This window comes from Trachinotus anak, unplaced genomic scaffold, assembly GCF_046630095.1.
Source record: "Trachinotus anak isolate AG129_WGS33_773 ecotype Australia unplaced genomic scaffold, CSIRO_AGI_Tana_v1 ptg000015l, whole genome shotgun sequence".
NCBI lineage: Eukaryota > Metazoa > Chordata > Actinopteri > Carangiformes > Carangidae > Trachinotus > Trachinotus anak.
In genome coordinates this window covers 5,176,655-5,426,410 of record NW_027273866.1, presented here as the reverse complement: position 1 = coordinate 5,426,410, position 249,756 = coordinate 5,176,655, and the positions used below count along the sequence as shown (strand labels likewise).

Genomic DNA, 249,756 nt, shown 5'->3' with positions numbered 1-249,756 from the left:
ATAAGGATGCAAATGAAGTGTGTAGACATGGCAACCCTGTTGGAAAAAGCCTCGAGGCTGTCTCCCCTTTGTTTCCTTCCCCTCTCAGCCATGTTCTAATTGTATTATCCCCATCATTTTAGTTATTTGCTTCTCTCGTTTTCTGTCTCCCTCTTCTGAATGCCTTTGTATGGCACAGTCATCAAGGTGATAATTGCATTGCCAGTCCCCAGTAAGAGACATTCTTAATTATTTCAGCATTAGGCGGTAGTTATACAGGCAATTAATGCTTGACTTCACGATTATATACTTTGTTTGATTGCCTTTTATCAGCAGGATACAATGGGCTTATTTGCGGCTGACAAGGAGAGCGCCACAGTTTTATACAAAAGATAAGTGATGTGACATTCTCTGTATGGCTTCCATTCACATGCAAACATCGCATGTTGCGTTGCAGTGCTTTTAATCTCCCGAGTACCCCACACGTGAAAATAGTTGCATGGAAGTGTGTAGACAGTGAATGAGCTGTCGAGCCTTGAAAAGCAGTTTGGGTCAGTCTTTGCTTGTGAAGACTTGATGCGTGTTTTTAAAACCTCCTCGTCATTATCCAGTAGACCTTGGTCTGAATTGTTGACACCTTTCTTGGAACACGTGTTCCTTGCTCATATGGATTGCTTAAGTGCCGCGCTTTTTATGTGCCGACAAGCTGTTTGACCCTTTGTACTTTATTGTCAGTTGATGTGGTTTCTCTGTATCATTCCTTGAGTGTCTCCAATCTTTGTAAAACTAACACACTTAAAATATGTTGCTAATAAGTGACATTATATTTTATGTGCTGCTTTATAATTCGATTCAGGCCTAATTACTCTGTGGTATACACCTGGCACTAGCCCCCACTACCACATTCCTCTGTCTTTAAAGTCTTGGCCAGGGCATCAAAGCCGTCTGGTTTTGATGATATTTTGGCACTGGTCTGTGCTGGCTGCAGCTTAAATGGGATTAGAGTGTTGCATGTTAAAAAAGGGCTCTGCTCTTCATCTCAGCATAACAGGATATTATAAGTATTTTTCAATGTCAAAACTTATAAGAAAAATGGTAACAGTGAAGGAAATTGCAAAACAGGAGAGGTCTCTGAATAGGCAGTGTATTATCATTTAGAAGTATTTTAGTGATTCCCTCATCCTTAGCTATTGCACTCTGTTGATATTATAGACATATGCCGCAGACTAGATTTAGCACATCCCTTTTAACAGACCAGTCCACTAACAGTGCAGTCAAGTGCACCTCTGGGCAGATCCTTAACTGAATGCTGTTTGCTTGCCAACATTATTACAAGCTAAATTGGGTTCAGATATTGCTAGTCAGCATGCCAGATGTCGAATTCAATAAAAACTCTTTTCATGACACCTGATGGTATGGGCAGAACAGACAAGTGAAGGGTAGAAGCCAGTATTCAAATAAAAGTAAATTCAGTACACAGTGTTCACAGATGTGCATTTACATTGTTTGCTAACTGTTAGTTCATTGCTTATTCTGTTCCTAATTATTGTTTGTAACTGCCAAGCTGGTCTCGTTTTTGGCTGTAATATTGATCCATGATGAGGCTGGAACGGCACTACTGATCTAGCATGAATTATTCTAGCTACCTTGCTGACTAAAAATGAAATTTTAAAACTGCATTGGATGAGTTTTGACCACAGGAGGGTATAGTGACTCCAAAACAAACTTTTAAGGACCCAGTTTGATGTTAGCATTGGCTAATCGACTTGTGGCTAAATATTGATCCATTATGAGACTGGAACAGCACTACTGCTGCAGCATGAACTACTCTACATATCTTAATGACAAAAAGAAATCTGTATATTGCTGTATATGATAATTTATGGCCACAAGAGGGCAGAAAAAGGGATAAGGTTTGAGCAGACAACAACTCCCAAACTGCACACTCAGAACAAACAGAGCAACATGAGCATCCCAATGAAGCAGCAACAAATATTCAGTATTCACTTTCCCTTTCCGTTTCTGTTTGGGTAAAATATCCGCATCTGTAGCTGCCATTTGCTAAGTGATAAAAGTGGAAATGCGATTATTAATAATTGTATTTTTACTTTGTTATTGTTGCTGTTTTGTTGTTATGCTTGACATACGCTACAGTATGTGTGTGGAGGAACAAACTGTTATAATGAATAAATAAAAGAAATACAGAACAGCTAGAGAGAAACTGACAGATACTGTAACTGCATAAATAAAAAGCCTCCAAGAAAGACAGCTTGTATCAAATCTCTCTTCTATAATTTATTGGGAGAACATTTTCAACGTGTGAGTGTTTTGTTTTTTTTTTCTCAATAAAAGGCTAAAATGATCATGCTTTTTGTTTACAATCATCACTGATGATTTTCTTTGCCTGAGCTGCAGTGATGGTGACAATAGACTGCATGAACCAATGACGACTGAAATAATTTAATCCTAATTAATATGCAACCCACAGTTTATGTATGAATGCAAAAATGAATGTGATTCATTGTTGATAACTAGATCAAGTAGCTTCCTGCTGTTTTTGTTTTTTTAAAGTCAGAGTGGATGAATGGCTACAAACATTTCGGATTTTTCTGATATAATTCTGCTGATCTGTAAACATGTTATCCTGAGTGCATTAATACTGCAGTACTTTTGTCCATGTCAGGCTATAGAAGCATAAATACATTTTTCCAGTGGGTTGTTTAATAGTTGGATTCATCTGATCATCTGATTGAAACTTGCTCTAAATTAAGAAGAAAGACCCCCAAAAAATCTGATGATATTATAGAATAACAATATCTGTACAGGGACATGGTCTGGGTGGATTGATGAGTCCACAAAATATCAAACTTTACTGTGGTCTTTCTTTTCTATTTCCAATGCAGTTTCTTAAAGCATGGTGACTACAATTCCCTAACCTTAACCAAGTGTGTATAACCATAGCCATAATAAGAAACCTTAAACAGTAAGCGCAAGCTTTGCTATCACTACATAGCCAACGTTAGCATTAACAGCTGTTTACTCACCAGTTTAAAAGAAACGTTGCGAGTTCAGCATCAAAATTAATTTCTTTACTCACCCAAAGTTGTGTCCAGGGATGGAAAGCAACACTAGTGTCAGCTCTTGCTTAGCTTCTATTTCTGTCACTCCTTTTGTTCTACTTAAGTTAGCGTGTTAACCAGCTAGCTATCTTGTCAGTTTTGGATAGTGAGTCACTGTTGAGTCCAGGTTTCCCTGAAGACGCAGCGCTGCTCAGAGGACGCATTATAACCTCTTGACCTTCTCTAAACAGCTCTTAATGCTAAGGTTAGTTATGTAGCGATAGCAAAGCTTACAAATACTTGAGGTTCCCTAGAGTTTTCATCCAATAAAACAAAAATTGAGTTTATATTCGGTGTTACTTACCAGAACACTGTGTATATTCTTGAAGACATGTGTTGAATGCATTTTCCTCCTCATAATGCATTTGCAAAACTGATTTTTAAAGTTTCCTTCAGCTTTTTTCATTTAGATATTTTTGGATAATTGAAAATGTTAGCTGTTTCTGTAGACAGCATGGACAAACTATATTTTTTGTTGTATTATTTGAAGGTCTTCCAAAACAGGTTAATTGTGCAGCATAGGGTATGTGGTGATTAAACAGTGTAAAAGTTTGCCAGCTTGGTAAAAGCCTGAGTTAAGCAAAAACTTACACTAACCATTCATTATACCAACTCCATGTAACTTTACAGTATGAGTTACAATATGATTAACTCTCTACTTTCAAAAAAAAGTATTAAGGAAATAATTGCAGAGTTCTTCCTCAATCAGCGAAATATATTTTTTAAAGTTACTGAATAGAATAAATGCAGACACTTCATCGCTTGTGGCTTCCTGACACACACTCACCTACTTTGTTTTTTGCAACCTGATGGGTGGGTTCTTTCAATACTTTTTATAATAATTAGAAATGTTATTACTATTTACTCATTCTGGTCCTTCAGACAGTGGATTGAGTCACAATAACCACAATAATCTGCACCTCCCTGCTTGATATCTACTCACAGACAAACTCCATACACACTGGCATCCACCCACACACGCATACTGCTACAACAAACACATGCACAGCAGTCATTGCCCATGCAGCAGGACATACATCAAGACCACTGTGTGGACATCAAAGATCAAATTACACCTCCCAGTATGAGACGCATTGATAACCCCGATGTCAGTAGGAATCCAATCAAAATCTAAATTGTGCCCCACTAAAACGGCCCCCTTGATTAGTTCTCCAATAAAATCCATTTCCTGCCCTCATGCCTATTTTAGGCAGTTTATTTCCCTTGTGGTATCAAGCAATAGGCCCTACCCAGGACTCCCATCTCAAAAGGCCCGGTGTGTCTGTCTGGAGTGCTTTACAGGAGCTTGATGCTTCTGTTCGCCCCCCCCTCTACCAGTGATTATACAAACCCTACTGTTAGCTTTTCCAATATTCACTGCTGGCTCAAGCTTTTGTGTCCATCCTGAGCAGAACTAAATGGACAGTGCTTTCAGACAATTGTGGCACTTTTTGTACATTTTTTTTTTTTTTTTAAATCTCACAGTCCTGAATTGTCGAGCTATCTTGCAGAGAGGTAGAGAAATAGCACAGATGTAATACAGAGCCATCTAGTCCCTCTATCACAGGACTGGTGCCATGATTCACTCACCTACAGAAAGTATTATCTCCAGATAAGTAGTCTTATATTTCAAAAAAGTGAACAGAGGTAATGTCTTCTTCTGTATTATCATTATTACTTTTTGCAAGTTTCATGTAAATTCAACTGTAGCACTCAAAGTAATATTTCTGGTGTGTTTTCATTTTTTATTACACTTTAGTCTTTGTTAGTCCTCTGGTGCCTACATTATGTGTTCCCTGGAGTGTGTGTTTGCCAGTATTTGCCATTGATGCTTCTCTTTATTCCTGACTCTATAAATGGCTGCTAAACACAAATTATGTATTGAAAATGACCCCAGAGCCCAGGATTGATGCTTCAATCATCCTTCTTCTTCGAGCAGTAAAAAGGAAGACTCAGAACCTTAAAAAAACCAAATAACTGATTGATGATTGCAGGTACATGCAGTGTTGATGGTTGACTGTAGGTTCTCAAAGTGTATTGGTTGCCGGTATGAAATACACAGGATATTAGTTCTCAGCACTGTAAGGTACACAGTCCCAACCAACCTATGGGTCATACTTTCTCTTAAACTACATTTGTTTGATTAGGGGCATTGACTGACCTTGTTTTTAAAGCAGTGCTTCACAAATTTTACATGTGAAGTTAAGTTTACTCATCATGAGATGTACGACAGCCTGTGACAGGATACTGTTCTCTGGCTTTGGAGTGAATGTCAAGATTTAAGACTTAAAATATTATACAAAAACGTTGCACTACAAACTGGAGGTGTGGAGTTTGAAAAAAAGTGAGCATTTAGGAGGCTAATGAAAGATGTTACTGAGTTTCATCATGGATGTCTTTGAAAGATATGATACAAGAAACTAAAGGTCAAGACATCTTGGCCACTGGTGCTTCCATTTTGACTGTTAATCACATCTTCCCTTAGTTTTATGTAAGTGCATAACTTAATTTTGGAGTACCTCCTTAAAAAACACACCATTTAAGTACAACAAGCCTTGCTGCATGTCATACCACTCTTTATATTCCTATCTAAGGGACAAAATGCAAAATCAGCAATAACAAATAATAGTAATAATAATAATAAAAAGTAAGTAAAAAAGAAAAAAACAATATATATATCCTAATGACAAGTCCTTACAAATCCTACCCTGATTATTGTTATGGAGACACTGTGTCCTCTTCAACAGTTAGAAAAACAAAACAAAACAAAAAAACAAACAAACAACAACAAATTCACAAATTAATTAAACATCACTCTATTTGGAATCCTGTTTTTGGACTTTTATAACATAAGATGGAGTCTTATAGGAGTTACAGCTCTCTGGTTTCTCCCCATACTGCTTATAGGTAATGTCACTGTATGTGTCACTGTGTAATGTATGTGACACATTTCTATGTCTCTGAATAGTTTTTTGGCAAACTAAAATATACAATATTTGTTCATGCAGAGAACATAGACAGTAACACATAAAAGCCAGTGTCAACAAAGCACAGGGGTTAAAGAATGTTTGATTGAATCAAGTCAAGAGAAACAACTAAACTGTTTTTATCAAAGAGCAGACATATCCACTGTTTCTGCACAGCAACACCATATATAGTGTCCTATTGACCCGTATCTCTTTAGAGGCAAGGTAGTAAAGGGTTAAATGCCACTAATCCTCCATCTTCTATAGAGGAGTGATTTATCATTGGACTTGACAAAAGGTGATTTGTTTACTCATAGATCCGCCCCTTTAGATATACATCCTGCCGCTTGGTCCAGATTCAATCTCTCTCTGTCCGCTGGAAATGTGTGACAACTTGACATGTTGACGTGTGGACGTAATTGTGTGTTACGCACATAAAGTTTACTAAAATGGAAATTGACCATCCTGGGATGTTTTACAGCAGAATTACCTAATTTACTGTATTGACATTATTGACCCCTTTACAGGCTGCAGAAGGGATTCTGGTGACCTCAGCCAGTAAACAAATTGGGGGAGATCAATACGACAAAGTCAGAGTTCACTCGGCTCCCCCGGCCAGGTTGATTGCAGAATGAACTCCATTAAAAGTTTCCAAGGCCTTAAAGTCAAACATCATTTGGCTCGGATGTCAGACATCGTCTGCAGGAAAACCCAAAGACACGCTGGCGGTAATGGAGTTTGTTTTGGGGGCTTTAATTGCAGGTGCACCCGTGCCAATAACTCAAAGAGTTCTGCACTGGGAGAATTTGTTAAAGGGAGCAACTGTGTCTGGGATTAAAGTCAAAGGACGAAACTTCACTAAGCCCTGTCCAAACCACAGATTTCTGGCCCAGAGACATCTGCGTCTCCATTGACAGCTGTCCTCTTAGATCTGTGGCTGTGTGGCTGGAGCAGAACACAGCTCTCTGAGCCAGTCACTTCTCTGCAGCTCAGTGTTTTACTTGTCATAGCCATCGCACTTACAAAGAAGTTTTTTGGTGACACCTCTTTATGCGAGGACACCTGCCATAGTCATTACTCTAATTGTTCGGTTTGTCTCGTGAATGAAGGGCATACAGAATGAAATTAGGCACTTGAATTGCCACCACAGTGTTGATTTGATTCAGTAGTCAGACTTGGGAGGTCTACAGTAATTGCATTCACAAATTGAGCAACCCCCCTCCCACACACACACACACCCACGCACACACACACACACACACACCACCCTGCCATCTCCTCCTGATGAAGGCGGCAGTTCTGGACCTATTCCCTCTCTCCTGCCACTCTGCGTATTCTTCCTCCTTTTTTCCCCCACCAGCCACAGCTCTGCACTCTCCTCATCAGTCACCTCACCCACTTCCTTCCTTTCCCTCTCTCTGCTCCCCGACTCCTCCGTCATCCCTTCATCCCTCCGTCTGCAGCCAAGACTCACTTTCCCCCCCCTATTTACAAAGATAGCCATAATGACTGACTCTCTCTTTGTGCTACTGACGGCCACTCAGCCGTGGCAGCCCCGTCAACAGATAAATATTTCCTTTCTCTGTTTTCCTTTATCACGAATTGGCTTCAATTAGCACAAGTTACAGTGGTTTAATGAATGTCCTCTGTGACCTTTGCTCTACTCGCCTCTTTTCAGGGATTTGACTAATTTAACTTTGTCTGAAAGGTTTGCTCTGCACTGTGGATGTGTGTGTGGCGTGAGCTGCTGCGATTCAGGGTGGGGGGGCTGGACATGTTTTGTTTGCTGACTGATAAATGGATGTATAATGCTGGTAGATAAAGGTTTGCAAAGGGATTGGGGCTGGGGTTGGGATACATTTATACCCCCTCCCATCTCTGTCCCCCAAGCTGTCCAAAGCTGTGACATGTCGGCCGACACTGTCCCTCTCTTCGTTTCCCTCTCCGTGTCTCCTTTCTCCCACCTTCCCTCCCCCAGTTTCTGTAGATAGATATTTTTATTCCTTGGCACCTCACTGTAGATAGGCCATTGGGCTCCTGTCTGCTGGGGCAGCTGGCTGGGGGTTGGAAAGGGATGAAGGATAAGTAGATTCAATCAGGCGTTGCAAATCAACTTTTCCACCAGCATCCTGGGAAGACCTGATAATACAGGTTTCTAATATCTGACCTGTCTGGCAGGAAAGAGAGAGTGAGTGAGAGGAAGGGTGAGAGAGGGAGGGACAGGCTGAGAAAAAAAAAAAAAAGAGGAGAGCAATGGAGGCAAGAGAGAGCAATGAACACATTGATTTGATGTGGCTAATAGTTCTGCAGTTGATAAGCGCACTGGCGCCAGTCACAAAAATGAAAGGCGAGCAACAGAGTGAAATGAATTGGGTCTAGCTTTTTTGTCTCAGCCCCATCAGAGTTTGGACAGGTATCAGAGGGGTTTGGCAGACTTGGCATCAGCAAGGTTTCCTCGACCTGTCAGCCTGCATCCCTCTCCTCCCCGGTCTGAAAACTGTTATCGCTGCTGTTTCAAAAACCCAAACACATTCAGGGCTGCTTATGCGAGTCAAACTCAGATCTGTAAAAGGGAGAAACAAGACAATGGGAGCATGACAGTCTGACCCATGCAGTATGAGCTGCTGCAGACAATATGGCAACACTGCGTGTGTGTGTGTATGTGGACCACATTCAAACTGTGCAGATTAGCTATTAACTAACATCCATGTCACATTTCACACTGACAGCTACTGTAATACAACAATGTCAGGTGAATGATGTTCAAACATAATGTCAAAGCCTTTGCGCTTGTAGCTCACCTTTTGTGAACCTGTGAAAAAAAACTCACAAGATAAATTCAAGTTTGTGAATGTGCAGAAAATATTTGTAGCTATAAAAAGTTAATGGTGAGGTTACACGGAGATTCAGAGAAGTCTTCACACTGTGACATGCACATTCAAAATCCATTTACAAATTATTAGCTCTGCTTTTATAGCTGAGAACAAAATTCATAATTGTACCTCAACAAATGTGTGTGTGCATGTGTGCAAGGAGTTTCTTACACAGTTTTCAGTTTTGAATCTGTACTCTGTGCAGCTCCTTCTTTGTGTAGCCAGAACTGAAGTTGTCTTTTTTACTACTGCAATTTTTGTACAGGCATTTGTAATCTTGAATTTCTTATGCATTTTCTTTTCACAGGTTCACAAAAGGTGATTTCCAACCACAGGCTTTGACATTATTTCTGAGCACCATAACACCTAAACCTTACTTGAGCCCATACAATTGTCCTATTAAAAATGACAGTTGTGTTATATTTCGTTTACAGCTGACAAACAGATCCGCTCCTCTCTGAGGTGTTTGTGTAAAAAAACTCAGCCTCCCTGGATCAGGCCTGGCCAGACAGACAGGGCAGAATCTGCTGTGTCTGTCCAGCCTGCGCTCAGTGTGACAGTGCAGATGCTGCCACTCTGACCTTTCCTGATGCTACCAGCTACCACAGAGCCAATACCAGCGCTAACGAGACACTGACATGGCTTGACAGCCAGGGGTGGCACGCAATTATTCTAGAAGAAGAAAACTGCATGTCGGTGTGTGTGTGTGTGTGTGTGTGTGTGTGTGTGTGTGTAGGTGAGGTGTATGTATGTGTGCGTGTTTGTGAAGCCAGGGGGAAAGACTCAAAAGAGTGCATGCTTCTGTTACCATCTCCTGCAGGTCACTGTGAAGCCAACATCAAGCCGCATTCTTCTTCTTAATGATTGATGTGTCCAAATCTCGGTAGAAGTGCCCTGTCAGATCCCAACACAGGTGAGTTTCATTAACATGAACTCAGTCACCTAGAATGCCTTGCGTTTGGTTCGGGGTTCTGATCTCAGAATAGCCTGGCCTTGTCGGCTCCCGGGATTGTCTGATGTGACCCATTTATTGACTTTGTTGTCAGCTGTGCTGTTTGAAGTCAGGGTTTTGGCCATAAGCAATTTATTTTTTTTCCACACTATTGAAAAAAGGCCCAACCTTGATGAGAATAATACATGGCTTCACTGTATCCATGTCGATGCTCGGATACACGAGAGGTGGTTACACCATGACATCCCACGCCTGTATTACAGACAGAGTCATCAAAGCTCATGTTTTGTTGTGTTTTGTTCGATATCAACGATATATTTTTGTCAGAGGATTATCTCATAAATAGATGATTAGACTCAGCTTCATCTGATTAACATTGGTTAATTAGCTGGATAAGCTACACATGCACTGCAGTGGTGTTGATCGTCTGGAACATTTCAGATGAGGTGACTTTGAGAATAGTGTCAGTAAATCAATTAAGTCCTAAGTCAATAAATTAAACTGGGAGAAGATAATAAGAGGCACTGTATACAAACTGGTGCCACCATCTACTCTTGAATTTGACTTTGACAAATTGATTGAATGATTAAATCCATACCATTAAACACATGACAGTGGACAAGGCTGTATGTTTATTTGTATTGTTCACTTCTAAGTTGCTTCTAACTCAATATACTCAAGGTTATTAATTGCATTGGATAATTTGTGGTATTTGCAACACTCAACTCAATGTGGAAAGTACAGTTACCTTTGTCCTCTGTCCAAGTAAATCAAGGATAATTGAAAAATATTTTTCTAATCCACAAATTCAACAAGAGTAAAAAAAGAAGAGAACAAAAAGCAGTGTTTCAACAAAATCCCTACAAAAATAGATGGTAGTGTAACAAATCCAAAACATGGATACATTTGACACAAGCTGTCTGTTGCGCTCTCTCATCTGTCAGGTCATCGCTCCATCAAATTCCACACCGACTACTAAGTTGCACATAGTTATTACATCAAAGCAAGTGCATAGAGTATTACAATAATCCAAGAAGGGGGGGGGGCGGGCATCAAACGTGGAGGAAACTGCAATAGGGAAGTGGGGTCAGGACCTTCTGCTGCTGCCTGGATAATAAAAGAAGGATTTGTGCTCAGAACAAAGGAGGAGAGGTGGAGGACTTTGGAGTGACAACATCCAGCAGTCAGTCGGTTGGAGACTAAAATATACTGAGGAACAATAAGTGATTATAAGGAGTCAAAACAGTTTAATTCCTTATTGTTGATAGTGAATCTGGTGAATCTGTATTATAATGTGGAACCTGGACATGGTCACTGTCCGTCACTGCCTGCTAAGCACTCAAAATTAGTTTGAAGGAATTAAAATCAAAAGTAATCTATTTGCTCAAACCAGTCTCATCATATACTTTGATCCCCAACTCTTTGTGAATTAAGGATAACAATTTTGCTTAACATCAAGCACTTCAATCAGATAGTTAGACACACTTTGGTGGGAATATGTGCCAACTTTCAAGGGCATCAATCAAAGGAATAAGAGGGAGCTGCTATTCCTTTGTTGCAAAGGCCACTTGGCTCAGATACATAAGTGGCGGAGCTTACTGCAATGCCTTAGAGGTCTCAGTGCTCAGGCGTTGTTATTGATCTGTCTGTGTAAAGTTTCTGCAGAGTGATTGCGTGTGTAATGCATCTATGCATTTTTAAAGGCAAACTGGAGTCCAGACTGGACACGCAACATTTATCTATACCATAAACCCTGATTATAGCAATTCCACACTTGACAAATTGTCATTTTTTTGAGCTCACTTAGCTTATTGGTGTTCTCAGATGTCCAGTTCTTGATGCTCTTAATATGTAGTCATGTGTTTGTGATTGATGGAAATTTCAGACTGTGGAATGGAAAAGTGTTATAGGACTGATGGGAAGCAGTCTGTGAATTGTTTTTTCAAATATAGCTCACCATGCTCTTAGCATCCCTCCCCCCTCCTCCTCTCTCTATAAGTGCTGTATATTCTTAACAGTGATCCATTGTGGTGCCTATGACAAGAAAATAATGTATTTCTACCAGAGTCTATCAGAGAAATTACTTTGGAGGTAGAGGGAAGAGGAGCTAGATCAATATGTTTCAGGCAGCTGTGAGTGTTTTTGAAACTGAATTTCCACCTTCCTTTGAGTTGTTTTGACCTTGATCTCCAAGTAGATATGTCTCTGCTGCTCCCCAGCTTTCACCACTCCATGATTATCCTGTACAGCATGAAAGATAACCTGTGTGGTGAGCTCCACTTTTCCTGGCCCCCCTCGCGGCAGCCCTCGCCATTATCTTGCCAATCCTAAAACAGAACAAAAGATGTCACCGTGCGGCCATTGCGCACCTTCATCCTCTGCACACCCCTCATTATTATTATTCCCTTGCTGTCTAACTGTTCTCAGTGATAATTGAATTTAAATGAAGAAAAGGCAAAGGAGAATGTTCTTTTTGTGCTGCGTTAACACGCTGTCATTAAAAGCACCGGTTGTTTTAATGGGCCAGGTCTTAAACTATCAAGACTGCGGAGAGCTGTAGAGAGAGGTAGAAAATAGCAATGAGAATGAGAGAGAGATTAGAAAATTGGATTATAATTAGTTTACTGCAAATTGCTGTAGCACTTTAAAGCTTGTGGGGATCTTTAAATCTTCCTTCCTGTTTGTGCATGGCTCAGGCCTCCGTATGTGCACATTCTATTTTCAGACTGGTTTACGATGACATGCAGGGCCACTACTCAGACCAAAGGAAATGGGCATGAACGCATGATGGGATTTCTGCCAAAATAAACATCCAGCGCAGTCCCCAGATGATTGCTCAAAGAGAGGTGCTCGTTGAGGCGTCAGCAGACAGAAACACATGTTGTGACAGTTCACATGGAGCGATTCGATGCATGCAAAAATCAAATGATATGCCACAGCCAGGGAGCCCTCCCAATGAAAACAAAATCAGGGCATTAGCATGTTTCAGCTGTGCCTCAATCAAGGTCATCTGTGGTGTTTGGTTTTCATGTCCCTCAGTGGGATTGGAGACAGACAGAGCAAAAAAAAAAAAAAAAAACACAACAGCGGCATGGATATTAGATGGTTTTGAGAAAGAATACTCTCCCCGCACTACTCACTCCTTTCAACCTGACTGGTAAGTCAAGCTAAAGGAAACGTCTACACCTCCATATGGTCATGCTGTGCTAAGATACAGGAATGAGCATTAGTGTGAGATGGGCTTTGATGGATGCCTGCCTCATATTGGCTGCAAGGTTGACGGACATTTGGAATATTTAGAGGGTGCACCTAGTTTTTCAATTTCAGCCTGAAAATCTGAACAACCGTGATGTACTTACACACACACCCACACACACACAAAAACAAGCCAGTGTAATACAAATGTGCACTTATGATGAAGCAAAGATTGAGCCAAGAAACTCACAAATAGGTCGAATTGAATTTTTTTTAAAAAGACGACACCAGGAGAGTAAGTTCATACATAGCAAATGTTGAAATTTCTCTTTTGTATGTGCATCATTTCTTGGAACAAATTGGGTAAGTTATAAGAGTAATATCAGCGGTATCAGTTCTGTCTGGTGCAGTAGTGATGGCAGCTGGAACCCAAAATGCATTACATTTTCATTATGACCAGAGCAATGTGGCACATAGTAAGGTGCACTCTTGGTGCACCCCATTTATTCTGAATGAAGAGGTGGCTGCTGCAGTTCAATGACCTCTTATCTGATGGTGTGCCGCTGTCATTGAAGCCATCAGAGTGAAAGGATTAAGCCTGGCTTATATCGATATAAGTCCTGAATGGAGCTAAACACACACACACATACACATTCAGTGGTCACAAACACACACACACACACACACACACACACACACACACACACACACATATGCAATATAGCATGTCCTTCTGAAAAACATTAGAAAGGCATATTAGGTCAGAGCTTCTGGGTAGGAAGATATGTTTTCATCTTGTGAGCAGATGAGGAAAAAAGGAAAGTCAATAGAATTCTCTCAACTAGATATTAAACAAATCAGCCTTGGCCTGCCGGTCCATTCCTGGATGTCAATAGTACAATGACATCACATTAAATGTGCACCACAGAGCATTTACATCATGTGTTGGGGAAGAATTGAGCCAGTGCCTGCTTTGCTGCACTGATGGAGAGGTTAGAGCACTGCTAGAATACATTGATCACTGTTTGCAAGGATGCAAAAAACTATTATCCTTCTTCATGTGCAGACAAACAAGTGCATACACATACAGTAGACACAGCTTGTATTATACATAGTGGCATGTTTGGATTCTATTGGCTTTTCTTACAGAGCCTGACCTAAATGCTCCTTTCTACTGTATTTTCAGTAAACATGAAAATGTGCTGACAACACACTTCCTCCTATGAACACTGGGGATTTGTTGCAGCAATCAAGACTTGGTCCATCTGACAATTAGATCTGATGACCTTCAGGAAGCGTGCTCCTTGAACAGAATGTGACCCACGCGCATCTCTCCAGCAGCAAATCAAACATTTATGCGCCCTGAAATCCTGAAACCCTTTGAAAGCAGTTACTCCAATGATGAGATGAGGGCTTTTAATATTCAGTTCAAAACCTGCTTTAATGTTTCACTATTGTCACCTCGTGGTTTAATCACACAAATAGTCTAATGATTAGAACCACAAAATGTAATGCTATGTGAAGTTGCAGGGAGCTCATGCCTCCTTGTTGATCTCTCTACTTCAGCATGCGTGGTCATAGTTGCGTGAAGACCTGCCTTTGAACCTACCTGCTTTAATGTTCACTAATGCAGAATTTCATCAGATAGGACCAAATTACTTCTCTAACATGCATAATGTATTGTTATGTCTTTATACATCTAGCTCAAGATCAAGAGCATATACTTATGTAAAAGAAAAAGGGTCAGGCCTTCCTGCTGATTTCCCACTGACTGTGACCCATTGTGTTCCCATCTGGAATCCATTTGTGATAGTGAAATGACTTAAAATGTTACAATTGGGGGTAATCATGCAGTATTCTGAATTTTATCATTTTACAGCTACTTCATATTGGCACATGCACAGCACTACCGCTATAGCAAATTATTATCGTTGTGTTCCCATTTGTGTTTCCCATAGATATTGTTACTGTATGTGACCCATAGTTGGTGAACTTTCACAGCTTGGATCAGCGTGAAACGCTTCCAGTTCATTCATCAGTCTAAAAGATTAACAACTGAATTAGAAAATATATAGTTCCTTGATAAAAAAGAAAATCTAAGTTTGAGTACAGAAAACCTTCAGCTGGGTTTCTTTTGCTGTTTTGCGCAAAACAGAAGTGATTTTCAATTTTTTTTTAGAAAGTCTGTGTTTCCATTGATACCTTTAACTAGGCTCATAGGTATTGTGTTGTCCACCAAAATGATGGACAACACAATTTCTCTCTTAAAATAAGAAAAACTTCATAACATGAACCTACAGGATTATAACATTATCCATTATTATATTACTGAAAGGAAAATTTAAATTATTTAAATTGTAATACAGAAAAACAAAACACACATTAGAACCAATCCAACTTCGCAACTCTGTAAGTGAACAGACTAATTGGTTTGTGTTTGTGTTCATCCAAATTAACAAAATACTACAGGTCAGATTAAAGTCAGTCCGGATTTTAGTTCATCAGGTAATACTGCTGGCCTCCAAGCCATCAATCTCGGGTCTGAAAAATAAATGAAGTGTTATAAATAGTCAATTAAAGCATACACTATGTGCACAATGACCTAGAACACAAATTAATGTTTAGGTGCTTAAATTGAAACCTAAGGCTAAATTAATTTAATTAACAGTTAAAAAATTTTAACAGTTAAAAACACTGACGTTTTTTTTTTCTTCTTTCAGGAGAGACTCCCTAGCTCCGGGCTGTAAGAGGCATCATGTTTGTTCTCACAGATGAGTCCCACAGAGAGAGTTACTGGGCACCGGCCTTGTGGCAAAAAGGAAGGTAATTTTTCAAAAGAACTTTCTTGGTGTGGGGGAAGCCTGTAGTCCGCCTGTATGTGTCTGCTGCAATCTAACGCACTGAGCTACTTCTGATATGACCTTCCTCATGGCAAATGAAACCACAGTGGTCATAGTTACCGGTAAATCCTACCATAATGAATTTTTTCTCTTTTGCTTTGCTGTGAAATCAATCTGTTGAATCAGTTGAATAAGCTGACAGCAGACGTTTGTTCCACTGGGTTCTCAGCATACTGATGCCAAGTTTGTATTCCTGTTTTCATCATCATATTGCACTGTGGATTATGTTGCCTGTAGATTAGGTGTAAAGTTGTCCTCAAATCAGGATTGCTCGTCTGCTTGCCAGTTTAACACATTCCCTTTAAATGATACCAATGTCAAAGAGAGACATATTGACTAAGACAGAACCTTATGGTGTCATAACTAATAACTCAGCATCTTGATTTATCATCCATAATTCACTCCAGCAGGGCACTTACTGTCTTGGAATAAATTGGAATATTTAAACAAACAGATATATGCCTTGTGGCATTTAAATAAGTAATACATCTTCCTCCCAAGTGTTCTCAATTTTGAAAAAGAGTGCAATCCAGTATACAAGTTTGATGCACCGCTCACCAGAATGAGTGTTTTATTTTTCATGCTTTTGCCATCCATTAGCTGTGTTTTTGAACCAGGTTGACACACTTTGAAATGCAGTTATTCAAAATGTTTGAGTCAAATTGAACATTCATTTGCCATGCTGAGATATGGTACGCAATGATGCGTATGGATGCATGCATCACGGGCTTCGCGTTCCTCTCCACGGAGCAAGTTTGTTCATGGCTAGATGCTGAAAGTGTGCACTTGTGACAACCGCTTGGAAAAGCATATGATAGCATCAAGTAGGTCTCAGAAGCCTCACAGAGAATGTCGTTTCTTGAAAATATTTGGAAAGCACCTGTTATAGCAGCAGAAATAGTAGCCATTTCTCTACCATAGTGTGTTCAGTTCTTTCTTTTTCCCAAAACTCTTGTGTAATCATTCAAAATCTTAAGAAGCAATAATGTAGATATGGCTCTACTACATGCTCCATTCAACAGACATCATCTGCCTAAAAGGTGGTTAAGGCAAAAGGCTAGGAGGAGGTTGGGGGGTGGGGGTGGGGGTCTTCCACCTCCTCCAAGCTCTCAAGCTCACTCTCTTGCTCCAACCCATGAGTTACTCACTGAGCGAGCTCCTGCCTTGCTTTTTCAAATGCTAATGATGAGCAGTGCTGAAAGCCTCAAATTGGGCCATGCAATTCAGCCTGTGGTGTCTGGTGAGGCCCTGCTCATGTTGGAGACCGTGGTCTTTTCCCCTGCACCCCCCCCCCCCCCCCCTTCCTAGTCTTTTGTGTGCTGCGGTAATAGGCACAGATGTTCCTCTTGCCTCACACAGGGCCACTTTCCCCTAATCGCCACCTTGTATGCGGACGGCTTGCACCTGCCCCAGCAGCTCTTTCCTTTTTCCTCTCACTCTCTCTCTCTCTCTCTCCAATTCTCTTCCTCTCAGCCCCCCCCTTCTCACTCTTTTTCTTCGCTTTTTTTTTTCTTTCCATCTCTCTCTCTCTGGACCAATGTAAGAAGGCCTTCCCTAAGGCCCCCGAAATTTCAGATGCTACTTCTCGGGCACCTGATTGTTTAAACATTGAATTGTGCAGATGGAGAAGGGGAAGACGAGAACGGGATGGATGGAGGGTACAAAAAGAAGCACTTTTTTTTTTTTTTTTTTTTTTGATTTGGGAATTGGTTAAAAAGGGAGATGGGTGAGCCTCTCTTCACTCCAGCGGGAGAGAATTTGGAACATAATACCGTTGTAGCAGCTCAGCCAAACCTCAATGCTGATGGTGCATTTAGGCTGCCTCCCTCCATTGGGCTAGTGGACTGAGGTGTGGGGAGGAGGGGTGGGGGCTGTAGCCAGGCTTAAAAATTGGACCGAAGTGCAGTTTGCTTCATGGCCCCTGTGGTGTAGTGTGATTTACCTTCATCTTCAAATGGTGCTTTCAAACTGAGTGTGGAAATGTGTCAAAATTTGGTCTCTGTTGGGACCTGGATGAAAAAAAAAATCACATTCTTCTTACTGATGTTTTTCCAGCAAAATAAATGTGATAAGTATCTTAATCACCTTGAAATGAGAGCATTGCAGGTGCCGGTGAAGTCTAATGGCATATTTGCTGTCAGCTATGTTAGAATTCAAAGAAGAAGACCTTTTGTGATAGTGTTTAATAAATAACAGCAAGAAACACCTTATTACTTCAGAGGATCACATTACATCATATTTTCTTACATTTTCCTTCCACTTTCTGTCAGTCTTATTCTCACTCTTTGTGACAACCACTGAGGCCTCTCAGATGTTAGATATACATTTACTTCACAGTGTGGGCTTATTTTCTTAGTGTAATAGCTCTGCCTGTACAAACAGTATGTATGCTCCACTGAAAATCAGTTGTTATCCTCAGTTTCCAGCAAAGACCTGACTTTTCTCAGTTCGGTGGGTGATTGCAGCATTAGTGCTCAAAAAAGAAGAAGCAGTTGAACAGCTAAGGATTAAATCAATGGATTCTCTTTGGTGGCTTAGTATAGTGAGTATAGGTATCATACTGTATTGCTGTGAGGGAGAGAGAGAGAGTTCTAAGAAACACCAGTCGGAGGCAAAATAATTGATCATTACTGTTCATGGCAGAAGCAAGGGATTTTAAAATCAATGTCGTTTTTCTGTCCTCCAACACATATTCATTTAATGCAATATTCAGCCTGTGTCAAGTTGAGCAAGTGATGATTGCTCAGAGAGGAGAGTGGCAGAAAGAGTGAGTCTTTTTTTGTTGTTGTGCGTGGTGCATCTGACACTTTTGTGATGTATTTTGACAGTTTTATGGTTCAGCAGAGACCTCTTTATTGCGTGTCTTCACCGAGTGCATCATACTGTAATCATAACTTAACCATGACCTTGGTCTAGCTTGGGGTGGGAAAAGGAGGCTGCAACATTGCATATGATGCAACATAAGGCGAGATAAGAGCTCATGGAGGTCATTGATTTGGTTTTCCACACAGATGCACAACCTCTTTGCTTTTATTTTCTCTCATCTGAATCCCAAAGCAAACATAAAGTGAAGGAAAACTTTACTAACCATGGAGGAAGGACGCTGCACTGTTTTATTCACAAGGTTCCTACGTTTTCCCAGATAAAAGGCACCTAACACATAATGTGAGCTTTGCCGAGGTTGATGCGCACACACACACACACACACACACACACACACACACACACACACACACACACACACACACATACACACACACACACACACACACACACACACACACACACATGCTATGCCCAGCACATTCAGTGCAGTGTGTTTATTCAGCCTTTCGTCAGCTGTTTGATTGCTTCTCTCAAAGGGCAAAGCCCTGCAGTAGCTTGCATGCAGGATAATTAGTGTTGTGATTGTACTCAATAACCACGGGTACCTGTCTGCAAGAACCCATAGGCCACTTTGGTCAGTTTGACTTGATGCACACCAAAGGAGCTCGCGCTTGCTGAGCCAATCAAGCGAATTATTGCAGGTTACAAGGGTTTTGATAATATATTTATGCAGCATATGTATGACAAGACTGCTGATTCTGTTACAGCAACAACAGCCGCACCTTCCATCTGCTGGACAGTCTGATTCATATTCCTTTGGAGAGAGAGGAACTTCCAGGGTTGTAATACAAAACATTGTCATCTGATCACTTTTCGCACTCTCAGTTAATTAGATTTACTCCTCTCACACAGTGTTAACAGAATCAACTAAAGATGCGATTCATAAGCTTTTCAGAAAACATCCCCTCTCCTGTGCATTTGAGCATCCTTTCTCTCTGCCACTTGCTGCTTTTGGTGCCTATTGACCAAACTGCTTCAATACACACAAGACGTGTGTCAATGTTTGATCATGTTCCTCCACAAGGGAAAAAAAAAAGTTATTGTTCAATGTTGATAGATTTTTATAGTGGAAGTTGAATCATGAAACATTTTAGTGATTTTTCAGAGAACTTCTTTTTCAGTGTATGTTTAATATCAATATTCAGCTCCATTTTTAACATCTTAAGTTTTGCATCAACAAAAGTAGAGACACAGGAATAAAGTACGGACAGATGATGCAATATCTAATCTGTGTAATGTTAATATATTGTCTTTACTGTAAAGGAACTGTAAAGAAAGTAAATACTTACAGGTTAGAGATCTTACTGTGTTGTGTCCACTTTGGTGCACAGGGACAAATTTGCATTGCGTGATTAGGTGATCGACATATTTCTCTGACATCCTTGTGTCAGACAGCACATTTGCAAAGTCTTTGCAGGCCTTAATGAATATTGAGTGTTCTATCTCTTTTGCCTTCCAATTAATGAATAGATGTTGGTAATTATTTGACCAATGCCTCTCTCTCATGACATGTCCCATATCCATCACTAAGTTAAAAATAAATTAAAATCAATACAGCCGGCAGACTCTTAGGACAGTGTCAGTTCTTCCTATGGAGAGACCTATGCAGGTCTGAATAACAACTATTGATCCTCCTTGAGGAATATTCTCTTTTATCACCTCCCCTCTTCAACATGTGCACACATGCACACAAGCACACACATACATACACAAGATAAGTGTTTCTTTTCTCTCTTTTCTCGTAGTTACATACATTGGCAGCCGCTGACAAAAACTGCAGCTTGTTTGGTCTTATCAGCCTATCCCACGATAAAGAATGCAAAAAGGATCGGAAAGTCCAAAACAAAAAGGTAGAGCTGTTGCCGATAAAAGGCCTGGCACGGTTGTGATTTATATTTCAAATGACTCCGTCTCCTGTCCCTTTCCCTGCGTCCCCTGTGTGGTAGGGGGGCCATTGTGTAAACAGCTCCTTGAAAAACAAATGGCTCCCTAAATCGTTGTAAAGAGCTGTGGCAGCTCGATCCGACCAGAGGCCCAGGGAGAGAAGGGACGGGAGATAACGTGTGTCAGCAAACATTGACTGGGCTTTATCACAATGAGGTTTCTGTGTTGGAGGAGCTAAGAGGCTGGCCAGCACACATTCCTACAGGTCAAGGCTCAGGGTTATATGTGTGTGTGTGTGCGCAGGAGGACTTTTAGTATGTTTATGCTGAGGCAACTCAGAGAAAAAGCTGCAATTTTGTCTTTTTTTTTCTCTCCCTGCCCCTCTCTCCCCTCCTGTCTCTACACCGTCACCTAACTTTGTATGCTGTGACCTACGATAAGCCAGACGGAAAAGCAGTGTTTGCAGTTATAACTATGATGACTATTTGTTTACGCTTATCTTAACTGCGCGATAAATCACAGACGAAAAGGAACATCTGGTGTGGTAGGAGTCAAAGAGGAGAAGAGGACTGTGTTGTTTTTTTTTTGTTTTTTTTTTTTTGGTGAGGGTGAGAGTTTACTGCTCAAGGACAGACCAGGGAATTAAGTTTCACACAAGTATGAAGGGGTTTACTCTCTTAACAAATGACACCTGAGGAGAAAGGCACACTAAAAGCACTCAGGGTGATTCCGCTTCAGCTGTGAGGTTAGCCTGGAGGCATCTTTTCATCCCGGTTCGTGACTCGGGAGTTTTGCCCCTTGTGTCTCTTTAAATGTTTTCTGCTCTGTTCTTCTAGGGCACCAGTTCTGAACTCTTTCATACCTCAGTGCAAGAAGACCTCGTCTGTCTCACTGCTGGCTCGCCAAGATCCACTCGAGTGCAGTTGCAAATCCAAGCCAACAGATGTCAGCCTTTCCAGCTGATTTCCCTGAAATATTGAATAGTGTCAGTGCATTCAAATCCACAGCCTCAAACACAGCACTGAGACTGAGAATTAGCAACGCAGAGCACACGCTGGTCTGAGATTTACTTTGATATACATCATGTATGTTAATGTGATTCCTTATTGATCCCCCAAGGGAAAGGGTCTTTTTCCTTCGTCCCTCTGGGGAGGTCAGAGTGCGGGGTCAGATACAGCATAACCCCCCACCTCATCCGGAGCTGGTAGGGACCCACTGTCTTGTTCAATGACACTTCATCAGGGTGAATGTGTCCTGACATGGGGGTTTGAACCCTGGTCATGTGACTGAAAATTATGCCCCCTTGCCATCACAGATGCAGAGGGAAATGAAGAAAATAACAGTGGTCGTGAATGTTAGTGCACACTGTGTTTCCATACAGGGGGTCAACGCTGTCCTATCCTTTAAAAAAATAAAAAATAAAAAAAAAATCACTATTCACTCTTTGCATTGCATAATGCCAAGCGTTTAATCCTGTTTAGCCGTCAGGCCTGTGATAACTCCTGGGGAATCGCAGCTATTCTTATCGTATTTATCCAGCGATGACAGATTAGTGGGTGTTAAATGCACTTCACATACAGTAGACATCGCCCCGGATTGGTACAGAGTGTTTCAGGGAGGGAGGGCTCAGACACAGAGTATTTTTTTTTTGTTGTTGTTGTCAAAAAAAAGATGAATGAAAATCCACTCACTGAGTCGACTGCATACTGGAACAAGATAATTCTTGGCAGTAAGTCTCAAAGTGAACTGTAATAATTTAGCAGCAGTGCACACGCAGATAGACGTGGTGCACTCGGAGACCGCTGCATCCGGAACTACTGCTTTAAAAAACTAATACATTTTGCAGTATTACCCGTTTGATACGGAAATATATAGCACATTTACCATTAACATATTTCAAGGTTTTGCGTGGCAGCTGTTGGTTTTGCATGATGTGGAGGTTTAAAAGGTTCCAGCAGAAGTTGTGTGCTTATGCTGTTCAGTTGCTATGAAAAAAAAGCTGTTGGGATAATTCTCATGAGCTCATATGCACACACACACACACACACACACACGCATGCACACACACTGAATAGCTGAGTGTGCAGGGTGAGTCTGTTCCTTCCAGGCAAGGGCTTGTCTGAGAATCTAAGAGGCAGGCAGGAAGGCACAAGGTGGAGACCTCTTCAGATCTGGCTGCTATTAACAGTCTTGTGATCTGCTCATGTTTACCTACTCTCACAACACTGGTACTTGGGGCTGTGTGGAGCATGGGACGCGGGGCCCGGCCTCTTTGAAGTGAAGTTGATCCCTCAGACTACGCTCTAGGTAATTGCACCTTCTCTCTTCTCTCTCTCTCTCTCTCTCTCTCTCTCTCTCTCTTCTTTGACCCCCCCCTTCTCTCCTTCCCGTTTTTCATGTTCTTTCTCACTGAGACAAGATTTGAAGGATGCAGATGGGGAGCTCTTAATGTGATTGTGTGTGTCTCTTGATCTATGCTTTAATCTTATACAAATAAAACAGTCAAAAATAGAATATATATTTGATTTTTAAATGTTCAAATGTGTATGTCTGTTTTTTTTTTTGCTGTTTTTTTTTGCAGTTTTAGTAAAAAACTATTCATATTTTCTTATAACTGCAGTAGTTAGAGACTTCCATCTGAGATAGCATTACATTGATGATCCTGTTCATGCCCCCCCCCCCCCCCCCACCCCCCCGTTCATGTTTCTAGGCAATAGAGCTTAAAAAAAAAAACATGTCTTTCTTGTATAATTCACTCTACCAGATTTAGATTATCATAATTGAAAAGTGGAAGGAAAGCAACGTGAACAGACGGAGCATAAAATGTCCATGTTAAGCACCAGATGACAAAAAATGCCATTTGTTTGTGCACTTACTGTCTGTCGATAAAGTAGCTGTAATGACACTTGATTTGAATTAGTTTCATTTTTTTTTTTTTTTTTTTGTCATGTTTACTCCATCCACTGTCACTGACGTGCGCTGTGTTCAGTGGCGTGCAGCGTGGAACACCTGTGTGTTGTTGTAATTACTTTGATTATACCTTCTATGGGGTGTTACAGCAGTCTGGAGAGAGGGTCCAATTTAACCTGCAGTGAATTTCAATTCTAACTGAAAACAAGAGAGAGAGAGAGAGAAAAAATTGCTCTCTGGAATATTTGATCAGCAGAGGGATATTCATATGGTTACGTGCTGCGAGTTGCTGTGTGTGTGTGCATGTGTGTGTGAATATAATAAGCAACAGGGATGCATATTGGACTGTGAAGTTCAAGGTTCGTACTTTTCCTTTGCTTTTGATCAGTTTGCCGTGATGGGTATTGGTCTGCATCCAGACATATGACAGTCCAGGGGGCCTCGTTGGTGAAGCCTGCTCTCCCAAAAGATGCCAGGTGCCTGATTCGGAACAAATGCTCACAAACAGAAACACAAACACACCAGAGGGACCCCGCGTGTGCATGTGTCTGTGTATACCTCTCTTTGACTAGGAGAAGGGTAAGGCTGGCAGGTATTGAACTGTGTTGAAGTAGAACGAGCAGCCATGGGCATCTCCCGGTTCATGACGCTAGTCAGAAAATTGACAAGCCAAAGCTGCTTTTTATTCTGCAGCTACAATGTAAATGAAGCTACCCCCTGTCCCTCATGCAATCACCCCAGACCCACTAACTGTACAGACGCTGCTTTGGATTCCCTCTCTTTCTCCCTCACTTTCTCTTTTTCTGTCTGTCTCTAGTAGTGTTTATACATCCCTGTCTCTCTCTCTCTATGTGCTGCTCCCCCTTGTCTAGTTAGAGGGCAGATATACCTTTCTTACCAGACAGGAGAAACCTGTACTTTATCATTGCCACATAGGGGGAAAGGTATTTTCTCCCTAAGGGAAAACTGGCGTACAATTATAATGCTCTTGCTGCACCAAACTCCTTCACAGAATATATAGCATCCTGTTTTTGACTTACATGAGTTTATGATCTCTTACATGGCACCACAGTGTTGCTTGTCTACTGTGGGTGTTTCCTGTAATGCGTCCTTATGGTTTATTTACTCTCTGGGGCAAAGTGCTAAGGCTATTTAAGTTGACCTGCAGTTTTTTTTCCCACCAGCTATGAGGAGTTTGTCATTTTAGGACAAAAAACAGTGCTTCACGATGACAGTCAGACTAAATGCTTCTCCAGGAGAAGATGACTTGAAAATAGCATTTGTAATTAAAGATATTTCACTTCTAAACAATGCTGCTTTTAGTTTCATGTGTGTTTTATCTATATAAATATTCTCACAGAGATAGTGCAAACACACCTGTGATTAGTTGGAGTAAATTGCAGACAAATAAATTGAACAAGTAAATGCTCAAAATTACAGATGACAGCACTTTGAGATGTCTGGAAGCAGTTTCCAAACCCTGCACAGTGCTGCAGTGTGCCCGTCATACTAGCCGGCTCTCTAGCATCTGAGTGGTAAAGTGGGACAGATGTTGAGGGTTAGAGAGGCCCCAGTGGGATATTGAGAATGATGGTTTGGCAGGGAGTGCGGGACAATAAAGGGAAGAGACGGAGAGGCCAGGGTTCTCCTTTCACCTGACCTGATCCCGCCCTGGAACCTGTTCAACCTCATATGAAATGAAAGAAAGGTGCCCTTTGTCGTGCCCAACACTAATTTACATTTACATTCGAAACAAGGATTCCCAATGTGCCTCATGAGAATGAAAAGAGACAAGGTCTGCGAATGCTGTTCAAACCAAGGAGGAGTGTGGGTTTCAAACATTAAAGAGAGGTGGTTGCGTAGAATAACATCCCCTGGAAAGATGGTAGTGGAGAGCTTCAAAGTGAGAAGACATAAAAGTGCATTCTGAAGTGTCCAGTTATCAATTCCTGATTCATTTAGGAATTGGATCAATAGCTGTCCTCCTAAATTTCAGGACAAGCCTTTGAAGTGAGCAGTGGGGTTACAGTAGGCATATAATACTGTATATTTTGTTTTCCTGGAGTTGATGCTCCACAGACTCCATAAACCATGTATCAAACTTCACAGCTTTTTATATTCCCAACAGTCCTCCAAACATATCTAATAAATGCAACATCACTTACTCCAGTTTGGATGTCTCACTTTTAAGCTCCAGTTTCGAATTTCAAAAAATTCATGACGATAGAAGTGGATACTCTAGGTTTCACTGATGTGCTGTATAACTTCTCTTTTTGAGAATAAAAAAAAGCATCCAGTTTCTTTGGAGGAAAGGCTCTGTTTTGTCAGATTGGTATTCAAGTTATCTCCGGATACTGCATAATTGTAGGGCTGCAGCTGCCAGAGCACAGCAGACCTTCCATTGGTTTTACATTTCATGAGAGTTTACATACGCTATGTTTCTTCAAGTGGAAAATTGTTTTCTGCATGATGCCAACAGGTGGACTCGTTAGAGAGTCAACATAATCATGGCAATCATTCCTCTCTGCAATTAGAAATATTGATCATTTACATATTATCCCAAGCCATGGATGAATTTCATTGTTTTACTCACTTGTGTTTCAAAAGCCAAACATCTGTAGTGAACAGCAATCCGGACTGCTATTATAGACCTGGACTGTGCTTAGTCTGCTAGAGAGTGTTTGGATACATTTATTTTATGTCTCTTTAAAGTTACAAAATTGTTTGTTTTTTTTCCTAGCAGCTGAATTTTTCATACATGACCATTATGAACTAAATTCCATTTGGTATGGAGGCCAAAGTCTCAGAGCCAGATATTTCACTTGATGCTTCACCACTTAATGAGAAAATATTTTCTGTCTTGCTTTTTGGGTTTACTGACGCTTTGGTGGTTATCCAAGGTCTTGAGATAATACATCTGAATCTGAATCTTTATTTGAAAGAGTTTTGCCTCTCTAAGTACAGGTGACATTCAAGACAGACATCTGCAGTAATGGTAAAAATCTCTTCAGCAGCCTTCCAATATAAAGGACAACCTTTCAAATGGTTAAATGTATTCAAGTCCTTTATTCTAGTCCCTTAACCCTGATGCACATACTCTTATGTAAATGCTGAGAATATCAAGAAATTATTGCAATCCCTGTTATAATCCTTATATTTTAAAATGCATAAATGACCTCTACACAATCCACTATCCCCAGGAAAACTGTCCACATTGGAGGATACCACACCTTATGATTTATGAATCAGACAAAGGCAGTGGATAATGACACAGACTCAATCTTAACTTAACTAAATACGTGAATAAGCTGCTGGAAAAGTGTGAATTTCCCTATAGGGATAAATAAAGTATTTCTTATCTTTCTTATTTTGTTTATCTTATCTTATGTCTAGTGCCAACGCAGGAAGTATTGAGCCCTACATGTAATGAGGCATAAAGTAAGAATGTGGACATCCGGGTGGTGGATCAGTGTAGACGCTGGAGTTTGCGTCCTGTCACACAGACTTGCCTTATTAATCTATACCATGATCTCTCCCTAAACTTAACAAGTGTTTTAGTTGCCTGACACTAACCGTACCTTAACCTTGTGCTATAACCACAATCTGTCCGTAATTTTAACCAGACCATAGTAGCCATGCACCCCTTGGACATAAAATTGCTGTAATATAATCTGGTGTTTTGCAGAATCATCCAACATTGACATTCTTGTGTTGCTCAACAACATGGTTCAGTCTAAGGGAACTGGGTCTAACATGAACTGGCCTGTTAAGCACAATTGTTGTGGTCTGGAGAAGCCAAGGGTCGAGTTTCCACGTCCACTTGCACCATTTCTGTTTCCCAACCCCAAAGGCTTGCAGATGCCGTCCAAGGCTAAAGGTTGGCTTGGGGCATTTTAGTTCACTGCACCTTGTTGTCTACCTCTCACTTTGTGAACCAAACATCTCTGGCCAGGCCTCCCAGGTCAACCACAACACTGACTTGCTCCCAGCTTGTCAACGTGTCAGGGTGCATGCAGGCGTGCTGGAGAGGCTGAGGCGAGGAGAGAGACACATGAAAGGCTTGCATGTTGTGAAGATGGTGGTTGAAGATGGCCCTTTAAAACATAGTTCACATTATGCTCTGCCTAGAGAAAAAAGGCAGTCCAGTGGAAATGAAATGACCCCTCTGGACCTGCTGTCATGTGACATCTTTGTTTTCCAAGCCTATGCTCCAACCCATAGGTTGCTGAGACACAGTATGAATCAAATTCCCTCTTTTCATCTATTTTTGGTAATTGCCTTGGCTTGAAAGATAATGAATTACACCACTATACATACTTGACAGCTATGGATCATCACGTGAGTGCTCCCATAGCAGCTACGTGAACCCTGCATTTTACTCCAACCCCAGTATAATCTCTACATGTCTCATGCAGACACGTTAAAACTGTTCCCACAACAATTCCCGTCATTCTGCTTCAACTGAAAAACATTTTCAGCGTCACATCACATTAGATCACTGAGCAAAAGAGACACCACACATTAAAAACATTCCTTTTTTTTAACACTTCTCTTCTTGTGGGCTTAAGCAGGGATTTGAATCATGTAACATTTAAAGAGGATTTTCACCACATGAGCCTTCTTGAATAGGTTTGTTAAAACACTTGTGCTATAATAAGTCCTGGCCTCTCATTTACACCGCACTCGCACGCAGCACAAACAGATGTTGTCCTGGCCAGTAGGGACAGCTGTACTGGTGGACATAACCAATGTGGCCCCTATTTCCATACAGTTTAAGTCACTGTCCAAACAGGATTAGTGCCAGCTTCGAAGTGTCAAAGCAATTACAACAATGACATCAGCTTGGTTTGGGGGTTATGGCTGATGGGGTGTAAATGTCTGCGGAGATGAACGCCTACTAGCTCTCAGTTGTCACCGCCCACTCTCTGCTTCCATCTGCTCCTCTTTCTCATGCATCAGATAGGACTTTTTTTTTTTTTGACACACCATGCACCAGTCCATCAGAGTCATGGCAGTTTGGATCCACTGGATAGATTAAAGATGACCGTTGATCATCAGAAACCCTATTCAGAGTTTTTGTATTTGCATTTTCATGGTTTTGAACAGTTTTCACTTATCTGATTCAGGGGACAAATAGATGCTGACTTTAAACAAATGATGTTTGATGAAATCAAATGTTAGCAGGTATGGATTATATAGCTGAAATGCTCAGGATTTAATGTAAAAAAGGGCTTTGTTGTTCTTCATTTTTAACTCTAAGGAGGAGAAGGACATCGATTTAAGTTTTAAACATGGTGCATATCTTACTGATCTCCAGCACCTGCACACATATATGGAGATACGGTATATAATGCTATCAGAGACTGCAGATTTTTTTTACTCCATGCTAATCTAACATACTTGAACGTTCGTGCTGTGTGGTAAAGAATTGAAGCATTCCTTGATATATTCTGTGGGGGAAGTTAAGTTCATCAGTTGATGAAAAATGAATTGATGAAAAAATGTACCTTGAGTGTCCTAGACAAATACATCCATAAGCCACTTACGTAGATAAGCTAAGTGGCAAACCTTACTCACTCCTTTTAATATGCCTCACTGGTGCTCAGAGAAAGAGGGAAAGCAGTACAGATATGACGTACCCTCTTGCTCCCCCTCATTAATCTTAATAAAACAATTGACCCCTGAATAGCTTATTCCTGCCCTGAACCATTAGGCTGCATGACCGAGGCTTTAAATATTAAGCAGGCTTTGTAAAATTTGATAAAATGTTTAGTAAATGGCATAAGGCACAGTACACTCATGGGCTTTTTCTCTTACCCTTGTGTTGTAAATGATAGATATGTTTTTATTAGGCAGAATGCTGTTTTAAGCAGCATTGTGGTATTGATATTTGCCTTCAGCTTGCATGATTTAAGATGGCAGATACATGCAAGCCCATCAGGCTTTTACCTCCCCTACCTTTCACTACTAACTACTCTGACATAATCTTGCAGTGAATTTTCATGATTTAAAAAAAAAAAAAAGCCATGTGAGCTTCACTCACTGCCTGCAAGGATATTACGCCATTTCTCGTCTGTGTATTGCTGCACTATTTTTGCCCCCTTGCCCCCACAGACCAGAGCAATGGAGCACAGTATACCACACAATATACAGTAATTTGTCTCTGATTAAAATTTCTGCTGAGCTTTGATGCCCATACTGGTGTTATGTGCTGAAGTGGTCTTCCTCGTCTGGTAAAAATTGAAAGCCTTTTCATCTCAGAGGGCTTAAGGGGTCAAAGGAACACCAAATAACCCTCCCTGTTGTGTTTCTTTTTTTTTTCCTCAGAAGCTTGTAACAAACTGCACCTTTGTCGGACGCGGCCTCTGTCAGGCCGGGGCTGGGGGGACTGCCCTCGGGTTCAGGCTTTGGAGACCCTGTCAGCTTCAAAATGGGGTCTGCTTTATTTCACCCCCTGACCTCAAGCCCAAAAAGAGCCACGCAGGAAAAACAGAGAGATATATGATACATCAAGGCCTAGTGAAACTCCACGGCTGGGAAATGAGGAAGCTGCAAACTGCAGAGTGAGCAGAAAATGAAGGAGCTTATTGTAGGGGGATTTTTAACACCACAATTCCTATTTGGGGGTGAATCAAGGTTGCTACATTGTGAGACTGAAGCCAAGAAGTTTTGCCTTTTGATTGTTATTTCATTGTTGCACACTGTAAATCAATGTACTGCTGCGATGTAGCGAGTCTGTAGGTGGTGAGGTCGTCTGTCGCAGGCTTTTCATATTATTTGCACCTTCTTTACTTTTAGTCATTTACAAATAAATAAACAGATAACACTGGAGCAGAAATGAGGTAAATTCATTACAGAGTCTGGGGAACTGAGTTGTGTCCAATTTTCTTGAAGTGTAAATTTAAAGATAATGAAGTGCAACATTTAATTAATTAATTTCAGAGCTACAGAAAAGAGAATAGTTGTTTGCACCTGAATTGAGACTGACAGAACCATTACATGGAAGATGTTCTGTTTTCTGGGAGAAATTTAAATCCATGGATGAATTCTCAAGTTTGGCGCATCTGCATTAAAAGAATGAAATTGATTGACTTGGAAATGTTGCTGCATAGCCAATCAATCTAAAGAAGGACAACCCAGGGGGCGTCCATGGGGATGCAGAGAGGAAGGGCCTCCTATTGTTTTGGGGCCCGATGTCAGCCAGTCCTTGACCTTGGGGGTGTCCAGGCCTCTGCACTCAGGCCTGGGTGAGAATACTGGGACAAGGTCTTGGATGCTCAATATGGGAGAGCCAGGCTTTCAAGCTCAGGGTCACGGGGTCAGCATCAATGCTCAGGAGTATTAATGAGTGACCTTCGGAAAATGGTGGAGGAGGACAGAGGGATGGAGGGAGGAGGTGAGGAAAAAAAAAAAATGAAGGAAGGGGTGGGCGGGGTGAGTGGCAGAGAGAAAACTGTAAAGCCCTGAGAGAATGGAGGCTGAGACCTGTTTCTCCAAGATAACAGAGATTGGCCTATGAAAATGCATCCATCACAAGGCCACTAAGCCGGAGCCTTCTTTTGTGTGTCCGTGTCGGCTGAGAGCGAGGGCTGGGGCTGGGGGGTGGGGGGTCAATCTGTGGAGATGGAAACAGGGGTTAGGGGGGGGGGGTGACGAAAGGGAGGGGGGGGGGGGTGACGAAAGGGAGGGGGGGGGGGGGGGGGGGGGGGTAAGGGAGGGAAGGGTCGCTCAGGCCAGCCTGGTGTGGACAAGTGAAGTGGGAACGCTCCATTGCTTATTCAACAGGGAGCAGATCCTTAAGAAGATAGAGGCCCACCAATCTTTTGAATGAGGGTGGAGGGATGGGGGAGGGGGGTGGAGGTGGAGGTGGGGGGAGCCAACAAGCAACGTGATTTCTAATTTTGTCAGCGAGGTCTTGGCTGAGGGGTTTGTGACGGAGCGGTCTGGATGGAGCGAGGTGGAGAGGAAGAGCTATTGCTGCAATGCTCCTAGAGGTTAAAGGCCCGGGTACTGAGGTTTTCAGAGTCTGTTCTGGGGGAAAAAATTTACGTTAAGTGCATGTAACAATTAACCTTCTTTTTATTTTTCATTTTCTTTCATAAAGAGACAACCCATGAAACAGTGGCTGTGATTTTCTTTTTCAAATTGTTTATTTTCTTGCCTCAGTAAGAGTGAACTTTGAAGTGCATACTTCCTTCTACGCTTCTTAGGATTTGTGTTTAAAGTGCACTGTTTGAGTCTTTTTAAACACTTTTTCTTTACTGTGGTGAGCTTGTCATTCAGAGTACAGTGCATCTCCATCTCCTTTTACATCACAGATCAATGCTATCTGCAGGAGAGCAGGAACAGGATTGTCTGCTTTATACTGACTTGTGTTTTCCTCCCGTCACCCGCTGCGCTCTCCAGAATTTCCAAGAGAACATCCTCCCTCCCCTCCATGTCACTGCGTGTTCGGTTCCTGATGTGAGGAGCAGGTTGACACAGATGAGCAACAGACAAGAGATAGATTGTGTGAGTGGGGGTGGGGCCGGCAAGCTCTGTGCTTGTTCTGATGACTTCTATTCTGCATTGGAAGTGGCACATTGACGCAGTCAAATTAATGTGACTGCCTTCAACTTTTCACTTTTTCTATCTCTCTCCTTCTTTACCCTGAGGCTTTTTAATTTTCACTGGTCCTTCCCGTAGCTTCTGTCCATCCTGGAGACAGATGCACCATAGGCACTTTAAAGCTCCGTAATGTATACATTATTCATATCACTCCACAAAAGGTGCTCATTAAACTTTACATGGCCAATGGAGTAGGCAGCCATAGATTGAAAGTGTTGCCCATATCACAAATGTCACAGTGGATTGACAGAGAAAGGAGAGAGCACTGCTGGGGGTTTGATTTGAAGATGGCTTTGATTTAACTCCAGGGTTATTTGCATCCAGCTTTATCTATCCTCTCTTTTCAGATCATTGTCTGTTCTCTCTGGGGCCCATGACCTGTATATATATTATAGTTAAAGATACTAAGATACAAATACAAATTTTATGCACAAAAATACAATATTTACTGAAGATTATGAAATATAAATTTATATATTTTGCCAAATATGATGCATATAGAACAACAACATCCACCAGCAGGTCCATACAGTGCAGGAGGTTGATGTATGTATGTATGCGCGTATGCATAAACGCCATTTAATTCAACATCAAATGCATCTTTGAATCTGCCTATACCCCAGCAGTGTTTCTCACAGCACAAACAAGCTGCCATGGAGGGCCCTTTGGGTAAGACCTACATGCTTTCCTTTTCCTTAGCTGGGGTCTCTGCAGAGCATTCATCCCTTAATAATACAACACTTAACCCTCCTGTATTGTCCATAAAAGGCTTGGCTGGCAGGTACAGTAAGCTGGTGGGACTAACAAAAGCTTGGTGCCGAGCTGAGAAAAACATCCACACAGGGAAATGAGCTGTCATTACAGTAGCAAGGCAGCACTCAGGCACTTCTCTGTATGCGCTCATCTCTTCTGCTTGCTACCCCCAAGGTCCTCTTCCACTCATAAATACATAATTACACCCACCGCCCGCCATGATGATTTCTGTTTTCATCAGCTGTCAGAAATGACCTGAATTACCCATCACTGTTTGACCCAAATGCAGCCGTCAGATGTTAATCACAGCTTACATAACCACTCAGCCCTCTTTCCACCGACTTAAACCGTGTGTATGCATGTGTCTGAAACCCCTTTAAATAGCACCTGTCACCAACAGAACAAAATAAATAAAAAAATAAATGTAAAACTCAAGATGAAGTATTTTGCATCCATAAATTAACCTTGACTTTGACGTCTCTCAGCAGGAGGCGTGCTGAGTTGTACCTTTTTAATGTTTTACATGACAGAAAAAAAAAAAAACCAGAAAAGGCTGATGTCCCTCAAAACTATGACCTAAACGTATCCAATATGCAGAATGAGGAGGAGGAAAACAAGAAAACTGTTATGTTGACTGTTCTTTTTTACTTTTCTATCTTTCTAGAAATATTTTGACAGGGATAATTAAATATGTATTTATGTAGACTGTTTTAAAGGATGTAAACAATTCTGTTTTCATAGTTCCAACAATGAATTGTACAGTTACATTTATTCCAGTAAAGCCTTTCTAACATTCAGTCCATGCATGTGCCATAAAAAAAAACCAAAAACAAAAAAACATCTGCCAGTTGAGTAGGCAGTGAACTGGGAAGACCCCTTCGGACATCCTAAGTCTTGCAGCCTTCTCCTGATGTTTCATGTCACATCTCATACACCACCATAACCTTACTGGTGTGTTTTAAAGTCAAGTGTGTTTGACATTTCAGTGTTTGAATGCATGTAGCCACGGACAAGAGGGATGTTCTCTTAAGTCAAAACAAGGTCGAGGTCACAGTGGGATTTGTAGGTACAATCCTGCAGACTGATGGCATTAATATTTCTCTGTAGCACAGTTATAGAACTAATCGTGAATGAGAATTTACATCAATATATTATGACAAAATTATGTGCCTTTTCAAGTCCACATAAATTCACAGCCAGCGGTTATTTGCATTATGGGTAAGATGTTTGCACAGTGTAACTAACCGATCATTTTATGGAAATACCAGTTGTTCAAGTACATTACATTATCTCACTCTTATATCTGATGTATGTGGTTGTAATTAGACAGAATTTTATCAGCTCATCAAGAGTAATATACAAGTAAGTAATTTTGTTGTCAGCGCAAAAGCATCCCAGCAACAAGTTGCAGAAAAGACTCCTTGCAATGTTATCTCATTAGCAGTAATTATAATAGATATCATCCTGTATTATTGTGTGAGCCAACATATCCCGAAGCAAAAGTCCTTTCCCAAGCCCAACGCCTGTTTCCACATAACACTGGGTAGATTTCGCTCTGCCGTCTTTTCTTTGCATAAACAGTGCCTGCAGTCAGAGTCTGCTCTGATCAAAGGGACAAATCTATCCAGGAGCAATCAGGTTGCTGTGCTAGCCCGGGCTGCTGACAACTCCAGGCTCTTTGATCAGAAATACATCATCTTCAGCAGGCAGCCTGCCTGGGTGCCTTTGTCTGGGGCCAGGAAATAGGGGAAGTGATAGCTCCCTCTTGGTGCTCTTCTTCGCTGCTACGCCTTTTGGCAGGCAAGATGAAAGCTACCCCAATTATAAGTGAAAATACCCCCAGTGAACTGAGCTGAGCTTCTGGGATGCAGCTAGAGTCACCACCCCCCTATATCATCACTAAATCTCTATACGCTGTCTATGCATGATGGTACAAAAGATATTGTCAATTTCTCTTTTCTCTTCCTCTGTCTTTCTCTGTGAAATGAGACTTTGGTTGAGATAGTGTGCCAGTGCAATTGAGGTCACATCCAAAAGCATCGGTCTCCCTCCTCCCAATTTAGTAACTGCAGTTCTAATAACATGGTCTTGTCGGAAAGGAAAAAGAAAAGTGAATGTCTGGGCCTCTAAGCACACCTCCTTCGCTCCCCTCCCCTGCTTTCAACCCCTTGACTGTGAGCTAAAGCGATTTTTTTTTTTTTTTTTCACCCATCTTCAAGAGGTGGAACAGGAGATGTTGAATGATGGACAGGTGTGCAGGCATTGTGCTGTTCTGCTCTGCACTGAAGGAGATCATTGATTTGCATTACAGTCCCACACATAAAACACAACCCTCCACACACACATACACACACACACACACACACACAGACACACACACACACGCCCCCATCCACATCTCACTGTTTCACCCCTATGACTGCACCGCCTCCCACATGGCAGCCCACACCACGGCTCCTAATCAAGGAGTGAATGTTTATCTCACTTCCTGTCTTTTATAGGGGTGGGGTGTTATCTCCGGCTCTACGAACCACCTCACCTGGGCTGACCTGAGAGGGAAAGCTATCATGCCTCAGTGCAGACTTTACAAGCCTGCGAAGATGATTTCAAAACCATACATTACCTCACAGAGAATATACATCTGGATGTATTAGATGAGGGTTATTGCAGGAGACTTAACCTTTCTTGCTGTCACGCTTGGCTCATATCTTGGCTCACACAAATCAAACCAATTTCACTTTGTATAGATTACCCAAACAGTTTTTATTTTCTTTCTCGAAATACACAGAAGAAAAAAAAAAAAAGAAAAAACACCCAGGCAAGCTGGTGCTGCTTAAAGGTGTAATCCCCTGCGTCAACAGCCTCAGGAGCATATCAGGTGTCTTTAAGCTCATCCACCTGTCAGCGAGCTCTTCCAGCAATTACACATCTGTCAAGTGTCACCTATCTCAGTTCTCACTGACAAGGGTTATGTCAAGCAGTCAGCCATTACGGCGGCCCGAATGGAGTCTGCATTGTTTAGAGCCAGCAGGAAGTGGCTGTGGCATGGAAGAGTGAGCAGGGTCTCCATAGTGTGACTGGGAAGCCAAGCTAACGGTTAGTTTCGGAGATGGGGGTGGGGAGGGGCTGCTTCTGTCCAGATCTCTTTTCTCACATCTCCTCTCATTTCTCAGAGCTGGAATGGCAGCAAGTGTGTTTTTTTGTACACTGAGCCCTGAGACTCATCCGGGCTGGTTAAATCTTTGCCCAGGGCAATGGCTTTTATATGCATGAGCTTGATTTGACCTGTCTTCAGGCTGTGAAGAGGGTTATGCAAAAGAGAAAATCAGGCAGAATATTAAATATGATATCAGGTTTAGCCTTTCTATGTGCTTTAATATTGTCACTCTTATTGTTGGTTTGAAATACATATTGTGTGTGTGTGTGTGTGTGTGTGGTTATAGTTTTCATTTCCCCCTGTAGTTTATTTTGCCCTGTGATGGAGGAAACGGAGCTTAAACTACGAAGAAGTTGTCTCAGAATAAGTTTTCATTAGCTATTTTTTTGAGTTACAAACTCAAAGCAATAGCTTGACATTTTGGGAAATATGCTCAATTACTTTCTTGCCCACAGTTTGATTCAATTCGATTCAATTTATTGCATAGTGCCAAAGCATAACATGCATTATCTCAACATGTAGGCTTACACATATATTTAAATATTTATTTATTTATATAAAGAAGAATATGGGCTAATTTATTAGAATCAATGTGATCTACACTCCATTTCAGAGGGTGGCGGTAATGCACCTAAAAGCTGTGTCCACAAAAAAAAAAAAAAAAAAAGCCAACACCAGAAAAAGCAGAACCCGGCCGACTGTCTGCGATGGACATCACATGACAATATTCACAACTTGGAACACTTTTATGAAAAAGCCTTTTGAAACTTTTGACCCGAGGACCCTAACAGACTAAAGGAATATAAATAACCACGGGATAGACGGACAGTCGGACTTGACGACCGCTCCTAAGGTAAGCGGCCACCTTTTTGCCGCGTTGCTTGCTTGACGATGATGATGATGATAGATGATGATGGTGTTGTGTTCATGGTCACCGCAAAGTGAGCTGAACAGGTGAAATGTTGAGGAGAATGCTGCTTTGCTTTAGCTTTGAACTTGTCATCAGTGATCAGGAGGGTCTGATGAGGGCTGAGCCCCCTCAGTTGTGTCTAGCGCAGAGTCTCCATTGCTTCTTGCCTCGTTATGCTGCTGTATCAGCGCTGGTCAAGTTGAATGTTCGAGGCCCGAACGTCGGGAAATGTCCCGGTTCTCCCGACATGCTGTGTGCCCACCATGCCCTAAGCTGTTGTTGCTCACCGTTCGCAAATATTGTGCCGGAAGTTGTAACACCGAGTTTTTAAGGCCTTCAGAAGCTACTTCTGAACACCTCTCAGCCCTCTTGAATATTTCAGTGTATATTTAATCTGAGAGGATCATCAGATCGCATCTCCTGTGTGTGGCCTGTTGTAAAGGCTGTTTCTGAATTTTGTATCACAGGTGCTTTACTCAGAGTTAAAAGCTTGCAAGCAAAGAAAGAAGGATTGAATCTGGGTCACTTTAATGCTCTCGTCCGTCACACCACTACATCTCCTCAGGCCTGAGAGGCAAGGCACATTGTCAAGTATTAATGAAGAAAACGTCCCTGTAGGGCTGGTGTTTGTCAAACCAAATTACATACATTCAGTTGGAAAGGTGAGGATTAATCTTTCAAATCCCTTCTGGTTGGGTAGGATGCACCATACAGTCAGTCCCACACTGAAAATAACCCCCCTGATGCTGACTCGAATTGGCTGAGCAGAAGCATTGTGATGTTATGGTATACATACTGCAGGACATAATGCCAGTAAACTAGCGAATGTGCTGACAGCAATACAGTACCCTCTATAGCTGCAGCAGCTGGTAAATATGCACACACTTAAACAAAAACTGGGACAGAATATATTCTAGCGGTGTGCCAGCGACTGTTTGGTGTTTTCATTATTGTGCTTTCCATTTCTGGCTTTTCATCGAATGAATAATTCTGACTAGTGATAGAATAAAACAGCAAATAAACATAACAGAGGAGCAATACTAAGTTTGAGGGTGGCTTTAAAATAATAAGAAAAGCTGAGAGAACCTGCATGACAATAATGTTGTGCTTAGGTGGTCATACAGCAGCAATAGTTTGTGGGCTTAAAACACATACAAATGTTTCTTTAATATTTATTATAGTCATATGAACACAGAGCGCATGAGGAAGTACAGTCAAACCCACTCATGTAAATCAACTAGACAAACAAATAAGCAAAAACCTCCACAATCCATTCTTGCACAGCCAACTGTTTGGCAAATGCTCTGTATTTTTCTGGCAAAAAAAAAAAAAAAAAAAAAATGGCCTCCTTCACAAACGGCTTTACATCGATGGCTGAAGCTTTTGTCCCATGTGGCAGTTTTATTTGGATGCGTCGAGCAAAAATAATTCTCAGTCAATTAAATGCCATTGATAATACAGAGACAGGCTGCTGTGAGAACGGCAAAGCAATCCACATCCTCGCTCATTTATGGTGGGGATTTGATGCACCATGGGAAAGAAGCACTGAGGTGGATGTGCAGAATTTCCCCCCTCCATCTCTCCCGCTAGTGTCTTGCTGAGATTTAAATAAGCCTAAAGATTACTTGAGGGCCTTTAAATGCAAATTTTGGTGAGTGTGCAAAGCCCCTCCTGTAAACCTCAGCCTTATCATTTGCCTCCCAGATTAGGGCCTGTCTGAGATGCGAAGCTGGCCCCAGGCCCCCCAATAAGCTGCAGGCCAGGGGCCACTCCTGAGAGAGAGAGAGAGAGAGAGAGAGAGAAATGGATGGAGAGGGAAGGAGCTTGCTATGGATATGTGTGCCAAGGTCAGTTGTGGCTGCACACACAATAATCAGCAAGTATCAAGAGACTTACATCTGTGGGTTTGCTTATCTCACTGTGTGGTTGTGTGTCTCCATGTGCATGTGTGCTTGTGTTTGTGTGGTTCGTGTTATTTCAAACACAACCACAGTACGTTCAGTCCCAAAGGTTCTGAGCCAGGATCTTTGACAGATTAGGCAATAATCAATTAACAAATTAAGAAAAAGTAAGCATAACCGCCTTGTATCCCATGCATTATAAAACACTTTGATGCACAGCTACAGCTATTGGCCCAGTGTCTTGTGCTTTTTTTAGGGGGGATAACAGATGTTGGAAATGGCTTTGATAGGTATATTAGCTCTGAGGAAAATCCAAGAGTATTTATGGTTTGAAACATGAAAGGATCCTGGCTTGTGGATGCATTTATATTTGAATGGCACTCACTTCATTACTTAATGATTTGAAAAGGCTGTTAGGGAGCTGAGTCTGAGCCAACGAACCCATGACCCTGCTGAGTCAATGTGCTAAACAGACACAGGCTCTGCTTCAGGCAGCTACACTTCTCACACCATGGAAGTATGACATATGACTGTGGAATAGAGGAGAATACATTAGACTAGATTAAAATACACTGGCTTGTGCAAGAATTAAATATAGCTTCATTTTGTTAAAGCAGCTATAGTCAATATTTTTGTAATGACAATAGATCAAATGACCATGTGTCTCGAAAGGAGTGGCTTCAGTGACAGACTCAGAGAATTATCACCAACTCTGCAGTTCCTCTCAGCTCTGCGGAGTTTTATAATATATTGACATTAAAAACGTGTATATTATAGTCAGAAACTGATCCATTGTGACAGAAAATGTTGAGTGAGCGAGTAACACCCACAATTGTCTCCAAGGGTTCGGAACAGAAACTTTTACGACTGTCTTCAACTCTCATTAGAGCAACATAAAATAGTTTTTGAGACCCTAACTTTTTCTAATCTGCTTTATATTTCTAGACTTTTCCTCTTTTAGCACAGACTGATACAGAGTTGTCTTGGAGCCAGAATCTACCAGCCATTACTGGAACTGGAGCTTAGAGCAATTCTGCACTGGCTTCAGTGGCGAGCCGTAATGATTACTGTTGCTGCTAAGCAGTATGACTCAAGCAGTTTTGTTGCTCAAGGGCACTGCCACAGTAGTTATTTGGGAGTGTGCACTTACTTTTCCTGCTCTGATGTTTCTAGTTTGACTTTTCATGCCCCTCATTCTCAAACCGCTAGCTTGCAGAGGTCTGCAGAGCTATCCATTTTACTACACATCAGGCTATCTCAAGCGCTGAGGTCACTGAAGTGCACCCGTATTCTTCAGGGTGCATGTGCAGTATAGCACATTATGTCACTCCACCCTGTGATTTTTTTTTTTTCAGCCTCACTGTAGCCTACATTCTGTGCATCTGGCACAGTGTGTAGGCACAGCTGCTGTCAACAAGGACCTATACTGTCAAAAAGCACCAAACTCAGGTCAAGGTCATGGAGGGGAAAGTTAGTGATAGTGGGAGGAAGGGTGGTGGCAGTCCTGACTGATGTTGTGGTTGACTGCTCTCTCTTTATAACCCCACCTACCTCCACGTAGCGAACACACACATACACACACACACACGATCCCCCTTTCATCCCCTTTTTCTCTTCTATGTACCCTTGTCATACAGCCTCCCCTCCTCCCTCCCAGGTGCTCAGAAACGATGTGGATGAGGTCGAGGACATGAGGAGCCCACCGGAGAGAGAACAGATGTCACATGCCTCTTGCACCACGCTCAGGGGTGTGTGTGTGTGTGTGTGTGTTCTGTGCTGTGACAGGTAGCGTGTCATAGTTGAAAGGTAAAGCTGGGCCCTACTCCCAGAAGGAAATGGAATGAAATGGGGGCCAATAAAGGGGGATGGGGCACCAGGATAAAAAGAAATGTATGAAAATAGGGCCAGGATGTGGACACCTTATTGTCTGGCGTTCAGTGTCAACTTTACAAAAGGCTGTCAGTTGAAAATGGGACTGTCAAATGTCACGTTGTATATGGGACATTTCCAAACCGAACTTGAAGAAACATCCCCAATAATAATATGTGTATTTGATTTAAAACACTGCTCTAGAAAGAGCTGATGTCTGATGTCAATCACTGAGACAACCATCCATTTGAGTGGAAAGTCCTTTACTGCTGTTACAGCTGACAAGACAAGCTCTTTTGTCATGGCAGCATGCATACTTAAATTCATCATTCATGGGTCATAATGTCCTAGATTGGTGATTAAACCATTGGCAGATTCAGAGCTGCATTAATGGCCCAAACATATGCACATACACAAGCATACACATTGATTAGATCTTAGCTTTTTTTTTTTTGTAAATTCAGTGTATGAGCCCTCTACTTGCCGGTCTTCTGTAATTGAAAGCGTTATTGCTGGTTAATTTCAAAAGCACTGTAAGTTCTTCATCAAGATAGCTTCACCTTTGTCATAATTACACACATGAGGCCCGCTAAATGTACACTCACCTGCGAATTAACTCATTAGAAATCACGCTGATAACAGACATGTCATGTCCACCTACCACGTGGAAAGTGATCCGTTGCGTCCCCTGTGATACCTCCCTCTGTGATAATGTACATATTCATTATTCAACATGGCCTGTCAGATTAACAGAGTATTCGGCAGATTAGCTGGTTAGCTGTCTGGTGGTCTTGTCTTTTATCCAATGACTAGAGTGCCCTGACTAAGCACATCATAATGGCAGCAATCCCAGGTGGTGTGTAGTGCAGGAGGAGACCTCCTTTTGATCTGGTCTGAGTTTCTGAGAGGTTTGGATGGATTATGCTGTCTCTAAATGTTTGCATCGAAAGCTGACTGATCATAACTGCACTCATGTATGTGTATGAATATTTACATGCCATGTTTGGCCACAAGGGAAAAAAAGATTTATCCTTGAGTTGGAGTCAGAGGTATCTGTGTGCCAACATCTCCTATACCTTCCAGGTACTGAAGCTTGTGTATATCCTGTAGAGCTTAAGTGTTCAAAGCCACCTTCATGCCGTGGCCAGTGAGTCCTGCATGATAAGCAGGCGTCTTTCTCCTGCGGCACAGTCACTGTTGGATGATGAAGACATCAGAACCGAAAGATGACTTCTGAGCGTAGGACTGCCTCCTAGAAATTCAGAGTGCGCGCGCATTGGTGTAAATGCATGCATGCATGTGTATTTGTGTGTGTGTGTGTGTGTGTGTGTGTGTGTGTGTGTGTGTGTGTGAATGTATTCATTTTGTGTGCTAACCAGGCTGTTTAATCTGAGCAAATCACTGTTTTGCATGGTTTTGGCAGCTTTTTGTCTTTAGTTTAAAAAGTGACATCACTCTGAGGATTCTCCACATGAGTGTGCTTGATGTGTGTGTGTGTGTGTGTTATGTGAGTGAAACTTAAAGAACGCGCGTATGTTGCACATATGTTGACAATTATACGTCATTTTCCACAGGGAAAGCAGTGGGCAGGATGGAAAGTGTATTTGAACCTACGTTACATAAGTCTACAATCAGCGGGTATGGTAGTGATTCAAACTATGGTAAACATGTTGGCTAAAACTAATCAGTGAATCTTTCATCTTGCATGCAGGCAAGTTATTCATCATTCTGGCTCAGTACTGTACACCGTACTGTTGAGGTCTAGAGGGGTTGTACTGGGGTATATAACCTCTGTGTGTAGGCATGAGGGAGGGAGGGCGAAAGAGTTTGAAGGTGCACAAACGTGTCTATAGCCATCAATAATTCACATCACCCATTTTACAGCAACATTACAGTAGACATCTTTTTTCATTTTCATAGCAGATGAGGCAAGATCCTCATCAACCAGCTTATTCCAACAAACACTATGGTTAAAATCATTAATTGGTGGTGCGGATTTCATTGGACAGCCCTTTATTAATGTTTTACAAGTGGATTGCCTCATTCTCAAATTACCATCTGGGCTGAGTATCGCTGATTTAGCCTTTGGTCTGGGCCCAGCGCAACACTCCTCTCAGTTCCATTCGTCGGGCCCCCTGAGTGTTTACAATTGCCTTCCGTTGTAAAAGTCAGACAAGTCTGACTCTCCCTGCGGTTGACTTTTGGTTAACTGTGAGGTGCCATGTCCCTGTTCTGTATGTAGGGGAGAAGCAGCCAAAAAAGCACAGTGGGGGCATCGTAAAAGAGCCTCACAGGATATTGAAATAATGACCGCTGTAAGCAAAAAAACAGGATAGCCCGACTCAAATCATTTCCTCATGTAGTCGTCCCGAGCGATCATAAAATCTTCCGAGAACTCTAAAAGTTGTCTGCGGTCTGCTAATCCAATATAGAATGGGGCACATGGAAAAGACACATTTCCTCTCACTACCGAGTTATCTGCCTGGGCCAGCCAAGCAGCCTGAATCTGCTCTGATTTTTGGCCTATCAGTCTGGAGAGTGAGGGCACAGGCAGTGAATTAATGGTCAGGAGATTTATTTGTTTGGTGTAATAAGGACTGTAAAACAGTAAGAGCTCTGTGCAGCCTTGCAGGCCCCCTGCCCCGTGGGTACAATCAAATGTTGCCAGTAAATCAATAGAGCTGGAAGAGGTTTTTATAACCCGAGTTTAACACCAGGCTCTAAGTGCTCCAGGTGGCAGGTCATTTGTTCATTATCCCAACTTATCACAATAAACAATGGCAACTCTGATTGGACTACTCTGCTACTACGGGAGGAAAAATTGGAGAGGAAGAAGACAAAAATCTCAGGTGGGCAAGGGAGGGCTAATAAGGGAGGCAGAGAGTGGGCAGGAGACAGGGGAGAACCAGAAGATTAACCACTGTAATTACGTACAGGAGCACAGAGGAGGACTGGGCCAGTACGAGTAACAGATAGCGTGAGAGCTCCACAAGCTGTCAGCCTGTACCGATGACTCCTCTGATGCCAGGGTCATAATCATGCCTCTCCTATCAGTGCCACCAAGAGGTCTAACCTTTTAATATTGCAAGTATAAACAGTGCCGCCTGGTCCTTCTTTTGGGAGCGAGGTTGCAAATGTACATCTCAATGTAAAAAGTGGGGTTGTAGGCTGGGTTGTGTCCAGAAAATAGATTGAACTGCCTCAATAATTTAGTGGCCTCTTAAAATGTCTCTCAGGCTGGTTCTGGATTATGTTGCACAGGTGAATGAGAAGGATCTAAGGGTAAGATATGACAGCGGGACATTAAAAGCCACCACAGAGATACAGTTCAGGTACAGGCATCATTGGTGCTCAAGTACTGTTTAAAGAAGAGACATAAACACTGTGCTTGTGCAGTAGGTAAAGCAGTAAAATAGGCCTACATGCTGTTTGCAGATGGCTTTACCCAGAGGAAGTTACAGCTACGTGAGTGCATTTCGGTGACCCCACTGGGAATTGAACTCCTAACCTATGACAACCTCATGCTTTGTCAACGAAAGCGACACCAGCTCACACAGTTCTGCACCTTGTAAAGGTGAGCAGCGTGTAGGAACCACATGGAATATCATCGCCATAAGGTACAGTGCAAAATTGCTCCAATCTTAGTTATTCAAATTTTGTGTGCTTAATTTATGACTCCTGTACAGAAGCGTGGCAGCTGGAGTTTGTAATTATACAACACACTCCACTCTTTCTACTCTGCTGCCGACACTCTACTGCATAATTTACATGTCTATTAGCTCATCAATTACAGTGTAATTACTTAGATGCACAACTAGCTTTTTACCATATTATAAAGCAAGTCATCAAATAAATAAGTGAACAAAAAAACAAACAGGCAAACAAGTCGGTAAAGACGGAGCAAACAAAGAGACATAAATTGAAAGGCTGGATTTTCAGTATGTGACATGGAGTCACCTCAGTTCCTCCAGCATTGTTTTCCTCCTTCTTCTCCTCCCTGTCTCCCCTCCTTGAGTTCAGTCTGAGCGGGCCTTATCCTCGGCTTATCATCTGCATTTGTTTACCGCTGATTCCACTGTTCTGCAAACTGTCTCATGATTCATTACTGTGATTAATAAGCCTATCATGTGAAACAAAAATACTGTAGCGCTACATCTCAAGACTCATTGTCTCTCCCATAAGCTTTTTCAGGGATGCATAATCTAGCAGCATGAATCTGTTCCTGCTTTTTTTTCTCTCTCTCTCTCTCTCTTTTTCTCTCTCTCTCCCTTTTGCTTTCCTCTCACCATCCCTCTCTCTTTCACTGTTTGATGAATTAATGACAGAGTGAGTTTAGAAATGCATTATGCATGATAAGAATTGCTTTGTAATGGAAACAAACAGAGACAGTGGCGTAGGTCGGGGTGGCAAATCTATTGACCATCAGCAGCACCTCATCCAGTATGCATTACTTATAGAGGATAGATTTGTTTTTGTGCTGTGAATACTAAAGCTGGGGCCCACATAAGATGCTAAAAAGTGCTGATGAGCCCTTTGCAATGTGGCAATATGTTCTGAATTCCTATCATTTCAATAACCGTACAGAGATGTGACTGCCAAACGCAAAGCTGTCTTCAAACTGAAATGGGGGTGTGTTTGGGGTTACGCTGGGAACACATTTCCTTTCCATTTGTGATTGGTGTCAGTTTCAAACAGCGTGGCTCTTAAATGTAGATGGAAATAACCATGGATGAAGTTAAAAGAAATAAATGGCAGTGATCCCATCATCCACTCACTTGGAGCGCAGTCTGAATCAAAGACATCTTCGCTGTAGCTCCTCAGTGTAGCTCACTTATTCTCTCTCTCAAAACCACCTCACACGGGCGACGCTGTCTAGACAGATTGCACAGACGGTATCCTTGAAATATCCTGTTAATAAACAAAGGCCTAATTTCTGTGCAGCAGTGGACTTTCATTGAGCCTATGCTAAGTCAGAACAGCCCATTCAGCATTCAAGCGCATTCACACTGCTGTTGTTTTGGCTGCTGCGGGTCATAGCGGTGATAAATCTGGGGAAGTTAGCCTTGGTAATGGACTCCAGAAGGGGTCTGGGAGTTAAACAGTGATGAGCAATGGAAACTGTGGTCAGCAAGAGAGCAGCTGTAACCCTCTAACAGGCATGGACAAGATGGGAGGAAGGAAACAGCCCAACGTTTGGAGGCCCAGCGATGGGACTATTTTAGGAGAGGGCTGGAGGGAGAGGAGGGGAAATCCAGCCGAGCGGCAGTTGAGCAGCACATGTGGGTATGTTGCTTGTTGCCTGTTGAAGAAGCAGTGAGAGCTCAGCAGGCGAACACGAGGGCTGGAGATGAATTGCTTGTACAGTGGCTCTGTTAACTCCAAAAACTAGTTTTTAATGTTGGGTGTGCCTTGAGAGTTTGTGTAAAGGGTAAGTGGAGCTACACAAGTATAGCCCTGGAAAAAGATATGTGGCAAGCCACCGTTGCATAATCCTCTAGAGACATGGTTAGAAACTAGGAAAGGCAAAGAAGCCAGAGAGAGAGAGAGAGAGAGAGAGATAGAGATAGAGAGAGTGGGAGAGAGAGAGAGAGAGAGAGAGAGAGAGGCAGGCCTGCTGCTTTTCCATCATTAGGTTTTGTCACAAGTGCTCTCTCAGGTTCTGTCCTGTCCTTTTCACCTTTGACCCTAGAATAATCCTCGATTAATGCCATTTGTTGAACACAACAGATTCTTTGTGAACACGCAAGAGAAATGGCTCAGGTATTGATATGTATATTAGCCTCCACAGGCTCGGTCTCGTCTGCAGCTGAACAATTCTTATTGACGAGCATTTGCTGCCGCCACAAGTTATTGTCTAAATAATTGATCCAACTGATCAAACTCAGTGGAAATCAACAAAATGACTGGTTTAATCGGTGAAGCTGTTTCTTGGGAATCAATGCTGATTATTACTCTGAGGGACTCCACTGTTAGTGCAGGGTCATCTATTGGATGGCCTGAGCTGTTTACATTTTAATCTGGCTTTTATTTGTGTTTTGAGTTCCAAAGATTCTTGCCATGAGGCTAAAATGTCTGGTTTATGTCTTGACAAAGTAAATAAATGAATTGGTACCCTCGCCAGTCAGGCTGGAATGTCAAAGGTCAGGGGGTCAGAGCTGCAAGCAGCCAAATTAGGTTTGAGGACACCATACGCTCAGTTCCCCTCTATTTGATTACTGCCTACCCATGTGCCCTAGAACATGGACAAACAGCCTGAGCACAGAGCACTGGTGAGTTTAATGTTGGGAGTTTGAAGGTGAACACACAAGCGCAATAATTCAGTCACCATCAACATCCAACACTGAACTTTTCAGCAGACCAGTTCTGTTTTGATTGAGACCTCATGTGGTTAAAACAGATGCTGGGTTTGAGGAAAAGGCAACCATGTTGAGATGGTGAGGTAAAGTATTTGGCAGTGAGCTGCGCCTCAATGGGAGGAAAAGAGAACTGTGTGTCTGTTATTGTTGAAAAGTTAGGACTTCTCCTGTGCAATCTGTCATTTGTTTTCAGGGCAACAGACAACCCACAGGTAGTGGATCTCATTTCAAATATTAAACAGGCTTCCAAGGCACTTGAAGTAAACAAATTAGACTTGGTGGTTCAGATGGCTCAAGTGACAATATTTCTCAATAATTGGAAATGATAAAGAATGTCTTTGATATGTTGGTGGCTTCAGCATGTCTAGAAGGCAGTATGAAGGGAAGCCTGCGGTTTCACTTCACTATCTCAGTCTCATTATAAACCTTCACAGTCACAGCAATACATTTTATAATGCGGTGTTTGGCTGAATAAACAGTTATGATTTGGCACAAAACAGACACAGTGGACTCCTGACTTCAACCAGCTGCCAGCTTCTCTGTGTACTCAATGGAAAAGCAGGGAGCCAAATAGGCTCTCCAGTGGAAATTATGAATATAGTCATGCATTATAGATTTGCAGGTGAATTTATTTATTCCCCAGCAAAAGTCGGAAATGTAAGCCAGACCAATCAATGTGGGAGAGTTCATCTCTGTCCACCTAATCATTTCCTAATGGCTACTATCAATTGTCTGCCCACGGCTCCTGCATCCAACACTGTTGCAATTAAAGTCAACACGCACATACTGTACTGTCGACCAAAGGTGCTTTAGCATGGGATTCCAGGTTAATGTATTGATTATCTTCTGCATGGTAAATTGGATTTATTCCACATCATCAGTCTTGTTTATTTATTTATAACCACACCGTAATTTATCAAAAATGAAAGATTTCCTATCTCGCTGATGGTTGAGAGCAGTGGCTGTCTTGGTAATCAAATGTATTGTTTTATTTTTTAAATATATAACAGGCTCCACTTTTTTGATTTATCCCCCAGGTGCTGTCAGACAATAAAGCAAATCCGAGTCAAAAGTGAGTCCTGAAACAAGGACTAACAGACCTGCTGGAAATGTGCAGCGCTGTGGTAATGCAGCTCACTGGACACTGCTTGTATGTCACACGGACTTAACGACAGCTTGCACTTTTCCAACACGTTACTGATTTATTTATTTATTTGCTTACTAGCCAGCCCTGCACCCGCACCCTTGTGCTTCTGCCAGCATCAACAAATACAACACAATACAAAGGAACGCTTGCTTTTGGAGTGTTATTACTTTTTCATGATGCCCTGGAGTCTTCCTGTCCATTCCAGACATTATTTTAGTGTTTCTGTCACTGTTTCTCTCACTGTGTTTGTAAAGGCAGTGACATTGGTCTAACTACATCTCCAGATCCAAAAATAAAAAGGGGGGGAGGTAGTAGTGGTTGTGGTTGTATAGTGTGTGGCACGTGTGTTTGCACCTGCATGTGCGCATACACACTTGTGCATCATATAATGGCATGTGCAGCAATGTCTGCCTGCATCAGTGTGTGTGGTCTTTTGTTTTGGCAATGATTTCCTCCGACAAGAATCTATATAATGCAAGGAAAAAAATGGAGAAAAAAAAAATCTATGAACAGTCTTCTTGCATTTCTAATCCAGGTCAAGCTCTGAAAATATCCATAATTCATAAGACAAACACCTACTTATTTTTTGATACTATTTATATTCTTAATATATTATAGAAGTGTTGTGTTTCTTTGTTGCTGGAAGCGATCCTGGGCTTCTCATGTCACCCTCAAGCTCAGGAGAGCTTTTATATGTGCACAGCGCATTGGTGGAGGGTCTACACTGTAGGCTCTCCTCCTCCGGCATTGATGTACAATAATGTACTCCACCTCCCCTTGGGTAGACCTGTCTGGATCATCTCATCAGAATCCCATACACCCATCTGTCCCATCTCATGCAGCCTTACACCATCATCATTGTCCATAATAAAATGGTCCTAGCTGAGAGAGGCTGTTTGATTGCTGCTGGTCAGCAAGGCGGCTATTCACCATAATATAATATTCCCCCTGTAGTCTGCACTTTAAACCTGTCTCACACTGACAAGCGCGCATCACCCTGTGGGGTCAGTGGGGTCTCCCATCATTGTCCAACCATCTAGTCTGACTGACGTAAATCCTATAGAATTGCCTGTTTTGAACTTGAGCATGTGTCCCCTCTTGACACTTCCAGCACGTCTGCAGATCTCCAGTAACAATATCACCTATAGAATCAATCTCACTGCTGTATTTGAAGCCTATAGAGGCCATTGATCAGCGCTTTGATGTCATGGCCTTTCATAAATTGCGACCTTTTTAGTATTGGCATACCCCGTCACTCCCAGAGACAGTCGTGCTCGCGACTCTCTCCAGTGGGCAGAGTGAGAGGCTGAGAGTCCGAGGGAAACCAGCACAGTGTCACAGGTGTCAATGCAGCTGCTCCTTATTGACAATTAGGCTCCTCTGGACGTCTGAAATGAAATCGGAGATGACAAGACTCTGACTTTGATCCCGACCCTGCACCTCATCCCAGAAATATGTAATTGTGGCCCCTTCAGGGAAATTCAGTTTTTTTTATGAAGAAATAAAAAAGGCAATTGCTGTGTGGACTAAAGGAGAGTTATGAGAAATGACAAGATTGGTGCTGTAGTGTCACTCAATACACATTCCCATATATTTAAAAAGAGATGTCCAACAGGCAGTATTATGCGTTTTATGTGCCGGTGGGCCTTTCCAATGACACAAGGCCATCTTGTGGTTTTCTTTCCTCTCTGAAGCTCTAGGCAGTATGGGTTTTCAGGAGAAGGCAGCAGTCAGAAGTACTTTAGCTTGTTAAAATTGACCATAAACAGCTCATTGTTTTAAGAGGGCCAGACACGGTCATTTGATACCAGCACTAGACTGCCTTCTCGCCCCTCAGCTATCCTGATATTTCACTCTAGTAGTACACATGGGGTTCTTCGGATGAAATATTGCGAGTATAAGGCAAGCACACACTTCTAGGGAAGGATGTGTACAGAGTATTCTTTTACACCAGGGATAATGTGAAAAGCTCAGCCTGAAACCTCATGGTGGATATTAATGTTACAGCACATTATAACACCTTTATTTTGCTTTCATTCACTAGAATGTCAGCTCTGTCAAATATGTTTTTCCACAGTGCTATCCTATATTTGTATTTTGCTTTGAAATTGCTCCGTTAAAACAAATGAACTTTAAGCAGCATGCAGCAAAAACATGATCAGATAAGAACCAGGAAATAAAATAAATATTTATCATTAAAAAAAAAAAAAAAAATCAGAGTTGTTTGTTTGGATTAATGCGATATTTTTCTGTGAAGACAAAAGAGATGCATTCAGTACCCCACCTGTCTCTTTCCACAGTGCTTTCCCTCCACACCCTCCCCTCTCTCTGTTTCTCTCTTTCATATTCAGCCCATCATCGGTGCGCCTGACGGCAGTCTGATGTGTTCTCAGCGTGCTCCTTTACATGCACATGTCAGCGCAGTTGAATGAGTCACCCGAACTGACAGCAGATGGTGCTCTTTGGGTACGAGAGGCCTGATCCATCCGCTCAGCCCACTCTCCAGGCAATCTATCATCATTCTCCTTCTCTGTCCCCCCCTCGCCTCCCCTCCCCCCCTTCCCAAGACCACTGAGGGGACTCTGGACCACCATCCTCTGTGCCATCATTTACCTTTGTGCAGGGGAATGTCAGCCCGCTCAGCCTTGGGCTTTTTATCCAGGGAGCTGGCGGCAGCTAGTCGACGTGCAGTTTAGACAGGGATCCATGGGGCACTTCTTAATGATGTGGTTCAGTGATAAACCTGGGAAGACTGACTGACTGAAAATTGTCGAAAAAGAAAAACGAAAAAAGAGCCACATTGTAGAGGCTGCTGAAGGAAAGCACAGAGAGAGGGTAACTGAAGTTCAGTGCTTTAAACTTTCAAACTTGTCTCATTCTCCAAATGTTTGCATTATAAAGTGTTTGAGAGATGGTTTTCCAGCAGCAGGGGCATACTTTTAACAAACCCTAAAGTGGCATAGGCTAACTACAAAAAGACTGTATAATAAGGAAACCCTTTAGATTAGCATACATTAAATGTGAACATGAAGACACATTTTACTCAGTGTCTATAATGTGATATAAAAGCCATCATGAATCCATTGGGGAACCTGATATACAGTGTGTAGGATTTAGTTTTCCACAAGCTCTCTGACCCATCTCTGCAATGCAAATGTTTTAATATGCCAGAGTGTTGCAAGGAGCCAATCAGGTATATTGCAGTGATTAGATTAAAATTTGATTTTTTCCGTCAACTCAGCAAAGCTGTATCGGTAGTCAATTAAGATCTGTCATAATGTGATGGAGGACAGTTTGAAATGATCCCCTGCTCTGCTAAATGTATGACAGGTTACTACTAAAAGGGTCACTGCCATGACCTTGATTCACCAGAGGCTTTAAATACACAATCTGCTGGTTTCAGCATATGCAATATTTCTCGTCATCTCCAAGTGAAACGTCAATGAAGTGTGTCTGCAGGCGCCTGCTCAGACAGTTCTTTATACATTTCCCATTTTCCCACACAATAGAAATCAATGCACAAGTAATTCACATATTCATTAAGAAAATATGTCCACAGTTCTAAACCTATTTGTGAATTAGCTGACAAATTATTCCCTTTCACATTAGGGCTTTGACTGAACGACAGGCAGTGGAATTCAGACTTGGACACTTTTTTTTCTCTCTCTTTCGGTTAATAGTCCTACTTAATACTCATCAATCATAGCAGTCAAAAGATATTGATTGCTGGCTAGATTAAATCAGAGTTATTCCACTGCGATGGCTATTACAAAGTACAGATATTACAGTGAAACAGTTCTTGATTTACTATGAGAGAGGATCTGCTGCATTATTGTACTGTATTGTGCTGAACTGTGTGTGTGTGTGTGTGTGTGTGGTGGCTTGTGTATGCAAGTGTGTCGTTGAATCCAGCTGATTCCATCTTTACACAGTGTTTGGAAATAAATTTTCTTTTTTTTCCCACAGCATGTCTCTACATTTCCATTCCCCTCCTGGAGCTTTATTACTAAATAACTATGCATAAGATTCAACTTTGACGGCTTTGATTTGTCAGCACAAGTCCTTTTTTTTTTTTTTTTTTCTGAGGGCCCGCATGAGGTGGATGTTACACTGTGTGACTGCATCTTTGCATAATGCGGATGACCCATAAGTGTGAGCGTGTGTGTGTGTGTGTGTGTGTGTGTCAGAAATGATGTCATCAGAAATAATCAGGGCTGTATTACTAAGAGAGCCTGCGACACTTTGATCATTTCTGTGTCATACAAATAAACAAACAATCAACACTTTGTGCTGAGAAACAATCATATTTTCCATTTCCAGTATGTTCCTCTCAGCCACACTGGCAACCACGCTTTGTCGGAGATCTGCTGTCTGCCCTGTTTGACCTCTGTTGGCCTCATCACCAGGGAGTTATGAAAGCCCTGTGAGTAGCGGGCCTGTTCTGTTCTGCAGTTGTGTGAGCTGAAACGCCTTCAGACAGGTGCTGCAGAGTGTGCCTCAGTGCACCCAAACAGCTGGGGCCGGTCATCAGCGCTCACTGGAGATGACATCACCTGACAAGTGTTCATCTGACTCATCTCCCGCTCTCTGGCTTCATCTCAGGCCCCTGACACATGCTTCACCTCCGAGGCACTTGTACAGGAAAAGGAGCGCTGGACAGGAGGAGGGCTGTGGCCGTGGCTGCAGGCTGTAAGTTCAGTCATCCTGCTATGCTTATGCCAAGACCGTGTAAAAAGGAGGTGAGGTAAGAGGGCAGAGGCAGGTGATGCAGCCCCACTCATCATCGCACTTTGACAGGTGCGGTGTTTTTCCTCAGTGCGTCAATAGCCCTTTAATATCTCAAAGAAGAATCCGGCACTCCATGTATCATATATTAGGGCAGTTAGAAAAGAAATAAGCTGGACACAAAGGGCAATTAAACTAGAGGAGTCAAGAGTAGGAACAAGGCTATTCCACTTTAGTGTGTAGGGTTGTGAATCAGGGAAGGTCCATCCCTGCCTAGGACATAAAACAGTGATCTCTTTAATTACCTAGCATAAAATCCACAGTTTAATATTCTCACCTCAGCATTATACAAGACTGGAGTCGTATGATTCTCTGGAGGTGACTGTCCTGCACTGTGGGAAGGGGAAAGATGAAGGTAATGTAAATGGATGGGCTCCTTTGTAAGATGCTGTACAAAAAAAAAAAAAAAGCAATCAATTAATTTGGTCACTTATATATTTCAGTAGAGGGTGAACTGGATGGAATATGAGATTTGCCATTTAACTGTCCAACACGTCATTCTTAACTTCAGATGGCTACACGTGCACTGGATGTCTGGTGAGTAAGCTCTGCTTTTGTGCTTGTGTTACATCGCTGCAGTGCGTCTTTCTGATTTGTCAACCAAATAGAAAAGAAAAGAAAGGATGCTCCATAAACTCACTTTATAACATCAAGACATCCTGCATCCAATTAATAGCGAGAGGGATACTGTGTATGTATATATTATATACACAGAGGACGATAATGAGTATTACTGTAATCATGTTTTTGTTAAAGAGGATGATGCCTCATAAAATCATGATGGAGGTGTTGTTATTGCGCTGGTTCCTCAGCCTCTCTCCCCCATAGCACATCTGATAAGTGCGTGCTGGTGCAGCGCGAACAGCATTACATCATCCTGCTCCTTCCCGGCAAAGTGAGCCGTGGCATGATGAGATCAGAGCCCCCTTGTTATCCCAGTAGCAGAGCACAGACTGCTGCAGGACCTGAAGGATCCTCTCCCACAGTCAGGGAAATGTGTGACAGACGCTGTTTGTCTGCAGCCCAAACACAACCCCAAAAAAAAAAAAAAATAGAGCAAGCTCAGGTTCATCTGCAGGTGAAACCTCTATTTCAGGTGCGGAGCAGAGAAAATCTGTATACGTCTTTAAATACATGCGCAGACACACACACACACACACACACACACGCATACAAACAAACAGACAGGCACACATATACACAGACACTTGGCAAACTTGCAAAAACACCCCATGGTGTTTGCTGTGTGATCACAGAGCATATAAATCGTTTTCTAGATCAAAGACTCTTTGTAAGTTACAGAGCTTATTCATTTTAAATCTTTTTATATCTTTCTGAATTAACTGCAAACACAAATCCACACACAACAGTTTAATTTATTTGGCAGATTCACTTTGTTGTGTAACAAAAACAGATTTTAGCCTCCTAGCTGCTTCTCAATGAAGATTTAGCCTTATCAGATGTATGTTAGTCTGGCCACTGGCCTGTGTCCTTCCCCTCGGGGTCACCAAGCACTCAGTTGCCATGTGGGATTCAGGCATATGAAGATGAATGGACAGATGATCTGATTGTTGCGGACCTATAGGTGACTCCTGCCCCTGCTACTGTTCCAGTCTCCACCCTCTGACTGTCCTCCTCACACCCCTTCTCCCATTCTGGTTATCCTGTCTGTGACACCGTAATGATGACAAAGACTAACCAGTAAACAGCAGCATCCAGCACCACAGAGGACCCTTTTATGGCGCAATGAAAGTGAGGGATGAAGCATGGTTGTCATCCAGGGGAGCTCCAGCAAATCACCACACAACAGCGAACAGCCCCGGCAAGTGGAGTGGAGATGACCACGGCGGCGCTGGCATTGAGTTGAGCTGTTTGTCAACAATCAATCGATCTGTCAGTGTAATGCAGCGCAACAAATCAGCTCTGCCACCAGTCACTGTCCGCGGCCAAGTGCTGGGGGAAAAAAACAAAAAAAACAGTGTCACGGCTGCTGGAAGCTGTAAAAGAATCTGCTCACATACCTTACTGTGACTTGCTCTTACTAATGAGGGAGTGATCCTGCTTTAAAGTGGTGTCAGATTTGCCACAATAATACCTTATTAAGTCAAACGTAATGTGAAAAAATTTGTTTTGTTCAACATTTTGGCCTTTCTATCCTGATAAGCTGCTGCTTTAGACCTTTTTTTTTTTTTTAAAAAAAAAACACTCTGTAAAGTGGATACGTTTAAAAATGCAGACTGACAGCTTGTGGATAACCAAATGTTTTTTTTTCTTTCACACCCTAGTTGCCCATGCACTGATGCCTACTTTTCCCTTTTGTTACCCATCCCATGCCAAGTTCCAGCAGCTGTGACAACACAGGGACCAGAGACTTAAAGAGATACATTGTTAAACACAAACCCGTCACGCATGCTGCCATTCAAACACTCCCTCTAACTAGATTAACACATCGCCAGCACTCTAACGAGTGCAACTTACATACTTTTCTGTTATGTGCAAAGGGAGCAGCATAACGACCTCATGCAAACTGACTGGCATGTCCACACTGCGCTTAATGCTGTGTATGCACACACATATGGACACACAGAAACACATGTGCACATGTACACACACACTCTCTTGGTGCTCAGGCGCTGCGGCCACGCTTGCAGTTGTCCCCTTTCACTGCTTTTACCATTGTTGAGTAAAGCGCCATTGTGAGCCCAAAAAGGATTAGAAAGCAAAGAATAAGAGCGAGCTGCATACATTTTCAAAGTTCTTTAAGATGCTGCCCACAGTGATACAATACACCATTGCCTGTACACAATGTGAGTGGGAGCTTTAGGGGGGAGATGTAATCCCTCAGGTCACCGGTTACACATGCCAAGACATTCTTAAACACACACACTCAACCTTGTATTTTGTAGTGTGGATGTGTGTGATTAAATCTGTATTGTCAAGTGCAGGGTGGCACATAGTTATCAATATTAATCATCAGGGGAGCATATGGTCCTCAATCACGGCTTGATTAATCAATATATTGACATTATCACACCTGGGCAAGATAAATCACCCATGAACATGAGCTTGTTATGCAGTTCATTCAATATACATGAGAGAATCATTCAAGAGGTAACATCCCTGTGGTACAGCTGAGGACGGCCTGAAGGTGATGCAGCATGTAGGAGGTGTGTGTGTGTGTGTGTGTGTGTGTGTGTTCATTTAACTCCTGCCAGAAACACACAGACACACAATGCAGCACAACAGACAGCGTGTGGAAATGCATGTTCCACTCTGATGACATCACCGTCTTGGCTAGGTGGCTGGTGCATTTTCCATAGGCTGTCCTCTGTTGCTGTGGAGAGGCCTCCACCAATCCCCTCCCCTCCCTCCTTAATGTATACAACACCGGCTCCATGAATGATCTGTGACATCGCTTCCTTGGGCCGATCCAAAGACAACATTATGTGACCATTCAGAACCCCAGCCCCAGACACACACACACACACACACACACAAACCTCCTTTCAGCTTATGGATCACCCGATGTGGGGTGTTTATGGCTATTTGTCGCGTGCTGTGTGAGCAGAATACTGAGCGGGCCTCATGAGGGTCTGATATGACATGTGACAGCTCATCATCTGAGGCTATTTATGTTAACTAAGCATTTCCATTTAACTCAATCTCTTGGTCCTGGCTTGTACATATAATAAAGGTGTTCTGCATGTCAAAATTTGTTTTGGGATCTTACGCATGACACAGTAAACACTGAATGCAGCGGCCCGGAAAAAGAATTGACCATTTTGTATACGGTCTGTGATTTAACACTGAACAGAGCTCATAGGAAAAGCCATGCAAAGAACTGCTGACAACACTGTCTATTACTCTAGGCTCTCTGCAGCCCATGCACAATACATGAAGTGTGCGTGCTATAATTCCTTGGCTGTTTTGCTCGATACCCATACCTGACACCAGCTGAAGATCTATACCTGTCTTGAAATGTCTCTCTACCTCCCTTGTCTCAATAGCAATGTCCCTTGGTAGACATTTAAAGAGGCGTGGGCAGCTAAAGCATTCTTTCTCTAGGGCTTTCGCAGAAGAAAGAGTTCAAGAGGTCAGAGATATGTGTTATTTTCCCACCGGTGCAACGCTCAGGATGTGTCAGAGCCATGTGTCAGGGAATGACAGCGAAAAGAAAGACGGCAGGAGAGGTAGATCTGGCAGACAAAGGCCAGACTTCACAGAGAAAGCTTGAGATCAATGGATCGGCAGGCTATGCACCCTGCGCTCACAAACAAGTGCACGCAGACACACACACACATACACACTCCCAACAAACACACAATACTGGAGTTTGATGCAAAGATTGACCTATCAGGAGCCCGTCAGAAAAACTTGAGAAAGACATACAGACAAACACAACACACAAATGAAACACTTCCACCTCTATACCTCACTGACTACATTCTAGGTGCACCTCAACAGTCCCCCTCCCCAAGCTTGTCATCTTGATGAATGGATCTGAGTAACTGTCAATTAAAATGAAAACCCATCTGTGGAGTAGAATGAGGAGGACACTTTCAATGAAACACACACACACATACACACACACATGCATACACATCACAGTTCTGGAGAACAGTCTAAGCTTCTGCCCAGAGAAAAGGGTTGATCCACACACTGGGCTTCATATGGGCAATACATCAAACAGACAACATTATCACTGACTACACCTCAGAAAACTTCAACATGATTAATTATAATTAATTAGTGAAATGCTACGTGTTGGCTAATTTATCATATTTGCATTATTCAAAATCCATCATCAAAATGTAGCCAGCAGCAGGCCTTGTTTTTTTTTTATTATTTTGCAGCAAAGTGCTAAATCAGCAAATTGCAATTTGTGCATTTTCACTCACTCCCTAGAGATGACTCCAGACAGTCGTTGGTAAACAATTTAGATTCAGCCTTTGTGGAATTCCAACTTGGACCAAATGAATCTGTTTTCAATGTGTGTGCGGCTGCTAATTCATTTTAAAGCACATTTGTCAGTCATATTGATCCCAGACTGACATTCAGTAACCTTGCTGAATAAGGTGCATATAAGCCAGTTTTTGCTGTTTTAATAAAGTAAAGCATTTACATGTTGGTAGAAGAGCATTTTGAGATTGGAAAAAGATGAGTGACTATCATCAAGCTTTATAAATATTTGCTGAAGTATTGTAAAAGCTTTTTTTTTTTTTTTTTTGAAAGGTTTTTAAAGAACCTAGGAAGCTCTTAAAAGTGTTCTTCATTTAAAGTAGAACCAAATGACAACTATACATTACTAATGACCTCAGCCAAGACTTTAGTCAGTCCCCTTTATGCAAAATCATCACTATATGATTGAGACCAAAAGTGGTGGTGAAAGTCAGTATGCAAGCCTCATTACCCCAATTAATGGCAATTCCTATTGCATAAGCAAAACTCATCTGAGGGTAGAAGTCAATACCTTTTTCATGGTTATGATAATGGCCTTAAATGCTCATCTGTACTGATGTGCACAGGGAGAACTTCAGAGCTTGACACTGAAGGACATCAATGCCGCAATATAGGTAATTAAAATGACTGTGTCTCAGCCATTGCAATTAAAGGGGGAAAAGTGTGTCAGGGCCTGTGTATGATTTGTTTCATTAATTTTCATTACCAAGTGTTTATTAACCTTTTTATCTTGTGTAGCCCTGATGGTTGTCCATTCTGTGTATATCTTTGTGTGTGTGTGTTTGTGTGTCTCCTGGTATATTTCACCTTCTACAGAATGTCCCTATCATGGGAAATTTCATGTGCGGTCCGGGGAACTGTAAATGTTCATGTTTTTAATACACAGCGCATTCATCAGCAGCAGGAAACTGCACAGCGTTAGCAGGCGGTCCAATGAAGGAAATATTATGGCTCGTAATTAAATTTGAAATTAAGTGATATTTCATCTCTTCTCATTAATTAGAAAAGAGGTCTTCTGCGATATAATTATTTATTTCTAGCAACAGAAGAGGACAATCATAATCCTCTCAGGGATGTCAGGTGTTATTACACGTCAGGTGAGGTGGTGCTATGGATACATTAGGGGATGTATTTGCAGTGGTGCGCTGTAGTTGAGTGAGTCCAACGGATTTTCAGAGCTGTTGGTACGTGATTGGTACCTACACGGTCAGTGAGGTGTATTTTTGAGCATTAACCAGCTTGAAGCTGATAACGCCAAAGGTGTGATCCTGAATCAGTACACTACAGGACAATAAACGCAATTGAAAAGGATCTTTAAGATGGCATTTGCATTAATCAGGCTATAATGATATTAGATCACTTCCTTTTTGTGCATCTGGGGGGGAAACGTGTTGTTCCGTGGTGATCGCTATCAAAGCTTAAAGCAGCAATCCCTGCTAAAGATGCATAGAGGTATGGATAGTGGCTGGTAAGGGATTAAGAACACGATCTCTCATTCCAGCACCATACATTCTGGCTAATGTCAAGAGGGGATCTGGAAAATAAATACCTTTGCCCAGATACATGGATATCAATGCCACCCCAGTCACCTGGTCTTAACTTTGATCAGTAATTTTCTAGTAACGAGATTTCTCTGATTTCATTAAATAGTCATTTCGCACCTGGAAGCCCAAGGCTTTGCTGAGAGATCAATGATCTAATCACGTTACCGTTAAGCCAATTGGCTTGAAAGTCCTTTGTGATATCCCTTTACTGTTTTAATGACTTAGTTCAGATTAAACAGGTTTTAGGAGCCAGGGATTAAGGGACACATCCATTGAGGTGGAAAAAGCTTTTTCTGATGCATAATTTATTGCAAAGAAAGGGAAAGGATTAACGAGGGCCATGTGCCCGCCTCTCAACATCCACTGGTCAGTGATTATTAGAATAGAGGCCTTAGGACAGGAGAGACGTCGCTGGCTTTAAAAGATTTAATTCCTCCCTTTTCTTCTTTTGTGGTGAAAAATAAGATACAACATTGATATCAAGGCTGAAAGTGTCTCAGAGCCACTGTTTATCACTGTCGGTGTGCGACTCTCCACTTCCTCCTCAAAGTGATGTGTTCACAGCCGCAATGAGTCAACATCATTACCCAACAGCCCCTGACAACGACTTCCTAACCATATACAGTAGTGGGTGATGATTGACTGACTCAGTGAGAGATCCACAATATCTAATTTGCACAATTAGTATTTTATTAGTCACGTACCTAACTTAGCTGAAGGCTGTAGCGATTAAAAATGAAAATAGCTTAATACCATTATGTTTTTTGAGCGTGAGAGGCAAGAAAGGAAAAATAAAAAATAAATAAATAAATCAAGAAAAATACAGATATTGTTTCAGAAATAAACCACTTGATTTTCCTGTCCAAGAGAGCTGCAACCCATTTACCAGTCATACAGAGGTCTCATTTCTAATGACTGCTGTATTTCTCCTGTAGACAGAGTGTGCTTTTCGGCCCTCTGGCAACATGTGTTTCCTCACACTACCTCATGTACTCGGCTGGCACTGAGAAAACATGTAAATAAACATAATAAAACACCGCAGAGTCACATCTGCCAGTGAGAAGGAATAGCTCTGCTGGCATGAGCCCCGCACCCGTAGCTTTGTGAAGGTTCTAAAAAGTTAATTATGAATTGGAGACATGTGGTTGAACACTCTCCAAACATATTTTGTCTCTCGCTTCCCCGCTTTCTCCTCCCTGATTTTTCTGGCTGTTGCTTCATCCTCTTACCAAAACTGTCTTTTTCTTTCCAGCCCTGTTTTATTTCTTCGCCGCGGTAATCTTCCTCAGGCTCCTCAATTATGTGTCCGTGGGCAGGCAGAGCCATTTGCTCCTGCTTGAATACCATGAATAGCAATAACAGTGCTTCAAAAACACATTACCAAACACAATTAGAGCAGACAATGTGTCTATAACCTCCAAGGCCACTGACTCTCAGCCCTGTAAACACATTTACTTTTGAATGAAGTTTATTCTCTGTCCCCTTCTTTTCCATCTCTATCATAAAATGCATGTTTTCCTCTTATGTGTAACTTTTAATGCATATAATTGGCTGGAGTGGGAGTGTTGGGGAATGGAGGATTTACGAAATAAATAAGCCTACAAAAAAACTGAAATACCCCTCTGGTGGGATGTTTAACAGAGCTTTTTTCATGCACTTGCTGTTTGTAGATGAATTGCCATTTTGTTGGCCTGAGGATACCAAAGCTGAATTTTTTATTGGTTCACCTGGTGCCTATAAAAGCCACTGGTAGGCTGTTACTGTGTCAGTGACAAACGGCTGATTCACCATACACTGACTAATCCAATGCAGCCAAGAGAGAGCGAGAGACTTTCTGAGAGCTCCATCTCCTTCAGACACCCTTCTCTAGTAAAACACTCCAAACACCGCCTCTGGCTGTGCAGGAAGTGAGGATTATGAGTGTACACTCTCCTACTCTTCCCGCTTTGTCTGAAAGTGTGGGAGAGCTGAAGCAAAGAGTGGAAGTGGAACATGATTATGAAAGCAGAGGTAGCATAATTACACTTTAAACGTGTGAGCCTTTTGTTATTTTTGACACAGAGACGGCAGGTTCACGTATCGGCACTAAAAATAAGATACTGTAGCTCACACACTGAATAAGGAGAATACAGTGTTGAGACAACGCCACTTCTCATGATGAACATCAGAGTTCGAGAAAACTAAACTTCTCACACAAAGTAGTTATTTTACTAAGTAAGAGAAAGGTTTGTGTAGCTAATTGGATTTGAACATGACCTGATATATATTAAAAGAGAGTCAATTAGTTGAGAAAATGAACAAAATAAAAAGCTTGTTGAGAAAGAAATAACTGTTAACAATTGAAAAATAACATGTTACATTTTCTTGTTAAAAAAAAGCATAAGGGATACAATAATACATGATCCCACATACATCTTATGTGTCATTTTTCTGCACCTGAATCTTGCATTTGATGAAGTAAAAACATAATTAGTTGAGATCCAACTTAATCCACCTCAGGGAACACAGCCCAGGATGCCGCATTAATGGAGGCATTTTTGCTGGAGAGCACACCTGCTAATTTTGTGTTGTCATATAGTGCGGGTGATTGTCAAACTGCATTATTACACCTGTCTGAAGAGCAACATACAATAGATAGCACGTGAGCCTTTCAGCTTATCATGATTAATTATCATATCCAAACGTCCAAATGTCAGTGTTGACTCTGAGAAACAAATATGAGTATGCCTTTGTAGTGCAGCAGAATTTGACTCATGCAGTGAAGTTATTAATCTGTTCTCCCCAACTCATCTCATTGTCCCCTGTATAATGACAGAGTGTGTTAATTGTGACTGTTTATAAAATGGGGCTCGACGTTGGAGCCAAGCTGCGCTAATCTCATCATCCTCGTTTTCTTTCTCTGCACCACTAGGTTTGAAAATCAACTATTGATGTTCCTTATTACATTAGGTGAGCTGCTTGATGGCAACACACAGCTGCAGGCCGTCTGTATGGATATCCTATTGATCTGATTTACATATATAGAGAGTTTGTTGTTTGTTGCTGAGCAGACACTGTGTCTGGAAGTGAACTATTGAAAATGTGACATTTGCTGTCACTTTGAAGAGGGTTTTTTAATACAGCCGCTGACAAAAGATTTATCACAGAAGCCACTACATTAGTGAAAAATTTACCTGCGGAGTAGCCTGAGTATCTAGATATGGCAGTTTTGGGCCTAAATGATATGGATGCATATCTGATATGCCAAACTTAAGTTGTCATTTGAGGACATGATATCATTTCCAATGGAGAACACAACTGCAGCTAACACAGCTCTTTGAACACCAGTGACAATCGAAACATGTTATGTTGTCGCTTAATGCTAACAACAACATAGACTGAACGTGTTTCAGCGTTTCAGAAAGACCGAGGAAAGTCTCTGTGAGGAAGTGGAGCTGAGGCGAGCCAGTGTTAGGAGGCAGAAATATTGGGAAAAAACAAAAAACAGGAAAAGGGGAGAAGTCACCGAGCTCTATTTGTACAGATTTGAATGCTGGAGTTTTTTTTTTTTTTTGTTTGTGTACAACCAAAGCACTTAGCTAGCAAGGGCAGCTTGTTATAACTTTAAATTCACAAAACTTAGACACTAGTTCTTTCTGTTAATTTCTCCTCCGACTTTGTAAAATAATGGAGTAAAATCCTACAGTTTCTGGCAGTGGCGATCTTTGACCCTCGGGGGTCTACATGCCAAACAAAGTTGTGTCTTTAGTCTTTGAATTTGCACCGACTCTACAGCTGTCTTTTCTGAAGACAGTGGTTCCCAACCTCTGGGCTGGGCCCCCTCTGGTCCACGAAGGTGTTGCAAGTAGGCAGACAAATCATTTGCAAAACAGTACAATTTTGGCAAAAAGATGTGATTATAAAAATTTAGAAATATAAATAATGTTTTTAAATGCTCTAAAATAAAATGATCTTTAAAAACATAAAATATTTAAAAACTTTTTTTCTTTTTTCTTCCCCCGTATTAAGGCCTTTCACTGTGATAAGCCAATAATAGGAACTTTTATGTTGACGCCGGCCGGACCACTTGGCTGCTGGACCGCATCGTTCACTTGTTTGATATCTCTGATTTTGTGCTAAAAGATTACATCTGTAGAAATACTGGAGTGTTGCTGGTTAGCAACAGGAAGAGTTAAGGAGAGACACAGATGTTGAATCAAGAAAAATCGAGCTTCCTCTGTTTTCAGTCACATTGGTCAGGTTAATCAGTTTGACTGTTACCATTCAAATAAAAAGTGCTCTGAGAATGTTTTATTTGGCCTCTGTATCGTCACGCGGTCAGATGTGCCCACCATCATTTTTGAAATTTTCAAGCTGGCCAAAAACGCTGGGAACCACTGTCTGACGAAACCCCTAGCCATTTTTTACTCTATCCCAGCCCAAGTTTGTTGAAAAGGCTGGCAAGATGGTCACATTAAACATGAAACTGTTGCCTCGTGCAAACTGTACTTTGACTTGATCATCAAAGCAGTGCCTGCACAACAGAAAACAGAGATAAACAAGGAAACAAAGACTGCCTCTCATGCTAAGCTCCCACTTGAGAAAACATGTACAAAGCATTGAAACTGTAATAGTGCAACACTTGGACAGTAAAATACTACACAATATACTGTATAGAGACTTCCAGAAGCATATTTAAAGTTACATTAGTTTGCTGCTGTGATCTGGTGCTAGTTGTAAATGATGCTGCCCTAATTTCATGGCTTTCCAGGGTGAGAGGAGGAATCCTGCCTCATTTGTCTCTAATTTGTTCCCAGTGCACATATGAGAGGGGTTATAAATACATTAGTCCTCTCCATAGCGCGGCGCGCTGGGGGGCCGCCGGGCAATCAAGCAGCTTGCTCCACGTATAGTGCTGCTGTAGTCCAACAGTGGCAACGTGGAGATGGGACAGCGTGTACCATCTACCTCATGCAGCGACTGTGAGCAGGTTGTGCCGTCCCAGAGGTAGGCTGCCTGAGCTGTGCATTAAAGCCTCGAGCGTTGGACACATCAGATGCGAACCAGTGCAATAAAGGGAACTGTAGGCCATGCAGATACAAAACTACTCATATCTGTAATCCCCTTGATGTAATCCACCGGTGGTTTGAGTTAGTGGTGCGGAAACATCAATTAAAACATGACGATTATCACTAAATTTGTCATTAGCCCCGAGGAGGAAGCAGCCACAGCCAGAATTACGGTCTTCTCTTACACACATGCACACATAGATGATTGCCTGCAGGAGTTTGCAGAGCGAGAGATGGGTCTGAACTTGTTCTCCACTTGGGAGAAAATCAAATCCTGGTGCATTTTCATCAGCTGTCAGTGTCAGACAGATATTTCTGCCGGGCTGGGCAGGAAATTAGGCTATTAAATTACAGCTTTTCACAAGGCCCTCGTCATTTTGTCCTGCTTTCCTACAGATGTTCTATCAAAGTAAGTCATTGTAACCATCTATCTTTCCCATGGCTAAATACCGTCTTTCAGCAGACCTAAAATGCTCTTCTGTTCTCTCTCGTCTCCTTTGTCTTCCTCTCCACTCCTCTTTTTCTTCCTGTCTCTTGCTCTCCGCTGATATCTTGGCTTAATTTGCGCCTGCTTTGGGTTCAAGCGCAAAATCAATTCCAAAGAGGTCAGCAGGGGTCAGTGGCCAGGCCAGAGCCGGAGCAAAGTGGATTACTGATTATCATGCAGGCAACATGGCGTCCACACTGGGACATCCGTGACCTAGATATCACATCTGTATTATGGACTGTCTGAGAATCAATCACAAAATTTGAAATGTGGAAAAGAAGCTGGAGCTACTGTAGCAAAGAAAATCAAAACACATCCATTCACATGATTCAAACCCTATTTTCAGCCCAAGACATGGGTGTTGGAGTAATGTTTTTCATTCCAATAAGGACAAAGCAGAGGTATGAATTTCAAGTCCTGTTTTTTTTTTTTTTTTTTTTTTCCCCATTCAGAGGTGATGCTGAAAACAAAATGTGTGACTAAAAATTCACCATGAACACATAATATGGAATAAGAGCTTCTACAGCTATGATTGTAACTCTCAAAGAAAACTGTCACACATTCACATACACAGCCACTGACTGTGACACTAGAACAGTTGGTTCTCAAACCAAGAGCCTTTTTTTTCATTAGCTGCTTCCCCGGCCATTGTTAATGATTAGAAATTATGTGGCGGGAGGGTATGAAGTTCTTTTAACTTCAAATGGGGGATGCTAGAAAAAGTTTGAAACCCACAGCACTAGAGAAAATGCTCATATTAATTAACTAATTTCAATGCTATGTAGTATTTTTAAGAACAGGTACAATGCCATCAACTGTCCAAAGCTGTTGGACAGTGGTGATGTGTCAAAGCAGATGTCACTGTTAGGAATGTGGGTTTTGCTCCAGTATGTTATTTTTAAAGAATCATACATTTTGCATTGCAGCCTTGTGTAAAACAGTTCTGCAAGTTACACACACATTTACAGTGGCATCTCACACAATATTCCCAAACAGCAGCAAACAAAGCCCCCTTTGAAGTAAGAGTTGGCAATTTGGGGAAATACACTCATATCTGTACGTTAAACATGAAACTAAAGCCAGCACTAACACACTGTATCTCATTTCATGAATCCACAACACAACTGAAGTGTAAAAGCAACAGTTTGGTGTTGGTTTTAGCCTTAAACTGAGTGGTGAGACATGACATAACTCTCCACCAGAAGGCTAAAAATCATATTTCCACAAATGTCAAACCATTCTGAACTCTTTTACAGTACAGGGAGGCCACTTTGTCCCTTTTCAGCTCAGTTATTCTGAACACAACATAGTTTTCTGCTAAATATGAACTAAAGAAAATGAGAGTTGCATAATTTAGACAGGTCCTCTCTGCAGACTGTCTCCTCCCTCCCCCCACTGATTGGAGAGGTTTGATTTGAAGATACAGTGTTTTACACCAAGCAACCCAAGCATCAGCACATGTGTTTGTATATGTAAATTATGACATTCTCTTGACTGATTTATGAGTTTATGTGGGGACAAAGCACACATGATGAAATGTCAATTGAAAGATTTACACACATTCACATGCCCATCATTCCTGCTATCCCTCAGAAGCCCTGACATGCTCACTCCAGCGCTGTATTTCTTGAGCTCCATGTGCCTTCATACAGTCTGTCTTGTAGGCCACAAACTGGATAATTGATTTGCCTCGCTTTGTATTTTTAGATTTGAATGACGTTCCAGGGAATTTTTCCAATTGTCACGATCTCATTTGTACTTCCTCCTTTCCTTGCCGAGATATCGATGGGGGGATCTAGAGGTACGACAGCGTTTCAAAAAGGGGGCACATTACGCAGCACTTTTATCCAAGTTTGATGGAACAGCTGCTGTTCCTTGGTTTCTTTTTCTCTTTATCTCCTGCTCCTTCTCTTGTCAGGATCCCTCTCAACTAATCTATCATCCTCCGTCTGTACTTAAACTTGACTTTACTATTGGAAGGCAAAGGTAAAATGAAAGGGAAATAGGATCTCATTATTTCAGACCCACTACCCACTCCACTCATGATTGATCATTATCGGGAAAAAAAGCCTATTTGGAAGCAAGTGATTTCAGCTTTACAGGGGGAGGAATACATAGGTCTATTAAAAAATGATATTCAAAGACTTGCAGAATAAAGGAAACTGTACTTTTCCTCTGTGCAGGTGCTGTGATGGAAATGATCAATCTTTCACTATGCACATAAAACTAGCTTCAGAATAAAGGTGGATATTGTTTCTATGAATGTTAAAAAAGTTATTGCAGTAGGAGCTTAAGGTGTGTCACTGTGTTTGGGGCAGAAGATATTGAGAAATGATGATGGAGAAAAACATTTTCAGTTTAGTGTTTAAACCAAATGGTATATGAAAGATGTGTGATATGATCATGGAAAGAAGGATCCTTGTAAATCAATGCCCTTTCTTTCAAAGTACAATGAAATGCTTGATTACACTGAAATGAGGAAGTATGTTTTTTTTAAGCTGTACAAACACTTTGCTCACAGCAGCAGGTCGGGGAGGTGGCATGTAGAATATCTGGTATGAAGGAGAGATTGCACCCCATAACACTGGATGGCACCGGATGTATATATTATATCTGTATCTGTATATAATTTAATGCCAAATATCTATGCTAAATGTAGCTGTTACACTTTGTTTTAATGCAATACCGTAAAGACATATAATACATTTAATATACGATAAAGACCTCATACACAACCTGAAAGGACTCTCAGGACATTATTGCCAGTCTGCGTAGCATTCGGGTTTAATTTTACTCTCCCGTCATTACTTCCAGCAGTGATGCTGCCAAAAGACGCAAGAAAAGTCAGGGAAAACAAAGTTGGCTGTAAAGGAGACAGGTCATATTTTACAGACAGCCCGAACAAAACCATGACCTCTGTTTCTCCCTTAAAGCAAGTACAGTGAGCTCATCTTTGGTCTGGAACACTGCGGTCCCAAAACTGTATGAAACATCAAAGCAAAGAAAGACACTGATGACAACAAAAGACAAAAGGCCATGTGAAAGAGCAGTTTTATAAACTATACCATGCTCTCTAACCTGTCATGCAGCGTTTTGGGGGTCCTGGCCTGTCTGCCAGTAGATATGACATGCCACCAGGGAGCACGCCTTTTGGGAACAGTCTTAAAATACACAGTTGGAGGCTTGACATAAATTTTTACTCTACACTGAGTACCTGTCAGCTAACACTAACAAACAGGAAGCAGTTTAGATGATAATTGTTCTTGACATGAGCTGTAACAGTGCTGTCAAATTACAAAGTTACAATCATGAATAATATAATTAAACAGTAGTTTTGTAACTTTAATTGCATAAATCCCAAGTTGTATGGGGATCCCTTCCATCTGCAACTGCTTGCTGCAACTTCCACTGACATATCCCCAAAAGTGGATGAGGGGAAGTATTAAATGATCCATGGAAATGGAGCCCATGAAATCCAGAACATGAGTCGCCTTCGGCATGCCACACACTTTCTGACCTCACACCCCGCACAGCACTCCAGACCCCACACACGTATGCTCATTCATGTAAGACATGTGCCTTTGCTGCAGCTTAATTTGAGTTCCCTCAGACTGAGCACAGAGGGAGCGTGCACCTGGGAGAGAGTGACACACCCAGGTGACTGCGCGCCAGTTTCGACGAAGTTCAAGCCACACTGGGAGGGCATTTATATGCGCTCAGCACATCTTTATCCCACAGGCCAGAATTTACAAATAGATTTCAAATGAGAGCCTCTGCTTTAATTTTCTAATGCAGTGACCCATTCTGCTGCAGTGTAATAGCAGGTCCCAGTGTGACAATTAAAATAAATCACATCTGAACAGAATTCGCCATATGTATTCATGCCTCATCAGTAACTGAATTGACATAAATGATTTATCCCAGGGAACTTAAATACCAATGCCCATACCACACAGGGCTAGCACCCTGCAAGTGCTCTAGTTCCACATGCTTTTCAACAAACCTGCTGTGAATAATGAAATTGACTTGTCTAAGATGAATGAATGGATGTGGGGAGATAGATACAATGGTAATACTGCACAGTCTGAAAGCAATAAACCTCTCTAAGCACGATGTGCAATCAAAATGCTTGCAGGTACAACTTCTTGTTATTTCGCTCACACATTTTTAAATATATTATTCAGTTGCCTCTGACATGATTTTGTTTGCTGCAGCTGATCGTTACAAGTTGTCGATCAGGCTGGAAGCTCTTCAACATACCAAAGTCTCCTTTTTCCTCTGGCTCAAAAAATTAGAAAGACAGAACCAATTAAGTACCGCCATGATGGCTGGCCCATATTTGAACCTTACTAGACCATGTGGAAAAAAAGGTGCGATACCATGGGCAATCTTCACTTTTTATTAAAAATGACAGCTATAGTATGTAGAAACATCCTTTGATTAAAGTGGGGAAGTACATTCCCAGCTCTAAATATCATTATACTCTTGTGTGAATCTACTTACACTGTTTTAGTCACAGACCCCCACCAGCTATTAAAATAATGAGAATATGTTGCCCACTGTGTATAACTAGTCACCTTCCTCCTATTTGGATATCCTCATCCTCATGCGCGGCTTCACCCTCATCAGCTTTACTTTCTCTGCTTTTGATTAATCCTGTCTCATTTGAGATTTTCAAACTATCAATGGGAATTATTCAAATCCCCGAGGTATGAAATAGCTATGAGGAGGCTGTGGAAGACACTCATTAACCCCAAATGGAGGGGAGCCCACAGTAAATCTCGATGAATTCTCTCCGTCGTAGAAATCTGATTAGTTACGGTGGCTGTGCTTAATCCCAGTTGAAGGTAGAAGTTAATATTGTCCAGTGTATATGTAATATTTCACGATATGAAAAAAAAGCGTTATTTTTTCCGCAGTATGCATTACCAGAGAGTTTTGCCATAATGTGTTTCTGTGAAGATTTATATATTTATTTTTATGAAAACAGAGGACTAAAAAGATGGGAAAATATAATTCATTGATAAAGAAATAAAGGTGGAAATGAAAAGAAATATGAAGTCATCAGCCAACTCTGTGACTCTCCAATCCAATAGGCCAAGACTTGGACCAGTAACAGGATACACTTGTATGGATTTAATCACTGGAACGTAGTGACTTGTTCAGATGCCTCTGCTGATTGCATTGTTCCATTGATCACTGTATTGTAGTTAGTTTGGCACTTCCATCCTCAGAGGCATGTCTTTATCCTTTCTAAAATAATGGACGATTTTGGCATCAAGTCATGAAATGCACCACGGATGCCAGCTGAAGAGATCAGAATCCTGCCATAAAACCCAAAAACTAGACGTTCTCCCCTGGAGGGACTTGTTTTAGCTGTAGCACCACATCCAAATTGGATCAACAGCTGCTGTATATGATTCCATAATTTGAGGCATAATATGTTCCATTAATGCCGGAGCACTCACAGGCATTAGAGAGACAGTTGATGCAAACCTCTCAGGATGTGCTCTGCTTATTCTCTGCCTTATTTCCCAGAAACATGGCCCAGACTGGTGCCGCTGCCATTCTCTTACATGCAGATGTCAATTATAGAGGTGGCAGAGAGTGGTGAGCTGTGCACATCTGCCAGTGGATGATGTCTCCCCCAGCACCGCGCAAGCCAACGAAGCATAAATCTCAACCATCAGTTAGCAAGCTTCACCTTAACAATAACGTCTGCACGACGCTGGCAGACCAGAAAGCCTATCTGGCACCTGCACCAATTTTCACAATAAAGAGCGGCTGGGAAAAATATTATTTGTTGGATTTTCTTTCTTTGTTTCTTTCTTTCATTCTTTCTTTCTTTATTTCTTTCTTTCTTTCTCTCTTTGATGTACAGACACACTTACATTTTTTTTTTAATCCTTTCTCCTTCATGGGTCACATGGCCTGGAGGGTATATGGGGCATGTCTGTATGTCTTCTTCTGTGCTTGTGATGGAGGGGGGGGTTCTTCCTCATCACACCCAGACCTCTGCTGCCTGCTGTGTTATTAGGCAAATACAGTACATTAGGGACAGACCAGCTCCACCACTGTTGTCATCGAGAACATCTAGTTATCACATCTTGCGCTCAACCACCTGCTGAGTTCACAGAGCTATCAGCATCCCCCATGACCCGCTTGTGCCTCTGTATGTCTCTGCTGGAGACCTTGGATATGTTAAACACCCCCATACGGCCGAGACCAAGTTTTCTACACGCTACATCTCCCTCAGAAAATAGTTTGCTCAGAACGCTCATTTACACGCACACACGCACACACACAAACACACAAACAAACAAACTTTGAAGATATTGTTATGAACATAGCCTACCTCCAGTACATGTATTGACTTGTACCAGAGTTACTCTGTTTGTGCTGTACTGTATCGGAAGCTGTTTGCCACTGACAACATGGCTTTTCCAAAAGCATCAGGCTCTAAGTGTGTGGATTACAGCAGTATACATTTGTATAATGCCTGTGATAATGGGATAAAGCAGCTTCCGTGGGAGAAATCTGTATGGAGAATGGATTATTCCAAAGCTCTGCCTATGGGACGTTGAACCCAGGAGTTATCACAAGCAGTCAGCATCTCAAGTGGGTGCATTGCCTCAGAAAAGTGTTGTGATGCTGCATTTCATGTCCACAGTCTATTCTCTGGAGAGAAAACATGAGATGGGGAGGCCACAGTTGTGTAGGTTTTAGTCAGTAATTACCATAGGAGCACTCGAAAGGATGAGATATACTAGTTCTGTTTTAAATTTGCATTTGCTTTACATTAGGACTCTGTGCATGGCCTGCATTTATTTATTGTTCTCTCATCCATGATACAGGAACCCACTGAACTAGTTTGTATGTTTCTCTTGATAGCCATTATAGAGGAAAATTAGCATTTCCATGCATACAAAAGCAATTACCGTCAATTTATACACATTTCATAGAAACATGTCCCCAATTAGAGGGCCATTTCAGGGGACTGATAAGACGAGCAGCTCTCACATTAAACATCTGAGGTCTGGACAGACGGTGCGTCCTGCTCTCTCGCTGATCCCTATCTCTGTCCACAGCTCCAGCATTATGAGGAGTTCAGTATGCAGCTCTCACTCATTTCGAGCACAGCTAATTTCACCCTTAATAAGGGTGCAGTGGTGAAAAACAAATGTTGCTGTGCTGATAGTGACGCTTTGATATTAGTACAACAGCGACTGGATAGTCATGCAAGCCAGAAGTCTTTATTGTCTACATCAAAGACAGTTGTCTTTTTTTATGTGTCTCAAATGTGTATAATAAAGTTGCCAGTGGATCTAAACAAGATTGAATAGAAAATGAATAATAAAACTGTATATTCTCTAATTCCTTTATTGACTCTAATGGTTTTATGCAGGGACACTTGTGTGCCTCTCCTCAGTATGTCCTGTTGACATGTACATGAGGAGGAGAAATCTCAGATGACATCTCTGAATCTGCCCATTCATTAGCCCAAACAGGCTTATCTGCTTAAAGTCTTTGGCTAAGACCCCTTTCTCACCGAGGAATGACTCACCTCCATATTGCCTCGTTATTCACTAACAGCAACAATTACGTCACCCTGTTACTGGCTGTTGGAGATTATAGAGTTATTTGTGCAAATCCTCTTTTTACATGATATCAAATGCTCGGCCAGAGGTGTGTGTGTGTGTGTGTGTGTGTGTGTACGAAACAAGGAGGAGAAAATCAGTCCGTCTATAGGTTTTGGAGAAATCTGAATGAGTCAAAGAGCTCAACCATTATTGATAACATCTTCAAAATTTTTATATGTAGAGCAACAGATGAGTTAGAAGGAATAGTATACTTCCACATTTTGGGAAAGATGAATTTGTTTTTTGCTGAGAATTAAATGAGATCATTAATCTTATATCTGTTGATTAAATATGAAGCTGCCTGGAGATAGTTTAGCTTAGCAAAAAGGCTGAAAGCAGAGGGAAACTGCTAACCCAGCACTGGGTTATAAAAGCAACAACTTATTTATACATTTCGATTTTGTGTGCATAACAGAAATGCATTTTTTTTTCATAATAACATATTAATTAGTAAACTTTGGAGATGCAGGCAGATTTGATTTGTTTGGTTCAGCCAGAGCCAGACGAGCTGTTTCCTCCTGTTTCCAGTCTTTATACAAAGCCTCTGGTTGTATATAAAGCTACCGATTAGCTGCTGGATCTACTTCGCTGTTGATAATATCACACTACATTCATAAGTATGCAGAAGTGTGAGCAGACAAAGTAAAATAAAATAAAAAATACCCTTACAGATAATCTTATCTGCAATGTAGGTGGGTACATCCTGGACTGTTACAGATACTGTATTGCAGTTGGGATCTCATGATTCTGCCATTTATTTATTTGGAAGCCATATATACTTGGGAGGAATGGCGCGGGATTGTGAACTCAATCACAGCGTGAGGGGATGTCAGTGCACAGGGCGCTCCCCGTGAATCACACACTGAAAGGCTATCACCCAAACCTCCAAGGTCCACTGCCATCTCATCAGTCATCGTGGACCAGACCAGGCCACAGACTGATCAGCCATGCACACGCTCTGCTCGCTGGGGACATACACAAACTCAGCCCCTCCTTCCATCTCCCTTATATCCATACCAATATCCATACTCTCTGCTGAAACCATAGCATAACATATTCCAAGGTCTGAGTGTGACTTTGCTTCTCAAAATCCTGTCACTCTGTCTCGATTGTGTGTGAAACTGAAGGCCACAGGGGCTTGTTTTGTCACACTGTCTGCTCTTTCAAGATGGATTTTCATACTTTAAATTATAGCTTTAATGTGTTTAGTTAGTTGTTAGTGAGAACTTCTCTGCTTGTCAAATAGCTAAGCCTTCGATTATATAGTCAGATATAAATTTCATGAAATTCAATTCATGCATTCAACAGTTTTTTTGGGGTGTTTCATTTTTGTGTTTGTGTTTGTTTTGAACACAGTGTGATTCATTTATTTATGTGCACAGCTTTTGAGTGCACACTTATTTGTTCTTAAAAAAATGAAAAAGCTAGTTGTTAAATCACAGTGGCGAGGCCTCGAGGATGTTTCCCCAAAGAATATTAAAATAGTAGAATATGTACTTGTTTAAAAACAAGACTGAAAGTAAAGGCCCCATGAGGCTGTGGTGTTCATTACACACCATAGAAACATAATTGACAGCATTTAACATGCAATCTCAAAGTACGGCTGACCCTGATGGAAATACTGATATTAATTGAAGTGGTATCATACACTGCAGTATTGGATGAATGATTTTTGACCTGCTGCTGGATTTAAATTAAAAGTCAGGGGATCTCGAAAGTCAATAGCATTCATCCTTTGGGGGATCATGAACGTCTTCTTCAAATTTCATGGCAATCCATCCAGTTGTCGAGATCTTAGACCAACAGACTGTTATTCCCCAGATGCTGCAGCAAAACACACATATTGTATGTTTTAAACAGCATTTGTTCAACATGATGTGGGCGATGAGGTACGAAGAAAACATGCATAAATGAGTGACAAGAGGTGCGCAGGACATGAGGGATAATACGAATTTGCATGATTACACGGACAGATGAGTGATTTACCTGGGCTTATGTCTGACAGCCGTTCTAGATGAAGGATGCAAGAGTGGCATCTGATCCTTTATTCTTTAACTGTTGCTCCTGAACGACACAGGAAATGATGTTTATGCAGTAAATTTCAACGCCAGGGCGCAGATTCATTAGAGAGTGCACAATGCAGTTGATCCAAAGCTTCACACAAAAACACTCCTTTGTGATTTGAAACACTTTGCCAACTGCTTTTCCACTTTGGTTTACAAAATGATATTCACATATGTGTCTTTATTCTGATTTAACTGTTGAAACTTGTGTGGATGCCACTGTATATAGTATTAGTATCTGTGCATTTGAAAACGGAGAGGAAAAAGGTTTATTCGCTCTGCTGTACATCAACCGGCACCAGTCTTGAACGTCTACGGTGAAAGTCAACCAATATTCTCTGACCCACTGCTTGCCCTCTCTTCTGTGTGTTTTTTCAAGTTTTCCAATTACAGTTTTCAAAGTTTAAAAGTATTATCTGCCTAGTTCACTTGCTCCCTGGCTTATTCAAGCCCACTGCCCCTGTGCACACTATACAGCGCCTTCTCTGCCATGCACATCTCTCACATTTGGCACACTCATGCCCAGCCGAAGCCACATTAGAAAATAGATGATATGACAATTTCACACATATAGCGTTATCCTTTGCCTCACTCCGATTCACCTGTAGCCAAGCAATCTTCCTCAAGTAAGCACAATAATAAGTAAACAACATTATTACCATAATGTTTGAATTAAAAAAAGAGAAGAAGAAAAAAAAAACTTTGAATGGAAGCAGGAGTTTGGGGGGGGGGGGGGGGGGGGGGGGGTTTGCAGGGGAGGAGAAATATTTGATTAATCTTCTTAACACGTTTCATGTGCAGATTCTTTGAGTTAATTTCAAGGACCATGCCTAAAGGAGATTACCTCCCCATGCTCCTGCACATTTGCTCATGAGTGATTTTGTTTATTCATGTTTTATATTATAATGCTCCTCCTGCCGTCTGCAGCCACAGAACCACCGGCAAAAATGCAATTTATTTCCCGCTCTGCACATGATGGAGACAGCTGATAATGTCACCAGGAAATATGAAGACCGCTGGGATGGGACCAAACAGCCTACTATTTATGTATGGAATATAAATAAAATATTTTGTGTGGGTTCTCTTAACCCACACATAGACCCAAACACACAGCCCTCACACCTCCAAAAAAAAAGTTGCTCCTGTTAGTGTCATTGAATTTTTTTTTTTAACTAACACTTAAGGCACTGTGTGTGTGTGTGTGTTTCTGTATATTGTGGTTTTGATTTACATATCTCTCATCTGTCAGTAGATCAGCACCCACAATAACATGGATCATTACAGAGAGTCATATAAAAGGTCAAAGATGCGTTCAAGTTCTCCGAGGTTGCAGATTATGCTTCTGCTCAGTTGCCAATCACACTTATCATCAACAGCTTATGGTAAGCTCATCCCGGCCAGTGTATGTAACAACCTCATACGAAAACCCATCTACACTATGTTGTCATGACATATATGACACAGCCCACTCATATTTCATTGATGCCACTCAGTTCCGAACATGCATCAAAGTCTTTTTCATCACTCCCACTAATATGGATTTATCTGTTCCACTGGCAGTGATGGGATGGCTGACGTAACTGTTTACAGCGACTGCTATGCTCCCTCTGGATGACGAGGACGATGATGATGATGACGACCAACGCTCTTTGCCCAGCAGACGGTCGGGATGGCAGGATTTATGGCCCGCCGTGCCCATCGGCGGCACAAAACGCATTGTCTCTGGGTAGATCGTTCAGCCTGTCCTTGCTTTATTGATCTCACTCCTCACAAGTTCACAACTTCCGCGTTCCCGGTGCTTCGCTTGACAGGAGAGAGATTTAGTGGAGGGATGAGGTCAGATAGAGGGAGAGAGATGGAGGGAAGGGGGTAGAGGAAGAGGGAGGGTGAGACGCGGGAGGTGGAACGAGAAGGAGAGTGAGTAAAAGGAAATGAGAAAACCGAGAAGGAGGGGAAATAAAGGGAGGCTGTAAGAGAAAGGGATGAGGGCAGGAGAGGGAGTGAGGTGGAAAGAGAGGGAGGAAGAAGGAGAGAGTAACTTCCTTTGGGAGGACGCAGCTCTAGGCCAGGTCAGAGAAGATTGATACTTGTGAGTCTGTAGAAGCCTGCAGAATTAGCCCCTGGTACAGTGGAAATCCACTGGTAAACACACCCAGCAGCTCGTAAAGGTGTTCGCATCAATCTCAGCACTCTCATTTTGCAGCGCACACTGTATACACACGTGCACTCATATCTGTAAGTGTTTGATTCACTGAAGTGGCCAGTGAACATTTGTACTGCTGCCCAGTAAAAACCAAACATGGCTGAGTCTGACTCCAGCGCTTGTTCCATCATCTTTTCACCTGGCGATTTTTTTTGCTTTTAGCACTTTTAAAACCACAGCGATGCATGTACAAGATGTGTGCACGAGCGTGTGCAAACATGTGTTGACAGGCATAGACTGTACTCCAAGGTGACATACCCTATGTTTCAACTGTTCACCTCTTTGTGATCTTTTGATGGTGGTAGTCCCTCAAATCCCCTTCCAGACATGACTTTGAATGACCTCCCGCTGTCTCTTCTGCCTTTCTCCTTTTTGAGAGCTTTGGCCTTTTTCCCCAGAGTCCACAAGATCACATTAGACTGTACTGTTCACAAAGCCCACAGGGAGTGTGAAGAAGGCAAGGGAGGCAACTTGCATAAGGCCGGGCCAAACTCATAACCCAGCAGCCCTGAGGGAGGAAAAAGACAAGGCTCTGTAATGTTTATGTCAACCCTTGTAGCCTAATTGGCCTGGCAATCATGGAGTGTGTATTGTTTGTTTGTGTGTGTGTGTGTGTGTGCGCGCGTCAGTGGATTGGTGGGCGGGTCTTCATGTGTATGTGTACATATATATATATATAATGCACTGTACATTTGTTCTCTGTATGTGTACACTATTCATTGTTAATGACTTGTCTGGTGTCTTATTCACCAATCCGCTGTCGGAACATTCATTAGCGGTGCATAAGGAGCTGCTCCACAGCGTAACCCTTTATCTTTTGAACTCAGACACTGTGATAAGGGTTTCAGAGTGACTAGAGATCAGAGTGCAACTCCATTCAATTACTTCTCTGCCATTTGAAAAGCGCTGAGAGATAGACTTCCAAATGAAGCCGGAGAAACCTGAAATGTGAATCGGCATGCTATTCTTTTCAAAAGAAGAAGAAGAAGAAGAAAAAAAAGTTGGGGATGTCTTATTGAGGCGGTGAACAGGAAAATACAGTGAAATGCGCCTGTGTGCTGTGCCGTCAGCATGGAGAGCCTTTGATAATCAGACTTTTTATTCTTTGACTGAAGTCAGTGAATGCAGAGCACACACAGAGCAGCACACATGGGAGAGCAGCAGAGAGATTTGGGGTGCGTGATCCAAAAATAAAATGGGTCATCAAATTACCCCTGTGATTGTGTGTACCTGCCCAATTATGATTGATCTTTGCAAGAGAAAACAAAGTGGTGTGTTTTATTTGCATGTTAAAAGATGCTCTCTTTCTCTCCCTCTCTCTCTCTCCCAGCACCATAATTATCTCAAATGTGAAATGCTATTTAGGTATTCATAATTTATTTCTGTGTGGGGAGGACACAATAGACAAGCGTGCAACGCTCTGCCAAGCCCCAGATTTTTTTTTTTTTTAATTAATTGAAAATCTCATTTGCATGAGGAGAAAATCAAACACTCATTTCCATACATGAGATTATAAAAAGATAACTGCTAGTGTTTGTTGTTCCATATTTGATCTGAGCATTTCCACCTCATTGCTAAATGCTGCAAATAGGGCTGGAGTGTAACCTCCAAACTAATGTTCACAAGGCGGCTGGATGTTATGTTTTGGTTCAAATGACTCACTGTTTTCTAGCTGTGTTTTCCAAAGTTTGTGTGTGCAATCAGGCAAATGTGTATTTTTTGTTAAAGCCCTGGTGATTCCATATCAAAAACACAAAATGCATAGCTGCATAGCTGGGTATCTGCCAACTTCATAAACAGCAATGCCAGCCCAGCTGGATGTTGTGTAGGGAGGCGGATGTGTGGAGCAGACTGTTGCAGTCAGAGCCAGTGATCTTCTCTATGATTTGTGATGTGAGAGATCAGAAGTGTCCTGTTTCACACCTTACAAACAACCCCATGTATTCCAACTCTTTCTCTTTTCTTCTCTCTATCTTTCCCTCTCCCACTAACCCACAAACACACACACCCACAGACACATTTACACAAACACAACCCCATCTATTCCAGGTGGACACCATTACAGACCCGGCCTCAGCCTCTGTTCCCTACTTGAAGCTCATTAATGCACCCTCCGACATGGGCGGACACCAGGAGACTTCCAACCCCTCCCCTCTTTTTCCTCCCTCCCCTTCCCTCCTTCCTTACCTAACTGGCCTGAGCGTTGCTGGGCATGACTTAGTGCAGCGCTGACACATTTCTGTCTCACATTATGAATCAATTGTGTTAATTTCAGATGAGACCATAAACAGAGGAGTAAGCTGTTGTCCAATGAGGGATTTTTCTAAATATGGCCTGTGGGGATTTGCTGTTGATGCAGCATGTTGCACAATATCTGCGTCTGTGTGGAAAATTAACATTGTACTTAGTTAGTTTTTATCTTATTCATTTTGTTTTGTCTCTACATGTTCCCTGCTGTCTCTCCTCCCTACTGGAAATCCTTGAATGTTTTTTTTATTTTTTATTTTAAATTTGTTACTTCCTGGCATGCTAGTTAGCGCCTCATGAGTGCCTCACCAGCCTCAAAAGTCGTGTCACCTATTAACAACTAATTGCATTCGATTCCTCTGTGTGTTCTATGTCATCCACCGTGTGCACTGACAGGCTGAGGAAGTTGTAAACATTCAGGCTTTTGCTGCTAATGATCATTTTACAATCCTCGTGCGTTACCTGTTGAGGATACACAAACCTAAACCCTGTGATTTTCTCACACAGGTGATGATGAGGTTAAGGGCTGTGTTTTTTGTTTTTGTTTATTTTTTATTTTTTTTAACCTGCTGAGATGAAAAATGTAGCTGTGATACTGTGTATGGATTCATACGGGTTCAAAGCGAAACTCCAGTATAAATAGCACATCTGCATTGATACCACACATTGTACACAGCTACGCTACCACAGCTGTATGTGTGACGACCTCTATCCGAGAGCTGGGAAAGGACAACTGTCAAATTAAATGACATAAGGTATATTTTATTTCTCTGTGCGTCTGACCTAAGCATTTTGCCTCAGAAATATGTGCTATGTATTTTCGTCGGCTCCAGCGCAGGTAATTGAAAAGCATTGCTCAGTGTAGCGTATGCACTCAGACATGCGATGAGGCCACCATTATGGTTCAGCATGGCCTGAAGGGATGAGGGGATGGAGGGATAGAAGGGCTGCGTGCCATGATAGAAATTTTAGATTAACTGGGACCCTCACACTTCTCTCAATGTCAGTGACTGAACTGGAATACGTGTGTGTATCTCAAACCCAGAAATAGACTGTGTTTTCACCAGTTTTATTATTATCATTATTATAATTGTAATAATTTGATCTCCATCCGGTGGTTGAATGGAAGTGTACAGCACACACAGCACTTAAGACCTTAAATCTTCCTCTTAAATGACGCGCATGATTTTTTTTTTTCTCCCCTTTTTTTTTTCCTTATGGCCTTCACAGAGAATGTGCAGTAAATGGGGAGGGAGCGTGAATACTCAGTGCCTCATGTAATAAGCATATAATTAAACTCCTCTGACAATTACATCATGCATTATCAGCCTAAGCCAGATCCATTACTCTTCTCGATCAATGGCTTGGCCACAATAGGCCTCCTACTCTGACCACACCAGGGATTGGCGGCCAGGCAGCTGCAGGCTTCTTTGCTGTATTGCAGGACCAGTAAGTGCTGTTAGTGACATCCAACACCAAGGGTTTGAATGGGGAGAGGGAGGAGGGCCTGCTACTTAATGCTAGGTAAAGGGGAAGAAGGAAATGGGAATTAGTCCTGATGAGGACAGTGAGGAGGTAGTGCAGCTACTTGCCGAGGCTCTAGAGTGTAATGATGAGTCATGGTAGAGTGAATTAGAGTGCGGCCCTTTTTCCTCTGCAGTATCGGAGATTGCTATCTCTAACAATGAAATCCTCAAAGATTACTAAGGTCGAGCAAAGGCTAGTCCAGTGCTCAGTTGCATAATGATTATGAATTAAACATCAGAGGAACTTCCAGCTAAGCATGCATGTTCACAGAGATGCATTTAAACTGCGGGCACATCAACAATTCAGATGTAGAATATTTTAAAGTAGGCCCTTTCAGACGGTAAAGAGGGTGAAAGAGAGGGAATAAAGTTGCACTATTGCCTCAAAGTCAGGCCAAATCAAGCTATTTCCTTCACTAAATGATCAAGTATTATCACATATTCAGTGGCATCATTGGCAGGGAGAACTCAGGAGAGCGACCACATGCATGCCATCTGCCAATGTGATGTGAGAAGGCTATGAGATTATAATTCTGATCAGTCTGCCAAATCCTTTTTGATCAGTCTGTCAGAGTGGTCTGAGAGGAGCAACCACAGGCCCTGCGAATAGATTAAATCAGCCCAACCTCTTTCTGGCTCCATCTGCTTTTCCCTCTTTCCTTTCTCACTCCTTCAATGGCTGCCTCTCACCCTGCCCTCAGTTCATCTATTCCCCTACTCATCCATCCATTTCATCTTTTTTTTTCCCCCATCCTCCTATACTCTTCTGCTCCTTTTCACCAAAATTATTACATTACACATCCAGGGGACATCCATTAGGTCGGAGCATGTTCTTTCTTCTTCTCCGTCTTCTCCTCTTCTCATCCTGTCCTTCCAGGAATTGGCTAAGGCAATGTTATTTCAGATTATACAGTTGTTAAAGCTCATTTTAAGCTAACAACAGGACATCAAAAGCAGCGAACCCTGCACAGAGGGAGAGGAGGAGGTGTTGATGGAGTTTCTGGGCAGGTGAGAAATGGAGAGGGGCTGTGAAGAAAAGACCTGATCAGATGGAAGGGGGAGATTAGAGAGGGAATTATTAATGGGGCCAGGGCCCTTTGGAGCAGGAGATTTGTTTGGAGGAGGATGCAAAACTGCATGCAAGATAATCGAGAGGGGTGGGGGGTGGGGGGGGGGGGGGGGGGTGGTTTTCTCTCCTTTCACACAATCTGAAATTGGAAGATACGAAGATCTGGACAGAATGTATCGTTGTTACTCTTTCACCCAAATCATTTTAATGAAAAAATACAATGTGAGGACTCATGAGATTAAAAAAGTACACTAAACTGATAAAGCCAATGCCTTGATAACTTGCATTGTACTGCCTATGCTAGAAATTGGGTGGAACAAACCTACCAATGCCTGCTTCCCTTTTTCTGGAATATATGCTGCTTTTTTTTCCTTTTCGTTCTTGTTTTTTTCTTTTTTTTTTACTCTGTATGTTTTCCAGGAGCATGCAGGTCACCCCAAAGGGAGTTTAAGTGATTGATGTCCTGGTGTCGTGCTGATTGACTTCATGGTTGCATACCCTGGAAGAAGGGATGAGGTACACTGTGGTGGGGCAATCACAGCCGCCCAGGACATACTTCATTTCTAGGCCCCCATCTCCCTACGGATCGGTCCTCCATCCACCCACACACCTTTGCAGGTTGAGCGGGCTAAAGGCAGGGCGGTGCTCAGCGTAAACTGTGACCCCTGCATGAGCACACTTGTTTTGTTTTTGTGTTTGACGGGGAATTTAGGGGTCAGTTGGTCTTGAACCCTGCTCCCCCAGGAGGTCAAAACGACCATTGTGTTCTGACATGGAAGGTTTGCAGACTGGGGAGTTACCTGTGGTGTAACGTCTGTCATTCAGTTTGTATGTGCAGTTATATATTGTACGAACCAACTGCACCATCTGTTGTGATTCCATAGCACCATTGGCTTTCTTGTTTCCCTTGATTTGCACTGTAATCTTCCCATGTACTGGGGCCGTATTTTAAACACAAAGTGCCCTGTGCACTACACAGGCCTGGTACTGTATTTATATTGGGGTTTCACATGATGAGAAGCAGATGGAGTGTGTCAAAGATAAAAGGGAAGGAAGTATGAAGTATGACTAAGGTTATAATGATGGGGAGCCAAGACCCAGGAGACCAAATACACATTTCTCTCTCTCTCTGCCTCCTGCTCTCTGTTTTGCATTTGCTGATTTTTTTTTTTTTCGCTGGCTGGTCTTGAGATGTTTGCTTATTTAGCCTCAGACCAGATTCACACCAGATCAATCTGTGGTAGCGCAGAAGAATAACTCCCCTCCAGCTGTTATTGGTCTTTGTGGCAGAGATGGGAAAAAGCTGCAGGAAGGGAAATCTTAAGTGGCCAAGTGCCGGCTGGTAGTGAAGCCAGACTAATATCAAGCTCATTGCTCAGTTCTTCAGCCGGTATCGATCTACCATAATGTATGTTTAGCTGATCCTGTTCTAAACTCCTTTCAGTAAACAGGCCACGGTCAATACTGTCACACCATGTTTGACTAACACCTCCATGCCAAGCAGCAACAACCAGTGCCTCACTCACTTGCGCTGCATGTCAAATGAAGGGAGTCACAAAAACCATCCGTACAGCTACTAAAAAACCGCCCGGCATTAAACTACACCAAAATGGTAGTGGTGGCAGTGGCAGCTATGCTAATGGGCAACGGAGTCCCAAACTGTCATGTAGCAGTGTTGTTTGTGTCATCTCAAAGAGCCAGCCCCCCATGTGCACCTGCTGCTGGTGGGGTTCATTATGGATTTCTCTAATGGCTTTTAGAGTTTTAATAGCAGGGTTTTGCATGGAGCGGGTAATGAATCACTAGATGTCGTCCCTGTGCCTAATGAGAGCACCCACTGTTTCTCTGAGACACAAGGAAGAGATAAGCATGGCGGGCAGCTCCTGGAGTCCGTCTTTATTTATTCATTTGTACGTATTTGTTTGTGTGATGGATTATTTGTGCAACTGTCTCATTTTGGGGGACACACACACAGAACTTTTACAGTCTTGTTGACTTGGTCATTCCTATTTTTTCTGTTTTGTTTTTTTTTTGTTTTTTTGTTTTTTTTTTTAATCTTTTTTGGAGAGAGTTGGTGTGTTTGGGCTTGCATTGTTTTTAATTGCGAGCAGAGGATTTGTAGCTCTCTCTAACAGTTAATGTGCTTCCCTCACAACAGAAAATAAGGCAGGAACATCAGGGGGGAAACAACAGGGGAGGGTGCTGGCATTACACACCTGTGGTCCTAATGAGACTGGCTGCTCTAACATCAGTCATATACATTATCTGGGTTTTCGGCTTCTCATTTCTTTTCAATAGGAAAATGAAGTAGGAAAAAATAAAGTAATCAGTGGCTGAATTGTAATTTATAACTATGAAGTGATCTTCCAAACTGTAACCTGACCTGTGAGGGGAACACACCGCTCTATATAAATCATCTTACATTGTGCCAGTGCTCCATTATAATTCCTTTCCAGAATTTCCCATGTATTTTCTATCGCTTTTCATTCCATAGGTATGCATAGGGCCATGTCAGGAGGGTGTCACTTTGGTCAGATAGTAAAAATAGGAGTTTACCTCTTACAACCCCAATCAATATGACCTCTAGATAACACATTGGCATAATCAATCACTCGGTCATATGTTTTAAAATTCTGTCTTTCAGCAGCAGGTGACAGTGAGCTGCTGGATTACCATTAATGCCACTCATTCACATACCTGCGCAGCGCCACTTCATATGGGGCATTACTTCTTGCGGCTGGAATGTTTGATGAAAAATAGAAAGTGGAGCGAAGACTCTGCTCGTCAAGCACTTTTTTGTGATGAATCACTGTTATGTTGGTGGTGTTGTCTCTTGGTGGAATGAGCTGGTTCGATATTTTCACTCTGTCTCCTCCAAAGCAATAGACAGCTGTCTGTTCTCACAAATTGACTGCAGGTGCTGATGTAATGAAAGTGTAGGAGCGCCGGCTCCTGCAGAGAACAAGAGCAGAATTACACCGAAGCAAAGGTCGTATGCAGAAATTATATAATGCGCATAGCTCAGATGAGTACTGCACACTAAATGCATGAAATGATATGGGGCTTTTACTCCTTTCATGATGAACACCATTGAGAAAAATGTAAAGTAACTGAGTTAAAGCCATCATCCCTTATTGATTTCCCTTACTGAATCTGTACCAATCACAGCAGAGCTGATGTCAAGAGAGAAAGGGGCTTACAGAGGAATGTTCCAGTTTTGTGAAGTTGTTGATTGAACGAAATATCTTGACATCAGGAAGATATTCCTGAATTTTGTACTTTATTTGTTCTGTATAAAGCTGTCACCCTGAAATCCAACTGCATGCAGCTCAAAGATGCAATAGAATTCAAGCGAATGCTGCACTACTGTCATTTTCAAGGTGAAACGCCTACTCCTGCATAAATGCAATGGCTCTCCATTTGGTTCAGCAACAATTGCTCCTGTAAATATCGACCCTAGCCTATTCTAATGTCCTGCAATGAATGAGAATAAGGCTTCCTGGAATGTGCATTCTCTGATACGGACCCTCCACATCAACTAATGTGTGACATGCAGTGGTATGGGCATGTTGTCCCCTGTACAGCATGTGCACTTTGTCACAAGAGTTTTGAAATCAATCAGCCTGTGTGAGTTATTCACAGTCCAACATCAAAAAGGCATTACTTATCTAAGGCTTTTAATTTCCAATCCATCTGTCGAGCGAGTTGAAATATGGAATCTCATTACTTTGAACAAGTGGGGAGGGGGACAACATAAATCATTTTATTTTCATCTTACACTGACAGAGTCTGTTTAGAACTGGACCAGGGAGGAATGGCTGAGAAAGTGGGAGTTGGAAAGTGAAAGTGACAATCAGAAAACGAGAAAGAGATCTAAAGTGACACTTGGAGGGACAGAGAGAACAGAAAGATTACAACATTTTTTTCATATTTGTCTTCTGCAAGTCCGTAAAAAAATGTATGAGTAGGCAATTCAGTTCAAGAAGAATGATTCAGTTCAACCTGCAAATGACAAAACAGGGATAAACAATTACAGATTTATTAAAGGATACAAATCACATCATTGAGTGTTCGGCACATATGTATGTATTCAATTCTTATTATGAGCAAGTCTTCCAACCTGAACAACCACATAGGTGACTTATTCCAACCCTCTGATACAACCTATAGATGTGTCTCCTGAAATAGTGCCCCTACAACAGCAGGTGTACTGGACCGTGGTTGCCATGGTTACAATGATAAACAAGCCTTATGGAACACTCATGGTTTGGTTAGGTTTAGGCACAAAAAAAATAATACAAGTTTCGGAAAAGATCGTCGTTTGGGTTAAAATACATACTTCCTTAACATTAGATGACTTTTGTTGTCATGGGTACAATAATCACGACATCCGGGTTATGGAACGGTCATGTATAAAATAAACAACATAAAGTGCTAGTCCATTCCAACCTTATCCTAAGGTTGGACTTAATCGCTCTTTATACTACATCATGATTTCTTCCTTTTGCCCCTGTCATAATAACTACAGCTGCTAGATGTCACCTAACAATAAAACGTAACCATAGGTCATAATGAGCTGCTGCACAAATGACCAATGGCCTCTTTTTTTTTTTTTTTACAAGAACACGATCTCTATCATCCCCTGTATGTAGGTTTCCTACATGTCTTGGATCTTGCTCTGAATAAAGAGACACCTACAAGTGCAAATAGGTGAACCTGTCTTAAAGAAAACACAAACCATAAAGAGAATAATGTGAAGGGGCTAGTGATTATCAAGATGCTGGTCATTCAGAACAGCAATATTAACTTCAGAACACTCGAAGACTCACAGGAGGGCTGCTTTCCACTAATTATTCATGTCACCCTGGGAGGGATTGAGACACAAATTGAGTGTAGTGCCCCTTTAAATCCATCACTGTACTATAGTCTAATAATTCATGTCTATTACAGACTCTCTAAATTATTCATTTGCCAAGATAATGAAAATATGCTAATTAGAGAATTGCTATCGAAAAAGGATGCATAACACTCCTCAGCCATCATAATTAGGATAAGTAATTATTTAAACATTACTTTGTGAAGTTGAGTTATTAGGGCCTGTCAGGTTCTTGTACAGGATCAGAACACCACACTGTGTTTGATTGAAGGCAACGTTTTTGATGACTCATTTTAGGAAATACAGTCCTGACAGGTTTCTGAATGTCTGAGTGAACCTTGTGAAAGTTACTGCCTGTGTTAATGTGGGCAAAATATATAATGCTGGTACGTGCAGGAATTCACAGGCGTGTTTATGCCAGCAAACAGCTTTGAGCCCAGGCGTTCTGTTCGGGCTTTTTCTTTGGCTGTATAGATTTTAAAAATAATTTGAAACATTGCCCAAGGAGTGAAACAGCACTTGTTCCCAAACTGTCGCCCTTCACTCAGCTGCTTCTGATTAAGCAAAGGAAACCCTTCAATCCCTCTCCCTCAGTCTGTTCTTTTTTCTTCTTTCTTTCTCTTCGTCTTTCTTTCACGATGGGGCCACTGAGCCATTTCCAACAGAGAACTATTCTGAAAGTTTATCAACAGCTCCTAGTCAATCCATTGCTCCTTCTTTGTGCTGCCTTCTCCGGGTTCCCTTTCCATCTTCCTCCCCCTTGGGGCCTGCTAGAAAGGAGAGCTCTGTCATGGCCCTGTGGAGAGAAAATGGCGGAATTCATCCCATGCTGTGTCGGTGATAACACTCCAGAGCGTGACACATCCCGCCTCAGATTACAAGCAGAGGATTCATTCCTTGCATTCTCCTTGTCACCTCGCCTTCAATGCTGGCATTAAGCAATTTGCCATACAATAATGGGCTCTATCAAGTAAGAGGCCCTGTCTGCAAAAGGCTGGGTGCCTGTGCAGCCGTCATGTCACAGGAATTGGCATTCAGTGCGCAGAGTTTGTAAACACAAATGTACACAAGCACATGCATGCATGCCCTGGAGACGATAAAACAAAGGGTGTCACACTGAATATACATCCGCACACGGCCCTGCTGTTAAACCACCTTCTGGACTGGGGAACAGATGCTCATAGATTCTAAATCCAAACTCAGCAATAGATAATATGGCTGCCTTAGCCTGGAATATGATTTTATAAGTGACCCAGATTACAATAAATGACACTAACTATGAGTTATCAACTGATCTGTGAACCCCCCGCCGGATGCGCCGCAGTAGCTGTAGCTGGAGAGCGAATAGTGCTGACTAATGTCTCTCTCTGTGTGCCTGCCTGGTGCCAGAGCTGATGCAACTCTGCCAGGAAGCAGTCTGTTAACAGATATTTGAGTCGCAGCAATTGCCAGCCAAGACTGAGTCACTTGATTCCTCAATGGACTTTTTTTTTTTTTTTTTTTTCTTTACTTTCAAGATCTGGTGTATGAAGATAGAAAGACAGATAAAGTTTCCAGTCAGTGTCTAATGAATGATGTCATTCTTATAAAAAAAATTCATGAAAAAAAAAAACTCACAGCAGGCAGAGCACAGTACGATAGCATGTTTTATGTTGTATTTATCTCAATGAATGAGGTACGTGTGTATCATGAGTCTTATATGGACAGTTTTGTCAGTAGCAAGTCATCAACAGACGTACTGCATTTTGGGAAAGGCCAAATTATCTCGGTGTCTCAATTCGCCTACGCCCACACTCACACTTTCACACTTGCCATTTGAGGGCACAAGTGGGTTCACATTGACAAGTACAGCAACATGCAGTGCACTGTAAATATCCAGATGCTGCAATCAATCACTTTTCACCCTCAGTGGTTGCCGTCTCGGCTACGTAGCGGAAGGGGAGGGACCACCAACACATTCTCAAACTTGTGAAAACGGGGATGAAGGACGGAGGAGACATCGTTGGTGCCAATGGCAGCCTAATTTCCATGTCACTTTTAGGGTTGGCAATACCACTCCGTCTGTCTGTTGGTCAGTCATTCCACAACTTTGGTCCAGACTGAACTATCTCAGCAACTGTTACATGGATTTCCATGAATGAATCCTTAAGTGTGGCCAGCAGGTTGACATTTTTTGATTTTTAAAAATTGTGAAAAAAAAAAAAATGTTGGAAGGATTTCTATCAAAGCTGGTACAGACATTCATACCAGAGACATTATAAGGGAAGAGACAAACCACTTTAAGAACCTGAAGAGAATACTCTGTAATGCCAAAGATGGTGTTTTATGACGCATGTCCCACCCCTCCCCCAATAGCTACTAGTCTGCTTTATAACAGCTGAAATCAAACCACTCATGTTGTTGCACTGATGCTAGCGCACAGCTGAGGTTTATGACAGTTGGTGTCGTGAAACCTTGCACACGCATAGTAGAAGTGTAACCTGTGGAAAAAAAGCATTGTAAACCTTATTTTAGGGCAAAGTTTTCGAAGCAGTTTTTTATTAGATCTGGAGTTTTTATGTCCAGGTGACTATTGAGGATAAAGTTATGAGTCTCCCCCCATTTATTTAAAAAGGGGCCTGGACTTGTTAGCCTGAAAATACCCCACAGAATGAATTGGAAATTACTTGAATTGTGGCATCATCGGTGCAAAATGTACTTTGGTTCATACTAAACCACAGACAGTAAACATGATACTTGCTAAATATATCATGTTAGCATTGCCATTGTGAGCATGTGGCCATGCTAGAATTAACATTTAGCTCAAAGCTCTGCTATGACTAACCACAGCCTCACAGAGACTCTAATGTGACTGTGAACTCAAAGTTTTGTTAATGTCTACCCAGAACTTCATAGGTGGACATCATAATTGATACTGTGCAGATCATCCAGACATTCAAACTGCAGTAAGTGCTACCTTTTAAACCAAACCATTCTATATTGAAGCCTGGCTTGGTAATGTCTGTAACAATACTTCACTATTCCCACAGCTCATAGCATCAAAATCAGCTGAGCTCAACCTCCTCTCATCCTTCCAGACAACCCGTTCAAGCCTCATAATGAAGCTATTCACACTTTTATTCCTTGTTCCATTCCTTTCATTTTTAATACCAACACCGCTTCCCGCCTTCCTTTCCTCCTGCAGTACTCTGCTTAACAACGCTGACCCTCGCTGACCCCAGCTCAACCTCACTGTCTTCCTCTGAGTAGCTAATGGCCAGCAGGCCTCATCTCTCTATTGACCCCTTGCCCATACTGAGGTGAATTATGGCACCTGAGCGGCGGTCTAATGCAGCAGGTCCTGACACAGAGGCATCAGTCCAGAAGGGCTGGACCAGGCAGACTAATGATGCAGACATTGGTAAATGATGGGCAATGTTATAGAGGGAAAGAGACAGACAGGGTGAGAGAGAGAGAAAGAGAGAGAGAGAGAGAGCTTATTAGGGCTGATTGCCTCATCATTGTACAGGGAAGACAAGCAGAAAGACTATGGAGTTCATTTCTCCAGGGTGACTTTTTTTTCTGCCTGACTTCATCCCAGGCACTGATCAATGAATTGATTATGGACTTGATATGAGAGCTGATTGCGAATCTGGCAGATACCGAATACAGCCGCTGATTAGCTGATGTGACAGTCTTTTGAAGTGATGTCTCACCTTGCCCATGATTCACATTTTGTTTGCGCTGCACAGACAAAATGTTGGAGAGAAAGGTCTTTGAAGGTCAGCTTTTAACACATCTGGTCATGTTTTTAATTTGAAAGAAGATTTTACATAACGCTCTCTGAAGGCGAGCACGTTTTGCTAGCGTGTGTTTTTTGACTGCACAGGCTTCTGCCCCTCTTTCTCAGGTTCAGTCTAGATGCCCTGTGAGGTAAACTGCACACACAACGTGCTTTTCCTCTGGTGTCTGGACACATTCTGCCTCCTGCTGTCAGCACTGAAGAGACCCACTCCCTTTCCACTCCCAACCCCCCTCTCCTTCTTCTTCTCCTCACACCAGTCCCTCTTTCTCCCAATTACCCCCTCTTTTCCCTGGCCTGAGACAGAGGATGTGTGATGACAGAGGTGTCAGCACAGGTCACCATGATCCTGTCCTGCCATTCTGTTCCCACTGGCCCGGGAGTCAATACATTCCTCCCCGTTCTCGGTCCCCACCAATCTGCTCCCTGTGCTCTCAGGATCCACATTCCTGCCCATCAAGGGCTCCCAGCATCCAGCCTTACAGGGGTCTGGTTACACCGGACTATAGTGGGAGAGTAGCCTGTGTGAATGTTTCTCTTTCTAATCCTTCATCTCTACTTCCAGTCTTCCAGATTAGTCATTGTGTGTGTGTGTGTGTGTGTGTGTGTGTGTGTGTGTGTGTGTGTGTGTGTGTGTGTATATGTGTGTGTCTCTTTTTCTACCTGCATATCTGTTCTCCTTTTCTGGTCAGTGTGTGTGTTTCACTGTCTCACTGTCTCTGTTTCATTCCTATCTTCTCAGTGTCTATACCTTCCAGGGCAGGCTAAGGCCACCACATATGTGCTGTAGTGTGTGGTCACGGTTCAAAACTACCACCTGCCAAGTTCCGAGTAGCAGTAATACTTGTCTTTTGAGATAAATCAATAAAAGTTGTTAACGCACTATTTTATAACTTTATAACTTTATAACACCATGCCTCTGCTGACCTCTTGCATGTATTTACAACATAAGTAGCATTTACTGGATTTGAACCTCTGGATGCATCACCAGATTTCTAATCACACAGAGTTTGAAATGTATGCAGAAAATCATGAAAGCTATGCTGCGGTTATTAAATTAAAAACTGTGCAGAAGTCATCCATCCAGCTATAGCTGAATTTTCTGTTCAGGGTCACAGCTGCTTCCATAAGCTTATCCCAGAATGCACTGGAGTAGATGTACTCATTGCCAGTCTCTCACGGGGCTGAGACAAACAAATTCACACTCATATTCACACCTACAGGCAATTTAGACTTTCCAGTTCACCTAACCGGGATGGCTTTGGACAAGCTGTTTGCACAGCATCCAATGTATATCTGTGAAACCCTGCGTGAAGCTAACTTCAGGGTGGTCAACACAAAGACAGTGGCTCCTCTGAGTCGCTCTGCTCCCTGGCTGATAAATTCTCTGTATCAAACAGGGTGTTGATTGGCTTCCTGCTTTGCTGGCTCTATAGATGGGACACAGCCACTAAACCTCAGCATGTAAATCCCCCTGTTTCCTCTGAATTTAATTTACTAACAAATAAAGAAAACATGGTGTAATTTTAAAGGGCGGCATTTATAGTGATGAACCCACAGAGAATTACAACCCAACCAGGAATTTCCTCTCTCCTCCCTATGGAGTGTAGCGTGTTTGGCAACTTTAATGTAGTTGTTCAGTTTTTCTGCTCTCATCGACCCTGTTTCCAGCCATAGCATGCAGCTCATGGATGTATTATAAGACCTAAGTTCTTATAATACATCCATGATGCAACTGCTTTCAGCTAAAATGCTAGCTAATACTACCCACAGACAAAGCTAGCAGCTAGCCCAGTGAAAATACTTCAGCGTGTAGCAGCTAAAGGGCAAGATATTTCCCTCAGGAATTAGTTAAAACCAAAATACATACCAAAATAACAACGACTTTGTAAGCTGATAATATGTCGGTGTTGGTTTTACAGCATGTTCTGCTGCCATCGCTTTTATTTATTATCTCTCGTCATTGTTTACTAATTTGTGTTAAAAAGTGAGTAAAATATTTGTAGAAGAAATTTGTAACTTGTCCTAAACACCCTTAACAGCAGCTTTTCATATTTTACCAAGTAGCTGTGAGGAAAACAATGTATATTAAAGTGCAATTATATCCATTGAGCCAGAGTTGTAGTTTCAACATACCATTTTTCTAAGCTCAGTGATTTTGCACCTCTTAGGTCCAGCAGGATGCAGGAAACATGTTTTATGCATAGAGAGAGTAAACATGTCTACAGCTGTCCTAAAGTTTTATTCAACTTCCATTTCTTTTCTTTTTTTTTTTTTTTTGCTCCAATCTCTTCCAATATTACAGCCTTGCACTGAATCTCCTCGCCCAGGGCAACATTAGCGACAGTCTGACAGACGGCATTAAACAAGAAAGCTAAAATCAGATTCTTCCCTTCCCGTGAGTGTTCACTTTGCTAAAATTCTCATTACCTGAGGGAGACAAGGGCTTGAGAAGTCTCATTTTAGCAAGATTTCAGAAGCCAGGTACCCAGACCTTATATCTTTATATTCGATGTTTCAGATGCAATCTCCTCCACACCCTCTTCTCCTGGTTATGAAGTAACCCCCTGCTAAATATGTTGGCTTTTCTCCCTTGGATAATCTCACATCATCACATCAGGTCTGTTGTATTGATTTCTGGGAAAGTAGTCCTAAATTGCTCTTCCTTTGTCAATCTGAGGCTTGTTACCAGGCAACAGGATGACCCAACTCTCTTAAGCCCCTTCAACCCACCCCACACACACAAACACACACACACACACACACACACACACACACACACACACACACACACACACACAAACACACACAAACACTTTCAGTCTTGACACAGTGCCAAAAATGCAATCCGAGAGCACCTTTCCCCCTCCTAATGTGAGATATGAAACGGTGCTGGTGACAAATATGCTTCAGCACATGCAAACACCAAATCAATGCTGGAAGGCAAAGCCGTCTTTTATTGAAGGTATAAGATTCCTCAACTTGAAATTTCTTGAATAAACCCCTTTTTACTTTGGATGTGTGTTTAAAGGGAAATTCTGCTGAAGTAGTGGGACTGAAATACTCAAATACGTTCAGTCTCCTTATTGTGATAAAAAATTTGATGCAGCAACTTTGTGGCATTTTGACGAATGATGAAAATAATGTTGGATTTTCAGTCAGAAACAGTGTAATGTATGTAATAATTTCATCGCATGAATGTGGTGCTCGAGGCCATTTGGTTAAATATTGTGTTTCACATTAAAAGTGATGACTGTCAAGACAAATTCCTGAGAAAAATTCTAGCTAAGATGAATTGTCTCTGGCTTTTTGATAGATTGGCCAAATATTCAAATACAATTATTCAAATACAATTCTTCATATTAATCACATTTGAACAATGCTCTTCTATTCTTTGCACTCATTTTTCATTTGTCACCGCTCAAACTCCTTCAGTCTGAAGTGGGAACTCATTGGGGTAATTTCTGTGTAATTCAGATATTCAATCTGAAATGCACCAGACAGATAGATGCGCACACACACACACACACACACACACACACACACACACACACACACACACACACACACACACACACACACACACACACACTGAAGCGGACACACACATGCATACATGCCCAACCTCAGAGGGGTGGAACAGAGTTGGTTGCTGGGTGGGTGGTGGGGGGATTAAATTGTGGACCACCTGCTTCTGTCACCTGGGACATATTTTACATGATTGAGCCAAATGCTTGAGATTGGATACACATGACAACATTCAGGGAGCTAGAGCGAATAAGAATGTGCAATTTTGGCAAGAAATGTGCACAATATTTGTATCCGTGCACTCCCTCATGTGCTATCTTCCTTTATGCCTCTTACGCCAATAAGTTAGCAAACAGGCAACTGACTGATAAGGATTGAGGTTTTAATGAGAAAAAGACGGACAGAAGGGGGGACGACACACTGGTACCCCGTACAAATTGCTGTAATAACCATATTTACATTAAAGCTTTGTAATAACTTATACAGCGTTGCTTTATTGAGGTGGGGAAGAAAAAAGGAAATAAATGCCTATCTGCAGTGTTTCTGAATTAATATCTCATTATGGTTCCGCATCATCATTTTTTTGGTCTCATTTTAAAAAGGCAGGGGATTACACACTAATTACATATTGCATGGTGGGGAATGTCTCCACTGGTGATAAATATGCCTAAAAGTCCAACTGCTCACGGGGAAGTGTTGCTGTTTCACCAAGAGGGAAGGCTGCTCTTTATCAGTCAAGTTGGCATCACAGTAAAGAGGATACTGAATCGGAGTAAGACCTCTTGATCGCAGTCATATCTGTTTATTTGTCAGTGTTTCCAGAAGCTTCATGTTTCTCATTTTATTAAAAAAAAAAAAAAAAAAAAAAAAGCTTCCCTAAGATTTCGTTTTGAGGAGCTTATCCTAAGATACACAAGCATGACATTCCCATATCACTGGTTTCCATCATAATTTGGTCTAACTTGAAACAAATTTCCTCTCTGTGTTCATTAAAAGGATTTCTGTATTCATACACATTCACCGACTCCTTCATGTCACAAGGGCTTTATCTCCTCTTCCCTGCACATATTCAAAACACAAAGCTGGAAAAAAGAAATCCCTGACCGTCACATCTTTCCACTGATGAAATTGGCTTCTTTTAGAAATGATTCCAAATGTGACTGTGTGTGTATGTATATATGTGTGTGTGTGTGTGTGTGTGTGTGTGTGTGTGTGTGTGTGTGTGTGTGTGCACCGGCATCGCGGGGAGGCTGCAGTGATAGCCTCAGGCTCCACTCCTCTGTATGTATCTGATCCAGGCCTAATGAAGCCGAAAGCCTGGCAGTTGTGAGGAGCATCTGCAGAGCCACAGAGTGATGGGCATCTCATTCTGCTGCCGTGTCCCAGGGGGGGGCCACACACATCTGAGGACCCTGCCTGCTGTTTGCACAGTGACTCGGTGCCCCCGTGTTCCCATGCTGCAGAAGGTCATGCCACATATGCTGTGATTGCCATCTGGAAAGTCTGCTTGACTGCCACAGCAACTTCCCATGCCACCCTGGACTGGTGATACAACTGGCTCAGTCTGACCAAACAGGCTACATGGTTCTGGAAAAACTGCCATTTTTTTTTTTTTTTTTTTATGGGACATTTTTTTGGTCTTTTTTTGTTTACATGCATGCCTCCACATGAACTCCAATGTATCTGATTTTATAGTGGCAATGTGCAATTGTTATGACAACAGATACATGTCACTATAGCAACCAGAGGATCCAAAATGGATTATATTCACTGCAGTGAATATAATGTGGATAATGTTTTGAGGGAAGTGTTAGAATTTATTTTAATTGACTGCAAGGGAAATTAACAACAGGATGTATTGTGGTTTAGATGAAGCTGAAGACATGCTGATCCATGGCCTATCTAATTTTTAATATTCTGATACTCTTTCATTCATGGAAGAGGCAGTCATGATCTCTCTCTCTCTCTCTCTCTCCGCTTTTATTATTATTATTTATTCTTTCATGTTGACACTTCCCAATTTCCACGATCTGGAGATGATTAAATTACAGGCATTAATATGGCAAGTGAGTCCCATGCAACAGGGTCCGGGCCCCTGTACCCTATATATCTAAATATAGGTTTAATAACAGTGCCTGTTTTTTTCATCAGGGGCCTGGAATGCTTACAGTGCAATCTGCAGCTCTCTCTCCCTCTTTCACTGTGCATATAAACATCAAGATACTTGTCTGAAAAGGAGAAGTACTGTAGCGCTCTCTCTCTCTCTCTCGCTCTGTCTCTCTCTGTAATGAGCAGAGCGCAGAAGAATGAATGTCTGACCATTTGCTTTTCGAGCTACATTAACCACAGAGCCAGCGGAGATGCTCCTTGGCAGATTTCATAACAGTGGTATAATAAAAAAGGGACCTCTAACCAGTGGTGTACTGCGGCGAAGGCATTTAGGCAAAATGACTAACTGATAGGCCTCCCTTCTCCTGGCTTCTCTCTGCTACTCCACCTCGACTAAAACTTCATTTTCTAGCAACTCTACAGATTCTCCCTCTTGTTGCTCATCTGCATCGCCGTAATGATGAGCGCTCATGTTTCCAAATAAGCGAGGGAGGGGACAGACATGAGAGGTCCTCATAGTAAGACACTGGCATGTTATTGAATGAAGGAGGGAGGCTGCCTCAACTAAACCGACAGGCGTCACACAGGACGAGAGGTGATGTGTTCGCTCCATCCTGACACGCCAAAAACATCTCGCTGTGAATGTTGTGCCAGGAAGCTTCAGCGTCAGTGTATTGCTCGCTCAGTTCTTGTGTCAATTAGTTTAGATTACCTCATAGGAAATCAAATTACCGCCCTGATCCGAGGGTATTATTTATCAGAATTTGCACACTTGCAACACGGTGAATTCATAATAGATCTGCTGAAAACTCCCTCGTCTCTTCTTTCAACCACTATATTCCTGTGGTCTCCCTGCTTAGTGTGCAGACAGCCAGTGGTTCTGTTTGTCTCTGTGCAGCTTCCACGGGGCTTATTGAATGTGTCTGACCCACTGTCTTTTATGGAACGTCTTCCAGTAGTTCCTAATTACCTTTGGTTTTATGGTCAGACCTGTGTCAGTCCCCCGCTCAATTTGTTCCTGTGAAATATGGCTTGGCCTTGGGTTGAAGTAGGGGAGAAAACACGGCACATTGATTAATCAAGGCATGCAGGTTCAACCTCTGTCCTCAGAGAAGTCAATTCAATGACATGTTTTCACCTGGGGCACATTCCAGTAGTCTGAAGTTGCTTCCTCTCCGTAATTAATTTCCTCACATCTCTCCTTCGTCTCCCTCTCTCCTCTTTCCTCGAAGTGACTGATTATGTTTTTAAAAGCTGTTCAATCTTTATAACAATTAAAAAAGTAAATGGTCGAATGGTAACGCAGAGTGTTTTACTTGTTATCTGGGAGGCACGGTGCACGCAGTGCGATCAAGAGAGGACACAGGAAAAGACATTTGAGACTGGCCCCAGGACTATAGGACAGATGATGTTTCAGTGGAGTCTGGAACTGATGCCCTGAGAGCATGGCTGAGCAGCGCATGTGGTAAACAGGCTGTAAACACAATATGTTTTGCTATAGATGTGGAAATTACAGAGCTGGTTGACTTTTACTGTCCGATGCTAACCACAAAACTGCTTTGCATTGTTGTTGCGTACAAGAACATTTGCCATATTACTTTGTGATTTAAGGAATCCACACATTTTATTGTTATTTTAAAATATAGACATTTTACACTTACCTCTTTTTATTTTCCTTTGTAAGATTCTTTGGGTGTGTTCTGACCACATAGAGTGTACTGATCAAGTGAAAAATAAAACTGATACGCTCCAAACACCCGGCAAACACAACCAAATGAAATAGGGATAGTTGATCAAATTTAGAAGTGAAAACATTTGAGGGAGCAATTTTACTCTGCAAGGTTATCTAAATGCCTTCGATGTCTCCTCAGTTTGGTTTATTAGGGAAGTATCTAGCTTACCATGAGCAGTGAGACAATTACAAAGACAATTTCACGGGGAGGGTTTCTATAATCATCAATGCATGCTGGGAGCCCATATCAGAGTAAGTTTCATTTGGACTGAAGAGAATTCATTTGTAGTTTATAACTCACAATGCAGCCATTAACAATGGCACTCAATCAGAGATTTTGAAAAGTGAGAATGAAAATGTGAAAACAACATGCAAATTAAAGCTTTTGAGCTCAAGTAAATGAGCAACTTAAATGATTTATCCAGTGTGCATTAAGTGCTGCCTTTTAACTATGCGTTGTTGAGTCTCTGGATACAAAAACCCAATTCATAATACTTATTAAATATTTCTTTCAGAACAACCACAGAGCGATGTAATTATTGCAAAAACAATAACAAAAAATGTTACTTAATCATATGATCCCAAACTTTACTCGAAGTGAGCACAAGTCTGCGTGAACCAAGACTGAACTGACTCGTTGAAGTGATGGTGTGGGGAGAAACTGGAGCTGGTAGGCACCAGGCCACCTACAGTAATCCCCATTATGCATGCTTACATCAGGCTGCAGTGTTGCTTTGATGAAAACATAACAAGTCATTATGAATGGAAATGAATGTATGTTTGCGGGTTCAAAATAGCACATAATTACACTATTACCCCTGACGATACAGGTATGCCCCCGTCTACCACCACAAACATCAAGGTCTCTCCAGCAAATATTTCCTTGAGGTTAGTTTGTAAACAAATTAAATTCATTAAAGGGGGACGACCAACATGCCTTGTGTGTTGCTTAGAGTCTTCATAGGCAATGAATTATCCCTGCCGAGGTAAATATCATGCAATTCAACACGTCACTGGACTTAAAGCATAGCAGGTGATCTGACGTTACAGCTAGATGATGCATAGCACTGATTATTATTGGTTTAAATTAGAATTTGTTTTCCCTAAGCTTGGAGTTTATTGCGTATATCATTGTGTTAATGATGGTTTATGATGAATGAGTTTGTGCCACACCATGATAGACATGGCTATTAGGGCTAAAAGGAGATGGGACCCACACCCACAGGAGCCACAGCAATTAGTTTCAGCCAGATCAGAGGGTGCTGGCATAATGACGTGATTCTGGCAGCTTATTCTATTCCTGATCTCTAATCATGGTTGCCACTGGCATCTTCCTCTGTCTCTCTCTATTCCTCTCTGTCTCTCCCTCCTGGTCGGGGATATGAATTAATGAAATAATAAAGACTATTGTGAACGTTGTGGGCCGAGTGACCACTCACACGTGGCTCTCTTGCTTTTGCGAGTACAATTACACAGTAAGTTTGATCAGCGGTGATAGACAAAACAGCAGGGGCTCATAAATATGGATGGAGAGTCTGAGAAAATAAATTAACAGGGCCTGGCCTCTCGGCTGCCCCACTTAGACTGTCAATTACGGACCTGACAGGAGCCTTGTGAAAGAGCCACACAAAGATGGCACACACACACTCACTCACACACACACGCGCACACACACACACACGCAGTCATTAAACTGTGCATTTGAGACCATTCTGAAGCCATACAGCAGTCACCTGCTTCATTATCAGCAGACAGAGTTCATGCTTTATGACATGTATCAAGAGCTTACAGTTATTGAGTAGTGTCAGCCGCTGCACACAATCCAATACAGGGGCCGGTTCAGGGGGGAGATAATGACAGAAATTCTCAATTTCACATAATGTAAACATTTTTTACTTAAGGCAGGGTTCTTGCTTGTTTCTAGGACTGTGCAAAGACGTTTTTTGGAGGGGGGGGGGTCAGGGGCAAAAATGACAAAAACAAACCAGAACTCCTGCATCTTAACACTTGTACACTGAGGTTTGTTGCACCTTTTTCAAGCGGGGGTCACAGTTTTTGTTTTTTTAAATTTAAATGTGACAATAAATTAAATTATGCATGCTGAGAAGATGAACACATTAGAAGAGGGCAAAGGGTGGAAGGACAAAACAGGCAGAGTTTCAAGACCAATTTGGGCCATATCTGTGCACACGTCCTCTGGTTTCATGTGCTGAGTGAACGGGTCAGCCTCACTGTTGTGATACTGACAAAAAGTTCCCCTCTGACCTAAGAAGCTGGCTTAAAGCCAGTTCGTTGGGATTTGGAGAAAGAACTAGCATAAATTGGTGTATATCATTGTAATGTGATACATTGATGCCAGTAAGTTGTTCTTGTTTATTCAAATTAAGTGAGTTGTTCTTTTTGGTTGCTTTATATCATTTGGCACATTATACAATTTATTTACTGCATCTATGGAATCATAAGTAACCATAAGAAAATCCATAGCTGCCGTATTTGGTATTTGTGAGCACATATTGGTGGCTTTCATTAGCATTTGCAGGTTTGTCTATATGAAAAGGGTTTGACACGCGAGGAAGGGGTCGTGATTGGGAGGGGGTGTGAGGACGCAGGCAAGCGAGAATGACTTGGAGAGATATAGATTTTTCCTTAAAGACTCTGATGTTACAGAAATATCAGCTGCCATAATAATCTAAAAGCAATAACATTTCTCCTGCCAACTTTTCTTTTTTTTTTTTTTTTTATTTGGAGCCAGAATGTCTGTGTAGATTATCCTGGGTCTGCACTGATAGGAGCGGGTTGGGGGGTTCAAGCTGAAGCCCATTTTAAAACATTTTTCCGCTTCTGATGGAAAATCCAAGCTCTTGTACACCTCAGGGATCTGAATTGGATTCTATTGGCAGGTCCAGCCAGGAAAAAAAAAAAAAAAACACCTTCAGCTACTGCAAATAAGAAAACAATTTGCTTCTAAGCATTTGAATAATGAATCTCACAAGTTACCTTTGAGGAGGTTGGGCTCTGAATAAGCAGTCAAGTGCGTGAACAAACAAGCCATCAGACTATTACACACCATACAAGACAAATGCATGTTGCCTCTCAGCATCAGACAGAATGAAACTTTGATATTTATTTAAGGATGCCTTTGTGGCCATGTGAGTTAAGGCAGAAAAAAAAAGCTTAAGATCTATTTATAGTGTACACATTTACAAGATGATGTGTATTAATGACACTGTGTGCAGAGAGAGTATCAGGGGAGAGATACAGATAAAATTAGAGGAGAAGAGAGAGGAGTTCTTTGTTCTTTGGGAGAGAGTTAATATTAAGTTTCTCCAAAATTTGCTTTTCACCGTTATGAGTTCAGCCAAAGAGTATTTTAGAGAGTTGACAGTAGAGATTAAAGAGATACATGAGTTGAAAGTTGGAGGAAAGTGAAAAAATCCACACTGGAACTGAACCACAGACATCACACTTACACTCTGGGCTTCAGATTCAGCCAGGCAGGATTCATATTGTACGCAGCACAGAACCCTGTCCAGTCCAGTATAGAGTCCAGAGTCTAGTGTACTGGGACAGTGGTTTCTTCCTCAACTCTTTATGAAACAGAGACAGAAAACAGAACAGACAGTATCCACGTAGCATCAGCCAATCAATCAGAGAGCACAGACAGCTCCGCAGGGAAGCACATTTTTCTCTCAGTCAGCCCACAGGACCGGTTCTGATAAGCAGCACAAACAACCAGCTCAGCCTGCATAAAGTGTGTAATCTGGAAAAGAGCAGAGATATGGATACCGTATTCCCTCTAGGTCCTCAATTGTAATTATTCAAATGTTTTTTAATAAGACAAACTAATTTGCTTGGTCACAAACAGGTCTGATATCATAATTTATGTGTAAGGACCAGGAGGGGTCAACTCAGGGGGCTCTGGCAAAACAACACAGGGTTGTCCAGCAAACAAAAGCTCAACTTTTGCGTTATTCGCCAATCAAATACACGCAAGCACATTCCTGGTGTATTACTTTGTGAAGTGAAAAGCATCATTTCTGCTGAATACTGCGCAATTGTCATGACATGATTATTTTTCCACAGCTGTAAAAATTATGTCTGTAAATTTTATTAACTGTTGTGCAGTGACATTTTCTCTGCAAATGTTTTTCAGAACTTCTTCTTTGCACTGTAAAAGGTAAAATCAACAGTTGGTAGATATATTAAAGATGACAAAATGTAATATTTGTTCCACCACTTAACAATGTGGTCACAGAGTAAAATAAATGCTTGGTATTACTGAGAATAACTCACTGGAATCACTTGAAAAGCCCCAAAGTTAAACTTCCACCAAAACAGTGTTAGAGACAGATTCAAACAAGTGCCTCACAGCAAGTAAAATGATTTCATTTCAGTCTCGGTGCATTCTGTGATCCGCAGACAGTTCTGTGTTGGTACAAGGTCTTTGTTGTCACCAAGGGGAGAGAGCTCAGTGCCTGCCAGTAGAAATGAAAGCATTAGACATGGACTGAAAAGCTGCAATGCTCTGCCAATTCTCCATGATCATTAACTCATTGACAATTTTGTCAGCAAACTGTGCGTAGTCTGCATCAGGTTTCCAGGCAATTTCCTTATGAGCCATCAAGTTGTTTACCTACTGTGTTTGCTGCTAAAAACTGTTAAAAGGTACTGTGAGGAAAAAAGACCAAAAAGCTTTTATGCTTTTACTGGGAGCTGCTCATATTTAAGCCTGTATTATACAGTGACTTCAGAAAGTAGTAAGACCCCTTTACTTTTGCACAATTAATTATGTTGCCCTGTACACTGAATAACCCATAATGACAAACTGAAAACATGTTTTTAGAATTTTTTGCAAATTTATTTAAAGTCAAAAACTGAAGTCTCTGTAGACCTTCCGTGATGAAATTGTGATGAACCACTGATCATGGCAAAGGTATATAACCATTTCTAAAGCTTTGATTTTTCCCAGGAACACAGTGACTTCAATAACTGTGAAATGAAAGTTGTTTGGAAACACCAGGACTCCTCCTGGATGTGACCGTATGGCCTAACTGAGTAACTGGGCAAGAAGGTCCTTGGTCAGGTAGGTGACCCAGATCAGATCAGATCAGATCTGACAGCGTACCTGCCCAAACAAAGCTGGAGTGGCATCAGGACAAGTCTCTGACTGTCCTTGAGTGACACAGCCAAGTCCAGACTTGGGAGACCTGAAGATGGCAGTCCACAGACAACCTGCCAGGTAAAACGGGATAAACTGCACAAATCCAGGTGTGCAAAGCTTACAGAGACTTACCCAAGAGGACTTGAAGCTGTCATTTCTGCCAAAGGGACTTCTACAAAGAACTGAATTCAAGGTGTGAGTACTTTTACAAATGAGAGATTTCAGTTTTTGATTTTTAATCAATTTGCATTCATTTCTTAAACCACGTTTTCACTTTGTCATTATGGTTTATTTAGTATAGATTGATGAGCAAAAAAGGCAATTTCATCCATTTAAAATGAAATCTACAACACGATAAAAAAGGGAAGGGGTCTGAATACCCTCTGAAGCCACTGTCTGCTAAGGGTCTTGGGAAGAGATTGCTGAAGTCCAGCCTGGATACTGAGGACTATTAGTCTGGAAGACAGCAGTGTTGACGGTATTGATTGTGCCACCTAGAATAAGTTGCCATAACGGGATCATATTGATCAGATTCATTGATGGTGTACAGTATGTTTCACTGCCTTGTGGACAAATTCAATTCTATTGATGAAAGCACGTTGAGAGGATCAACTGCATACCTAAACCATACTGCATGTAGGAGGAACAGGAGAATGTTATACAGCCAATTAATCAAGTTAAGTTACACCCACAGCAGAAAACTAACATTTCACTGAGGGAAATCCCATAAATATGCTGTAAATCTACTGTAGATCCTTGATGTCCTTCAAAGTCATATATACTGTATATATCAGTTTTCAAGATCAGGAATTAATTCTGCGTCTAAACAAAAGAAACAGATAATATGCAAATTGTAATATCTACAAAAGCTCCTGTGTGTTTGAATGGATGGGCAGATGGACAGATTTTAGTAGCTGTAACTAAAGGATAGATTAGTGGTTAATCTTGTTGTAGGGTTTCTTCTTTCACTCAGAATCATTCCAGGAAACAAGAGCAGATTTGAAATCCATCCAAATCTAATTAAAACACTCAATACAAAGGACTGTGCTTTTTTGACAGTTTGATTGGAGGGATGAGAGGCATGGTGAGGGAGGGCCTACTGTAACCATTTCACAGGAGGCTCCATGCAGTGTTGTTCTTTAGATGCGGTGCCTTTTGTTGTTACTGGAGACAGATAGGCATTCCTGATAAATGTGAAAATGTGTCAAAACTCAGGAGGGAAGCCAGGAAAGTACCAGAGGTATATTTGGCCTACTTGGGCATCGTTACAGCTATTGTTTGACAGTGAGTCAGTCAGTTCATCCACATTGTGCTGTATTTTTGCTGATGTAGTGCCTGCTTTTGTAAATTGCTTTACTTCTTTTTTTGTGGTGTTGCTATACAGTCTGCACTTGTGTAATATTTTTTGAAAGTGAAAATTCACTTGTACTTCTACTGGTTATCTCTGCCAAACAGGTTGTACGCAGTACAGAAAAAGTGTTGGACTGATTTGCACCAAGCTTGGTGGAAGATGGGGGAAGAACCCATTAAATTTTGGGGGCAGATCCAGATCATTTTTCACTGAATTTTTTTTCTCTAAAGTCTGGCATATGTTGTTTGACATTGGTCTGCACTCTCTGAGTGTCCTTCTAAATTTTTTATTTTTATCTTTTTTTTTTTTTTTTTTTTACAACTAACAGTCCACAACATCTGAACTAACCACTGCTGAACTGTAGAGTCCTAAATAACAGGGTGTGAAGCCACAAAGCAATATGAGAGAGCAGCTAGCTTTACATGGACAGGACTTCACATGCTGTCTGACCACAGGCAAAAAAAAAGAGAAATCAATATTTCTTTACAGGCCTGGGAGACTCTGAGGGCTTGCTTAACGCCCTAACAACAGGCTTTAGAGCGCTGTCTGTCTCGTAAACCTATCGGATCTCTGCAATCTGCAACTCTGCCTGGCGACAGGCCCTCCCAGGCCCCTGTTCTCACTTCACTGTCTGGCCCCTGTAGTCCCAGCCCTTGCAGCCCCCTGTCCCAGTCCCTACAACCTCTCGCTCCCCAGCCTCCACAGCAGCAACAGCAGTGCTGTTAGCATTGTTAATGGCTATTGTTATGAATGAGGACCTCTGCTCCTCTTTCTTCATTGGCAGTCCCGGGGCAGGCAGATGGATAGGCTGCTACTTCTTCTCTGCTATCAGGACAGCCCAGACGCTGGGCCCAGGACTGGCGGAACAAAGTAGGAGGAATGATGCCCCAGTGGGGAGAAAAGGGCGAGCGGGACCAGAAAGGCAGAGAGGAGGGAGAGGGGAAAGGGATGAGGGGGACAGAGAGAAAAAAAAAGCAGAAGGGGGCAAGAGACAAGGGTGAAGGAGCAAGGGAGCAATAGAAGGGAGCAGGTCTCTCCTCCCCTGAATAAATTTGGAGCTCCATTGTAAAGGGTGTAAGAGAGGAGTGTGGCTGCTGTCTGTGGCAGAGGCCTATATTCTCAGCAGCCTGTGGAGAAGAAAAGAGGAGGGGTGAGGGGCACACACTGCCCCGTTACTGGCCCCCTGCCGTACCCCCTCTAACCCACCCTCCTCCCTGCAGCACCCCTGCCTGGTGATGAATGGTGGTACTTGCTGAAAGTGAAGCCTGCTGGTGAGCCTTGGCTCAGGCTGGGAGGCAGGGGGAGACTGCTTGGAAGATCACGGGGACAAACTCAGCAAAAGGCTGCCCTTCAGTCGCCCATATACTTCACCAAGATGGCAGCCCCACTGCTGGCACACAACCACAGAAACGGGTGACAGGAAAAAAAAAAAAAAAAAAAAACAGAGCTAGAGCCTAAACTCATGCCCAAAGCGAGTCTCTAGCTTTCCATCATGAGGGGATTCAGAATCATAATCAAATCCACTAAGGCACATTTTGGTTTTGTGAATTCTCCAACACTGTGTGAGTGAGGAATCCTGGCAGTGAAAAGGCGCAGCACTTGCAATAAATAGCAACTGTTACCATATGACTGTATGTAGTGAATTAGTTCTCCAGTTGACAAGGCCTGTATAGTCTTCAAATGTTGTATCTAGCGGGACGGGGCTTCTTCACTATTGATCATGATCTCACCTCCATAAATTACTTATCATGGCCAGGAATGGAATGTCAGCCCAGACATTTGCTATTACCGCAAAAATGGAAAGTACTAATTGCTCACTCAAATAATGAATGTGCTATTTGCTGACTACATCACAAAAGATGCTGTTTTGTAGATATGAGATTTTTTTTTTCTTCAGGCAATCTACAAGGAAAAAAAAAAATCCCATGTCAAACAACACTGTTGTCTTGCAATCACCCTAATGAGTGGTCCTCACTGCACACTTCCTCACCCTGCCTCGCTTTCTCCCTCTGTCACACGCGAAATAAGAGAGTAGATCCCTCTCTAAAGCAGACCAAGCTGTGATAGAGAAAGAGACAGAGAGATGGAGAGAAAAGTAGGAGGAGAGATGGAGAGAGCCTGGGGGCTGGCCTCTGTCCCGGCTCCCCCAGCTTCTCTGGATCCCAGCCATCTGCCACAGCTGCTGCCTGGCTTTAACTGCCACTCTAATTGACAATGAACCCAGAGCCCTGTGATAATTGTGGCTGCTTGGTGACTTGGGCAGGTAATGCCTCCCTTTCAGGATTTATCAGGCCCCATCTGTTCCTCGTAGTGCTATATGTGGCAGAAAAGGCCCCCTACCAACCATCAGCACTCACCACTACTTCATCCCCGTCCTCCTCCTCCTACAATACACCATCCCCTTTTTGGCCTCCCCCTCTGTCACTCCATCCATCCCTCAATCTGCCCCCCCCTCCCCCCACCTCATCCAGCTCAGTCTTCATGTGCGCTATCATAGCCAACCAATATCCTGCTCCCTAACGGCTCTTCCGCCTCCTCCTCCAGTTGCTGAGCAAATATTAGGTTTTTCTTTTTTTTTTTTTTTTTGGGGGGGGGGGGGGTTTGCTTATTAGAGAGCAGCTCCACAGCCTAAGGGTAGCCCCACCCACCAGAGGGCACAGCTCTGAGGCTAGGATTGTTTGTTCAATCATTAACTAAAAATAAAAGGCTCCTTGCCTGAAACTCCCAATTTTCCTGTGTTGTGTGGCGTGAGATGAGCGTTTTGTGCGGTGTGTCAAGAACAACTGTGTGGGTGGGTGGGGGTGGGAGGTGGTGTGGGTGGGGCAACCTCACACCCTTGGCAACACCACACTACCCCTGCACTGTTGATTAGGTAGTGCCCATCTTTCTCACGTGGGGGGAACAATTGAGATCTCTGCAGTGTTAGCAGGTGTTGTGGAGAATGGTGTTTGATTATTGCTATGCTCAATCTTGATCAAGTCTGCTCACCAGCCCCCCCCCCCCCCCCCCCCCCCCCCCATGTTCTGAACTGTCACAGTCAGCAACACTGCACATTTAGCATGTCAGAAATTGTAATGCTGATGAATTGACAGATGATTCTCATATCATTCTTTATGTAAATAATTGACAATTCGAATATGGGGCTTATGAATGTGCTTAGTGCAAACAAAAAGTAGAGAACTTCCACGCCTGCAAGTGGTGCACTTTTTCTTCTGTCAGTGAGCAGCTGTTCTTCAGATGAGGATGGAAAATATTATGACAACAGGTTGTCTTCACATCCGCATCAAAATCAGCTTTCAATCCAACATAAGCTTAAAAGATATGGTCCCAGATAGGGTGTCGTCCGAAGATGCAGACAGGAAACACACACCACAACGGGCATTGGAGGCCGTGCCAAATGCTTTTTTCTATTGCCAGATTAATGTCAGATACTGGCAGATAACTGGAAAATATGTCAGCTTTACTTTCCAGAAATGGACAGATCTTGGCCATGTGCTGCCTAATTGTGGGCAGTGCTTTACCATCTGTTAGGATTAGATATAATTTTCAGACAGAGTGATCAGATATGGTACACATTTGCTATCATTATCCTAAATGGACAACATGTATTTATTTATAGTGTTATTTGGTGCAAACTCATTGCTCATAGGTTAGGTATAATGTGTACCATTACAGCTCAATTGTGAGTGAGCCACAGTGTGCATTGTTAGCAAAAAAAAATCAAAACACACACACAAGAATGCTTCAGTGGTTTTTGATCAGCACAGAAATCAAGTCATAACTGTTATGGAATTGTTTTCCCAACTCACAGTGGGAAAAAAAATTTTTGTTCTCGCTAAATTGTTATATGTTGCTTAAATTAATGATAATTGTATTTCATGGAATAACACAGATTCTAGCATCCTTCCCTGTTTGTAAACTGTGCATAGAAAACATGTTTTACAAACCATTAAGCTCACAAATTTATTCACACAAATAAAACCAGCCATCTGTAATTTAGCATTATTTCAGTGCATTAGGAACAGAACATTTAACTCAGCCATAATTTTAGGCTTTGAATTAGAGCTTGGATGAGATGGCACTCTAAACAGGAGTGCTGTGTGGATGCAGGATATCACACAAGAGTGGGAAAATGTCATGTGGAGAGTTTATGAATATGAAACAGGGTTACAATTGTCACACAGAATAGCATTCTGTGTAGCTGACATTCTATCATTTAACTCGGTTGGTTGTAGAGAAATTGATATTTGAATATGGATGTGATATAAAAGCAGCGTTGCAATACTGTGAGTATCCTAGAAGCTGCATATGCGAATGGAAATAGCGGTTTCCACTTTTTTCCAAGATTGTGACATGAAATTGCTTCATTCTCTGACATTTACCAAACCATTTGAGACCTGGGCCCGATTTACCTGTGCATCCCTTTCTAATACCTCATCAATTCCAGAGCAGATTTCAGGATTTCAAGTGCAAGGACATCTTTAGGCCTTTAAGAGCTACCCACAAGATTCAGCAGGCATGTGATACCGAAACAGCAAGATTTCTCTTTCTCTCTATCACACTTACACACTCGTGGACATACACACAGACACTCACAAATGCATCCTGCAGACAACCCACCACTCCTAATCCCTCCTCATCATGGCTGCCTGAGCCCTCAGGGTTCCAGTCATTTGGTGTGTATCTACCACGGGATACTGATGCTGCTGTGTTGCATACTCAGGTGCAGGTGTGTTAGTGTGCAAATGTGTGTGTGTGTGTGTGTGCCCATACTAAATGTGATTGCATGATTTGAAGGAGGAATTAACTGAGTAAATACCATACTAACCTTCAGAATGCTCCTGCAACTTAATCTTAATGGTCAACAAAATGGGATTAATGCTTCCTATGGTTAATTGATTTTTAGAATCATCAGTGATTTGACTGGATGAGCAACAGGCAACCCACTTCTTATTTGTTCTATTGGACTAAATAAATTGTTTACAGTGAAGGTAATGGACAGAAACACTGGCTGGAGCTACTGTCAGAGAGAAAACAGTTCAGAAACAGTGACATATGAGATTTTAAACATGCAGCACCAAATATTAATCTTCTATATGAAAAGTACAAAGTAAGTAGCTAGTTTTTATCATGTGCTGCCGCTTTAAATGGGCTGTTTGTAAGTTTTGCTATTTCTACATACGTTACCATACCAACTTAAGCATTAAGAATTAATAGCTATTTACTTCTAGAGGAAACTTCATTCCGTCATTCATTCATTCTCACCGAGAGCCATCGCCAGGCTTTTTTTTGCTGTTATTTCTATCACTTCTTTCCCTCTACTGAAGTTAGCATGCTATTATAATCTCGTCTTGTAAAGCAAAGATGGCTGAAGCTCTTGACAAGTAAACAGCTGGTCATGCTAGCATCGGCTATGCGGCAAACAAACAGCTCCTTTAAAGTCGCTTGATAGTTAAGGTTATCATGTAAACTTTGTTACCCATACCTATGTTCTCACAACAGTGTTTTTTTTTAAATACACAGTTGCTATAATTAATGCCATGCAAGTGGAAGTGTTGCCTCATTCATGGTCAGATTTTTAAAACATAGGCCAAGGAAGCTGAGGTGGATGGTTTACCCATCCTTAATTTTGACACTCCAGCCCCAAAATGCAAGCACTGTTTCACACACACATATTTAATATATTCATATGCATTGCTTTTCAAATTTCACAAAACACATAGGTTCTGTAAGGCAGGAGTCTGTATGTTAGCTCAGAGTAAAGGATGCTACATGCTGGATAAGCCTAATTAAACACATGAAAAAAATACTAGCTCTCAGAGCTCTCTGACTCACATTATAAGTGAGGACAAAGGCAATGACATGATCTTAATCAAAATGACAAGAACATTAAAAATGTAGCATTGCTCAACACAGGCAAAGATAAGAATCGATTTGGGCTGCTGATGATGGTTATCACCATTAATTATTGAATTAGTTCTCCATCATCATGTAAGTGCACTGCTGCATCCTTCAGGGGAGGGACAGGAACATGTTTCTCTCTGCTAATGTACAATTTGAGTTCTCCTTTACTATTCTACATATTGCCCTGGAGCTTAATTCACACTTACAAGTTTAACATGTAAACATAACATACTCATTTTATCTTTATGTCTCAGACTCGCTGTCTGGCTGTGTTGTTTTCTCTCTTCTTGTTTGTCTTTATCTCTCTGCGAAATGTGCTGGTGGATTGGATGCTAGCAGTGTGATAGCACACAGCTCCAGCGCTCCCCTGTTATAACCACAGAGCCCTGTGTGTTGTGATCCTGTGATCCTGTGATCCTGTGATCCTGCGAGCCTGCGGCCCATCAGAAGCACCATGTCCCTCTAGGTGCATTAATCCGACAGGCAGGGCTTTTGCGCTGAGGGCTGAGGCCTAGCTATCTCCCCCCTTGGCCTCCCAGGATGGCCCTGCTTAGGCAGAGGAGCTCCCCACTGACCCCCAGGCTACAGGGGCTCTGAGATTAGCACCGCTCCCAATACTTTGTATCTGTCACAGGCCAGTGCTGTGGGGATGGACGGGCGTGGATTATCACAGGGGAGAGGAGAGCTATTCTACATTTCACACACAGCTAAGAGGGGATTCAGGATTCTGGTCACTGCCTACTGGGACATGGGGTGTAGATGAGAGTTTTGTGAGATGTTGCGTGTGTGTGTGTGTGGATCCATTTTAGGATGTTTGAAGTAGAATTAAAATGAAGATTAGAAAGTTAATCCCATGGTTTGCAATATATGCTGTATGAACAACATGATCATAATTCAGAAGGGGAGATGAAACCCAGGTGCACATGTGGCTTTTTGGTGACTAAACAATATCTTCACACAATATGAAGATAGAGTTTTGTAAACTCAATATAATAGAGTCCATGGTCATCACAACATGCTGTCTAATAACTTTGACGGAAGTGTTGTAAAGCAAAATGTCCTTTCAGAATTGCGCTGCATTGCTTTTCAGAGTTGCATTGAAATCTTTGAAAGCATGTTCTCCTGCAGTGAGGCACAATGGGCTGGAGTGAATAATCCAGCAGCAAACATAATGCTAATCAGATACTCAATCATCCTAAACAATAAACAGCAGACACTAAATATGAAGACGACTGTATAGTTCACATGAATAGTAACCCTGCAGGTTCCAGGTGTCATTGATAGCAGAGCATTGTGAAGGGCCATTACCATATGTTTTAGCTATTGTCATTAGCCTGCTATTTGTCGGTCAAGGGACCCTGACACAGAGAGAGGAAGAGCTCATTTATCATAAATATACAACAGCCATTTAGGCACTCACAAAGAAACCGCACATCTCCGCATTAATATTCATTGCTTCATTGGGATTGTTCTGTTATCAACAATACTTTTCTTTTGCTTCTTATTTCTCTCAGTTTTCACTTCAAGAACTCTTACTTTCTCTCTGCTTTCCCTGTAATTTTTCTATTAGGAGAAGTCTTTCCTTTACTATTTAGTGTCATTCTTCTCCACTTTATGTAATGGTGCCAAGGTTAAAAGCATTAGTGATAGTGGTTACATTGCATATTCCCAAATTCTCAGGCTCTGCCAGCCAAGAGGATCATTTATTCTTCAAAAGGTAGCACCAGAGAAATTGCAAACTATTGCATTCACACACGTCGGTCTGAGCAGCTGTCACAAGTGGAAGGACAGAGAGATAGAACTACCTTTCAGGCGGCTTGGCTTAGCCTCACTAAATGGCTTCTGACAGCCAGATTCATCAGTGGCTCATCTGTGCTGTTTACACTGTTTAATTGTTTGACAGTTCCTGTTTATGCTGTGTCACTTCCAATCCTTTCTGCTTCCATTAAACAGCGTAGCTTTCCTTCAACAAATGAGCAGCGCTTGGAATTTGCCAGTAACCGCACTGCTGGATGTGATCAAACAAAATGTGGCTGTCCAGCTTCCTGCAGGCATCACTCTCATGTCCTGGAACTGAGAAGAGGTCAATCAACACTTAGGGCACTCACTATTTGTGTGAAGAGTGTGCATGTGAGCATATGGGTGTGCATGTATATTCACGTGTGTGTGAGTGTGTGACCCATGCAGCCAGCAGGTTTTTACCAGACATATCAAAGCGGGAGGCCTGATCGAGAATCAGTTGAGCCTTTGAAGTCTCTTCTAAATAAGATGGTAAAGGGGACCTGCATGGGCAGTGATCCTGGATCGCTACTCTAAGAAGCTTGATATATATGGGTCATTGACTTAAAATGACTTATTAGCACACACACGCTGCAGGTAATGGAAGCGTAGTTATACAAGCTTGCACTTTGCATGCCATGACTATTCAACCTTCAACAACTCCTACATAACCGAGAACGGTGGGCTCGGGGGAGAGAATGAGTGAGCGAGGCTGAGAGAGAGCAAAACAGACAGCCAGAGGGTGGAAAGAGAGTTGGTGGAGAGAGTCAGAGAGTCAGAGAGAGAGAGAGTACGCTCCTGCAAAGATGAAAGACAATGCAATCAATAAGATATATAAGATAACAAATAATGCCCTGGGTATCTCATTAATCGTAACATAGGCTTATTATGCTGAGCACAGGTTTATGAAGCTGGGTCACTTTGGCTCTCTTTATTGAAATATCTGCAAAGGTGAGAGGAGGTAAAACACTACTGAGACTAAAACTTGCAGTGACTTCAGCAAAATGTGTGACAGAAGGTCACCCACTCATCAACAGAGTGAGGAGCCTGTTGTTTGCTGTTGTGCATGTGGGGCCGTTTTTTTTTTTTTGTTTGTTTGTTTTCTTCAGAGAGCGGCCAGGGAGTGCATTTACAATGGCATTTTTAATTTTAGTACATGCTTCATTCCATGTTTAAATGCTAATCGGCCACGTTTTCATTGTACTTTTAAAACCATGCAAACTACCCAGAACAATAAATGTAAGCTGTAAAAACAATCTGTTGTTCCGTATCAGGTCGTGTGTGGTTCTGTGAGTTGTGGTGTGTTATTGTAGACACTGTGATGACATTGGATCCTCCGTCATTCTTCCCTTCATGCGTAAGAGGAAGAAAATGATAGCTTATCCCTCGATGCCCTTGAAGGCAAGGTGTCTCTGCATAGTATATCCATCACAATCAACGCCAGATCATTTATATTAAATGCCTTCTTTTTTTTTTTTTTTTTAAAGCTACACCCCATAATGTGTCGGTCCGAATGGAGGATGAATTTAAACAGAGCAATAAACAGTGATCGTCGCACACAACTTGTCCTTTTAATTTACAGCCTGGAGCTGGGCATCGGGCTAAGGAGAGAGGAAGGTTGGGAGTCCAGATGCATAATGACCTACACATTTCCACCTGATCTCTATTCTCTAGGTGCCATGGCTTTCTGCCATAAAGGTGCATAAAATCCATTATCAGGGACCACGGTTTACAAAGAGTCATATTATAATTTCCATAAATGCAATGTCTGTTGGTCTTTCCATTAATCTTGATGACATTTAAGCATGATAATTTATTTATATATATGTATACACATTGCCTCTTTTAATAGCGAATTAATAAAATGAACTGTTATTAGCATAAAATATGGCTTGCAGTTGTGACTGGTATTACATTCCCTTGGTAGCTGGGTCAACACCTAGTTTAATCCTCATTTTAAATCGGCTAAGTGTGCTGTCAACTTGCAAACACTGAGAGCACTCTGCTCATCACATGCACTATAGCCTGTATCTCTGCCTGATCTAAAATGGAATCGTTCCTATTTGTTTGTACCATGCTGTGGTTTATTATATGATTATTTCTGTATATATACAGTTTATATTTTTTCTTAAATCTTATCCAAATCCTAATCCTTGCAAGTGAGTACAGATAGCTCATAACATACTGTATGAGCAATCATGAATCATCAAGATGACCATAGGGATAAAGGCCTAGATTCAGAGAAACTCCTGTCTGAAACAAGGGGGAAAAACTTGTGCCAGTGACGTAGCTACATCACAAAGCATTTCATGACTTGGATTAAACACATTCCACAATTACCAAGCACATTCTGCATGTGAGCCTGAAACACAGCTTAGTGACTGCAAGCATGACATCACCATGTAGAGTAATGCTGATTCAAACACATTCTGTTGCAATTGTCTTTCTCCACAAATCAGTAAATCTTCACAAATGTCACCCAGTGCAGTGTGCCAAATGGCCTTCCCCTTCACATCAGTCTAAGTGCAGACAGAGAGAAATGTTACCTTCATCACACACTGATCATTGAGTTCCACAACATTGCCCCCAAATGTATATGTGCATGTATATATATGAAACCTTTTCCATGAATTGGAAATTTTCCATCACTGAATTTTCATATGACTAATGGCATATTGTTTTCTGACTTACAAAGACAGATATGGTGCAAGCAATGCCACTGCATAAATAGGTGAGCCAGACGTGGTACATTAATAAACTAACTCTCGCATCTTTCTTTTTGCATGTGATGGGTTGCTGTTGGTTTTATCATGGGATTTGCTGCTTGAACTAGCAAATAGCAAGCGCTGTTATAGCTTCAGACTGCTCTGTAATTGATTGAGATCCAGGGCCTGTCGTTTGTGGATGGCAGCAGACATGAGCTGTATGCAGGATAAAGCAAGGGCTGCTGCCTCTGACCCGAGGCCCTGGTAAATTGCAGCTCACCTATAAAAATTTCCATGGATGATTAATACGGGAATCATGTCAGCTTATTAGGGCTCAATTCAGCAGGCAGTGGAGGGGTGTGAGCTTGCATGTTAAGAGCTACCCAAAATAGGACAGCCTGGAATAGCTGGAGAAGTCTGGGGTAACAGTGGCGTGTATATGACTTATGCTTACACAGACACACATACACACACACACACACAACACATAGAACCAATCTGAATCTAGTCCACCCTACCATACCATTTCACTGAGCAGTGAAATGCTTGAATGAAGATGGATAGGATTTCCTGGAATGTAATCCAAAGGAGGCTGCTGGTCATTGCCGGACCCCATCTTGGTTTCTGTGTATGCTGTCACTTACTCACCCAGCCAGCTAGTGGTCGACCTAAATGTGATGGGCTTTACGTGCCCTTGATTCCCCTACAAAGGGAAATTACCAGGGATGCTGAATATAAGCCAGGCATTCATGGTCATGTCTTGCAGATGTCCAAAGTCAAGGTCTCGGTCACTTTGGCCCCTTGCCCGTCCCTTCCCCAACTCGACTGATCAATATGTCATAGAGCACAGCCCAATCAAAGTGAAATACTCAGGACACGCCTCCTAATAACATATTTGCAGCCATAAATGTAAAGATTAACGATAACAAATGACCAAGTCAGCCTTATGTATGCCCTGACACTCTCTCAATGCATGAAATTTCAGGCTAGCCGCTGCTTGTCTTCAGGTTCATTACCTCCACATGGAGGCATGGGGGAGTTTCAATCATACCACCCAAAAATATAACCCCCATCCAGGCCCTAAACAGACCCACACACACACACAGACAAATGCACACACACAGACTTACACACCTCCTCCTCTCATAATGAAAACATAGGTTAGGCACACATTAATCAATGCAGACACCAAGTTCTATGAAATCTAAATGGGGTAAACATCCCCTGAGCATTCATTACAATTTTGTGTCAGACTACAGGAATGAAATAAAAAATAGAAGAAAAAATACATTAGTATATTGATTCTAATACTGTTTCTTATCAGCCCATAACAAATGGGTTGCATGCAAAACCTTGTGATCCCCTGCATTATAAAAATACTCATGGCTCTAGAGTTACCCTTACAAGAACATATAGAAGTGAAATAGGCCATTTAGTTTAAGTCCATGAATGCAAATTGTGACAAAGCGCCGATATAATGTGAATGTGGGTTACAACCGGATCGTAAATATTGACACAGTAAAGTGTAATATGTGTTGAAATGGAACCTTGTAAAAGCAGGGGTTGTGACCCTGGTTGTAAAGAGAAAATAAGACTACAAAAGTGCACATTCTGTCTCATAATAAACATTATAGCAGATCTCCTTTATGCTTTAGAATAATCACACAGTTTCAGACTTGGCCATATTGTTTTGTCGTTTTAAAATCTAGAAAGATTGGTGGCTCTGTGTTACAGTCATAACTGCCACTTCTTCACTGTTTACTTTATATTAAAGCATAGTATCTTCCACCTCTCATCCCCTTAAAAGATATTTCTCCTTCTTGACTGTTGCTAGATATTCTAATATATTTAGATATTAGAAATGCAAGACCCGGGGTGGGGGATTGACATGCAGAGGCTCTCAGTAATGTTGCCCTACAACTGAAGAGCCCTTACTCAAATGAGAGGGCTGGTCTGGATGGCTTCCACAGGCCTCTGTGGGCCTCAGCAGGCCAGGAGCTGGATGAGAGCATGCTATGATGTATCCACACACTCAGAGCGCTGAGAAACATCTGGGGTCTGAAACAACCCTGACTCATCTTGTCTTAAAGGAGAAAAAACTACAAAAACTAAATCTTAAAACAGATTTAAAGGGGCATGTGTGTGTGTGTGTGTGTGTGTGTGTGTGTGTGTGTGTGTGTGTTTGTGAGTGTTAGACCATTTCTCTTGTGTTTGTCCAGTGGACTACACACAGCAGACACTGGTAAAGGATTGAAGGACCTATTTGTAATTTTTGCTGTTGCCACATATCCAATGGTAACTATGGTAGCCATTGGTTCATTTATAAGACAACAGGTTATAATATGCCCTCTGAGCAGTGCTACTTCTTCAGGGCAGACTGAACTCTACAGTGACTTGGGACAGTCTGGCTGGGCTGGGGCTGGACAGTTAGCATGCTAACTTCAGTAGAAGGAAAGAAGTGACAGAAATAGAAGCAAAACAAGAGCCAACATTGACATTGCTTTCCACTGCTGGAGACAGCTCCTAGTGAGTAAAAGAATGAAGTTTGATGCTGAACTCAGCAACATTTCTTCTTGACTGGTAAGTAAACAGCTGTTAACGCTAACGTTGGCTATGAAGCAATTGCAAATCTTACAAATAGCTCCCTTATACTAGGAGAACACACGTAGCATGCATGTGGAACTTCAATTCAACTGCTGCTTATCTTCATGTAGCCTTGAATTGAATGCAAATCTTTATTTGTATTTTCCTGCACAACAAAGCTAATTCTGCTCTGTTGACATTATCGGAAATATGGTCACATCACAGAGAAGAGATTCAGACCAATAAATAAACATCAGTCGAGACACAGATTAAGCAGTTATCATCGCTGCCTGCAGCCATCATGAGCCTACGTGAGAGACGGTACCAGTTGCCCTTTACAGTGGTGCAAATTACATGCAGAAGTGGCATGTCAGACATGTGTGACTGTTGGCCTATGAATACATAGGCAGTAATCAACATTGTTTAAAATGCTCATTTGCATATGCATGCATCATTAATTCTATGCAAATGAGGCAGTGGGGACTGCACTAGCGTGACTCTCCTTGTAACCCAATAGTATAGCTGTCAGAGGAAGGTTACAAAGAGAGGCAAAGTCATTAGTTTGTAACAGTTCTTCCATATAGATTCAGTCCTCCTCTTGATGATTAATGAATAAGATGTGCAAAAGTAACTTTTCAGTATGCCCTGTTGTATGCTTCTCTGTGTCATAATGGTACACATGCATTGATACACGTAACAAGGTGCCTGTGGAGAATTAACAATGAGAGCCTGTCGTTTGGCATTTCTGCCATAAATGCATTTTATACATTATTGAAGAACAAGAGTTTATCCCTCAGTCCATGGTAATGTTTCTCTTTTTTCAATTATACATGCACTACATGAGTAAAGAAGCATAATTTATAAGTGATAATTTATTTTCCTTGCGTGATTCAGAGTGAGCATCCTGGGTCGACCTGTTTTGCATTAGACTGTGATTTTAATACAACACGCGATAGTGGACACAGCGTTGTGCAATCTATTCTGTCACATTTTTTTCATAGCCACACGCATGAAAGAGGCTGTGAAAGCATTCACAATGAGCTGAAATGCCACAGAGATGCTGACATACTTTCAAGAAGAAACTAAAATAAGGAAGTAAGTAAGGACTTCTTATATGTTACACAGCAGGTTCAAATAGAGGCCACAATGTTCCCATACTTAGTAAGACAATATAACAACGATACTCTCCATGAACTTGATATGTAGAATGTAGGAGAGATGCTCTAATAACAAAAAATACAGCATCAATAATGTATTGTGAGAATGGACTCACGCAAACTGCTCTCACACCTACTCCTCCACTGATTCGACTGTCTCCTTTCTGCTCTGTAATGAATCGGTCTGGCAAGGAGGGGGTGAGAGGGGGGTGGGGGGTGGGGTTCCTCAGCAAATATAGATGAGAATGACACCTTCTGGAGTTTGAGAAGTTGAAGAGGCTTCTAATAATGCCGCTCCCCTCCCTCCCCGTTCGCCATGTATCCCTTAGCTGATGCGATGCTTCCGGAGGGGCCCAAGAAGACACATGATGACAGCCATGCTCAGAGGAAGATAGTAACAAGATGTGATGCATAACACATGAGAGAGGCTGGGGTGTCATTACAGAGGGATGAGCAGGCTTCATCAAGCACATCACAAATACATTTTAGATGACACCTCCACTTGTGATGCGCTTACTTCAGAGAAAATAACATTTATTACCCTGTTATGTTTATTGGAAATATGCAGATGTATTAGACAGCTGCAGAGGGCCCGGGGTGCAGATGAATTACTGAATTCCCATTTGTTTTACATAAACTTTTACTTTAAAATACTTTTTCTTTGTTTCTTTTTTTTTTGACAGAATATGGGATATTAGTATTCTGATGCTGATAGACTGTCCCTTTTCACTGCTGTGCTCAGAATAAATTTGATATGCCTGAGTGCCTGCAGTAGACTTTGTTTTGCTTCCAAAAAGCGGTTGTTATAGACTCAATAAACATCCAAGCCTCACATTCCGTTGAGAGAGCATCCCAAAAACTGTCATGATTGCTTTGGAAGACAGCCTATGAAAAGTTATGCAAATTAGCCATTTAGCAGAATGCTCCTCCCAGAGACATAAGGTTGCGGCCAAAACACTAAATCCTCGCAAAGTCAATGTGAATCATATGTTTATAATTTTTTTCTTAAGCTGGGGAGTTTTCTTTCTTTAATTCCTGGGAGACTCAATTTAAAGTTTTTTTTTTCAGGGCTTTTCCAGGAAGGCAATAAAAGTATTGGTGATTAGTTAGACCACCATCACAAAACAGTATTTGGCAAAATTTGCTTAGTAAAGCATCTGCTACATTATACGATACATTTTTCTTTTTTAGACAGCTTTTAAACAGTGTTTGGACATGTTTTCTCAACTGAATGTCTAGAATTTTATTGTTTATTATTTAGATGATGAGTTTACTAAATCCATACTTTCCACAAGTAAACTTAGTATTCTAAAATCCCATAGACCTGTGCATCTACAATTTGTTAAACATTGCTTGGGAAGAGCCTATTTTTGTATTTCCTGTATTCCAGCTCCAGTATTCCCATGCTGAAATCTTCAGGGGTTCCCAGTAGTCTTCAGGGATGATGCAGGGAAACAGAGAGAGGAACAAAAATCTGCTGAGCTATTAAAAGTTCTTATAGAGAGTGTGTGCGTGGGGGTGGGGGGGTGGTTTCCCCTGCTCGCCTGTTAGCTAATAAAAATGCTTACATATAATGAGAGAAATACACAAGAGCAGTCAATATTTTATGTAACAGCTCAGGCTGGGCCTGCAGTAGTGATGGGGGAGAGGCCAGGGAGGAGATGAAAAATAAATTGCATTAATCCAGTGCAGTGATTTACAACAATTATGTCATCCATCTGATAGACAGACAGAGAGAAAGAGAGCAAAAACAATGGGCCTTCACATCTGTTTATGTGGTCATGAGTAAGAAAGCAAGACTTGCCACCCAGATCCACAGGCTAGCTCCCTCCCACCCCCCTGAAGAAGAAATTGTAGAAAAAAATGAGGAGGAGGGGTCTAGCTCTAGTGAGAGGGAGACAGACTGAGAAAGTGCCACCTAATGTAAATTCAGCAAGCCCGGCTTCAGCCTTTACCCAAGCCCCCTTCCCATGTCGCAGTGCTGAAGGTTCGTGGTGCGCTACCACACTCCGCACCATGTCACCATCCACATTCTCCTTCTCTGCTCAATGTTCCATGACAACAAGGTGAGACGGACAGCAGAGGTTAGGCTGAACAGCTGCTTCCTGGGTTGGAAATTCCAGGCATTGAGGGCCATCTGTCTATATGTTCACTGATGTATATGGGAGCCATCTATCAGGCTGCTAGCCCTGCAGCTGCTGGGGCCGTCACAGCCCAGTCTGCCACCCGCCTGGCTGCCTGCTTGCCTGCTTGCCTGGCTGGCTGGCTTCTCCCAGCCTCAACCCCAATACAATGAGAGCTCCTTCTTCACTTTGTGTCACACAGAATGGGCTGATTTGATTAAGTCCTGGGCTCTCATTATGTTAGGTAGGGGTGTAGAATTTCAATGATAATCCATAATGCATGACCGGGGGTTTTGTTGCCATGGTGACATAAATTCAAGGTTACCAGCTCAGACGCATAATTGGGTGCGCATTGAGCGCTGAAGAGGTGCTGTTAAAATTCCCCTCATGAAAGTGGAGCATCAATCATGCTGTCGCAGATTGCAAAGTACTCATAATCAGATGAAATGCCTGGCAGAGAGAAAACGTCACAACAGGACAGGGCTTCCTACTCTTTGAAAACTAATCTAAACATTTGAGAATGGACTTTAAGACAGCTTAATATATTTTTATTTTTGTTTTCTTTCAGTCTTTTTTCCCCCCTCACTCTTTAGAACCTCCTCTTAGGCTTTGTCTTTTTTGTACAGTAAGTTGGTCTCAGTTCATTTGGCCCTTATCTTGCTCTCCCAGGCAGGAATATACCCCCAGTCTGTACAGCTCCCCCCAAATGATGGAAATCAATTCTCACAAGAGATCAGGACCTCTTTGACAAGCAGAGCCTCCAGCTTGAGGCTCATCAGACCCATTTGAACGGCAGACAAAAGCAAAAGATTTCTGCCCCTTGTGCCTTCTCCTGAAATCCCATTGAAAATCTGCTCATGCCTTCTCCAATCTGCACCACAGTTCTTTTATTGATGCTCTTTTTTTTTTTTTTTTTTGGGAGGGGGATCGACAAGGGGATGTGCTCGCTTGGAGGCGTGTGCGGGACGGGAATGGTGTCGGTCCCTTGGATAAAACCGTCTCTTTTTTCCTCTCCCTCCTCCCCTTTTTACTTCTTCTTCTGGCATCACTAACAAGAAAAAATCGAAGAAGTGATGATTAGCTTGAAGCTACTTGTTAGTTCGGGAAAGTTTTTTTTTTTTTTTTTTTTTTTTTGTTTAAACCAGTGGAAAGATTGTCAGGAATAGAACTAAAAGCATGAAGTTTTGTAGGTCAGGTTATTGTAGAATTCAATGTACTAACGATGGTTGTCTACCGTGTCTGTCTGTAAAATGGCAGGTTGCTCTATTTCAGTCTAACCTGAAATACTGCCCGTCCATCAATACAGCACCACTGTAATTCTCCTATGGTTAATAACCATAAATCAAATGAGATTCATAAACCATTAAGATGGTGCTTATTATCTCATACACTAGGTAGTTCAGATATTCATAGCCTGGAGGTATGCGCCTTCAAACCAATAATCTGCTCCATCTATGCAATATTTCCCTCTTTTTATCACATGAATTATGCTTTGTGTCATAATTTACTAGAACATTTCTCATCACAAGAGTCATACGCTGTACCGAATTCATTTTCACTGCTTGTACACCTTACCACCAGGCACCACCTCAACCCTCTTCCAGAGCTACTACCCTCAGTGACAGGCAGAGTTACAAGGTCAGACATCAGTTGCTGAATGCAGTTCACAGAATACGGCAGGAAAAGCACAGTGCCTATCTTTAGGACAGGTACATGAAAAATTGATGCAGTTTACTTTAACTCAAGTGAAAGTCTACTCTTTTTAAAAGGAGGCAACAAACACATAAAGGAGTTTCAGCAGTGCTCAAGCATCAAATTAAGGCCCTACAAGAAGACATCCGTGTATGCCAGTCATGGCTCACCTTCAAAGGCCCCTGTGTACAACTATAGACGCCATTTTGTTTCAGACTACAAAGGAAAACAGGTTATTAAGAGGAAGGCTCTAAAAAAAACATGGAGAGACAGACTTTCCTTTTCAAGTCCAATTTTCCCCTGCTACTGTATTTGCCACCTATCATTCCGATGAGCGCGCTGCTTTAAAGCGACTCAACGGGGTTCCTGCTGAAGATCTGAATCAAGTTTTTAATGAGCCCCGTCATTCTCGCACCGCTGTCACAGGTGTGAATCTGCTGATGCCAATGCTCTGTGGGGCTTAACACAGGCCGTACCCAGTCAATTAAGGAGTATAAGGTATACACACAAAACAAGCGACGTAGCCGTGCACTGTGTAGCTTTGTTTTCCCCCTGTCACTCCCTTCTGTGTTGAAATCAGCGGTTTGTGGATGACGGCACCGAGGCCTCTCACCCTGGGAAATGCAGCAGACAGATATAACTTTCATTTCTTTACTAGTCGCTGCCGTGAACTTGAAGGCAGAATTCACTTGATTTCCAGCTGTTCAATGGCCCCTGTCTCACATCTCCCTGATGAGTCCTAAATGAATTCCTTATGAGAGCATCAGCAACTTTATCATAAGTTTAAATTTAATCTTTTACATGAGGTTGTTTGTCTTTGGGATTTGGGGATTTTTTTTTTTTTTTTTGTTTGTTTTTTTGAGCAGTTCAGGGATCTCTCCACTGTGTGTGTGTGTGTGTGTGTGTGAATGTGTGTATATGAGGGACAGAGAGAGAGAGAGAGAGAGAGAGAGAGAGAGGGAGGAAGCCTGTAATTCCCTGTCCTCCACGTGAACCTTTGATACTGTCCCATATGTTATATTCACCCATTTCACTAGTCAAAGGGCTGATGTGTGGCTTGTATGGAGAACAAACATGTGTTCCAAATGTGTGTCAGTAATGCTACGCGGTGACCTGACCCCCACGTGTATTTATGTGCATGTGCAGCACCATGTTTTATTCTGAATATAAGCAATATGTAACTAAACTGACACTGCTTAGAGGACTCAAGGTTACCCACGCAGAAACAAAATAAACCAATAGAAGTGCAGTTGTAGAATTAGGAGCAAAGGAGGAAGGAAGCAGAGAGAGAGAAAAGGGGGAGAAGAGAGGGTGAGCGAGCGAGAGAACAGAAGGAATGTATTGGTCAAGCACACAGAGTGTCAACAAAGCGGTGTAAAGACTTGTCACTCTTGGTCACTGCGCTCACTGCTCGGCGACTGGAGAGGAATGCGCTGGTCATTCACGCTCCAGAATAGGCAGTGCTCCTTTGCCCCTTCCTCCCTGTGCACCACCATTGTATCAGCAAGAACATTGTTCAGGAGATTCCTTTGTCCCTTTAGATTTTTGGAGGTCCCTTTTCAGGACATCTACCGAGACCCCCTGTGCAGTCAGGCCATAGCTGCTCCCCAAACAGCTGTCTGGGATCAAGCTGAAGTCACTTTAAGCTGGCTCCCATTTGAGCGAATGCATTACAGATGTTTATCCTTCAGAATTAGACTGCTGGCTAGCTAGCTGTAGGGAGGATGATAATGCAGACTTCTATCTGGCTGAATTGGTACGGTTATGTATTTCTGTATTGGGGTCTTAAACCAAGCTGACCCCTAGTAAAGATTTCTCTGTTCAGCCCCTTTCCAATGTGATTGAATTCAGTCCCAGCTTAGGGGCCATAATAAGCCCTTTCCAATGCTCCACCGAGCAGATCTCCAATGCACAAACTGTGGCCTCCCCCATTGTAATGTTTACAAGGTCAAGGTTGCAGGGTCAGTGTTTCTGGCTTAGTTAAATTGGCATGCTCTTTTTTTGGTAATGGATTACTGACTTGGTGATGGCTTGATGCTTAGTGTCACTTTTATCAAGGGCAGGAGAATAATATGGGGACAAGCTGAGGATTTAAGGCCAAACGCAGACAATTGAAGCATCTCAATAGATATCGAACACACAGTGGTGGGGGATTTGCATAACCTGGTCGGAGGCAGATAGGATATAAAAACACTCTCTTGGACCTGACAGTCTGAAGGATCATTTGAGTGATTTATGCAGGAAATTGTATTTGCGAAGCAAGGGAGATAATTTAATAAAGCAAGGCCTGGCCTAGTCCTCAAGAACAGGGGGCTCTTTGCTGAAAAATGATACAGCCTCCTGTCTGAGGGGATGGCAGATAACGAAGGCCAATATTTACTGTGGATTTGTGCTCCTTCTATTTCCTGTCTTAGTCTTACTATTATCTTGCCTAGTTTCCTGAAATGAGCAAACATATTATATGCATACATATAAATGTTTAATATATGCAAATGTAACCTGTTTCATTTCCTTTATGCAAATGTTGTATCATTATTATTAACAAAACTGACGAGAATATCAGTGAATCACAAGGCAGCTTTAACTACAGTGGTGAATAATCACACTATTACAGAGAGGAAAGAAAGCACCAAGAATCCAGATAAGTTCATGTACGTCAGGCTCATAACATCAATCCTTAACAGATAATTAGGTCTTTTATTCAAAATGGTTCTTTTTAGAACAGCATGGCGAGGGATGTGTCTACAGTCACATCATGGAGGATGAGTTGGACTGTGTTAGTGATGCTGACCTCTGCTCGTTCTGCAGCATGAAAATGGATGAAATGGATGGCGCCTGTGCTGGAGTCCTGAGTGCTCGGAGACCTTGTCTTTATTGCATGTAAACAAGTGTGAAGAGCCATATAAATATATGTCCTCAGTCCAATAACTGATATATTTTCACTAAGTACACTGCTTCACCTCATTAGTGTGCAGCTGAGCTGTGGCCTTGCCCTTGCATCAACCCACCACAAGCATCTTTGCATGCATTTGTACACACAGGGCCCTTCCTGATATTGTAAGTATGGAGAGAGAGTTGGTCCCAGTTAATGTTGCATGTCAGTAGAGTAAGGATCTCTCTTTCTCTCCTTCTGCAGTAGGTCTGTTAATGTTTAGAGTCAGGAGGCCCAGGGGACTCTAAATCCCTCGGACACAAAGAGCCTCTGTGTGCTGGCGAGGTCACATCTGCCCAATGACTCTGTGTGCATATAGGGAGCACTCTATAGGCCATCAGAGGGGCCTTCTGCAACTGCCCCACTTCCATAATACTACTCTGTGTGCACTACGCTGGCCAGTGGGCTTGATAGAGCTTGACATTTCACCACACGCACATTAAACTGGCTGTCACGTCACCCCATTTTCCACAAGATGCTAGGAGAAATTTAACATCATAAAAAGCCAAGCATCTGAAGTACATAAGGGTAATGAAGCACTGGGATAAAAACTGGGATGAAATTAGTGTTTTGGCCATAATGTTGCACTGATACCACTGACAATAAAGGATCCCACCATTACAATGTCATTGCTGGCATTAAAGAGCGTCCGCCGACGATTATCTTAATGAAAAGAATTTCATTTCAACCCACTTTATTGGTCTTATCACTTCCTGAAAGGCACTCCACCTATTTAAATCTGACATACAGCATGAAGATGAGGAGAATGGTGCACATTTGGTTTGACATTATGCCTTTCAATAACAGATGTTTACTCAGTGCCTCACATTTGGGAGTCCTTTCTTTAATGATGGTTCATAAAGGTGAAATGAAAGCTGTAGAAATGCTTGATTCAATGTCATTTTTTATTAAGATAAAAAAAAAAAAAAAAAACACATTAGAAGGACTTGTTTATCAGGTCTTCTCACCCAGCGCAGGAATATTAACACACCTTTTGAAGTGATTAGCATTGCTATTGACATGGTAAACAGTGATTAAAAATATATGCCTCTAAATGGGCCCCAGCCTTGCCAATCAGATAGTGAGCAGGCTAGTCAGTGGTGCAATAAATCATTAGGTCTGGCCAGTGGAAACCGGGGCTATCCACTGAATCTGGGGTTGACTCGATATGGAGATATCAATGAAAGCCTTTGTTTTGTCCACCGCAGCAAATTAGACACGCCAGTGTGCTCGGTTAATGTACACACTGCAATCATCCCTGACCTATACAGGCTGAATTTAGCACTTGGGATTTCTCATAAAGCAGAAGTTTCATTCCGGTTGGTTACACAGAGTGAATGTGGCCCAGATGATAGGATAGCTAGAGAGGCCATCCGCTGGAATGAAAATAATCTGTTAAATGAGACAGCAGTGTTGTCATACAGCTAATGAAATGACACAGTCAGAGTTCAGCACATTTAGAGTGAACTAGCCTGTATTTAACCAGTTGTAAACATTGCTCAGAAATAAACAGAAGAAAAACTTCCAGTCTGGTTGACCTTTGACCTTGTTTATATTGCTCAGGATAAAACTCTGGATGGCCAGTGGCCAGTAAAATGCACTTTGCCTGCACCATGCACACTGAGAGCAGTGGCACTCTGGGGACAATGTGAGAGGACCTTTTAGGAGGTGACAATGACAGGAGAGGTTGGATGGGGTCAGGTTGGTTTGATACCATCCTATTGAGGCCTTAATTGCTCATAGAGAGGCTATAGGGGCCTTCTGTGCATCTACTGTGAAAGGACTGAGCCAGGGAAGGTAATTTATGACTGGCAGGGTGAGGTTACAGGGGGAGCGTCCCCTTAAAAGAGAGGTATGCATGCTTGGCCCCTCTCCTGAGCTCAAGTGGCTCAATAGATGGCAATTGAGCTTCTTGGGAGGTGGACCTGCAGTCTCTTTCTCTTTCCCACTCTCTCATTCTTTCTGTCTTTCTCTAACTCTCTCTCTAACTCTGCTTGGCTGCTCCCTCCCATGTCCTAGATCAGCTCATCTGGGTGTGCTGCGGCAGGATATCAATCTTAATGAAGCTGCCAGGCCAGTGTCGTATCAACTTTAGACTACAGGCCTTGATAAGCATACCAATTCTCTGTAACAATACCCAGGGTAATAACCAGGACAATAAGGTCTCACAAAGGATGGAGTGTGGAGACATCTGAATTTTATTGTGTGCGGTGTGTGTGTATGTCTGTGTGAGTGTGTGTGAGTGTGTGTGTGTGTGTGTGTGTGTGTGAAAGAGAGAGGAAGCAAGAGCACGTAAATTGTCTGTCAGTGTATGTGTGTGTGCAGGAAATGCAAGTGTTTAAACTGAACATGGCGGATGTACATAATATAAAGTGTGAAGAGTTTGGACTTATTCAAATCATATGTCTTCATGTCACACATGTCAGAATGACATTAAAGCAAGACCACATATGAAGAGCAGAGTCACACTGTACCAGTACCAGCTCCAGAGAGTTGTAGCCACACCTCATGCAAATATTAAAGTAACTGAGGCTTTATTGCATAAGCTACAGGTCTCTGAGAGAATATCCTCCTGTGCAGTAGAGCTATTAGGTTACCCTCGTGTTTCAGCTTCCCAGTCATGTCTCTGAGATGAGTCAGATGTTGTTGTGTTTACAGTATGGTTTTATCTCCAAAGCCAGATAGGTCTGGAGTGGGGAACGTGGGCGCCTGCCTGCTGGCTGCTTCTGGTTTGGAGGGCGTTGGAGGACAATGTGTGGCTGTGTGACCGTATGTCTGTTTGTATCTGGGGGGTTTGGTCACATGAGGCCAAGATGAACGCCTGTGGTCTCTAATTTATTGTGGTGGGTTTATGTGGCTGTGACTATTGCACACATTAGCAACATTGCTTTGCTTTCATCTGCAGAGTTTCTCTTGGATTAAAATAAGGAGGAAAAAAAAGATGCTAACCACAACATTATTTAGGAGGGATGGAGGGAGGAGGGGGATTTCCATTCTGACTTCCTCACAAGGGCAGGCAGACATGTGGTTGGACGTTTGATGTCAGCCTCAAAGAATTTGTTTGCACAAATGGCTCAGATGCTGACTGTATTGATGTAACTCAGCTTTGCTGAGTTATCATGCATCCCCTTCTTGGTATCATCAAATCATAAGCAACATTGTTGGAATTCAGTAAAACATAGGTACTAATCTGCTCATGTTGATGTTTTCAGTATCCATTTGCATCACAATCCAGCGATGCGCCTGCAAATGAGCCATATTACATTCGAGGTGAAGACGACGACGCTCTTCTTGGTTCACTGTGGATAGATTAAAAAGATAAATCCTACAGAGAGCCAACAGAGGGGGGTCAACCAGGCGCTTTAGGAGACCAAGAAATGTGATGATGCCTCTTGATTCATCCTCAAGATAAGAGCTATAGCACCGACAGAAATGCCTCCAATGGTGCTTTGCTGTCACAGGTGGAGTTTTGAATGGCAGGTTCATTCTCTCATGTGAAGGCTTTTCTGTTAGAGCTCAAAAGAGCTAATTAAAAGGGACTATGGACCTAGCTGCAGGGTGTTTCTCATTATAGTCACATACTATTGTATAGGACCTAACCTGAATTTTTACAGGTTAAACATGTGGTGGTAACAGGTCGTTACTACAACCTCTCAGGCTCATGGTTCCTCTTCTTCATCTGTTTGACACTGATAAAGAAACAATAAACACATCCATTTGATACGGATATAGAAACAATTCACACATTTATATGATCAATGGGAAGATGAGTAACATGGGGAGAGCATTTTATTGTACGCATCCTGAATCTGTGAGGTCAGTTAATGCAGTCCACAGTGCAGACAGTTTGGCTCAGCTGGACATATGAGATATTTATAGATCCAGCTTCCCTGTGGATTGATTGTCTGGTGGGTTGTTCTTTATTGATCCTAGTTTCAGGAAACAAACACACCACAGGTCAGACAGCCACGCACACCTTGAGAATGTGGACACAGGAAATATTGTACACAGGTAGCAGGGGTGGCAGAGAGTTAAAAAGCAGCAGCACGTGGGCACAATGCATTTGATTTAGATTCAGAATGCAATGCTCCAGGGCTGTAGGGCTGACATTCAAATTAGGGTTTGGAAGTAGAGATTTAAAACAACATAAATTATAGCCCACTGAGCAGCTGAATGTCCTGCACATGGCTCCTCTCGTTTCTTTCTTTTGTGCCAACTGATGTCTGGGGGGCCATGTTCCACAGTGGGTGTAAGGTGGTACCCATGTTGCGTTTTAATTTCTCTTGTTTTTAGGCAGCAGACCCCATCACTGTCAATGGTCCAAATAATAACGTTTTATTGGTGCACACGGTGCAGCTTGCTGATGCTACTCAGCCATTAAGATGAGGTAGAGACAGAGAAAGAGAGAAAGAGAGAAAGAGAGGCCTCAGTGCCCCCGCTGCTATAATTTAGGGCGCTCTTATCCATGCCATCAGCTCAGATTGTAATTCAAGAAGCAACAGTGTGGAGGGCCCAGTCCTTTTTTATGCACAGCCATTACTGGGGTGGTGAGATACAGTAGTGGCTTTTAGCACAGGAGAGGCCAGACATAGATGGGTCGCCCAAGTGTTTTACAATTGAATGTGCTAAACCGCTGCCACCATGCAGCCACACAAGCAGGGATGGGACCTGATTCAGGTCTTTCTCTCCCCCTCCTGCTGTCCTCTGCTCTGGGCCTCAGTGATGGGCAGAGAGGACCGGGGCTGTTATCCCCTCTGGTAATTACCGCCATTAAAGCTAATCCTGGTCCAATTCAGGCTGCTTTTGTTTTGAGCTTTATCTCTTCAGTGCTGGAGAGTTTCTCCTTTCAGAGCAGCACACAAAGACACAGTTTTTAGAGTTGGTAATTATCTGTTATATACTCTCTGCTGGGAATAGGATGAAAAATACTTGAGATGGACAGGAGCATATCTGCTCTCTCTCTCTCTTTCTTGCACACCGCCTGTCTCTCTCTCCCTCCATCTACTCTCACAATCTCTCACCTCTTTCTCCTCCTCTTTCTCTTTTGCCCCTTTTTTTTATTCAGGATGACAAAAAAAGATAATTGTTAAATTCTGTGCTGGATGTTATTGAGAGATTAACAAGCTTGAGTGTGAATTTATCAATCTCTGTGACAATACTGCGATAAATGTAATTATATTTAGTACTTATTAGCATGATGGTAATGCTGGCCCCTAATTTTCCGCTGTAATTGTGGCTCTATTTTTACGAGGTGTTAACTGCTATTAATCACATTGATGATTCAGTAAATGTAGCGCAAAGATTTCCATTCAATTCCATTTCCTCTGACCTATCTCTCAGCAGATCTGTCTCTTATCAAAGGAATAAAAGTTCATTGTTACATAAAAGAGGAAAGAGAGAAAGAGAGAGCTCTTTCCATGCAGAACCTGTTTTAATGGATTTTTTCTTCATCCTTTTCTCCAAATCAAACTCGGTGTCATAATTTTCAATTTGCCAGTTTTCACTGCCACCATTTTTTTCCTTTTTTTATTTTATGAGCTGGCAAATTGTCAACTGTCAAAGTTAAAGTGACACCCTGCAGCTGGAAATAGACAGGTCCTCGGATAAGAATACCGGCCGACTGATAAATATGCCATGTGTGTGTGATGGAAGGGCTGTTACAGTAATCATTGTGAGTATTGTGATAACATGCCCTGTGCACTGGTTTAATGCTGGTAACAGTATTTTACCCATCATACTAGCACCCATCATCACACACACATGCATGCACACACATACGCAGTCGTCTTCCACCCCCATATGAGAGGAATGTCTGCCTGTGCACATCTTTAATAAGCACCATCTGACTAGTAGAATCTACAACAGGGTTGGTGTGATAGGTAGCATGAATCCAAATGCCCTTGTTATATCCAGCAGCACACTGCACCAGCTTTCCTCCAGCATATCATCACTTTGTTTCAGTTGCCCACTCACAGCTCGCCTTCACTCCAGATGGCGCTTCACTTCCTGGTCCTGGGCCTGCTGTGCTGGGACCCTCTCTGATTGGTCAGCACACCTGCTCCCCCACTGCCTGAGAGATGATTGACAGGTGCCTTCCCCAAACAGAGGCCCTGCTGCCGCTGACATTCTGTTGTTGAGTGACAGCCCCCACGGTGTTGGGCTCCCCGCTGATGATTCTGGGCATGACATCATTAGTTTTTCTCTATCAAACAGCTGTTCTTGATTCCTGGTGTTCATAAAATCAGGCGTCTGATTCTACACTGGGTGTAAATAACATTAATTAGGCTTTGCATGGGTTGCACAAATCAAAACTGGCTGAATGTGTTGCATGTTTGTTGAAGTGGTAAATCAAGACTTGCTTTCAGTACATAACCTTATTCATTGGAAACAAATTACAAGGATGAAGTAACCAACAAATTTATTTTTCTATCGCACTGATTAAAAAAAAAAAAAAAAAGCTGTGCGACAGAAAACAAGGGAAGCACTTTATATAGCATTGTATTCAAAAACTCTTGACTAAATTACTAAATAAAAGATGTATTTTGCACTGATTTTTTAAAATATTTTTCCGACTTATGTGAGGAAAACACCCTCTTATATCTCACATGGACATGTGGTCAGAAAATTAAATTTTGAACAACTGCTAGGGAAACTCCAATACAGTAACATCCAAAAGTACAACCTAAAAAAAAAAAAATCACCATACTGTTGAGTCAACAGTCTCAGCAGACTAGTTATCGCAGGGATGTTGTAATGTGTTATATTGCATTACGTTGCACAGGGGTTTCTGTTTTTCTGGTCACATAGCTCAAAGCTTAATAATATCCATCAGGCTGCTGTTTCCCCAGTAGAGAAGGAATAAGAGAATGCCACCTGTGCTGACGGCTTCGCTTGACGAGGCTGAGTGACAGGAAGAGGGCTGAGTGGTCAGACCATTGGAGGCTGCGGCAGCATGGTCCTCGAGCCCTGGCCAGATGGTAGGCTTCAGGTGTGTGTGTGGCTCAGGGATCTCTGGAAAGGAAGGAAAGCATACATCAGTGTCTGTGTATCTCCGAGGAACAGTCAACACAGGTAGCTAATGGATACACTGCCTGAGACACCCGCGGGCATCCTCGGGCAATGCACTGGCACAGCGCCAGCGGGAATCAAGCCTGTCATCATTCAGGCCACAGGCAGAGACAGGCATAAGGAGAGTGTTTAGTTTTTTATCTTGTTTTTTATTTTGGATTTTTTTTTTTTAAGCGTTGCAGGGAGGCAATGATGCTGTGGATGCTGTCCCATTCCTGGAAGGATAAAAAAGTAAATAATAAATAAATAAATAAATCTCTTTTTTTTTTCAGCCATCATCCACTTCACCCAACACCAGCCCTGAAAACACAAATTATTCCAATTTGCAGGGCCAGTCTAGAGCACTGCAAGCTAACAGAGGCCATTCCAGTGTGTCTAATTATTGAATCCATTCTGACAAGAGGCGACTTCGTTTCACGTTGTTGTCACCTCATTCCTGTGACCACAAGGCATTTGAATTGTTATGGTGTTGGTGTCTGTTTTTTTTTTTTTTTTTGTTGTTTTTTTTTTTGTCACTTCTCTAAATCTGATTATAAAGTATGTTTCTTATTCTGCCGAGATTAGCCATCTGGCTGTGGGATGCAGGGAGGGAATCTCTCTGCTTGTTAGTGACTGGCTTTCACAGCTCTCCCTCCGCTGAGCTCAAAGCTTGCTGAGTGACACTGCTGCCCACTCACACAGACAAAAATACCCCGCTAACTGGATGGCATATGTGAGACATTCACCACAGGGTACAGCTCCGTGTGTGCCTATGTGTGTGTACAACAGAGAGACAGACTGTGTGTGAATGAATAAGAGAGACAGCAGGAAAACAGGCAGAAAAGTGTCTTTTTTTTTTTTTGCCCCCCCCCCCCCCCCCCCTCTTTCCGCAGACTAATACCTTGTCAATGAGGTGATGGGGGGAGAGGAGGAGGGGAGGAATTAACTTACATGTGGAGAAAACTTGGCTGATGGCTTTCCTAGATAAACTGAACCCCCAAGTCCAGGACATCTTTTCCTCAGAGGGCTATGTGGGAAAGTGTGAATATTTGTCCAAACATGGTGCTGAAAGCTGTGAGCAGCGAGCACATGTGGGAAAGGTGGGCTGAAATATGTTGGACAAATTGGACTTTGTCAGCTCTGCCTGCTAAGCTCTTCAGATGGTCTAATTGAACCTGACATGACTTTACTTCTGTGGCTTCCTCTTTGGCTCGGCCTCTATTTGTCTTCTCGCTCATGCTATAGTCATTAGCCTTGTTCGTCTCATTGTCCCGCTGTGCTGCTAAAACACGCATCCGCTTAATAAGGCCTTCATTGTGAGTGATACAGTAGCACCTCTATGATCGAAAATAAATTGTCTTTTTACTGGAAAGTGCGAAGCTCTGATGGAACGTGTGAAATCTCTGCAAACACTGGTGGAATTAACTAAGCCAATTTAATGCCACAACGAAGAATTCATTTGGCTGTCATCATATTTGGAGTTCCTGAGACAGGAAGATTTAGTTTTTGCAACTTTTCCTTGCCAATCAGAAATGAAAACAGAGACTTGTTCTTTCTCCAAAGTGTACATAGAAACGGTCTCAGAAAAAAAAAAAAGAATGAAGCTGCCACATCTTGTGTGAAAAGAAAGTGCATTATTTAAGGTAAGTAAATCACAGTGTCAACAAAATGGTAAAAGGGAAACAGCATTTCAACAGGGGGCGCCACACTGTAAATCCAGACTTAAAATACTGCACAGCACAGTGAAGTGAGGACGTGCTCACGGGAGGCAGCTGGTTTATTCAAACACACACACACACACACACACACACACACACACACACACACATACACACAAGGCATTCGGTGCCTGCTAAGAGTTAAAAACAAGTCACCTCTCTGACATTTACGCAGGGCTGCTGCTTCTTTTCAGATGCACTGTGGGATATGACAATACCCGCGGCAGGAGAGGCATTGAAAAGACTTCTGGGGAGACAGGAAGCCTCCACGAGCATGGTGCACCTGGACTACCTAAACAACCAGCACAAAAAGACCCACTTGATTGAGTGAATGTGGGAGGACAATGAGCACAATAAAATAAATGGAGTGGTGAAACAATGCCAAATGATGTCACCTGGCAGTCAACTGGACCCCTGCCACAGTGTTGGTTTGGCTGGCCTGTGCCGTCTGTAACAAGTCTCTCACTGCACCGTGTTTATGCTCCAATATCCTCCGCTACAAAGTACCATTTTCCAAATCTGGTTGGCCTCTTTTTTTTTTTTTTCTTTTCTTTTTTTTTTTTTTTCGCCGGCTGAAAAGGCACAGTGAGTGAGTAATTCTTGCTGTTTGGATGGCTAACCAACGCAATTTTTCAAAACACACTTCACAGATACTACTGCTGCCATCAAAGACCCCCAGAGGAACATTAGCATAGAGGAGTGTTTATACTTTGCATCGATAGTCCATTTACTCTGGCAAACATGAAAGAGCAGAATATCAGCTTTGTTGAATGCCATTTACTATGGCACGAGATATTTTGATGAAACAAGCTGAATGTTATCTCCATGCCTCTTCTCCGCTGAGAGGAAAACTGCAGAGAAATTATAAGGACTGGAAGTCACAAAACAACATAATCAAATAAATAAAAAGGAAGTTGATCTTGACATGCTCGGCTGATAAGGATTCACTTTTGCCTTTAGCTTGAAATATCCTCTGTGCACTAAACAGATGCCACATAATGGAACTGACTACAAAATCATTCACAGCCAACATTGACTTAGATATGCCAAAACCATACTAACACACTAATCCTCATGCAGCTGCTAATCACTGCAGCCACATTCTCAGCACTTTGCTGCTCTGCGTCCAGGTTGGCTGATTTGATGAGTATCAGATAGCCTGGACCTGAGCTTCCTGTGTTGCCTCTCCATTTGGTTCCTATTTAACCTGTCTCACAGCCAATAAAAGAGCTAGTCAATTACAACAAACCGGGAACTTCATATGCAGGAAATAGGCCAATTACATTAAACCCGGAGAGCTCCTGCAGCCAGCGATCTAGGGGTTAAATGGGGGAAAAAAAAGGAAAAAGGAAATATGTAAAGAGGCAGGGAGTCAAGCAGGAACGGCAGCAGTTTTGGGTTTCAATCTGCCAGTTAATCTTCAAACAGCAAGCTGGCAGTGTGCTGGTCACTGATAAAGGCCCTGGTCTGTCATCACACAGCCTCACCTCCAGTCACTCAGCCCTCCTGTCAGGACGTCATCTGGAATCTGGGAAACAGCTAAGGGCAAGGAGAGAAAGGCCACAGAGAGACAGCGGGTGGAGGGGAGGATCTGTGTTTGTGTGTGCTAGCGTGCACGCCGCGTCTGCTCAGCTCCCTGTCTGTGCACGGCCGTGTTTGTGTCTACGTGAGTCTGCCTGTCTGTATATAAATGTGCTGTTTTTTAGCTCGCACATGTCTGTGGCGTGACCCCTGTCCAGACTCTCCCTCCCTCCCTTTTCCTCTTGCCTTTCCCGGCATGCACACGCTCACACATATACATACCCACAGCTCAGGTCTGCGTCGTAAAATCAAACGCTGATTGTGTGATCATGGGTAATTGTGTGAGGAGAGGCCATAAAGTCTAAAAAGAGGGTGTATTAGTGTTTTGTGGCTGTGTTTTATGGGAAGGTGCACTTTTACGTCTGGGGATGGCTGTGCTGAAAGGTGAGAAGGGGAGGTATCAAAGAGCTGACTTTGTTGTTTAAAGACAGTCCCCCTGAGGTAGACTGCTGCTGAAAGACAATGTTTACTGCCTGCTGATTGACACTGTAAAGGCACCCAGACGGCACTGAAGAACTAATTGGATGTGGCAGAAAGAGTCACCCGTCTTGATGTCTGTAGAACTTCATTATTAATTTTGACACAAGATGATTCAAGGTTCACACATCTGATTTGGAGAACTTAATTCACTCGGCAAACATTATTTAAAACATGAATTCCAGCAGTAATTCTGCCGAGTGACACCTCCAAAGATGTTTAATTTCTCCTCAGTACTTGCTGTAAAGTCGGAGGGGGTGGGAGCTGCATGTTTGCAGATCACCTCTCCAGCCATGGACTGATGTCTTTATTTCAATTGTACTTTTAAATTGATTTGATACATATGATCTTTATATATTAGGGATCAGTACATTCTCCATCACTGTTCACGTTATTCTGCAATATTGAATCTATGACTGTAAATAAGAGCTATAGCAGACTATGTGTGAGTAATAATACTAAACAATTACTGTTACCTCTGATGATTACACCTTACAATTATATTTGTTTTTTCATCTTTTTCCCTATAATCTTCTTTTCAGAAGCACCTGAATGGGCTCTTTTATGCCAGTAGCTCGCTGCTTTTACATGTAGCCTATTTGCATTCAGTCGAGATTAGTCGCTTATCCTTGCTCTGTGACCTCCAGCGTAAACATTAATTGTGTGATACTTTTAGTAGCGCCGATCAGATACGGGCTCTTCAATACATGGTGAAGCATGTACAAATGATTTACACTCTCAAACCAAGGTTGCTCAGTGTGTGTTCTGTGTGTAATTTCTTGCTGCATGTACACAAATGGACCACTGGCAGCGGGTGGGATAAAGGCTGATTTACTGTGTAAGGTCTTGAAGTGATGCCACGCTGCCACGGGGAGAATGACTGACCTAGAACTTTGGATGTTGAGGGGGTCTTTGTGTATTCACAGGGTGAGTATGCATAGACTTGTGAGTGCATACATGTAGATTTATATGTGTGTTCTGCTGTAGCATCAGTTGACAAAGCGTGTTACACATTCTGTATCCAGCGATTCTGTGATACAGATTTTGGCTGCCTTTTTCCCTTATAAATCCCTTATAAGTACATTTCTATGTGCCCGTGTGTGTGACATGAATTCTAGTCTTCACTGCCCTTCCAAAATCAGACTGTGATCTGAAATAAGATCAAAGATTTCCCTGAAACCTCGTGTCCAGCTCCATGTCAAAGCATTGGCATAACAAGACACAAACAAATCTCTTTTCATTTCGCTGCCTGTCGCACAGACCCACTGTTCACTTTGTGATTAGTTCACTGTATGGCCCTGCATTCAGACAATGTTCTGTTATGTCCTTTTTTTCCCCCTTCCTCCCTAAGCTCCTAGATCATTTCCAGGCCCTGCATCCAATAATATTTGGTGGAGCATACATACACGCTGGCATAGTGAGGTGAGTCAGTCAGTCAATCTTTCATTAGGCCTGAGGTGAACAGGGTCACACGCCACTCATTCACAGCACAAGACAAGCAACGCATCTGCTGTGGGGTTGATGCTTGGAATGATAATGTCTCCTCCTCCTCTTATTTCAGTCTTTCTTTCCTTCCCCCCTATCTCTCTCTCCCTGCTTTCTATCTGTCTGTCTCTCCCTCTGTCTATCTATCTCCTCCTCTCATCAGGAGGCTACCGCCGAATAGGGCAGCAGCATTGTGTGGGAGGTGATTATGTGTGATCTGCCGACTCAGACTTGACCTTTTCCATGTTATCCCTCAGATTGAAACCAACACTCATGCACTCGCCTCCTCCCATGCTTCCGCTCTGTTAATGTGACTTTTTTTTTTTTTTTTTTTCTGGCTGTCGCTTTAATGTTTCATACATATTTTGCAGAGAAGGGACTTCTGACCACACGCCTTAAAGTAATTGCCCTGTTCCAGTAGCATTCTATAGCAGGTTTGTGGTTTTCTCTGTGTGTGCATGAGTGTGTCCATGAGCACAATTTTAGCAACTGAGGATTATAATTACAGGTGTGGCTATTTTAAATGGACTGTAAAATTAATAAATGGTCTTAAATTGCCGACTTATGCAGTGGGGAGCCAAATGGTTTGACCAAAGAGGGACATCAGGAAAAGCTTTATAAAGGCAACTCATTTATGTAGTTAATAATATACTCTTCAAATTTATATTCCACAGCACAGGCAACTGTTTTTTAAGAACCTTTAAGAACTGTTTTACCTTGGTTTTGTGTGAAACTGACAAAGCAGCATTTACAAGACAAGTCTGAGGACTGAGTAATTCTGTGTTGTTAGCATAATTCAGACGGTTTGTTCAATCTGAACTGCACAGCGCATTGTTCTTTGTGCAGCTCCACCATCCAAAGCAAACGAGACCAACTTGTGTGCAATTTACTCTGTTGTCACGTAGAGATAGCGAACATACCTCTCGCTCTCTCTCTCTCGCTCTCTCTCTCTCTCTCTCGCTCTATTTCTGCGAGCTTTGCTGTCGCAGCAGTTGCTGTCAGTTTGAGCGGTGCCTGCCCCCAAATATAATAGGGTTTTCTTGACTGCCTCCCCAGGGATTGACTGGCGGTGAAGAATTCACCATGGCTCATTTGGAGCAGTGCAGGGACGGGCTTCATAAAACTAGCTCCTCCATGTCTCCAGGCAGGTCTGTGGCATTCCAAAGAAGGTGTTAGTTTCACTGATAATACTTTCATGGATAGACAGCACTTAGGTTTACCGTGTTGTCCAATGTCTCTGGCGCTGGCTGTGGCACATGTCATGAGGCTCATTAGCACATATATGAAGGTTTTTTTAAATGTGGGTGTACCCGCTTAAAAAAATGTGATTGACTCCTTTCCTATTGCCAATGCACGAGTTTGCCTTTCTGTGTTTTTTCTTTTCCATGTGTCACATTACAAACGTGCCAGAAAACAGGATTAGTAAACAGTAGAAGGCAGCACAGGGGCCAGTGAATATGTGACAGTTACTTTTTAATATCTTTTACTTCAGTCTCTTTAAACTCAACACCAAGTGATCGATGTTCAAGCGCTGCTTGAAGAAGGAGGATGGAGACAAATGGAATTTGTGGGTGGGATGGCAAAGTCACATAAGTTACCGACAGAGGTGACGACCGTCATAACACAACTCTGGAAGTGGGGTGAAAATTAGCGTGGCCACCTAGGTGTCATGTTTCCATCACCACTGATCAGAGCTGGAGAATAAATACCCGTGACTTCTGCCGAGTCATTTGACCTGGGAACGAAAGCCGATTGTACCTTTTCACACTGGAGACAAAAGCCAGATGTTAGTGGGTTTTTGTCCAGTGTGAAAAAAGTGTGGATTTTTTTTGCTAATAAATATTATCATAAATTATTAACATCGTTTACATTAATAGAGTATATTATTATTGGATTTGTTCTTTCAAAAATTGAATAAAAACAGTGCATGTATTTGACTTTGTTTTATTCAGGAAATAGTTCTTCAGCCGTCCACATACCTAGTGTCTCACCTGGTGTGATATTCATCAACGGCCCACTTTCACAAATGCAAACCCACATGTTCAGGCACACAATGTGAACCGCATACACACTCACACACACACACTCCTTAACCACAGGCCAGTATCTGTGGTATGAGGGGTTCTTGTTGCTAGACAGCTGCATGCCTCGGCCTCTTCACAGCGGTCGACTGAGCTCCGAGGAGCTTGACAAAGAGGCTTAAAGTCCTCCCTAAGTCTCCAGCCCCTAGGTCGTCTGCATACCCCGAGCCCAGCTCTGGAAAAGGCCTGAATGCAAGTTTAGCAGCTATGGTTACACCCCGGCAGACCCCTGCCGCCGCTCTTGCTTGCATTACCATTTTTTCCCTGGGCTACTTCAGTCTTATAGCCCAGCAACAGGTTCCTCTGGTGCTCTCCTCTTATTTCATAACATGATGAAAGAACTGACAGACACGCTGCTGCTACTGATGGACTCCTTTTCTCCTGTGTGTAGCATGTAGATCTGTGTTTGTGTCTACGTCTCTACCAGGCCGCGCACAGACAGTCATGTTCGACAGTGATTGGAATCAGCGTTCTCTCTCATTGTGTTTTTCTGTCTTGTTTGTTTTGTTTTGGTTTGTTGGAGGGTTCTTTGGCGTGAGGGAGGAGCAGCTTGCGGTGAAGAGAGTTTCTTGGCCGGTTACCTCCAGTACTGCGAGTGCCTGTGACACTGGAGGGTCGACTATGGATACGGACAATAAGTCATCACCCATATCCACCCTGTCTGGGGGCACAGATGCAGGAGGGTGGATGGCGTGCGTGCAGACATGAAGAACTACACCATAAATGCAACACATATAAAGGCGGGAGACGAACAAATGCAGAGGCAATGAGAAACCACTGCAGGCATTTCAGTAAATGAGGGATATATGTGCATATGTGCATGTACGTGTGTGTGTACATGTGTTCTATACTGGACCAGTTTGTACCTGTGTGTATGTCAATTGTGAGTGTGTGCCTGTGTGGGAGGCGGCATTCACTGTCGGCAGCTGGAAGTACTCAAGCTGCTGCTGCTGCTGCAGAGAGAGAGAGAGAGAGAGAGAGAGAGAATGAAAGAGAAGAGACGCCTGCACAAGAAAGAGAGGCTAAGAGAGGTACCAGCACAGGCTCCCTCTTTACAGGGGCTGAGCTCTTGCAGAGTGAAAGCCCCTATAGAAAGAAAGCAGGGTCATCTCAACAGCGCAGCGGCCTTGCACACACAAGCGCACACGCGCGCGCACACACACCACACATGCTGGAGCAGAACAACACCAGGGCCAGCGTGAGTGCAGTGAGTGCACAGCAGTCCTCCTCAGGAAGCGGGTCTTGTTTAGACTTACAGCTATGTGCAAAGAATAATAAGGACCAGGACAATGTTGGTACAGACATGCAACACTCCCGCGTCAGCCTTTTATGTCTGCAGAATCTTCCTCTTCACTTGGACAGATACTCCCTTTGTGCAATATTGTAGATGAAAGGGGATTAGGCATACCTATGTTATGGTCAGTGCCGAAGCTCCCACCCTGCGATGCCAAAACAGTCAGATGAAAGATTTTGTGGTTTTTGAAACTCACTGCAGGTATTTTGCCATGCTCCTTCTGGAAGTTATTCAAGTTCACATCCTTTCTTTCTCCCTCTTTTCAAACCTCACTGTCATTCTCTCTTTTTTTTTTTCCTTCCACTTTTTTTTTCTGGAGAAAGGTAATGAAGGGGAACCGAGTTACTCGGCTTAGGAGTGCCAAAGCCTGTGATTTTCACTGTGAAGTGTTAAAAGTTACAGTGCACAGCTGAACTTGTATATTCAAGCATTTGGCAGAGTTACAGCTCCCTAGCTAAGCCACATGTTTCAAAGTTTCAAACTTAACAGCAAAATGAACAGGTGTCTCAGACAAGGTTTCTGTTCTTCTTGGAAAAAGATGTTTGTGTATGTGCTTTGTGTGTGTGTGCACGGACTGACCTCCTCTTCTCTCTGTCACATTAAAGCAGGCCAGTCAGGCTTGGGGCCCTTTTTTCTTCCTTTTTACACAGATCTTCACTGTAATGGACACCTCCAGTTTTGTGGGGGGAAATACAGTCCTGTACTTTGTGCTTCTCCCTGACAGAAACATCAGTGAATCAACCCAGCGATTTCAGTGGGTCATTCCGGAAGATTCTGTTACCTTTCAACAAGCAGAGTGGGCCCCCAGGCTGAGGCCAGGGAGAGGCCAGGGAAATATAGGGAGACCGAGACAAACGAGGGCAGAAAGAAATGCAGAGACCAAAAGCGGAGATGGACAGATTTTGATCAAGTTTTAAAAAAGGAAGAAACAAAAACATGAAAAAAGGCACGAGTGAAAGCTTTAAGTGAGAATGAGAGTGTGGCAGGGCAAGAGGAAAGATCTTGAGACAGAGTGAGGGTGTGAGAGTACTCAACGCTGTAGAAATCCTCCAGTTCATACCGTGTTCCAATCAAAGTCCATTGACCTGGCAGGCCTGTGACAAATTATCCCAGCGGCTCTACATATGACTCAATCAGCATGGCGGATAGCTTTCTGATGAGCAATAGGTCTCCTCGTATATCAGCCAAATCACCCCCTGATGACAGCATCAACACGCAGCCCTACACTTCTCTAAGTGGAAGGCAAAGGGAGATCTTGAAATCAACTCTTCCAAAGGTACCTGTTGTTTAAAGAGCACCTTTACACCCATCATGCACTTCATCCTTTTGTCACTTCTCCACAATAGTTCAAGACGGAGGTACATAATGTTCAAGTGGTGGCATCTTTCAAGTGGAATTTGCAACTTCAAATTGACTACCGTGGACAGCCAGCAGTGCCTGAACAAGAACGTGTAATTTACAGAAGAAAGTTAAGCAGCAGAAAGAATTATCACATGCAAACATGACACTAAAGTATCCTCCTCTATAAGCACAGCGAGCACGTACAGGCTGGTAAGACAGAGCAGCTGTGAGCTTCAGTTTGAACCTCTGCTAGCTGTCCATTACATAATGTCTAGATTGAATGGATATTGGATGCCACCACATCAAGCAGAGCCCCATCTGCGGCTGCTGGGTGGGTACACACCAATCACACATGAGAGACAAGCCAGAGGACACCTGATATGCCGCTGAAGGCAAGTGAATGGATTTACTCTCTAGAAGCCAACAGACCTCGCAGAGCTCTGAGCCATGAGTAGTGAACATCTAAAGGCCCACCTCTCCTCTTGTAATTGAAAGTGCACTCACTAGCAGAGCAGCAAGAATGTGTATATATATCTTGCTTGAGAGATTCTCCCGGGAGGGTGTCTATGGGGCGTTTCATTTTAAGTTGCTATCTCTCACACGGGCAAACTAATCAGAGAGACAGATGAAAGGTGGGGGCCAGAGGAGGGGTCAGCTACTCAGTGATGGCTTCCTCTGATGGCTGAGTGACCCCTCACCCCTGCTAGAGGATCTTGGGTAAGGAATAAGCCATGTGTGATGATGAAACTCAGAATGCTAGCTCCTGTGGCTGTGATGACTTAACCCAACCTCCACATTGGGTCTGCATGTTTGAAACCGTGTTGATACAAATAATCTTTTTTTGTTTGCTTCAAAAAGTGTCGAGTTGTTGCTTTGTGCCGGTCCAATGTTTAATACATTTAACCTTAAGCACTGGTGGAGATCAGGAAAGGACAAACAGGAGCTTTCCAAGCATTTCCATGTTTCCCATTCGGTGTAACGAATTTCCCATCTGCCTGTAAAGCTGTGGATGTAGTCATCCATTTATACATTTATAATTGGACATGTTGCATAAACCAGATTCCTGTGCTCAATGGAGCCTTTCACTGCACACTAATCAGACCAGATACCACCAGACAAAAGCTATATTTACTTGCATCATGTTGGAACAAGCCCCACTTGAAACAGACTACTCTTACATTTTGGATTAGGTGTCGGCGTACAGCAGCAAACAACAACAGCCTGGGTCAGGAAGTTCAGCGCCACGACAAGCTGACTGTCACAGCAGCGTCTCCACATTGCTGGTCAAATGAACCTTATTTATACAGCTACAGCTCTGCGGTGGAGGAGCTGTAAAAAGTTAAGAGAACACCCCCCCTCCCCACTCCCAACCCCCACCCACCACCACCACCACCACCACCACCACCCCCACAGAACCAAAAGCGGATTTTCACTGCCTTTCTTCTCTGCGTGGAGGCAGTATGAACTTAATGCTCAGCGGAGAGGATATTAGACTGTTTATGGTTTATTAATTGTTTCTGAGGGAGTGGCAGTCCAAGCGTGACCTGTTGTTAACTACCATATAAAACATCCACATGTTCACAACATCTGGGGGCTTCTAAGTAAACAATACAGTGAAATATACTCCCAACATATAACATTTTTTTGGCTCAACCAGAAGGCACGTCTGCCTCTGCAGCTGCTTGGCCTTCTTAACTCCCTTAGTCGTGTCGGCACAAGTCCACTGTCAGGGACCAGTGCCAAAAACGACCACTGTGTTCAATTATATTTCAGTAATTGTGTATGATACACATTAATCAAATCTAATAATCAGTTTTCAACGGCATATGGTTAGCAGCGCTGCACTGTCAAGTGGAAAATATCTGCAAAATACCTTGGTGCGCGAGTAAGTATTCTGAACTTAAGAATACATTAAGTTAAAATGTCATAATTAGGTTCATAATTACCATAAATATAATTTCAATGCCAGCTGAGCCTTACAGATGCAAACCAGAATAGTAAACAGTTGGATGAGATGTGTGTGTGGCATAAAACACAGAGGTGGAATTAAAATCTGATGTCATTAAAGTCTGGCAGAGTATCACATTATTTACATGATGTAACCTTCCTCTGCCAGGATGTGTCACTCAGGCCTCCATCTGCTGCGAGTGGAGCACAGAGCACCACTGTGCATCTGTGTGTGTGTGTGTGTGTGTGTGTGTGTTAGGGTTAAGGTACTGCAGCAGGCCTCACATACGTGACCCAAGTGATGGCCTAAACCTGTCACAGCTCTTTTCTATAAGAAGAAGAAGATAGCTAAACAACTGATTATGTGTTCCAGTCACCCAAGAATACTGCTGATAATATCTCTCTGCCAAGAGAAAGTGTGACAGAGGAAATGTGTGTGTGTGTGTGTGTGTGTGTGTGTGTGCATGCACTTGCAAGAGAGATGAGCTGCAATACCATGTATCTTAAGAACATGATGTCTCATTCGCCCACTTCTACTGTAAAGCAGAGTGAGGTTTCTTAAGAATAGATTTTGATATGGTAAGTATATTAAGGCTGATCGCCGGGTTGTAATAATTTACCCCCCCCTTAACATTTCCATTAGACTGATTTAGAATTTCAAAGGATGGAGCTCCTTTTTTTTTTTTTTACAGCTGTGAACAACTTGAGTCCAGAGGCATTTATGAATTGACTGAGACTTCATCTGTCGGAGCTTTGATGTTTTCCTCATTTTTTTTACTGTATTATTCTTTCATCCTCCTCCTGTTTTTTTTAATACCCTCAGCATTTAATGGGTCCATGAATGGGCTTCTTCATTGAGAACACCTGTGCAGCAGTTAAAATAAGCAGGCCTATCTAATACTTCTACCATACCATGTCTATCTTTGAGCGTCTTCTGTTCCAATATAATCAAACAGGAAGGCACACATTTCCTGTCTTTGGCCCACATGGACTGGAAGGTAACCAATATACATGCACACGCTGCTGAAACTTTTTTTTTTCTCTCATCATCCCTCACTGTCTCCTGCTTACTCACTCTGTCTGTCTCTCTCATTCTTTCTGTCTTTGTGAGGTATGTTTCTGTAAGAGTGAGTGCTCACTTTCAAAAAAGAAGAAAAAAAAGTAGCAAAGTTTGCTCGAGCTTTGAGCTTCCCCTTGATCTGGATACAAAGCTCTGAGGTTCATGTTGGTTCACGTTTGGTTTCCACTGCAGCTCAAAGCGCTAATTGTGTGCTGCAACATCACAGTGTGACACAACGACTGACTAATGCATTAGCCATCGTCGTGTTTGATAGAGACGCACACACACACACACACACACACACACACACACACGGAACGCCCGGCGCCGCTCATAACACACCTCACCCCTTGTGATGTAGCCATGGGAGCCTTGTCGTGGCTGCTCACTTGTTTTGATGGTGGTCGGTGTCACGGCTGGTTCACATGTTGTTTTGATCCCTGCTGTCAGAGCCCAGTGAGCTCACACAGACACAGCTGGCTTGGGTGGAGCCACCAGGGTTACATAGGGAGTTGAAGGACATGGATCCTTGCCAACACATTTCATACATAGCGCATATCTTACAAGTGCAGCTGAGAATTAGAGATAGGGGATCCTCGCCCCTCGCTGCCCACCCTACCATCTGCCCGCCTGGGGCTGGGGACTCTGTGGCTTAGCTTCCATATTACCAGGCATGACAGCCCTGCCCTCAATCAACCTCTCATACACACCTTCCCTTCCCTTCCCTTCCCTCCTCTCATCTCCTCTCTTCTCCTCTCTTCTCCTCTCCTCTTCTCTCCTCTCCTCTCTTCTCCTCCTCTCCTCTCCTCTTCTCTTCTCCCTTACAATTTTAATGGCAGGAGTATGTTAGTGTGAAACTTCTTCTTAATGTCAGTGTAAATGAGAGATTACTGGCCTTTAACAGCAGCAAAGAGGGAGGACATTATTTTCCTCTCGCCGTCTAATTTGGTTCTTGCTCGGAGGGGACTGCAAGGCCAGCAAAGGTTAGGTCTCTGCAATGGTGTGTGTATGTGTGTGGGTAGATGCCGGTGAATGTGTGTCAGTGTGCGGTTGAGTGTCTCAGTGGAGGTTACAGGTCTCCGAGTGGATATAATTAGAAACTTCCGTGCAGCATTTAGAAAAATAGTCAGCTTCCCCTTGCTTGTTTTCCTTTCACCATTTATCTCTTCTCTGGTGACACGATCAGGGAGTTAACCACCATGTCCATCTTTGTGTCTCAACTTGCCCTCGTTTTTCTCGACTGGTGTAAATCTCACATCCTGCTCCCCATCAGCCAAATAAAACAGTGGGACTGGAGAGAACACATGGAGGGGAATCCCTAGAATCAGCGTGCATGAAGCCTCACAGATCCTCATTTCTCTTATGAGAGAGTTGAAATAACTGCCTAGCAGTTGTTTGGCAGTCATTTAATGACTTAAACTTAGATATATCAACAAAGAAAGTCAAACTGAGAAAATTCTAGGACATATTTTGGCACCACTTTTTGCTTAAATTAGCCATTTCCTCAGGTCATGTCTCTGAAGTTGAGTAGTAGGCTGGGAGTCTTTTTTCCTACATCATCACTGTAATCTCCCGAGATGTGAAGATACTGCACATCAGGTCACTCCTGCCGACATGAAAGCCCCTGCACATTTAGGACGAATGACAGTTATTAGTAGAAAGCTGTTGGCAGATAACTAAGTGAGAATTCTCCAGTGCCTTTCATCCTCCTACAGCTTGCTATAAATAATGGCAGGTTACTAAGGATAAGCTGAGAGACTCATACACCTTCTCCTTGCTGCCACTGGCCTGCTTCTTCTCCTATAGCTGTCACAGAGGGCTTAGCACACACACACACACACACGCACTTTTCCCACATTCAGAAATGCATCTACAGCTTCACATTGTCTTATATTGTCTGAGCCACAGGTGAGGGGCTGCACTAGAGCCAGAGCAACAGTCAGCTCATGACACTCGCTGATGTTAAATATCCCCACTGCCATCCATACACGGAGGAGGAAGGATGTTTTCTCTCTCATCCATAGCTTTGTGTTGTACCTTAATACAGCTAATTAAACGTTTTAATCAAGGATAGCACTGTATTGATCTCAATCCGTGCTAAAGGGGGAGGTTAGTGTTAACTATACTGCTCTGATTATTCCTGCTCCACTAGAGCTGTCACTCACCCTCCCAATGATCCCATCAACTCTCCCTCTTGCCACTGTCAAGACAGCGGGCCGGTAAAAACAATGAGTTGAAGCCATCCCGGACTTATAATTAATCTCTTGTCGACTTCTATTGACACGTCCACTCTTTGATTAAATAATTACCTAAGTGCCATAAGCCGCAGTGATTGAGTCATAATCCTGAATAAGCTGTAACCAACTATGGTCACCTCCTTCGCTACGATTAGCTCATCGTTTGCTCGGCTGCCAGAGCAGCAGCCCCCCCATCTGTTCTGCTCTGGTTCCGTGACAGCAGTTTTGGGTTTTGGGTGTTTATGGAGCCTGGTAACAGGTTCTCACTTGACTCCTGGTACAGTTAGATGGAGTGTGTGCAGGTACAGACACATGCGCACACATATGCCCGTGTATGCAAATGCATTCACACGCATGTCTGCACATTCTGACAAGCGCAGTTTCTCATATTATTCTACCACACCACGATCACCCACACGCACTTCTCTTCACACGTGCACTCGCAAACACCATGCATGTGTGCCCACCTGCCCACCCAGCACTCCCACACCTCACACATAAACAGCCTGGCATCTGTCACAGGAGCCGGTCACACGTACACACACACACATGCGCAAACACAAGCACAGCCCGACACACAAACACAGCCCTGTTGTCTGCAGCGAGCTTACCCTTTTGACCCTTTGACAGGTACACGGAGGATCTCAAAGTGAGAGGAGAAGCCTCAGAGCAGGTCTACAAGTCAGAGATGTGCCCTCTCCATAGGTAGCTGTCGAACTCCTCAGGGCTCCAGGGGACGGCAGTGCCTCTCCCAGGAAGCCATAACTCTCCTCTCAGGAAGTGAGGTGTGTCTGGAGCGTTATCTACATCTGTCTGGGAGAGAAGCAGGAGGACAAGAGGTCAGACAAGAATGGGACCACTTATATCATGTTTTATGTATGACGTGTGGCATGTGTTTGAATATTTACATGTGTCTGAAGGTGATGCAAATAGAGAGGAAAAAAGAGGAAGAAGTTCAGAGAACTGTGCTTCCTTCGTCAACAAAGACTCTCTGTAAACACTTGGGCATGATGCAATTCCAGAGCTGCACCAGTAACACCCACAGTGCATATCATCTATTGATCAGAGCTCCACCTGCATATATTAAGGTTTTCAAAATCAGTGGTCAAGTCTCTTATTGAGTATTCAATCAACTGTGTTTTGAAAACTGATTTCTTACTCAGTCAGACTTCATAAACAGATTTTCAGGAATATTTTCACATTTTGTTAAATTGGCTCATTGAAGTATCTTCTCATATCCTTCAACAACAGCTGTGACCTTCAAATGTGAACATTGATTTCAACGCTCCTTCTTTCACCATTCCTGATGGTTTCTCAAATTCCCTCTGGTCCTAGGTATGTTGAACGACCCCTGAAATAACACGTTTGAAGAATATAAATGATCAGCCCCCACAAAGTCAAGTTAAAAGCTTTGGGGGTGATCCACGTGAACTCTTAGAACACTCCCAGGCATATAATTAAAAGGTAGTTTCTAATTTCTATGAGAGTAAATTAGCGCCTCAGCTTCATTGTTAAATCATGGCTGGTGGCACGTAGCCTGGGGAGATGGATTGAATGGATCAGAGAGGGTTGGACAGTCACTGGATAATTTTGACAATGGGGTTCGGGGGTATCATCCATCACTCAAGAGCTTACATGAAAGTTTTGACAGGTAGAGGTCATGGCAATGTGGCAGGAGCCAACAGAGATGGATGCCTTTAATTTGGGTAATGAAGAGTTAACCATCTTGGGAGAGCAAGAAGAACGTCAAATGGGAGAGCCATCCGCCATTAAAAGAAAGTCTTATTTAATTCCTCCAGCCCTAATGAAAGACATCGAAACACAATCCTTGATTGACAATGAGGCCCCAGCTGTAATTCCCTGCAGACAGTTCACTTAAGTTCCCTCCCTTGTTAATCTCAAATATAATGAATTGCAAAACTAAGGTTAAATGTGGCAGCGTGAATTCATTATCACTAATACATTAGACCATAAGATGATTTACAGTGCGGTCTCTCTCTTATTTTCATTAACGGCAAATGGCTTTGATTTAGCTGAGATTCCGCCGGCCTGCTCATCCTCACCATCAATCTCACTAGCTTGGTCATTGTCCTCCTTTATATCTGACCTCTTCACTTGAGAATGGAGCAAAAGAATGGAAATATGTAGTGGCAGACAACCTGGTGAAAAAATTATTATTCTGCTTTTTAGTGTGAGTACAAGACCCCTCTTTATCGCTTCCTCTGCAATTATATTCATCCTGAGCTGTCATTCAACTTCATCCTTGACCCTGGTCTTATTGTTGCAGGCTTAAGGGTGGTGCTTCCACCAAGATAACAGTTAATGCACCACTGTCTACCAGCAAATGCCTGCAAAGACTGTCTCACACTAAAACACCAGGGACCTTATCTGCATACTGAGCTGATAGTTATATGGACATTCAAAATGTGTGTACATGCTCCCCTATCATTCATTAACCAAAAGAAAGGTATCTGAAATGCATGTTTCTTTCCAAGGTATAATTCTAATATGTCAACTGCAGAGTATATTGAACATGGCATTACATTGTGGGCACTCTGTGGCTTGGGCAACACTCCCTGTCTATTCATATTAATGCTCAGAGGAATGTCATACATAAATCAGCCTATTAAGGTTACACGCCCGCAAGCAACATGGCGTATGCCCAATTTGCCTCACTGAAAATTGCATATATGCATCGACTTCCTGTTTCGCCATTTGCTCTCTGAAATGTGAAATCAGTGTATGTACATTTGCGAGAGGCGGGTGCGAGTAAGCACGCGTGCATGCTGCCATGTGCTCAAATGTGACAAATTGTAAGAGTTCACTAAGTAGACGCTTCGGCAGCTACGGTGAGTGACAGGAAGGTTATGGGCTGCTAATGACAGGGGTTTTAAAGCTATAGCTACTGCTAATTGGGGTGACGTGTCCATCCCGTGTCCCCCCAAGACACATCTAGCTACCAGGGATTAGCCATGATTAAAGTACTGGTCTTCCTAGTGCTTTGAGACCTTTCACAGTATTTATCCGCAATGGTCAGATTACTCCAGTGATGGACAGATAGAGATCACAGAGGTCGAGATATATCTAGACAGTTAGTTTGAAGCCTATTATTGCCACCTTCGATAGTGTGGCTTTGAAAGTTATATAAATCACCAGGCCTGACATGAGATGGTGCAGTATATGCTGCAGACAAAAGGCCGATGATTTATTTATGCAATCAGCTTGTTATATAAAAGTACTTCAAAAATATTGCCTCAGGATATTTCACAATTCTTGTTAAAAGAAAAAAGGAGGCAGCTCTTACACAAAACACAATTACAGAGTGTAAAATCATTATGTTCTGTTGGCAAACAATTTAGTCTAGCATCACACTAAGTATGCTTTAATGGCTCTCCCCAATTAACAAGACACTAATTATGTGTTGCCTACTCTACAGGTTTATCGGGATCTCAGTGTTTTATGAGCTGCCCTTTTCTTTTTTCAAATACTGTCATAGTAAAACTGCAATATTACTTAATATTGATATGAAAACACAATCACTATAGTTACACTGATCTTAAGGGGAATGAAAAACCCCTAAAGTGGAAAATGAGAAACAAGTTTCCAACTGAAAGTCACCAAGCAGCAGCGATACACTACAAAGAGTCATACAGTGAACCATATAAAGGAATAAACATGAAGCATGAATATTTATCGAATGTAGATTTTTATTTCTACTTTTGCGGGCACCAACTGTGAACCTCTTAGGTCATTATACTACTAAACACTGCAATGGTCACAATAAACACATTCCCAATAAAAAAACACATTCACATTTAAGCTATGTCTGTTAGTCTTGGTTTGAAATGATCAAAAGTGCTAAGCCTTATTCTGTTTTCCTTGTTAGCCCATCCCTGTTCCAGAGGAACCTCTCATGTGTTTTCATTTGTGAAGAAGGCTGTGAATTTAAAGGGAGCAGGAAACTCTACCTTGTTAAAATGAATTGTCATGTATGCTTGACAGACACTTATAATGAGATTAGTGTAGAGACGTATCAGAGAGGAAATGTTGGAAATAAGAGAAGAGCTAATCCGCTCACACTTTTATGACTAAATTCATTCTTTCCATGGTGTCTTGAAACTTTGCTTTCCTGTTCATTATCTGAATTGTCTTACAGCTCTCATCTTGTAATCCTGAGCTCCTCTACTGACACAAGAACTCGGTTTAAAAAGACCCCATGAGACTGGAATAATAAAGGGAAGATTTTGTGTTGACAATATCAGATTTATATTAATATTTCATATTCAGGTATAACACCTGATTCATTTTTGAAAGAGGTAAATTACTTCCAGACATCAGCATAATTGCTAAAGAAAATCATACACACATATAATGCTAATCAGAGTCTAATCATGGTGCTATATGCAATCAAGGAAGAGAGGTTCTGACTATCGACACATGCAACAATATGTAACACTTGGCCGTGCTGAATATTTTTACAATAATCAGCAGCTTCCAAAGGCCAGATCTTTAACTTATTCACCCAATAAGGACGAAGATTCTGATGAAAGAACCAAGCTTTGCCACACCTTGAGCTGGCGACTGTGATGTGACACACTTATTACCAAACCTTTTCTTATTGATTTCTAGATAGTTGTAAAACACTCTCCCATGCACACAGCTTAGCCTTTCCATATCCCTAAGTCTCCTCCAATGACCTTTACTGTTAAGATAGTGATAGCTCTCAGCGCATACAGAGGGATGTGGAGGATTTGCAAAAGAGGACATTTATGAAAATCTTTCTTGAAGCCTGTCTAAGAAATCCTTAAGAGACATGAAGGAAAGGGCAGCGAGTCAGTATATGGAGAGGACATACTGAGGCTCTGATATGGATGGAATGCTGGGGAAAATACCAGTCTATATGTGCATACGTAATGCAAAGTAAAAAAGGAAGTCACAGCACTCTATTGAAGTTTTCTCCCTTTTCTGTGGCTCCACTGGTCTCTCCAGACATACACTCAGAACATAAATGTATTTGAGGAAAACTTTACTTGTGATTCAGCCAGAGTATAAAGGTTGATATTGAAATGACCTTCCCTATAGACTTAAGCTGGTATTCAAATCTACATGCCATACAATAGATTCTCTAATACCAGTTCTCATTTTTATGTCAAAATGAATGAGTGAATGTGATGAATGAGGGTGGAAAACGGGCCTATCTGATTTCAGAATGGTGCGCAACATCACCATGTTGACCCTACAATAGGAAAAAACAGTTTGTTTTCATTCTGGCCCACATGATTATGATTATGTTTAGAAAGTCACATAGTGTTTACTTTGGCTGTTTTATCGTCAGGCAGGAATGACAGTCTTTTACATCTTTTTTCTTTTTGGACGTTCTTGTTTTTTGACTGAATATCTAGCTGCTGAGGGTACAGCTAATTTCGCTTCAGTTTTAGGTGGTTATTTGTCACAATATGCGGTTTGAGGGATTGAGTTTCTCCCTCCCACTACATTGATGAAACCCCTGCTGGGGGTTCCTCTGGGAATTCATCTTGTGCTGATAACTTTGAGCTATCTTATCTGCTCGCTGTTCAAACAAGAGTGAATGCTCAGATTTGCTTCAGGTGTTTGTCTCTCCATGGGTCCATTTCATCTTGTTTTTGTTTTCAAGGTTAAAGCCTGATTGATGCAGCTGATTTTCGCAATGTTTTTTTTTTTGTCCAGCCATGTTGAAGCTTGTGACTAAATCCTTTTCATTCATTTTCATTCAAGGGGTGATAGATGAGTAAGCCATAGTATTCTTGCATTACTTTATATATTATACACTCTTGAAGGAAATTACCTTTGAAAATGCATTACTGTGGCAGTTAAGAAACTTTGATATTGTAACAACAATAAAGTAAATATGAGCATGCACAGAGCTCAGTGTGTGACTGCTACACTACTGTTACATCTGTCATTATGCAATCATTATTTTAGTATAAGGTAGTTTTCAGTCATCAATTATCCTTAAATGTCAATAAAAGCATGTGAGGACGCAATCAAGAGAAAAATAAAACTAATAGTCCCTTACTTTAATTCTTGGCTGCTCTACCTACTAATTATAAAACCCAGCACAAGGACCTAACACAAAGCTGCCTGAGATTTGTCCACGGGGCATGGATTCTCAATTTGTCATGCTGCTTTGAACTGTCACTATTCGACTGGTGTTGCAAAGATCATAAACCAGTAAAACTTCAGAGCACAGGATGCGACTGAGGGTGACTAAGCACAGCAGAGGCCCCTCACCAGTCCCTACACAGACTGGCTTGTAGTCAACACTATCTTATCTCGAGAGGGGGCAAGTCTGGGCTGGCCGGCAGGGAAGCAGAGCAGCATGGCTTCAGTGGGAAAAGTCCCACACTTCTTAGAGACCAACTGCTTAGGTGAAACATGATCAACAGATCTATTCCTCAAAGATTGATGGTATTTTGGCTTCATGTTTCACTGCAGCAGCTAAATTACATTGATGAACTATCCCACTGCTAAACACTGGGTGTAAACACCTCATTTTGTGTTTTCTTAATGGCAAGGATGTGTAGTTTTCCATCCAGCTTGTATTAACATGGTAATAATAACTTTATGTTGGATTGTCAACATTATGTTTCACAATCATACAAATGAAACTTTCTCTTGCTCCTTCTATAGTCTCCACTAGTGTGAGAGAGAGCAAGACCTGACCTGCAGCCATACAATCCATCAGCATTAGTCCTACACAGTCTCCAGACTAAACACACTCTCATTACAGTGGCTGAGAGTGCCTGGAGGGCTCGTCCTCTACACAAGTTTATTAACACAAGGCACAATGTACAATACAAAACTAGGTACACTGGACTCTTACAGTAAACACCGCTGGTATATGATTAAAGGATTTAGATGGCCAGAGCTTATGGGGAATGACACGGCAATATGATTACTGTAGTACATACTGTGCTGTGTAAGCCTGAGTTTCTCCAGGATGATGTCATCTCCCTCAGGCTACAGTGGATTCCCGTTGGTTAGTGGAGCAGCGTCTGTAGAAAAGACTGTAAAGAGAGAGAGAGAGAGAGGGAGAGAGAGAGAAAGATAGAGGAAAAGACAGGAACTGAGGCAGGAAACTCTTCACGCTTCCTTACAGAATTCAAACAGTTGTCACCTGTACAGAGTCAGTTTAAACGTAGCCTAATAGTAAAAAACCTAATTCACGTATCTCACATTCCTGACTGCAATAATTGCCTAAAGTTGGAGAGTATTCAGTTACAAATTTACTTGTGTCCTACACCCACGCTGATCCTCCTCCTTGCTCACATTGGCCACGCTCAAAGTTTATAGTCTCCCTCTAGGCTTTAATGCATGCTGGAGTGTTTGGGTGAGGATTTACTGTTGGGGTTGTTGAATTTGGTTATATCATCAGTGGTGGTGACAGCATGCAGATCCTTTACATAATATATAGGAGTATTACCATCAAAATGTAATTGAAGTACTGATTAGACAGATAGATTCACGTCAAAAATGAGCAGCGCAACATTTGAAAGGAAATGGAGATGAAACTGACGGTCAGCCTGCCCTGGGATTGTGCTTAATTTTACCAGTCATCAGCAACCTATTAACTATCAAACACAGACAGCGGACAGATCATTGACCAGTGGCTAAAGACCTGGTCAGTTAAAAGAAAATCAAATGAAGCCTCCGGCACGATGGACACAACAGGCAAGAGTGTTATGTGTTTAGTTTGACTAGTTATGTAGTCCTCACGACTGAGACTTGTTGTGCGCTCAAGACATCTGGCAAGTGCTCATGTGTGTTAATGATGCCACATATACAGTATGGCACCAGTTGTTGTCATGTGGTGTGTGAGGAGCAAGGATTGCCAAAGATTAAAACCCTGAGTCATGCAGCAGCGATCCGATAGCCAAGTGGTGAGGGTGTATATTACCAGTGTTTTGAGCAGTCCAACTGGCTGGACTCTTTGCTGCATGTCAGTGCCCTACTTTCTATTCCGGCGTTTCCTGTCTCTCTTCACTGTCCTATCCAATAAAGACTTTTTTTTTTTTTAAGCTGTCACAGGTGACATTTTTCCACGTTCCGAGTTCACCACAATACCACTGCAGTGGTAGCCCTGTTGGTTTGGGGATTGTTTGGGGAGTTAGGCGGTCTGTGAGCTTTATTTTAGTTCCTAAGTGATCCTTGGTCTGAAAAGGTTTGAGAAGCACTGCACTGGATGTATGGACTGAATTCAGAGTAATGTTTGTTCCTTTTAAATTGTTGAAGGTTTTTGCAAGTGCAAGTGTACACAAAGTACCAGCAGCTATGGCCCCTGATTGTGTTTGCGTGTCCCTGTGACAAACATTCCAGCACAGTACTCAAGCATCGGCTGTTTACATTCACGACAAGATACTCCACTCTTAAGTATCCGCTAAGCATCAGACCTTGAGAGACAGAGACCACATCAAGGAGGTCAACAAAGAACCTGACACCCTGGAGATACATTTGCATTGAGTCGAGAATGTAAAGCAACAACAAGGCACATAAAGTGGCCTTGGAGGCACCAAACACTCGTGGTAAAACAACAACCTCCAAACTGCTGTGAGATCCTCCTCATTGTCAAAGCTCCTCTTATCTTGAGAGCGAGGAAGAGAGGAAGACAGACGTGATCTTTGAGGAATGAGACCGTAGCGACAGGCGGCCAGCGAAACGAATCCTGGTGCAGCTGACGTAGCTCGTTTTAGTATCATCTCACAAGTTAAGACAACAAAATGGGCTGCAGTAACTGGCAACGAACGCACAACCCATAAATCTTCAGATGTATAAGCTGATATTAAGTTTCACCTGCAGCCACGGCCTGGATAGAAAGGACTTAACGTTTGTATGGGAAGAGACAAGGGTGGATTTACCTTATACCACTTGCAAACTGGTGGAACTTGTTACATAAATTCTGTGCATAGCACCAGATTACCGTTAAGTGACTCCACTGTATGGGCTAGAAAAACACCACTTCACTGCCTGGCAATAAACATTGTAACCTGAGTACACAGGATACTCAAGAATGTGTCTGTGAAGTGAAAAGTTAATTTGCGTTTTTATGTGCTACCAAAACAACCCCCCTTTTCCTCATCACCCACTTTTAGCCCCCTCCTCCCCCCTCTCTCTCCCTCTTACCCATTGTGTAGCCATCAGATAGTGGCTTCCAGAAGTCCACACCTGTCTTAGGGCTATGCAGAGGAGATGGATCCATGCATTTTGAGCATCAGATAGCCTCTAGCCAGGGTTAGTATTGATCTAACGCTTCACTGGCCCTTTGTGAGAGCAGCAGCTGCTTTGGGGGGCTTTTAGATAAGCAATGCAAAGGGAATTGTTTCTCCTGAAACCCTCTTTCAATGTTTGTACATGAAAACCATCACTTAATTCAACACTCCATCGCTCTGGAATGAAAATGTCCTCTCCCTTGACATGAAAAAGCAGCAAATAAGCATTAAAACATCTGCCTTTAGGGTATTGGAAAGCGTACAGTATAAGGAATCACACAGTGATAATGCAGCTGGATTTTCACTGTTTAATCATATGTAATCTCTCGAGTGAAAATGAAATGAAAACACAACATCCTTCAGTATCCCGCAACTCTCTCTCCCTCTCTCTCTTTCTGTCTCTCTCCTCTTCACTCTGATCACCAGTCAGTGATGAGGCAGTCGGGGTGGGGTGGGAGGAGGGGAAGGGGTGGGGGGTGGGGGTGGGGGGGTGTATTACTGGTGCATCTGTGTGAGGCAGGCATGGCGGTGAGACCCTCCCTAAGATGACTCATAGGCTGTATGGGCTGACACCAGCACCTCATTCACAGCCAATAATGAGCCATGCTAATGAGCAGGACAGCCACCCTGCATGCTCATCATTAAGCAGTCTTGTGATTCATGTCCAGCATGAAACCATCATATAAAGAGATAAGGCCGGCTGGAGCGGGCTTCGGCTGAGATATGAATAGACAGGAGACAAATCACAAAAAAAAAAAAAAGGTAGAAGCGCTATGCTGCAGGTAACACTGACTGATCAATATTTTTTTTTAAATGTTTTTGTGAGGGGGTGAGTAGCTTTTAGGCAAATCAGGACAGAATGATACACAGTAATTTAGCTTATTTCTACCTCAGTAGAATTCCACACAGATATGCAGTCAATATGTGCTTGCAAATTGTGCCTATATGTGATACCATCCGATCAGTCCATTTGAAATAACCTCTTCTACCCACATCTGCACTGATCAGAAGATCAAATATCAGTCAAATGAATCCATCAGGAAAAAACACGCTGACAGTAAAACATGCATGTGCATGCGCCAGCCTCCTGAGACTCCCGCTCTGACACATATATCTGATAAGGCTTAATCAGCACAGGGTGGTCATGATAAAGCATTTCAGTCCTATCTCTGTCTGAGACAGGGAGAGAGAGAGACACACACGCAGAGAGAGAGAGCTGCCTCTCTTCTCCAAGGATGGAAAGGCAAGAGCCCCTCTCTTCCTCAAACTGCCTCAGTCTCCTTAGCCTTGCCCCCCACCCATGTGCCTCTTTTTCTTTCTCCCTGCTATCCTCTCCCTGCCTTTCTAGCTGCCTCGCTCTGTATCAGTTGAGACACTTCTTAAGCCCCAGCTGGGGAAAATACGGTGGCTGGGTGGGGGGAGGGTTGCAAAAGGGTAAGTGATTGCCCTCTAGGGGACGAAGCAGAGAGAGAGAGAGAGAGAGAGAGAGAAAAAAAAAAGCAGGACGCCTTATCACCCCAGCCTCCAATAGCACTGCTGGCTACCACCCAGAGCCGGTAGGGTGGAAGAGGAGGAGGAGGAGGAGGGCGTAGGGGGGGTACAGGGGACGCCAGCTAGATGCTACACTGCCTCTTGACACAGCAAACTCAGCAGGGAGCCTTCCATCCACGCCTGGCTGTATGGGCTCAACTCAAGGCAGCTCAGCCAAAATGTTGCCATCTGAATAAGTGCTGCTGCTTTGCCTGCTACCACATGAGCATCGATCCTAATGGATCAGAAATCACAGCACATGTGTGTGCTGACATTATGATTCTGGGTTTTTAGGAGAAAATACAAATGTTTTTAATGTACAAAATATTGTCACAATTACTTGTGTGGATGTTCACTTACAGCAAAATTCTTATCAATAAGGGCATGTGGGATGCTGCAGGTGTGTTCTGGGAGCTCACACACTGTAAACAAGATCTATAAAGCAGAATGTACTACTGACCTATTTCCTTCATTCAAATGGCGACCTGGAAACAAACAGGAGAGAAACCAACGCCAAAACGGGGGAGAAGAAAAAAAAAAAAAAAGAAAAACCGTAACACATGGCCACTCAGAGATAAGTGTGAAATGTATGGTCTTATACTAAAGTTAATGATAGCATCGAGTCTTCCTCTAAAGCCATTACCAGCTGCTAAAATGTATCCTTCTACAGCAGGCAGGCAGTCAGGCTGGCGGGCGCAGCGACGCATCCAGGCGCCTGCAACAGTGTCCAAGCGCCACCTTCAGTATCCAACCTTAAGGTGGGAGAAGGTGGGAGAGGGGGGGGGGGGCAAATAATCACACAGCCTACATCTTTCCCTCCAGACACATCTGCAAAACAGTAGATGCCTGCCTGGAGAATATGCTCCTCTCTTGCGTGCTTTCTTTCTTCGCTCTTAAAACAAGGAAATGGACTCGAGTCTTATGTGCGCTTTGGTGTGTGTGGCGTTCATCTCGGGAGCGCGTAGTGCTAACTGTGTGTTTAATATGCCTGTCTCGCCCGGCGTGTTGCCCCAGACACTGTGTACCACAAATCCCCACCTCCACTCCAATGAGAGCACGGGAGGGAGGAATAAAAGGGTTAAGGGGAGTCTTGGATGGAGTCTGCAGGGCGGAGTGGAAGGGACGTGATTGGATGGCTGCGTGTGACGCAGGGGACATGAAAAAGCCGATAACTAGTTAAGAAGGCAGTTTGTAACTCTGGAAAAAGAGTGCAGAGCTTGAGACACACATTACGCTAGAGGACGCGGACGAAACCGGCGGCAAACACAGAGAGCTGAGCGGTCTTGGCAGTGTGGGCTGTTAGACGCTGCAGCGTCCGGACTCAGAGTGACTTGATACAGAGGACAATGGTGCAGCACACAGACAACAGCGAGACGGACGGGAGCATGTCCAGGGAGGCTACCGATTCGGAGGAGAGTGAATTTATGGCATGCAGCCCCGTGGCGATAAACCCGGACTGGTGCAAGACAGCCACCGGTCACATCAAGAGACCCATGAATGCATTTATGGTCTGGTCCAAGATCGAGAGGAGAAAGATCATGGAGCAGTCGCCGGACATGCACAACGCGGAGATTTCCAAGCGCCTGGGGAAGAGGTGGAAGATGCTCAAGGACAGCGAAAAGATCCCGTTTATCAGAGAAGCCGAGAGGCTGCGGCTAAAACACATGGCTGACTACCCCGACTACAAGTACAGACCCAAGAAAAAACCAAAGCTCGACAGTTCAAAATCATCAGCACCGTCTCCGGAGAAGTGCGGTAAAATTACAAAGACTCCCAGCAAGAAGTGTTCAAAGATAAAGACTAAGAGCGGCTCCAAGTCCTCTCACGGCTACGGGGAGGACTGTGTGTTTCCCAGCTTGAAAGTTACAAAGACTGTGAAAAGTGAGCTCACCGATGAGGACGACGACGACGACTACGAGGACGACTACCGGATGGGGATTAAGGCGGGGGGCGAGGAGCGCCTGAGGCCGTACAATGTAGCCAAAGTTCCCGCGAGTCCAACTTTGAGCTCCTCGGCCGAGTCCGAGGGGGCGAGCATGTACGAAGAAGTGCGGAACAACAACAGACTGTTTTACAATATCAAAAACATTACCAAGCAGAGCGCATTGCACGCTGCTTCCGTCTCACCAGCATCCTCCAGGTCGGTCTCCACATCCTCCTCCTCCTCCTCCTCCTCCTCCAGCAGCAGCAGCTCCTCTTCCGGCGAGGACGCGGACGATTTGCTGTTTGATTTTAGTTTAAATTTCGCCCCCAACGCCTCAGGCTCGGAGCTGGGCAACCCCAATTCAGGAAACCTCTCCCTGTCTCTTGTGGATAAGGACCTGGACTCTTTCAGCGAGGGCAGCCTGGGCTCTCACTTTGAATTCCCAGACTATTGCACGCCAGAACTCAGTGAGATGATTGCCGGGGACTGGCTGGAGGCGAACTTTTCCGACCTGGTCTTCACATACTGAATTGAGAGAGAGAGAGAGAGAGAGAGGGAAAAAAAAGTTGCTCTAGTAATAACAGAGAAGGGAGAAATGAAATTATATATGTGTCCTGGTCAAGTTGTCCCTAGCCCTGCCTCCTGTGGGTTTTCTGAAGGGTCCTGGAGGGGAGGTGGAGGACCAGGAGGCGAGGTGAGGTTTGAGGAATGAGATGCTTATGAAGCTGGTAGCAAAAAAAAAAAAAAAAAAAAAAGAAAGGAGGAAAAAAAAGCGAAGTCTGCAGACGTTTTTTTCTGGCAGCATGACAGGGTTTTATGGATTTTTTCCCCCGTAGGTCTGCATTTACTGTTCAGCTTAAACGGACCACAAAGGGAAAAACACGTGAACTTCTATGCATCTTATCCTCTTAAAACAAACAAAAAAAAAAACTGCAGGGAGCTGAAAACGGACTGTGGACTGACTCTAAAGCAAATCTGTGAACTGACAATTGTTCAGGATGTTACTTTACAACGGTTTATGTAATTTCTAAATGCCGCAAATGTTGTTTGTTTTGTTTTTTTTCTTTGTTTTTTTCTTTCTTTTTGTAACTGATTCCGTTTACCTCCTGGTTTGGAAAAATTAAGCAGCCTAAACCTCTGCAGAATACAGGTGTGGAGGAAACATTTTGATACATAACAGACCTCATCTTTTTAAAAGAAAAGTAAGATATTTTCAGGCATATTTTTGTACAGTTAAAAGGGAATGTTCTTACTGTGCTTTCAGTGAGTTTCAGGCACTTCTTCCCTTTATCATTTGTTTTTAGCATGCAAGGGAGTCCTGGTTTTAAGGATTAAGTTAAATTAAAACTTGCATCAAAAATGCCTTGTGATTTTAAACTAGGTTTTGTACAGTTGTAGAGCAGATTTGTTGAGTATTTGTAGACGATACAATGGCATCATGGGGAACACATACCTCAGAGCTGGAACTAGTTTCAAGATTGTATATGTACTGTAATATAGTAAAGTTAGGAGTTTATGTATATCATACTCGTGATATGTGGATGGGTCCCAATCGCAGGTGTGAAACTGGATTTTGGTATTTTTTATGGCACATACTGTTTTTCCCCCCTCTCATTTTTTTGTGCAATATATACTCTTAAGATACAGACCATCAACAATTGTAGCAAGTGATGGAAAAACAGACTTGTGCACTGTCAACATCATTTCATGTTATGATGCTGAAGCCTGTCCAGGCAGAAAAATAAACAAATCAGCTGGAACTGATACAAAACAATTTAATATGGCCTCATGGTGTGATGCATACTACAGAAATGGATAAATATCACAATTTGAATGTTATTTGACACACAAGATTGGATAATGGGCATATCTGACACCAAACAGTTTGAATCTGACTGAAAATTAGGGAAAAAAAGAGAGTTCTGCAAAAGGGCATAGTCTGATAGAGTGGTGGTCTGGCATTAGTTTAACAAGCAAGCAAAAAAAAACATTCCATAGTCCTGTTTCATGAAATGAAACTTTATTTTAAAACTGAAGACTGCCTTCTTTTTTTAAAACATTAACCATAAACCTGTATTTTTTATTTCTTGCACTTAAAAAAAAGCAGATATTGTTTATTTTTATGTGGGTCTTACATATGAAGTCTGTTTGATAAAAGGTTTTGGAATATGACCTAATTATATGCCAAGACGTTTTGTTGGAAGTTCTAGGCAGTAGTTACTTCACATTCCAAGTGTGAATCTGTCTTTGACTCATCTTTTAATAAATAAGTACCTACCACCATCGACTGTCCTTTCAGTTTGTGAATATATGTACACAAATGTGTTATTTGTTGCGTTTGAAAAGGATGTGATGACAGAATGATGCCTATTTTGTATGTAGGCGGATACTCTGAAATGGATGGGCTCAAACTAACATGTGAATTCACATTTAATAAAAAGGAAAAAAAGGAAAACTTGTAAACTGCAGTGTTGAGGTGCTTTACTGTTTCAAATGTGCCGTTTTTGCTGAAACTTTACTGTTTCCCCAACACCCCTCTTAAAAATGGACACTGCAGCTTTAAGAAATTGAATCGCCCGCTTGCATGTGCCGAGCGATGTGATTGGTGGGCTTGGTGGTCCCCTTGGAGACGGAGCTGGAAACAGGAGCCGCTCCTCTCAGTGTGTGGGAGCTCTCGGTCTGTCTGGCTTCCATTCAGAAAAGTAGCACTCTGTCCAGCACAGAGCGGCTTCAGAGCAGTGCGAACGGAGGGCTGAAAAAATGTCGAAATGTGACATATGTTCACTCAGGGATAAACAATGGCACTTACTCCAGGCAGATAATGTTTCATCTCTGGGAAATATGGGGGGGTACTTATCCAGAAACACAACTCATATGTGAAAGTAAACTCAAATGGGCCAAAGTCCCTTAATCCTTCATAATATCACGAGTACATGTGTATGTGGGGATCAGGGGTAATAGGTCAGTGAGAATAGGAAAGATGCTTTAAAATAATAATTCCAGTGGTTGTCAGTTGCAGTGTTTGAGCACCACAGCTCTTCTTATGAACATTAATGGCTGATTTCTGACCTGGGATTTCAGATAAATAAAAGTAAATAGCTGGCAGGACATAAAACCAGCAGGGGCGTGGATGACAAGGACTGAATTGATCTAAAGACAAACATAAACAGAAATGCGTAAAGTCAGAAGGTATGTGTTTCGACCACTAATATAATTGTGATACTACTTGATGGTGCATCACCTGATTGAGCTGATTGTGTCGTGTCTCAGACAACAACAGTGCAACACATCTCAGCCATACATGATGCCATAGTAAATACAATTAGTGTGACAAAACATATATAATATGTAAAAACATGAATTAAACTGATTACATCTTCACGGTGCTGGAGAACATCCAGAGGAGCACAGACAGACAGAGACCCACCTTTAACAGATCACACATAAAGAAACCACAGGCTTTGGCCACTGAGAGATTTGTGTTCATTACAGCATTAGAATCTAATGATGAATATTTGCCATGCATGACTGCACAGGTACAAGCCCCCCCCCCCCCCCCCATTAAGTCAGTTTGCAAATCTGTAATAAAACATTTATCTAGCTATTACTTTACCTGACCTATTGGTCAAAGTTGCTAATGGGTTCCAGGGCTATTCCCAATAGAATCTCAACATTGATTTTGTGTTCCTCTGAAATATCTGCTCAGGGCTAATGCCACTGCTACATGTTGAAATGAAATTAGTGACCCGTTGAAATTTCCTTCTATTTCCTCCTTAAATAAATAAATGGAAATCTAGAATGCTCAGGAGACACTGAGTGAGATACTGTCCTCCCAGGAATCCAGCGGTGGGGGATACTGTGGCGACAAAAGAAAGTAATTTCCAATCCCTTGAGCGTTTAAATCATTCATATAACCCTGGATGTCACAGTCAAATGCTGTACGTGACACCTATACAAAGACCCCTGCCACAGAACTGAGGGCTCGGGGGTTTATCTCCCAATTTGCAAGTTGTTTAAAGTGGACATCTAAAATATGTCAGTGTCGTCTCCGAGCTCAAAGATAAAATTCCTCTGTGACTGGTCTCTGTCTCAGCGTACTGATGTTAAATCCAGTAATAATGCCTGTTACGATTCCCTCACATCTTTTTTTTTTTTTTTTTTTTTCTGCGTAGTGACTCTCACCCAGTGAGCTCAGATGCATTACATCACTGCTTAGCTTATGCCACTGCGCAGTAAGAATCCATGTTGTGTCATCGTTGATCCACATGTGCTCCTCATCTCCCAGTGGGAGGCTGTCTAATATTGCTATGGGAATACTGATATATGCTCTCGATGCTGGAGGTTTCATAATAACAATAACAACACCCTGTGCCTAAATTTAAACCTGTTTACTGTCTGTTAATTGACGAGCAGGCAGGATTTACGGTATCTGCTCCAGATCTGCTGTCTGAGATCGGGGTGGTGTTGACACGACTTCTGTCCAAGCAAGCCCGTCTCCTGCTCTGTTACACAAGCGTGTCATGCTGTTAGACGCTGCCAGTGCTTTACAGACCCTGCAAGCTGTGTGACAGAGTACTGAAATGACACACCAGCAGTTGGTCCCCTGTGCAACAGTGACACCTGCAATATGATCCAAACAGGTAAAAAGCTATTTGGACCATAAATATGATTTATTGTCTTATGAATCCAGATGGTAAAACTACATCTTTAATTCTGGGATGTCTGTTTACCATGGAATCTTAGATATAATGACCTCATAAGTCCTCATTCCTAATGTTGTGCAGTTCCCTTGCTGATAGTCAGGGAGAATTTGTCTGTAAAATTGCCTGCCTGAGCAACAGTCCAGTCCCTGTGTCCTCTGCTCCAGTCTTGGCCTGGGGCGACTCCTGCTGCTGTTGATGGCTATCCATTTGCTCTGCCCTCCCTGAGTATGGGAGGGAGGCAGAGAGGAAGCATCGGCCCCATCTGCTGCACTGATATTTACTATCCCTTCACATTTGTGAGAAGGAGGGGTGGCAAAGGCCCAATTCCCTCATGGTGTTTTAGCACTCTGGCAGATACACACATGTGCACACACATACACACATGCACAGATGCTGGAAGAGAGCGAATGAGAAAGAGAAAGAAATAAGAGGGGAATGGACAGAGCAGAAGAGAAGTGCTGTTCATATTAACCAGAGTTAAACTCAGATTTAACTTGATGTGGCCTGGATGCAAAACAGGCGGTGTAACGGATAATAACTGGGTAGCTGGAAGCAAGTAACTCGCACGGTCTGCTGCTGCCTAATTTTCCATTTACAACTCCATTGCAGCTTTTCATTATTTAGCAAAGGCAATGAGACATTGAAAAGAAGTTTGGGGTGAAGCTGCTGCACTGAACGCAGACACAGCAGGTTGTGGAGAGCAGTTTAAGAGGTGCAGTGCTGTAGTCTGGTCGACACAGAAACAAACAGTTCAATCACTCCTCCCAGAATCTGCTCTGACACGTGGTAAGATCTCACTGGGGGGGGGGGGGGGGGGGGGGGTCACTCTTTTTGTGGGGAGCTGCTGGAGGTCGCACATCACTCATGTGAATTATCTCTTGAGAGGGCAGGGACTGGGTTTCACACCTGCTTCTCTTTACAAACCAAACTCAGAGAATTATATTAATTGAATGGAGTCTTCCTGGATGACATTTTGCAGATCTGGAGTTCAATATGTGCTGGGTAAACATTCTGTCTGCGCCACTCAGTGTGTGAGAGAAAATAAATTGAGCTTTTTCCGTTTCAAAAATGCCACAATAATGGGCTCGGTGTAATTAGAGCCAACTTGTAATGACATCTAGCTCTGTTTAGAGTGCAATCACACAAGTTGGTTGGCCTGATTGCGGTCAGTTTAGGATTTACATAACCTTGTTTGGAATTAATTGTGACTCTGTGCTAGATATTTATCTTGGTGGTTTACAGCAGCTGCAGGAGCCCCTTGCACTTTCCAACAAGAAAAAGGTCATAAACCCATTATATTAGTCCAATGGGGTCATAACATATGCAGCATGTTGGTGGTAAATTGAAATCATATTTATATCCGGATTATAGTGTTTGAATGTGTTTTTTATTAAGTTACATGCATTTGGTTTAGTTTTTATCGCTTTAGATAATTCAGTAGTCCATATGTGTTTGTACGTGGTTGTTGACCAGATAATGTTTCTGCCCTCTAATCAAATGGAGTGGATATTAGTGTATTATTAGAGCTCAATGCTCTCTTATTGCATGTGTGTGTCTGCCGAGGAAAGTCTGTTTGGCTTTCTGCCCAGATGCATGGATTTAAAACCACAGCAAAACCCCCTCCCCCGTTTTTGGAGTTGGGGCTTGTGTGGTTTTGTGTGTGTGTGTGTGTGTGTGGTTGTGTGTGTGTTTGTCTGTGGGCTTATATAATTTTTAGTTTGTTGCTGGGCTGAGAAGATGCATAAACTTAAAGGAAACTTAGCCGCAGCAAAGTCGTACCCACAGACAAATCTTAAGTAGTTTGGATGAGTGAGCATTTCCAATCATGGCACATGCAACATGGTGGTGTGCTTGTACTAAAGCTCAGTAAAGGAAAGGTTCCCTACTCTTCTGCTACTCTTCAATGTAATGATACCAGCAACAGATATTCATGACCCCCTACTTGCCCACCCCAGGATTAAGTCAGGCAGTAATCTAGATTCCAAACTGCAGCTCAAGGGGAGCCCATGCAATTTCCCCCTAAAGCTAGAGCAGAGCCAGCAGTTGGTCATTCATATGCATCTGAAATCTAATACTCTGCTGCTGTGCCCCTCAGTGGCCCCACCTTTCCTGACTCACCAGTGAACCTCGCGCACTCTGACCATTATACACCCCATGCTTCCTCCCACTCTTTCTCTTTCTTGTCCTCTTCTTCTCCATCTATTTGCATGTTACCCAGGTTACACTGTCAGGGTACCCCCTTGCAGTTAGACTCGACACAGGGTCTCATTCGATAGTCTTTGCTGCTTCAGTAAATAATTAGCACATTGAATCCTCTGGGGCCCTATACAGGAAACATGGCTTGCTTACCAGGGGGCTGAGGTTCTAATGATTCCTATCCTGGAAGGTTTTTGATAAGAGGCCCCCTGCCTTCTCCTCAACACAGCCAGCGTGAAAAAATAACACACAACCTACACAGTTTCAAATGTGAGTGTTGATGGAGCTAAACATGGAGCTTTATTTAAATTCTAAGATTTTTTTTTAAATGACCTGTTTATACATTTTGCTATTGCCACATAGCTAAAGTTAGCATTGCCAGCTTCTTATCAGTCTTACCAAGAGCTTCAATCGTTGTTGCATTTACAAGCAAAGAGGTTATAATACGCAGTCTCATTGGCACTACCTCTTCAGGACTTGGTTTTGGAAAGAGACAAGATGGTCCGACAAGGTTGGAGCTAGCTGGTTAGCATGCTAACAGTAGAAGATGTGATAGAAACAATCAAAACAAGAGCCAACATTGGTGTTGTTTTCCACAGATGGAGACAACTACTGGTGAGTAAAGGACCTTGCCAGATTTCTTCTAGACAGGTAAGTAAACAGCTGTTAATGCTAACGTTGTCTATGTAGCAATAGCAAAACGTACAAATAGCTCCTTTAAGCATTAGCTGTGTAATAGAGTGTGTGTGACTTTGAAGTTTGTGCTTGTGAGAAATCTATTGAGGGAACATTTTCTTGAAAAGAGATGTTTTGAGGTATTTTGTAGAATTTAGTGAGAGTACGTTCAAATTAATATACTGATATACATTTCTAGTCATTGAAACCATGAAAAACCTTGTAGGAAATTACCCCAACATATTGTGGGATCTATTATGTGTTCAGTAGCTCTGTGAAATCTTTATTCTAAATCAATTAAAGAGCAGAATTTTGCAGCTCCATTCTCATGATCAAAATTGTCCTTCTGCATATGCATATTTTATGCATATTTTACTAAACCAGAAATATCAATTGCCAGATGGATGTTCAACCTCACTGATTAGTAAAGGAGACACTCAGACAAAGTAATGCTCTCTCAGGATTACATCTATAAAATGACAACTCCTGCCAAAAAGTCCATTAACTGCATGTAGATTTTATTGGCTGTATCCAACTATAGATGCAGAGACAACTTCAGATGTTGTTGTAAGAGATGAAGAGACTAAATGAAAATGTGCCAGGACCTGAGTGGGACTTAAAAAACATCCCTCCCCCATATGCCCTCCAGGGCATGTTGAACCCAAAAAAAAAAAAAAAAAAGGGCAAAACGAATCACACTGTTGAATAATTCATATGTATGCGGATGAACAATTCATATGCATCATGCTGAATCTATATCCATTATGAAGAAATGTTATATTCATGAAAAATACAGCACACAAAAAGCTACACCTTGAAGATCGTCAAGGAGCAAGCAAGTAAATCTGTGTTTCTGGGAGTTAAGCACACAGCAGGCAGCTCCCATCTCCTCCTAACAGGATTCGTAAGTTGATTTTATTGGCTCCCCAGCGTTCCCCTCACGATACACACTTTGAGGCCTAGCCCAAAAGAACATGTGGCCTGGTCAAGGCGACGAGGAAGACGGTGGAGAAACACATTTTACACGCTACTGGCACAAATGCAGCACACACTGCCTCTGTGGGATGTTCTGGGTGGTTGTAGATTGTTTGTAGCCGGTGGTGACTGGAGCTATAGTGTCTGAGGAGATGTGACATGTAGCCCCACTCCTCACCACTGATACACACAAACACCGTTGAAACACACACACACACATACACTGCAGTCTCCCCTCTCTCCTTCTCTCCTGGCTGGCCAGAGTTATTCATTTCGTTGAGCACCTCAGCCTCTAGCAGAGAAATGCTGTCACTGGGTCATTACAAATACCCACAGGCGGTTGAGAATGTCCTCACAGATACAGGAGACAAACGTGGGCCTGCATGCTGCTGCCTGAGTGCTGCTGTTTGATGGTGTTCTGAATGACCTACATTTCGCGTCCTCTGATATTTCATATTGGACCTGATGAAAACATGGATCACTAATCCAAGACCCTACGGAGTAGAGTTGTTTTGTCTCATACATTTAAATGACTGCAATACACAAAAATACAAAGACAGAGTCTATTTAGTTCTTTTAAAAAAAAAAATCATATTAATTATTATTATTATTTATTGTGAAATGCTCAGACACTGTACTGAAGTACAGTTTTGAGGTACTTGTAATTTATGTGAGTATTTTCATATTATTCTATTTTATTCTTCTGATCCACTTGATTTGAGACTATTTACTCCACTACGTTTATTTGATAACTTTATTTTCTAATCACTGCAATGTCAGATTTAAAATGTGCCAAATATAATCAACAAATATATTAAGAAAATGTAAGACTTTATGGAACCCTGGGAGGAAATTCACAAGTTACCCAGAGGTGAATAAAGTAATTAAAATTATCTCCACCTTTACCAGCTGCAACATTAAAGTGATGTACAAATTAATGCATCAATAATTAGAATCCAATAATATAATACATATTATTCTGAAATGGGCCTTTTTTTTGGCACTGTAAGTATATTTTTCTACTTTTTAATACAAGTTCTTTTAATCAAGCAACATTTTGTCAACAACAGACGGTCATGCTGTTCAGGGTATCTTCTGGGGGTACATCTCAGGGGGCAAATGTGTGTGTGAGATCCCTCTCATACACACCACATGTATAACACATATTGAATACAGGTTCAATCTTCATGGAATCATTCACACCAGACTCTTGGTCACAATACTACGTCACTGCTGTTCACGCAAGTCCCAGGCTTGCATCTACTCCTTGCATGTTGTGCTCACACACTATTTTTTATGGAGTTATGAGATGAGGGACACTACTGTGATCAAAAGAGGACTGCTCATTGATTTTCAAAACCACATATTATGCTGCAAGTATATACCAAAGGGAACAGCCTGCACGGCCTGTGTGATATGCTCATCATGATTTAAACATGCTAAGGCCATGTTAAAGCCTCAAGCTAACACATTTTAACTCTGAATAACAAGGTGTTACTCCCTTCACGCCTGCATACGGGAGCCACGGGGGTAAAAAAAAAAAACCCAAATTGGATATTGAGGGGAAAAGAGAGAGTAATCCAAGAAATTGTGCCACTGTGATTTGATGAATTATTAAACTCACATTTACAGATTTCTTAATTAGAAAGGGTAATCCAGTAATTACCATGAGGACCAGCTGGCTGGTACAGTATATCAGTGAAACATATAATCCCACTTCCACCATTACTGTGAGCTGCAAGCTCCCTCCTCACCAAAAACTCACTAATAATCCCATTAGGTCTTACTACAGAAACCATACTCTACCTCAACCGTGTAATTGCTGTGCATTTAAAGCAATTTGGTCAGTGGCGACAGCAACCTGCTTACTGCTGAAAAGTTAATGACACTGAAAGCCAATACTAAACCCCGACCACTTAGCCCTACCGTTTGACAGAATTTGTCATTACACAGTTCCTCTCTCAAAAATGCATGGATTTCCCATTTCCCATGTTTGTTCTTAACTCTACAAAGACAAGAACAAAAAAAGGAGAAGAAGAAGGAGAAGAAAATGTCAGCCATCTATGTCAGGTCTGAAAGTCACTGATTATTAGTCTGCAAGAGCCAAATGGATTGTGGAGACTTGTTGTTCATGAAGGTAATACCAGTGAGAAGCTGATGGTGAGTGGCAACAAAGATGTGTTCGAATTGTGTTTAAAGAGAGATACACGGCATCAAAGTGATTGAATGGTCACAATAAGAGATTTAGTTGTTTTTATCCAATTTCAATCAGGCAGCCGGCTTGTTGCTGTCATGACAGAGTCCCCTAGCACGCTGGAATTGCGTGACTGATATCTCATACACTAGATTTCTCACTTCAGTGCACCCTAGAATCCAACCTGCCCAGCCTTACCACACACACACAGCCACCCCCCTCCCCACTGTTCCTGCAACTCCCGTCCCCACCCTCCACCCCCACCTCCATCCATCCAAACTAAAGCACCTTTATGGCCATATTTCTGTAAAGTCCGCCGCCTTGATTTGCTTTGGCAGTCCTGTCCTTATTCATCCAGTGGGGCTGTGAGCTGGAATAATTAAGAGAACGCCATAAGGCCCCTGCCTCCTGACAAGTGATCAACAAACAATGATTTATGAGGCCATCTTGTATCAGGGGATGACCATTGATTTAAACACACAAAGAAAAAACACACACACATGCATGAACACACACACAACTTCTGACACAGATGACCATATGCATAAATCACATTCAATGTCTCTACATTTTCAGGTGGCGTTGTTTTATGCTGACCTATCCTATTTACCTGCCATTCACTTTAATAAACACCAAAACTCATAAGCCCACTGCTTGATATGGATTTGACGAGTGATCTGACTGGCAACATTGTGCACTGTTTAAAATCCCTTGAATGCTCGATTGAACCCACTGCAAATCAATTTTTGTCGCTCTTTTACTTCGTAGATGCTGATTCCACATATTTTCTTGCTGTTGTTTTAAGTATTGATTGTCACGGAGGCCTGGAAGAAGCACAACGACGATGCAACGCCCGTGTCTCACTCTTTGAAATGAGTCTAGTATATCACTTTAGCCCGTCTGTTGTTTTGGTATGCCTAGGTAAGGTTTCTTGACAGACAGCACGCATACTGTGTTTTATTACCCCGCCAGCTGCAGGGTCATTATACATCGCTCTTCCTGTGAAATCGTGGGATCGTATTTCTATGTGTACTGGAAAGCGGCGGCTTCAGATACTGATTAATGAGTAATGAAATGGCTTTTAGTTATTACAGGATGAAAATATTAATATGAGAGATGCTGAGTGAGAAGAAGGGCGCCTTTATTATGTTACCAGTCTGTTCCATCATCTCATAGATCTGTCATAGGTTCACGGCGTCAAAGAGATTAAGAAGCCATATTGGTCATCAAATGCTAAGTGACCCTGGTCCTATTAGAACGCACACATGCTGTCATCATCACATAGGACCCCTTTTAACATTCAATAAATCCGTATAATCATTTTGTGCTTATTAGTTGCTGCCGTGAGCAAAATTTCCTAAATAGTTTCCCTGATACTTAAACAACAAATACATTTAATTGCTACTAATTCATTCATCCAGTGTTATCTGACACAGCAGTGGGAAATGATTATTGTTTCCTACAAGTATAAGACACATGTTAAGTGCCTTAGAGACTTTAGACAATATGGGGATGAACTCTGCATTATTGTCTTTCCTTACCACAGATTGATCGTCACTGCAGTGAGGTCGATATGTGTCTAAACATGACGTTAATAAGGTGACTGGGCCGACTGTCTGTACCGCAATACCGCAGAGCATGATGATGCAGAAGTGTGCGCATACGTGTGGGAGACTTCACGAAGAGAGTGATAGAGACAGTCTACAGGCCAAATGCTATCTCTCATCCTTCCTCCTCCTTCTTCTCTGGTGCGGGATGATAAGAATGGGTACCATTATGGTCATCGCAATTATACTGTTGTTAGTGATTGTTGTTGGTCAGAGGCAGCAGATCAAAAGAGAGTGGATCCATATTGATTAACTGCCATTGTAGGGGAATGACCGAGTTGAGCTCTCACACGGTGCTAGAACCTGTGCGCTGTGTACAGCGATTGACTCCTCCTCTGCTTTAACTTGCATTGTGGCGGTGGAATAATTGAGCATGCCGCATGAATCCAGTATTAGAGATTCATGTGTCTTACCCCACCTCTTCCTCTCTGTGCTCCCTTCAGCTGGCAGATGATTGAAAGGCCTCTGGTGTCTCCCTGCTCTACGTGGATAAGCAGTTGTCATAGGAAACATCAATACTTGAATGGATAGACAGTTTTATCCATTGATTAAACACTGAGTGAATGCATGAGTACTCACCCTTGCAAAGAGCGACGTCCATGCCAGTAACTACCCCTCCTCCATTTTTGTGATTTAGGGTACATTTGCGCAATGATCTCTAAGTGCAGTGTCATTCCCTCACCTCGCCATATTTGCAGGAGCATAATCGATAACTTCATTTGAGCTCCACTACATGTGGCTGGAGAATCATGGTAGTGGGAGAAGCAATGTTTTATATTGTTGCATAAGGTCAAGCACATGTTTCTCCTGCTCAGAGAACTGCTTTGGAAATAGCCCCATCAACATTGATGAAGCAATGACAAATGGGAATTATGGTTTGACAGGTCAAAAACTGCCACTTGGACAATTCTAATCAATCACAATTTTCCCTCATTTCACAGTGTCTGTTGGTCACGAGTTAGGCTTTTCAGCAGACGTACATAGGAAATTGCTATACTTTTTCATTTAATATATTTACTTTTAATCTGATTATAGTCCAGTGCTTCCATTTTTTTAAAAAAGGATTATGTTATTCATGATTACCTCCATTATTAATTCAGCAAAAACAGTCTTGTGATTATGTTGTCTGTATATTCATGCCTCATTGACGGTTCTAACAATGCATAGACAGAAGGGTAGCGTCTGACCGACACTTGGGTATCCCGCAGCGCCTGGTCAAATAGGACTCTTATTATGGTAGGGATCTCATTCAGATGGTCATTAGACAATCAAATGAGAATAATCTGCCCCGGATCTCAATTACGAGGAAGCCAATTCTCCTGGTGCGCCGATGGCCTTTCAGAGAAGCACTAAGCCTCACCAGGTGTGTTGCTCTTACACTGATTGCTCATTCGTGCCCGGGAGATCACACTATGTGTGAATGCCCTTTATGATAGCAGAGGAAAATGCCAGTGGGGAAAAGTGGTGTGTATGCATAGGGAGAGGAAAGGGTAAAACAAGCACAATTGTTTCCTGGATTTCATTCATAGCTTTGGTCATTGGTAGATACCCAGTAAACACTGATTATTTCACAAGTCACGTTTTATATGATGTGTGGGAGGTTTGTATGAATGATTCCGTTTTCTTCCTGTTTGTCGGCTCTTCTTTTTTCACTGATATGCTACTGTAAGGAGAAAGTGACTCAAACGCCATACGTGTCCTCTAACAGTCTGGAGCATGCTGTTTTCAAGGGCGTCCATTTGCTCGGTCCAAGGCCAAAACAGCAGTGGCCGTTGCCCTCAGCATTAACCCCTGCTGGCTCCTAGAGGTTAAAACCCCTCTTTTGATTTACAACAGCCAGTGGACACAGCGGCCATTAAAAAGATGTAAATTCGGGCTGTTTGTAGAGAGAAAGGTGCATGAACCCAGTGACAGACCACCCACTCTCTCTCCCTCAAACAACACTCTCAGTGGTTGTGGCTCACAAATCAGGGGGGAGCTTTCATTTGGGGAAGGTCACAGACCTTTTTATCACCTCCTTAAGACATCCTTTGGAGCCATCTCTCATGTTACACAACTGGATGCTGCACATCCCTCTGCTGCATGGCTATTGGACAATTTTGTTGATTGCCTCCGAACAATGGGAAGTGGCTTTTGATGAAAATTTGAAAAAAAAAAAAAAGTGGCAAAGAATCATTTGAAATGTGATTTTCAAATTCTGTCGGACCACTTTAGCATGTTGAAAGTTACACCCTGTACTTGTATTGAAATTATTTCAGGTCACTAATCAACTCAGCGTTTACATTTACCTCCCAAACAGTGCCCACACAAGGTTAGATCATCCTTGACATCTGCCTTTTGGCTGAAATGTGATGGATGGATTAAATGTCACCTATGCCCTGGGTGTTTCTGTCAGTTTCTGTATGGGCGGTGCTGTGTGTGCGCTTGCGTTGTTTGTTTCCGTCAGATGTTGGTGTTGTGTCTGTCAGTCTTGCCGGTGCTTCTGCCTCTCTTGTCCTGACGTGCTCTGCTGCATCCTGCGGCATTTGGCACCCTCTCAAGTCCCCTCCTCTTTTGCTACATACACACACACACACACAAGCACATCCACAATTAGCCAAGATAAGCTGGGATTCTGTGACTTCCTGCAGATTCCTCTTCAGATAAGGGAGAACAATTTAAAAGCCCTGCACAGACAGAGACATGAGTATAAAACAGCCTCTCTGGAAGCCTGCAGAAAAAAAAATGCACATAAAAAAAAGCCAGAGCTGCCAGGCTCTTGTCTGTTGATGTGATGATTGGCTTCAGCATCATCCTGTCAAACTATATTACTTTTGGTTTTTGCACACCTCACTAGCACTCTTTGCTGAAACTCATTTATCACATAGCAGGGGATGGACACCATCATATCACAGGGGATGTTTGTGAAAGTGTGACAATCTACTGTTTTGGAAAGGATCACACAGTGCTGACTCGAGCCTCTGCAGTGGAGATGATCACTGTCGGATCTGGAGGCCTGGTGGAGGGTGTGCGTGTGATTAAGAATGACTTGAAACTTGATCCCACTGTTTGCCTCAGCTAAACACTTTTCTCTGACAATATCGTATCTGTGTCACAGCTCACCTCAGCTATGCATATTATTGAGAATATTATCATGCTGGGATTTGCTGCCTTGCGATGGTGGTGTCTGGCTGCTGTCAGTGCAAATGCTCTGAAATGGACATATTTTCTTTCATGTAATCTTGTAGCTCCAGGAATTAAAAAGGAAATGTGTTACTGGAAGCCTCAAATTTTCTAAAGTTGAACAAGAGCAGCTGAACAAGAAAATAGAACATGCATCTAAAACAATGTTGGTTTTTAAATGGGGCTTCAGTTCTCCCTGCTGAGATTTTGGAGAGCTCAGCAGATTTTAGTATCTTGGAGCATGTCTGTTTGTGTGTGTGTGTTTGTGTGTATGCGAGGGTGTTCGTATATGTAGAGGAGTGGACAGTCTACACCTGAGTTAATGGTTGGATGGGATAAAGCAATCAACTCATCTTAAAAAAGAACTCAGTTAAGTACCTCTCTCTTTCTCTCAGAAGAACTCAGAGTAGTTCTGATTCCAGTGAAGAGGAGTCTGTCCCTCTCGTGTGCATATTACTGCATCTCATCTTGCTTATTGCTACCTAGAGTACTATGACAACAGAAGTGAGAAGAGATTTAATCTCTCCAGCCCTGATAACAATACCGAAACATGCACAAAGGGCTAATCATCTCTGGTACTGAGCGTTTTCTTACACATATATATATTTTCCCTACAGTTCTCGGAGCTGTCAGGAGTAAAGAGATAAAGAATGGGCAGACGGAAAAGAAAAGTCAGCCGTGGTGTGAGAAGTGTCTGCCACCACGGCGTCATTAACACCCAGTGGTGCTGGGGTAAGGGAGGGAGAGCAGACAGGGCCTCCAAGCACTGAGAGTGAAATTGCAAACCCAAGGTTCCTGATACAACCTGTTATTATTTTTGACACAAGCCATTTACAATAGCTATGAAGGTGGCAATGGAAAATGTAATATTGATTGTATGCCCTCAAGGCTTTGCTCCCCTGACTTCTAAACGTCACACGTCTCACATATGTTGGGTGTGATGATATGTTTCTCTTTTTTTTGTTTTGTTTTGTTTCCCCCACTTCCACAAATCCTATTTTAAGGCCTTTGTTGATAGTTTATTTGATGAGGTAATTACATTGGTAGATTGAGAGGGCAAGGTGATGGTTTGGGAGTCAAGAAAATAATAGAAAGCCACGTAACTACTGCAATGCAATATGATATCCGTCTGATGTGACAGGTGTTAATATACCCAATGGCAATCTGTATTTCATCTCTTTTTCATGAGGGTGCTTACTGAATTACTTCCAAATGACATTTATGAAACATTAAGCGACTGTTGCACCATGGGATTGCTGTGGCTCATTCCAGCATCATTAAGATACACTCTAACATACACTAAAACAAAGACATACAGGGGGAAACATGTAGTTATTCTTAAACACAGATGTGTGATATCCTAGGAGAGATTTAGGTGTGTTTGCACAGACACGTTGGCTCTGAGCTTCAAATGTAGGCATTAGAAAGTAGAGGAAGCTATTAAGCTCCTGAAAGACACTGACTAACTAAACAAACTGCAGAACAACTGGGAAGATAGTTGGCCTTTGGAGTACCCTGTCTCTGTCTGTCTGTGACAGAAACCTGTCAAAACCAAAACAAACATGTTTAACAAGGCCCTCAAAGGACTGGAGACAATTTTTCAAGCCTGTGTGAGGTGCAGCGGAAGTCTCAGTATCTGGGGAGATTGCAGGGGTTATCTGCCAGTGTGGTAATTACGCGAGGGCTTCTCTCTCTGGTAAGTGTGACAACTTTCCGCTTGTTTCTAAAATGAATGCATGACCTGCACAGCGCCCCTCCACGTAACAAATCACTGATTGCTGTGTTAAAAGCTATCTTTGAGAAAAGTGCTGCCAAAGAGCTCTTTTTTTTCCTGGTGGTAGGTGCCATAACCAACACATCATTATGGACTTACACGATGATTTAGATGACCCCATAAAATTTCCCTAAAAAGAAAATATAGCAAGGGCAAAACCTTTGTGTTGTCAAGTATTCTTCATGTTTGATTTCATACTTGACTGTTTAAAATTCTGCTTTGTAAAAGCATTAAAAATTCTCAGTGAAAGCTCTAATAGAGGGATTCTTTAACTATATTATCCTCATTAATATATCACACATGTCGAGGGAGCCTTATGAAGCTGTTGCTCTCAGTGTTACCATTAGAACATGAAACGCTGGACCAGTTTATGTTAGCATTGTCATCATTTGTCCAGCTAATAGCAGCCCTGATTCTCCCGTGTACAGTGAGCCTGACATGGTTTTATCTCTGTCATCACATTAGGTTGAGTGGAGGAAAATCACTCTTAATGACACAGAGATTATTGGCTTTGTGTTTTGGTTTACCAGTAAATGCCAGCCATGCCAATGGGATTTCCCCGCATAAGCCCTCACTATCAGTTTACAATAACTGCTTTATTCTGCTGTTATCCACAAGGATATCAAAGCACAATGCAACAAGTCTGTGCCGCTTCACTCAGTGGCATTGTCAAGCAATAGTCCTAAAAAAAAAAGACAAACTACATCCTGGAAAGGTGCACTGAGGAGTGATTTCACTGCAGCAGAGCAATGTATGGTGAAAAGTTAACACTGTTGTTCACTGATGACTAGTCAGTAATTGCTCTGGCTTTAAAACCTAACTTCCTGTTGTAATCTCTGGAGAAAAGCTTTCCCACATCCACCAAACCAAGTTTCATTTGCAGAGGTGCCACTACCAGCAGCAGAATTGTTAGCAAGCCCTGCCAGTTGTGTGGTGGAGGTGTTGACAGTAGCTTTTTTTTTTTTTTTTAGTAGTGATGCTGTTATCGGTTAAGTAGCGCAGCTCATTACTGTTACAGTCCAGAGCAAGTGACAAGAATCCAGCGATAAACACTATGAAAGCCATTAACTAAATGTTAGCAAGCAGTGGCTTCAAAGTCTCCAAGAAAACTCAAACAGGATGCTTTGATTGACTCTAATCTGTCGCCGAACAGATCCTGTCACGTACAACTGCTGCATCTAACCAGTGCAAGCTGGAGTAACATTAAAGCATAAATGAGAACTAATAAAATTCAAAAAAAGCATTTGATCCCTTGATGTATTGTTCAGAGAAAACCAGCTTGCCTGTTTTAAATATGTAGTGTAATGAGTGCAGAGCTGCAACGCTGAGTGTAGAGCTGTGAAAACGGAGAAGTGTATCCACTGCAACTCAGGAGTCCACAATGCAAGCAGCATCTAGTCAGCAATAATTGGCGTCCAGATACTCCCTTAGGCCACTCATGTATATGCTAGCAAATGAACTGTCCAATTAGGCAGCAACAGAGACTATTACTGCAAAACTGGTCACCAGTAACAAAAACATAAGGACATGATTGTTCTTGTGATATAACTAAAAATTAAGAGACAATCAGTGTTTGGTTTCAGTTTGTTAGGCACCTTCATTTAACATGTTTTTACATTTTACAGCTGATAAAAAATAAAATGGACAAAAGCGTACACCTGTGTTTCTGTATTCTGGCATGCTCTGTCAGTGATACTACCCAAGCCTATATTTAACTTTTTTTTTCTTCAAATAATAAACAGGTCTTAGAGACGATTGACTTTTCGTTGGCAAACAGATCGCTCTAGAAAAATCACAGAGAAACTTTCACAATCAAAGATAATCTAAAAAATGTGAAAAATAAGTCATGTAAAACATGCACGTCATTTTAAAAAAATGTTTGCCATGCTACATTTGTATTTGATGGATAATATAACTCAAGTGTTTAAAAGTTAAACTACCATAAGAAAGTTGCTACCTAACTTCAGCGCTCTGTTTATTTGTGATAACTAGAGTACACTGTAAACTCTGCCAGAGATCTGTAATTCTTTGGATGCTAAAAGAGATCGATTAAGGTCATAGATTATTTAATGCCCCTTTAAAACGACTGAACTCGTGTGTGAGGGCACCCTCGTGATTCATGCTGCTCAGTAAAATGAGGATGACGGTCTGTTGGGAAGCAATGGCTCTTAAATATTGGAAGAAGTGTTTGAAGCATTGCTGAATATTTAGAGTTCCACCGCTTTCATGTGGCTGGGTTGATGTGAAGTTCAGCCCCTATTCTCTCTAGTCTCCCTGTCCTCATCAACGTCTCCACTGTCACAGATGATGTCTGTTTCACAGACACAGAGAATCACATTTGCGCCGAGGCTTCCCATGGCGAGTGGGCCAAGAAGTTTTGATGAAAACTTGAGAAAGGCTGCGAAAGGAAGGAAAATCAAATCAGCGGCTCTATCGGCCCTCGTAAGTGCTGATCCCCCCTGAGAGAGCTTGTGGGATCACAATACTTCCCATAAAACAGCGGGAGCTCGGCCAGTCGTCTGAAAAGGACCTGCCTCTCATTGGAGTGAGGGAGTGCTGAACTGGAGAAGGGAGAGAGTGGAGGGAAAAGAAAGGTTTCTCATATACACAGGTTGAATGAGGGGTCTCGGCGGTCAAACCTATAGAATTGGAGCGGGAATGGTGGAGTGGGAGGTGGTATGTGGGGATTGAAGAAGAAGGGGGGGGTTGTTGGTCATTATATGAAGCATAAGTACAACACCAGCCCCTTATTCTCCCACTCCTGAAGGTTCACGTCCCTGCTGTGTGAACCACAGGCCCCCTATGGATTCTCTTAAATCAGACAGGAATAAGAGGCAGGACTGTGTACTCACACTACCTCGCATTTACCTGAGGCTTTACCCTTTTAACCCCAACTCTGCATGTCTCTCAAAGGAACAAATTATATTCCTGATTAAGTTTGCATGTCTTTATTGTAAAACGTTATATAAAAATGTTGTTGACTAATTTGGTAAAAAAAAAAATATATATATATATATATATATATAACAAAGCTGTTTATGTGCTCCTTTTTTCTGTGTATTACAAGGTTTAGTAAATTGCCCTACCAGAGGTGGGATATTTACCATGCCATTTCACAGCACATTTTACTGCCTCTTTTTAAGCAGTGTGTATTTTTGGGGTTTTTAAAGCATGCAGTTATGGGCAAGAGGTAATTCCCTACTCATTCCCTGCAGTGAGATAAAAACATCAGGTAAAAACACCATTGCACAATGCAGCATTCTGAAACTTGCACTCACAACCCAGAACTAAGTGGGTAAAATGACTGAGCAAATGAATCATTTCAAGTAGTATAGCCCGTTACCTGGTTGAAGCGACATATCAGTATGAATGCATGGAATAAATATGTCGCTGCTTTATGAAGTGTGAAATGGACCAATGCAAAGGCTCTCCCTGTCTGTTGCTCATTGTGGAGGTGACTCCACATTTATGGGCGTTTACAGCCCAGATACTCAGCCGTTTGGAAACCCAAATTTATGGGTCCACTGGCACTTAAGTTTTTACTGGTAGAAAATATTTCAGTAGTTGGTTCATTCTGATAAATTGTTATTTACATAGCTCTGTGGGGTTAAAACAAAACCAAAATACTATTTCCATCCAGATGATGCAATGGGATAATGATGAACACATTAACGAAGTGGCTGAGTTATTTACAGAGCTTGTGCCTGTGTCCAGGGGTTGCAATTAAAATGGTTCGCACACACAACCCTGAGTCCTAATGACCTAACAGTCCCAGACACTTACCAAAAATTGCTCATTATCTGTTTAGCCGGCTGAGTGTGTTTGCCATCAGTGGAGTGACTCGCTCTGAGTAATGCCTCCTGTGGAAGAAATACAGTAAATACTAATTAATGAGAGAGAACCTGTTTTATTTTACGTGCTTTAAAATGAACAAGCACTGTATGTTCTGCATTTGTTGTTTCCGGTATGAAGAAAACTCTGCCTGTCAAAGACCCATTCAGTGATGTGTGCGTTCTTATTCCCCTGCATGACATTATCATGCTTGCTGCATCAGGATATTTTTTAAGTTTTTCATTTAAAAATGTGAATTCCCTCATTTTATTATTGTTCATCTTCATTTAATCCTATTATTTTTTTTCTCCAAAAGCAAATGTGTCATTCTTCTTTATACCATCATCCTCTTTCTCTTCTCATTTGTCCAGTTTGCTCTGCCCCATTAAGACTGTGGTTGCCAAAGGCCAGGACCCTGTGTTCATTGATTGTGTAGGATCAAGTCACATCACGGGTGACCTTTGATCCCAGAGTCCACTCTGGCTCTTGGCCTTAGTGTGCAGCTGTGGTGAGAGTTGGCATTCCTCCCCTGTAGGTCAGAACACCATTAGCCTTCACTGTAAAGAATGCAACACCATTTGTAATGACTCAACAACTGACAATGACAGTCTGCATGAGAAACAACTAACCAATGACCTCCTTCTTTTTTTTTTCTCTCTGTGAGTGGCAAAGCTTCAGTGGTCTGGAATAAATGTAATTTGCTTCATCTGCCACCAGTTAAATCTCCCCTTATTAATCTTAAAAGTTTTTTTATGCATTTTATATCTCAAATGATGAAACTGATAAATTGTAGCAGAACCATTAAATGTCAAACAGTGTGCGTATTTATGCATGTAAATACATCAGTTGTGGTAAATTCACATGATAAATGATTGCTAAAGTCTCAGAAAGACTTACGATCGCTGTTGTTGCACTACGTAATGGGATTTTAATGGCTCTGATAGCCAAAACACATGTCCCAACTAAGCTGCTGCATGTAGGTTCAAGCTTGGTCAGTGTGACCAGTGCACATATGGCACTCTTCCTTCACATCGTCTGAATCTTACTCCCTGGAGTTGGGCAGGAGTCCAAACCTTTTTTTTTTAATCTAGACTCCCATCTTCTTTGCTCAAGTCCTTTTTCTTTTTTTCTCTGTTTACTTCTAACTTCCTCAGTCTTTGCCTTGTGTTTGGTGCACAGATCTACACTGATATACTGCTGTTTTCACCAAGCTCTTATGAGTGGTGAAAAGACCAGAGACATCTCTAAGCCTTTTGGGACCCAACAGCCACAAGTGTCTGCAGGGCTGTCTATGTTGGAGTCTGTTTTGTTAAAGTCAGAGAAAGAGAAAGACCTCATAGTTTCTCAAATCCTTTGAAATCCTGTTTTTGTGATTGATTCACAGACCAATTCAGTAAACCCAGAGGAGCGAAACCTTGCTCGTATGCTCCAGGGAAGATCATAGTTTTTGAAGCTGATGGTATTTGCGTTTTGAGGAGGCAAACTGTGAGATGTGTTGATTTGTCCTGGGCATCCACTGCTCCACAGGCTTTCAGATGAAGACGTTGGCTCGCTCTGAACTCCTTGCCAATTTGTCTCACTGAGGGACAGTCAGTCTTACTGTTTTCCCTTTTGTCTTTTCTCACCCGCTCTTCTATCTAAACTCACCTCACTAGCCCACCGCCCCTTTTACCTCCTCTCCTCTTTTTCCCTTTTCGTTTTTTCCCCACATTTTCCTATAAACCTTCTATACTACCTTCACTTTAGTCTTCTCTTCGTCCCTTTCAAACTTCTTCTGCATACCCTCCAAGTAAAGGCTAGCTTGCACAAATTTATCAGACCTGACACTTTAGAAAAAAACACAGGCCTCCTTTGCTATCAGTATCTAATTCTTTTTTTCTTTTTCTTCCAGTGCAGATGGCTGTCAGGCGGTACAATCCCTAACACTGTGTTCAGCTGGGATATGTCTTTGATCTCTTTTGACTAATGGTAATGGCTTGTTTTTGTCTGGGGGGGATCTTGGCTAGCTATGTCAAACAGGGATTTCACCAGGGCAGGAGGCGATGTGTCTTTTTTTTTTCTTCTTTTTTTTTTTTTTATTGTTTTACATATAGAAACTTGTTGAGTTGAGTGCTGAGGGGAAGAACACTGTAGAGACACAGACAAGATGCATGACCACTTTTTGTAGCTTATCAGCGATCAGTGTTTGAGCAGCTAATCCCTGGTGCACTTACAACACACACATCTCACTGACTGACTCAATGCATATACACACAGGCCTGAGAACACTGCCACTTCACTGTAGTTAGTCATAAAGAGAGAGGGAGTGCAGTTAACCCTGTACACTCTGCCAGAGGAAAACTTCCAAAAAAAAAAAAAAAACTTTGTAAGTGTTATTTCACTTTTTTGAAAGCTGATCACCCATTTACTTTCATACAGCATCTGGAGCTGCACACTACACTGACTTTGTCATTGGCTTCTCCAAGACATGAAAGCGAATGCACCTGTGATAAATACTGCCTGCTATTATCACTCATTGAATCAATTAATTAAATCTTCCTAAAACATTTATGCCACTCGTTACCACACCGATCCCAGAACGGGGAGATGGATTACAGGTGCTTCCTGTAGGCGGCAGAAGAAAAAAAAAAAAAGACTGATTAAAGCGTGAGGTGTTTTCTCTCAATCCTCCGCCCCTCATCTCTCCATTCTCATCCTCCTCCCTCTTCTGGAGGCTCCCACACCAGTTTGTTTCGTACATTTGACAGGCACTTTTCCAGTCTAAAAGAGGCCACAGAGGGACATTCCCATGCACAACCTCTCAGCAGCCAGTGTGAGATGATAGTGTGGGGTGCGGTGAAAGAAACAAATAACTCACGCTAAGTTATTTCTTCTCGAAGGGAGCGGAGAGACAGCTGACGGGGACGTGTTTAGACAGTTGTGCTCGGGCAGGGCATTCCTCACCCACTACCAACGCACACTGGTACATATGGTGTGGTGTATTTGGACACGAGCACACATTTAAACAAATATACACGCACAAAATATTGGGCAGGGTTCTTGACTCATCCATTACCCCCCGTAAACATGTGCACACACATACTGAGTGACATTCCATTTCTTCTGCCAACATGCCAAGACTTTACACACACACTCGTGAACATGTGCATGAGATCGGACACACACATGAACACACTAAGACTAACATACAAACACATGTGAGCTTGATTAGAAAGCTGTGGTTGGTTGACAAATGGCACGGTGTTCATATTTTGCCTCCGGCATGGCGGCAGTAATGATTCCATAATTGTCCTGAGCGCTGAACACTCACTTCCAATCAGCATCCAGAGCAACTCTGCAGCTGGCTACACACGCCTCTGAAACCTGGAAAGACACACGCACACACTCGCACAGACAAACACACGTATAAAAAAAGATTCAGTTGCAACTGTGTTTAATATGAGTCATGAGAAGAATGCTGTTTATTTCAGTGTGTTCATAGTTCTCATCTTTTGCCCAGGCATTTGCTGTGGGATCCTATCTGCCATTACACCTAGGAAAATGTTGCTGAGGGTGAGGCGGCTCTGATACATTGAATGAGGCAGCTGTGTGCCATTGCAGCCATACCTGTGGACTAAGTCAGAGCAGCTTAGAAGATAGGATCAATGAATGCTTGCTGCCTGTGTTTATACTGGTAACTTGCGACTCCCACTTTGGCACACTTCAACATATAATCAAGGAAAACGACACCGACTATGTTATCCTTGAACAGACTTGAACTCAAGGTGCTGTGAGACTGAATGTGGGCAGTATGACGCCTTCTATCCCTGTTGCCTCTGCTGAACATTCACAGCTCACATGTTACATGCATGATCCCGGCAAGGACCTTATCTGGGTCACAGTAGAGAGACTGATACAGACTCTCCCTTTCTCTCTCCCTCTGTCTGCACTAAGAGGGAATAAAATACTCAAGCAAGCAATCCATTTGTCATGATATCACCCAGCGCCTGCTAAGGCAAAACATCTTGTCCAAATCATAGGGCTATTACTGTGGATAGTGGGGTTAGGGATTCTCTGAGAAAGATTCATCCTTAGACCCCATGCAGACTTTAATTAGTGATGAATTAAGCCTCTGGTCTTGGCTTGCTGGAACATGGTCCCTCTTAAAGGTTAGCTCTGCTCGAATACTTCTCTGACTTCTCTGAAAGGCTGCCAAGAATGTCAGAAATCCTAGTTGCGTGGGAGAGCCTCGCCGCGTTCCTCCTGGGTTGGTTGGTTGCCTCCTCCGCTCTGTGTTTCTGCTATTAGCAGTGCCCTCTGCAGGATGCCTGGACCGCATGTGATGATGTAAGCACATTTCTCCTGTGCTGTGCAACTGCCTGTGGCTATGAAGTGATGCAGGGCAGACAGTCTTTTAACTCACTTTCGCTCTCATCTCCTTTTCCCTCTTGCTGCAAACGTAGAACCACTGATTGCTTCGATCTTTATAAGGTTAAGAGATGAAGAAAAAAAAAAGCTACATCAGATGTTGTCACTGTAACAGCTGATACATCCATAAAACACTGCTCACTTAGAGGCACTGTTTAAGCATTCACTTGGACGTCATTTGTTGTGGGGGAGGATATGACATCATCACCAGCTGAAGCTGGTGTGTCACAGGAAGACAGCCCAACCACCAGCCTGTACCCACGTGTTATTATGGCTTTAAGCAGTAGGAAGCTGGGCTACAGTGAGCCAAAAGAACTGACAGCACATGTCACACAGATACTGAATGTACAGATTCTCTGTCTGTGTGTGAATATAAAATATGTCACCAGCACTGAATGCAAACTGATATGTGGAGAGGGTTCCAGAGTTGCGTGCGTGTGTGTGTGTGTGTGTGTGACAGATGACGGTGTGGGCTGGTTAGCTGGTCTATCTACACAGCGCTGCTTAGTAAAGCTTTCAAGGTCCGCTGGTTGGTTCGGAGGAGGTCTATATAAGGCTGCTCACGAAGGCCTTCAGGGTCCTCTATGTTAATTAACTAATTACTTTGCTAATTGGACACATTCGATGTGCCCCCCTCTCCCCTCCCCCATAGCCAACCTCCTCTCTGCTATCTGTTCTGGAGCCTGGCAGCAGCCTCTGACACATCAACACACTGAACTTCCCTCTAAGCGAGTCACTTCTGGTGAAAGAAGGTGGTGGTGGGGGGGTGGTGGGGGCGTCAGATATGTAACTGTTTTGAAATTCAAAACACTCCTCCTGATAGAAACAAAAGCTTCCCCCGTTCAATTTATTGATCATGACTTGAGTGGGTTTGAGTTGCTTCGTCGACCTATGTGTTTTAAAGAGAAAGTGACGCTAACATTGTCTGGTTCTCAAGTAAAGGGATTGGTAGATGTCACACAGTATGTTGTATTTTCCAGATTAAGCTTAGTTGGAGAGTAATGTATTATCTTCAATGGAGCCTCTCCATCATAGGGAATATAGGCCAGGATTTAGTCTAATCTGTGCTTAACCTATGGAAATTTTATCAGCATGTCAGTATGCTTTGTAGTTGTTAATGTTATATTATTGTAGAACTTCCAAACTGGTTTATTGATGACTTTTTTCTAGATCGGATAGAGTGTTTATTAGATGATTATTTGGATTGATAAATCAATCGTTTCTGATGGTAAATCTTTAGTTACATGTGAACCGTGTTCTTGCGATGGAGGTGATAGTGGATATTTTTTCACCTGTTAATAGGTGAGAGGGTTTTTGGTGTGTGTGTGTGTGATCACTTTGAGTGTGTCTCAGATATCTTCTCCCCCTTTAGCCTGCTCTCTTCTCCTGTTTTTTTTCCTTTGCTTTCTTCCTCTCACACTTCCATTACCTTCCTCCTTCCCATTTCTCACCTCTTCCTCATATCTTTCCAATTTATTTTGTCATCTCTCTCTCTCTCTCTCTCTCTCTCTCTCTCTCTCTCTCTCTCTCTTTTTCCCATTTCTACTACACTTCCCCCTTTTCCTTTACTCCTGCATCTCCCCCTTCCTTTCTTTCCTTCCTCCCACCCTCTCACCCTCCTTTGGAACAGGGAGTTTTGGGTTGGGCGAAAGCAGCAGCTGCAGAAGGAGCAGCTGCTCCATGTGTGTGCGCGTGTGTGTGTGTGTATGGGTGTGTGTGTGTGTGTGTGTGTGTGTGTGTGTGTGTACATGCCACAGCTTGTCCCCTCCACCAGGCTGCTTGGGCAGGGTTGGTCCCAGCAGGGTATCACAACCTTGCCAACACCCCACCAACCAACCAGGCGCATGTGTGGCTGATACACACAAATCAGTAACACATACACACACGTGCACAGACACCACTTACAGACATAAGAACCATATGCACAGCCATACACAACGCAATTTCACACACACATTCATATTCAAATACACTCCTATTCAATGAGAAAACCAGTGAATCATTCAGTTATGAGCCTTTGCGAAATGTATGGAAATATACGCTCAGAACTTCTATGAGTCATCCATCCCCTTATGGAGTTTGTGACAGACAAAATGCAATATAGAAATATTCTGTGTATGATGTAAAGGGATGAAGAATGAGGCAGGTGTTTTTATGAAAAAAAAAAACAAACAATAGTAGTTCGTAACTGCACATTCTGGAGTCCTTTCACACTGCTGGCTCCAAGGTTTAGTGCCCAGGGCAATGTTAAGCTGAACTCACTGTGTCTGAAGGTGAAGGGGGCTCATCACATTTCATAGTCAATGGATAGTCCTCAGAGGCTTTCATCCTGTACAGAGGCGATTTCCATTCGCCCTCCCTGCACGACTGAACCCCCCCCCCCCCCCCCCCCCCCCCCCCCCCCCCCCCCCCCCCACTCACACACCCCTCATCATCAAATTATAGGCATTTTTAAAGCGTTCTCAAGTTGCTGTTGTCTTTGTTTGGCCACTCTAATGAGAGATGGGCCCGAGGCGATGATTTTTCCCAGGTAAACAAACAAAGCTATAGGCTAATGTTTGCTTTAGATGGCCAGTATGCTGTCTGTATAAGGGGCCTGGTTGGATATGAATTCAACAGTGGAGAATAACGGTATGAAACAGCCAGAGAAGAATGAAGCGTGAGAAAGAAAGAAAGAAAGAAAGAAAGAAAGAAAGAAAGAAAGAAAGAAAGAAATTAATGACAGCAGACAGACACAGACAGAAAGCGAGAAGGGTAGCGAGAAGAAAGAGATTGGTGCTATCATCCAGTTAGCGGCTGGTGCTGAGGGAATACTGTCCTGTCATTGGAGCCAGCCATGCAGAAGGGGAAGCAAGCTCTTCTATTGCACCTTGGCGTCTGTCTGCGTCTGTGCAGCACCATCTTATTGCCTTGTCGCTGCTTACTTCGCCTGACCACGCTTCCCCACACTCCCGGCACCCTCTGCCTATTTTTTTTTTCTTTTAACTCTCTCCTCTCTCTTTTCATTTATCCCTCATATATCTGTTCTCTTTTCCGATTTCCTACCCTGTCTGAAGAACATCCATCTCCCACTCCTCTACTTCATTCATTTATTTTTTCCCTTCCTGTCTTTGCAACCTCACAAAGCCCAGTTAGTTCTTCCGACTTTCTACCTCTCTCCCTCCTTCTCGTCATGCTCCAACACTCGTGTGGGAACTCCGACATTATGCCTGTGGTGTTGTGGCCTTGGCCTGGGGGGGTCAGTTCTTAGGCCCAGAGGGGTACTGCTCCTCTTTGCCTCTTGCAAACTGGGGGCACTGGGCAGTGTGCTGGGCTGGAAGGATGAACAGCTGGAGGGTTGGAGGCCAGTGGGGGCCAGCAGAGGCCACAGAGGTCAGAGCTATTCAAAACCTTGGCTCCCAGCTCAAAGGTACGGGGTGAAAGAGGATCATGCTTCTGGAGGAGAGAAAGAGCTCTTGTTTCCCCGTGGCTTACAAAGGACACAGCCATGCAGTCAGCCAAGCAGACCCTCCCAAACAACAACCCCATCTTTCTCTTGTCATGTGATTACATTTTCTGGGTTTCTATGCACGGCAACAGGAATTATTACATTTGTGCTGCAGCATAGTGATAATATATGGTGTTTATTTTTAATAAACCAAGCTGTGTCTGTACACATTTCCAGAGCTGTTGCTAGCGATATATAATATGTAGCTGTGGAGTGTTCATCTTTCACATTTATGATGCTCATATAGGGGGGGAAGAAGTCAATAACTTTCAGGGCCTAGTGCAGAGCCACTAAGCCATTCCCTGCTCTTACGGTATCGAAAAAGCAACTTTTTTTGATTAGTAAACAGTGGAGCATGCCCTTCAGGGTACTTCCCGGGACTGGGAGGGATGTAAAGGTTAATCTTCAGTTTATTGCCACCAGCAGTCAGACAGATAGTATCTTTTAAAATTCCTCGTCAGGCACTATTGATCCATTGACGTCAGAAGCCCCAGACATGACATTTCTTGTTTCCCGTGCTGCCTGGACCATTACATGACCATCGATGTTTACTATTCAAGAAGAGCTTCAGCATCATTCTGTGGCACCTGGCTAAATACTACACAACATGGCTAACAAACTAGCCTCTTTGGGTTTTGAATAGCAGTAATGTTGGTGTCATCTTTAAACCTTTGCTAACATTTGCTTTGATTCTACACAACATCTTCACCCAAGTCAGTGAATGGAGAGATAAGGCATCCTTTCCCCATTGCAATGAGCTGTTGCTCTGTGTTATCGGGCCTATTAATCTGAGTATGTATTTTTTATTTTTATTTTTTAGAAAGACAATAGGGTCAGTGATCAGGCTACCGAATGCTCTGCTTCCCCTCTTCTCTCCCTCTCCACCCTGTGTCTTCTTAAGATGCTGGCCTGTGATGGGAAATCTATATGGTGCGAGAGGCCAATTTAGGTGGCTCCAACAGTGTGGGTTTGAAGAGTGAGCAGCCAGGGTAAACATAGAGAATAACGCCTCCACTCTCTAAATGATTTCAGCGCGGGGGCATGTGAGGGGATGGTATTTTTCATCAGCTATTTTCCTCAGATGTGTGTGATGTTGGGGGAGAGTGGAGCTCAGGTAAGTTTTCCTCTGTTGTTGTTTACTAAAGTCATTAAGGTACACATGTACCTCTACCTGAGTGTCAAAACCTGTGTGTACAACCTTGTGAACCACCCATTCGCTGCTTTTTTTTGGGGGGGGGGGTTAAAACATTCCCTGAGTGTTTGTTTTTGTTTACTGTGCACAATTTGAACAAAATTCCCCTTTTAGGCCTGTTCTAGTCCAGGCTACAGCACTCCAGAGCCTGCAACTCATTCCTATTTAAGATATGGTGTATCAGGCTTAGTGGGCTGCAATTAATTCACTGCCTCCAGGGCCTCTCTGGCTTTGTATGAGGGGTCAGACTGGGTCAGGCAGATTTTTTTCTGAGAGTAAGCAGCACTAGGTTTGTGTTGGATCAGATGAGACTGGGCTAATTCTCTCCAGCAGCTGGTCCTTTTCACTCACTGTTTACCCTCAAATGCAAAATCTGCTGCTTTGCCCTGCCTGCCTATAAAGAAATCTCTTTACACTTCAACTGACCAAATTTAACAATCCTCTTAATTAAAAGCAGAACTGATGCTTTCTCTTTTTTTTCGGGGTGTATTGATTCAATCGGGGGCATTTGGTCTGAACTAAGCAAAAGCTCTAGATTGGACTGGGTCGAATCTAAATTGAGTTGTGTCATGTATCTTCAAGCCAAGCCACTTCTTTGGTTTCTAAGCCCCATCATTATCTCTGGTGTCCCTTGTTTCGCCTCCCCCCTCACTGGCAGATTTAGCTGAAGCTGAGCAGCTTCTCTGGTCATTTGGTTACTTGCTTGGTGGGTCAGCCAGTTCTCTGTGCTTTCTGTGGCCACCACCTCTGCATCTGGGAGTTGTTTGCCGAATGCTGTGTCATCAGAGCTTTGCTGTCTTGCCCCAGAGCAAGCTAAGTCTAAACACTGCACTTTGTGGCTGAAAGGCCATCTGTCACGGGGAGGGAATCCGGCTTCTCCTCCAAAAAGCATAAACAGGGGCGGGCTGTTAAGCCGTGGCGCAGCTCACTGTCATGGAAATGCCCCATCTGAGTAAGGCTCAGGCCCTAATCCTGCAGCCTCCCATTTTCACAGCTGCTTTTTAGGGCTCCATGGCTGCCTGTGCATACTCACTGCCTGTTTAGCTGAGAGAGGGGCCTTATGAATAAGATTCAATCAGAGATGGCTGGTCAGCTGCTTAGATGGTGGTTTACAGCACGTGTATGTATGCTAAGCCTGTCATCATACATCCCCTGCCCTGACTTAATGGGTTTACGCACAGGTAGATAAGTGATGTATCTAAATGTATATCAGATTTATTTGATGACATGCCCAGAGAGGATTACCTTTTGAATTATGATATGTGCAGGTGCACATTTAGAGGACATGGCTGTATGTTTACATCTACCAAGCGTTGATGTCAACATGTTGTTTATGGTGAATTTGCAGAATTCAGTTAAATTTATTCTATACTTCCTCCTCTATACTTACTTTCCTGTCTTAACTTTTGTAAAATCTAGACAACCTTCAGCCCGGGGATGGTGGGTCTGGTGTGTTTATGATAAGTCACCCTTTCTCTCAACAATCCTCCCTTTATCAACCACATGACGAGTGTCGCCTGAGCCCCGAACCAGCTACTGAAGAGGAGCAGCTGGGAGCGAGTGCAGAAGATCCTGACATTTCATACATGATTGCAGAGATTTACGTGAGGTAATTATTGGAGCTATGTCTGCCAACCCAGAGAAGATCAATTCTTTCAATCAATTCCACTTTTAAGAGGATAGGCCAGATTACCAGGGCTGAGGGCCAGTGTGGACGAGGGGCCCATAATGCTCTTAATAGGTCACTAAAATGTGTGTTAGAACCTCTGGTTGCAGCCAATGGAGATTCCTGTGAGATCAGCCATTTCACCCTCCCTGTCTCTCTCCCTTTCTCTCTTGCTCCCCCCCCTTAGTCTCTCCCTGCCCCTTAGTTCCAAAATAAATTATTTGCTAAAGCAGGCTACCTATTATTGAAAAATTAAGAGGGTAATATTTGTCTTTAGTAACTTTATTGGCATGTTTGCAAACAATCAATAACTTCTTTTACAATTCATTTTAAATCAATAGCTGCACAGATCCAATTTTCCATTGTTTTGGTCAAGGCCAGATAATGGACTTGTGCATGCTATGAAATAAAAATGCAATGACTGTGTCCAGTTATCTTTCTAAAGGTAATTTGTTGAACTTGTTTCATTGAATAACAGAATTACGGTGAATAGTTCTCAGAGGGGAATATCTGTTTTCCATTAGTCTTGACTGTCTGGAGGTTTAAAAGTCAAAGTGCAGAGGTTATTCAGGAAAACTTATTTAAATTATTTTTCTCAAATGCGCATTGAGTCGCCATCTGAGAATGACACAAAAAGGTTTTTAAAAAATGATCTTAATTGTGAAGAGCTTTGTGCACTGACATGAAGGGCAGGAGTGTGTGTGTGTGTGTGTCTGTGTGTGTCTGTGTGTGTGTATGGGGATTTTGCCACATAGTTCGGCCTCTGTGGCTTGCATCAGATAAGGGTGAAGAGTAGTGACAGGATAGATGGGAGAGCTAGCCTAAACCTAGCCAGTGTTTATTTAGACATACCAGCAGGCTGGAAAGTCAACAGTGGGAAGGACAGGGAGCGCACACCAGCACCAGAGAAACCTGAGACCAGAGACCAAAAGCTGGTGTCAAGCATCTCAGGATGGGCTTTCTGTCCTGAGATCAGTTTTGTGTGTGTGTGTGTGTGTGTGTGTGTGTGTGTGTGTGTGTGTGTGTGTGTGTTTGTGTGTGTCACCTCACTGGGAGTGAAACTGCAGAGAATTGGAAGCGATTACTGATCTCAGTTCAGCAGCCCCCACTCTGAAAGACATGGTAAACACCGAGCCCTGCCCGTGGTAGCCTGTCCAGTGTTTGTAGCACTCACTGGGGAGGAAGGTCACCGGGGCCCTGTCAACAGTGGAAGCTACAATTCACCTCAAGCCTTGTGTGAGCAACAAAAGAAGGAAAGAAAACACAGCTAAAGGGGTGAACACATGAGGCAACCCCCCACCGTGACCCCCCTACAAAATAATCCATCATGATTCTGCACCCACGAACAAGTAATTTAGGGAATATATTGATTAACATCCATAACTGTTCTCCATTTGAATTCAGCTATGATTGAGGCTATATTTGTACAGAGCCTTTAAAAAGTTTTTTTTTTTTTTTTATTTTTTTAGCTATTTGCTATTAAATCCAGCATTAGTGTCTAAACTCATTAGCCCTGCTTTGGATGCAGAAAACAGTGAAACATAATTATGTGTGGGAACTTTCTGTAAAACGCTAAATGAGCATTTCATTCATCTCACAGCAGCATTTAGTGCCTGTAGGCCTTTACCGTACCACCATACAATTAACTGGATCAGGATTTAGTGCCTGGCCCAAGTGCTGCCGAGAGCACTTCCTTTAGCAGCGGTTATACTTTCAGACATGTTAATCACAGATCCTGATGACTCTGCCATACATTTGGTATAGGGCTTTGGTCTGGATACTGCTCTGCATGACTGTAAATCAGGTCTGGTGATTCTTTGGAAAGTTCCAGTGAACGTGGAGCTGGCTGCCTACGATGCCAAGTTGGAACCACCTTTAGGAAGGCCCTTCTCCTCTTTTTCCCTCACCACATGAAGGTGAATTATTGTAGCGTTTTTTTTTTTTTTTTCTCTAATGGATGATTATATATGAGTGAAGGATGGCAGGATGCTCATGATTTTTCTCTGTGCATTTGATTCCTTTTTTTAAAAATTTCTTTTTATTTTTCCCCCCTCTCAGCCACTCCACAGTCACCGGCACATACCTCTGAGACATCTGCAGAAAGGTTGGCATTAGCATGTGAAAGGGTTCATGCAGACAATGCTATGCATTATGTATTCACAGCATTTGTATGAAATGCAGCCGCTGTCATTCTTGCTAGCCTGTAATCTACTGGCAATATTTCAGGCCGAGCAGGGAGAACAATCTAAAGAAGACACATAGGCTACTACACCTACTATACCATATGCTGCTTACATTAAAAAAAACTCACCGTGTTCTCCATCCCGAGAAACATCAAATGCGAGGAAGTGTCGGATGTGTCAGACCTAGCTGAGCTAACTGTCTGGTAGCAAGACAACACTACCAAGTGGCCTGTGTTAATGAGGAGGAGGCTGTTTTTCTTCTTACCCGGAGGCAAACACAGGCAAGTAGTAAACAGAGCATTTGATCCCTGAGACATGTTGTGTAGTTGTCACTTTGCAAAATCAGCCACATTTTTTTTTTTTCCCCAGCACCATCCCCTATATGAGTGTGCGTGCATCTGGGATTGTTAGACGATCTGCGGTGAATGCGAAAGATAAAGACACAAAAAGCTCTTATTTGTGGGCCAAACAGTGGTTATTATTGGAAAAGTTCCAAACAAAGTTTAAAAACATATTTCACCTCCTCATGATATTGCTGAATAGAGACCTTATACTGCTCCTCCATTTAGCAAATATATGACACATCTCCAGACACAAAGTTGGACAGCACAGTTTGTGAAGTTATGGTGTATGAAAAAAAATCCATCTATTAGGATATTTATTGCGTTTGGATTTCCTAAACATTGGCACCAGCTTGTTATCTGAGGTAACTCTTCGTAAAGCATAGGATTAATGAGCTGTTTATATACTCTCACCGGGCTCACTTGTACAGTTTCCACTTCCACTTGGTTATGTTATATTATATAAAATACTTGGCAATACCAAACAAAATATCCCTTGCAGTCACAGCTGAACATTTTGTCTGAATCCACCAGAGAATCCCATGGTTGTCTTTATACAGTTTTACAGATGGTAACTCAGTCTTAAAGTCCCTGAGCTTGTCTGTGTGCTCTGGCTGCCTGTCATCAACCCATCACGTGTCACAGTAAACTTAGCTTTCAGGGGCGGCAGTGGCCATGGGCCGCCACAGCTGCTGCTGCTGCTGCTGCTGCTGCAGCCGCCGCTTGAGCCGAGCAACAGCGGTGTTTACCCAGACACAGACAGAGACAGGGTGGGCCGGAGTGAAACACACAACCCCAAATTGCCATCTTGTTTGGTGCCTTATCCCATTTTGTGACGCACACACACACACACACACACACACACACACACACACAGTTTATCTGTTGCACCAGCTATGGACTGCGAATAGATCTGTCAGCCCTCGCTCCACTTCTTTCATTGTTTCTCTCTTTCTGTGTCTTTTCAGTTTGAGACTTTTTCTTCTTAGGAGCAATGATGGACGGTTTTTTTAGTGTCACAGCTAAATGTGTGTTTGCATGGCTATTAGTGAGGCCCACGGAGGGATGAGTTGCACACGCCCCTGACCCCTGCACAGTCAGTGACAGAGCATTTTCTCGCTCTCTCTCTCTTTCCCTCTTCATGTGGTTTAAATTGTTCCAAACTAACCGTTGTGCTATTGACAGCTTTTCATTTTTGCATGCAATTTATGTTTACACCAGACTGAAAATACCATGGCATGCATCATCAAGCCAAAACAATAATTATAAGCTGTGTGAAAGTGAGAAACTTTCTGAAGTGCCAAACAGGAAGTGCGTCGGTTTTAGTGTGAATGCTTCATTGGCTGAAAATGCGTGCGAGACGCCTGGCGTGCAGGTCTAATGTCTCTCCTAGAACCCCCTTCCCCACCCTCATTACCAGAGAGCTGCTTAATGACAACGTCAATATTGATCACAGCTCAGCGAGGCACTGGAGGACGTGTGGTTAGTGGGCCAAACAGGGGGAGGACATCCAATGATTTTCTTTTTTTTTAAACGTCCCTCATCCCTCATTCATTCCATTTTGCATCCCGGAGAAAAGCTCATACTCAGCAGTATTCAGTTCTTACCTTCCTATACTTCCATCTCCCTTACATCTCTTCCAATTTGTCTCCATTCGCCCGCCCCGCCCCCGTCACGTTGCACACTAGTTTTACCATCTTTCCCGAATAAGACGGTTCAGCATGGGTGTGAACGTGCCTGGTGCCTATGCAATCTTTAGTCAGCAGATAATTGCACAGTAGCGTGGAGTGAACATGGGTTAGAGCCGCAAAGAGAGAGAAGAGTTCAATATATAATTTGTTCAGAGGAAAGCACCCCCATATAGAAGCAAGCTAAACTGATTACACTATCGCACATGTAGCTCTGCAGTAAACAGGCTTTCCTCTTCACATAAGTCCACAAATGTGCTACCCCTCGCACCACAGATAATGCACCTGCTTGTTGATCAACAAGTATTGATTATCTCTCTTGCTAATTGGGCCCAAGTTAATTACTAGCAATTAAAATCATGAATGATACATTAGCACAGATGCAATGGACTCGGCGGTGGGGCACAGATACTCACACATGTGTAAACATGCATGCGTTCCAATAACGCCTCCACTTTTCAAGCCAATAAAAATGATGTCACACTTACAGAAATAATTCAATTTTAAGGCCCCGACATTATAACAAACAGTGTAAATTCTCAGTTCCAGTGAGATCATTTCATTTACATCCCTTTCTGCACAAGCTGCTTCAGCTGAGGTTTAGGGACAGTGAGACAGAAGAAAAGGGGATGGCTTTACTTGATTCCAGGGAAAACCTGGTTTTACCTGAAGATTTCTGGTGCCTAGGATCTTCTCCTCCAAAGCCTAGCTGCTGGCCTGATAAGCTCTGCTGCCTCCCCAAGCCCAGGTCGCATTCCTTTTGATCAGGCCTGAAGTTCAGCCGAGCGTGGCTTTCACCTTTTAGCCCCGCTGTCCTTAAGCTGGTCGGTGGCTGCCTCTGCTCCCATACTGCAACAACAAGAGGAAATGAAGGAAGTTTCGTCGACTGGCACCTTATCTGGTCAGGGTCAGTGCAGTGATCCCCGCAAATTAGCCCCGGACCTGACTGAGTGTGTGTGTGTCTGCTTCCCTGCTGCTCCATGGCCTCCGACAGTTGACAAAACGGTCAGGATTTTGTGGTCAAACATCAAAGCCATCAGATGAAGAGTGAAGATGTTTTTTTTCCTCTCTCTTTTTGCAGCATGTGCTTGCATTTGGTTAGATAATTGAAATTTTTGCAGCAGGAATGCAGTAAACCATTAAAGTTCATGAACTCACAGATCTGTGGATTGCGTGGTTTGAAATCTTCATTTTTTTTTTTTTTCTTAAAAGAGACTTATGATTCACTGTCTAAACGGTATATAGCACTACTGTGCCTAGGATATGGTTTGATGTCTGAGGTTACCAGGATTGCATTGTGTGTCACTTTGCCTTGCAGTTTACAATAAAGTTGAAACTCCATGTCCAGACAGGATTCAGTGGCTCGGTTCAAAAATGTACTTATTTCTTGCAACGCATCAGACCAAGGAAATTCAATACAGGCTGCGACAATATGAATGTCTGTCCCAGAATGCCTTTTAATGTGTCTATAGGTTCAAAAAGCTTCTACATGCAGGGCCCATGAATCTGCATTCCACAGCTTCTAAATGACGCCGGCGCTGCTTGGGAAATTGGATTCATTACTCCGGCCACTGATAGAACGATTACCCCAAGACTGATACTCGTCCCCACTCTTTCATCCCTTTTCTCTTTGATGCCCAGCATTTCTCTTTGCTCTTTCTGTTTCTCTCTATTACTCCACTTCCTTAATGTGATTTTGTCCCAAAACACAAGCGATAAATATATAGATTTAACAGAAACTAATGGTTGCTTTTACAGCTTCCTGCTCTCAATGCCTTCCTCTATTTTCCCTTTCCATGTTTTTTTTTCCTCTAAGAGCAGACTGGATGATCTATTCAGAGTGGGAGAGAACTGTCTTTATTTTGCTGCTGTTGATCAACGACTGTGCTGAGACGATGTGCAAGACGGAGTGCTGTGAAAGGAGATGTGCCATTGCCCTCTTTACAGGGCTAATCTTGGCTAATTAAAGATTCATGCAAAGCAATGTGGCAACTTTGAGAGATCAGTTGCAGACAGTCTGAGTGATGCTGTAATGCCTCTCAAAGCTCCTTTTGCTGTGGATTTTCTTGCAAGTAAGGCCTTTAAAAGAAGGGCAACTCCGACCCCGACAAATGGAGCCGAGTTAAACATGATTGATGCGTCTCGGAAAAATCCATCCCATAATTTCACCTTTTCACCTTGGAGATGCTTCCTCCTAAGACCCGTATTAAAGCTTAATTCTGCCAACGAGGAGCAGGCGGTGTTTTAAAGAGAAGAACACATGTCTGTGAGGCCTGTTCCTCCTTATCTAGCAGCTTCAGCCTCAGCCAAAGATAGATGTCTGCCATGCCAGCATGTTTATTTTCCTTGCCGATTAGCTTCGATTAAAAGCAGACCATGTTGTCTTCTCTCCTCCTATTTGTGCATTTGTGTGTCTGCCTGTGTGTGTGTGTGTGTGTATGTGTGTATGTATGTATAAGGAGTTCTCCGATCCTCCCTGTGTGGGTGTGTGGGTGTTCATGTGAGAGTCTCCGTTATTTCATCTCCACTAGGCTGCACATGATAATTAAGCCATGGGGGGCTGGGAGAGGGAAGGTGGGTTACAGCTTACAGCTTTAAGTGATTCCGTGGCCCCCGTCACCACTGCCACCCCATGCCCCCCCCCCCAACGCCAAAACACCTCTTCTGTCTCCTTCCAGCCTACCTTGACCCTCCCCTCCTGCCCGACACCCACCCCCCTCCACCTCAGCTCCAATCCCACCTCAGGCTGTGGGAATTTTCTTTAGTCACACATGGCTTGCCAGGTAAACAAGCCTGAATGGGGAGACGCGAGCAGAGTCCATGGGAGCAAATAAAACAGGGGAGGATGTAAATGGATTTATCACTGAGCCCCCCCCCCCCCCCCCCCCCCCACATACTCCACCCGAGTGAGGTGGCACTCTGCTAACTTGGCAGTCTCTTTAACGAGTCAATTGCAGACCTCTGGAACTCAGGTGCTTGGAGAGCTCCAAATCGGCAAAGAGGGGACTTTTTCTTTAAATATATTTTCCATTCACACTTGTCCGCAAAGGATTTTTTTTTTAATTCTCTCTCTCTCTCTTTCTTATTGCCTCTCTCTGTCTCTCTCCATCACTCTCAGTCTCTTTGCCACAGAAACAGCAGTGGTAATTCTCAGAGGCAGCTGTGTCAACTCTGTCTTCAGCTCAACTGTGAATGATAACAGTGCACTACCTGTAAGCCCTTCAGCTCAAGCAGACACACATTCCCTGCTCCTCTCCTCCCTAAATTATCTGCCGCTAATCCAGATCAGAAAGTTAAAAAGCAGGTCAAGCGTGAAAGCCTTATGCTGAGTAATGAGAGAGAGAGAGAGACCCATGTCTGGGCGTCTGTATGTGTACATCTGTGAACTTGTGAGTGTGTGTGTGTGTGTGTGTGTGTGTGAGTGTGAGTGCACGCAAAGTGCTCGCAGGGCAGAATCCTACCAAAGCCATCCAAGGCCTCGTTTTCAAAGGAGTCTTTCAATCTGAGGGCAGGAAGACCAGACTTAAACCAAGACCACCATAAACAGACTCTTCTGTTTTATAACAAGCCCGGCCTGCCAAAAACAGCTCCCGAGGTTTCCATGCACTGTGAAGGGGAAATATGGATTCAATAGGAATACAGTATGAGGGTCGGGAAGGAGGGGAAAAAAAGGGAAGAGACAGAGAACCAAATTTACGTGCCCCCGTTGACAGCATTCAGGTGTGTGCAAAAGCAGAAAATCTATTCCAATCGATCCGGAAGAGCTAGGCTGAGCTAGTGAGATTGGGTTGTACACTGCTCCCGCTCCTCAAGGGAGCCTTGATCACGGTTATAGCCCCCCGTGTTAATTAAGGTGCTTTGACATTTCAGCATTCGCCCGGCCTCTCATCTTGGCACTCTGGCAAATCTTTTCCAGGCTCCTGAGAGCTTGTGTTGGGAGGGATGAAAGAGTGTTACGGTACCGTTGTTAGAACGGAGATAGTGTGGATGTGCAGGCCTTGATGGTGCACTACCCACTGGGAGTGTTCCATCCACCTGTCTCTGGCTGATCCTGTGTGTACGTGCGCATGTGTGCACCTCTGCAGTGTGTTGCGACGGAGTCTGCTGGTAATCGATTGGTCTTACAAGGCAGCATTATCCTTCCTAATCCCGGGTTGTCATTAACACCCACAGTGTCATTTGTTATGTATTGATCTATTGACCCATTGATTGGATGGTATACAAATGATAACAAACACATTGAAAAGTAGAGAATGAAAGTCAAGGAGAGCGACGGTAATTAATGGGGTTTGACTTTTCCTTCCTTAAGTAGTTTCTTTTGCTAGTTGGAAAGGTATATATACTATACTGCCCTAAGTGGAACTGGAAATCAAAGCTTCTGGTTAGGTCCAGAAAAGATTCACTGCACATGATTTGTCGGGACCACAATCTGCAGTCACACATTCATCTTCATCACCTGCACAATATAAGAGGTTGATATCAAAGTGCCAATAGTTTTAGTGATAGTACACTCTCTCTCCCTCTCTCTAGCCCCTTGTCTGTGTGCAAGTCTCCAAACTCCATGAGTCCATTCCTGTGTGGAGAGCCGGTGTTTGTTATGCTAAAGCTGCAGCAACATGCTGCTGAGAGTGCCAGATGCATTAAGGCTCAGCACAGGGAGAGTGGAAAACAGACACTGTTTCAGACATTGCCGGGAGCTTTGGATTTGCCAGCTATGCCTGTTTCCTTTCTTCAAACAGTCACTGACATGCAGGATGGAGGAAAATACACTTCCCTCTCAGATGTTAAGTGCTGTATATATTTAGCTGAATGTTAACTCCAATATGCACATTCTTGAGTATGGTGAATTATGAAGCTACAACTAGTTTCAGGAGACATTTTTTCGAGACATAATGTGACAATGTCTTTCGTTTGACTCAAGAAAACATTACAGGTAGAATATCCTTAGTAGTATCCTTAGGTAGTTCTGGGCTGGCGCTAGTCCCAGTTTGAAGTTGGTTCAGCTTGAGAATCTTCTAAACTCCTGGAGAGCCACCATAGAGCCACATCATTGAGTCACTGTAAACATCTGTATACGTCTCTGCTCTCCTGCTAACACTAGTGAAAAGCACGACAACAACATTGGCAGATATACATTGTCTCTTTACAAACGTTTTGCTTTAGTTTTGTGAATACTGAAGCTCTGGTTTGTCTTCTTCTTTCTTTGGATTAGGTAGAGTAGATGCTATGCTAGCTACGATCTCTCCGCCTGCCCCTGATGTAAACAGTTCTTGGTTCCAGTTCCAGTTTTCCTGGCCGAGAGCCTGTTCTTTGGCTGTTGAAAAGCGAAGAACTGATTCAAGGTTAGGCACAAGCTCCGAACCAGTCCGCGAACTGCCTTGGTGAAAAGAGGTAACAGCAAGTTGGTACATGTGGAACTTAGAGAGTCTAACTGTTCTTAAAGACAAAGGCATATTGTAAGGTTATACCTACAACATATTCAGGGTGTTCTGCACCAGTGGGGAGTAACTCATTACATTAATCTGATTACTTTGTTCAGTATTGAGTAATTGAAAGGATTGCAATTCACACTTATTCAATCATTTCATGGATGGGAGGGTTTGTATAAATTTCATCTCTGTGCATTTAGTGGAGAAAGTGGTCTGAGATGTGTTAGCAAGAGGGCAAGAGGCTAGCTAGCCTGCTAACACATAAAAAGCTAGCTAAGCCTCTGAATGGAAGCTGACCAGTGGCTAGCCAGAGGCTTTATGAAACCTGTGCCTCCAGTGCCTCTGAGCTCTTTTTCATGGATGTTGACCGGTAGGTAGCTCTGCAGAAAGATTACTGTCTTCCATTATTGAAGTTCTCATTGGTTGATTGTCAGTGACCACAACCAAACCATTTGAATTGTCAAATCAAGTATAGGAGGTGATGCAGAGGTCTGGAAACGGTATGAGGCTTTGATGTGACAGAATAGAAACCTTCCCTCACTAGCGAAAAACACAGTTAAGTAGAAAATCATTGGGTTTTTAGGCTGTTATTATTTGCCCTCTTAAGATTTCAGTATACCTTCAACCAATTAAAAAGAACAAATTGAACCTTGTTTTCTAAGGTATTTAACAGCAACAGAATTGCTCAGTTGAAGTTTAATTAAAGCAGAGAGGTAAATAGAAATCGGCAAGCTGATGTTCAACCGCTGAAGGTTTAAACAGCTTAAAGTGGTGTTAAGATGTTAAAATGTTCATGTATTTCTGAGGGTGTTCCCTTCCCTTCACAAGTGCATTTGTACAATTTTGATGGGACTTTGAAAGTACTGGATGGGGGGGTCAGGGTGCTGTGATGGCAGTCTCCCTCCAAACTAACAGCCCCTCAGTGGGTTACTTGGTGCTCACATTCATCACCATTGAAGTCTCAACATAAGGCCCTTTCACACTTCTGCACTGCACTGTACCATGGCGTGCCAGCGTGGATTGACTAGCCTTTCCATCACACTACGAAATCCCTGAAAGCAAACCACACTTCCTCCACAGAATGTCTGATGGTATGTGGGTTTAGCGTGATCTTAGGCGTAAGCGAGGTCGAATAATTTATGGGGTAACAAAACAGTCAGGGTCCTAATGAAGGTTCACACAGTAGGAGTCCTGATTTAGGATCACCAGCCACCGGCTCAGCACTCCTTTAGAGCTTGCAAAACATATAGTCTAAGATATATAGTCTACAGATCTGCACTGAGCACAATATGGAGTCATTTAAGTGTGTGAGTCACCTAATAGCAAATGTATTTTGTTCTGTCCTATACTTGTGAACCTTACTGAGCAAGCCAGTTGCAGCTGGCCTTTGAAATTGTCAAGGCTTTCTTCTAGACCTTGGTACTGTAACTACCCTGTAATAAGTGGCTGAAATTTATTCCCATTAGAGTCTCATGTAATCTTTTGAAATGAGAGAACATCAGAAGGTTATTCACCACGACAGACTGGCAGACTTGCTGTGGGATATCAGCTGTGGAAAAGACTGGGAATACAGTAAAGTATTTATTCCTTAGAGCCAGTAGAGAGTGTGGAGAGGAGTATATGGAACATTGGCCAATGCACCACAGTTAAAGACAAACCCCCTGTGCAGAGAGGTTTGTGAGCTCTCACTCTCCTGTCCACCACTGCACTGCTCCTGTTTCCCCCTGTATCCTCAGCTGAACGTATTTCATTCAGCTTGACTTGGTCGACCCCAGGCAAACCTAGCGATGGCATGATGGGAAAACATGAACGTTATGCGCATTGTAAATTTCACATCTGCTCTTGCCACCAGTGCAGAGGTCTGGATGTCAGCCGACGTCCCCACATGGCCCAAGACTCTCTTATGACTTCCCACAACTGGGAAAAAGCAGAAACACCATTCCACAGCCCCGAGGTTTCAGCAGAAGCTTTATGAGTTTACACAGGTGGAGGTCCTGGACTCCAGTCCCGTTTGTGTGCACAGGGTATTAAATATTTACAGCAGTTTAGATACCCTGCCTTTGGAAAATACAGTTCAGAGAGACATTTAGAGGAGAGAAGACGAACATAGTAATAACTGTCATTAGTCAGTTATTTGCTTCCAGTTTGGAGGCGGTGAGTTGAATGGGAGCTCTGCCTAGGTATATGATCTGTTAAATTAGTGGAGAATGCTGACTGTCTAGCTGTACCATAATGGACTGATTACTGCAAGTACCCTTATGCATTGAAATTAAAGGCACATCAAAATTGCTTTGACATGCATTCTTATGGTAATGACAGCTTTCCCCCCTTCTTTTCATTTAGATGGCCGTCTTAATGACTGTCAGCCCTGTAAGTGTAGCAGCAGCATCCAATGAGGCTTCATTTGGAGCCCACCACCATTCAGAGTGAATGAGGGGGAACAAGGGGCCCTAGATGAGGAGTGGAGCACCGGTCTGGTTCTTCATCAGCTCCACGTGGCTGTTGGACTGGTAATTACACACATTATCAGTCATTAACACAGTCTGCCACAGCGGCTGAGACAGGCAGGGAGTTAGGCCTTGGTGCAAGGGGAGACAGTTGATGGGGGTAGGGGGTTGTATGCATTGGGGGTAGGGATATGAAGACATATAGACATATAGAAGTTGTGCCCAGACGGTGATGTTGCAGACAGCCAGACACTCATACAAATTGCAATACGACAAACCATAGCTGTGCAAAAGCACCAGCCCCATTGAGTAGGAGGTCTACTCATATCTGTTGTGGTTTCTCTGTGTCTGTTTCTCTTTCTTGCACTTCCCCTTGTTTTAAATCTCTATTTTGCCCCATTTTGCTTTTTTGTTTTTCCTTCCCTATCTCCCACCTTTATCTCTCCTGAGCACACTCTGTCATATTGGTTCCCCTATGAGAGTGTGTTCCCTCCCCCTCTTTGCCTCCCTTTCTTCTTGTGTTCCTCAGCGTCTTCCCCCTCTCTCTCTCTCTCTCCATCAGACTTCATAGTCTCTCTTTTTTTCTCTACTCCCCCCCTTTTTCTCCCTGTCTCTCTTGCTCGCTCTTTGTGTATATCTTCTGGGCTCGCCTGAGATGCAAATGACACAAGAAAGTGATAAAAGTTGCATGTTGGCACTACCATAATTAAATATTAAAGACTCTCATTTTTTCCCCTCTTTTTTTTCCAGGAGAAGGGATGCCTGTGGATATTGCTTTCACATTACAGCAGCGAGGGAGAGAAATTTATGAGGGACTTAATTTAGAATACCAAGCTTTCATAATGCTTTTTTACCCATAGATTATATCATAAGAGATGATAAAAAAAACTGTTTATGGGGAAGCCGTGTAAATTGTAAAGAGGTGATAAACTGTGTTGACAGGGGAAGCGTCATTATTCCCCTGTACAAACTTTCTGGAGCAGAATCATTAACTCTACAAACCACAGTAGGTGAGCAAGTGAGTAGTGACACGTGCCACACTCTGTACAAGGTGTTGTGCTCTGTGGTTTGTAAATATATTTTCTTTAAGCAGTGCTAAAAGTCTCATAATACCATTCATTTATCATATAAACCATTTTTTTCAGTTGTTGGGTTGTTACATCATCGTTACATACGTTATTCTAATGCAAAGTGTGACCCACTTTCTTCAGTTGTATTGTTCCTGGGCTTAGTCCCACCAACCCTGTTTTCTATTCACTACGTCAAAATGAGGATAAAAAAAATCATTGTGTCCGTGAGTGTGTTCATCTCCCTGTGTCCCTCTCCCTTGCTCTTTTACAAACACTCTGTGTATTTATGTGTCAGTGTGTGTTTGCATCATCTGTGGGCTCAGTATTGCTTAGCAGTGCCCCAGTAAGTGTGTGTCATGACTGCATCTCTACATGTGGTATGGGCCTTTCTGCTGTGCTCATCCATCCACAGCTAAAAAAAGAGATGAGGAAGAGGAGGAGGAGGAGGAGGAGGAGGAGGAGGAGGAGGAGGAAGAGGAGTAGAGGGAGGAGGAGGAAGGGGTTTGTTGCTTTTAATTGAATTGTAAATGCGAGGAGAGGGGGAACAGGGCTGCTCCTAGCTGGGACAGACAACAGATGGAAGGCAGGGCCTGCCCTGCAGGGCGAGAGGGGTGAGAGGGGAGATGGGTGGGTGGAGGGTGGGTAGATGGATGGATGGGGGGAAGGGAGAGGCAAAAGGGCCTGGTGCATGAAAATGACCAGGGTCTGTGGCCTCTGTGGAGTCTATGATTTCTCTCTCTGCCTCTCTTTCTCTCTCTCAATCTGTCTTTTTATCTCTATTGCTTCTCCCTCTATCTCTCTGCCCCTTAGAAAACAGAGTTCGGCTTGCAAATTGTAAGACCTGATATCCAGCTACTAATCAATAGTGGTAGCAACACAGCAGTCAGTTATATATTTATTAATGGTATAAAGAAGCATTAATGAAGAGTGTTTCTCTACATTATATCTAAATAACAAATCTCACTAGCCACATAAACACAAATGGGAAAAAAGGGCTTCCTGAGTAACATAAATTGAGATTTGCTCAGTGGGAAAAGGAGAGATTCATAGGAAATCCACCTCTCTCTCTCTCTCTCTCTCTGCCTCTCTGTGTTTCCCCCTCTCCCTCCCTCTTCAAACACAGGAAAATTGCCCCAGTCTGCCCTCCTCAGGTGAACAGGGTTCAGGGATCCTGTCACTGCACCAAGCAGACTAGGTCAGAAACTGAGACACACACATGCACACACAACACCACTAGGTCAATACAGGCTTTACCCCTTGACTAGATTAAGGGTATTTGGGTTGTTTGTGCATTTGTGATGATAATAACTCCACATGGGGTTGCTTCTCATTTTATTGAACTGATCAACACCCCTGGTGGATTTGCCAGGTTTTATGTCTGCGTTCATTTATTTATTTATTCAGTTTAGGAGTTTCAAGAAAGATTTCAAAACTAGAGTGTAACTTCTGGTGTAAAGAAAATTAACACCACAATCACACACCCAGCTGGAAATCATGATTTGCATGGATCTGCCACAGGAGTTGTTTGCTGAAAAAAAAAAAAAAAAATAACAAGAATAACAAGACGCATGCTCCCACAATTATAATACTGAAATGAACAAGTGCCTTCTATTCAAATTTACTCACCCTGCTATTACCTTGCATATTTTATTTTCTATATCATTTTGAGATATAATTCAGTTTTTTTTTTTCTCTTCTTCCATTTCTTGCAGACAATGCCTGTGATGGATACTCCTCATAACTGTCTCTGCAGGCATGATGTCACCGAACTGCCTTAGTTAATCTCTCTCCTCCCAGACAGCATATTCACAGCCTTGGGGCTAGACCCCGCTCCTACATCTATCTGAAGCCAGCACATGCACTGTTGCTCTCCAATAACTCCACTCAATTGCCCATCATTCCGCCAACCACCCCCCACACACACACCTTTCAGAGTACCTCCGTCCACCGCTGCATTTTTATTCTGTTATTAATCTGCAGACGCGTCTGCCAAATAATTAACCTGGCCGAGTTATTTATTCCCTGGGTGATATTTCCCCACCTGTGTTTGGGAGGCAGAGGGGAGGACAATGCCATTGAAATGTCCTCTTGCCACTGATGGAGACCAAGGAGTGTGTGCGTGTCTGTGTGTCTGGGGGGGGGGGTGCAGAAAAGGTTTGGAGCCTTGGCTCAACCACAGGCAGGCGGGGTACATGCGATTCATGTGGGGGTATTACAAATGCACCAGTAACCTTTCAGTTAATGAAAAAGAGAAGGTGCTAATAAAAGAGAATAAGCTGGAGAGGGACCCTTATGAGGGAACACGTGGGCTCGGGTGTAATTCTCAGTGCATTTCCTTTGGCAATCACTTACAGTACACACATACTGTATGCACAGGCACACACAGAAAAACACACCCACACACACCAACTGCTCACATGCCCCCATACAGACATGCAGATATTCTAACACACACACATATATATGACTATACATGTAGTCATACACATAAATAGAAACACACCTTCACTTGCTCATATACTGTGCAGCCAAACCTCGCTCCTCACTGGGTGTGATTATATCCAGGAGAGAGGTAATGTGTTGCGCCTGAGGTGGGAGGTGGTAGATGGAGGAGACATGAGTGCTTTGGCCTTGAATTTCACCCAGGACTGCCTCCCCATCTCCCCATGCCCATTTCTCACTCTTAGGGGAAAGAGCGCTGTGGGCTGCTGGAAGTGTGGGGCCATGGCACAGTGAGCCGAGTGTTTAGGGACCACCTTGTTTCACTGAGATTCTCTCCTGACTCTTCCAGCCCGTAACGAATATCCAGGATGGAGGCAGGCTCATGTGTCAGAGAGCTAAACCTGATGAGTGAAAGTTTGTAGATGGGGAAAATGTGTCCACTGGTGAAAGCTTGAGAGGGCATGAGCACAGTCTAATGAATACTAACTTGCACCTTTACCATTGAAACTGAGTGTAACCATCAGAATTTCTTCTTTTGTTTTTTCCCCCAAATTTCTTCTAAAACGTATCATACGTTTAGAGTGAATTTCAGAAATTTTCAGAATAAAAGGTCAATCAGCATGTCAGTTACCTTTAAGAGGATCTGACAAGATTACATAATCATTTGAGCAGCAGTAACTGCAACTTGGTTTTTTTAATGAACAAAGTTTTTTCTTCTCATCCATTTTTCATTCATTATTTGATCCCTTTCTAGTAGAGTAAAGACATGTATGTGTATTGAAAGATCTGGCTCTTGGCATCCTCTCTTGTGTGTAAAAACCTTTTTCATTATTTTTTGTTTTTTTTCTCTCAAACTGTTAATGTTCCCACTCAGGATTTCAAAGAGGAAATTTAAAATGTGCTTTAAAACAGGTTGATGGAAACATACCAGCAGTCCAGTAGTAAATTCCCTCATTACCAGCTGCGACAGCGTGGCTGGTATTGTTTTCACCTCGTGAGTTTGTGTGTGTGTGTATGTGTGTGTGTGTGTGTGTGTGTGTGTGTGTGTGTGTGTGTGTGTGTCATCATGGTAAACCCACTGTAGTGGAAACTACCACAGAGGCAATTTTGTGCACTTGTGTTTATGTCGGTTTGTGGGCAGATTTTGTCACTGCAATAGCATCAAAGTCATGAGAGATATGGTCACGAAACTTTACAGGTGTGTAGTTCAGATCAAAAAGAAGGCAGAGGTAGAAGTCAGCCATGCTCTGACCCATAAGCACTGAGAAGGTTGTGTAATAATGTAGCAACGACTACTGAGCGCTCATGGGTCAGAACGTCAGCATGTTGACTGGCGGCCCGGCTGGTGTGATCCCATCACAAGATGGTCTCTAGTTTCATTCTACTCTAAACCTATCTACTCTAAATCTCTATCTTATCCCCAACAATGAATATGACCCTCACTTGCCAAGGAGTATGCAATTGCTTCAGAGCTAACGCTTGATACTGAATGAGGCCTTCATGTGCTATCATATGACAGCATGAAAAACACCCGCTGTGATGTGTTTTTTATACTCAGCCAAGTCCAGACAGGAGAAGGAAAAATAGCCAGCAAAGATTGGGCAGCTGTTGGAGCTTGTCGACCTTGGGTGTCAGCCTAAGTGTAATTATTTTTCACGCATGCCATGTTGACCAGATATACTCCACTTGCGTTCTATTTATCAGGCCTCCCGTGTGAGGTTGGTGAGGGTGGGATGTGCACGCACATTCACACACACCATTGCATACTTACTTACATGTATCAACAGTGACCTGATTCCTCTGGGCTGGTGTGGGTAGATAAATAAAAGAAATCATCGCCCTCAGCGAGAACCTGCAGGGACATAAATTACAGTACAGATCTGATTTGGGTTTGAATGAGTCTGGCATTGATTCATTCAAATTTCCAGCACTGGGAATAACTCCCATAATTCACATCAGCTGTTGGTTTGCTGTGTGCCAACTTGATCACCTCATGCATCTCCATTCTCCTCCCTCATTGGCTGGCTGTTTGGTGACACCATCAGCCTGTGCACTTGTCACCTTCTCTGTCTGTCTGTCTGTCTGTCTGTCTGTCTGTGTCAGGATGTCTGAGCCTCAGATGTCTGCTGTCTTCACGCCTGTCAAACACTATGATACAGCGTGGTATCTTATCAAATGTCTCTAAATGCCAGTCGAAGAGACAGGAGTAATATTAAAAAGAGTGCAATTAAAATGGAAAGGAGCAGGTCATGTTGGGTGAGACCTTCAGATAAAAACGGCTTCAGAGCAAGCCAAGCAGTTTTCACCCCCCACCCCCCCACCCCCAACTCCCTCCGTGCCTGCACTTGCTCTCTCCTCCCTCGTTCGCTCTCCTGTCACCCTGAACAGAGGATTGACATTCAGTCGAGGACACCCCTGGCTGGCAGTTAAAAGAAGTGGAATTAATGTGCGACTTGAAGAGAGAGTGGAGCGGGGGGGGGGCGGCATAGGGTAGTTGGGGTGGGGCCGGTCGGTGGTAGTGAATGACTGACACAGTTTTTGATGGAGTGCAGACATGGCTGACTCACCCTCTCCCTTCTCCCCCACTTCCTCCTCTCCTCTCGTTCTCTTCCTCTCTCTCTATCTCTCCATCTCCACCCCCCTCTCCACACCCCTTCCCACCCCTCCTTTCCTCCCATCCTCTCTGGCCTTATTGTTTTACATCTCTTCATTCAGGCTTTTATGGCTGCTTCGTCCTCGTGCAGACCCATCTCACCGCCGGATGATGGGTTCCTCCCCCAGTTATCGCAGCTATTTATTATCAGTGTCGATCCACATCACATTTCTCTGACTTTGGGAAGATGGTTTTCACATTGGGCCGCTTTACTGACTCGCCATATGACAAATCCAGCGAGAGGCTCTCGCAAACACACGCACACTTGCGCACAAAGTGACACAGTCAGAGGGGAAACCTCACATCACTATATTACACTGCAGATTTACTAGGCGCTAAAATGCTACGTAGTGTTTTAATGCTTCATGGTGGAATACTTTGACAGCTTTGCCAGATACCTCTTTACTCATGCTGTTTTTTCATTCTATATTTGGGATTTGGTGCTAGTATCTCGATGACTTTTACTGCTGGGTCAGTGAGTATTTTAATGTGAAGGAGGCTAAGCCATTCCAAACTGCTGACACATGACTGTCCGTGTGGGTAAATTATATTTTAGGGAGAATGAGTCAGTTGGTCTTGGTGACATCACATGAATTCCTGGAGATAGAGGGAGTCTGAAGTGAACAGGCTGTTTTCAGGTCATGTCACTGTTTGAACTCAGCAGGGGAGAGAGAGAGAGAGAGAGAGAGAGAGAGACACTTCTATCTGTTGATGCAAATTAAAGTGGTTAAGCAGCATTAGATGTTCTACTCCTCACTGCAGCAGCCTCCACATTTCCCCCCTGTTCTAAAATAAAAATGGCTCATGAAAAATTTTATCAGATCATCACCTCTTTCAGCTTTCCCTGTTAGTTGCCCTCTGACAAACTCAGGGTACAGTAGGGTAACTGGAAATCCACAAATGGTGCTATACCTCTGTGAGTCGTTTAGGAGTGGGAACATGTTTTAGCACTTAACCTCCATAGTAGGAGCAGCTGTGGGGCCCAGAGGGGCTGTGTATTCAACAGTGGAAGGCCTGCTGGATGCCTAATTAACTAGGCGGGCTTGATGATACAATAGCATCTTTTGAAATGGCCAATATTTCTGGAACAGAGGCTGGGGCAGCAGTGGTGACGAGGAAGGGAGGAGGGCAAAGATAAGGGATCTGCTCTTGAATGTGTTCATACTGTATGTGCACACACTATGTTTTGAGGATCTGAGTCATCTGAGCCAAAGTACCTTTGGTGTCACTTTAGACTGTGAAAAAAATGGTTGTATAGCTTGCTGGTTTATTCATGTCAGCTATTACAAAACATTTCAGCACTTGACATTTCAGTAGTTCGTTCCACTTTCACAGTAATTGTGGCAGCAAAACCTGCTTTTCCTGTTATCTGCATCGATCAGTGGTCACCATCCTCTTTGGTTATTTAGCTGCAGTTCAGGCTATAACTGCACTTTAAATAACTGCAAAATAAATCACCATAGTTCTAAAAGCAAAACTTTTTTTAACAAGGGGCAAAATCAGCTTGAACATTTCCACAGGGAGTTTTCTTTCCAGACTTTTTTTCTTTTTTTTTCTTTTTTTTTTGGACAAAATAAACTTTAGCGAGTTGATGTAATCAGTGAATGTAGTGGGGCTGCTGTATTTGCTGGGTTTGAGGTTGCTGAGAGGAGACGAGCCTCGAGTGGAACCCCAGGTAGGGCTCCACTCATTATGGATCGATCCCTCCCGTCTCCTGTGTCAGGTCCTCTGCAGGCCTGATTGAAGTGTTTTCACCCAGGCTTCATGAAACTGTAAAAAAAAAAAAAATCTTGCTGCCTCCTATTGATTTCAAAATGTCAAAACCTAAACCTTAAGAGGAGCAGAACACACTCCAAAAGGCTTCAAGACAGGCTTAATGGCTGCCGAAGAAAAGCTGTTGGGAAAGTTTTTACCCAGTTTATTCTTTCTCTAATGGCTTCCCCTTTGTCTCGCTCATCAGAATGGCTTTTCCGAGGGAAGAGCTAGGTGAAGCATATCACCCTGCCATAACGAGGCAGAAACTGTCAGTTAGGATACCACCATCCCGTCTGGTTCGTTAAGGATTAGGCTGGTTGGGGAATGTTGTGAATTAATCCCGAGCGTCAGACATCACACCAAAGCCTCGCGCTGGATTAGTATTAGCTTTTGTTTGATTCATTGTGAATTAACCGACATAATCCACCTGGTGTCAGACACAATAAAAACACACCAACTGACAGAGAAACAGGATTAGGCTCATGGAGAAGAACAGCAGTCCTGACTGCCATCAGTCAGTTAACCTGGAATGCTCCTCAGTCAAATTCTATAAATGTCCTTATCCGTATCATCCCAGCTAAGTAGTGCTGCGTATTATACATTTACACATTCATTTATTTTTATTTTTCGTTGACTAACCTGTCAACAAGACATTACATTCTGGATTTTAAAAAAAATCGAATTCTCTTATATTTTAATTTTACAGAAATATGGAAAAGTTGGACATGTCTTCAACAAGTCCTGCTCTGCCGTACAGTAACAGATTGTTTATTGGGTCTTCTCAGTCATCCGGCCTGCATGGCAGCAGCTGGGGCGTCATTCCCCTGGCTGAGGCTGAGAACCTGCCGCGGAGGAGCAGGAGGCAGACGTGCTGGGAGCACCTGCTGGGTTCCCTGCCTCTGTTCCTCTCCTTGCTTCCATCTCTCCACCCCTCCCTCGCCGCCCCTCTCCTGAATCTGTCACTGCCTTTTCTTTCATCTGCATCTATTTTCCCCTCCCTTCTCCCCCGTTCAGCTTCACTCCACCATCTCTCCATCCCCGCTAGCTTCCCCGCTCTGCCCAATCACGGGCGTGACAGCAGTAGAGCTCAGCAAACACTCCCTCAGGTGCTGGTCTACCTTACATACAGTAATGTGCCATCTCTGTATTACACAGGATGTGGTAAGAATGACACTGCTGGGCTGGCATGTATCGCCAGAAGACATTATGTTTACACTCTTTGTTTTCACTGGAAACAGACAGCTCCACCAGCCTGAAATCCCAACATGTCCTCATTGCCTTGCCTCCAAAAAGGCCCATTGTTAAAAAAATGATCACCTTTATCATAAAGATTTTGTTCAAGAACTAAGTTTACTTATTGACTTTCTTGTTGATAATTAGATGTGAAGATTAGTATGTGCAAAGCTACAGTCAGCACCCAGTTAGCTTATCTTAGCATAAAGGCTGGAAACAGATAGTCTGGCTGTGGCCGGCCAAGCAGTAGAACCACCCATAACCCTTCACAAAACCACAACATGTAGTTTTTACTCTTTGGTTTTCGTATGAATAAAGAAAGAGCAGATATAACATGTTGATTAGTGGGCATCAGAAGGTAGAATGTTAGGCCAGCTGTCCCCCCTGTCTTTATGCCAGCCTAAGGCTACATTAACCCCTGGCGTCCATACTTGTCCAGAATTTTCGCACCACAGACTTTTGCTTTAGTTCGAAAACTCCGGGATTGCATTTTTGTCTGAAGCAAAAAAATGGGGGACTTTTGGAATCACTGGCGCCGACACTCACGTTCGCTTCCTGATTGGGTCTTAGGCAGTCACTATGTATCCTTCCCTGATTCATGCTCCTATCATGTGACACTTTTCTGGAGCAATCTATGTTGTCTGCTGCCATGACCGCCTTATACTCATGTGTCGCTTTCAGTAATAGTTCGACCTCTTTCTTTTCTTTTGGTCTTACTTTTCTCTGTTGTGCCATTAGTGTGGATGAAGCCTAACTTAACTGACCATTGGGTGTAACTTCATATTTACAGTACAGACATGAGAGTGGTGTCAAAACAAGAAAACAAATGAGCTCATTTACCTCAATACCAAACTATTATTTAAGTTTAGGCCGTTTAACTACTTGGCCAACCATCAGCCCAATCCTGGTCCTCAAGAGCTTTTTAGTGCTATAACCCTAACCCCATGTCAGACTGCTTCTACTTTTCCATAAAGCATTTGAACAGAGGACCAGTAAAAGTCTCTGAAATCCTGGTAGACTTTGTAGAGGAATAAGTGTTTTGTTTTTTTTGTTTTTTTTACTCAAATCCTTTTAGCAGTCAAACAGGACACTACAGAGAATAGCCGAGTGAGGTCACTTCTATTTGCAGGGTCAAAGCCTGCAGATGCTGTCACAGCCAAGACTCCAACCACTCAGACTGAGCCCTCTCAAAGCCCAATCACTCACCCATGGAAGCTGGTAGTCTCGGCAGGATGACTGATACTTATTGCTGGTTTCACCATCATCATGTTTAGACAACCTCAATAGATTATGCAGGATCCAGTGTTGTGTGTGCGTGCAATATGGTCATACATGTTGTAGACGGGAAGTAGATGCATCAGTCACAAAGGGCACGTGAAGGATGACTGGCTGTCTTCCCATGTGTTCCGAATGGAGGAACTGTCATGGATTTCTCAATTGATTACACGTCCTCACATCTAGCTCGTAATTGCATAAGAGTCAAGGCAAGCTGGGTTTCTGACCAGAACATTCAATCACTTTTCATCTATTATGAAACATATACTCAGAACTCAATATGGAAAGAGATGCTTTATCAAGCCTGAGGTATCATCATGATGACCATGATGAAAAATTGAGCGCATCAATAACACACCACTTCACTGTGTTTTTCAGCTTGGTGCGAGTCCAATTCTTACAGGCCATACATTTTACCTTTTCTACATTTCACTGTCTAGACCTCTTGAACATGGCCTCATGTGCTCTCTGCTGTGCTCAGATTCATTGTGTCAAAATAAGAACATCTCTTTCAATGCTCCAGACTACTTGATGTCTGTGGCTTTCATACTGATAGAAGATGAAAGGAAAATAAAATGTCTGCAAAATATAATTATAATACCGTTCTCAGTCTGCTTCGTTATCACATAGATCATAGGGAGACGCTCATGAAAGGGCCCTGCACAAAATAAAAGCATTTCTCCAAGCGGACCATGGCACAAATAAGTGGAGGCACTTTGAAATGCAGAGCAGTCAGTCAATCAGTCAGTGTGTCCTCCCTTCTCACAAAGTGTACTGGGGGCTAGATAATGTCAGCCCCCATGTCGTTTTCTGACCCCTCCTCTGTGCTCTGTGGAGGCAGAATAAGGCAGGTTGCCAGAAGCTTTCGGGGCTGGTGGAAGAAAATGTCTCAGCGGGTCTTGTTTTATTTCCCTCAAGTAGCATTCAACACCTCCCCATCACATTCGCACAGACAACCTCCCATTACCATACGATTCAAATCTAACATCGTCTTTCATTCATTGTAAAAGGGCACCCAGAAACATGTAATTATTTTCTCTCTCCCCTCCCTGAGATCAAAGCCCAAACAGGAGTGATTACAGAGAGTCAGGTTGTCTTTGAAGACACCCTTCGGTTCCTCTCTTTCTGTTTGGTTTCTGCATAAACAGGGCTGGGAGACGCCACAGTGCTAACCTCTCCTCAGCAGGCACACACTTGTCGACTGGCAGGTGTGCCTCTGTTTACAAGCAGCCGCTGTTAGCGTGGTGCACTTCAACCCTGACCCATTCCAGGGTCTCTGATAGTTCTTTCTCCCCTCTCTCCCCACAGCTCACTTTCTCTGTCTACTGTCGTAAAACAAGCAGCAGGCTCCCTGTGCTTCTTTCCTTGAACCCTTGACTGTAAAACATAGTTTTACACGATCTGTTTTTGGTTTGTGGGGTTAGAAATGGCAAGAATGAAAGATGCGCTGATTGCGTTGTTTATAAAGGGAGGGTGAGGCATAAGAAGAGATTGAGAGAGGAACCGTGCAGAGGATATACTCTCTTGTGTCACAGGAACCATGCTGTAAGATTTCTTTTTAATTTGGCAGTCCAAACATCATCGTTTGCCCAGTGCTTTGCCTTTTTCCAGCTGTATATTTACAGTAAATGGATGACTGAATTACAGCGAGGAACAGAGAATCAATTCCTGTCCTCTCTCTCTTTCTCTCTGTTATTTTTAGGTGGAGAGCAAACAGTTTTCACAACTGAAAGTGAACACCATCCAACGTGACCGTGCCAAGATTTCCTAAGACCTTCCAGCTGTGAGAGCTATAGTGTAACAAAAATAAGACAGGGTAACGATCTCTTTATAGCCATGGATTTACATGTGTTTACTACAGGAGCACAAGATAAAAATGATAATTATTTGAGAGCAGCACACTTTTTTGTTTAGTATATTGAAAAAATGCTTTCTGCTTTTTTTTTTTTTTTTTTTTTTTTTTTTTTACAAGTTGTATAGACAACATACATATTTTCTAAACAGCTTATCTTGTGGTTTACCATGTAGACTGTCTAAATGTTAGATACAAAAACATAGAATGAAATCTTCACTAAGCAAAAGTCTAGACGAACTGGCTATCTTAGAATCAACTGAATCACATTTACTAGAAATTCTATGAGTGCCAGGTTATGCTTACCACTAACCATATGCTTATGTGTCTGCCTTAAGCACTCCAGTTTCTCAACACCAAAGATAAGATTTTTTCTCTACTTTCTTTCATCATATAGTAGGCAAAAGTAAAGTTACCGCTCCTGCACTCCATGGTCTTTCTCAAGTTAAACAGGGCTTTAGAGCTCGGGCACGGCCACAGTGTTGCCGAGTTAAGTTGCAGATTGTTGCCAGATATTGCAGTTATGAGAGGAAAGGTCACAATGAATTGAACACGTACCGCATTGTCTGATGCCATCAACAGAAATCAAAGCCCAAAGAACTTCTGTGTTCCAGTCAGTTGAACATGACTATTTGTAAGGTTATTCACTGAACATTTTCTGGAGAGAAAACACAAACTAAAAGTTGCTGGTTTGATCAAACTGAGGTTTGGGGCCTCAGAAATCTGGCAAGAAGCCAGCCTTTGCTCTCTGACCTTGCTGGCAAAAAAATGGTTATTAGAGCCTTACTCCTCACAAACACACAAGCTGTTAGTGCTAAGTGCACAGGCTGATATGTGTGTCAGCGGCCCAGAGCAGCATCTGTACATGTGTTGCGCTGCTACACTTGTGCCTACTAGTCTTCAGGCAGCACCAGAGCTACAGAGATATTCCCAAATATTCCAACTATTCCCTCTCTCCACTCCACACACACACGCACATACACACACACACACACACACACACACACACACACACACACACACACATACACACACACACACACATACCAGCTCCCCTCAGTCCACTTTACCTCTACAGGAGCACCGGCTCACATCAGCTGAGCGGAGAGAGGCCTGTCACAGGAGGAGCAAGACGCTAACCATTAGCGAATTTACGTCAGCCCAAGCGCAAGGGTCAGCACGGTCAGACAGACCACCCAACAGCTTGGTCATCAAGGACAAAGACACACAGGAGGGAGAAGGAGAGAGAAAGGGGGACTGAGGAAAAAATAAAAGAGGGAGGGAGGAAAGGAGCGTGGCTATCTCCTTTCAGACAGTGCTGCTTAAATGTGCTGAGATGACACAAGCTTTTAGATACAGTGTGTGCACTCGGTTGTGAAGCCACATGTACTGTCAGCACTTAAGGTATTGTTCATCACTGCATATGTGAGTGTGTGATTTTATGCATCTGACTATGAAGAGGGCACATATGAGTACATGTGTGTTCTACACATCAAGGAGAAGCATTCTTCAAGTGAGTGGGTTTGTTTTCTCTCTCTGCAGAGTGATGACAGTGTCCAGTCTGCTGCTCAGACACCGAACTAACACTGCAGGCATCACAGGCATACTTTCAGCTTCATATTTTTCAACAACCCCGCCTTGGGTTATTTGGGTCGTCATGACATGACAGAGTAATTGGTTTGCACAGATCACTCCCCGTATTTGACAACCTGCCCCATTTACTGTCTGAGCGCTCCGGTCAAGCTGCTTATAAATCTTTCACTGACTTGATTAATTGTCTCAAAAGTGCTCCTCTGCCAGGTAAATAAATAATGAGCAAAGTGATGATTTCTATTGTTGTCCAGTCAGCAGGTTGACCCTCTGAGAGGTCAACTGTGAAAACACCTCTCAGGGAGGAGGAGGAGAGAAAATAGAATATTTGAAGAAACACACAAATTGGCCTCCAGAGGTGTGCATTTTTTCTGGTGTATTTGGTAGTGCATCTATACGAATGTGTAAATCTCTCTCTACTTTTCATAGGAAATAAGTTTTCCAGTCATGCATGTACACTACATAGGTCACAGAAAAGGTACAAGCATGTTCGTCTTTTAACAGGATGACTTTCCTTTTAATTGAGACTTAAAGGTTCACCTTGGCTTTTCTTTGCTGTGACAATGCTTTATATTCAGTGCCCTATCATTTCTAGCAGTGAGGATTTAGGGGGAAGTTATGACAACCTGTCCTGTGGTCTGCTGGACCAGCAGGGGGCGTGTATGTGTGTGTGTGTGTGGGTGTGTGGGTGTGTGTGTGGGTGGTTGTTCGTGTGTGTTCTTGGAGCATTTATTCCTCCTCCACCTCCACTTTAATGACATCAGAGGAGAGACAGTAGTTCACTGCTGGAGAGCATACCAAACAGGAAGGCTCTCCCTCTCTCTCATACAGTGTCTCCTTGGGTATTACAGCTGAATATGAGGTGTTCTGTTTGGCCTGGCTGAGTTTTAATAAAACCTGACAAGGATTTATCACCTGTTCATGGCTCTATGTGCTGCCACTCTGTCAGACGGAGGTGGTGGTATGGGCGAATGGCGGAGGGGATGGGGTTGGGGGCGGGGGGTGGGGTGGTGGTGGGGGGCATGCAGCAGTTATATTCACCTCATATTAATGTGTTTGCAAGCATACTGAACTCGCCTGGAGGAATTAGGCAATGAGGCCGGCTGATGAAGTGAACGTATTACAGGTCGTCACTGTTCTTTCAGTGAACCTGTTTTTGTGTGCACATCCTCCCTGATTGAGACACATTCAATTTTCATGCATATTACTCCTCAACATGTTCAGTATTAAAACATTCAAACTTTATTAAAACACAAACTAACATCTTAAGCAGAGCAGGTAACACAAACACCTGGGGATATGTAGGGCAGTGTATAAATAACGTCAAATCTTCACGTGGACAATGGCTGTCTCACATTAAAATCGCCTCTGGAGAGGTTTCATTATCCTCTTTCCATCTACCCCCCTCTATCTCTCATCATTCTCTCTCCCTCCTTCTGCTCTCTCTATCCCTCTCTCCACCTCATCGTCATTTCTGTGTGTGCCTCTCACCAGGCATCCCCATTGAGGACTTCCTCAAGACCGTTGCTAGGTGATGGCCCCCTGATTAACGAAGGAGCAAGGGAGGGGGGAGTGTGTGTGTGTATGCGTGTGTGTGTACACGTGTGTGTGTGTGTCTCTTTCTCGGCAGTTATCACTAATTGACAGCTGCCGGCCCTCAGGGCTCTATTCTAACCCCGCGCCCCCAGTGTAATCGGAGGGCAGGGCTCTGTCGCCCCCCGTAGGAGAGTGAGGAGGCTGGGGGGGGGGCTTTATGGTGGGGCAACATACTGCAAGACCTGTTTGGATAAGCAAAAAGATGTGGGGAGGGAGGGAGAGACAGGAGGGAGGGGTAAGGGCTGGGCAAAGGGGGAAAAATGGAGTGAGAGGTGAAAATGAGACAGAGAGTGAGAGATAGGAGAAAAAAATCAGGAGGGCAACAAGGGGTAGGAATAATGAGATTGGAAAGGCAAAAGGAAAAAGTTAAATATAGAGAGGAGAAGAAGAGCGAGCAGAGGGTGGAAGGGTGAGGGCATGGCATGCTGTCTGAGGGAGGAGGTCCCCAGCTTTTCCTCAGTGCCAGTCTGCCGGCTCAACACCATCTGGAAGTATTCTCAAACACCGGCCAATGCTCCCCACTCAAACTAGGACAATCTGATTATTCAGCCCCCCTCCTTTTTGCAATATAACTCAAATTAAAATGAGATTATTGTGATCATACTTTGGGCTCAGAGGTTGATAATGACTTAGGGGCACATGTGATTGTGGCTGTATATGAGGCCTGTGTGATATACACCGCAAATGTTTGCCAACTTTGGTCTCAAGTTTGCTTTAGTCTGAAAAGGCTTTCAAATATTTACTCAGGGTGCTTTGAGTCAAAAACTGAAAAACTGTCAAAGCTATCGGAGAAACTCGAGGTAATTTTGAGAAGTGGAAAAACTCAGACTACCCTAATAATAAATCATCAGTGATTATTAAACCCGGGCTTTCATGAAATTGGTATTTAATATTTATTCAATAACATTACAATCATCTTCCTATCATTAGTGCTTTGAAAGCTGTCTGAAATAAGTAGCACTTCTTTCATTATAGTTATTATAGAATGGCAACAGAAATCAAACAGTCGAAGCGCTTCTGAATTTTAAACGTTTTTCTTCCTTTTCAAAAGCAAGCAATTAAAAAGGCCTCTTGTCAAATATTAACTGCGCTTAAATGTATGGTGTGACACAGAGATGGCAATACATCATAATAAATTCAAAGTAATTAGTAAAAAGCTTTTGATGCATGTATTCCACTCTCATCACAGCTTCCCTTATGTGAAAATGCTTAATAATACCACTCCAGACTGTTAGAATGTAATTAATATGCATAAATGTCATTTCTGCTGAATCCTCAAACACACAGTGTTGGTTTGGTGGAGTATAAAAATGGCGGGCAGAGGTTGGAAATCCATGCATCTTATAGAGAAGAACAAAACACAATTACAACTGTGTCATCTCCACTCTGTGTAATAGGAATGAGTGATTATTTTCACAGGAAGCATAAATTGAATTACTGTATAGGACATGTTTGTCTCATGATAAAGCTGCGTTGCCTCCACTGTAATTATCTTCATATTACTGTAATTATTTGAAAGTGTGCAAAACGGATTATTCCCTTTTCCCGTCTGCATGGTTGCTCCAACGGCTGCGCTGATCCTCTCTCAGCTGCGGCCGAAGCCCGTCACTCGCGGTCTGCCTCTACGTCTTCATGCTGACTTTGACATTGCCAAGCAATCAATAGATCCCCAGCACAGAAATGCATCTCACTCTGATTATAATGAAGATAGCTGGTCATTTAAAATGCTAATGGCCAATTTCACCTAATAAGAGACATTCAGCCCTGCAGTTCATTAAAATTTAGAGGTGGAAAAGTCTATTCCAATTAAGTTTCACCCTCTTTCCCCCTAGCGATGAACCCATTAGGATTTTAAGAAATGTCGAAATGTCCCATCTCACAATCTTAACACTCCACAAACGAAGTGTGCTTAAAACTTGTGCAGTGGAGGGTCACTGAACAAAGGCACCACTGAGGAACATTAGTGGCAGTTAGCATATGACCTCAGCTGCCACCACATTTAAGTCATTGTGCATAACAAAGATATCCAGTCCCACTGCTCTCTTCAGATGTTGATCCATCTTTTATTTTCTGCCCTTTAAAAAGCCATGACAATTATTACCCTATATTCATTTACTTATTATGCAGGTTGTACTTAATGATTTAGTGTTATAGTCTCTAAGGTTCTTTGAGGAAAAGAAAAGGGCTGAATAGGGAAAAGTGGCCCAAAGACACTCTTAATTTAGAATATGCAGGATGAAAATTTGTGTTTGGCCTCTTAGAATCCAGTTTTGCAGAAAAACACGTGTTATACATACAGCAAGGGGTAAGAGTGGCGAGTGGAGGAGCAGTGGTCACAGTAGTGTGAGCCCCCTACTGTCCACACACCAGCAGCATGATGATCACACACTGTGCACACTTTCTTTTACAGCCCTGTACCTAGGCTGTTCTTTTTACTGTATTTCATCAGATCTGTGAGTTTTAACAACACTTTTACCATGAAGTAGTATTAAAGAAGCTGTTTGTAAATTTTGCTATTCCTACATAACTAATGTTAGCATTAACAGCTATTAACTTACCAGTGTGGATGAAACATTGTGAGCTCAGGATGGAACTTCATTCTTTTACTTGCCAAGACGTGTCTTCAGTGGTGGAAAGCAACACCAATGTTAACTCTATCACATCTTTTCTTCTGCTGAGTTTAGCACGCTAACCAGCTAGCCCCCGCCCATCTCGTCACTTCCTGATAGCAACTCATTGTGACGAAGCGCTGCTCAGAGATGATGTGCTTTTACTTAAGGATTGAAACCAAGAATTATTCATCACACATTTTGCGTGTAAGGCAAATACATTACACCGTCAGTCCATCTAACAGTGTATTCATGGAAACCTTGTGGTATATTGTATTCAGTAATGTTAGATCTGGTTTGCTCACAGTGGCTTAGTGCTCTGATATGTCCTCCTTCTTTGACAGTTGGTACGCCAATCTATAGGCTTACTGCTCATTCAGCTATTTCATGTGCGCCCTATTGTGGAAAGGCGCACGCGTCAGATTTGTTCTGGCGTTAAAATGGCTCTACAGTCTCTGGACTCTTGTCCCACTGTGTGTTTTCATATTCTGTATGTGCACACTCTACAGATCCACCTTAAATATGGTTACATACAATTTTCCAAGTAACTGTGCGCATTTACTGTTTTCCCACATGTGCTGTAACATGCATTTTTCATCTGTAACATTTGAGGTGAGACATGGTCTAAAAGATAACTGTAACTAGAAGTAGTGCATGAATAAAACCAACAAAGGATATCTATTTTCCTGCTGTGTTTCATATTCAATTCCGAGGAAGCTTGCCAGTAACAACAGGACGAACTTTTCTTTTTTTTTTTTGCTGGATCAGAGGAGGCAGGCATATGGAAGGCCGCTTGCAAAACAAATGGAAACCAATAGATCCATGAGCAGACAACCTTGAGTTTTGTCCAAAATTGCCTCAATGATACTGATCACTTCATTATACGTTCTGGTACATTTGTCTGCAGAGAGAAATGTTCTGTTAATTTTGGATAAAAGGTCAACCAACATGTACAGCAAAATGGTTCCATCTGCAACACAAAGGAATCAGAGGATGTGCGGGCTTGCAGTGGAGCTCAGATCAGATAACAGGACAAAAAATAAAATATAAACACCACATCTGAATAAGTGAGTTGGATGTACAGGGAATTTGCTGGTTTTATTTTGTTTAGTTTTGAATGCTTATATGTACAATACGTCTATTGAATTAAACACGTCAATGCAGATGCAGATTTGCTCAAGCAGCTCACTGATATGGAATAAAAGTGAGTGGAGAATCAAATTCGTTCTTCTTTCAGCATGACTGGAGGTTTTGTTGTTCTCCTCTCCTCAGTCCTTTATATGTATCTTGCGTCATGTGCTGTCTGTCTTGTATTCGTGTGGCCCCACAATACGCTGTGCTGCTACTCATCTACAGTGATAAATTATTTTAGTGGACTCAATGTGACATCTGAGACGTCTTTTTCCACGCTGTTTGTTCGTGAGTAACCGAGCCAGGGAGAGGAAAACCCTGTAACGTGGCACACCTGTTAAAAAAAAAGTGTCACAACTAACATTTAAGAGATGGAATATGTAAAACACACTAATCATGCTGCCAGCATCTTTTAAGCCCTAACCATTTTTCCTCATATTTTTATTACTTCAGTTGAATAAAATTTGTGCAGGAGAATGTCAGCTGAAAAATTGATGATTCTTAAAAATGATGTAGTATAAATATAAAATCCAAAAAGCACTATTTAATCTTTTTTTTTTTTTCATTAAAAGCATCATTAAGAACCATTTTTAGTGCTGTCAATTAAAGCATTGCCAAAAGCCTTCTCACAGTACCTAATGTAACACACATACACACATGCACACTCCATAATCCAATCTCATTCCTTCCTTTCATTTTGACACCTAGAGCAAGTTTTATTGGGAGAGGCAGATAGTGTGCATCATTTTGTGTGCAGTGTGTCAGTGCTCAGTGTGTGATCTGAGAGGACTCTATATTAGCATAGTGAATCAAACAAAACAAAGGCTCTGCCAGTGATGTAAACACAGGGAATTAAACCTCCTGCAGTTCACTGCTCGGTCATCTTCAGCTAATTTGACTGTGCAAGAAATCAAGTCTCTACTCAATTACAGCATCTGCTTTCCATGCAGAACTATGAGCATGGGTATCATTTACAACTGAAGATTCTCAAGACTATGAGCACTGTAAGCCCTCTTCAAAGGGGATTTAAATTAGAAAAAGTATGCCTCGTGAAAATATTCTCTTTTCTTTAAAAAGTACAAATATATGTGCATAATACTGACACAAAATGCCTGATGGGATTATATTACAGATGCAGGACTTGTTCTTCCCAAACCCCCTTTTTTTTCTTGTTGCAACAGTTGTTTTTTCCTGACCTTTCCAGTCAGACCAAGACCTCTTCCACGCTCTCACAGCCGGAGAGCCATTGGCAGGCCTGCGGTTGGCAATTATGCCTCAAACTGCTCTCCTCCTTCTCTTTCTCCAAACTCTCCGACATGTTGGGCATCTACCACCCACTGCACACACAGTAAGGTCTCCAAGCCACCGGACAAAATAAATAACAAAATCTGCTTCATAGTTTAGCCATAGCTGCTGGAGATTCGACAGCTGCTCACAGTGGACAACCTACTGAGCTACAGTTCTGCTTAATCCTACAAGTAATTGGGTCATACACAAACTTGGAAGTGATGTGTGTGAGAATAAAAGGTTACTGGCTGGGGCATGGTGTTAGAAATCTGTGTTTCTGTGCCTCATCTCTGCACGTATTTTTTTTAACATCCACTACTTGGTATGCAGTGGGAGATTGTACGAAGGAATTTCAGGCCCTCTCAATACCTTAGGGTGTTTTTCTACTGCTTGAACAGCTGTTTTACAGGCTGATTAGCTGCTCTGAAGGTGAGCTGAAACAAATCAGAATTTCAGAGCTTTCCTACAGCTTCGCAGACTAAAACTTGGCTGATCAAAGTGTGAACTTCCTCTTAGCTCACTGCAGCAAATGGGCCAGTTGTGCAGAACCTTACTCCATTCCCTAATGAGTCTAAGATCGATCACTACCTGGTAAAAGTACCATATTTCAACAGTGGAGCGGTGGATTCCTCGATGTAGTAATATGAAATAATCTATCATGTATTCTGAGCAGCATACAGTGAAGGAGTCCTCTGGAACTGATTAGAGTGACTCCTCAAAGCACAAACATATGACATGATTCGACTAAAGCCTTATTTGATCCGTATTTTTCTTTGAACAATGCTGTGTATTAGCAGTGTGGGAGGATTTTGGTTTGCGCTTAAATTTTTTGTTCTTCACACTCTGTAGTCTGAGAAGCACAAATATGGAGAGGTGATAGAATCCCCGCTGCACTGTAATATAAAAACCAGGCTGGGAGGTATTCAGCTGTATTTGGAGCCCGTGACTCAAACTCTCTGAAGAGGCTTCCCTTGTCTCGCTGCAGCTGAATAGCACATGAGGAGGCAGTTAGTGACCCAGTGACCCCATCCACAGAGAAACAGAGCTGGGTGGGATTATATCAACGTTAGCTGGACCCGGGCCAGTGCTTAGCCATAACATTCTGGCCAGAGATAACATACTTTTTAATTACATATGGACTACAGCAATGTTAAATTTCTCCAGTGAACCCCCCTCCTGGGAGGTCGCCACTAAACTTGACATAATACATCAAACACAGCTTAATGTGATTACAATGTGCAGGGGCCTGCAGTTATGTCAAGAGTGAGGAGGAAGTTGCCAAGCCTTTTGTCTCAGGGCAACTTTACTTTTATAGAACAATCATTTTTTCTATAATGACACAGGTATCAGGGAGCTGCTTGGTGTCCGAGGTTTGCTGTGGGTGCACATCTACCTGCATGTGCATATAAATGTGTGTATGCTAAACCATGTTCATGTACAGCACAACTAATCTTCAGTCCTCCCTACAGTATCTTCTCCTGGCAATTAATACATGATTAACAAATCATTTATTTTGTTAACGTTACTTTCAGGTAACTGAGAGGAATTGAAAGGTATAAGGGAATTATCATGGTCATAGTTTAATATAAAAAACAAATCTATGCTGACTTAAAGCATGACACATGACATATTAGCTTTGCTACTATTTAAACAAAACCATGATCTATCCCTTCTAACAAGGGTTTTAACACAAGACGAGAAGAACGTAATCCAGACATTAATTAAAACAGTTCTAATTGATTTGGCCATTTTGGGGCAGTGGAAATAAGCTCTAAACACTGAGACAGCATTGCCTTATGAGGTTTATTTAGTGAACATGTTAACAAACTGTTGCCTATTTCTAAATCCAGCTGTCATGAATCAACCTGAGCATGTATTCATTAGAATTTAGTTGTGGACACCTGATAAAGGTAATTCCAATATACACTCTCCTCCTATTCTGTCTCCAGCCACTCCTGAGGGAAATACCTGGCTCATTAGCTGCTAAATGCTCCACTATATTCACCAACTAGTCTTTAAAGCCCCTTTTTTTTACTGGTCAAAAAAAAAACAGCAATGAGAAAAGGTACAATCGGTATTCACTCAAATGACTCTGCAGTAGTTGCAGGAATTTATCGGCTCTGGCTCCAGGTGAACATGCAAATCTTTGCCCCTTTTCTGTGCTGTGGCATCTTTCAGAGCACACAAACACTATAAAGAGACCTGCCACCCGTACAGCACAGTGCTATTAAACCAGAAACACCACAGCTGCACTGCGCTTGGGGATGAAAGAGTGATTGCAGCCCCAAAATAAGTTTCAAAAATACACAGTCACCTATTAAAGCATCTCACATGGAGGCCCTGATACTTTTACGGGAGCACCAACCCAGGAATAAGATGTAACAATTCCATTTTACCAGTTTACATGGCGGCTAGCAACGCACTTTTTGCGGACTGCTGCGTTTGTGTGCTCTGCAACTGCATGTGATGACATTGCTTCCTGCAGCTGTGTGTGTGTCCTCTCCAGGCAGAAAGGCAAACCCGGTTGGCAGTGTAAAAGGAGTCAAGCGCCTTTTTAGAGGGTTTACCCACGTTTAAAATAACCTGCTTATACCCACTTATTTTGGTGTAAAAAAAGGGTAAAGGCTTGTCTGCTGTTTGGTTGCTGAAAACCTCTGCTTGTCACAGCTTTTGACGAGGTTGATGACAGCAGTGAAACAAAACCGAAACAGCAAAGATGTGAGACATAAAACTAAGACAATGAGCTGAAAGACACTAAAATATTAGAGGTCAGGGGAAGTCACTTGAACTATTGTTAATGTAAAAATATTGATAAGTGCAGCTTTATGTCTCCTACAAAACATATTTGGCAAAACCTGTATTACAGAACTATACCTAATATATAAGACAGCATTAGTATGTGCATGTGTATGTGCTTTGTCAGAAATCAAGGTTGCATGAAGCTTCTCCTAATTCACTCTAAATCTGCATGATGACTATTTTGAACTGTTTAATACGCTCTCTTGTAGCCAGCTAAAGAAGACAGTATGAATACTAACAGCTTAAGGAAGAAGACAGAGGCAGACCGATACCCTTGATGTTGAAGTTGATGAACGGTGGTGAAGCAGCTAATGTTACAACCTGTCTTGACATTTGAGACATATCACAGTGTTACTGCTTCCCTTGGCTGCCATTAATAAACGCGATTGAGAATAAACAGATGCTGTTTTTGTTAGCATAATGGTCAAAATAGATTAATTGCACCAACCCAGGGTGTGATTTGTTTTTGTCGAGCACCTGGCCTCGAGCACTCCGTCTCCCCATTATGACAGTACATGGAAAAGTCATCTCGTCCATCAGGTCCGTGCCATTTCAAGGTAACATCACAAGTCCGTGTCAGACGGTCAATACAGGCAGCAGTCTGCCACGGCAGTGATGTGCTCTGAGCCATAGGTCTGGGGCCAAAGGTGTAACAGTGGGTGCATCATCTCATAGAGAAAAATGAAGCTACTGTAAGCGCCTATTCAGCAGGCTGCTAAATCGCTCTGGCTGTTGCAGCAGTGTCTTGTTTTGGCTCGACACTATCCTCACAGTCTATATAGCCATAATACAGTGCAATACATTTAGCAACTCAGCTGTTTAATCATTCAGTCAGACAATTAAAATTTAAGATTCATAAATGACTTGTTAAGAGTAATATTTTTTTAAGTTTTGAAGCTCAGTAACATTTTATGAAATTCATGAAGATGAACTGCAGTAGAGCGTTAATGAAACGGAGCTACGTCAGCCCTCCAATGCATTATTATGTCCTGTGTAAGATTAAAGTTATTTATAAAACTCTGCATTTAAAAAGGAGAAATATTGGTTCCATAACTGGAGAGAAATATGAATAAATGGGCTCAGATTGCAGATTCTGCTGATTACAGATGCATATAAAATGTGTCAAATCAATCAGTTGCATTTATCAAGCCAATTTGATTGCATGTAAATGAAAGGATGTGGCCTCATTAAGAGTTGTTTTCACCGTCTCCAATAACAACCCATTTACTGCAAGCTGCAGGAACGTAGCCTGTTAAAGCTGATACCATTTAGCTGATGATGAATAATTCTGCCTATATTTCCTCCCCACCAGGAAAACCCATAAGCCAGTGTGGTACTAAAATATTTTCTCATTCTTTGAAGGCCAATTTACCAACATGCTGTCATTAGGCCTTTGACAGATTGCATTTTTTTTTCAAAATTTTTCATTAATTTAAAAAAAAAAAAAAAGGCTATCTAAAATGTAATGACACCAAAGTTGAAAGCTGTCAACTCTTTGCGCATCATGTGTTCTGAACCACAACCTGCACGCTGTTCACCTCGTTGAAAATGCATTAGTTATCCCTAAATTTCCATTTCAGGGCTGAGGTCCCCGGTATAATTCAGCTGATTTTTGATCACATGAATAAAGAGTGTCGGACAAGCAATTCGATTTGCATACACACTTGTCTAAAGTTTGCATTCATGCCATACCTGTGCACCACACACTAATGAGGCAATTATTTAGACAGCAGGCCTTCGAGTCTATTGGGGGAGATGCCACAGAGTTCGCAGCTGTGGGATTAACATGGTTAGCTGGACTTCAGAGAGGCAGAGGCAGACAGGGAGGGATTTCACACTATCTAATGAAGAAGACTTTTCACATTTCATGGCAAATAATGAATTCTAAAACAAATTTGCTGCGAAAAAGAAATGAGCTTGGTAAGAGTCATGGAATGCATTTTAAGAACAGGCTGTTGGGAGAATGTGAGTTTTAAAGACGAAGGGTTGCCAGTCATGCTGCTAGTTCAGAAGATTTGGTATTTTCATATCAGCAAAAGTCAACACAAAATACTTTAATGTGCCGTCATTTGCTCTGTTTGTTCTAATCATACTAATCAATATGGTCTATAGAAAATAAATTCTCAAATTCTCAAAACATTTTGCTTTGGTATAATAATTACTGATGTATGAATCCCATGCTTGGGAACTTCAAAGCGCAGGGCCCAACGCCTGCTGAAGTATCCTTTTAATGACCACGCTGATCAATCACTTTCCTGCTGCTGTTGGTTGAATTGGGGAGGGTGATTAGGGTCTGAAGTGTGCTATAGCAGAGCACACACACACACACACACACACACACACTCCCTGTATCTCAAACACACATGAACACAAACAGCCTCCAAAATTCAGCAAGATTTCATAGCTGCTGCAATCATGCTTGAATAAATTACCTACTTGAGAGAATGAATGCCTGAGATCGCCTCTGTGAGCTGTATGAACTGATTTGTTTGATCAAGAGGAAGAACTGTAGATATTAGTGTAATCAATGCTGTTGTTATTGCACTTTATTATCATTTTTGTTATAAAGAAATATGCCTCTCAGCACAACGGCATCCCAGCAGGTTTTATTTATCATAAAGTAAGATGCTAGGTCACATTCTCCTAATACTGATTTCTCTCTAGTTTTACCCAGAGCAAAACCAAGATAAGGTCATCACCTGTGGCCTTAAACAAAGAGGATGTGGTTATAGCAATTATATTCTTGACATCTTTGTTCCAGTGGCTTCAACAGGTTGAAAATCAATTGAGGGAACTTCAGCCTGTTGCAATATTTATTGTCAGGCAGTCCTTTCCAGGCTACATGTTGCTGAATAATGAGAAGCAGTGGAACATTTGGTTGGATCAATCTGCAGAAAAGACGTTTTCCAAAAGCCTGACTAATTATACTCAGGCCTTCGATTACTGTCTGGAGCAAAACTACAACAAAAATATCAATGAGTTTTTTTGCCTTCATTTGCTTTCGGAAAAGTCAGGGTTAGCACGAAATGAACCATATAAACTTTGCATTGCATCCTGCGGGCGTATTTATCCGTTTCTGCAGTGCACTGTGTCCTGCTGGTCATGAGAAAGGAGGTTCACTGTTCCTCATGCAGGTTCAGTTAAAGTTACACATTAATATCCACAGATGACCTTTTGGATGAGCTGCAGCATTAGTCTTGTGCGTTCTAACCTGTCCTGTATGGACATAGAGTAATGTGCTGGTTGACCGCCGAGCTGACCCTTCCAGGCATTAGAATGTAGACCACATGTCTCGACTGTGTCTACCTCCACTGGAACACGCGATAAAGTCTAAAACAAATACAGAGCAAATGTGTTGTATGAAGTCTTATCTGCGCTCTTCATGCTGTGCTGATGGAATAAGCTGTATCTGGTTTGCTCTCTTCCGCTTAACGTGCATGGGCAAGCACACAAACATGCATACACATGCACGCTACCTAAGCACATATACACATGTAAACACAAAATCACAGCAGCGCCTCAACAGTACAGAAACGCTTCAACCTTCAAATATCATTGAACTCTAGATTTGTTTTTGTGTACCCCCCCCCCCCTCACAACAATGAAAAAAAAAAGCTTGATTGACAAGTTCAAATAACTGGAAACATTAGCATCTTAATTCCAGGGACTGTCACATTTGGTTAGCATCTCCTCTTCAAGGATGCCACTAATAAAGGAAAGGTATTCATGTTACTGAACAAGCCCTCCTTTATAACCTAATTGCTTTTGGTTCAATAGCTTAAAAAGTCATTAATTACAGGGCCAGCTTGTAATGGAGGTTAAGGTGGCTTTTTCACCAAGGTAATGAGCCGGTATGCACAGCGGCCAGGCAGATTTTGATGCGATAATAGGAGGGGTGAATACCATTTTTCCATCTTTGCTCAATGACAGTGCTGGTTGAGAGAAGAGAGAGGCCTTTTCATGGTGCCTGGAAAAAAAAAATCTAAAGAGGCAACAGATAATTGAATTCCAAACAGTGCTATTTGTATAGCTGGCAGCATATTATGTGTCAGGTGCAAATGGCTTTAGCCAAATGTGGATGACATCAAAATGATATGTATTGTGGTAGCACAGAATGTAATGTGTTTGTATGTGCAAATGTGCATGTCCATTCTCGGGGTTTTCATTATATTCTCAGTGGTGATGGTTGGATTGCTTTCTGTTTGTTTGCTGTTAGTCTGCTGAGTTGTTTTTCAATTCACATCACAAGACATGCTATTTACCGCTCTCTTCTTGGCATGGTATTGATTACCTGCTGAGGATTTCAAACATGAAAATACACATTCTGCAATTGTTATTTCACAAATGTTGAGTGGCATGCCAATCCTCTGCAAGGTTAAACAATATACATGCGTGAAATCTATATAAGCAGTCTGTTTCACACCAAGAAACAAATATTAAAAGGCCTTTGCTGATGTCTGTTGAGGAATATGGATGAAGCTTAACCAGTGTGATTTGCTTGAGCACAAGCATGTTGCCTAACGCTTCCTGTGAGCTACCTTCCATCGATCAGGGCAAAACAAAACACACAGCCTTTCCTTTCAGAGCGCCACAAAGCACACTCAACAGAACATTTTTGTCCTTTGACCTCAAACCCCCCCCCCCCCCCCCCCCCCCCAGAGATCTGGTGGCATTTCATTGATGGCCTCCACCTTGCGAGGCAAGTGAGAATAGAGGGACGGTGAGAACGAAGGAGGAAGGAGAAAAGGAGGAGGGGAAAGGGGATGACAGCGGTGGTTGCTCAGTGACTTTGGAGGAGATTAGATGATTGAGTTCACCTTTAATGACGGTGGAGATAGTCTTTCAGTAAGGGGGGAAATGCCAGAGCTCAGCAGTTTGTTTTTTTGTAGCTTTAAGAGCTTCCTGTGTCAGGTTCAGGTTGCCTGTCTCTCTCCCCAGCAGCAGCCCATTGTCTCCGAGCCACAAAAGGCAGCACAGTGTTGGGTGATTGACGGAGCAGCTCAGCCACAGCAAACCTAACCTCAACAGGGTATTCTTCTGTGTGACTTCAAGGAATCTCATGACAACACGTTTTGCGTGGGTGTGTCCCATTGCAAAATTAATCATCATCTCACATGCACACACTTGGAACTCACACAGATATAAAACTTCAAGTAGCTCATCTTTAAAGTGTGTTTTATCCTCATACTCAAACCACACTCAACACGCCAGTCTGTGAGGTTTTCGTGTTTGTAGTATTGGAGTTTTTTAATGTTAAATAAGAGAACATGTTACTTTGTTGTATTTTCCTTCTTAAAAATAGAACAATTTGTGTTTTTACTCCACTGCACAGTTAAAGTGGAGAGGTACCATATAACTGATTTAACACACAGTACAGTACACACGCACTTACACAGATGCGCACACATACAATACACCAGTAACACTACACCAAGCATAATTGGGTACAAGAGTCATCAAAGTTTTTTGTATCAGTACTGTCAGTGAGATGTCATTATTATCTCCTCTTTTCTCCTTGTATCACAGCCAACGACTAACACATCTTTGATCCAGAAATGTCAGCCCTCCACTTCCCACGCCATTGTGGTATAATGAAACAAATTTATCGCCAGCCATAAAATTGCACCACTTTTCAGAGCTGCAGTGTAGTTTGATTTTTGGCAAAGCTTATCAAAAATATGTGTTGACTGTGATAGATTTTCTTTGGTTCACAGGGGTCACTGAAAGGATGAGCCATCGCCTTGCAGCAGCAGAGGAAAAAAGGCTCCACACACATGCTGCCTGTCGCTGATCTAGGCACTGGCCAAACAATCCCAAAGGTCTTTTGCTTTGCAGCCAAATTAAATTAAAACAACTTTGCTCTGCTGCAAATGAAAAAAGGAAGCGCTTGAACGAGTGAGGTCCAGATAGGGCCGAAGTCCTGCTGCTGAGCAGAAAGTGAGAGAGGCCCCCCTCCCACATGTTCAAACACACACACACACACACACACACACACACAAGCCTCTTCCTCCTTCTGCTTCACCCTCTTTCTCTTGCTCTTTTTCTCTCACTCCCCCTGGTTCTGAACCTGACATTCCTGCTGGCCCTGTCTCTTTGAAGTGGCTTGTTGGAGCGGGCTCCCGTTACAAGGGCCGGGACTGGCGAAAGCCGATCTGTCTGGCTGAGGAGAACGGCCCTGGCCCAGGGGTTAATCAGCAGACCCAGCACACTGCCCACTCTGTCCACTAAGACACACACACACACACACACACATACATACAAATGCAAACACTGCCCACTCTGTCCCCACAGTGCAGCTGTAACAAGACCAGCCAGATTTGGAGGTTAAGAAAGACAGCCACAGCCCAACCGCTTTGAAGTTGACTGGCAGCCACCAGGATTTGGACTCTTAAAGAAGAGAGCTGGCCGAGGTTCAAAAATATACAGGGTCATGCGGTGTAGAGGAGGGTGTGTGAGTGTGTGATTGTGTACTTTGGGGCAAGGAGATGGAAAGCTGACTAATCTCTTTTTTAACCCTCTGCTGAATGGTGAGCTCGGGTTGGTAACACCAGTATAGCTGTATTAGACAACGTATGCCTCATCTGAACTCTGCTGATTGTACAAACAAAAACCTTAAGCTCAGAAGAAGCTGAAAAGTGTTTCAGTTAAGAGTCGTATATATGCAAAAACAATTTGAGTAAATAGGCATTTTGAATATACATTAACCCTTTATTATGAAATAATGAAACCATTAGTTTGGTGCACTTAGCGTAGCCATCATGCATGTTCATATTTAGATTGCTTTTATCTTGACTTAATGCATCAGTGGTGTTATTGTGAGGGAGTCATTCCACAAAATAATCAGTTGGCAATAAACCCTGATAAAGCACAGCAAACAGCGACTAGACCATCCAATCAAAAAAAGGTGTAAATTAACAATTTTCTTTCCCTTTAAAAGACTCATTATAAAGGCAAGTGCATCATTACTATAATAAAACCAAGGACACACCAAAATCAATATGCAAAACTTGATGGTAATTTTCAGTTCTCCATCAAATTGTATTGGTTTCTGTTTGTGAGAAGCTCCAACTTCTGGGGAAGGCAGCTTTAGACATGTCTTCTTAATGATGTTTCAGGAATCATTCCAGTTCCCATTTACTACAGTCTTCATGAGCTCAGCATTCAAATAGGTAGCTAATGTTACATTTTCTGGCCCCTAAAAGCCATTGAAAACATTTGATACTGCCAGCAGTTTTGCTTTGTTTCCAAGAAACATACCTTGTGGCTGAGCCAAGTTGATGTCAGTGTAAAACAATCCATAATAAAAGACTTAAAAAAAACCCAAACCTAATCTAAATCACTTCACTTTAAAAGCCTATTTGTGTCCTACTATACACAGATTCAGGGTGAATATATGGGATCCCTGACAAGCCTGTTCTGTACAATCCACTTATCTCTCTTGTAGCATCTGGGCATGGATATGATGGAGTGGACGCAATCCAACATGGCACCATGACAAAGTCAACAGTATAGTGCGCTCCGCACAAGGACAATGATCATCTCTCACTGTCTCTCTCCACTCTTCCATTAACTGTGGGTACAGTGATGACCCTAATGCCACCGTAAACACAGACAATGACAAGTCGAGAGCACACAACCAGATGACGCAAACTTTAAAAAAAAAAAAAAAAGGAAACAAAAGCCTGTTCTGTGCATTCGCTTGTTTAGTTAATTTGTTACAGACGGAGATGATTGTTTTTCAGTCCTGAAGATTAACTTCTGTAGACGAACCCGAATTCATTTTTTAACATTTGATAGAATCTGGAGAAATATTTGTGACAGGATTAATCCAGACCTTTTGAAAACTCAGACAACTGCAGACCAGTTTGATAAATGATCTGCAGGTGTCGATAGCTCTCATGACTACCGCCAGTCATCTTGTTTCTAAGTGCATTACCAGACTTGACCCCAGTTGCACATTAAATGTTCCAGCATGTTCCACTCTTTGTTTATTCAGTGTAGAGTGTGTGAGTGCGTGTGTGACTGTGTGTGCACGTGTAATTGTGTAACGCCCAGGGACAAATTTTGTCTCAGAGTTGGAAGTTGTTTGGCGAGTGTTAAGATCATCAGTGTTCTGTCCTGGTCCTCGGGGGACCGTCTTCATTTGTGTCTTTTGTTTATCAAGATGTTTGAATATTAACGTGGGCCATTTTTCCGGTCATAATGAAGCAGCGTAGCATATCCACACATCTGCACATTTCCATACCGCTCTGTAATTCTGCCTCTCTCTGTCTTAATTTCCTGCTAGATGCATGTCATGAGAACTACCATTTGCATATGCATAAAAGGTCTTCAGTCTGGGGAACCCCTCCCCTTTCTCCCTCTATATTCAGATATTTGTTTGTTTACTCTTCATTTGCATTGGCTGTAAACAACACTGATGTGATGGTCTGTTGCTGTCACACTGGTTTAAATTTACATGTGTTGGATGACAAGGACCCGAAGACAAAGATGCTAATCGCTCTCGCTAATCAGCATTCTTGCTCTTCAGCTCAGGCCGATGTCACCACTGGTATCTTTACAGCCATGCTATTGCACTGTGAGCCACTCACCCGCCTAATCAACTATCCTCCGCAGTCCCCGACAGGTGCTGGTGACGGCAGTGTTTATACCCTCAATCCCTCTAGCGCAAAACTTTAATATTCATGTTGGCCGATAAAGGGAATTACTTCTTGATTGCTTGGAGGAACATTGATACATCTGGCAGATAGAGAAAGGCACTAGTTTGAGGATTCAGATCATGTTTTTTATTTATTTATTTATTTTTTTTTTTTTGGTCGGGTTGAACTTTCTCTGGGAGCAAAGTCTATTAACAGCAGTCATTTCTTATCTCACTTGGCACACATTTGGTCCTCTGCAAGCTAAAAACGTGGTTCACAATACACATTACCTGTGGGGGATTTTACAAATACAAGCTAATGCACACAAAAACATAAACAGGAGGCGGTTCATGGAGATGTTGTGATTCCATGGGGTTGTGCAAAAAAAAAAAAAAAAAAAAAAAAAAAAAGGCAGGTATGGTGTGCCATTTTATTTGACAAAGCTTTCAATATATAAGATTAAGTTGACATACAGGTGAAATTAACAGCGCTCCCATTTCAAAAATGTTACCAATGCTTGCGTTTCTCAGAGTATTGGGTAAAATGATACAGGCACAAGTCATTTCTTGAGCAGATGCTGATTAATTGACACTATAAACTACATACTTCTGCATCGTTCAAGTCAAAGATGAAAGTTTGACGTGAATTGGTATCACGACGTTAGCTGTGCCTGACCTGGACCTGCAGGGCCTTCTCTACTGACACTGGCATCTCTGGGTAAAGAATGACCCTCATTTCTGTGGACACGGCACTGTGTCCGCTCCCCCAGATCTGGGCGCCCATTCCATTTCATGGTGCATCGCCCTTGCGCGTGATTATGCCGTGCTTTCAGGTGCAGAGGAGGAAATGTTTCGTGAAACTGATGTCCCTGTCAGCGCTGTGCGGCTCTCCCTTCTTTTGCCGAGCATGTCACCTCACTGATTGGTGAATTACCATTCCAATGTGAAGAGCAGCCCCGCCCCTGTCCCCAGCTCACTGGCCCTGGCAGCAAATGAGGACCTGCATATGTTACAGAGGCAACGCTCTCCTGGCCTCATTTGCATTGGCTGAATGGAAATCAAACGGTTTAACGTCGAGGCAAAGCTGGTAAATAGTGGTGGTGTCAACACATTAAACACACACGCACGCACACTACTGCATAAATGCCATATGCCCAAAGGCTGACTGAGAAGCAAGAGGATAAAATATTTGCTTCCACATAAATGAAGGAAAAGATGCTAAGTGATTTGATGTGTGTTTCTAGTTTAAAACCAAAAAAAAAAAAAGGTGGCATCATTTTATTTCTGAGAATGTGCTTCTTCCAAATGCACAAGGAGAGAAGTTGAATGACAGCCAAAGAGAATATGCATGGCAAGGAGAAGCAGATGATTTGATTTGGATGTGTGTAGTGATTAATTAGTCATTAGTTGATTCTTTGGGCAGCTGAGACAACAAAATGAAATCTTCTCAGCAGTTCTGTGAAATTAACACTCAAACTCTTGCCCACTCGCCTCCACAGTCCCTCAGTCACTCACTCTCCAGATTTATTTTTAAACCCCAAATCCCACAAGTATTACCTAAAAGTAAAGCCAACACTAAGCTGATGTTTCTGCAATTATTCAGAGCTTCTCTCTACACACATAGCCCTTCATCCCTGTGTGATGTCATCGCTGGCAAACATTTTTAATGCGATACAATCAGTCGCTGTGTCAGGCACACACAGATGTACAGACATAGCCTACTGTACAACATAATTAATTATTATTCTATCAGTCATTTCATAAAGACTGCTCTCCTTAACTGACACAAAGCACACACTAGACAGTGAAGCATAAGTGTGTGGTTGTGTCTTTTGGTGTGTGCCGTTATGTGATGCAGGGTGGCTGAGTATATATCGCTAATGCACGTTTGTGTGCCCACTCTATGATGACTCTGTGTGTGTGTGTGTGCCTTGGCAGGGCAGTGTGGAGCACTGGGATTCTCCTTTGGGTCTGTGATGGTCTATTCTAGACCAGAGACGCTGGCTCAGTAGACTGGAATCCTTCAGGGCACCAGGGACATCTGATTCCCCCACTGCCTAAGCACTGAACTAAATGCTTCTGCATTATTCATGTGTATATCACTTTATTGCTGTGCAAGGTTTTCACTCAAAGTTTCTGCCGCACCATTTACTGTCCCTACCCCATAGATGTTAACTAACAAACTTTCCCCAATATCCCTTTCTCTCCATTTCTCTCTCTCTCTGTCTCGCTCATCCCTTCTTCTATGATGACGACTATATATTGTCTGAAGAAGCGGTTTCCAACTGGTCTCCACAGTCATTTGCCTCATTTAAACAGAGATCCCGCTATATTGCTGTGAAAAAGACCCCTCATTAGGCTTTGCTTGTTTACACTGAACCAAGCTGGCATAATGCCACCCCAGTGTGCGACTTTAGATGGCGGCGATCTGGAATCAGAGGTGTGACGTGTAACACAGCAGCGACAGCGTCTGTCCTGCCATGCCGGCACTCCCTTTCACATTGATCCAGCTCAGTGACCACCTCTGATGCCAGCCTAATGTCAAAACAGTTGCACGACTTCACCCTCACCGCCACTAAGCTTCCAACTTGCAATTTGATTTTTTTGCGCTTACCACTTCTACAGAATGGTTTCTTCTTAGAAACCTGGTAATAGTTTTCAAGAGCAACAGTATGAATGCAACAAGGCTGTAGTCAAAGAATCCTGGGCCATGAAGGATCCACTTGTTGATCCCTGGTTGCCCGGGAAACAAAGGATGCATTTCTAGGCTGCATTTGAAGGAGCCTTTGAAAAGGGGCAGCCTTGTTGCTACTGCGATGCAAACCTAAAATGCAGCCTTCTGTGAGGCAGAGCGTATAAACTGCTACTGAGATAAATGTCTCCTGTGTCTTTGATAAAAATTCGTTGAACTACAAAGTTTACTTGCTATGCACATGAAGAGGGACGGGTTGTAGGAGGTTACACCAAAGGCCTAGCACCGAGCAGGCCCCTACATCAGGGCACTGTTGATGTTGCTAGCTGGTGAATACGTCCTTAACTTCGGTTAGCAGAGTTATAACAACTGGCTGAGGACATATTTCAATCTCCAGAAGGTAAACACAAGTGTCTTCTTTAATACCGTACCAATTTCACGCAGTTCTTAGAAGTCCTCATGCTAATCGCGATTAGCATGCTAGCGACCGTAGCATAGCCCTCAAAGTCATAGCACCCTGTTACTGTATATTGTTAGTGTGTGTCAGTGCTGTTACCTAAGTTAAAGCTAGAACCAACTGTACGGCATGAGATAGTATATGAGCTTTTAGTTGATTAAAGTGACTGAGGAGACATTTGTTCTCATTAGACGGAGAGGAGCAGGCTTCCTCTGCTTTCCTCAGACCCTCCAACAACTGCAGTCGGAACCACTGACACCAGCCAGCCCACTATGTTGACTCATGCAGCGCCCAGCCTGAAGGTAACATGACAAGATTTGTATTTGGAGGCTATTGTGTGTGGCATTCATTATGTTTCTAGTTAATTAAAACAATTTTTAAAAAAGGGAATAGTAATTGCATACATAGATTCTAAGTGGAGGCACTGCTATTATTTGCGCAATTAATTCATATTAGAGAATATGAGCAAGTTAATTTTGTTATGCTCAGGTCAGCATGCCAAACAACTAACCAACAATTAAAGATACCCCTGCCAAAGAATCAGGACCACTTAGCCACTAAAATAAAACTCACGGACCACCTAATTCCCAAACATTCCCAAAATTAACAGGGCTACTACTTCAGTAGTACTGTGGTGAACTAGCGTGGAAAACATGGGTAATCTTATACAACACCTGCAAAACCTGTGTAACATAAGCCAAGCTTTATTTCGCACTGCACAACAAATCAAAAATTTAGCAAAGTTAAATTAATGAAATGTTTTTGAGGATGAACCTTGCTGAAGGTCTGAGTACCCAGCCTAATTTGATGCTTCTTAAAAAATTATAAATCTGAATATCTGTTCTTAAAAGAGGCACCTTTTAATATATTATTTCCAAATGCATTTATCAGAAGATCAGAGATCCTTCCACCACTTGGGAGAGTGAATAGTTTCTAGTATTATGTATGTGATGTTTTTGCGTTTCGATTTGACTCGGCTGAGACTAAGGGGAAATGTGACCTGTAAGCGGGTGTTGTATGACAAACAGAGGCAGCTGAAGCAGCTATTATATATGAGCCTTGCTAGTTTCGCAGCTTGATCTGTGAAGATTTTGAGAAATTTGCCACAGTTTCTTCTTTCTTTGTCTTTTTTTATTTTACAAAAAAAAAAATCCTTTTGACTCAAGCCTACAGTCCAAATGCAGTCCACTCAGAATGGAGCCATAGTCCATTTCTGAACTCAGACTCACCAGTTGAGACCAGGTAGTTGATCTGCAGGAGACCTGACTGATATGAGCGGGATGGAAAGAGGGACCTGTATGGAGAGTTAGACTTAATGCTCTTCCTGCTGGAGCCAAAAAATGTAAGGTCATTCCATAGATCAGGAGATCTACCTAATCCGCTCTTCACTTCCCCCTGGTGCAAAACAATGAGCATGGAGATTTTCCAGTCCTAGCAACAGATAAACATCCAGGGAAGCAGAGGAAGAGCAGAGCTGACTGGGGAGCTGGGCTGTTGCTGTGGAGCAGTGTTGAAGATAATGTGGTATGACGTGCCGTTTTGATCTGGACTGCTTTAACACAAGACGCTTTAAGCCATACACAGGGAAAATGCAAGTCTGTGCTAATTACCCAAGTGAGTCAGACAGAAAGGGCGAGAGAAAAGGAGTGAGAGAGAAATGTTAAGCTCTGCCAGCACGCTTCCACACCTTCTGACCTGCATTACCGCTCAGCCGCCAGCTCTCTCCCTGGTCAACATGCAGCAGCGGCCCTCATTGTGTTGTTGCTCCAATCTGACATGTTTGGTGGCTGTTCAGCTTTGATACGACAACACTCATTTAGTCGTCCACGTCCATTTGCCTGTGTGCTTCATTGTGCTCCCCCTGTCCTCAGACCATTCACTTTCATTTGGATCTGAACAGGAAAAGAAAAAAAGGAGGTCCCACTGGGGACGTTTCTGAGTCATCTAAGTTGTCTGAAGATTTGCTGTACATGGCTGGCAAGCTAATTGGACCCTTACCAAACCAGGGCCTCTATCCACACTGTGTTTCAGATTAACTGCTGACAAGGTATGACAGCGAGGCCTTTAAAATGTCAAAGCAAGATACCAGCACAATGCTTAGTGAACCTTCTCCAAAACACAGCATGTGAATTGTGAAATTACCACTGATAAATATGATGAACAAGACTTACTTTGCAGAGCTACATCTGAACCTGCTCACTGTCTGGGCTTGGTGTGAAGGCCATAGCTCAAATTGCCTCAGTCAAGGCATCTACACTCTTTGTGTGCAACAATAGATGGTGACAAAATAGAAAGGACAGCTTTTCTAAAATGTCAGACGGTTGGGGTCCTGCTGAAATATCTCCCCTCTCTCTCTCTCTCTGTCTATCTTGATCGATAAAGCTACCTTTGACAATGCTGCATGTTGTCACCATGACATTTGGTCACCCTTCTTTTCTCCCTCACCTGGCTCGCTGCTGAATAGGAATATAACAATGAGATTTAATATAGGATCAATAGCTACACTCCAATGATACATTCACCCGCATAATGAATACTGATGGATGAAAACAAATACCTGCATGGGGAATTTGTATTCTGGACACTGTGTCTGTAATAGCCATGCCAATGATGTTTCATTACGTTTTTTCCGCTTGTGTGTTTTTTCTCTCTATCCATACAATCAAATAAAGGATATACGCATGATTTAATCAAGGCTATGGAAGTTACGTCAAACCAACCTCTTGTGTATTTATGAGGAGTGCTGTGTGTGTGTGCTTGCATCTATGTGATCTCATGCCCCTGAATACCATGCCATTGTTTGCATTTCATTCAACAGATATAGGCTTAGTGCAATATGTATAATAAATACGGAAAATGAATTGATCTTTACCACATGTCCGTGTGTGTATATTGAGTTATGTTCCTGGGGTGTACATTCACAGTGTTTGTACTGCGTGCATGGATTTGTGACTGGAATATACATGTGTGGTTTATCTATATTTTAGTATTGAGTCCATATACATGAATTGTTTACTGTACATGTTGAGTGCACCGTAATAGTATGTTTATACTATGCATATGTGTCTGAATGCATGCTGGTGTATATATAGATACATTTGCTAGTGTTTGTGTGTATGCTTGTGTGTGTTTGTGTGTGTGAATCAGTTCTTGCTGAATGAATTAACTTTTATTAATTGGATGTGTGTGTGCATTGCTCGGTGTGTAACTTTCTGCTTTTCTGTGAGTGCCAATCCAGAGCACACCGGGTATCCTCCAGTCCTCCAGCCTGCTGTTGTTTGATAGTCAGCTCAGTGCATTGCGGTGTTTGGTGTTTGGGCTTTGGGCCCTGCGTCTGGGCCCCTGCGTGACTGACGCCTTGAACGCCCACTGTTTAAACATCTCTCCACGTGTTTCCCTTTTGATCAGCGTCTGCCATTCTTACTGATTTTCCAAATCACTGATGCTTGTCAAAGAATTAATTACCTGGATCGTTGCTCCGCTGACTCCAGCACCAGCTGCGGGGTTCACCAGAGAGACCTCGGCATTCTCCCAGCATTCCCGGCTAATCACCCACAATCCATTTCAAAGTCAACCTGATTGGCCCACTACCCGGAGAATAATGTGGAATTAGACTGCATCCTGACAGTAACAGTTTCATATTTGCATACAGTATACGGCAGATTAGCTTGCAGGAGCCCGCCAGTGGGAGGTGAATATCAGCATCAGTGCCTGTGCTAATGGCAGTTGCCTCCTACAGTTTATTAGATAAGTAATGGTGTAAAGCATTGTGCTAAGCGCACATCCTCACTGTGTTATTAGCTGATGTGTAACACAATGTGTTCATTAACCGTGGGAGATGAACATTCCAACGTGCACACCTTTTCAGAAGGTGGGAAAGAGAGAATGATTTAGCTGAAGTGATCACAGAACTCCAGTGCCGGATGCTGTAAGTGCATTTTAGTAACATAGACACTCTGATGCTTTTACTTGTAGAATGCAGACTTGTGGATGCCACATAATAAACATAACATATTCAGGATGGGTTTGACTTCAGGGTGTATGTGGCCATGCAGCTTGCTGTGAGGATGCATAGGCGGAGAGGCTATAAATACACCCAGTCTGCTCATTGGTTTGTCTGTCTGCCTGTCCGTCTGCCTGCCTGTTGGTGTGTCTGCGGGGTTGCAGCAGCATGACGTCAGCCGGGGCTCAGAGCACTCGCTGACCTCTGTCACAGCGAGAGGAGTGCGGTGCACTCCAGACAGCCATATAACAGTGCAGACAATGCAGCCAGGGCATAAACACAGAGACCTGAGCGCAGAGGGAGATGCGTTACAGCATGTAGCAGTACAGCCAGGGATGGACTATCAGAGAGAGGTGCAGACAGGCTGGCTGGTGGAGAGCAGGGTTCACAAAGAACCATGCTGACAGGTTACACAAAAATGGAAATCAGTTAGTGAAGAGGAATAATATCCAGAGAGGGAGGCATATAAATGCATCTCTTATGCACTCAACACTTTTAGCCACCTTCAAACATGCACATGCACACACATGGACTTCCCATAGGACACTAATTAAAGTTATAGAAAGCAGGTGTTTAAACTGCATTGCTTTGGTGACTCTAACCAGGACTGTTGCTGTTAGCATTAGACCAGCAACCTCAGGAGACAGCCTCTGAACTAACCAAACACGGCCATTGAAACTGTGTGTCAGTGCCAGTGTGTCTGTGTCTGTGTGTGAGTGCTCACATGTGTATCCGTCTGTGGTGTGCTATCATTGTAGTCATTACCTAGTTTACATTCCTAGCCTGAAGCAAAGTGAGAAATGGCAGCCTTTCATTCTGACAAGTTGTCATTCAGGTAGTTTTTTTGTTTTTTTTCCAGTTTCCTTCAAAGGCTGTCCGACTTTTCTTTCATAATACCTCAGAGGTTTCTGTCAGTTTTGTGGCTGACAGCAGATCGAGTTTGCATGTCAACAGGAAGTTAGACTGTTAGATTCATGTTAGAGAATAAACACTATCTATCTCAGAAGAGCTCACAGTACAAGTGTTCACCTAAAAAAAAAAAAAAAAGAAATGAAAAAAAAGGTTGTTCATTTCTTTGGCATTATAGTTTAACGCGAAATGAGGAAGTGGTTTTAACTCAAGGCAGTGTGTGACCTTAAACTGGTCTTGGAGATGTTTTTGACACCATTCTCAGCAAATAACTCCTGTCAGGCTTTCAAGCCATCTTTTAACCTTTTATAATTTTAGCTTGTACGTTTTATTTAACGTCTCATTCCATTATTCAACGTCTCATTCCGTAGCAGGCTCAAAAATTCACCAGGTCTCCTCAGGCTTATTTTCCACTCCAATCCTATTTCACAGAGACAGTGTATTAAAAGCTAGTGCATTTTGTGGCTCATAAATACCCTCATTTTATTTACAGTATCCCAAATGAAGAATGTATTTTTGCCATATTTACCTGTGGTTGCCTCAGCACTTTGAATTCATTATCTGCCAATTTGGGCAACAGAAAGCATTTTCTCCTCCAAATAAACTCACGGATCAGGGCTGATGGAAGACATCCATAAAGCCTTAGAGCCAAATGACAGAGTGTGACGTTTATCTGGATGCTGCAAGAGTTTGACCTCCAGTTTGGAAGGCCATTTTAATCTGCTGTCCTAATATTTGGTGTCAAGATACAGATTGATGTTGTAACTTTGTGTCATATGAGTCTGTGTCTGGGTCTTTGTAAAATAATCTTACATGGCTAAAGTTGAAGCGTTTTCTCAGTTTCTTAAATAGGAGTCATTTCTGATGTGGTATAGACTGTATATGCTTTTTTTGGACTTGCAGTACCAGCCTTTATCTCAGAAGTGGTTTTATGAGACTAAATGTTTTGTGCTATCCATCACTTTATGTTTCAATTTGGATATCTAATTTTTAAATTCGTTCATTTTGCCAACATCACTTTGTTTTAGCATTTCAAGGCATTGTCTACCATGGCATGAAAGCAATCAGGTGAAAACACATTGCTTGTGCCCTGGGCATTGCTGTTCACAAACCTCATCTCACGTCAGAGATATGGTATAACACCTTTGGATCCATGAAAAAGCACCTTGCACTGAAGTGAGAAATTGGCTACGAGTCATTATGCACAAACACCAAATGCCTTGGCATTTTCTGTCCCTGCCAAACAATCATCTTCCTCTCCTCTGTCTATTTGCAATTAATGATTGAATTTCAGCCCCCCAAAAATCCCATTTCTGCTTTGTGTATGTATCCCCAATACACACAGCTGCTACCAGTACACACGGCAGCATGCACAGCAAAGCTTATCTCCAGCCTTTAGATGGGGGCCTATGGAAACAGTCTTGATTATTTCCCTCCTTCTCCAAAGCACCGCTGTGTGCTTTGGGATTAGAGGCTTTCTGTGGCGGCTGCACATGCACACTCACTGGCTGGAGGCGAGAGAGAGAGAGAGAGAGAGAGAGAGAGAGAGTTCTTCTGCTCAATATAACCCAACCCACACCCCCCCGAATCCAAGCCCTCTCTCCTTGTTCAGTACTCAGCCCACCCAGCCCCTCCGCCTCCTCCCTACCTCCCTCCCCATGCCCGACACACTAGCCAGTCCTAGGAGTATTACATCACCCTGATGTAATGTCTAACCAATCACAACACAGCGGCGCTAAACCTTCCAGGATTATGGAAGTCGGTAGCTCAGACTGGGTAATGAGGGAGAGAGTGAGAGACAGAGAGACTAGCAGCATCACTCATACATATTTTCAAGAATAGCCTCTGGATCAATTTTGCCCCTGTTCCCTCTTATTCCTGAAGAACAGAAATAAAAATACACACTGTCAAGGTGCCTTCTGGTCTCGTACTTGAGACTTGAGAACTGCAGAAACTCTTCTATGCACCACCAAGTGTTCTTGCAAAGTCAGCCAGATAATGAGGTGCAGAGTAGGTTCTTTTTCAGGGTGTTTTTTTCTGTTGTATCCTGTTGGATCTGTTGAGAAAAACAGGTCAAAGTTGTGTTAATTTACACACAGGATAATAAGTTTTCAAAATTCTATTACAGCATTTGAATTCCTGTTTGTCTATTGCCCTATAGTTCACTGTTTTTGTTGTTGATGATGAACATGATAATGAACATGATGTTGATAAAGGTGAAGGTTACAGTGCTGGCAGTTGCTCAGGGAATTTGAGCGTAAGAAATGAAATGATTTCTGGAGGCTGGTAGTCTGATTTTAGATTATTTTATTTGCTGTGTTTTATTTTATGTTTTTTGTGTTATGATACGTTTTTACTGGTGCACTTGGATGCATCTACTTGTTCTTTCTTTATTTTTTACTGTTTTGCTTTTATAGTCTGAATTCACTATGATAGTTTGCAGTCTTATTATGTTAATTAGCGGATGACAAACGCCCATTTGGGACAAATAAAATGACCTCAGAAGTCTTTATAAATACACGGACGGGGCACTTTTTCAAAACACAGTCCAGCCGTGCACACCGTGAACTGTGACCTCAGTTCATTCATTCAGAGTTTATTCATTTTACTTTGTCTCGTGCAGTACGCTGTATGTTGGCCTATACATATTGTGCGTGTTCTGAATATATTTGTGTCTGTATGATTAGTTGTTGTTTACACATTAATTTAAGTGACACAGACCTCTGTCGGCCAAAGGAAATATGACTCTTGTCCATCAGGGGCAAAGGAGGAAGACGTGTGACGTTGTTGCAGAGCAGGTCAGGGTAGTTCTGATCAACCAAAGATTGCACTCTGACATGGGATACCAAGATGTCACTGTTCATTTCTACCAACAGTCAACGTTGGTTTCTTTTAACCATGACGACGCAGGTCCTCTACCCTTAGAAAAGTAAGTATTGTAACCAAAAACACAATGTTTCCCAACACTGTTCAAGGTGTTTTTCTGCCTAAACTTGATCAAACCTTATTCATAGCAGTATTAAATTTAATTTTTGTAACAGTGACAATAAAACAATCAGAGGGCAGTGACAAATTCTGTTTTGTCATTTAATTTGGAGTACTTTTCTGATTTTCACATAGTTTTCATTCACATACTTTGACTGTTGTAATGTTGATATTGCCACTTCCAGGACTACATAAGTGCATTTGCCATATTGACGCTTAGCTTTGGTTTTTGTCTGTATCCTGTGCTGATTTTCCATTTATTTGTTTTTAGGTACATCAGGCATCACTTGCCTGGTTATCTGTTTGCACTTCAGTGAGGATTAATGTGAGTAGAATAAGCCAATTATCTTGTCCTAAAAATGTGTGAGTATCTACTTCTAGATGTCAGGGTTAGAAGGCGGTCTTTACTGTCCTCTGAGCCGTGTCTGCCTATTAACTCAGCTCTTTGTTGTCCTCGGTCTCCATGGAAGATGAAGAGTGTCTATCATGGTGATTGGCACTGTGTAGTGTCACCTCTTTTTCTTAAGATATACACACAGTAGACACCTAGACACCCTCCCCCTCCAACCATCACCTCTATTGCCCCAGTCAGGCACACATACGCACTCATCCCTACATACACCCTGCAGGCACAGACAGCATCAGACAGCATAGCAGCAACAGCATCAGCTCGCAGTTTGCTATTTTCTGTGGCGTGCATGGTGTATGACTGCCATACCAGTACACTGAGTGTGCCACACTGCTGCTCTGGGCGCCGGAGGGGGAAACTCACACATCTGTGTGGTAAATGTATGTAGCTGCAATAGGAACACTACAGGGAAATCACTGCATTGTATAGGACAGCATGGGAATGCTCAGTTCTGCCAGGAAAGTCTCACTCTGGGAATGATGAAGCACTGATGGGATAGCACTAGGCAGCATGCTGCTGAGAAACGCTCACTTCCAGAATCAATGTTCCATACCACCCATACTTATCTGCACTTAGGTTATTTCACACTGCAGTGGTAAAATTGCAGCTGTTTCAGTGTTTCCACTATTTCTAGTATACTATATGTAAGTGGAAGGTTCGTAGCAAAGTCGTCAAGGTAAAACAGTTTTGATCGGTACCAAGGGGCCTTACACTTTCCAATTTCGGAACCCATTCCAAAGTCAAAAGCATATATAGCAGTTTTGCTGGGGCTGACATCAGGTTTCATATTTTGCCTTTTGTGTGTGTGTGTGTGTGTGTGTGTGTGTGTGTGTGTGTGTGTGTGTGTGTGTGTGTGTGTGTGTGTGTGTGTGTAAGCACAACTGAGGTAATTCTAACACCCTCATACTTAAAGCCCTGTGTGTTTGTGTGTGTGTGTGTGTGTGTGTGTGTGTGTGTGAGGGAGAGGTTGTAGCGTCAGTGGTGTCAGATTTGCTTTCGCTTCAGGTCTCAGTGGAGGCGGACATTGAGAAAAGTGCAGCTGGTTTACCTGACACACTCCTAATTCCTCCCCACCTCCTGGGAGCATCCACACCCCAGCTTTTTTTTTTGTCTTTGCTTTCCCATTTGAACCTCTGCCAAATGGGACGAGGCCAGAAGAAACTGCCACAGTCAGTCCCTCTCCGCTACTGCTACTACAGCCAGAGTCAGTACCTCTTGCTCTTTCATTCACTCTCTTGTTCTCGCTTTCATTCTCATTCTCCCCGTCTTTTCACTTTCAGATCAAGCAACCTCCCCCCAACTCCCACTGCCCCAGTCCCCCTCCCTTGTCTCATTCCCTCCTCTCGCAAGCACACTACCATATTCGCTGTGCAATATATGCAACTTTGGATTGCAAAACAGGCAGAAAAATGAGACATTCTGTAACGCTGGCGTCTCATTAGAAATATATATTCAAGTCATTCAGAGCACAGCTTTCAAATTTCACATACAGAGATGTGGAGGAGAGAGAAAGAGAGAGAGACAGACAGAAAGAGAGAGGAAAGATTAATGTAAATCTCAAAATAAGGAAGGCATTAATATTTCATTAGTGCCTCTTTTTTCTCTCTGAGTGACAGAAGAGAGGAGATAGTGGCTGATTTAATGATTTTAGAGTCTCTTCCTTTCATTCTTTCTCTCTCTCTCTCCCTCCAATGTTGCTGCCTCCCCCAGTTTCCCAGTCAGCAGATGGGCTTAGCCTCATTTTTTTCTGAATTCCTCACAGACCCAGCTGCACATAATTACAGTCAATTCTGCCTTATCTCTCAAATTAAAAAGATTAGATTATTTGTGAAAGAAATGTATGCAGCTCCTCTCAACTGATAGTGGGTACTAGACTATACAGCCAGGTTATATGCATTATACCCCCCACAAACCCACACATACACAAATGTACTTTAACCTGCCGTGTGCAGATACCGACTTCCTTCATTTCAAAACAGATACTATGTCAATGTACATTATTATCTTCAATAAACTGTCTGTTTTGAGAGAGTATCACACTCATGTTTTCACTTTTTTTCCGAAGCCCTACTATGGTTATGGATATGTATTGTGTGTAT

The 249,756-nt window shown here is 42.6% G+C and overlaps 1 protein-coding gene and 2 long non-coding RNA genes across 3 annotated transcripts; all 3 read left to right on the top strand.

Moving 5' to 3' along the window:
• The first annotated feature begins 12,656 nt into the window (after positions 1–12,656).
• On the top strand, positions 12,657–30,599 carry LOC139632807 (uncharacterized). The gene is made up of 3 exons (XR_011693626.1): positions 12,657–13,046; positions 15,805–15,907; positions 29,992–30,599. It is a non-coding gene; the product is annotated as an uncharacterized lncRNA (long non-coding RNA).
• Positions 30,600–35,905: 5,306 nt separating this feature from the next.
• LOC139632808 (uncharacterized) lies at positions 35,906–205,634 on the top strand. The gene is made up of 4 exons (XR_011693627.1): positions 35,906–37,034; positions 167,814–167,865; positions 204,169–204,335; positions 205,023–205,634. It is a non-coding gene; the product is annotated as an uncharacterized lncRNA (long non-coding RNA).
• sox11a (SRY-box transcription factor 11a) lies at positions 159,474–162,778 on the top strand. The gene has a single exon (XM_071498014.1). The coding sequence runs from the start codon at positions 159,738–159,740 to the stop codon at positions 160,842–160,844; it is 1,107 nt and encodes a 368-aa protein (XP_071354115.1). The 5' UTR covers positions 159,474–159,737; the 3' UTR covers positions 160,845–162,778.
• Positions 205,635–249,756: the final 44,122 nt, after the last annotated feature.

Bases quoted from the DNA above. Each gene is read 5' to 3' on its own strand.
- sox11a (XM_071498014.1), top strand. From the start codon at position 159,738: ATGGTGCAGCACACAGACAACAGCGAGACGGACGGGAGCATGTCCAGG.